At 56.9% G+C, this 257,855-nt stretch overlaps 16 protein-coding genes and 2 pseudogenes across 63 annotated transcripts; 8 read left to right on the top strand and 10 right to left on the bottom strand.

Annotated features, from left to right (window-relative positions):
* Window positions 1-4,437: 4,437 nt before the first annotated feature.
* TPD52L2 (TPD52 like 2) lies at window positions 4,438-22,805 on the bottom strand. Of its 10 annotated transcripts, none has more exons than XM_080682932.1 (9): window positions 22,632-22,789; window positions 19,296-19,441; window positions 16,680-16,828; window positions 15,706-15,765; window positions 11,768-11,869; window positions 8,359-8,385; window positions 6,895-6,936; window positions 5,688-5,736; window positions 4,438-5,169 (listed from the first exon to the last, which is right to left on the bottom strand). In XM_080682932.1, the coding sequence occupies exons 1-9, from the start codon at window positions 22,648-22,650 to the stop codon at window positions 5,074-5,076; spliced, it is 690 nt and encodes a 229-aa protein (XP_080539058.1). In that variant the 5' UTR covers window positions 22,651-22,789; the 3' UTR covers window positions 4,438-5,073. The 10 variants fall into 10 exon arrangements, with proteins under 10 accessions (XP_080539058.1, XP_080539065.1, XP_080539061.1 ...); XM_080682936.1 differs by having other exon boundaries at window positions 5,072-5,200; XM_080682939.1 differs by lacking the exon at window positions 15,706-15,765 and having other exon boundaries at window positions 4,438-5,200; window positions 22,632-22,805.
* A 2,024-nt stretch (window positions 22,806-24,829) lies between these two features.
* On the bottom strand, window positions 24,830-26,236 carry ABHD16B (abhydrolase domain containing 16B; the record flags this gene model as incomplete). The annotated part of the gene is made up of 1 exon (XM_080683542.1): window positions 24,830-26,236. The coding sequence occupies one exon, from the start codon at window positions 26,234-26,236 to the stop codon at window positions 24,830-24,832; it is 1,407 nt and encodes a 468-aa protein (XP_080539668.1).
* Window positions 26,237-34,717: 8,481 nt separating this feature from the next.
* LOC308256623 (DNA-directed RNA polymerase III subunit RPC7-like) lies at window positions 34,718-35,855 on the bottom strand (annotated as a pseudogene). The gene is made up of 2 exons: window positions 35,804-35,855; window positions 34,718-35,325 (listed from the first exon to the last, which is right to left on the bottom strand). The product of its transcript is annotated as a DNA-directed RNA polymerase III subunit RPC7-like (transcript).
* A 14,525-nt stretch (window positions 35,856-50,380) lies between these two features.
* ZBTB46 (zinc finger and BTB domain containing 46) lies at window positions 50,381-88,892 on the top strand (the record flags this gene model as incomplete). Of its 4 annotated transcripts, XM_080685370.1 has the most annotated exons (6): window positions 50,381-50,568; window positions 61,474-61,702; window positions 69,442-70,411; window positions 76,053-76,337; window positions 85,373-85,548; window positions 88,521-88,892. In XM_080685370.1, exons 3-6 carry the CDS (start codon window positions 69,475-69,477, stop codon window positions 88,890-88,892), a joined length of 1,770 nt encoding a protein of 589 aa, XP_080541496.1. In that variant the 5' UTR covers window positions 50,381-50,568; window positions 61,474-61,702; window positions 69,442-69,474. The 4 variants fall into 4 exon arrangements, with proteins under 4 accessions (XP_080541496.1, XP_080541495.1, XP_080541497.1 ...); XM_080685369.1 differs by lacking the exon at window positions 61,474-61,702; XM_080685371.1 differs by lacking the exons at window positions 50,381-50,568; window positions 61,474-61,702 and adding an exon at window positions 50,917-51,107.
* Window positions 88,893-92,449: 3,557 nt separating this feature from the next.
* SLC2A4RG (SLC2A4 regulator) lies at window positions 92,450-95,808 on the bottom strand (the record flags this gene model as incomplete). The annotated part of the gene is given in 9 exon segments (XM_080685373.1): window positions 92,450-92,561; window positions 92,637-92,728; window positions 92,818-93,082; window positions 93,183-93,283; window positions 93,362-93,543; window positions 93,960-94,069; window positions 95,374-95,449; window positions 95,452-95,614; window positions 95,616-95,808. Coding segments are annotated over 9 exon segments (1,119 nt in total). The 5' UTR covers window positions 95,634-95,808.
* Window positions 95,809-96,093: 285 nt separating this feature from the next.
* LIME1 (Lck interacting transmembrane adaptor 1) lies at window positions 96,094-99,056 on the bottom strand. Of its 3 annotated transcripts, XM_080686304.1 has the most exons (6): window positions 98,597-99,056; window positions 97,629-97,747; window positions 97,419-97,476; window positions 97,262-97,349; window positions 96,788-97,155; window positions 96,094-96,685 (listed from the first exon to the last, which is right to left on the bottom strand). In XM_080686304.1, the coding sequence occupies exons 2-6, from the start codon at window positions 97,724-97,726 to the stop codon at window positions 96,446-96,448; spliced, it is 852 nt and encodes a 283-aa protein (XP_080542430.1). In that variant the 5' UTR covers window positions 97,727-97,747; window positions 98,597-99,056; the 3' UTR covers window positions 96,094-96,445. The 3 variants fall into 3 exon arrangements, with proteins under 3 accessions (XP_080542430.1, XP_080542428.1, XP_080542429.1); XM_080686302.1 differs by having other exon boundaries at window positions 97,262-97,476; XM_080686303.1 differs by lacking the exon at window positions 98,597-99,056 and having other exon boundaries at window positions 97,262-97,476; window positions 97,629-98,099.
* Window positions 99,057-99,156: 100 nt separating this feature from the next.
* Window positions 99,157-120,385, bottom strand: ZGPAT (zinc finger CCCH-type and G-patch domain containing). 7 transcript variants are annotated; one of them, XM_080686294.1, is made up of 7 exons: window positions 119,977-120,385; window positions 116,110-116,770; window positions 101,437-101,570; window positions 101,055-101,210; window positions 100,309-100,428; window positions 99,798-100,206; window positions 99,157-99,563 (listed from the first exon to the last, which is right to left on the bottom strand). In XM_080686294.1, the coding sequence occupies exons 2-7, from the start codon at window positions 116,697-116,699 to the stop codon at window positions 99,425-99,427; spliced, it is 1,548 nt and encodes a 515-aa protein (XP_080542420.1). In that variant the 5' UTR covers window positions 116,700-116,770; window positions 119,977-120,385; the 3' UTR covers window positions 99,157-99,424. The 7 variants fall into 7 exon arrangements, with proteins under 7 accessions (XP_080542420.1, XP_080542424.1, XP_080542421.1 ...); XM_080686298.1 differs by lacking the exon at window positions 119,977-120,385 and adding an exon at window positions 117,525-117,678; XM_080686295.1 differs by lacking the exon at window positions 119,977-120,385 and adding an exon at window positions 117,218-117,447.
* On the top strand, window positions 117,658-123,691 carry ARFRP1 (ARF related protein 1). 2 transcript variants are annotated; one of them, XM_080686305.1, is made up of 7 exons: window positions 117,658-117,927; window positions 118,169-118,256; window positions 118,469-118,551; window positions 121,639-121,720; window positions 121,928-121,998; window positions 122,573-122,673; window positions 122,741-123,691. In XM_080686305.1, exons 1-7 carry the CDS (start codon window positions 117,835-117,837, stop codon window positions 122,826-122,828), a joined length of 606 nt encoding a protein of 201 aa, XP_080542431.1. In that variant the 5' UTR covers window positions 117,658-117,834; the 3' UTR covers window positions 122,829-123,691. The 2 variants fall into 2 exon arrangements, with proteins under 2 accessions (XP_080542431.1, XP_080542432.1); XM_080686306.1 differs by having other exon boundaries at window positions 117,793-117,927; window positions 118,169-118,247.
* A 799-nt stretch (window positions 123,692-124,490) lies between these two features.
* TNFRSF6B (TNF receptor superfamily member 6b) lies at window positions 124,491-126,337 on the bottom strand (the record flags this gene model as incomplete). Its single annotated transcript, XM_080686307.1, is given in 4 exon segments — window positions 124,491-124,816; window positions 125,257-125,284; window positions 125,286-125,455; window positions 125,551-126,337. Coding segments are annotated over 4 exon segments (1,311 nt in total).
* RTEL1 (regulator of telomere elongation helicase 1) lies at window positions 125,857-163,430 on the bottom strand. 19 transcript variants are annotated; one of them, XM_080686275.1, is made up of 36 exons: window positions 162,331-162,558; window positions 161,570-161,645; window positions 161,386-161,439; window positions 160,268-160,463; window positions 159,841-159,934; window positions 159,185-159,266; window positions 158,896-158,956; window positions 155,613-155,688; window positions 154,911-154,995; window positions 149,417-149,482; window positions 148,611-148,761; window positions 139,692-139,730; window positions 139,544-139,622; window positions 138,683-138,780; window positions 138,236-138,291; window positions 136,543-136,611; window positions 136,341-136,422; window positions 133,726-133,858; window positions 133,516-133,629; window positions 133,393-133,433; window positions 133,130-133,215; window positions 132,932-133,009; window positions 132,529-132,606; window positions 131,995-132,141; window positions 131,806-131,921; window positions 131,610-131,733; window positions 131,368-131,509; window positions 131,101-131,243; window positions 130,517-130,612; window positions 129,074-129,275; window positions 128,786-128,926; window positions 128,210-128,326; window positions 127,859-128,092; window positions 127,611-127,772; window positions 127,384-127,488; window positions 125,860-127,203 (listed from the first exon to the last, which is right to left on the bottom strand). In XM_080686275.1, exons 3-35 carry the CDS (start codon window positions 161,413-161,415, stop codon window positions 127,409-127,411), a joined length of 3,498 nt encoding a protein of 1,165 aa, XP_080542401.1. In that variant the 5' UTR covers window positions 161,416-161,439; window positions 161,570-161,645; window positions 162,331-162,558; the 3' UTR covers window positions 125,860-127,203; window positions 127,384-127,408. The 19 variants fall into 19 exon arrangements, 17 of the variants coding, with proteins under 17 accessions (XP_080542414.1, XP_080542415.1, XP_080542403.1 ...); XM_080686288.1 differs by having other exon boundaries at window positions 125,857-127,203; window positions 128,789-128,926; window positions 161,386-161,645; window positions 162,178-162,558; XM_080686289.1 differs by having other exon boundaries at window positions 125,857-127,203; window positions 128,822-128,926; window positions 161,386-161,645; window positions 162,178-162,558.
* Window positions 141,813-142,192, top strand: LOC308257191 (annotated as a pseudogene). Its single transcript has one exon. The product of its transcript is annotated as an uncharacterized misc_RNA (transcript).
* A 1,003-nt stretch (window positions 163,431-164,433) lies between the features above and the next one.
* Window positions 164,434-175,306, top strand: STMN3 (stathmin 3). The gene is made up of 5 exons (XM_080686272.1): window positions 164,434-164,922; window positions 171,298-171,393; window positions 171,619-171,794; window positions 173,013-173,204; window positions 173,613-175,306. The coding sequence occupies exons 1-5, from the start codon at window positions 164,904-164,906 to the stop codon at window positions 173,670-173,672; spliced, it is 543 nt and encodes a 180-aa protein (XP_080542398.1). The 5' UTR covers window positions 164,434-164,903; the 3' UTR covers window positions 173,673-175,306.
* A 3,048-nt stretch (window positions 175,307-178,354) lies between these two features.
* GMEB2 (glucocorticoid modulatory element binding protein 2) lies at window positions 178,355-199,022 on the top strand. Of its 3 annotated transcripts, none has more exons than XM_080683019.1 (10): window positions 178,355-178,495; window positions 183,242-183,429; window positions 188,514-188,611; window positions 189,181-189,308; window positions 191,684-191,787; window positions 193,627-193,784; window positions 195,128-195,199; window positions 195,454-195,591; window positions 195,853-195,975; window positions 196,475-199,022. In XM_080683019.1, exons 2-10 carry the CDS (start codon window positions 183,299-183,301, stop codon window positions 197,131-197,133), a joined length of 1,611 nt encoding a protein of 536 aa, XP_080539145.1. In that variant the 5' UTR covers window positions 178,355-178,495; window positions 183,242-183,298; the 3' UTR covers window positions 197,134-199,022. The 3 variants fall into 3 exon arrangements, with proteins under 3 accessions (XP_080539145.1, XP_080539146.1, XP_080539144.1); XM_080683020.1 differs by having other exon boundaries at window positions 178,375-178,495; window positions 189,186-189,308; XM_080683018.1 differs by having other exon boundaries at window positions 178,375-178,495; window positions 189,178-189,308.
* A 16,645-nt stretch (window positions 199,023-215,667) lies between these two features.
* Window positions 215,668-229,276, top strand: HELZ2 (helicase with zinc finger 2). Of its 5 annotated transcripts, XM_080685664.1 has the most exons (20): window positions 215,668-215,704; window positions 216,455-217,657; window positions 217,946-218,129; window positions 218,207-218,314; window positions 218,690-219,201; window positions 219,290-219,931; window positions 220,538-221,321; window positions 221,517-221,592; window positions 221,673-225,450; window positions 225,619-225,761; window positions 225,850-225,981; window positions 226,055-226,216; window positions 226,296-226,443; window positions 226,562-226,678; window positions 226,751-226,943; window positions 227,093-227,227; window positions 227,348-227,566; window positions 227,711-227,867; window positions 227,950-228,117; window positions 228,203-229,276. In XM_080685664.1, exons 2-20 carry the CDS (start codon window positions 216,642-216,644, stop codon window positions 228,325-228,327), a joined length of 8,799 nt encoding a protein of 2,932 aa, XP_080541790.1. In that variant the 5' UTR covers window positions 215,668-215,704; window positions 216,455-216,641; the 3' UTR covers window positions 228,328-229,276. The 5 variants fall into 5 exon arrangements, 2 of the variants coding, with proteins under 2 accessions (XP_080541790.1, XP_080541789.1); XR_013961491.1 differs by lacking the exon at window positions 227,711-227,867; XM_080685663.1 differs by having other exon boundaries at window positions 227,093-227,566.
* A 2,305-nt stretch (window positions 229,277-231,581) lies between these two features.
* FNDC11 (fibronectin type III domain containing 11) lies at window positions 231,582-232,562 on the bottom strand (the record flags this gene model as incomplete). Its single annotated transcript, XM_080683449.1, has 1 exon — window positions 231,582-232,562. The coding sequence occupies one exon, from the start codon at window positions 232,560-232,562 to the stop codon at window positions 231,582-231,584; it is 981 nt and encodes a 326-aa protein (XP_080539575.1).
* Window positions 232,563-238,104: 5,542 nt separating this feature from the next.
* On the top strand, window positions 238,105-244,614 carry SRMS (src-related kinase lacking C-terminal regulatory tyrosine and N-terminal myristylation sites; the record flags this gene model as incomplete). The annotated part of the gene is given in 10 exon segments (XM_080687016.1): window positions 238,105-238,466; window positions 241,562-241,683; window positions 242,229-242,395; window positions 242,989-243,130; window positions 243,221-243,379; window positions 243,841-244,022; window positions 244,121-244,243; window positions 244,247-244,273; window position 244,277; window positions 244,421-244,614. Coding segments are annotated over 10 exon segments (1,479 nt in total).
* Window positions 244,615-247,256: 2,642 nt separating this feature from the next.
* PTK6 (protein tyrosine kinase 6) lies at window positions 247,257-253,930 on the top strand (the record flags this gene model as incomplete). Its single annotated transcript, XM_080683727.1, has 8 exons — window positions 247,257-247,486; window positions 249,070-249,191; window positions 249,490-249,650; window positions 250,107-250,260; window positions 251,115-251,276; window positions 252,115-252,296; window positions 253,273-253,426; window positions 253,633-253,930. The coding sequence occupies 8 exons, from the start codon at window positions 247,257-247,259 to the stop codon at window positions 253,818-253,820; spliced, it is 1,353 nt and encodes a 450-aa protein (XP_080539853.1). The 3' UTR covers window positions 253,821-253,930.
* Window positions 253,931-255,218: 1,288 nt separating this feature from the next.
* On the bottom strand, window positions 255,219-256,829 carry PPDPF (pancreatic progenitor cell differentiation and proliferation factor). Its single transcript, XM_080683726.1, has 5 exons — window positions 256,678-256,829; window positions 256,123-256,203; window positions 255,910-255,987; window positions 255,712-255,808; window positions 255,219-255,634 (listed from the first exon to the last, which is right to left on the bottom strand). Exons 2-5 carry the CDS (start codon window positions 256,175-256,177, stop codon window positions 255,520-255,522), a joined length of 345 nt encoding a protein of 114 aa, XP_080539852.1. The 5' UTR covers window positions 256,178-256,203; window positions 256,678-256,829; the 3' UTR covers window positions 255,219-255,519.
* Between the last annotated feature and the right edge of the window lie 1,026 nt (window positions 256,830-257,855).

Genomic DNA, 257,855 nt, shown 5'->3' with positions numbered 1-257,855 from the left:
TTAGTCCCTCCCTGACCTAGCAGTTCTGATGTAGGGATACTCTTTCTAAGAAAACGTTCCCAAATACAGAAAAAGGTGTATGCATTGTGATGCTCTTGATGTTATTTAGAACAGTGAAAATGAAAACCTGCCTACAGATACACTGAAATGAAAAAAATGTAGTTATTAAAAATAGAAACAAAGGCTACATAACAAGAGACAATTCTTGTGATGCCTCCTGAAAGTAAAATCAGCAAGATGCATGATATATAAAAAGTACATTACAGCCCTAGCCAGTTTGGCTCAGTGGATAGAGCGTTGGCCTGAGGACTGAAGGGTCCCAGGTTCGATTCCGGTCAAGGGCATGTACCTTGGTTGTGGGCACATCCCCAGTAGGGGATGTGCAGGAGGCGGCTGATCAATGTTTCTCTCTCATCGATGTTTCTAGCTCTCTATCCCTCTCCCTTCCTCTCTGTAAAAAATCAATAAAAATATATTTTTTTAAAAAGTACATTACAAATATGTTTATAAACAAACTAGAGGCCCAATGCACAAAATTCATGCACGGGGCCGGGGGGGGGGGGTTGCCTCAGCCCAGTCTGCACCCTCTCCAATCCCGGACACCTCAGGGGATGTCCGACTGCCGGTTTAGGCCCAATCCTGGCAGTCGGATATCCCTCTCACAATCCTGGACCGCTGGCTCCTAATTACTCACCTGCCTGCCTGCCTGGTCGCCCCTAAATGCCCCTCCCTGCCTCTGCGTGCAGGCCTGATCACCTTTAGCTGCCCCCTCCCTGCTGGCCTGGCTGCTTCTAACTCCCCCCCCGCCCCGCCAGGCTGGTTGCCCCTTACTGCCCCCCCTGCCAGTCTGGTCGCCCCCAACTGCCCTCCCCTGCCAGCCTGATCACCCCTAGCTGCCGCCCCCTGCTGGCCAGGTCGCCCCCAACTGCCCCCTCCCTGCCAGCCTGGTTGCTCCTACCTCCCCCTCCCCACCAGCTTGGTTGCCCCTTACTTCCCCCCCCTGCCAGCCTGGTCGCCCCCAACTGCACTCCCCCCGCCGGCCTGGTTGTCCCTAACCGCCCCCCCCCGCCGGCCTGGTTGCCTCTTACTGCCTCCCCCACCAGCCTGGTTGCCCCCAACTGCCCCTCTCTGCTGGCCTGGTCACCCCAAACTGCCCCCCCCTGCCGGCCTGGTCACCCCATGCAGCCTGCCGTCCAGTCATTTGGTCGTCCCTCACTAACCCCTCTGCCAGCCTGGTTGTAGGCAGCCATCTTGTGAGGGCATGAGGGTTAATTTGCATATTAACCCTTTATTATATAGGACAAACCAACTCTGGCTGGGTAGCTTAGTTGGTTACAATGTTGTCCTGATATGCCAAGGTTGCGGGTTCAATCCCTGGTTGGGCATATATGGGAATCAACCAATTCATGCATGAGTAACTACAACAAAAATTCCATGTTTCTTTCTCTAAAATCAATTTTTAAAAATAAGTTTTTATTGATTTTTAGTAAGAGAGAAAGGGAAAAGGAGAAAAACATCAATGATGAGAGAGAATCATTGATTGGCTGCCTCCTGCATGCCCCACACTGGGGATCAAGCCCACATCGGGGGCATGTGCCCTGACCAGGAATTGAACTGTGACCTCCTGGATCATAGGTCGACACTCAACCACTGAGCCACGCCTGCCAGGTTCTAAAATCAATTAAAACTTTTTTTTAAAGCACTTTCTCTAAACAAAAAGTCAACCTGTTCAGGAAGGATACCTGTCAAATGTGGACAGCAGCTAGTCAGGCCCTGTGCTTCACATGCCCTTTAATTGGGTAAGTCTGACCCATTTTGTCTCACTCCAGGTTTTACTACCCTTTAGGCCAGCCCCAGTGGTGCCCTTGGCTCCACCCACCTCACCACTTCTGCCTCCAAACTCTCAAAGCTCATCACACACAAGTCAGTTATCTAGGGAAACGCCCTGTTTTCCCCAACAAATGGAAGTGCAGCTTTAGGACTGGGTCCATGTGAAATTCACCCTTGTACCCTACAAAAGCAGACTTTTAACGCCCAGGCCATTTTTTTCCCCGTTTTTTCTTTTGCTTATTTTTGTTAATCCTCACCCAAGGATATTTTTCCATTGATTTTGAAGTTGTTGGAAGGGAGGGAAACATTGATGTGAGACACATCGATTGGTTGCCTCCTGCACCACCCCAACCAGGGCGGGGATTGAGCCTGTGCCCTTGACTGGGAATTAAACCCGTGATCCTTGGGTGCACAGGCCAACACTCTAACCACTGAACCACACCAGCCAGGGCCCCAGGCCATTAAAATGCTTAACACACTATGTGAAACCCACTTCCAACATAAATGAGGGTGAATGCTGACTGCTGGCAGCCATGTGCTCTCTGCCCTCAGCACCAGCTGTTGTAATGGACTGTCATGCTGGGGATTATTAGATAATTGGAAGTCACCAACTTTTCCTGCTGTTTGTTACATCTGGGGCAAGCCTGGTTTTCTGACCCCAAAAGTCTAATGTTGCCGCAACCGGTTTGGCTCAGTGGATAGAGCGTCGGCCTGCGGACTGAAAGGTCCCGGGTTCGATTCCGGTCAAGGGCATGTACCTTGGTTGCAGGCACATCCCCAGTGGGGGGTGTGCAGGAGGCAGCTGATCGATGTTTCTCTCTCATCGATGTTTCTAGCTCTCTATCCCTCTCCCTTCCTCTCTGTGAAATATCAATAAAATATATTAAAAAAAATACTAAAAAAAAAAAAAAAGTCTAATGTTTCCAGTAAAGGAGTTTCCTACTGTGAACACCCAAGACATCAGGAATGGGCACATGCGAAGCAGCGGGCAGTAAGGAATGGAGGTTCTCACACAAGGGCCTTAGAGGTGGGTGCAGCTGGCACTCAGGGCATAGCAGTAAGGACACTGTGTGGCATCTTTGGATCAAGAAGGGGAAGGGAATGAGAATACATTGTTTTTACATGAAGAAACACTGGACATGGGACAAATAAGTAATAGTAGTCACAGAGGCTGGGTGGGGGATGGGCAAGAGAACAGGCAGGTTTCTAAGCATGCCTTGTCATCATTTCGAATCACTTGAATCCCCATTAGAGGCAGGTCTGCCTTGGCAGCTGTTTGCCAACCGGACATTGCTGTGCCCTCAGCTCCTCTTTGCTCCACTCCACTTCTTCTTTTTGGACTTTGTCATGTACCTGTCATTATCTTCATGTGGTTCCAGCTCTAGTGGGGTTGCGAGGATACGTCAACAGCTCATCCTTCCCTCAGTGAACCCCCTACACCTGCCCAAGAGATGTGTGTGGCTGCCTTGCTCAGCACCAGCTCTGATAACTACAGCTACACGCTTGGGGACTCCAAGCAGCACTCCTCCCAGGCCACCTCCTTCCATGGAGCGAATCCTGGCTGCTTGTTCAACTCCTGCAGCTCAGCCCTGACCCAATCTGTAACATGGCTAGTTCCCCGTCAGCCTCCACACCCCTTCCCCGAAGAACCCACAGGTTTATCATTTATGTTCTCAGCACCTACTTCCTCCCTGCCTCCCCAAGGGTGCAGGCCCATGACAACAGGAATGCCTGTTAGTTCCTGTGCCACTCTTTCATCACCTTTCTGTATGAAGTAAGACATATCACACAAGTTGAAGTTCATTTTCCCCCGAAGGAATGCTTTATTGGCAAATTACCCATTATTTACTTTATGGAAAAGACTAATCAGTTGTAGCCCTGCCTCCTGCCTCCTACCAGGAGTCTGAGATTCTGACTCTGAAAAAAGAACACTAGGTGGACCACAGTCCCCCAGGGTGTCTGAGGTGACCAGCAGACACTCAGGTCCCAGAGCACAGTCTACCAAAGTGGTCACTGAGCTGCTGGCTTCTCCCCAGGGGGTGCATCCATCACACGCAAGCAGGCCAGGCCTGGGCCCGCTAAGAACCAGGAAGGCACAAGCTGCCCCTCCAGACACACCCGACACCTGGAGCCCTGGGTGAGGCTGCTGGGGTGTGGCAGCTTCAAAATGGGAAAGAGAGCTTTGTAGCTCCTGAGAAAAGGCAACAGCAGAGGTCCAGCTGACCCCACACCTCGCCCTGCCCCGCCCTGCAGGGTCCATGCACTTCACGAGAGTCCTGGGCATGTGAACAGCAAACACAGCTGGAGCCACTGAGTGACGTGCCAGCTGTGCCTGGTCAGGCCTGGCCCACGAAGGCAGTGTGTCAGCACTGTAAGGCGCTGGCTTTTCTTTCTCCTATCCCCACTCCCCAAGGCCCAGGAGCCTACTAGCCAGGGATGTTAAGGAGAGAAGAGTGAGCTCCATACACTGGGAGTGCATTAGTGAAACGAAAAACACCACTGGCGCAGGCATGCGGCCCCTCGGGTAGATGCAGAATTCTGTGTAGTGTCAGAACCCACTAAAGAACTCTCACTCGTGTATATAAAAACATTATAAACAAATAAGCATAAGGTGATATAAGGCTTGTATTTTAGCTGGAGTCCAAACAAATAATCTTGTAATGATGAGGCTAAAGCTGTTTTGCTTAATTTTAAATTTTGAAAAACCCACTGCTTTTAAAAAATAATTTGCTTTTGCTAAAGCTAGATCATTAGTGTGAGAATGAGGCAGCCGATAGTTTCTTTTTGGAGGATCTCAGGAAATGGACAGTTTTCTTGATTAGCATTTTGAAATAAAAACTGTAGGTCAGATGGGGCTTCTGGAAGACGCTCCCTTCCGTAGCACAGGGAAGGAGTTTAGAAATACCACTCACTTTACACCTGTCTCTTCCCATTGTTTCAGCATTCTGATGAACAAGATTGCCAAAAGGAACGTGGCTCTGTCCCCCCCGCCCCGTCCACTTCCTGGCCCCGGGAAGGACGGCACAGTGATTGTAGCATCTACGACTTTAGTGTGAAGCATCTGTACACAAGACTGTTCTCTAAGTCATGCGCGTGCAGGGGCCACGTCCACATGTGACGGCATGACTGTCCTCAAAGCGCTCCATGTCCTCCTGCAGTTGCTGATGCTCCCTTGTGCAGTGGCTGTCGTGGCGATGAGGGCATGCCTGCACTTGCTCCGTGGCCGGCAAAGCTGCTTCAGGCTTAGAAGGGCGCGTGATCGGGCAGGGGCTTGTCACCACTCCCAGTCGGGGAGGGAAAGCTGTCACTGTCATTCTCTTTGCCACCCACCACCTTAGACTACAGACGGGAAAAAACCAGAAGGAAAAACCTGAGACAGAGCCCACAGTGCCAGGCAGCCCATGGAACTCATGGTGTTCAATTCTCTACACAAGTTCACAAACCATGAACACTGATTAGCACAAGAGAACACACCACTGACACGGCAATAGGCTGGATGCATCTCCAGGGAATGCTGCAGAGTGACAGGAACCCATCCCAAAAGCAGTGTACCGACGGCCCTACTTATGACTTTCTTGGATCACAAAGTGACAGAAACAGAGCAGAGATCAGTGGATGCGAGCAGGGCAGGTGGAGGGCAGGCACCGTGAAGGGCCTGTGGGAAGGGACTGCTCTTTGCCCTGATGGGCCCATGTCACATCCTGGCTGGGACATTGCAGTGTTAGTTCTGGGGAAAGTATGAAAGGAACAAGGCCTCAGTGTTAGCTCCCTTAACTGCCTGGGAGTCTGCAACGATTAAGTCAGTCTACCTGACAAGTCACACCCCATCAAGAGAAGCAAATGATCCAGGTAGTTACCTTTATGGTCCCAACTCGGTCTTCAAGTGACTTGAAGGTGGCAGAATTCCTTCAAAGAGAGAGGGAGCAGAGTCAGTGTGAGGAGCCCACAGCTGTGTTGCATCTTGAACTTGAAGGGCCTCAGGATTAGGGTTGTCCTCCAGAAAGACCCTTGAGTAGTACATCCTGAGGTTTCACTGCAAAGACATGACTTGACAGAAGGGGAGGGGCACCCCCTGCAGAGAACCCAGCCAAGGTCACTCCAGAGGCAGCACCAGGTCAGAACCAGGTCAGCCATGCTCACCAGCCACAGGGACAGAGACCTGAATGCCACCAGCTGGTGAGACCCAGACTTGACGTGCATAAGCTGCAGACCCCTAGGCAACGGGTGAACACGGGGCTCGTCTCTGCTCCACCCTACTGGTAAATGCACCTGTGCTGGGGTTAGGAAAAGCTGTGTGTGTTTCACACTCATCTCTCTTAGAACGAAGCCAGAAAAAAACCGAGGCATTCTGAGACAAGAGGGTGGTAAGGAGGCTGGAGGAGCAAGCTGGCCTAGTCCGACCCAGCTCCCCTCACTGCTCAGAGCCCTAGGCTCTGCAGACCACCCGCCCATCAAGGACTCCCAGCCAGCTCTGTGGTGTGGCAGCTGCTAGTCTTGTAACAAGGATGGGGCTCCGCTGTGAGCCACGGCTGCACTGCAGAGCGAGCAGGAGAAAACTGGCCACAAACAAGATAAAAAGTCTCCATAAAAGACTTGGGAGAGCCCTAGCTGGTGTGGCTCAGTGGATAGAGTGCTGGCCTGTGGACTGAAGGGTCCTTGGCTTGATTCCGGTCAAGGACACATGCCCAGGTTGCGGGCTTAACCTCCAGTAGGGAGTGTGCCAGGAGGCAGCTGATCCATGATTCTCTCTCATCATTTATGTTTCTATCTCTCTTTCTTCCTCTCTGGAAAGAAAAAAAAAAAAGAGGAAGACTTGGAGACACCTGCAGCCTCTTGGATGCCAGGTAGGTGTGGGAGCCTCTCTGGCCCTTCCCTAGCCCAACCCTGCAGGCAGTCCTGGAAAATTCCAAATGGAGCCCCGTTGGCACACCCCCACTAGTTCTTTGGCCTCGGAGGGGTCTTTCCAACCCTAATCCATTTAGAGGCATGGGAAGCTGCCTGCTCCCCCTCCCCCCGCCCCATCCCCACCCAACTCAGGGAGCTCCAGGCGTGAGCACACATTACCTCATGGCTGGCATACTTATTGAGTGGCGGATGGAGTAGCTGCTGCTTGGAAGCATGGCAAAAGCAGAGAAGGAAGTAAGAGTTAGGGTGAGGACAGATCAGCACTCACGGGTTCCTCAGCCCAGACCACGGAGAAACCCACCTTTGCAGCAGGGTGGCAGGACCCTCCCCAGCACAACTGGAACAAGCACAAAGCCTGGTAAGGCCCCTCACCAGGAGGAAAACTCAACCCACAGCTCCTCTCCCCGCTCCAAAGTCACCCCTGAGGGGCGACGCTGCTGATAGAGACCTCAGACTGGGGCATTAGACAAACTTTGGGACAAACGGGTGTCAGATGTCCTTACTTGACTTCACAGCAAGTTAAAAGACTTCAGAAAAAGAGAAACAACCAAGTCCAAGTGCTTCAAGTGAAAAGCACGTAAAGTCACAGAGAGTTCTGAAGAGTGTGACTTCCGAGTGCTGGAGGCACTGAGAGATGCCAACAACACGGATTGGGCTTCGTGCTGCGCTGGTGCAGAGAAAGCCCTCGAGTCATAAACAAGGGAAACTCGCCCAGACGGCGTGGCTCTGTGGTTGAGCATCCACCCATGAACCAAGAGGCCTGTGGTTCAATTCCCACCCAGTCAGGCAGGGCACAGGCCCAGGTTGCAAGCTCAATCCCCAGTAGGGGGCATGCAGGAGGAGCTGATGGATGGTTCTCTCTCATCATTGATGTTTCTCTCTCCCTTCCTCTCTCTGACATCAATAAAAACATATTGATAAATAAACACACAAGGGAAACAAGATGCAGAAAGCACGGCAGCCCAAGGTCAGTACGACCCTCCTACGTGAACATGGGTCTTTTGGGGACTAAACTGGGGGGAGGGGGACTGGGAGAGGGACAACGACGATGCACGAAGGACTTAGATGGACACACTCTGTGAGTTGGTTGGAGTAGGCCAGCAAGAGTGCTCCTCAGGTAGGAGCACATCTTTGTTGGGGAGGCATCCCTGCACCGACCATATGGCCAGTGATGACCCCTCAGGGACCACAGCTCGAAAAGCCATCGCGTGCTCCGAGGCAGTGCTGGCCTCACTGTGTTGGACAGGGGCCGCGCTGGGAGGTTCCCGGCCGCTCGCCACCTTTTCTTTTTTTTTCTTTTTTTTTTTTTTAAAAATATATTTTATTGATTTTTTACAGAGAGGAAGGGAGAGAGAGAGAGAGTTAGAAACATCGATGGGAGAGAAACATCGATCAGCTGCCTCCTGCACACCTCGCACTGGGGATGTGCCTGCAACCAAGGTACATGCCCTTGACCGGAATCGAACCTGGGACCCTTGAGTCCGCAGGCCGACGCTCTATCCACTGAGCCAAACCGGTCAGGGCATCGCCACCTTTGTCCAGCACAGCCTCCCACAGGCTGGCCGAGCCCACCTGCCCTGAAGCAGAGAAGCTGTGCACAGGTGTGTCCAGCGTCAGTCTTACCTAAAGGACTGTGAGAAAGGACGCACCCTGACAGATGGCAGCAGGAGAGAGAAGAAACGAATGTTAGGAAGGGAGGCCAATGCCCGCCCAGCCCCTGCACTCAGCTCTAGAGCCACTCTCTGGTCTGGACACCGCCTGGCAGGACAGCACATGCACCCTGCCTCCACCTGCAGTCTCCTGAGCCCCAACTCCAGGAGGCTGCTGCTCCCTCATGCACACAGCTGCAAACTGCCCAGCCCCTTGGCTCTTGCCTTCCTGGATACGATCCTGTACAAGGGACCCAAGTGCCTGTACCCATTTAGAGGCTGGAAGAAAAAAGCCCCAAAGAGTGGAGCAGTGCAAAGGTGTGAGATACGTCTGCTGGGTTCCACCACCTGGAGCGGAGCCAGCCATGCCCGGCTGACACACTGCACATGCACAAACCAGCACACACTGCAACAGGACTTAGGCACCCTCGGGCTGAGTCCTTTGCACTCTGGGTCCATCACCATGGATAACGGAAGCCATCCCAGAAATGAGCATGTGTCCACAGATGGGGCACAGGAAGGACATGGCCGCCTCCTCCACTCTGGAGGCGGCCCCAACATGGAAGTCATTTTGGAAGCAAGACATGTGGTCACAGGGCCTGATGTGTCCCTACCACTCGGTGGGCAGCAGGGCCTGCTCCTCTCTGTGGGTGGAGAGCTAGTGTCAGAGAAGGTGGAGACCCGATCCCTGACCTAAATGCAGTCCCCTTTCCCACCCCCACACCTCACACCCCAGGGCATGCAAAAGGCATCTCAGGCCCGGCCAGACCAGGGCTGCTCCTAGACAGGTGCACTGTGGACTCCAGCACAGGGCAGCTTCCTGAGGGACCTGGCCCCGAACACCTCAATGCAGTGGCCCATGAGGGATCACCTAGCCCTAAACTCATGGTGCAAACCTCTCTAAACCTTTCATTCAAGAAGTGGTGAATTTGCAACCTTAAACTCTAAGCTGGGGAAGTTAATGGGCCTCAGCCTCAACCACCTGAGACCACACAGCGAGACAACGGAGACACATCAAAAACCCTTAGGGGTCAGCGCTCACATCACCACTGGAATACGGAAGTCTCCAGGGTGAGACACACCAGCAAACAGGTCAATCCCTCTAGGCATCTTAAACTCAACCTGCTCTCCCCGCCACCGCCGCTGGCCCAGGCACACACAGCGCATGTTCAAACTGCACAGGTGGCAGGTACAGTGCGCTAAGCCATGTGCTGAGCCATCCCGGTGTCACTGTGACAAGAAGCCTGCTCCCTGCTGGCCATGCCTCAAGTTAGTGGCAAATCCCAGTTCTCAGAGCAGACAAAGGGACGTGCAGTCCTCACAGAGCAGCAGAGTGTGCACAACTGCCCATGGAAGCAGCCCTGCCCCTTGCACTGATGTCCCCCAGGACGCCCTGAACACACTCACGGGGGAGAGAAGAGGAGGAGCACAAGCCAGCAGAGGCGCATGCACGCAGCAGATGCCTACTGCTCCCTCAATCCTGCGACCACACCCGCTCTTGGGCAGCCCTGGTCCGCTGCTCATTCTAGGGCCCTGGGAGGGCCAGTCCCTTGGCAGGCCCTGGGGGTGTGGCCAAGCCACCAGGGGCATGAAAATTCCATCACCAGGCTTACCACAGCACAGCTCAGGTGGCCAAAGCAGGCATCCCAGAATGCAGCAGTGCCGGCGTCCCATCTAATTTCAAATGGGTTTCCTTACAGGAACATACTCAGTCAAGTACTAGCAGCTCAGTGTGAAGCCTGTGGGAGCAATCACCACAGACCCTCCTTGCTGACAACACAGAGCCGAAGCGGGGGGAGTCCTCCTGGGCCCAAATCACAGCCACGGTGGGCAAGGCGTGCATTATAGGGCATCCCACAGGGACCCCCACTACCTAGGAAGCAGCTAGAACCCCAGTGTGGGAAGGCGCAGTCCTCAGGCACAGGAGAAACACACCGACTGCCTACAGTTATTTAGCTTCTCCAGAAGTTGGAAATTTTTCAAAATAAAGTTGGGGAAGGAACATTATATCAAACAAACAGAAATAAAACGTGAGCGGGGCCCTGGCTGGTATGGCTCAGTGGATAGAATGTCAGCCCGATGCCCAAGGGTTGCGGGTTTGATTCCTGATCAAGGGCACATACATGGGTTGCAGGTTCAATCCCCGGCCCTGCAGTTGGGATGTGTGTGGGAGGCAACCAATCAATGTGTCTTTTTCACATCAACGTTTCTCTATCTCTCTCTCTCCCTCCCTTCCACTCTCTCTAAAAACCAATGAGGGGAAAAAATCCTCGGGTGAGGACTAACAAAAACAAACAAACAAATAAGTGAGCAGGGCTCTGGCATAAGCCGTCCTCTGCTGGGCTGGGGGGTCCCGGAGTTATTAGCATCTGTCTTCACCTCTTGCTAACTGGCAACTGCCAGGCCTGGGAGCCAGGGAAATGCCTAACCCAAGCAGGGTAGAGGTGAGGGGTCAGAGTGTGTTGGACCGCCAACGCCACACTCAATACACAGAACTCATGGACAACAACACCCAGTGATTCTCTCAGGATGGGATGGGGGCTACAGGGAGGCATTCCCTGAAATGAAGAAGTGAGGGGCCTGGTCCCAAGTGTGGGGTCAGACCAGAGCGCTGGCGATGACCTGCACTTCCCACCATTACTCAGTGATGCGTATCTTGTCCTAATAACTCCTAGAGAGAGGCCTTGCCAAGGGCATGGCAGGGCAGCTGAGCCAGAATTCACACCCTGGCCTTTGCTCCTCGGCCCAAAGGAGATCAGGTGGCAGAGGGCACAGCCAGCAGGCTGGGGGCAGATGCTGCCCAGCAGTCACCAAGTGCCTGAGCCACTTTGCACTCCCTCCCTGGCTCCCAGGTCCTATGCAAGAAGCACCTTTGGTGGCTATGAGGGTCTGGTCAGCCTCAAGAGAACATTCTGTTGGGGCTCTGCCTGTGGCCACACTGCCTGAGACCTGAGCACACACTCTGAGGAGACACCAAGCATGTCCTGGACATGTCCTGGAGGGCACCCACCCAGATGCTGACCTCTAGGCTGTAGTCATTCTCTCTCCACGGAACTTCAAAGAGAAGCACCAGCCTTCACCCGATCCCAAGCATCAGAAGTTAGCCAAAGGCACAGTGACCACACTCCCCTGAGCAATACAAAAAGGCAAAAAGGCAGCCAACGGGAGCAGACACACGCTGCAAATGAAGGCCATGAACCGAATGGTTGGGGGCTGGCGTGGCCACACCTGTGGTTGCTGAGGGGCTGCTGAGGTATGTACACCTGAGCCCTGGGGCTCAGCAGGCTCCCCACAGAACCTCTAAGAGATCTAAAATCCTGAAAACCTCAGCTGACTAGTCCAGGCCTCAGGATGGAGGGGTTGGAGGAGGGGAGGTCTCTTACCTCATGTCCCCGAGCTTCCTGCTGATGGCAGAGCCCATGGTGGACAGGGCAGCTGAAGTCTTCTGTCCCGCCTGAGAGAGAGTCTCCTGAGTCCTCTTGTAGCTGGAGGAAGAAGCACAGTTACCCAACCAAACACAAGGGGCAGCCACCACCCTCGAACCTGACAGCATCTTTGCCTGGAGCTGCCACCTATACCAAGACCTGCCTCAGCGTCCACCAAGACTGGCAACCAAGGTGAAGAAGCACTTATGGTAGGCGGGACAGCAACCCCCCACAGCACAGCCAGTGGAGGAATGGCTCGAGAGCTTCCTTGGGGCACAACTTGCAGTGCCTGCCTGAGCACCCCCAACCCAAGGCTCACCTAAGGAAGTGCTTTCATTTCAAAGGAGTTAATAGATTATCTGCAAGAAACAGACTTCTGCACCGGAACCACGGACACTCAGAAAACCCTAGGTGCAAGGGGACGAAGGACACACCACCTCTTTACAAATCCAGCAGACATCCTCAGCCCAGCCTTTTCCGAAACAGCGAGCGCAGAGGACAGTGTCAGCACCTGGGCTGTGCTGCAGCAAACAGTCTAAAGCAGAGGATTTAAAGAAGAGCCTGGCCTGGCTGGTGTGGCTCAATGGATAGAGCATTGGCCTGTGGACTGAAGGGTCCTGGGTTCAATTCCAGTCAAGGGCACAGGCCCAGGTTGCGGACTAGATCCCCAGTGTGGGGTGTGCAGGAGGCAGCCGATCAATGATTCTCTCTCATCACTGATGTTTCTATTTTTGTCATCCTCTCTGAAATCAATAAAAATATTTTTAAAAATCAGAAATTCTATATAATAAAAGCCTAATATGCAAATTGTCCCCTTGGGCAGTCATTTGACCACTTGCTATGACATGTGCTGACCACCAGGGGGCAGCACAGAACATGGTGGGCGTCAGCGACGTCTTGCTGGCAGCGGACAGCAGTGGAGGCGCTGCCAGCTCCGATGAGAGCAGCACCACAGTGGGATGGTGGAGCAGGTAAGGAGGTGGTGCCAGGCCAAGGCGGGGCTGCAGGGCTGAGGCTGGGGCCTGATTTCTGCAGCCACACCGAGGTACTCCACCCGTGCACAAATTCATGCACCGGGCCTCTAGTAAAAAATAAGAGAGCCTTACAGAACCTCTATCTGTGCTCATGAGGCCAAGCTAGGAAAAGTGAAACCCAAGAGAAAAGCATGGGCCTGCACCTCGAGTCTCTGGTGACGAGGGCATCCTGTGGGCGACTCCAAGGCACCACCCCATCAGAGACCAATGGGACAGGCCTAGGGGCAGAGCCAGAGTCTGCATCCAGGTAAGTCAGCCCCCACTATGCTTGCACGCTCGTCTATGCAGCCTGGCTAGCGCCACTTTGGGAATCACTTCTACCTTTTAGGAAAACATGGTGTAGAGTCCTGAAAAATACCAGCTTCCTCTGGGGCACCTTCCCTTGGAGGCTACCCCACCCCCAACAAGGATGGGCAGGTTGTTTAGGTGTGGCCAGCCAGAGACCCCTGCTCCTGGCCATAGCAAGAATCCATGAGACCCACAGTGGGCCACCTTGTTGTTGGGAGCCCCCTCACACGAAAAAGGAGGAGCTAAGAACAAAGCCACTGTGGGGAGAACAGAAGGTCCCCAGTGCTCCGTGGGAGCCCTGGCTGGTGGGCCTGGAACAGGGGCTTCTCGACAGGCAAGACCTCCCCACCCTTAGACTGACAGTCTTTAGCTGTGCTATCTGTCTGCAACCAGAAAACTCAATATAGTGACAATACTGAGTTAACTTGGGACTGTGGAATTCACATGGTGCCCTCTCAGTACGGCTTTAGTTAAGATCTACCTATAAAAGGAATCCAATGGCCCAGCCGGCTCGACTCAGGGGTTGGGAGTCGGCCTATGAACCAGGAGGTCACAGCTTGATTCCTGGTCAGGGAACATGGCCTGGGTTGCAGGCTCAATCCCCAGTGTGGGGCATGCAGAAGGCAGCCAATCAATGATTCTCTCATCAATGATGTTTCTCTCTCTCCCTCTCTTCCTCTCTGAAATCAATAAAAAAATATTTTTAAAGAAGGGCCTGGCAGGCATAGCTCAGTGGTTGAGTGTTGACCCATGAACCAGGAGGTCACGGTTCGATTCCCAGTCAGAGCACATGGGTGCAGGAGGCAGCCAATTAATCATTCTCTCTTATCACTGATGTTTCTATCTCTCCCTCTCCCTTCCTCTCTGAAATAAATAAAAATGTTTAAAAAGGGGGAAAAAATGGGGGGGCGGCGGGGAGTTAGCTGACAGATCAGTAACACCTAAACTGCTTCCTTCCAGCACGGTTCCATGAGCAGGGACTTGCAGACCCACAGTTGAGGAGACGGGCTCACCCCACTGCGTTTGCCCCTCGGACACTGGGCCAGCTATCTTGCAGTGACACCCTGGGGGCTCTGGCCAAGCACCCCAGGCCTATGGCCTTCCTCCTGGGCGGTCACTACAGAAGTTTTCACATAGCTAAAAACATAAAGTCTGTGGTGAATTGTTTAGAAATACCTTCAGCCTGGAAGCATCTGACATCTTTCCCACTAACAGAACTAGTGCGAAACTTCGGGGGAACGGCCACTGCCTGGTGAAATGCATGGAAAGGCCATGCTGTTGGCCACACATGTCCACACCCAGAGCCATGGGCTCCTCTCCCGGGAGTGAGAGTTGTAGCTATTGGAAACGGTGCATTGGCTGGTTTTACAGAGCAGCACCGAAGTCTCCAAAGGCTATTTCCTGATGAAGTCTGCACTGCAAGTGGTCTGGTGACAACCAATGAGTAGACCCATAAGTATCGCTGAGTACTGCCATGCTGCTACAACACCCACCCCCACAACCAGCTGTCTATCCAACTGCACAAACAGCAGAAAACAGGAACAGTCAGAGGCCCCTGGGCACACCAGGCTGCAGAGGCTCCATATGTAGCTAGCCATGGGGTCCCAGGCACCTCCAGAAGCTGGGTAGCAACTGTTTTCTTTCAGCCCAACACGGACGGGCTTTCTGCTGGCAACCATGATAGCACTTCCTTCTGAACAAGACAGAAAAATACCAGAAAGTGACCATTCTTAAACACTGACCCACAAGGTTTGAAGAGTTATGATCTGATGAAGTTCTCTCATCTCATTGAAGGATCTCAGATAGAACATCACTGTGATTCTCAACCAGAGCTCTACCCTGTATTCTGCACTGCTACTTCTATGTGGCTGACAGCTTGGTGCCTCTCAGACCAAGGGGACTCCTTCAGGAACCCACAGGCACGGCCTACACCAACCCTGACTTGAGGAACCCCTAAGTACTAGTGAAGCTCCACAGGCCCCGACAGCTGGAGCTAGGTCTGCAGGGGAAGGAAGCAGGACCAAAAAAAAAAAGCCACCATCTACATTGATGCAGATGCTACCCAGCCATGCACCCACTTTGAAAGCTGAGGAGTCTCTGAGGAAGAGAGGCTGCCGGCCAGCCCGAGGCTCTTTTTTTAATATATTTTTATTGATGTCCGAGAGGAAGAGGGAGAGAGGTAGAAACATCAATGATCAGAGAGAATAACTGATTAGCTGCCTCCTGCACGGCCCCCACTGGGGATCGAGCCCACAACCCGGGCATGTGCCCTTGACCGGAACCGAACCTAGGACCCTTCAGTCCGCAGGCCGACGCTCTATCCACTGAGCCAAACCAACTAGGGCCCGAGGCTCTTCTTTAATGGATGGTGCCAGGCAAAGAGGAGTGTTCTGTGTGGTCTGGTGGCCACGTGAGTGTGAAGGGTCATTTCATTTGTGTTTAAGAGGGAAAAAACGATATGAAAAAGAGCCAGGAAACTCAACTAGGTTTGTGCCCAGTGTACACAGTTTGCTTGCCCCTAAAAGGTGTGTTGGGAGGAGAGGGGAGGGAGGTGCTGATGGCAAAAGCACTCACAGGTCCGACTGGGTCATTCTCTCATTCCACTCTCCAAGTTTCTCAGAAGTTTTCACATAGCTAAAAACAGAAAGTCTGTGGTGAATTGTTTAGAAAAACTTTCAACTCTGGTTTCAAACTGCAAGTGAAATTCCAGGGCCAACGGAGGACTGACTGGCAGGAGCAGAGACAGCCCGCGACCAGAGGACAGGGCCGCGGCTTCTGCTTAGCACCTGCTATGCCGCCCCCGTGGGGCCAGGGGAGGCGACAGTAGAACAGACCAGTTCTTTCCCATCAGGCCGAGGGAGTGCCTGGGTCATTCAATGTAAGATGGCTCTTGGGGAACACTGCTGTGAGGGTAGGAAGGGCAGCATGTGGCCCCAAAACACTTGTGGCAGTCACCCTTTGAGGTTCAGAACCTATGATTTCCTAAGACAGAAATGGGTTTTTCCAGGTGAGATTTATGAAGAGTGACTCTGCCTCTCTGTGGGGACAGGCCTTTCAGACAGTGGGAGACACTCCTCACCCCACCTTGGAGGATGCACTTCAGAGGAGCCACATAGCTGCACTGCCCGAGGTCAGAGCTGAACCACATCTGTGCAGCGGCCTCGGGCTGTGATCACACTTGACTCGTGTCCATTAGAGCAGACACTCAGCTCTGGGGACCACAGCAAAGTCAGTCTCATCAAGGACCTCATTAGTGTTCTCTCAAATTTGGACGCGAAACATATTCTTGTCTATTTCCACTTGGACAACTAGCTGTGTGTCCATCCACCTTTTACAAAACATCTGACTGAGCTGAGTAAATGGGAGTACAGTTGCTAGGTCAAGGTAGCAAGGGCCCTGGCTGGCTGCTTCCAAACAGGCACATTTAGTCCCTGTTCCTGGGAGGCACCTGGTCCCCAAGAACTAACACCCCATCGATAGGACAGAGGCACCACGCTGTGCTTCGCTCTCCAACAACCAGGGCGCCCTGCCGCAGAGCAGGCACCTACGCGCTCGAGACCTGCACGTCGCGCCAGCTCCTGGACAGGCTCTGCCTCAGGCCCTCCGAAGCAGAGGGGCCCAGCTTCCTCCTCAGCTCTCCGCAGCGCCTCTCCTTGGCCACCAGGACCTGGCGCAGGGTGACAATTTCCTCTTCTACCTGCACAAGCACGAAGTTGACATGATTAGCTCCACTATCACAGGAAGTGATTGACATCCTTATACAATGCAATTCGAGGTTCCTCAGTTATCAAAGAACTGTCCACTTACAGAAACCTAGCACATCTCAGAAACAGCGTCGACAGCAGACATGTTTTTATCTGGTACCAATACAACTTCTTCTGCACAACTATCTCACCCCAAGCCAAGTGGCTCTGTTGGGGTTACTGATCACCATGCCGACCAGGGGGAGACTGAGCAAGGCCTTCCAGAGCTCTGCCCTGGGCTGGGCACAGGGTCAGAGGAGGGAGGCCCTCTTTCCTTTGGGCCTTGACTCTGGGCTTGGACAGCAGAAGCTGGAACATCTGGCAGCCAGCCCCATTTGCATGGGGGTGGGGGGGAGTTCCTTATGCAGCAGGAAGGAAGCAGAGCTGACAGATGGCCAGAAACCCAGGTGACATGAACCAGCCCCATCACAATATCTGTGCTCCTGAGGTCAGCTCCAGGCCTTGGCAAAAGCCAGTTCCACAAGCCAAAAGTAAATTTGCTTTTATGTTCAAGGTAATTTGAGTTGAGTAACAGAGAGAACCCTGAACCTCCTCAAGTCTTTAAAAAAGAAAGAAAAAAAAAAAGCCCTGGCCAGTGTGGCTCGATTGGGCGTCGTCCCATCCACTGAGAGGTTGCTGGTTCAATTCCCAGTCAGGGCACATGCCCAGATTGTGGGCTTAATCCCCAGTGGGAGTCGTGCAGGAGGCAGCCGATCAATGTTGTATTCTCACATTGTTTCTGTCTCTCCCTCTCCCTTCCTCTCTCTCTAAAAATTCAATGGAAGTATTTTCTAAAAAAGAAAGAAAAAGTGACACGAGAAGGAAACATCCATTAGAACCTTACTAGAGCTCTCAGCATTTCCAGCTCCTATGTGAACAGCCCCTTTCTTTAAAAAGTGCTTGTTTGTTTGCCCTGACCGGTTTGGCTCAGTGGATAGAGTGTCAGTCTGTGGACTCAAGGGTCCCAGGTTCACTTCCAGTCAAGGGCATGTACCTTGGTTGCGGGCACATCCATGGTAGGGGGTGTACAGGAGGCAGCTGATTGATGTTTCTCTCTCATCGATGTTTCTAACCCTCTATCCCTCTCCCTTCCTCTCTGTAAAAAATCAGTAAAATATATTTAAAAAAATAAAAATCAAAGTGTTTGTTTGGATTAAGGCACTAAAAACAGTGTAGAGCCCTGAATATCCCTATATTCTGCTTTAGAAAATAGTTGAAACAAGAAATAATTTAAAAACACAGTATCATCTAAGGCCAAACTATTACCAGTCACTCAATCAGTTACAACCAGTGACCACAAGATTCCACTCCTGGTGTAATGACTGACAGGGCTCTGGGGCACATGGTCACGTTGTCCTGGCAACATGCAAGCTGAAAGTTTTAAGTGACATAAGAGTGATTCCACTCTGCAATCCAACTCTGAAAAAGACTTGGTGGCTTTAGTCTCAATGCCAACATATTTGAAGTAAAATACAAAGCATACATGTCCTTGGACTTCTTACTGCTTCTCTCTTAATCGTCGTTCAATTCAGAAACAGCCACATGCTTTCCTGTGATCTGAAACCTGGTCCTGGGGCTGAGACTGATCTGCACAACTAGCTCTGTTCAGACCTAGGACTTGGCGGGGATGTATTAAGATGGGGCTTGTCTCTGGAGACATAGCAGAGGCCTGTGACAAATACAGTCAGATACTAACAAGACCATTTCCCCAGACTCTGGAATATCAACTGAGTCACTATCAGACTCTGCATCACACAGTGAAAAGAAACTCTTGTTAGTTGGTATGAATAAAAATTAAACTTAGAGGCTTTTGTTCTTAACTCCTATTTTCTCTTAAAGGACTCTCACTTTAAAAAGATCACATTAAGTATTTTTTAAAAAATGGTGTTTTTGAAAGAGAAATTAAGATCCAGGGGCAATAAGATTGTGGGGTCTTGAAAATATCAGGTGTTGCCGAAACCGGTTTGGCTCAGTGGATAGAGCGTCAGCCTTCGGACTGAAGGGTCCCGGGTTCGATTCCGGTCAAGGGCATGTGCCTTGGTTGCGGGCACATCCCCAGTGGGGGGTGTGCAGGAGGCAGCTGATCAATGTTTCTCTCTCATCGATGTTTCTAGCTCTCTATCCCTCTCCCTTCCTCTCTGTAAAATCTCAATAAAATATATTTAAAAAAAAAAAAAGAAGAAAGAAAATGTCAGGTGTTAACTCCAACAGAGAAGTTCCCAGTGGGTGGTGTGCTCACAGCAGCTGCCCACGTGCACCCACGAGGGGCTGGGTACATACACAGCCAGGGCTGCAAAGAGCAGTATCTGTGGGGCCTCAGGATGACCTCGTTTCTCCAGGGCACAGCCAGCACTCTGCCCTCATTAGCCTAAGAGAGCCTCGACTGATGGTACCCCAGGACAGCAAGTCAAGACACAGAACCTTCATGAGCTCGGCCCTCAACTCCTCCTCCTCAGCTTCCGTCAGACCCTCGACAGCAGAAGTCTGGGCAGCCACTGCCGTGTCAACAGGGACATCCGTCATGGAGTCGGACAACAGACCTTTGTTAGGAGAATTCAGGTTGATATCTGCCAGAGACAAAGCGAGACCAGAAAGTGCCAAGTAAGAAGTTATGGAAAAGTCCCTGGGATGGAGGAGAAAGAAAGGGTGAAAGGGCAGGCGGCAGGGGAGGGGTGGGTACTAACAATGCCTCTTCTCTGAAAGGCTGTGTGAACACAGTTTGGTCCATCTGACTGAGGGCAGCCACACCCCAGACCACCCAAGATGCTGCTTCAGGGCCTGGAAATGCTGGTGCAAGGCAGCCATACCTTTCCTCTGCTTCCCCTGCGAGAACACTATCTTCTAAGACAGGAACACTTTGCTACAAAGCAGCCCAATCTAACAGCTGTAATTTCTAGAGGAAAAGAACGTAATACGGCTGTAAACACAAGCACCACTTTCCAAGCACCTGGCCTGCTAGAGTCCATGCTACAATTACACACAAGGAGCACATGTCAGCTGTCTAGACCTGCAGGGAGTCGGCAGCACGGAAATGCCCTTCCATCCACGCTGGACCTCACCCCTCAGCAAGGACCCGTGCATGCCTCCACACTCCTCCCCTACACCCCGATCAGGTTCACATTTCTGCAGCCACTACTTTTTCTTACTAAGCGCATCTTCCTGTCTGCACTGAAAGTTTACAAGATCTCACACAAGGAAAATGAGGTCTACTTTAGTTCTTTCCTACTCTGACTACATGATTGTCATTTAGTACTTTTATACCATCAGCACTGAGAACATCTTCTCTTTGAAGAAACAGCCTTTGTCTGGTGTCTTACACCTTTAAAAGTAAACGAGCCCGACCAGCATGACTCAGTAGTTGAGCGTCAACCTATGAACTAGGAGGTCACCGTTCAATTCCAGGTCTGGGCACATGCCTGGGTTGCAGGCTTGATCCCATGTGGGGTGTGTAAGAGGCAGCTGATTGATGATTTTCTCTCATTATTGAGGTTTCTACCTGTCTCTCCCTTCCTCTCTGAAATCAATAAAAATATCTTAGCCCTAGCCAGTTTGGCTTAGTGCATAGAGTGTCGGCCTGAGAACTAAAGGTCCCGGGTTCAATTCCTGTCAAGAGCACATGCCCAGGTTGTAGGCTCCATCCCCAGTAAAGGGCGTGCAGGAGGCAGCCGATCAGTAATTTTCTCTCATCATTGATGTTTCTCTCTTTCTCTCCCTCTCCCTTCCTCTCTGAAATCAATAAAAAAATATTTTTAAAAAAATATTTTTTAAAAAACAAGAATAACAAAATAAAACTAAATGAAATTGCCTGGCTTGCGTGGCTCAGCAGCTGAGAGTCGACTTATGAACCAGAAGGTCACGGTTCAATTCCCGGTCAGGGCACATGCCTGGGTTGCAGGCTCCATCTCCAGTAGGGGGTGTGCAGGAGGCAGCTGATGGATGATGTTCCTCTTCCATTGATGTTTCTATCTCTATATCCTTTCCCTTCTCTCTAAAAATCAATAAAAGCATATATATATTTTTAAAAGCATTAAGTTTAGAGAGAAGTAAAAGTGTTTGTCTATTGTAGAAATGCCAGAGTCTGCTAAAATTAGATGGAAGGCACTTAAAATCAAAGATGCTCCACTTAGCCAGCTGTCCTGTTCCCTTCACATGCCCCACCCACACAGCTCCAGCTGGGCTCTTCCTTGGTACTCAACAGATATTTACAAAACAAAGCATATCCACTTTTAAATCAACAGATTCTGAATTTTAACTGGTATCAACCTACATAATTTTACTTCATCATTGTATCCACTATATTGAAGCTACTCAAATTCAGTAAATGCCTTAAAATCTCTAAAATGTTTCTCTTGGACAGTTTCTGGAAATACAGCTAAAATTTGATCCCATGGAAGTCAACCCCCCACCCCGAGGTAGAAACTGGGCACTCACGGAACATGCCAGCACAGAGAATAAGCTTGGGGCTGGAGCCACAGGGGGGTCCTTCACCCTAGGCGAACCCCAGCTCTCTAAGCCTGTAAAACCCTCTGCAGATGGGAGCAATACAAGCACCAATCTCAAAGGGTTACTCTGAAAATGGAAAAAGGTCATTTGAGAAGCAGGCTTATTATGGTGTTTGGCACATAGTAGGTGCTCAGTGAATGTCTGTCATTCTCATGATCAGAACCCAGTGCTTGTGATGCTTAACTTCTGACGCTCAACTATTTTATAAGTAGACGTCATAAATAGGAAAACCTACAGAATAGTATCAGAATCCAGAAATTATGTCTAATTAGTATGCTGATAAGGTCAACCAGTAGAAGAGCACCCTGCAATTACCTGGTGTAGTTATGTAAATAGAAATTTAGCGTCCCCTCGCTAGAGAATCGTTATGGGAGCCGAAACCGGTTTGGCTCAGTGGATAGAGCGTCAGCCTGCAGACTGAAGGGTCCCGGGTTCGATTCCGGTCAAGGGCATGTACCTTGGTTGCGGGCACATCCCCGGTGGGAGGTGTGCAGGAGGCAGCTGATCGATGTTTCTCTCTCATCGATGTTTCTAGCTCTCTATCCCTCTCCCTTCCTCTCTGTAAAATATCAATAAAATATATTTAAAAAAAAAAAAAAAAAAAAAAAAAAAAAAAGAGAATCGTTATGGGAGATAAACTAACTGGTTATCGCCTTCTCAAGATTTAATCTCCCGAGACCTCGCCACCTCCAGCGGCCATCTCAAACTGATCTGGGGTGTCTGTCTGGAAACAGGTCAGGTAAACTGGGTGTGCCCCTGACTCACTGCACCTCCCTCCCCCATACAACCTCTAGGTAGGTTGGGTTCCGAGAGCGTTGTCACCCAAGGGGCGCTGCGCCAAATGCGAGGACCGTTTCACCTCCCCTCCCCGGGAGCCGCGCACACCACCTCGGCTCAGGTCTAGGTGGAGTGGCTCCGAGGGCCCTGCTCAGGGACCACGGGCGGCCGCCCCGGCTAGCGTCGGGCGGGGTTATAATGAGAGCTGCCTGGAAGGAGGATACCCCAAACTCTGGGGATCAGGGGAAGGTGCCTGGGAACCCGTCCTCGCGGCGGTCCAAGCTGGGAGTGGAATACACACGCCACGACCATCGGGAGATCGGGAGAGCATCGCGGTCGGGCGCCCGGGAGCCGAGAGGGGCCGCGGGGAGGGCGGAGGATAAGGAGAGCACCGAGACTCCGAGACCCGACCCGGGGAGGGGCGGGGCGTGGGCCAGTCGAGTCCGTAAGCGGCGGAGGCGCCGGGCCCACAGCTACCTTGGCCAGCAGAGTCCATGATCAGACGGTGGCCCAGCTACAACTGGAGTCGCGGCGGGGGTCTAGGATGTAGGAGCCGAGCAGGCCGCACTGGGAGTCGCTCGCCGCGCGCACACCAGCCAGCGGAACCACTACAGCCGCCGTGGCATTACGTAATCAACGATGCGACGGCCCACTTCCGCTTTGACGCGTGCTTCGCTTTCGTCCCGCCCCCACGAGCGCTGTCCAATAAGGGCATTGTCTTGTCCTATTTCTGTTCATCTACTCCAACCTGATTGGCTAAGGCTGCGAGCGAAGCAGGAAGGGAGGCCGGGTCCTGAGGAAATCCCTCCCAGGCCGACTCCACCTGCGAGACTCCAGGTAGAACAGTCCGGAGAAGCCCGAGGAAGGTGGGAAGTGGGAAGACTGGCCTACATGGCGCCACGGAAACCCTTCTCACAGGCCCTTGGGAGGTCTCGAGGGTGCCTCCCGCTGCCTAAGAGCTCCAGAGCTTGACGAATCCGACTCAGACCGCTTGTGATCCCGAGGCCCGATCTCCTGACTTTGGGGTTAGCCTCGTTCCCGGTCTGCCATTTTTTCTTTTTTAGTGCGCACACTTACGGGGATGGGGGGGGGGGCGGTAATGGGAGCTGTGCATAAAAAGGGGTGACCGTGATATGTCCTCTTGCCCTGCAAACGCTGCGGCCTTCACCGGGCGTCGTGCACGCGCAGCTGACAGGGCTGGGCACGCCCTCCGCCGGCCCTGTGCACCCCTGTCGTTAGCTTGTCACATCCACACGGTGAACCAAGTGGAGCCCTCCCACTTTACAGATGAGTAAACTGAGATTGGAGTAACTTGCCAAGGTCGTTCAGTTAATTGAGGAGCTTCCAGCTGATTCTGGAACAAGAGCCTAACTTGCCTAACTTATCAAACGAGAGGTGTGCAACCGTTAGGCAACCAGTCCCCCAAAGACAAGTCCCACAACTTCCCTTCTTCCTTTCCTAATTGGCCCTGGAAGCAAAATCTTTAAATGGTATTCAAACCCTTTAGGATCTGACTCTTCAGGAACTGTATTCCCCAATTCCAGCCAGGCCACTCTGATCCCCAGGTATGGAAGCCACTTCCTTCACCTAACTCCTCTTCCTGACTCAGCTCAACACTCACCTCCCACAGGCATCTTCCTGGTACTTTAGGTCACCTTATGTACCCACCTCTGCTTGTACCTGCCAGGGTGCATCATGGCCGTGTCCTGCTCTGGTGCTGTCAACTATATGTTTGCCCCACTTGACTTTTTCAGTTTTTCCAGTTTCTTGCTCAACCCACCCTGACCAGCCTGTCTCCAGAGACTGGGAACAGCAAGTAGTCCCTGCTTCATACAGTTCAGGGCAGACAGTAAGGAAGTGACTGCATCACAGATAGTGGTGAGCAGAGGGCTTTTTTCTCATTATGTATTACATCCCTGAACTAGGAACAAGGCCCAGCCCAGGCCCGGCTCAGTAGATGCTCAGCAGTAAGTGTTTGGTGCAGGTGTGGTCGGTGCCCAGGAGGGGCCTCGGGGCTGGAGGAGGAGGAGAGCACCGAGAGACAGACCCGACCCCGGGAGGGGTGGAGCATGGGCCGGTGGGCCTGTAGGCAGCGGGCCCACAGCTACCTTGGCCAGCAGCTACATACCACATGGTGTGCACCTGTTACTTTGAGTCTGTGGTCCCATTGAACCCCTCTTGTAGAAGCCAGGAGTGGAGGTAGGGAGAGGACCCTATGGAGCAGCATCACAGTCCAGGAAAGGTCCAGCTGCTAAGACCTGCTTTTAGATGCCAATGCCCTTTCACAGCTAGGGGCAACTTGTACAGACCCTTCAACATCATCTTTCCCTGAGTCATCTGTAACCCAGGGTGGGTCAACAGCACCTCCGAAGGCCCCACAGCCCGTGTTCCCACCATCGTTTTGAGATGTTCAAGGCACCCATCACACAGCATTGCTATTAAGTGGGTCAGGTTAATCTTTGCATTCCCTTTAGGAACTGGGAGCAGACTGAGACATCCACAAGTGTTTGAGGGAGGAAGAGAAAGGGAGCGGGGAATGCCTTACCCTCTCCCAGAAACTAGGTTGGGGTCCCCAGGGCAGGCCAGTTTTACTGGTTGGGGTGTGGGGAATGGAATGGCTCTGAGGCCCTGAAGATGAGCAAAAGCACAAACGCTAGTTGCCTCGGGGGCTCAGGCTACAGCCTCCAGGGCAATTGGAAGTCCTCGGGTTCTAGCGGACTGCAATGAGTCGCTTCCACGTTCTTGAGGTGTTTGCGCGCCAGGAACAGCGCGAGTTGCCGGCGCCTACGCGAGCTCAGGCCCTGACCCACCAGCCATGGGAAGGCGAGCCCTTGCGGTCCCCAGACCTCCTCGTCCTCCTGCTTGTCCTCGCAGTGAGCGCGATAGGAACGTAGCAGTGCCAGGCACCAGTCGTCATCCACGTGGTAGCGCGCATAGAAAGCAGCTTCCTGTGCCAGGCTGCCCGCGCGCAGCCAGCGGGTCACGATGGCGTGTCCCTCACGCGCCATCACAGCCGGGTAGCGGTGCTGCAGCAGGCGAAGGAGCAGCTCGTTGCCGCGGTTGCCCTCCACGTCGCCAGACGGCAGGGGGCGCAGGTGGCCCGAGGTGCTGACCGCGTCGTCCAGAGTTCGCCGGAGCAGCAACACCGGCCCGGGGTAGCTGCACAGCTGCTCCGCGACATTGAGGTTGAAGTGTTCACGCACGGTACGCACCACCAGTCCCTTCCAGCTCTGGGGCATGACCTTCAGGGCCAGAGCCACGAGGTCGTCGAAGGTGGCATCAAGCACCAGTGCACCCAGCTCCGGGTAGGTCATGGTGGCCCAGGTGGCTGTAAAGCCGCCAATGGACCAGCCATAGATCACCACGTGCGCCGGCGGGAAGCACAGGCGGTGCAGTGCGTACTTGATCACTACGTCCATAGCGTTGGCATCGTGCTGAGGGAACGGCTCACCGGTGCTGCCCCCGAAGCCCGGGTGGTTCCAGCCCAGCACCGAGTAGCCAGCCTCCAGCGGTGCCGACAGGCAGCCCATCTCATAGAAGCCGGCGTTGCCTTCACAGCAGATGACCAGGCGCAGGCCACGGCCCTGGCTGCCCGGGTGTTGGCGGCGATCCATGAACATGGTGTCGATCTCATTGCCATCTCGGGCCACCAGCTTGGCACGCCGGCCCTGGTAGCGCCCCACCAGGCGTTCTTGGCCCTGCTGCAGCAGCGGCAGCAACGCTCGGGTCATCAGGAACATGGAGCCCGGGTACACGAGCCAGCGGCCCAGCGAGTGGGCCAGCGCGTAGCTGGCCAGCTGGCCGGGCAGCTCTCGGATCTGCTGCAGAAGGCATTGCAGCTGGCTGCGCGACCCGTGCAGCGGCCTCCCCGGCGCGTCCCCGCCCAGCGCGGCATCCTGGAGCAGCCACACGCCAGCCGCAGCTGCGGTGCACGTCAGCGCGCAGTGACTGCTGCCCCCGCGGGCGCCCACGTCGTCCCAGCGGAAGTCCACAGGCCAGCTGCGGAAGTTGTAGGTGTAGTTGGCAGTCAGGTAGATCTTGAACACGTGCACCAGCGCCTTCACGAAGCAGATGACACACATGGGCGTCGAGGCTGCTCCGTGGGAACCCTAATGCGCAGTTTCTGGGGCGGGGGTCGTGCTGAGAGACCCTGGCCCTGCCCAGTGGGCATTGCAGGGGCTAGCACCGCTCCGAGCTGTCCTGGGTGGTGCCTCCTCGCCTGTGGCATTTGCACCAGCCTGCTTTGTGAGTCATTGTTGCTGGGGGGAGGGGCTACACCCTGTGATGGGCTCACAAAGGGTTCCCAGGCCCTCAAGTGCCGCCCCACCCTTGGGACACAAACACCCTCCCTATCCCTTCCTTGACTGTATCTCCCTTGTCCCTGCTTCACCCACCTCCCACCACTTTGAGCAACATCCCCTCCCACCTTTAAACAGAGAGGCAGAAAATCCCCACACTGGAGGTAAAGGGAGCTGGGGTAGGCCGAGCAGCTCCATGGTCAGGCTGTCTGAGCATTTGCAAAGACAAAGTCTGGAGAAGTGGGGTGGGAGTGGGGGTGGAGAGGTGGGGAGGTGGAGGGAGTAAGGTGGGGGTGTCGAGGTTCCCTGCCCAGACCTGTGCTAGATGCCCCCAGCCCGCCCTGTGCACTGAACAGCCCAGGAAATCGGACATTGTGGCTGGTGGGCCCTGCTGGAGCAGGGAGGCAGCCTGTGCTCAGGGCTGTGGCCCCCACTCCTCCACACCTTATCTTCTCAGGAAAGGGGCGAATGCAGGTGGAAACCCCCACCTGTTCCGGATCCTCTTTCCAGTGGTGCCAGCACAGGCAGTGACCTTTTCCAGGTGGGCCCTTCCTGGCCAGTGTTCCTCATTTTCAGACCCTGGTCGAGCCCTCCTCCACCTAAAACCGCCCCCGCAAGATGTATCTTCCTCTTTTCTAGAAGGCTCCAGTGGGTTCCCCTTTTTCTCCACCAGAGTGGGCCAGTCCACCAGAGGGTAAAGGTGGCAGGGTAGAGGCCACAAGGGGAGCCAGGGAAGAGCCAGACAGGGGCCTCATTCAACAGTTGCCTGGACCTGAAACAGGAATTTGGCAAAGCCAGCCAGCCAGCCTCCTGCAGCCCAAGAGCCAGCCTCCTGCAGCCCAAGAGCCTGGCCTGCCTCAGAGCCCCGAGCCTTCTGGGGAGAGGGTTCCAGGACCAGTAGCCCTCTGTTTCCCTGTGTGCCTGGGTGGTAGGCACAGCAACCCAGTCAGCTCCCACCACGTTTGGGAAGCAGAGCTGAGGACATTGCTGCCCTTAGGGATTGGGGGGAAGAATGGGTCAATGGGCAAGGTGGCTGGGTTGGGAGGGTTGACTATCCCCTGGCAGTGGTCCGCAAACTGCGGCTCGCGAGCCACATGCGGCTCACAAGCCGCAGTTTGCCGCTCTGTTGACTAATGAGTTTGCCAACCACTGTCATATACTACCCTTTACCTCTTTGCACACAATATGCCACAATTGCCTAATCCTCACAGCTTCCAACTACACGGTAACATTTAGTTTAGTCCAGTGGTCGGCAAACTCATTAGTCAACAGAGCGGCAAACTGTGGCTCACGAGCCGCGGATTGCCGACCACTGCCCTAGGGTTTCCAGATAAAATACAGAATACCCAGTTAAATCTGAATTTCAGATGAAGAACAAATACTTTTTGAGTATAGGATGTCCTAAATATCGCATGGGACATACTGGATATCCTGTTTTTTGGTTGATTTTTGCTCAATCTGGCAACTTTGCCCCCTGCACCTGCCCCCAGCTGGCTGAGGCCCAGATTTCCCAGCTCTGCTTCCAGATTGGGCTGCTTTGCTATTTGGTCAGGGCTGAGGCCCCAGATAGTGTCTCAGGGCCCACGGGTGCACCTGGGCAAGGGCCCCTTCCTGTTCCTCTGCCCTGCAACCACCTTACCTCTTCACTGGGTCTTGAGGGGCAGTGGGGGGGACTGCCCCAAGAGGGAGCCCCCAGGGCACCACAACTGGGTCAAAGGATGGGTGGAGGTGCCGTGGTGATTGGTGGTCCTCCTTCCATTAAATACCCCCCTGCCCCTGTGGTTAGGGGGGAGATGTAATCCTTGGGAGAGGGCAAGGGCATTTACTCTCCCAGGAACCTCTTTCATAAACTCGGGTGCCAGGGGAGGCCCAGTGCCGACCCAGAGGCTCGTTTTGTGAGACCAGAGGAGTAACCCCAACAGAGCAGAGGGGCTCATTGCATCCTCAGTCCGACCCACCAGATGCGGGGGATCCTGGAGCATCGCCCACACAGTGTGTGGGATGTACCACATTTTGTTTTGATCCCCCAGAAGTCTTGTCCTCCTGGGGCGGTCTCCCTGCTGGCTTTCTTCAGCCAAGCCCATCTGCCCTTGGTTCCCCTGGAAGAGCAGGTGGGGGAGGTGGGGAGGTGGGGGAGGTGGGGAGGTGGGGGGTTGGATTCTGAGGGGCAGAAGTCAGCAGGCTGGAGCTGTTGGCCCCCTGGAACCCTTGCCCTGTGTCTGGCCTGACCCCTGACCGGCCCCCCCAGCCCCACCCCCAACCCATACCCATGGGAGCCTGAGTGCCCCAGAACCACCAGCTCTGTTGGACAGGAAGCATGTGATAGGAAGGGAGCCCTCCTCCCACTGTCCCCTCCAGAAGAGCCTCCAGACTGGACCAGCTGCAGTGACCTCTTGTGCCCCCATCTGCTCCGGGAAGGTGAGGCTATGTCCCCCATTGTCAGTTCTTAGGCAACCCTCCACCCTCCACCCCCAGTGTCTGCAGGCAGACACCTAAGTATGCACCCACCCCCACAGAGCCTGCTGGTCTCAATGACCTCTGGCCTTCTCCCCACCCTCCCTCCAGGCCAGCTTTGCTCAGTCTCTCTGGAGGCCCAGATTTATGCTGCTGGCTGCAAAGCTGACCTTGGAGAAGGAATGGAGAGAGAGAAAACCAGTCCTAGAGGCTGGCGGGGCTGGGGCAGGATCAGAGGGGGTCTGACCATAGCGGCCCAGGCTCCAGGAGCAGGGCCCAGAGCTTGGGACAGGAGCTGAGCCTGCACAAACGCCTCTACTCAGGAAATGGGGAGCTGGGAAGATGGGGGCTGGCTCAGAGCCTGAGGACAGGAGGGGACGCTTCCTGGCGGATGTGGGGTCAGAGAAGGGGCGGAAATGGCCACGACAGCTGCTGAACATCTGGAATCACAGAATTACCCAGCACCCTCAAGGATGTTGGGTTGGTGGGGGAATGGTATGTGCCCAGGCCCTCTTCTTCCTGCCTCTCTGCAGGCCGGGCTCAGTCTCTCCTCACACTGCATCCATCGTCAGGGTCAAGTTCGAATGGGGGTCAAGAGCCCTGCAGCTGGTCTGACGGGGGCTGAGTTCCCTGGGCTCGGTCCCCTGGGCGGTGCAGTCTGCACCGTTTTCATAGACTCCAGTGCCCCCTGGAGTTGTGCAGGCCATGGCCCGGCTCCTGGGATGGTCCCTAGAACTCCATGTATGAACTGGGAAGGGTCACTGCCACACCTGGCTGCCACACCTGGCTGGGCACCCTCACAGCCAAGCCTTCTCCCTTCTACCACTGTAACACCCAGCACAGGTTTGGTGGATGGTGAGTGCTTAATTCTTGTTTTGGTCTTCAACATGCAGTGAGACAGTATATATTAGCGGTCCTTTCTCGGGCCCTACCTGGTACCTAGAAATATCCTGGATGTGCCCTTTCACACCTTCCCTTTTTGCCTACAAACATGCACAACATACAGTTCTGACTAGGATGGTAATTTTATTATTTGCACCTCAGCTGCCATGAGCCCCCCCCCCCCCTTGGTGCCTGCCTGAATGGAAGGGGTATGTGTGCTTAAGGCCAGGAGATCTGGTGGGATTGCTTTTCCAAAAGCTCCTGCTGGCCTGAGTCCTGCGTGGGTGCTGGTCCAGTAGCAAAAGGATCAGCTGGTGCTTTTTGTACCTGTTGTCCATAGTTTAATGAATGTTGACTGATCCCGACCCGCTGACAAGACCGGCACCAGAAGCCCTTCCCACGGCAGGCGATCCGCCCCACTTTTTGCTCTCTGCCCCTTGAGACCCCCCTCACCTGTGCGACCGCGCCAGGCGCTGGGTGGTGGCCAGATAGAAACCACGGCCTGGATCTTAGACAGCAGCACTGGCTCTGGTGTGGACAAGGGTGAGAGGAAGCGATGGGCGCACGGAAAGGGTGGTCGCCCCTCCGCCAGAAAGTCCAGTCTCGGGATCCGCCGCGTTGCCTCGCCAGTGTGGGACTCCAAACACTCGCGCTGGGGAGGGAAAGGGACGCCGTCCAGGGAGGGAAAGAGGCTCCCGTAGGAGCCTCTCCTGGCAACCCTGACTCCACAGGGAGGGGGTGGGGGTGGGGTGGAGAGGGCAGGGGGCGCACCTTTCTTGGTTCCTCCAAGTTGTGGAACCATCCACATTTTTCAGAAGGTGGTGCGGCCGCATGCAAGGTGGAAGGTGTCGCCGAAAGGGCAGATCGCACAGCGGCCCTGGGGAGACGGGAGGGGGGGCCTGGAGCCCCAGCCCCGGGGACGGGGCGCATTTCTGCGTAGCCCCTCCCAGTACCTGGGTCGGCAGTCACCCCGAAAGGGGAAAGCGGTGGGTGGGGGTCTCGCAGGGCCTGTGTCGGGGGAGGGGGTGACCTCCATGCCTGCCTGCCCTGGGCGCGGTCTCACCTGCCGGACTGCGTGGGCTGAAAGCTGCCTTGCGCAGGGTTTTAGGCGCAGGAATGGGGCTCCTTCATGACCCTGAATCGGGGGAGCCCGGAGCCTTGCGGCCGCGCAGAATGGATGGGGGCGGGGCTGGAGCCTGGGGTGAGGGGAGAGCCGTCGTAGACGAGGAGGGATTCTGCAAGGCCACCGCGGACCTCGGATGGGGACAGGACTGAGGGCCAGGATCCCCTCTGCCCTGCGGGGATCACAGCTGGAGGGGCCACTGTCCTTGGACCCCACCGCCGGCACCTCCCGAACTTGCGCTGAGCGGATCTAGGTTACAGCCGTCGCGGCTCCTTCTAAGTCTCCTGCACAATTAAAAACGGCAACTGTCCCGGAGCCGACCCCAGGGGACCCTGAAAGCTTCCTCCCCCACCCCCCTGGCTCACAGGCACTCTCTGTTCTCAGCGTCGGCTGAACTCTGGGTGGCTGCTCTAAGCCCTGCGCTCCCACCACTCCCCCCGCCCCCCGCCCCGGTCCCTGGGGATCTGGCGGGAGGTCAAGCCCACCTCCGCGGTGGGTGGGAGCCGGGGTCACTCCAGGGCGGGCCCAGACAGGCAAGCCCCTCTTTCCTCTGTTCCCGCCCCTCCCGGCTGCCCCAGGTCTTCAGGCAAAAGGGGAGAGAAGGGAGGAGGTAAAGGGAAGAAAAGGAAGCCTCACCCCAGCCAGGGACCTGTGGGCCAGGAGGGGTGCTCCACCTTGGCTCCTGTGGTTTCTCTAATGGGGGTGCACTCCAGGGTGACCCCACGTGGACCCTACATCATGCAGGTGGGAAAACATCACCACCCCATAGGGCCCCTGCACCAGGACAGGCTCTGGGGACCAGGAAAAGTATCTGGGCTTTTGGCCTGAGCCCACCCAGGAAGTCCGTGAGTGGGGAGGAGGAAGCAAAGGAAAGAGCCCATTATTCCCCCGCCAGGCCTCCACCCTGCCCAAGACCCACGCTGACCGCAGGGCTGCCCACCCTGGCTGCTTTGAAGCTGCTGGAGCCGACTCAGCTGCCAGGGGCTCGGGCTCACCCCGCCCCTCTGCTGGCTGCGTGGGAGCTGAGGAGTGACCACAGGGCCGCCAGCGGTCTTTGAAGTGCAGGGGTGAGGCTGCAGGAAGTGTGCAGTAGCCCACCCAGGCCCTGGACACACCCCACAGGAGGCCTTGTGCTCACCACCTTGGCTGCCCAGGTGTGTAGGGGGTGGGGACTTGAGTGGGAGAAAGGAAGGAAGGGGCTGCCAGGTGACTGTCTCGGCAGCCTCTGGGGCCCAACCTCAGCCCCCCCTTTTGCCCAGGCTCCTGCGGGTGAGGCAGTGGGGCCAGGATTTGGTCCCTCTCCCTCAGCTAAAAATAGCAGGCCTGGGCTGTGTGGAAAGCCCCGGGGTCCGGTTTGGGGAGGAAGCAGCAGGGCCTCTGCCAGGAGTGGGGAGGAGGGAGGCCAGGCAGGAAATGCCCTTGCCCTGCCCACTCCCCCAGCAAAGTCTGGGGTCAGTGGACACAGTCCCCTGGAAAGTCCCAGGGGTGCCTTGGGACCTGCACAGGGCAGGAACCTCCTGATCCCTCAGGCTGGGCCTCCCCTGCCTAGCTGACCCCTGGGCCTGGACTGGTCTCCTGCCATGGACACAAGGAGGGCAGGATGAAGGTAGTCCTTTCTCCTTCAATCATTCTCTGCACAGATGACCTGAACTGTCTGACCCTCCACTCTCTCCCTTTGCCATCCCAACAAGAATCACTAAGCACAGTCACCGAAGCCTGCTATGCCGGTGGCCAGGACCAGGCTGAGCACCCAGTGTCTGTCCCTCCCCAGGGTGCTTGCTGAGCATAAGCAGGGCCTTACCCAAGGGAGGGCTTTTCAAGGAACAAACCCAGTACCCTCAACCTGGAGGCGGGAGCACAGGAGAGGGGCCAGTAGCTGAGAACAGAAAGATGGGTAGGAATTCGGCCTTAAATTAGATTGTGGAGGGGGCCCGGCCCTGGGGGAGGCCCTGGCGGTGAAGGGAAATAGGCATCTTGGAGGAATAAGAACCAGGCTGGTGTGGCTGGAACCTGAGGGCAGTAAGGGGGGTGGGCAGGAATGAAGCTGCAGATGGGGGCAGATCGGGTAAGGCTTTGTAGATGGGTGAGCAAGTTGAAAGAAAACCACTTCTCAGAAACCACTGAAAGACTTTTAGCAAGAAAGTTCCAGACTCACGTTTGCATTTCAGAGAAATCACTGCCTGTGGAGGAAGAGCTGGGTGGGGGAGTGTGTTAAGGCTGGAGGGAAGGTTCCAGAAGGCAGAAGAGCTGTGTTTCCAGGATGTGGAAGCAGGCACTGCAGAGTGGCCCCTGGAGGAACATGGGGGGACCTGGGGTGTCGAGGGTCCACTCCAGGTTAGGCTTTCTGGTGGCTCTAGTCTTCCTGGGGTGACTTTCCCAACAGTGAGCAGTGGCTTAGGTATTGGCAAGGAGAAAGTGGGTGGTTGGGGTTTCTCCAAGTGATGCCATGAGAGGGCAGAAATGCTCATACTTCCTGTATTTTTTGAAAGAAAAAAATGAAATCTAAACTGGGTAAGAAGGAAGCCAAAGAGAGGGGAAGGCTGCGTGTTTGGGAGAAAAAAGGGTTGTTCCTGGAGTCGAGGGTTTGGTGAGGTGCTGCAGCTCTGGGCAAGCTGAGGGCTGTGGCCACAGAGGAAGAAGGTGCAAATCATTTCCAAGTAGGTGTGGGTTTTCAGGACAGCTTGCTCGGAGATGTGACGGAGTGGGTGGCTGCATGTCTAAGGGGAGGAGGAGGAGACATTTGAAGAGGGGCCCATGTGATGTCTCCCAGTGAGTTTAGAATGTTGGTGAGGCAGGACAGTAAGCAGCTAGGAAAATTCCTGGGCAAGCGACTGGGGAAACTGAGGCAGGAAAATTAAACAAGGCTCCACAGTTTTGGGGAACTTGCAGCCAGCTTGTGAATCAAAAGACCTTCTCTTCCCCCACCAAGGGCACTTGAGAGCAAATGGTGTACCCTCCTGCCTAACCTGAGAATACATAGCTTAAGCCACCCAGGCCTGGGAAATAGAGAACAAAGACCCAATTAATGCCATTCTGCTAGCTAAACCCAAGGACAGGTGAAGTCTGGGGACAAACACTCCAAAAGCATTTGGATGGTATCACTTGAGGGGAGAATGTTAGGCAGGATGGACAGCTGCTAGGGCAGTAGGAGGGGAAGGGGAAAAAAAGGGGGAGTTTATCTCACCCACTGAACAAAGAAGTCAGCAGTCTTAGGACTTGCCACAGTAAAATCACCAGATGTTCTCATAAATTCTGGGGAAAGCTGCAACAATCTAAAAGGGGGACCTTGAAACCTATAGGGATCAGAAGTATATAACTCTTGAACCCCTACCAGTCAGGGCACTCAGACTAGCCGAGTTGCTGGCTTGTGCTTTATGCTGAGTGCATTTTTTTTTTGACAGATAAAAAAAATGTTCTTATTTAAAAATATAAAACTAGCCTTACACCTAACTGCTCCCACCCCCAATTATCTCCACAAAAAACTATAAAAAGTGGGAAGGGCATGTGTACAGCTGTCTCTGTCTAACAGTTCCAGTTCTTCTTTCGACCTCCTTTCTCCCTGTCATACAAGTAGACATCGGTCCTTTGCCCTTTTGCCAAGATCTCAGAAGTGATACAGGGTAGAGGGAGGGGAAGGGTAGAAAGAGCTGTCGCCATTCTCAATTTCCGTTTCCATAGCCCGAACAGGTTATCTGGACACTGAGCAAATGATTTGCTGTCCACAAAACCAAGTAATAGGAACAGCAACTCTCTGTATCCTGAATCAAAAAGATAGGAAGGTCCCAGGTGCTGTTTAGGGTCCCTATTCAGTGGATAGCCTCATCCCTATTGTCATCACTGTCAACCCCATGTCCTCTCCATTGTCAAAATATGACATGTCATCAGCTCCCTCTCAGTGTTCTTCATTGGACTCCTCATCCTCTTCCTTCTCTTTCTCCTCATCTTCCTCTGAAGTTATTTCTTCCTCCTCCTTCTCCAGGGTCTCTAGTTTCTGTATTGTTTCCTCTTTATCTTCTGTGGTCTTGGGGGTCTCCTTGGAAGTAGAATGGTGGTCCGCTCCTTCTGTAGCTTCCGCACTCAGATCCTTAGCTCCTGGGGTAGACATCGCCAATCAGGGTTCTAGTCGATGGCACTGTCAATTGGTCCTGACACCTCATATTTGTCTGAGTAACGCTCCACATTCTCTTGGGGACAGCTGGCCATATGAAGTACTTTGGCCCCTTGCAGCTCCTGCTTCAGCGCTAGGACATATTCCCCTTCTTCTCCCAAGGGCAGAGGCACTGGGCAGAACTCCAGGGGGGTGGGGAGAGGAGTGGAGAAAGCTGCAGTGTGGGTGGGGGCAGAGCATCCCCCTTCACAATGCCCACGGCCTCCATGTTGAAGGTCAACTGGCCACAACCCTGCCCCCGCTCTGCTGGCCAGGTGGAAGAGGCTTGGGTATTCAGAGATCCAATGAGAAACCTCTGCCGCCCCTCCCCGACGGGAAGCCGAGGCCTCAGCCAACCTGGAATCTACTGAGTGTATTCTTTTTTTTTTTTTTTTTTTTTTTTTTAAATATATTTTATTGATTTTTTTACAGAGAGGAAGGGAGAAACATTGATGAGAGAGAAACATCAATCAGCTGCCTCCTGCACACCCCCTACTGGGGATATGCCTGCAACCAAAGTATATGCCCTTGACCAGAATCGAACCTGGGACCCTTCAGTCCGCAGGCCAACACTCTACCCACTGAGCCAAACTGGTCATGGCGTGAGTGTATTCTTAATAAATTCGCTCGCTTTGCTTCAACACTGCTTTCTTTCAATCATCTGAATTCTTTCTCGTGGGTGTGACAAAAGCCAAGAAGAGGGGAGCCCTCTCTTACTCAGGCGGCTCTCTGGTAACGTTGGTACCTGAAATCTCCAAAAAGGGCACCTCCCAGCCTTCACCATTACAGATGCCCATGTCCATCACACAACACCTACCCAGCAGCTCCATTCTGCTCATCATCTCGCCACCTCCAGCTCCGTCATCACTTCCCCATCAGTATCACCCAAGTCCACCATCAGAGGCACCACCATCCTTCACTCATTCACCAGTGGACAGATATCTGTCAAGAATATATCTCCAAAAAATAAAGAAAAAAAGAAAGAATATATCTCCATGAGGAATCGTGTTTCGCTGTTGTCATAGCAACAAGCAACACAGGTGAGGACCCTACCCTTGGGGAACATACAGTCTGGTGGGGCAGACCGAAGACAAACATGTAAAAAGATTTAGAAAACAAGAAGCACAATGGATGACCCAGCAACCCCACTGCTAGGATTTACCCCAAAGAAGTGGACCACTCACACCCAGAGCTGCCCTTAATCCTGCCCCAGCGGCATGAGTCATGATGGCTCCAGGTGGGAAACACCCAAATGTGCGTCCCCTAGTGAATGGACCAGCAGATTGGGGGCCAGCTACACAACGAAAAGAAAAGGGGCAAACTACTCACAGAGAAAGAATTGCGAAAGCATTGGGGTGACCAGGTGCTGTGTGACTTCCTTTATGGAAGTCCCGGAAAACACACCCTGTGACAGCACATCTGGGATGTCAGGGCCCAGAGCATGAACGCCAAGGCTCCACAGCTTTTTGGGGTGATAGGAGTGTTCTGTGTCACAAGAGGGGTGATTACATAACTTATACATTTGTCAAAACTCATCAACTTGTATGTTGGAAATTGGTGAATTCATTGTATGTAAATTATACTTCAACAAAGCTTGATTTTTATTTTTATTTTTTTAAAATAAATCTTTATTCAGATTATTACAATTATTTCTCCTTTTTCCCCCCATAGCTCCCCTCCACCCATTTCCCACCCCACCTTCTGCCCTTACCTCCCCCCCACTGTCCTCATCCATAGGTGTATGATTTTTGTCCATTCTCTTCATGAACCCCCCATACCCCTTTCCCCCTGAGAATTATCAGTCCACTCCCTTTCTATGCCCCTGATTCTATTATATTCACCAGATTATTCTGTTCCTCAGGTTTTTAATTCACTTGATTTTTAGGTTCGCTTGTTGATAGATATGTATTTGTTGTTCATAATTTTTCTCTTTACTTTTTTCTTCTTCCTCTTCTTTAAGAATACCTTTCAGCATTTCATATAATACTGGTTTGGTGATGATGAACTCCTTTAGCTTTTTCTTATCTGTGAAGCTCTTTATCTGCCCTTCAATTCTGAATGATAGCTTTGCTGGGTAGAGTAATCTTGGTTGTAGGTTCTTGCTATTCATCACATTGAAAATTTCTTGCCACTCCCGTCTGGCCTGCATAGTTTCTTTTTTTTTTTTCTTTTTTTTTTTTTAAATATATTTCTTTATTGATTTCAGAGAGGAAGGGAGAGGGATAGAGAGATAGAAACATCAATGATGAGAGAGAATCATTGATCGGCTGCCTCCTGCACACCCCCTACTGGGGATTGAGCACACACCTGGGCATGTGCCCTTGGCTGGAATCGAACCTGGGACCCCTCAGTCCACAGGCCGACGCTCTATCCACTGAGCCAAACTGGCCAGGGCTGGCCTGCATAGTTTCTGTTGAGAAGTCAGCTGACAGTCGTATGGGTGCTCCCTTGTAGGTAATTAACTGTTTTTCTCTTGCTGCTTTTAATATTCTCTCTTTGTCTTTTGCTCTTGGCATTTTAATTATGATGTGTCTTGGTGTGGTCCTCTTTGGATTCCTTTTGTTTGGGGTTCTGTGGGCTTCCTGGACTTGTAAGTCTATTTCTTTCACCAGGTGGGGGAAGGTTTCGGTCATTATTTCTTCAAATAGGTTTTCAGTATCTTGCTCTCTCTCTTCTTCTGGCACCCCCATAATTCTGATGTTGATACGCTTGAAGTTGTCCCAGAGTCTTCTTACATTATCTTCAACTTTTTGGATTTATTTTTTTGCTTTTTGCTTTTTCGGTTGAGTGTTTTTTGCTTCTTTGTATTTCAATTCTTTGACTTGATTCTTGTGTTCCTCTATTCTGTTTCTGGGTCTCTGTATAATATTTTTTATTTCAGTCAGTGTATGTTTAATTTCTAGTTGGTCCTTTTTCATATCTTCGAGGGTCTCGTTATATTTATCGGCCTTTTCTAGGATATTCTTAAAAAGTCTTATAACCGTGGTTTTGAATTCTATATCCAGTCGTTTGTTTTCCTCCATTTCTTTCGTGATCTGATTCTTTGACCCCGCATTTTCACTGATTCCCTGAGTTGGTAAGGTAGATATTTGTGCTAGGTTTCCAATATGGCCCAGTGGGTCTGCTTCCCCAGTTAACCTGAGGTGGACACTCTTGGTGCACCCCTTTGTGGACTGTGTGTACAGCCTTGTTGTAATTAAGTCTTTATTGTTGTTGGTATCACTGGGAAGAATTGACCTCCGGGCCAGTTGGCTGTAAGGATCAGCTGTGTCTACGCTGGGAGAAGTTCGGTGTTGGAGACAGCCTTATAGGATTAGACTTGCCAAATTACACTAGCCTCTGTGCTCAGTTTGGATGGGGTGGAGTCTCAGGGTGGAGCAGACAGTCTTGGCTTCCAGTCAGCCTTGCCCTTGCGCACGTGCGCGCCTGCAGACCTCTGCCTTCCCGGCTCCCGAGTCTCTGCCCGAGAGTCCAGATTCCCCCCCCGTAAGAGCGCGGGTCCCCAGGGGCTCGCCTGGAACTGGGGTTCAGTGCAGTCAGAATTGGGGTTCAGTGCAGTCAGGAGCTTCGGACTCCCTTCTGCTAGGGAAAGCCTGTGGCAACCTCCGCAGCCTTTGTGCACACTGGTGCGGGCGCCTCCAGAACCCTGTCTGCCGGGGCTCCCCCGGGTCTCCCTCGGGTCTCCGAGTCTCCGGGTGCCTTTCTCTCTACCTGACAGTCCAGACTCCCCCTGTATGAGCCTGGGTCCACGGGGTTTCGCCCGGGACTGGGGTTCAGTGCAGTCAGAACTGGGGTTCAGTGCGGTCGGGGGCTTCCTTCCCCCTTCCGCCAGAGAAAGTCAGTCAGGCTCTCAGCCACCCTTCCTCTCTGTGCACACAAAGACCCTTTGCCGTACCTCCAATTCTCTGTGAGCTTTTCTCTTTCCTTCTAGTTGTAGAATTTTCACTCAGCCAGCTTTCCTGTGGTTCTGGATGGTGTCCGTTCTGTCTTTTAGTTGTAGTTTTGAAATTGTTGTGCGAGGCAGCAGTTTAGGTGCTTACCTATGCTGCCATCTTGGTTTCTCTCTGAGGTAGCTCATTTTTATAGGCTGCTTTTAGGTGAGACAGCGCTTCCTGCGCAGGTCACGAGAAGAGGTCAGCAGAAGCTTCAGCAAAGGACCAGTGGGCACTTGTGTTGGCCATGAGACTGGTGTGGGAGGAGGGAGGGGCTCTGCAGTCTCCCTGAGCACGCGGGGTGCTCTCTGGTCTGGAGCTAGCAGTCACCAGCCGAGGGCCTGGCTGACTTCAGGAAGTGGTCACCACAGGAAGTCCTCTGACTGCAGCCTTCAAGCACCTCCTGGACCCTTGCTCCCAGACCAGTGAGCACATGGTAAGCTAGTCTCAGCCAGTGGTGCCAGGCCTGGAAAGGCCAGGCTCTGTGGCTCTCCGCAGGAGAGGTGCAGGAGCAAGGGGTCCCCGTGGCCTTTACCCCTGCTAGACTGTCCCTGGGTTCCTGTTCTGGGCAAGGAGGGCCAAGGCCAGGCTTAGGCCTATCCTCTAGAGCAGGGAGCCCAGGATTCCCTGAGGAGCGGGCTCCCAAGTGGGAGATAAAGGCAAACCTATGGGGTGGAGGTTCCCCACATGGTGTGACCATGTCTCTCCCATGCTCTCCAAGGATGTCCGGGGGCTGGTGCCACCAGCATGAGTGTGTGGGTGCTCCACACCCTGTCTGGCCAAAGAGGGGCCTCGGGGGGTCAGGGTATCTCATTAGTACTGGCTTTGCTGTCCTCCAAGTCACTGCTCAGAGTCACTTGGACTGGCTTGGGGGCTGGTCCATCTTGGAAGTGGCAAGCCCCAGGCCCCATTGACCTTTTCCCCCTGTGGCCTTGACTGGGGCTGGAACCTCCGGCCTGGCGTCCTGTGTCCTGCCAAGAGGATGTCCTGTCCTCCAGGCTGGCTCCCCACCCTCCTCCATCCCTGGGGCCTCCAGGGTGGACGTGCGGGTGTGGGTGTGGGTATGGAGGGGAGTTGGACGTCAGCCGGCCGCCCTCACCACTGGGTCCTGAGCCCTCCCTCTCCCCCCGACCCCCCAGCTCTCTCCACCCCCTGGGCCCAGATGCAGGGGACAGAGGCCCCAGCCCAGCACCTGGGGTTTTTCCAGGGCAGTGGGGTGGGGGCTAGCTGCTCCACCAAACAAAGGCTAGGGGAGGAGAGGGGAAGTGGGGCACAGGGAAAGGAAGGGCTGAGCATGCCTGGAGGCACCTCTCCACAAACTGCCTCCCCATCTCTCCCTGGGTTTCCAGTCCTGAGCCTGTGGGTGAGCATGTGAGGAAGGGGGGTGGGATTCAGTTCAGCTCTAGCCCTGCCCCTCATCATGGGGGTCTTAGGTGGGAAGGGAGCTGAGGGACCTCCACATGGGCTTCAGGGAAATTGCACTGGTTCTTGGGGAGCAGGACAGAGGGGGCTGAGTACCTCCACCTGTGGGCCCTTCCCCACATCAATCTATGAATGTGACCTGAGGGTCCTCCATACCACCCCAGCTGGTGGTCTTTGGCATCTGTGGGTGTGTGTCTGCCCGTGTGTTGTGTGTCTCCAGGGTTAGGTGTCGGGAGGGCTGAATGCATGTCTGCTGAGTCTGTGTGTCTGGCATGTTGGTGAGCACTGGTGCTCGTGCCTGCCAACGAGTGTGTTAGAATCTGTACCAGGCATGTGTCTGAGCCCTAGAGATCTGTGTGGCTTCTGTGTATGTCTCTACATGTGGGATGAAGTGCTGTTTCCCCTCTAGTGTCAAGAATGACCAGTCCCCCCAGAAAGCCTGGACCCCAGGAGGGGGGGACAGGAAGGCAGCTATTGGCCCCCCTTTGTCCACCTTCTGCACAGGCAGCTCAGCTGAGTTAAAAATAACCCCAGGGCCCCTGGAAGAGGAATGGGTAGAGGAAGGGGTAGAGGCCGGAGGGAGGGGGCGGGAGGCCCTCCTGGCCCAGTGGGTGGTGGGCAGTCATGTCTGCTGGCTCCAAGGCCAGCAGGCCAGGCTCCAGCAGGGTGAGTGCATTGCATCCGCCTGGCCTCATCTGCTTGGCTGCGGATCCCCCAGTGGGCTCCTCTGGGCCTGCTTTAGAGAGAGGCTGAGACAGCCTCCAGCCTCAGTCCCCACAGGTAGGAAGGGCCCCAGAGCCTCACCAGGGGCTGCTGTTTGCTGCCCTCCCTGCTCCAGCTGACCCCATCAGCCTGCTCCCTGCACGAGGGTCGTCCTGGAGATGCTAGAGGGAAGCAGAGGACCCCAGGACACTCGCCTCCCTCCGGGAGGGGTCAGTGGAGGGTTTTGTGTAACTGGATTGAAGTACCACGTGCATATGGAAGAGTGCACGCCCATTAGGAATGTGCTTAGTGAGCACCCTAAACTGAACTCGTCTGTCACCAGCACCCAGATAAGAAACCAGGAATATTGCCAGCCCAGAGGCCATCCCTGTTTGATCCTATTAGCTCCTCTGGGCTTGTCTGTCTTGGAAGCAACTCTGTCCCCGCCCCCCCACCCCCCCTCCCCCTGCCCCTGGGACACACTGTGGTATCTGCATGGCACCGGGAGTCCATGTGTCTCATAGCAGCGGCTGTGACATTCCACGGGTGGCAGGCCACACTTCATTTGCACGCACTATGGTGATGGGCATGTGGGCTCTTCCGGTTGGGGTTATTACAAACGGGGAGGCTTTGGACACTGGCGCATGTGGTTTCAGGTGAAACTAAGTGCGATGCCAGTGGGCACCCTGGGGTGAACCTGTGGTTTTTGCTGGCCATCAGTCCCCTGAGGCTCTGATGGCACCATGGACTCTCCCAGAAATGCTGGAATTTGCCCATGATTTCATGGAGTGTTCCCCCCCCCCCCCCCCCCCGCCCAAGGGATTCCTGGCATTTGAATTCCTGCCTACCAGGTCTCTCCAGCTTTTGAGGTCTGTTTGTCCTTGGTGGGGCTAGGTCTTGGACTGGGGTCCCCTAGGGAGGGATGGACAGCGTGTGCGCCCTCCACCAGGCCAGGCACGCCCAGAGCAGGCACTCCAACTCATAGGCCCACACCCCCCTTCCTTCCTCAGGAAAACCTGTGATCTGATAAGACTCCAGTCTCTGGTTTTCAGAACCACCCAGGCACCAGGACCCTCAGGGGAGGAGGGACTAGAGCCCCACACAGCCGCCTGTAGCAACTATAGCTGGCGAACCTGGTTCTTGGGACTCCCTGCCATCCTGACGGCACAGCCCTGACGTGACCCAGGGCAGGGGCTTAGAGCAGCCCTGGAACATGGCAGGGTCGGTGACGTGAGGCGAGGTGGTCACACCAGGTGGGAAGGTTCCTCTTTCCAGCTCCTTCCACCACCGACCCCCTGGGCAGGACGTCCCCTTCTCCCAAGGCCTTGGCCAAGGTCCCGGGCCTCTCTAGCTCCTCACCCTGGACTCGCCCTCCAGCCCTACCTGAGCCTATGGCGACGGTCAATCACTGCCCTACACCCCAGAACCTGGGAAGATGCCTGCCCCCAGCGCCAGTATAACCTCTCCTCTAGCTGACCTCTCCCAGGGGTCTGTCAGCTCTGGGGCTCCAATGGCCTCCGGGACAGCTCCAGCCCACACCCCAGCAGAAAATGCAGCAGAAAGCCAGAGCCCCTCTCGGTCCCGCCAGCCCTGCACCCTTCACCAGCTGCCTCTCTGCCTCTCTGGTGTTGGCTACTCTCCTACCCTCCTTAGGACAATAATACTGACAAAGGGAGCGCCTTGGGCTGCTTCTGTGTTGTGCCACCTGCTCAGCCTGCTGAGCTCTATCCCTAGGTTCTTTAGGTGCAAACTGACACTCAGAGGAGTGAGTGACCCCAATCACACAGCTGGTGAGGCTCTCAGGCTGGCCCTGGAGCCTGCAGAACCAGGACGCCAAGGGGGACAGACATGGAGGAGAGGGAAGGGGTAAGGACAAACAGCGCAGAGGTGCGGCCAGCAGCAGGGCTCTAAGTGGGTCCTCTCCCGGGGGACCAGGGCTGGGAGTGAGGGCTGAGGGACAGACAGAGAGAGTCACTGGGTGAGGGCGTGGGGAGCGTGTTCCGGGTGTCAGATACAGCAGGTGCAGAGGCCTTGGGGTGGGCAAGGGTCTCTGTACTTGAGCGCTGGCCTGCTGGGCACACAAAGCTGGTGGTGAGCAGAGGCTGAGGTGTGGGCGCCAGCTCAGCGGGTGCTCTCTCATCCCAGCAGGGTGCACAGGCTTGGAATTTGGGGGTCATGAGGTCAGCTCAGGAGAAGCTGGGAGGATGGGTGGGGAGGGATGGAGCAGGCTGGTAGGCAGGGGTGAGGGATGCCCAATATCCATGATGAGGGGAGGAAGCCGTTTTCTATTTCATTTCAGATGTTTCCTCCTCCCTCTGGCTGTGCTGACCTGGAGGGGACCCTGAGGCAGAGCTGTGCTGGCTTCCTTGGGAGGGAGCGCCCCAGTTAGGGGCGAGGGCTGACTTCATCCTGGAGCAGTAGGGGGAAGGGAGTGTCCATTGAGGGCTGGCCCCACCGGGGAAGAACTAGAGGTCACCTTGCCCCATCTTTTTGTTGTTGTTGTTAATGTTCACCCAAAGATGTTGTTTCCATTGGTTTTTAGAGAGAGTGGAAGGGTGGGAGGGAGAGACAGAGAGACAGAGACAGAGAAACAGAGACAGAGAAACCTCCATTGGTTGCCTCCTGCAGGAGCCCCTACCAGGTAGGAGATCAAACCTGCAACCCAGACATGTGCCCTTGACCGGGAATCGAACCCAAAACCCTTTGGTGCACAGGCCAATGCTCTTACCACTTGGCACACCAACCAGGGCCACCTCATCCCATCTTAATGTGGACCACAAGGTCCAGAGAACAGACCCTGGTACCCACCTTCAGCCGACCAGGGGAGAGAATCCTGTGAGGGCTCTTGGGGTCAGAGGGTAGGGATCGTTGCGAAGGGTGGCTGGGCCAGCTGGGATCTGGGCCAGGAATCTGAGATTGCATTTCCTCCAGGCCTAGCTGTGGGAGCTGCCTGGGCCCAGGGGTCCCGAGCAGGCTCTGCCCTGGCCCCTGCCCAAGTGACCGTCTGAAAGCCCCAGTGAGAAGGAGGGAGGAGTGCCTGGAGGTCACCCCACTGTCAATGACCTCTCTCCACCTCAACCACCACGTGTCCCAGTGATTGCAGGGAAGGGATTTCCCCTTTGTCACAGGGACCCAGGCCAGCTCCACGCCTTTCCAGGCCTCCCCCCTCACTCTGAACCTAAAGCCCTGGCCTCCCTCCGCACCTGGGCTAGTGGCACCTGGTGGCCCCTTGCACAGCCCTCTGGCTCCCTGTCCTGAGGACAGCCAGCCATTTCGCTGCTGCTGTGGAGAGGCCAACACTCGCTGGGCTTCCCCTCACCTCCTGCGTTTGCTCCTTGCAGGGCACCTCAGAAGCCATTATTGGGCTGTCTGTCTCCAGTTTCGAAGTTTTTGGTGGCCCTGCAGAGTCTTCCTCTGCCAGTGGAAAACCCAGAGGCCCCAGCCTGGCAGCAGTGCAGGCCTGCTCGCCCCATGTGGCTCGGCCTGGGGCCTTGGATGGTCCTCAGGATCTCAGTCCCCCCACCTCCACAGCCATGGCCTGCACCGTCTGTCCAGAAGCTCTTGTTCTCGTTCCTGAGACCTGGGCACGGCCAGCTCCTGCCCAGAATCCAGAGCTGGCCTGGCTCAGAGGCATGGGCAAGAGCATGCGGGATGCAGAGCGGACACTCCTGCACAAAGCACGTTTTGCGAGAGGCTGATTGACACCCCGACACTGGGGCCTGAGGAGGAGGCTTGAGGTCTTGGTTGATGATTGGTTGGGTTTTGAAGGTTTTGCTTTTGAAAAAGAAACCTTTTCTTTGGGGAGAGTTTTAGATCTGCAGCTGGAGCATTGCCAAGCACAGAGTTCCATGGGCCTCTTCCCGGTGTCAGTCTCCTCACATTGTCGTCTCCCACATTGTCTGTCAACACTAAGACCCCCGCCCGACCCCCCCTCTGTTTTCCTTAGACCAGATGGGATGGTACCGATTTCCCCATCACTGTCCTTCTGCTCCGAGATGCCACATGGCGCTCACCAGCTTCCTGAGGTCCTCTGGGCACGTGACCAGAACGCTGGTAAGGAGGGCCTGTCAGGTAGCTCCCCAGCAAATGTGCCCTGTCTCCCTCCTCTTCCCAGGATCACACCTGTCTGGCTCTGCGGATATGACCCCCACCCCATGTCCAGGCCAGCAGCTCTCAGACACTGGGGAGCGCGGTGTCCCTTTCACCTGCGAGGCTATCAGCGCCATCAGCAGCTTCTGCAATGTGAGCCCCACCTGGGGAGCAGCTGTGGCCTCCAGCAGGGACTGAGCCCTGGTCCCCTTACCTTGCTCCAGGCGGTCCCCTGCCGCCTCTCAGTTTCCAGAACCTGCCTGAGATGGAATTACAGGCCCAGGCCCAGACCTGCCACAGGTGGCAGTGTCTCCCAGCTCTGCCTGGTTAGGACCAGCTTGGGTAGGGTGCCTGCTCAGCGCCCAGCAGAAGCAGGTGGAGGCCCACGTGGGGAAGGGCAGGGATCAGGGAGGCCGCACAGGGCCCAGGGGTGGCAGCAAGGCCAAGACTAGGGCTCTAGAGGTAGCCAGGGGTCAGGGAGAAAGGGACCAAGTCCACACAGGGTGCCAGGGTGGTCTCGGGAGGCCCAGCAGGAGGGCAGGGCCCGCTGGCAGAAGATGGCTGAGACCTCAGGAGTTGGGGCCACCTGGGGCTGTCGAAGGCTGATGGCCTGGAGAGAGGCCTGGCTGGAGAGACGAGTGCCCTCCTGAGCATTGCCAGGCCAAGGCTGCTGGTCAGGCTGAGCTGCTCACAGACTCTCAGAGGACAGGCCCCAGCACCACTTGTAGCCCCCAGGCCAGCCCAGTCTAGGCGCTGACTGTCCTGCACCCTGCTGTGGTCCTCCCTGCAGCTGGCACTGCCCTCAGCCTCCTCCATGTGGCCCTGCCCTCTCCCCCGCGCCTCTGTTGGTGGCCCTCAGCTCCCAGCGCCTTCTCCTGCGTTCTGTCCTTATCCTCTAACGCTAACCCTCCTGGGCACACGGTGGGTGACGCCCAGCATGTCCTGGAGGGAAGGTCTGGAATGCAGAGCCCTCGTGCCAGGGCCTGGGGGGTGGAGGGAGCCAGGCTCAGGAAGGAAGGGGCTGGCAGTTGGAGTGGCCTGTTGGAAGGACGGTTGGGGGTGAGACTTGGAATGGAGACGGGGTGACAGTTGGCGGTGGCAGCTGGAGTGGCAGTTGGGGCTTGGCAGGGGCGCAGGCCAGGAGAACAGTGGGGTGGGGCCACTGTGGGTTGGCAGGTAGCCCCTGGCCCAGAGCAGCTCTGAAGGGTGGTCTCCGGGAGGCCCAGCAGGAGGGCAGGGCCAGCTGGCAGCAGACAGGCTCTGCCTCAGGGTGGGGCTCTGCTGGCTTGGCTGCTCCTGTCCTGCCAAGGACCCAGGAGGATGTGCAGAGAGGGTTCCTACCGGCAGCCCCAGGCCCACAGGCCTGCTGTCTCCTCTCTGCCAGCCCTCAGCCTTGCGCCTTCCCCAGAGGCTTCCAGTAGGGGCTTGGAGAGGGCAGGCACAGGTTCTGGGCAGTTCCTGGGGAGGGGCAGGACTCCCAGGGCTGTTGCCATGGGTACGGCTGGAGATGAAACTGGCAGATTCTATGGCCAGTGACGGTAGTTTTAGAAAACCCAGCCGATCTGTGATTCTCTCTCATCATTGATGTTTCTATCTCTATCTCTCTCCCTCACCCTTCCTCACTGAAATCAGTAAAAATATATTTTAAAAAACAACAACCCAGTGGGAGTGATGGGGAAGCTGTGCCCTGGGGGAAGGTGGGGCATGTGGCATTGGCCCTGGTGGGGTTCACCAGGGGACCCTGGGAAGGAACATTTGGAGGAATATTTGCTGTCCCTCTCATCATCTTTCCCAAAGCTCCTCCCAGGCTCTGCTTCCCAGGTGGGACATGGGAGGCGGGTCCTTGCTCTCTCTGTGGCATCAGAACACCCACATGGGGCATGGGGCTGGGTTCCCTCCCAGTTCCTCTGCCCCTGAAGCCATATGGGGTTGGAGGGCAGGCAGGGGGCTGGCCCAGCACATGGTACACGGGGCTGTGAGCACAGGGCGGGGGGCTGTGCCAGGACCCTCTGGGAGGCCTGCTGGCCATGTGGCTCACCCACCGAGCCTGTCCTTACGCGGCCTGGGGTGTGTAGGAGGTGGTAACATGCTCTGGGACTGCCATTAGCAAGTGCTCCTGTGAACCCAAAGGGCTTCTGTGCCTTGGTCCTTGAGCCTAGCCCTGGCCTGCTGATGCTCATTGTCTCCAGGACCCAGACCCCCAGGCCTCAAGGTGTCCCTTGGGCAGGCTCCAGACACACTCACTCCCGTGGCTGGGGGTGAGTTTCCAGAAGGACCACCACGCAGCCTTCAGCAGCACAGAGCCCGGTCGTCCATCAGTCTTGTCCACAAGCTGAGCCAGAGTTCATCGTGGCAGGTACCTTATCCCTTGGACCCTCCCAGACACCCTTGCGCTGGCACTGTTGGCCCTGGATCCTGGGTGCCCTGGCCAAAGAGCATCACTGAGGCCAACCCCACATTCTTGGTCCTCATCTGTTGCAAGAGCTGCTTCCGCCTTCACCGGGGCTCCCATCCATGGACAGTGAGGGCTGGTTGCTGTCAGGCAGCAGATCCCTTCTGGGTGTGGGCCAGGCCGACGGGCCGAGGGGCAGTGCATGTCGCCTTCAGCAGGGTTCAGGGGACCCCAGCAAGAGAGGAGGCTTTGCAATCTAGCCTGGCACTGTATAAACTTAGCCAGTGCTGGGCACTAACGAGTGGGATCCCTGGGGCAGGGCTGTGGCACTTCCCCATCAGACTAGAGGCACTGAGCTGGCTCCAGGTGCCCAGATGCTGCTATCACTTCTTTTAGTAGATTTTATATTGGTTTTAGAGAGAAGAAGGGAGGGAGGGAGAGAAACATCAATGAGAGAAAAACATTGATGGGCTGCTTCCTGCACGCCCCCTACTGGGGATCGAGCCTGAAACCCAGACATGTGCCCTTGACCAGGAATCCAACTGTGATCTCCTGGTTCATGGGTGGACGCTCAACCACTAACCACACCAGCTGGGTGGCTCTTCTTTTTTTAATGGTAAAGGGTGTTATTAACTCACAGAACAACAAACGTCTAGAGATAGGGTGGACTTTAGGCATGGCTTTATCAGGGCTCTCTGGGACTGTTCTTGGTCCTGCCTTTTTGGTGTATCAGCTTCATCTTCAGGCTACTTGCCCTTCTGTTGGTTCTTGGAGCAGAAAAGATGGGAGTCTCAGTCCCCAATCATTGGCAAGGCTGCTGCGGGGAGGGAGGAACCTTGATTCATCATCATGCAGGATAAGGGAGTGAGGAGAGGGGCTCAGGGCCCTGGGGACTCACTCCAGAACTCAGCAAGGACCATAAGCCCCAGCTTGCAGGTGGGATGGGCCTGGAGAGACAAGGCTTGGTTCTCATGGGTAGGCCTCCTGAGCAACGCCTGAACCACTGGGTGCTCCAACCAAGGCAGCGGGACGTGGACGTGCACGCCAGCAAGGCTGTTCTTGGAGTGTCCAGTGTGTGTGTGTGTGTGTGTGTGTGTGTGTGTAGCTCTCCTAGGAGAAACTCTCTGCCAGAGGCAGGGAGACATCAGTGGTTAGGCTTTCCTAGGTTTAGGGTTCCCCAAGCTGCCCCAGGCTCCCTGGCCACCTACCCTCTGAGGCCACACTTGTGCCAGGTAGGCAGGTGGGGGACACTTGCAGAAAGACCTCTGTCCCTTCAAAGGGAGGAAGCAGGTGACCCTCCTGGAGGCCTAGAGGCAGCACTGGCCAGGGCAGTTGAGCCCAGGCCCCCTCCCAAGGCCCAGCATTCTGGGACCTGTTCTTCCAGACCAGGAGGATGTGGCTGAGCGGGTCCTCCAGAGAAAGGCGTGGGAGGGGGCTCCCGAGCGAGCAGTTGTCTGCACAGCCACTCACAGGCACCTACAGGAAGCGGGAGGGAGTGTCCCAGCCTTCCATCGCTGGCTGCCAGACCCACGTTCCCGCTTGTTCACTCCAGGAGAATTCCACCCCACCCCCACCTACCCTGACCTGCCCTCCCACTGCAGCCCAGTGAATGCCTCCTTCACATCCTGAGAAAGCATCCATAATGGCCCGCCACCTCCCACCTCCCGAGGAATTCCGCGGCGCAGGGCCCGCAGGGAGGCAGGGCGCCTCCCCATTGGATAGCTGGTCTTGCTGGACTCCCCTGCGCGGCTGGCCAGCCACAGGCTCACCTCCCTTCCCAGTGCCGCGCCCTGGAGAGGAAGCGAAGTGGCCTTTGGCCCCGCACAGGCCAGCCAGGAATGCGTGGCCACGATTCCCATGGCGCCTGCTCCAGGGCTCGAGGACAGCGTGGGGGAGAAGGGACGCGCAGGCCCCTCCGGGAAGCGGCGCTCTTGATCGCATGCGAGGGGTGCGGGCCCCTCACCCCACCAGACAAACGAAGTGGCGGGAAGGGCCACTGCGTGTGGCCGCCGGTGCTCCTAAGTTGGTCAAACCCAAGCCCCAGCGACGTGCACAGTGACGTGGCCCGCTCCCTGAGGCGCGTCTCTCCCGGGGCTCGCTCAGGTCCCCCGATGGTGCGGACGTGCGGTGCCCAGGCCCCCCGATTGCTCAAGGGCACGGGCCGTGGGAGCACATTCGTTGCGCAGAGCGGGGCCCGCAGAGCCGCCGGGGCGCGGGGTAAGTCGCGAAGTTTGCGAGACGCGCGCCGCGCAGCGCGTGGATGAGCGGGGACAGCCTGTGGCCCGGAGACCGGCGCGCCTCTGAGTCACTGACCCGCGGGCAACGCCGGTGCGCTCATCGGACAGGAGCTGGGTGTCCTCGCCCGACCCGAGTCTCCCAGCCAAGGGTCTCGGCTGTGCAGCTCTGCTGGAAGAGGCGCGGGTGCCTGGAGACCCCCGCCGCGCTACCCCCACCCCCGCCCCCGCCCCCGCCCCCACCCCGCCTGCCCAGGGGAGGGGGCTACCCACAATGCCCAGCGAGCCCCTGCCCGCACTTCCGCTGTCCGGCCGCCCTGAGCGGGGACGTAGGAGGACCGACCCCCGCTGCGCCCCCTCCCGCTCCGCCGCGCTGAGCAGGGGGTCGAGAGAGCAGCCAGGCGCGCGGCCGGGCTGGCGGAGGCGGGGCCCGGGGCGGTGGCCGAGGCCGGGGCGCGGCGCGGGCCAATCAGCAGCGGCGGGCGCGCGCCGGGGGCGGGGTCGGGGGCCGCAGGCGGGGCGCGCGCGCGGGCGGCGGGGGCCGCCGGGTTGGAGCGGGCGCGGGGGCGCGCGCTGGCCTGACGGACGGACTGACGGACAAACGAACGGAGCAGCAGAGGCGAGCGCGCATCTCAGACCCGCCCGGACGCAGCGCTCGCCCGGTGGCGGCGGCGGCGATCACCGGCTCCGGTCCGGCGGCCGCAGCGCCTGCCCTCGCCCGCGCCCCATGGGGTCACAGGTAAGCGGCGCTGGCTCATTGTCCGCGCGGCCGGCCGGCGTGTCGCGGTTGGGCCGGGCGGGGGCCGGACCGGGGCCGCTCGGAGCCGGGGCCGCTCGGAGCCGAGGCGCGTCACCGCCACTGGCCGCCCAGCGCCCGCCGCGCCCCACCCGGCGGGGGCGCCCTCCCGGCGGCGATCAGCGCGCTCTGGCTTTGGCTCCGGCGGCTCTGGTAGCGACCCCGGCCCGGTCCCCGAGCTCAGGTGGCGTGGGGCGGGGCGGGCGGGGGCGGGGCGGGGTCCCCGCGGGGCTGCCCGCCGAGGCGTTGGCAGTGGCGGGACTGCCCCATGCCCCTCGCCCTGGGCACCTCCCGCCGCCGCCGCCGCCGCGGTCCCTCCCCCGTCACCTCCAAAAGGGGAATTTTCCAGCTGGTAATTTCTGCTGCGTCAACGCCCGGCCTCAGGAGACGTCCCGGGGGCATCCTGGCGCCCCTCGCCCGCGCCCCCGAGCCGCACCCGGACCCGCCCGCGCCGAGTTTGCCAAGAGTCGGAACTGCGGGAGGTGGGTGCGGTAGGGTCCCCGCGTCCTGCCCGGCCTTGGGGGTCATTGTCTCCCCCTGAAGCCGGCCACCGGCCTCTTCTCCATTTTAATTACCGGCTGAATCTGGGCTCAGGGGTCTGGGGGCCGGGTGGCTAGAGGAGCTGGAGGGGATGAGGCGCGCAGAGTGGCGAGGGGTGCGCGGAGCCGACGGGGCGAGCCGAGGGATCGGGGTCCGCAGCGAGCAGTGTCTTTGTTTCTTTGTAAATAGACATGTCAGTTTCACAGGGTAGCAGGAGTCAGTATCTGACAACTCAATCCCAACGTCAAATGGGGGCTTTTCGACGCCAGGCAGAGGGCTCTGGCTAGTTGGGGTGCCCTCAGCCCCGCTAGCAAATTCATTATGTGTAGGTTTAAAGGACCTCGCACAATACGGCTTGACCAAAGCTAGAACCCTGGGTAGAAACCAAATGGGGCAAAGAACAGGTATTTTCTGAGACTGAGGAAATATAAACAAAAGAAAGTTTGAGATTGTCAGCGAATTTCCTCAGCTTTCCCTGCTGCAATCGCAACGATGCAGATCGCAGCAGCAAGATTGTCACCAGCATTGTTTAAAGAAATGTTAATTAGCACCCGGCTGGGCGCAGACACCTGTGCACCAAGTACTTAGGCGCACTTACATTGTATTAGTTGTAGAATCTTTCATATTGGATTTATTATCAAAGGTAACTTCCCGTTTGGATAACAGACTTGTGGGTTCTCTGTTGCTGGCCCGCCTGCTGCCTGCGAGAGGCAATGTTTCCACTCTTTGAGAATGGAAAATAGTTTTTTCATCAGAAGGAAATGTATGGAAGTTTCCTCTTTACGTGAATAATGAAGTAAACAATAGTACTTGACCAAAGTGGAAGCCTTCCATTGGGCATATTTTCTGATAGCTTCAGATATTTTCACCTGACATTTTGGGATGCCGTTATTCCAGAAAGGTTTAGCAAATGACAGGTATATTTAAGCAGAAGTTACTGCAGATTGAAGTTACTGCAGATTGAAGTTACTGAAGATTGAAGGAGGAACTTAAACACTGTGTCCCCTTAAAAGCCAGTAGTCATTTCCATATCCTTTACTGAAGAGAAGAAAGGGAGGGGTCACTGTGAGAGTTCTTTGGGGAGTGGTGGAATGTACTTATGCTAGGCTGGTCACAAACCCCAGACCCAGCCTTCCTCACGCCAGGACAGCCTTCCTGGGGCCTCGCGTGGACATGGCGCAGTCAGCCTTGTGCCGTGGTTGGATGAGATGAGTTGTGTCCAGGTTTGGCAGTTTTGTATTTGCTGTGCGCAGACCGGTTACAGCCCCTTCTCGGTGTTCGGGACTGGCTGGCTGTGGCCAGCAGAGGCATCAGGGTGCCCCTGGCCCCTTACCCCCCAGCTCCTCGGTCACACATGAGCACGGAAAGGTGGAGGCAGAAGAGGCCCTGGAGGAGGTGACAGGCTTTATCACTGGATGATGTATTGTTTACAAACATGTTAAGTTGAATTAAATTTTAACAGGGTGAGCTTCCCAACATTGTCCTTTTGTGGAGTTTTTCAAATTAAGGGAAATTGGGCCACTCTGTCCCTGCGGTCTGTGTTTCTGGGACAGCTGTAGGCTCTCAAGCTTTGTTCTCCACCAGAGGTCTGAGACCAGCCGCCAAGAGCTGAGCAGACCCACTTAGTGCGTGGGGTTCAGGAAGTTCCTGGAGCCTGGAGCTGGTGCTCGTGCCTCCCTCTGCAGGGAGCTTTGTGTGCAGGTGCCCTCTTGGCTGCTGTCAAGGTGCCAGGAGAGTTCTAGAAACCACTGTCCTCTTGTCCCCACACTCTGTCTGGGGCTTATGTTCCTGCCCAACTCATGTGTTCAGAAAAAACGCAGGCTTTTTCTTCTCTCTGACTTAACGAATTTTCCCCTGAAGTCGGCTGAGTGATGGGAGATGACCAAGACTTCCCCTGTGAACAGGGGAGCTTCTTGTTGTGGCTACACGTTCGCTTCGGTGGCCTGTCTGCCAAGAAGCTCATGAAGACAATCTCTGCTGAGGCCACGGCTCCTTTAAGTCTCTGAAACATGGCTGTCCGTTCTCATCCTGATCCTTATGTCCTCGGCTCTCGCTGTGGCTTTGCTGTGGTCGGTGTGGTTAGGGTCTGGGGCCGTGACATCAGTGACAGTTCCCCCCTTTCCTGCGATTCTAGCTTCAATACTCTGTGTCTTGCATACCCATGTGCGTGCTGCCTGTGTTCGCTCGTTATGGTGACAGTACAGGCCTGTGCTGGTGTTTATTCCACAGAAGAATAAAAAGGCTGACGCTCAAACTTGACCCCAGCATATGATTTATGTAACCGTTTCTGTTCAGTGTCTGTCAGTCCTGCTATTTGGCTCTCATATAGGTTTAAACATTACTAAGTGTGTGCTTTTAAATCCCCACCCGAGGGTATTTTTTATTGATTTTTTTTTTTTTTTTTTTTGTGAGAGAGGAAGGGGGGAGAGAGAGAAACATAGATGTGAGAGAAAACATCAGTGGGTTGCCTCCTGTACGCACCCTGACCAGGGATTGAACCCACACCTAGGTATGTACCCTGACCAGAAATTGAACTCAAAACCTTTCAGTGTACAGGACCACACTCCAACCAACTGAGTCACCCAGCCAGGGCACTAAATATTTCTAAACATCACTTTTGGGATTTAAAAAATTACTAACCTAGATATTTTAGAGCAGAAAGTTGAGAGACAATGTTGGTGTATTTTTCAACAGCATTTACAGAGGTTTTGCATTTTGACAGATGTACTTTTTGAATCAGATCAGACACATTCCCAGGATTTCTTATTCATGACAGTCCTTTGGCCTTACACAGGACCTGCAGTGGCTCAGCCTCAGACCAGGGCGGGGTAGCGTTCCTGCAGGGGCTGGGGCTGCCAGACAGGGCACAAGACCCACTGCTGTGACCAGGTGCGCATGAGAAAGGGCCCAAGCGTTCACCGGGCAGACAAGGGGTTGTCTGAGTCTCTAAGGGCCGCCCCACCCCGCCCAGCGCCAGCCCCACATCCAGCCTTGGAGCAGCTGGGCTTATGCTGCCGAGAGCAGGGCTGTGGGAAAGCAGGACCAGGCCAGGCAGCTTTCCGGGCTGCCTGGCCGTGGGGTCAGTGGCCTTCCAAAGCTGTCAGTGCGTACAGACCACACCTGGTCCTCGGAGGAGCAGCCTTTCTTGGTTCAGGGGCGCCCGCCCGTCTACTCCCTCAGCGTCTACTCCCTCAGCGGGACCTGCTGTGCCGGCCCCTCTCCCGCTTGCTTTCCCTTTCAGCAGGTGGCGTCTCTGTAGTCTCCAATTACCCACAGAGCTGAAGGGACCCACATATGTGTGGGAATGATTGCTTTTTAAAATGTCCTTATTTAGGTAAAGTTTGAGAAAGGGCCCAAGAGTGAGCATGGCCACTCGCCTGGGACACAGGTGTTTGTAAGACACTTTGGTTTCCCTCTTTGCTTCATCTCTCCTTCCATGATTGCACCTACTACTTGGAAGATGGGGCCTGCAGGCGAGCAGAAGGCCTGCCTCACCTAGTGGTGCGCCAGGCCTGCACGCCCGTCTTCCTGGAGCAGAAGGAAGGCACCTGCGCCTTGGGCTGCACCGGAGGGTGTAAGGGTCTCAGTGCAAAGAGCTGCCTCCGTGAGGAGTGGACGAGGGGCAGTCACCGGGTCAGGTCCACAGTGAGTGCTCAATTGTAGGGACATGCCTGGGGCATGGAAGGTGAGCCATGGCTCCTCACTGGGCAGAAGAACAAGTCTGCCAATGCACACCCCCTGAGGGCGCCGCTGCCCTCCAGCCGGCTTCCCTGAGACACCCCCTCCCCCGCAAGGGACGAGGCTCAGGGGCTATGCTGGGTTATACAGAAATGTCAGGGCTGGCCCTGGATTTCTGGAGTGGGGGGCAGATGCAGAGATAGGCTTTCTAGAAATGCACATGCAATCTTCTGGTTGCCCGCGTGGCGGGAGCAGCGTGTGAGGTGAGCAACACCTGCCTAACACCCGGGTAGTTTTGCAGAGAGGGGACCTGCCCATGGGCACTGGGGTGACGGGCAGAGCTGATCATGAGAAGCGTGGGCCAGGCCAATTGGAAACAGCATCATGGGGGGGTGGGGAGCAGGACCGGAAGGGGACCCTGCAGCCAGAAGACGTTGGCTGGGGGGCTGGGGGCGGGGGGCAGGGGGAGGGGTGGTGAGATGGTCAGATGTTCGTCTTATCCTTAGAGGAGCTCTGGGGCTTAGACTCTCACTCGATCTGGCCGCTGCCTGTCCAGGGGAACCGGGCACTTAGCTGGGGACCACCCCAGGCCTCTGGCCTCTAATGCATCCTCGTGGCACCTGAACCCTCCCATCTGCACTGAAAGCCCCGAGTTCCTGCCAGCCCGGTGGCGGGCAGCCTCGAGCCAAGCACTCCGCAGCCACACGTGTCCACGTCCCCAGAGGAGCAAGGCCACCACAGGAGTTGGGACAGGGAGGAGGATACAGCCATGAAACACTCGACTGTCTGGGGAGCGGCGGCTGCAGCAGGGCAGAAGCTCCGTGTCCTGGTCCCAGCTCTGGCCACACCCCCTCTGACTGCATGGACTGGGCAGCGTGCTCGATGCCACCTCGGAATCCTCCCAGCAGCAGTTGACGTTGGGAGTGTCTCTAGGTTAAGGGCATGTGGCCTGGAGTCTCAGGCGCGGCCTGTCGCACGCAGGGCGGCCTGGCAGGGCTTCAGGTTGATCAGGGACAGGTGCTGCCCTCCGTGCGCCCTGCCTGGCGCAGGCATCTCGCGGTTCCTCTCCATCAGCACTCTCATCACTTCTCTAAGATGTTAGGAGTGAGAATTCACTGCTGAGTAACAGGTAAAGGTGGTGGTTTTCCTGTACAAACCTTCTGAGATCAGAGAAAGTTACAGACATAAGTTCTTGCCAGGCCCTGAGCGAGAGACGGTGCCCCGGGGTGAGCACTGGGGCGCCCAGGAGGTTCCCGGGCTGGACATCTGGGCAGCATCCTGCAGGCGCCCTCCCCGACCTGGAGCAGCTGTTGCTGGTGTGTGTGTGTGTGTGTGTGTGTGTGTGTGTAGCATTTGATTTCCGAAGGGCAGCTCAGGGAGTCAGAACCCTTGTCAGACCGGAGCCGAGGCTCTTGTCCGAGCGAAGCTCCTTGGAGAGACCCCTCCAGTCACAGCGTGAGTGGCACCTGCTGGTGACTTTGGTCACTTTTGCTTTCGTTTCTGGTTGTGCTCGGGCAATTCCAGAAACAGCAGTGCGCGTGTGTTCTCTGTGAGGGCGTGGCTGTGCCCCTTGTCTGTGCTAGTGTAGGAGCGTGCCCTGTGTGAAGACTTTTCTTCTCTTCAGCCTCAGAGTGTGTGGAGAACTTTCCAGAAATCATCAGCAGACATGCTGTCCACTGTGCATCTGTGACAGCCCTACAGGCCGCTGGGCGGGGCACGTGTGATATCGGGGCGTTTTGACGGTTTCCTTGTGTCACTGGCAGCAGAATGAGCTAGAGTAGGAGTGAGCTGCGAGGCTCTCTGCACGCCCCTTGTCATTCAAATTGGGTTGACAGTCGCTCCCTGAATTTGGTTGGACACTGGAGTCAACATTTCAGGGGCTGAGAGGCGGGTTTTAATCTTTTTTTAATCCTCACCCCAGGATATTTTTTCTGTTAATCTTTAGAGAGAAAGTGGAAGGGAGGGGCAGAGACAGAGAGAGAAACGTTGATGTGAAAGAGACACATCGACTGGCTGCCTCTCACACATCCCAACCAGGGGCTGGGGATGGAACCTGCAACCGAGGTACATGCCCCTGACCCACGGGCCAATGTTCTAACCACTGAGCAACCAGCCAGGGCTGAGAGGCGGGTTTTAAATGTTTTTGTCTTCTGGTCTGGCCCCTGGTCCTGGATATTTTCGTCTTTTTCTGCGTGGTGGGAACTCCAGGTGCCAGAGACCCCGGGGCAAAGGGAGGCGGAGTGCCAGGCCTGAGGCTCAGTGTGGCAGAGGCCCGTGCTTCTTAGCGATGAGCAGAGCTCTCCGGATGGAGTGGAGCCGAGAATATTCCCGAGGTGTGCCTGTGTGCAGCCAGGGCGTCGGGAGGGTCAGGCCCCCTCCGGGTCCTGCATCGCTCCACCGGAGGGCCGGTGGTCAGTTCTCCTTTACCTTCGAGATCAGTGCCTGTGTGTCCCTTGGAGGTAGCACAGCAGGCGCAGCATCACCTTTCAGCTCACCTATCCGTCACCTGTATTTGCTTAATATTGCTCGCAAAAATCTCATTTTTTAAAAAAATATGTGTTTTTTAAAAAAAATTTAGATAAGAAGAGAGAGGGAGAGAGAGAAACATCAATGATGAGAGAGAATCATAGATTGGCTGCCTCCTGCACGCCCCATACTGGTTGAGCCCACAACCTGGGCATGTCCTCTGGCCAGGAATTGAATCAATGACCTGGTTCCTGGGCTGACGCTCAACCACTGAGCCATGCTGGCCAGGCCAATCTCACTTTGTACTTAAACTTATTTGTGCCTTGTCTTAAGGATCAAGAATATTCATGCAATCATGAGTTTTATGTTTTGTTTTTATTTTCCTTGACACACACTGACATGAGCATGTGACTTAGGTAAGCTTTGTCTGTGAAGTGGCCAGAAGCCGCTCTCGGTGCAGCTGTGCTGTGTGGACTGCCCCTGGGGCCTAGCATACAGTGGGTCCCCCCTCCCTGTCAAGCTGCACCTGGAGGGCCGGAGCCCACACTTGTCTCCTGCTCACGCCTTTCCCTCCACAGCTGCTGGCGCTGGCCAGGGCGTGAGTAGCTTTGCCTCGTGGCTTTCTGGGAGTGAAGGGGTGGGCTGTCTCAGTAGTTCTCCGCTTGACCCCGCCACAAGCTACTGGATGGGGCAGGCCCTACTGGCAGGACTGTCGGGGTCTCAGTCCATGTCTTGGAGCCTTTCCTGTTGTCTTGGTTGGGAGAAGTAGGTGAGACAAGTTGCTGTGTTATGAGTTTCCAAGGCCCTTGTGACAAATACCACAAACCTGGTACCTTTAAATGGTAGAGATTTGCCCTAGCCAGTTTGGCTCAGTAGATAGAGCATCAGCCTGTGGACCAGAGGATCCTGGGTTCGATTCCAGTCAAGGGCACGTACCTTGGTTGCAGGCTCCTCCCCTGCCCGGGCCCTAGTTTCTCTCACATCGATGTTTCTCTGTCTTTCCCTCTCTCTTCCACTCTCCCTAAAAATCAATGGGAAAATATCCTCGGGTGAGGATTAAATAAATAAGTAAATAAATGGTAGAGATGTATCCTGTCACATCCAGGAGGCCAGCAGTCAGAAATGCAGGCATGGGCAGGGCCTGCCGTCTCCACAGGCTCCAGGGCAGGGGCCTCCCTGCCTCTCCCAGCGTCTGCAGCCGCCGGGTGCTGGGGGTCTTGGCCGGCTCCTGAGGATCCAGATTTCCCTTTGTTGGTTTTTGTTAATCTTCAGCAGAGGATATTTTTTTCCCATTGATTTTTAGAATGGGGGGGAGGAAGGAGAGGAGGAGAAAGAGACACATTGATTGGTTGCCTCCACACGCTCTACGGCTGGTCCTGGGATCAAACCTGCAAACCAGGAATTAGACCTGCGGCCCTTTGGTGTGCAGGCCGACGCTCCGGCCCCTGAGAGCACCAGCAGACTCCCCTGTTCTTTTAAGGACACCAGTTAGACTGAATTAGGGTCACTGTAATGACCTCATCTTGCTTTTTTTTTTTTAAATATATTTTTATTGATTTCAGAGAGGAAGGGAAGGGAATGTTAGAAACATCAATGATGAGAGAGAATCATTGATCGGCTGCCACCTGCACGCTCCCCACTGGGGACCGAGCCCACAACCCGGGCATGTGCCTTTGGCTGGAATGGAACCCAGGACCCTTCAGCCCCAGGCCAATGCTCTATCCACTGAGCCAAACCAGCCAGGGCACCTCATCTTGCTTTTATCTGGAAAGACCCCATTTCCAAATGAGTGAGCATCCCAGAACATACCTGCATGGGACACAATCTGACAGCAGCACCATTAGCGCTTCCCTTTGCCCGACTTGCTTCCGCACAGTCCTTCACCATCCCTGCCTCTGTCTAAGCTGCTCTACCACGGCCAGCTGTCGCCTGTCACAGCGGCTGTCCCCTCAACAGACGGCCCGCCCAGCAGACCACGCGTTAGCAACTGCGCCCGGCACACCAGCACGCAGCCTGCACCTGCAGAGGGCACAGCGCAGGTCCTTGCTCCCCTGCACCGTGTGTCCCGCAGGGAAGTGACAAAGCAGAGACTAATGGTGACACTGCTGTGGAGAGGGTTGCGCGGTCCTTGTAACAGAGGACCACCAGGGAGGGCGTGAGGGGACCAGGCACTTCGGTGGGGTGAGTGGAGGGGAGGCCCAGGGTACCTACCCACAGGGGAAGTGGAGGGCCACACCAGGCCCTTTTCTGCCCCCCAGGCAGCTGGTGAGACCTGGCGCCTTTCCCAGCAGTGCTTTTGACGCTTCACCTAAGGGTCCCAGGAAGTGAAGGGTCACAGCTATTGAAATACCGTCTTCAAAGCTTGAGAAGACTTCCTTGTGTGCTCTAGTAACGTGGCATTTGACGCAGCAAATAGTGTGGCCAGCAGGTCTGAGACTCAGTCTGAAGCAGCGCTGAGTGGGGGCGTCCCCCCGGTCGCTGCAGTGGCCATGGGTGTGTGGCCTCTGCTGGGAGCTCCTGGGGGGCACTTTCAGGGCGGCCGATGCCCCAAAGAGTTTCTCTTTGGTCTTCAGCAGTCGGTCTGGGGCCCGAGCTTTGGCAGCTGTTCTGCCCAGCGCGGGCAGGAGGAGCAGTCTGTGCTCCCTGGGGGCCCCAGCAGCCCTGGGGCTCCCCCTCCTGCAGGGCCAGGGCCCAGGAGGCGGCCACATGTGCTGTGCTGTCAGGAAGTTCATGAGTCAAGCACACAGTGTCCCTTGGTGCCTCCCCCGCCCCCCTGTTGGCGCTCCCACTGGGAGCAAGGAAGGCGCTCGCGTTTCTCGCGTTTATGTTGGCCTCCCCTCCTGGATGATTCCTCTTGGTGCCGTCCTGCCCAGGCGAGTGTTGGGAGGCCACAGGGTTCGCGGTGGAGCGTTATGACTAGGAACTTGCTTTGGAGGGAAAGGGGATGTGAGCACAGATCCTGGGGACCACAGATCCTGGGGACCACAGATCCTGGGGACCCATAGTCTCTGCTCCGATTCCCGCCCGTATTTTCCTTATAGACTCAGCGTCGACGTAAGTGGCATGTTCCTGCTCCACGTTGGGCGCTGTTTGCTTTAACATGTCACAGTCTTCTCGGCCGTTTTCTCCTTGTTGGGCCCTTGGGTGCTGCTTATTTTCCCATCATGAGCAGCAGCGCTGGGAACACCTGTGAACAAAGCAGCATTTTTGGTTGTTTCCTTGGTGGAGTCTGTGACCCATGTGACCCCTGCCAGGCGCGCCTGAGGTCCCCTGGTCGCGCGTCACCACCACCTTAGGGTTTTTAGGGCTTCACAATTCAGGTTTTCCTTTGGACTCTTTTCAGATCTAGTACATTTCACTGGGTTTCTTTTAGACCCAGACACCTTTAACACTTTAACATTAAGTCATAGGATTCACTTTGATTTTAAAAGCAGAAGAGACGGGACGAGGGATTCGCCCAGCACCCAGCCAAGACCTTCCCTGTGTCAGCAGCTCAGGGCTGCTTCCTGCCAGGGCCTGGGGAGGGCGGTGCAGGCTCTGGCACAACCTGGGCTGCCCAACAAGCATTGACTGGACCCCACAACCCCGTATGGGCAGCTCCTGCACAGCAGGGCCCTGAGGACGGTGACACCCCCAGGAGGGACCTGGGTCTGGTGGGGGCCCTGGGGCAGGTGGGGCTTCCCCCCTGCCTGGCTGAGCAGCCAGCACCGTCCATGCCGTTTCCTTCCGCGTGCTGTGCCCCTTGTGGGAGGGCAGATGTGGAGAGCTGTGTGTGCCCGAGGCCCCGGAGCCCGGCGGCCCTCTCTGGTGCATCCCTGCGCCAGGCCTTGGTGGGTCCACTTCTTCCCTCGTGAATCATGGCGTTTCATTTCTTAAAGCTCCTTGGAGCACGCCCCTGCTCGGAGGGCCTTTCCCAGGGAGCAGTTCTGTCTCTCTCACACGACAGGGCACGGGGTGACCTGGACCTCCTGGCCCTCCCCAGGTCACAGCTGTGACCCCATGCCTGGACCTGGCCAGGGAGGAAGACCTGCCCCTTCCCCAGGGCCCTCTGACTGCTGTTGGGCTGAATGCTTGTGGGTCCAGGGGACGCCCCATGCTGGGGCCCACTTCTGGCCTGGTCTGTCCCACCTTGGCTCCTGTGTCCTTCACATGTTCCTGCCTTAGGCTCCTGCGGCCTGGCCTGTGCCCCGAGCTGGTGCTGCTCAGCCCCCCGGTCAGAGGTTCCATCGGCTGCCGTGGGGGTGCCAGGGGCCGTGTGACCTGTTTACTGCTGAGGTCCAGTCAGTTGTGGACCTGGCTGTATTGGCGATGTCGACGTGGACAGGAGTCCGGGCGGTGGAGACAGGGCGGTGCTGCTCCCCCACCCGCCTCACCCTCCTTCATTCAGCTTCTGGTGAGTGTTGACCTCTCAAAGGCCTTTGCTCTTTTTTTTGTTTTATTTATTTATTTACTTTAAACTATATTTTTATTGATTTCAGAGAGGAAGGGAGAGGGAGAAAGATAGAAACATCAATGATGAGAGAGAATCATTGATTGGCTGCCTCCTGCACGCCCCCCACTGGGGATCAAACCCACAACCCAGGCATGTGCCCTTGACCAGAATCGAACCCAGAACCCTTCAGTCCACAGGCCGAAGCTCTTATCCACTGAGCCAAAGCAGCTAGGGCTTGATAACTAATTTCTTTAAAAAGAAAAGAAAAGAAAAGAAAAATATCTTATTGATTTCAGAGAGAGGAAGGGGGAGGAGGGGAGAGAGAGAGAGAGAGAGAGAGAGAGAAGAGAGAGAAACATCAATGATGAGGGAGAATCATTGGTCGGCTACCTCCTGCATGCCCCTACTGGGGATCGAGCCCGCAACATGGGCAAGTGCTCTGACTGGAAATCGAACAGTGACCTCCTGGTTCATAGGTCGACCCTCAAAAAGGCCTTTGCTCTTGCAGAAATGATGTCAGCTTGGTCAGTTCGAACTCTGGTGAACACCAGAATGGATGTGTGACTCAGTTTGAACCAGTATCTGTGCTCCCTCGGCGTGCAGGCCCAGGGCAGCCAGGCCCTGGCCGCTGCGCACCCAACTCCTCTCCTAAATTGTGACTTCTCTTGTTTTCAAGGGACACAACTTTTTGTTTTGTTAATCTTCACCTGAGAATACATTTTCCATTGCTTTTTTTTAAGATTGGAGAGACGGAGGAAGGGAGGGGAGAAAGAGAGAGAGACATCAATATGAGAGAGACACATTGATCAGCTTCCTCCTGCACACCCGCTAGTGGGGATGTGCCCGCAACCAAGGTACATGCCCTTGACCAGAATCGAACCTGGGACCCTTGAGTCCGCAGGCCGAGGCTCTTTCCACTGAGCTAAACTGGTCAGGGCGTCGACAGTGTTGCTTTTGTTTCCTACTTAGATTCTTTTCTTGCTGGCACGGAGCACAAGGCACAGGGTGTCTCAGATTTAAATTCACAGAAGTGGTTTTTCTGCCTTGTTAAACCTATTCTCTTTCTAATAAAATTTTAAAATTTTTCTCAAGTTGATGTGACTTTTCCTAGAGCTTTTGTAACAAAGGACCACCATGAAAATGTATCTTGTCACCATTCTTGAAGCCAGAAGTCGAAACCAAGGTGGACAGGCCGGTCCCCCAGGAGGGTCCTTCCTGCCCCTTCAGCTGTCCCCGTGTCCTTAGCTCCTGGCGCGTCACAGGCCGCGTCCCTCCCGCTTGCCCCCGTCTGCACGTGGCTTCCTTCTGTGCGTGCCTGCACCTACATGTCCTTCACAGGGACACTAGTCCTATTGGGTTATGACCCTTTTTCCAAATAAGGTCACATTCACAGGTACTGGGGTTGGACTTCAACGGGTCTTTTTTGGGAACACGATTCAGCCCATGGAGGTGCATGACTGTACTGCTGCCCTGACTGCTGTGACCTGTGGTAACCAGAACATCAGACCCACGTGTGGGGTCGAGTGCTGAGCTGTCACCTCCGCTGGTGGCTCGAAGCCTGGACACCACCGGTGAGTGGCCATGGGCACACAGCCTCACCGCCCACATTCCCTGTCCTGGGGCCAGGGACTGTCTGTCTCTTCCCACTTCTACCAGCATGTAGACATTTTAAAAGTATTTCTTGAGTTGATCATGTAGGGTTTCAATCTCGCAGGTTTAATACAAAAAAAAAAAAAAGTCCTATAGTTTTGTTGGCTCTAACAGCACTGAGCCGGTTCAGCCTTGAGCTGTGTGCCTGCCTCAGGGGAGGAGGAGGCCTCACAGGCCCTCCCACCTGCATCCAACTGGCCCCGCCCGCCTACATTCACATGGATGTGCCCAAGATCTGCCTGTTGGAGGAACACAGCTCCTCTGACGAAGCCTTGTGTCCTCTGGATGAGCTGACAGGAGTGTCGCTGCCTGATAAGATCAGCATGGTCTGCTTTGGCTGTTTTGGGGCAGTGGTTAGAGGGTCCCAGGTTCCATTCCCGGTCAAGGGCTTGTAACTCAGTTGCAAGTCCCCACCCCCATCAGGGCACATTCGGGAGGCAACCAATCGACGTGTCTCTCTCACATCATGTGGATGTTTCTTTCCCTCCCCCTCCTCTTTCCCTTCCACTCTCTCTAAAAAACAATGGAAAAATATCCTTGGGTGAGGACTTAAAAGAGCAAGCATGGTTTAAAGACAAAAGGTCCAGACCTGACCCAGTGTGGCAGGAGGTGCCCGGGTGCACGCATTGAGGTGACGTCTTCCCCTTTCTCTCTTCCAACCCAGACCAACTTCCCCCCAGTGGAAGCAGAGAAACAGGAAGGTCCCAGAGCTGTCTTGGGACTCTGCCCTCAGGTGAATGCTCAGGGGCCTCCCGGCCCAGGCCACTCTCCAGGTGCCAGAACCTGAGTTAGGACGCCTGGGACCCTGTGGTGGCTGTTCTCGAGGTTTTTCTCTCTCCCCTCAAAGCACTGGCCTCTGGGTTCTCCGTCTTGGTGCCTGGTGCCCCAACCACCCTGAGGTCTGGCAGAATTCTCAACCAGCAGGCCCTGAGCTGGATGCAAGGATCTCTTGTTGGCCCTGCCCCATCTCATGGTCACTTGTCCATCCTGAGACACAGGCTCATTGTCTCAAGGTTCTGTGGCTGACTGGCCTCAACCGGGTGGTTCTTCTGCCCAAGTGATGTTGTGCGGGGCCACAGTCTTGGAGCTGGGCTGGAACAGCCAGGGCAGGTGGCTCAGCGGTCTGGCATCTCATGGTTGGGGTGGGGTTGCAGGAGAGAGGAAGTAACATGTTGGGTCTTGGCCTGGTTGCTGGGGTGGCTGCACCTTCCTCTCCACGTGGGCTCAGGTCTTTGCCCCTGCAGCTGTGTAGCTGGACACAGACCCATAAAAGTGCAACGTGGATACTGCTCCTTAAGGCTTTGGCCAGGACTGGCTCTGAACCTCAGAGTGATGGCCCATCCTCTGAATGCTTCCTTGTGGGTACCTCCCTCAAGGAAGCTGCCCCCAGCCCAGCCCCTCTACAATGGCCCCCACAGCACTTTGTACTGACCAGGAATCACCCTACTCTGGCCTAGCCGTTGGGGTGCCTTGGGGCCACCTGTCTGGGCAGGTGGGTGGTGTCCTCACAGTTGACCCAGGCTACTGTGCACATCCGGGCTGGCATGTAAAGGGGTTGGGCTAATGTGTGATGTGAATACAGTTACCATTTGGCTCTGTCAAAGGCGTACAGCCATGTGACGTGAGCTGGGCAGGGAGGGGACACCCCATGGTGTTTGGAGGAGGGTTGGCCCTGTGTGGTTGGGGTGGGGTTGCAGGAGAGAGGAAGTAACATGTGAGCAGGTGGGGAAGGTGCTCCGGGCTGATGGAAGTCAAGGAACCGAAAGAGGCCAGAGCAGCAGGGAGGGAGGAGCGGAGGCCGAGGACGGGGCTGGGCCTGCAGAGTCCCTGACCAAAGGGCCGGCAGTGGGCAGGTGGCAGTCACAGGTGTGCGTTTTCAGAAGGTCACCCTGGCTACGGCTGGGAGATGTCACATTCAGCAACCAACAGTGTCAATTTGTTCTCACAGAGAAAATTCAGGTGACTGGCCTCTAGAGATGACTTCTGCTAACATTTTTGGAGTGTTTCTTTCCAGTGAGGAGCTCATTTAAAAAAATTATTTTTTAAAATGTTTTTATTGATTTTTAGAGAGAGAGGAAAGGAGAGGGAGAGAGATATAAACATCGTTGAGAGAGAAACATTCATCAGCTGCCTCCTGCATGCCCCCTAGTGGGGATCAAACCTGGGTGTGTGCTCTGACTGGGAATGGAACCCGGGACCTCCTGGTGCATGGGGTGACACTCAACCAACTGAGCCACACTGTCCAGGCTCAATTATAAATTTTAAAATGTAACCGTGAATAATAATACTGTGTCTATAAGTTTGATTTATAAAGTGGGTTTTTCAACACATAGTGAACCATCTGAACACATCAGCGAGGGAACTGTGTCGCACGATGAGGAGGGAGCCAGGGGTCAGGGCTGCCTGGTTCTGCGGGACATGCGGACGCCCAGGGTCTATTTCTCCCTGCACAGCGGCACCCTGTTGGCCTCCTGGTGCTCCTCTAGAGGGGAGGTGGTGTGAGTGTCCTGGGTTTTCCTAACAAAGGACCACACAGTGTGTCCTACGCAATAGGGCCCTCTGGGGAGGAGGCTGAGCAGGACCCTTCCCGGATTCTGCAGCTTCTGGGGGTTCCTTGCCTTGGAGAAGCATCTCTGTGCTCACAGGTACTCTCTATGTATCTGAGTCCAAACTCCCTTGTTATAAGGACATGGGCCACATGGGGTTAGGGGCCCCTCAGGGGCCTCATCTTAACCAATTACATCTGCAATGACCCTCTTTCCAGATAAGGTCACCTTCTGAGCTCTTGGGGGTTAGGACTTCAAAAAATGAATTTTGGGGGGACAACATCCACCCACAACAAATGTCAATAAATATAAGTATAGGTTTGTAGTTGAGCAAGAATAGTGTCACAAAAATAGATTTCTGGTTAACTTTATTAAGGAGTAATTTACATACAAATACTGCTGTCACTTAGTGTGAGCGAAGCGTTTGCACACACCTGTGAAAGGCCCAGAGCCCTCGGGAACTCACTGCTCTGCCTGGCCCAGCCCAGCGCTGGCCCCACTGACTCCTGGCTCCTTCCCGGTAGATTAGGCTGTGTTTTCTAGAGTTTCGTAGAAATGGGCTCATACCCTGTCCCTTCTGTCTGGCTTCTTTTCTGCAGCGTAATTATTTTGAGATTCGTCCAGGTGTGTGGAGAGATGTTCAGACAAGCTCGGGAGTGGGGAGGTGGGCAAGGTGCCTGGCCAGAGGCGCGTCGCCTCCCCCTGCCGCGGGCCTGCTGGGGGATGCACCCGTTTGTTCACCTGTTGGTGCGCATTTGGGTGGATTCTGGATTTGAATGTTATGAATAAAGCTGCTGTGCACATTTTTGTGTAAGTCCTCACGTGGGTCTGTGTTCCCACGTCCCTTGGGTAGGTTCCTGGTGTTGGAGTTGTCGGGTCCTAGGGTATTTGCTCAACTTTGAAGACACTGTCAAGCTGTCTTCCAAAATGGCTGCCCATCTTACGTTCCCAGCAGCAGGGTGCAGGTCCCAGTGCTCCCCGTTCTCGCAGACGTTGGCGTGGTCCCACTTCCACATCATGGCTGGAGTGCAGGGGCCTCTGCGTTCCCCGGAAGGCTGGCGAGGCTGAGCATCTCCCCCGCTTGGCCAGCCGCATGTCTTCTCTGTGACCTGTCTGTTCAAAACGTGTCCCATTTAAAACGTGTCCTGCGGCCAGGTGTGTGTCCTGCGGCCAATATAATCGCAAAGACCCGTTTAGTGAAATTGGGCTCAGACGTCCCTCCTCCTCAGGAGGCTGTGGGAGCTGTCTGGCCTCTGGCGACCAGGACCACACAGTTTGGTTCTAGCGCTACAGTTATCTTGTTCCCACTTTAAACAACAGTTGTCTGTCAGATCACATTTCAAGGAAAATGTTATGTAAGTTTAAGTTAAGCCTCACTGAAAAGCAGAGGTGAAAAGTCAGAGGTGAGAGGTGAGAGGAAGTGTGGTGATGTTTTAGAGGGACGTTCACGGCTTATAAGCTGTTCCAAATTCTCGAGTGTGACCCCTTCCCGGGAGCAGGGCGCCAGAGGGGTCCCGGGCCCTGCATAGACCGGTGCTCTCGTCCGGGTGGAACAGGGACAAGATGGCTAAATTGCATCCACTGTTTCACATTTTTATTACAACAAGTTGCCTTCCTGGCAGAGCTCCTTGGGGACGAAAGGAAAAATTACCCTGCCCTGCTCCCAGAGTTAAGACTTTGAACACACAGTGCAGCTGGCGAACCCATTCAGGCAGTCTTCACGCCCCACGGCCCCTGTGCATTCTGCAAGAGGGCGACTTCTTGGCCTTTATCCAGGAAGCACTCGTCCTTGGAAATGGCACCGAAAGCATCAGGCACATTGCCTGCCCAGACAGGACGGCCCGCTGGAGCCCCTTTATTACCCACAGCCCGTTGGGTCATGTGCGTCATCACCATGTCCCTGGCTGTCCATGGCAGGGTCACTCATGAGCCCCCAGCCCCATTCTGGCCAACTCGACTTTGGGGGTTTGGTCTGGAACATGGATTCAAGTTTATTTGGTACCAAAGTGGTTGTTTCAAGGGGTGCCACACGTGCCCCTTGGATGCATGATAAATGCCCTCTGCTCCAGGCAGCAGCACAGGTGATCAGGTTATCTGTCCATAGGTGTGAGCCCACAGGTTGTTTCCATGAGCTGATGTGTGTCCTGTGAACAGATGTGTGTTCCCTGGACAGGTGTGTGTCCTGCAGCCAAGTGTGTGTTCCATGGCCAGCTGTGTGTTCCATGGCCAGGTGTGTGTTCCATGGCCAGGTGTGTGTCCGTGGCCAGGTGTGTGTCCTGCGGCCAGGTGTGTGTTCCATGGCCAGGGATGTGTTCCATGGCTACGTGAGTATTTCATGGCCAGGTGTGTGTCCCATGGCCAGGTGTGTGTTCCATGGCCAGGTGTGTGTCCCATGTGTGTCCTGCGGCCAGGTGTGTATTCCATGGCCACGTGTGTATTTCATGGCCAGGTGTGTGTTCCATGGCCAGGTGTGTATTCCATGGCCAGGTGTGTGTTCCATGGCCAGGTGTGTGTCCCATGGCCAGGTGTGTGTTCCGTGGTCAGGTGTATGTTCTGTGGCCAGGTGTGTGTTCCGTGGCCAGGTGTGTGTTTCGTGGCCAGGTGTGTGTCCTGTAGCCAGGTGTGTGTTCCATGGCCAGGTGTGTGTCCTGCGGCCGGTGTGTGTTCCATGACCAGGTGCCATGGGAAGGCAGAGGCAGGTGGGGATGGTTCACAAGCCAATGTGGCCAAAGGGTCAGCCACTGGCAGGTGCGCCGAACCTCAGCCTTCAGTGGGAGGGACCTTGCTGACACCTCTGTCTGGGATTCGGGCCTCCAGATGCTGCTAGAACAGAATTCTGTTGTTTAAGCTGCCTGGTCTGTGGCACCTTGTCCCAGAGAAACCAAGGTAGGCAGCGAAGAGAGAGGACAAGGCACACAGGTTGGGAGACACAGACGGAACGCACGGGGGAGGGGCATCGCATGGAGACGGACAAGGTACTGCAGCTGCCTAAGGCCCCCCCAGGGTGCTGCCCTCTGCCCGGGGTCCTTGAGGGTCCAGAGCTGGTCCAGGGCCTCCTACCGGGAACTAATGGCAGGGGAGGGGGGCGGGAGGCAGCCCTCTGGAAATTTTAGGGTGAAGGCTGTGACGGCTCAAGGGCTTTCTGTAGGAAGTCTTCCCCTTTTGTGTTTTGTTTTTAGGATGTTCCTTCAAAGGCGAGGGATGAGGACACAGGTGACTTAACCTAGATTTTCCGTTTGGGTAAGAGCTCCGCTTCACTACTGATGGACATTGTCCTTGTTTGTGGAACATTTGCTTTGTGTTCTGAGAGTTTGCTGTATGTGTAGGATTCTGTCCAAAAATCGTGTCCATGCTGAGGGCCTTGAACCAGAACTGCCCTGCCCCATCCTCGGCCGGGCCCTCTGGGTCTGTGCTTGGGGCCGCAGGCTCGCCGCCTTCCTCCCACCTTCCTCCCGCACGCACCCGGCCACCGGAGTGGGTAACTGCCCCTTCTTGTCCCCACAGAGTCTGTAGGAGAGGTGACACCGAGGCTTCCCAATGAACAACCGGAAGGAAGATATGGAAATCACGTCCCACTACCGGCACCTGCTGCGGGAGCTGGACGAGCAGAGGCAGCACGGCGTCCTGTGCGACGTGTGTGTCGTGGTCGAGGGCAAGGTGTTCAAGGCCCACAAGAACGTGCTGCTCGGCAGCAGCCGCTACTTCAAGACGCTGTACTGCCAGGTGCAGAAGGCTTCCGAGCCGGCCACGGTCACGCACCTGGACATCGTCACAGCCCAGGGCTTCCAGGCCATCATCGACTTCATGTACTCTGCTCACCTGGCCCTCACCAGCCGGAACGTCATCGAGGTGATGTCTGCGGCCAGCTTCCTGCAGATGACAGACATTGTGCAGGCGTGCCACGACTTCATCAAGGCCGCGCTGGATATCAGCATCAAGCCGGACACCTCGGACGAGCTCTCAGAGTTCGAGATGGCTGCCCCGCCTGGCAGCAGCACCGATGCGCTCCTCTCCGCCGTGATGGCCGGAAGGAGCATCTCCCCGTGGCTGGCTCGGCGCCCCAGTCCCACCAATTCTTCTGGAGACTCAGCCATCGCCAGCTGCCACGAGGGAGGAAGCAGCTACGGCAAAGAGGACCAGGAGTCCAAGGCCAACGGCGCTGACGACCTGTCTTCGCAGGCGCTGTGGCCCGGCGATGCGGGCTGTGGGCCTCTGCGCATCAAGGAGGAGCAGAGCTCACCCTCTCACTGTGGAGGGAGTGAGCCGCCTGCGGCCAGGGATGGCGTGACACAGAACTCTTTCTCTGAGCAGGCCGGAGGGGATGGCTGGCAGCCCACGGGCCGAAGGAAGAATCGGAAAAACAAAGAGACCGTCCGGCACATCACGCAGCAGGTGGAGGACGAGAGCCAGGCCGGGTCCCCGGTGCCAGCCTTCTTGCAGACGACCGGGCGGCCATTCAGCGGCCGTGATTCAAGTAAGCCTTTCCTTTGTTCCCGGGGGGCTCAGACACTGTGTGGGGGCCGTGGCTGCTAGCTTCGTAGACAAAGGGACACATTCTCAGACTCACATGGGTGGCTATCCTTGGTGTTTTTCTCGCAGCCACTGGGATCACCAACTCGCTGTGCTTAGCCAGTCTTCATGCTGGACGATGCTTTCTATCTGTTTCCCAGATGAGTGAATAGCAATTAAATTTCCTGAATGTCAGGTGCTCTTCCTGATGGTAATTCTGGTCATGCCGCCTTCTCAGTGGCACCTGGAGGAATGAGCACCCTGGGGACTCGAGGGCAAGAGGTTAGAAATCAACCGAGTGAGTGGACAGAAATGGGCAGAAGGCAGCAAACTGTGGGGTGATAAGTCCTGGAAAATGTCACAAATGCCGTGTGCTGGTGGGGGCACCCCTGCCCCTGCCCGAAGGCTTCGGGGACCCTGGGGAGTCCTGTTTCTGCTCTCCTCAGTGGGAAGACTGCCCTCTGGCCTCAGGCACTGTAACTCGCATAGCTGTCGTAAAAATACTCGAACCACGAACGACACCCTTGTAACCACTTTAAGTGTAAGGTTCACTGGCATTAAATACAGCCACATTGTTGTGCAGCTGTCACTATCTGTTTCCCAAACTTTCTCTTTATCCCCAAATTGCAACTCTGTATTCATTAAACAGTGGTGTCCAGCATACACTATAGCCTGACATATTCCTTCTCAGCCTCATGGCCACTGTGTCTGCTGGTTGCTGGGTTGACCAGGGTCTGGGCCTGGCTGGGTGACTCCACGTGGGGTGTCCTGGGACGTCAGCCGGTAGCAACCTGCCCCTAGTTGTGACAATCAAAAAGTATCCAGACACTGCAAAGTCCCTGATAGGCAGCCCTAGGCCTGCTGGAGCTGAGCCAAACTCAGTGAGAAGGAGGTGGTGTCTAAGCCGATAGAAATGCCACCTGTCCCCCTGCTAGCGGTCGGTGAGGAGAGGGACAGCAGTGTCCGGTCTGCTCTTAACTCCGTGTCGCTGTCCACCAGCTCTGATAGGGCCTGATGAGCAGCAGCCCGAGGTGAGTGGCCAGGACAGATGCTTTGCCCCAAACCTGCTGAGGGTCCCTGCCAAGGGACTGCCTGCGCTGAGCTACTGGAGGCCTTGGGCAGGAGAGCCATCTATGCTAAGAGACAGCAGCCTGCTGAGCTGTGAGCTTGAGGTTTTAAATGCAGTTATCAAGCAGAAGGTGTTTTTAGAATCCAACAAGTGATTTCAACTGTGTACTCTTGTTAATGTCTTCAAACCCTTGGGTTACCAAGGCAACCATGAGCTGCTCCTACTGGATTGTACCGAGTTGCTAAGACAGGACGGAGGTTGTGGGCTGGCATGGGGCTGTCTGCCTGGCTCACGTTGTCTGCTCACCCCGCCTGGCCTGGGCGGAGCTGGGAAGTGTGTGCTCCTCAATGAGGACCCTTTGTTTTCATGAAAGATTTACTGAAGCTTAGAGAATAGTATTTTTCATTCCTGGCCTGCTCATGGGGAGAAAAGGCCCTTCCCCAGAGGAACACATCATGTGGTTACCACCTAGTGTTTGGGGCGCTGGCATGGACGCTCAGGTGTTCAGTCCAGCGGCGGCAGCCCACCCTGACCCCTCTGTGCCCCCTCAGCCATGCTGACTCTTGGGCCTATTACTGTTCAGAGTGATTTTTTTCTGAGCTAAAGGCCACATGCATTCTAGCCTGGTGGCTTCCAGGGAAACATCCGGAGTCACGTGTGATGTGTGTGTAGGTCGTGGGAAGTAGCATTGACATGTGTAGACACGTGTGCAGACAGTGATGTTCTGGGTCCAGAGGGACCTTATGCCAGACCTGTTGTCCCTTGTCTCCCTGCGTCCCAGCCTCATCCTGCCTGGACCCCGAGGAGGCAGGGTTTATACCTCTGGGCCAGGAAGAGCCCAGTGCCTTGCCCCAGGCATCCCCAGAGGCCCTGTGAGCACGGTGCTGGGCAGCTGGTGAGCCTGTGGGTTTAGTGAAGTAAATGTTCGCACCTGAGCTGAGACCAGGACATCCTGGGTGCGTGGGGCTGCAGACCAGCTTCTGTTGGGTGCCGGCGGCCTCGGGCGGCTTCTCGCTGGCCACGCCCACCCGCAGCCTCTCTCCTGGGCTGAGTCCGATGCTCCCAGCCCCTCCGGGTTGGTCGCTGGGGCTGAGGCGGGAGCTGGTCCGGTCTGAGACTGTGGCCTCTCCTCTTGTCCCCTCCTGGAAGGTGGCGGGGAGGGCCGTCCCCCGCTGGCATGCCTGGCCACAGCGCCGTCCTGAACCGCACAGGCCAGAGGGCTCCTTTGGAGAAGCTGGCACCGCCCATGTTTGTTAACTGACAGATCAGTTCCCACGGCCACACCTGGGCCAGTGCTCGGGCACCACCAGCCGATTTGGTGATCTCTGTTGTAGAGAACCAGCTTGCTTAGGATTGTATTTGGGGGAAGAGCATCTGAATGAAAAGTAACCCACATGCTTCCACCAGCCCATCGGGGTGGGGCTGGCCCTGCCTTGGTGGCCGCGAGCCTGGGCGCTTTGCCTACTCTTCTATGCAGCCCTCCCTTCAGGAGTCAGAGCGGCTGTGCCCCGTGTTCCCTTCCGGTCTGAGCGGACGACGCAGGCTCGGTGCTGTTGACAACGGTGCTCCCACACAGACAGCAGCTGCCCTGTGGGATGGGCGGGATGGCGCTCGGCGAGGGCACAGGGCGGGGCAGGCTGGCGCCAACCTCAGCTGAGGAGAGCGCGTGTCCGGCGGGGCTGGGGTCCTGCCCTGCGCCCTGGGCCCTCCTGCGTTTGCGCTTCTGCGGCTTGTCCACGGGCCATACTTTGGAATCATCGTCTATACTCACCCTGGGCTTTGCTGAGTGGCCAATGTAGTTGCTTTTCCTGCTCAGGGGGCCCCCACTCAGAGCTGGGGTGTCCCTGTCACGCTCCAACCAGAGGGTGCTCCGAGGAAGAGCTCGAGTGTGTTCTGGGCAGACGAGGGACAAGGCCGTGGGCAGCCACGCCTGGCGGCTGGACCCGGCTCGGGGTGGGGGTGCTCCAGGCAGGTATCACCGCCAGCACGGCTTCTTCTGCACGCCACGCGTGTGTGTCGTTGGCGTCCACGCCGTGCTGGGTGCTGAGGCGTCTTCTGTTTTCTGAAACCACCAACGCCCGTGACCGGCCTCTGGCCATGGACAGGCCGCTGCCCGCTGTAGGATGAGCTTCTGGGCGCTCGGCACCAGTCTGTCTTGTGCTTTCATTTCTCTTGTGTAAAGACCTCGGCATGAAGTGGCTGAAGGGCAGCTTCAGGGTTATAAGGAACGGTCAGCTTTTTCTCTTAAATATGTTTTTATTGGTGTCAGAGAGGAAGGGGGAGAGAGAGAGAGATGGAAACATCAGTGATGAGAGAGAATCATCGATCAGCTGCCTCCTGCCCGGCCCCCACTGGGGGTTGAGCCTGCAACCCAGGCATGTGCCCTGACTAGGAATCGAACCTGGACCTCCTGGCTCTGCCCGCTGAGCCACGCCGGCTGGGCAGACTTTTTCTTTTCCTTTTCTTTTTTTTAAATATATTTTATTGATTTTTTTACAGAGAGGAAAGGGAGAGGATAGATAGTTAGAAACATTGATGAGAGAGAAACATCGATCAGCTGCCTCCTGCAGACCTCCCACTGGGGATGTGCCTGCAACCCAGGTACATGCCCTTGACCGGAATCGAACCCGGGACCCTTCAGTCCGCAGGCCGATGCTCTATCCAGTGAGCCAAACCGGTCAGGGCTGGGCAGACTTTTTCTAAGTGGTTGCACCATCTCCTCTCCCAAGAATGCGAGTGGGGTTTGGGTGGCCCCACATCCTCTGTAGCTCGGCCCGTTGTCTGTCTTTTTAATTTTTATTTTATTTTTAATCTTCACCCCAGGATGTTTTCATTGATTTTCAGAGAGAGAGGAAGGGAGAAAGAGAAACATCAATGTGAGAGAAAAACATCCATGGGTTGCCTTCCATACGCACCCCAACTAGGATCAACCCACAACCTAGATATGTGCCCTGACTGGGAATTGAACCCTCAACCTTCCAGTGTATGGAACGATGCTCCAGCCACCTGAGCCACCCAGCCAGGGCTGTCTTTTTGTTGTTAATCCTCACTGAGGATATTTTTTCATTGATTTTTAGAGAGAGTGGAAGGCAGCGGGAGAGACAGAGAGAAAGAAACATTGACTGGTTGTCTCCCACAGGGGAACTTGCAACTGAGGTACATGCCCTTGACCGGAATTAAACCCGTGACCCTTCTGTCCACGGGCCGACACTCTAAACACTGCGCCAAACTGGCCAGGGCTCTTTTCTTTTCTTTTCTCTTCTTTTCTTTTCTTTCTTTTCTTTTCTTTTCTTTTCCCCTCCCTCCCTCCCTCCCTCCCTCCCTCCCTCCCTCCCTCCCTCCCTCCCTCCCTCTCTCCCTCCCTTCCACTGTCTTCTTAATTTTAACCACTCTAGTGAGTGAGTTTGATGAGTTTTGACAGATGTTACACCTCTGTTGTTAGGAGAGAGACCATTTCCACCACCAAGAATGCTCCCTCCTGCCCTTTCAGCCAGCCCTCCCCCACTACCTGTGTCCTCCCAGCCGCCCCTCCAGACGCCTCACAGAGCGGCCAGCTTAGAACATCATTTTGAGACAATTGTAGATTAACGATCAATTGTAAGAAGTAATAGGAGACAGCCTGTGTTCCTTCATGTGGTTCCCCCAGGACATCACCGTGCAAATTACAGTCAGAATCACAGCCAGGACGTTGAGGCTGCTTCAGCCTAGGACCCGAGCCCATGGCCGCAGCCACCCCTCTGTCCACGCCTGTGACTCTCAGCATGCTTTGAGTCCCCTTCCCGTGGCCGTGGCGTTGATGAGTCATTCCTGTGCTGCCGAGTGCCCTTCTGCCCTGGCTGTGTCAGCTGACCCCTTCGTTCAGCTGTGGATCGTGTGGTTATTTTGGAGATTTTGGCCGTGACACCCAAAGCCGCTGTGAGCGCCTGAGCCAGGCTGTGGCTGCTCGCCTTCTTTGGTGTCCGCTCTGGCAGCAGTGGGTCGGCTCAGGAGGTCACTGCCGGGTGCGTGTGGCATGTTTGTGGGCGGTGGCTGTGTGACAAGTGTCCTCTCTTGTGCTGGCTGGCCGCCAGCACCTCCTGTGGGGACCTTGTCTGCTTGTCACTGCTGAGTTGACAGTTCTTTGTGCATTTTCTCCCAGTCTTTGGCTCATTTTTTATTTAACACTGTCTTTTGAGGAGCATACATTTAAAATTTTGACAAAGTCCAATTTGTGAACTTTTTTAAATTATGGTTCATGCTTTTTGGGTCTCCTAGCTAAGAAGTCTTTGCCTAAGATCACAAAGATGCCTTCCATGAATTTTTCCTGGAAGTTTATAGATTTAGGGGAAACAGGTAGGCCTGTGAGCGAGGTGCAGTCTGAGCCTGTGGGGCCCGGGGCGCAGCCAGGAGTGGCGGAGGCCCACCAGTGCCTTCGCTGCGCCGGGCGTGTCCTAGACCGCGGGCGGCGGATGGGGCGGGCCTGACAGGAAGCACGTGGCCCTAGCTGCTTCCCACCTGGAGAGGCTTGAAGTGACCTGCACGTTCTGTTTCCTCCCAGATTCAGACTTGACCATCACTGAGGCCAGCAGCTCCGACAGCCGAGGGGACAGGGTGGACCTCTGTGCCCACATGGATGAGGGCTTCCTGGGGGCAGAAGCCAGCTACCTGGGCCGGCCCCTCACCCCCGAGAAGGATGAGGCGCTGCAGCAGGCCACCGCGGTGGCCAACCTGCGGGCGGCGCTCATGAGTAAGAACAGCCTGCTGTCCCTCAAGGCCGATGTGCTCGGGGACGACAGCGCCCTCCTGCTGGAGTACCTGCCCAAAGGCACCCACTCTCTGTCTCGTAAGTGCAGGCCCCGCGGCCACTTCTGTGTGATTCTGAGTGTTGAGAGGAGCAGAGGGCGTCAGGCCCATGGGTGGCAGGTGTGGTCGTCGTGCGTGCGGCTGGCGACCAGCCCTGGGTTCAGGTGCCCTCAGAGCCCCCCTCCTGAGGTTGTCAGGAGGTCACACATGTGGGGTTGTCAGGGCAATAGGGAGGGGCAGTGCATGCTTGTTCAGACATTTCCTACTTGAAATCGAGGATCTAAACCTAAAACCTGCTCGAGCTCAGAAGTACATAGGAGCGGTGAGCAGGCTGGGGGCACAGCCCTGTGCGGTCAGGAGGGAGCAAGGACAGCCTCTGGCCTCCCGCCCGCTTGTTCCCCCGGGAGATGCGAGGAGGGAGGCCAGGGTGGGCTCCTGGCTGTGTTTGCACGAGGTGACGCTGGTCATACAGGGTTGTTAAAAAGGACTTGGGTGCTGTGTTAAGTGCCCCCTGAATTCCAGTTGCTCAGAGAAAATGGCTCTGAGATGTCCTCCGGCAGCATTGGGCGCTGGCTTGTGCACCCCACCTGCCCTCGTGCCCACTGCGTGCCAGCCGAGAGCAAGCCCTCACCCACATCACGGGTGTTCTGGGACACTGGTGGCCGCTCCCATGTGCAGGCTCTGAGCGTGCCACCAGGGAGAAACCCCATGTCTGGCTACTCTCCCTGGGGTAAGGGACCCCCAAACAGGAGCTGCTGAGTGTGGAAGAGATGAGGTGCCTCACGCTGGGTGGGTGCTTAGCACCGTGGGGGAAGGACGGCCTGCCAGCGCTGGGCTGGGCCTTGGGACATGTATCTTCTGTTTTCAAAAACAATATTTTATAACTTTGTTTTCATGAGCACTAAAATATTCAAGTTTTTGTGTTAGAATGATAAAAACTGCTTATGGCTAATAAAGACTAACACTGGAAAATAATGTTTTACGTTCCCTTTATTTCCGTGGCTGAAGTAAGAGCTGCTGCCAGGCTGGAGCGTGGTCTGTGGATCGGACTTGGTTGTGACTCAGACCTGGGGCTAACTGGCATTGGGCATACTTTTAAAAACACGTCAGGCCTTGTTTTCTGCATCTGAAATTGGGGATAGTGTCTCCGACACAGCTGTCTGAACTTAAAGCAGCGTTTGCCCTGGCTGTGTGCTCCGTGGGTAGGGTGTCAGCTCAAGGACCCATGGATGGTGGGGTCAATTCCCAGTGTCGGCATGCAGGAGGCAGCCAGTCAATGATTCTCTCTCATCACTGATGTTTCTATTCCTTTCCCTCTCCCTTCCTCTCTGAAATCAATAAAAACATATTTCAAAAAACAAACAGCCAGCCCTGGCCGGTTTGGCTCAGTGGATAGAGCGTCGGTCTGCATACTGAAGGGTACCAGGTTTGATTCTGATCAAGGGCATGTACCTCAGTTGTGGGCTCGATCCCTGGCCCTGGTCGGGGCGCATGCGGGAGGCAACAGATCAATGTGTCTCTCTCACATTGATGTTTCTCTCTCTATCTCTCCCCCTCCCTTACTCTCTCTCTAAAAAAATTAATGGAAAAATATCCTCAAGTGAAGATTAACCGAAAACAACAACAATAACAAAACAAAAAAAACAACCAAAAAAATAATAAAATAAAAGCTGCTTGCTTTTGGCCTGCGTAAATGTTGGTTTCCCCGAATACTCGGTGCAGAGCCCCAGGCCTGTCTTCTCTGCCGCGTTGTCCCTGGGCCACATGGCGGCGGCTCCATTGAAGGGACGCCCCGCAACTCGGGCGTCGGGGCTGAGACGCGTGTTGTGCAGGGCTTCTCCCAGGGACCCTCACCCATGGCCTGCAGACCTCGACCCTGGGGAGCCCAGGATGGTGCAGGCTTGGAAGGGACCCGAGAACACGTTTGCAGAAAGAAAAACAGCCTTACACTGGGCTCCACAGCAGAGGCCTTGCCCTGCTCTTGGCTGCCCGAGGACAGTGTTGCCCAGCAGGCCCTGTGTGGGCCGGGCCTGTCTCCAACCTTCCCGGCCCTGGAGAGGACATCGTGGTGCCTGGATGTGGTCTGATCAGGGCAGTTTTGCAAAAAAAAAAAAAAAGGGGGGGGGGGACAGTTATTGCAGAGGTTTGAGGGAACCATTAGCTCTGCAGCTGGAGCCCAGGTCCTTCCTGGCTGGTTCTGGAACCTTCCACAAAGTGCCCTTGTTTTCAGAGGCCTAAGTTCCACATGTGGTCTCCTCACCAGACCGTCCCGCTTTAACCGATTTCTCCCTGAGAAGACTCTTCAGTTCTCATTCTGACTCCGGTGAACTTGCCTCTCACATTTATGCCATCTCAGCAGCAGCTCAAGTCCTGCCTGTTAGTCGTTATTGTTCACTGAATGGAAACCATGAAAGGCATTGTTCGTGGCTCAAAACACATCCCTGTTTGGGGAGTGGTGTTCAGGGTGCAGGAACCTTTACCTGTGTGTTGCTTTCTTGGGCCCTTAAAAGTGCCGTTCGCACCGGGGTCCCTGGCCAATTTCCTGGGAACACCCTGCAGACAAGCCAGGTGGGGCAGGTGGGGCAGGGTCCTGGTGTGGGATCCCATGTTGTCCCCACTACTGAATGCCTCCCATGGGGAGGGGGACTTGCCGAGCCTGGGTTGGGGGCGAGCGCTGGGCCTGCGCGGGGCAGCTCTGCAGTGGCCCTGGAGGGAGGGGAGGTGGAGCACTGCGGCCGCTCTGGTTCAGGTTGCCGTTTGAGGCTCGTTTCCTGTGTTTAAAGGGCTGGGGCTTCACCAGGTTCTGACAGACCCGGAATTTTAAAGTTTCTTGTTGGTTGTGAGCCCACTTTGAGAAAAAGAGCCAGCTCGACCCCGTGACGCTCGCTCTCTCAGGCCATTTCTCAAGGCCATAGGCTCACTCCGTGTCCTCGGGCAAATAAGTCAGGTGTAGAGCCCCCTGGCACCCCCTGGTGCCGGAGGGAAGCTGAGAAAAGCACCCAAATGCCCACCCACTCCGGCAAGCCCCAGGCTGCAGCATGCCTGGTGGCGCTCACCATGGGAAGGTCCAGGATGCGCCTCCGGAACTCGCTCAGCCCCACCAGCGCCTCAGCCCCACCAGCGCCGCTCCTCTCGCTCCCAGGGCTGAGCCTGGCTTCCTGTTCCCAGGACCTGACACCAGCCCAAGTCCCCTGGGGGACTAGTGACAGAGCAGCCCCTCACCCTCTGCTCAGCCTGGACACCGAGGCCAGTATAGCCAACCCCAGCCCAGAGGAGACGGCCTCTGCTGGTGACCTGCTGCGCGCCCCACCACCCCACCGGCGCCCTGCCTGTGCTTGCGGCGGGTGTGGGTCACTGCGCTCCGCTCTGCCGGCCGGGGGACAGTGAGGCCCGGCTCATGTCAACTAGGTTAGTGGCCTCTGCAGCAGCAATTGTTTCACACTCCTGGCTCCGTGCTGGACGAGTCAGTGGTTTTTATACTTCAGTGAGGATGTCCCCTCAGGAGCTCCCCCAATGGAAAGCCACCCACAGGAAGCAGCAGGGTCAGGGCCCCAGGGAGCAGTTGGGAGCTGGGTCCACGCTGGCCCGAGGCTCGGGGCCTCAGACAGGTTTTCCTGTTTCTTATGTAAAGGAAGGTTTGCTGCCCTGGTAGTGGCTCATTGGTTGGGTGTCGACTCAGGAACCAAGAAGTCCAAGGTTCGATACCTAGTCAGGGAACATGCCCTGTGGGGGGCATGCAGGAGGCAGCCAACCAATGATTCTCATCATTGATGTTTCTATCTCTCTCATCCTCTTTCTCTCTCAAAACCAATAAAAACATTTTTTTTAAAAAGGTCTGTTCGGTTCCTTTGTCTCTGTGAGGAAAAGTAAGTCTTGAAGGGGAGCTGAACCACATATTTTTGATTTTGGAATTAATGTTATTCCTCTGCAGTCCTTTCCAACCGATGGTTGGGTGGACGTGTTGGTGTTCTGTTGCCATGGAGTTTTCTTCTGAGTGCCCTTTGCTGAGAATTAATTGTAGCCTCAGATGAGTGACAGGCCCTCTGGTGGTGACGGGATGGGGTGGTGAGTAAGGGTGACAGAGGCACGTGCTCCAACAGGCTCCTCGATGTCCTTGAATCCTCACAACTGGGACCGGGTCCGTCTCTCGTGGGCCCACGCCTCTTGAGACCTGGAGCCTGGCTGAGCTTGAGCATCCTCTGGGCCTGGCTGGGTTCCCAGGCCACCTCCTGTGCAGGATGCAGGTCCTTCCTGCAGGCTGGCGGACATGCGGCTCCCATAAGCCTGGCCGGAGTCAGCCCAGGACCCGTGAGGAAACACCCAGGAAACTGGGTGCCTGCCTCCCTGCGGAGCAGATGCCGCCGTGCTCTGCTGCGCCAGGCTTGGGCAGGTATCTGGGGGTGCTGCCGGGACCTGGGACTCGCTGCCTGTGCCTGCAAAGCTTGCTCCTCAAATCCCTGCAGGCGGCGGGGGAGGCCTCCCACACCCATCTGCTGGGCAGGGGCAGCGGGCCACCAGCCTCCAGGCGACAGGATCCCGGGGATGTATGCAGGGAAACGCGCCACTCTCCACAGGGAGAGGAGCCCAATAGCTCTGACTCTGGTACTTTCTAGAAAGATCTGAGGACAAAGCCCAGTGCCCTGCCCTCGATGCGTGCCCCATGGCATTGCTCTCCAGGTGTGAAGTACATACCATGGGAGGAGAATCACCCAACAGCTTTCTAGACAGAGCGCCCTGGGTTTGCCCTTGTCCCCTTCTTTGGACGTTGGTTCTCACGTCTGCTTCCTGCGCAGGGCAGTGGCTGCGGCGTGGTGGGCTCCAGGTCCCAGGATGGAGAGAGAAGCAAGTGGCCCCGCGCCAGGTTCTAGAGCACGTTCCAGCTGCAGAGGGCGGGCTTCCAGTGAGAAGTGTGACCCCATCCGTCTGAGAGGCCGTCTTCCCCCTCCCCCCAACCCTGCTTGGGCGTGGCCCATCTGCAGGCCTCTGCCTGCCCCAGATGCTGCATCTTTACCTTCATCAGAGTCCTGACGACGACGGAGAGGCTGGCTTTTCAGAGAGGCTTACTATGTTGTTGCTAAGGCAACTGACTCGAGCGGTGTCTCCAGTAGCTAAACGATGGGTCAGTCAGTCCTTGCACCTCTGAAAAGCCTGGCTTCTCTGTAAGTGCTCCTCTGCCTTGGAATGCCACTTCTCGAGACATCCTTTTCTTGCTTGTCATGATGAGTCTCCAGCCATTTGTCCCTGTGGCAGGAGGAGCCTATGGGATGCCGGCTCTGGGCCACCCCATTATCACTCTGTTGACTGCATGGCGTGGACCTGTGGCTGCTTTTACCTGCTCACTTGGGAAACTTTTTCCTGGTCAGATGGCGTGTGGATGGGGCCGTGAGGAGACCTGAATTGTGGAGGGTCTGTCTGTGCTATTGGGCTAAAGGGCTTTGGTTCAATTTTTAAAACAGTTAAAAAATGTCAAGAGAGGTTTTATTGTACCTAGAAGAAATAGGTCTGTGCTGGATGGCAAAATAGCGAGGGGTGTAAGATACATTTTTAGTATCAGTAGCTGTTTGATTTCATTTTAATATGTAACTTTATTTTCCTTAAAACTGTACAGTCATCCAACATGTGGATTTTTCAGTGGGTTCATTTAGGTACTTCATCTGTTATTGAATTTCTCATTGAAATACTGATACTCGACTTGATTTCAAGAGGTTTTTATTTTTTAATCACCTACGGATATTTTTCCATTGATTTTTAGAAGGGAGGGAGGGGGAGAGAGAGGGAGAGAAACAATGATGTGAGAGAGAGCCATTAGTTGGTTGCCTCCTGCGTGCACCCCGACGGGGCTGGGTTAGAACCTGCACCCCTCGGTGCACAGGCTGGGGCTCTGACCACTGGGAACACCAGCCAGGGCAAGAGTGGTTTTCTTAAGTTATCAAAATGTAACACTGCTCTTTATTAGAGAATTTCAATAATGAAGAGTTAATCCTTTATTTAGGCCAACTCACTGCCACAGAGACTTGCTTCATGTGTACATTCATTTGGGGCTCCTCAGCATATTTTTCTTTGCCACAAAATGTGGATGGGTGGCCTCGCCCACATCGTGTGTGTGTTGGGGGGGGGGGAGGAATGAAGACTCCTCCACACGCTTGGGTATGTTAACTTACTAATTTCAACTGCATTTAAAATAAATAATTCAGTTTTGATCACTGTCAGTTTGGCAGCTTCATAAACTAAGGTGCCAAAGAAAACACATTAATTTATTTTAAAGAAAACTATTTCAGCTTCCAGCTTCAACTGTGACCAGCTTCCACTGGGCTTGCCCTCCCCATGCACACTTGGGGAGCCACCAGCACAGGTGGGACTTGAGGGGGTGGCTGTGAGGGACAAGCTCCTAGTAACTCACTGCAGAGTTTTCTCAAGCCTATTCTCAAATGTTGAAGCAGGAAACAGGGTGAGCCGAGAGGAGCAGTGTTTTGCACAAGAAAATGGTAATGTACACTAAGTCACAGAACCATGTGACTAACCCCACCAGGAAAAGCAGACACTGCGTTATCAGACAGGGCCTGGAAGCTACCCTTACCCACACACTCAAGGAAATGGTGAAAAACAGATGAAAAGATGGAGGACTTCAAGAGGATTGGGATCTATACAAAAGAAGGAAGTGAACATCCTGAAACTGAAAATACAATACCTGACATTGAGGATTCTTCAGATCGTTCAGTAGCAGTCTGGAGACAACACCAGATAGGGTTAGTGAGCTGGAAGACAGAGCAGTGGGAAATATCCATACCCAAAGTCAGGAGAAGAGAAAAGAATGAGAAAAACGCAAAGAGAAGCATAAGCACAGCGAGAAATTTTAATATCTGTGTGATTGGAGTTCCAGAGAAAACATGGAGCCGAAGCAGAATCAGTAGCTGAGACAGTAGCTGAGAATTTTCCAAAACTGATAAAAGACATCAATACACAGTTTTAAGAAGCATTGTATAATGAAGACCAAATAAAATAATAGCAACAGAAAAACAATATCTGGGCACATTATAGTCAAACTATTGAAAACCAAAGACAAAAAGAAAAATTGTAAAAGCAGTCAGAGAATAAAGACGTTTCTTTTCAAGGGAACAGACTGATGGCCCACTTTTTAATAGAAACTACAGAAGCTCGAGACAATGAGTAGCATCATTAAAGGGCTACAAAAAAGTTGCCAAGTTAGAATTCTATACTCAGCAAAAATGTCCTTCAGAAATCAAGGCTGAAGACATTATGGTACAAACAAACAAAAGTGAGAGAATACTTGGCCAGCTGACAAGAAGCACCAACAGCCTGTGGCCAAAGGAATGTGCCCTGGACAGAAGCACAGACTGAAGGGAGCAGTGGGACCCCAGGAGTGGCCTTGTGACCAATAGGAATGGTCCTGATGTTTAGAGCAATGTTTAGTTTCCTGTGGGGCTTTTAACCCAAGTAGGCATGTCATGCCTGACAGTCATAGCTCGAAGGTGAGGCAGGATGTGGCTACCTGACCAGGCAGGGCCCTGCTGTCCTAGGAGGCGTGTCCCTGGTACGCACTGACTGTCGTGGGTGCGGGAGACCCCAGAGCAGAGAGCTCCTGGATGGGTACGTGGTCGGGGCCCCTGGCAGACAGTCTCACTGTCTCGTCCCGGAAAACGGAGAGATCTGGTTGCTGGGTTATTTAGACACCCTTTGAGAGCTCCTGGGAGAAAATAAATGCTTCTTTAAGAAACAAATGAGAACGCTGCACTCGGGTTTCCCCCCCGGTTTACGCAGACACATTTCAGAAATGGGTTGCCAAGCAAGGACCACTGTGCACCGGGTCCCTGCTCTGCACCATCCAGCTGGCACCCTGTCCACAGCAGCCTGCCATGACCAGGGCCTAAGCAGCTGGAAGGAGCTGGGAGCCGTGGGCGCACTTCCCGGAGGTGGTGGTGCGGGGTCCCTGCCTCTGGGATGTGGTGGGTGGCTCAGGGGTGGGGGTGTGGGCTCATGGAAGCCGCCTGGTCAGTTTTCCAGCCTGCTGGCTGGCTTCCCCTCTCGGGAAGGCCCAGGGCTGTGGGTCACCTCAGCTCCCGCCCTTCCTTGCTCTCCTGGGCTGTGACTCTGTGGTATTTGTCCTCATGTCTGCCTCCCTCTCAGTGCCTCCAGGGGCAGTTGTGACCGCGGCCAGGGCCTGCCACACATGGACGTTTGCAAGGGGTCTGAAGGTGCAGCAGGAGGCCACCTTGCCCTGACTGGCTGGCCCCGTCCTCGGTGGGCTCCCGGCAGCCCCTCTGGCTACACCCAGTGCTCTTGACCCTTGATCTGTCCTCTGGGTACGGATGCCGGCTAAGGGCCTGGGAAGCCGCTCCAGACGCTAGGGATATGTGTCCACCACCGGCTCCTTGCTCAGGAGAAGAGGCAGCTGCAGGACTTGGGCTGCTGGGGGTCATCCCAGAGGAACCCAGGAGGCCTTTGGGTTTCTGGGGTACTGGGAGGACTCCCTGTGGGCTCAAAAGGGGGTTACTGTAGTGTCTGGGCTGCCCCAGCGCCCAGGGGGGCCAAGAGACCCCAGGAATGTGGGATGAGATGCATGAGGGCAGGACTGCGTCCTGGTGTGCAGCTGACCCCGGGTGGCCTGGGGGCCGCGGCATGGCTTGGTGAAGTGGGGGGTTAGCGCGGGACAAGCCTCCTCCGAGGCAGAGGCCACTCACTTCCTGCTGCGTGTGGGGCACTCGGCCTCGCGCTCGCTGTGTCCACTGGACGCCTCACAGCTGTCAACAGGCAGCACCGCCCTGGGTTGCCCGCAGGGTGGAGCGGGGGCTGGGCCCCAGGGGCCTGGCCGTGGCAATGCTGGGCCCCAGGCTGTGCTCGGGCTCCTGTGTGGATGCTGCTTCTGCTGGGGCTACGCGTGTGCCCAGCAGTGTGTTTAGACACTGACATGTCTGAGAGTGGACATGGCTGCCTTTGGCCTTCTGCTCAGCTGTCAGGCACTTGGGACACCTGTGCCTGGTGGGGGCGGGGCCTCGGGGGAGTCTGTGCAGGGCAGGCTCCAGGGCCGCTGGTGATGCCCTCTGTGCTGTCTTCCAGTCAATGAGTTCACGGTCATCAGGAAGAAGTTCAAGTGCCCGTACTGCAGCTTCTCGGCCATGCACCAGTGCATCCTCAAGCGCCACATGCGCTCCCACACAGGCGAGCGGCCCTACCCCTGCGAGATCTGTGGGAAGAAGTTCACCCGGCGCGAGCACATGAAGCGGCACACGCTGGTGAGTGGGGTTGGGGGTGGCCAGGGTCGGGTCAGGGGTCACCTTGGGATCTGCCTGGTTGGCAGGGTCGGTGGGGGGGGATGGTTTGGATCACCACAGGAAGCCCTGAAGTGGGGTCCACTCAACCCCCCATTCCCCCCACCTGGCTCTCCCCTCTGGGCCTGGGTGTAGAGGCAGGGCCACATCACACCCTCAGTTTCCTCTCCGCTTCTGGGACCCCTGCCCTTGGCCTCTGGGTCCCACTTCACTGCCCCGCGTTGTGTGCGAGCCCAGCCTTCTTTTGCCCTGTGCTGGGCCATCCCCTGTCTCTGTGCGAGCCGGCTCCCGGGTGTCAGGCGTCAGGTGTTGGTGGGTTTGCATGGCCGGACATGAAAAGGTCCTTGAAATGGAGGCAGATCCCCAGAAAGGCAGGGGCCTTTGGATGGTGAGATAAACTAGGAAGGCTGTGTGGGTCAGGCTGAGGAGCTGGACAACAAGGTGCATGCAGCATCCGAGCCCCCCTGGGATGTGCACTGCAGGGGGCACAGGGCTGCAGGGGGGATTGGCTGGGCTGCAGAGGGGCGCAGGGCTGCAGGGGGGAGCAGGGCTGCAGGGGGGATTGGCTGGGCTGCAGAGGGGCCCAGGGTTGCAGGGGGCACAGGGCTGCAGGGGGCGCAGGGCTGCAGGGGGCGCAGGGCTGCAGGGGGCACAGGGCTGCAGGGGGGATTGGCTGGGCTGCAGAGGGGTGCAGGGCTACAGGGGGCGCAGGGCTGCAGAGGGGCGCAGGGCTGCAGGGGGCACAGGGCTGCAGGGGAGATTGGCTGGGCTGCAGAGGGGCGCAGGGCTGCAGGGGGGAGCAGGGCTGCAGGGGAGACCCGGGCTGCAGGGGGGCACAGGGCTGCAGGGGCGCAGGGCTGCAGGGGGGAGCAGGGCTGCAGGGGGCACAGGGCTGCAGGGGGCACAGGGCTGCAGGGGGGATTGGCTGGGCTGCAGAGGGGCGCAGGGCTGCAGGGGGGCACAGGGCTGCAGGGGCGCAGGGCTGCAGGGGGGAGCAGGGCTGCAGGGGGGATTGGCTGGGCTGCAGAGGGGCGCAGGGCTGCAGGGTGGATTGGTTGGGCTTGGACCTGTTTGACAGGAAGTAGTGGGGGCAGCCCTGGGCTCCAGTGGAGGTGGGAAGAGGGCATTGGGGTGATGTCACAAGTTTGGGAATCTCGGGTGTGTCTAGAGTCATCTGTGGGGTACACAGGCTGGCTGACCTTCTGAGCATCAGGAGCAGAGCCACCAGGAGGTGTGGCGGGAAAAGCCATCCAGGCCAGCCTGGGGGCCATATCAAATTGTTGAGGGTGGCCCAGGTGTAACCTGACACAGGGTGGCAGTCTGGGGGGTGAGGCAGGACCCTCAGGCCTGGCTCCTGACAGAGGGACCACTGAAGTGAGCAGAGCCCACCACCTGGGCCTGCAGCTGGACTACAGGGGCTCTGGCTGACTGATACATGCCCGTGTCCCCCAGCTGGACCCACAAGCCCCAGCCAGAGAGGGTCCCAGAGTGCACGCGCCCTGGGTGGGCCCAGTCTTCCTGCTCCCCAGGTGGGTTCCAGCCTGCACCTGGAGAGGCAAGTTGGCAGCCCAGGAGCACGAGGCCCACTCAGTTCCCTGACTTTAGACCCTCCCCCACAGCATGTCTGCTTCTGCCCAGTCCAGAGGGACCCACGAGGCTCCTTTCAGACACTGCTTTCCAGAGAGAGAGCATCTCCTGTCCAAAAAGAAGCGTATCTTGTTGTTTGTTACACTAACAAGTGCTGGAAAGCTGTAACATGGGTTGCTATATATTTTTTTCAGTCATCCACTAAATTAATTTCTAAATAATCCACTGGAAGTGCAGTTGTGGGCTGCATTGCAATGACACAGGTTATAACATAGGAATTTCTTCATAGTTATATAAGAAGCTGGAAAAATCATTTACAACGAAACCCTGGATGTGCGGAAATCAAATTTAATTATCTTAATTGAATGAAAGCTCATATAATTTGGTGGAAAAGGTTAGAAGGAGCCAGTGACCTGAGAACATACATCATATTGATCCAAGGAAACTAATGCGTACCACCTGCAGGAGCTGTTGGGGCGGAGCCCCAGGAGGAGCTGCTGAGGGAGCCGCGTGTCTGACCTGGGAGGCCGTGATGAGAGGCGTGGTTGAGCCATTGCTGGGGTTTCACTGGGCACACGCGGGGAGCTTCACATTCTGTTTCCAGTTACAGCTGCATTCCATATCATTTTGTTAGTTTCAGGTGTATAGCACAGTGGGTAGTCCAGCTTACACTTTACAGGGGGGTGCAGTACCCACCTGGTACCTTAATAGTTGGGGCAGCTACGTCTTTTCTTTAGCAAAACCACATTCGCGGTTCGGTAACCATCCATCCCACTGGAGGGTCAGGACCCACATTGCCCGCTCCCCTTGGCATTTCATCAGGTTTGTGGCTGGGCTTCAGGGAGGGTCAAAAATCCCTGAAAAGGTCCTTTAAATTCGAGGGCTGTCTTCCTCTGAGGAGGGACCCGCATCTTCCCCTTTAATTTCTCCAGGTTTTGTTCTTTTGTTGGGGGAGGGTTGAGGAAGCCCTGGATTTAAAGTGTGTCAAACAAACAAAAAGACCCAGGAGGGTCCTGGAGAGCCCCTTGCTAGGGCAGGAGCTGTGGGGGCAGCACCTGGCTCCAGGGCCTGACTGGCTTCCCCGAGGGTGGCCCCCAGCCCCGATCCCAACCTCATGCTGCTCAAGTGTGAGCAGCACACGTTAACGTGGCAGAACTCAGGGTTTGGGGTTTGTGGATGGGCGTGGCAGGACAGCGGGGCCACTGGGGAGGGCAGCCGAGGAGCACCCAGGACAGTGGCCATCCCGTGTGGTGCTGGCGAGTAGAGAGGAAGGACATAGCCCTGCTAACCCTTTGCCAACAGGACACCATTGGCTCCGACCGCCACTCACTGACCGCCTGTCCCCACAGGTGCACAGCAAGGACAAGAAGTACGTGTGCAAGCTGTGCAGCCGGGTGTTTATGTCGGCCGCCAGTGTGGGCATCAAGCACGGCTCGCGGCGCCACGGCGTGTGTGCCGACTGTGCGGGCCGCGGCGCGGCCGGGCCGCTGGATGGTGTTGGGGCCGCAGGCTCCCCTGAGCTATTCTCCAGTGACGGACCCTACCTGGAGGACCCCGACGACCCTCGCGGGGATGGTGAGGAGGAGCTGGGTGAGGACGAGGACGATGGCCTGGTCCACGAGGATGCACTGCTGGGGGAGGACAAAGAAGACGAGGACTCGCCTCGGGGGCCTCGCAGCCCCTTGGGGTCGGCTGGCAAGGACTTTGCCTGGATCTCCTAGGCCCTGGGCCGGGCACCAGGGTGGTGGCTGTGCCACCCCTCCACCTGTGTGTGCATGCTTAGGGGTCTCCCTCGCCGGGGAGGGCCATCTGAGCCCCGCAGCCCCTCCTCCCGGCCCCTTGGTTCTGCTCCTGCCCCTAGACATACCCGAGGGCCAGCCCTGTGGTCTCAGGAGCAGGTGTGGCCTCCGCCACAGGGGCTCTGGGATCAAACACGAAGTTGGTGGGGTACAGGGAGGTTTCCCACCCGTCATCTTTGGGGTCAGAGAGTCCCCACAGGTGCGTGTGGGAGACGCGTCAAGGGGCCTGGCCTTGGGCACATGATGGCATAGTGGCCAGGTCAGGTCAGCACTGCTTGGGTGTTGGTGTGGCCCCGAGGTCACAGATCCGAGAGATGAGGAGCTCTGCACCCACCCCACGGTCCCCAGCACTGCAGCCCTCCTCTCCTCCGCAGCCCCGCAGCCCGCTCGCTGCCTGCAGCCCTTGCTCTGGAGGCTCCGTTGCCCGGATGCCTGCAGAGCCAGGCCATGTGCAGAAGCCCCGGCCCTGGCCTCTGGGCTTTGGTGCTCAACACAAAGCAGCTGCAGCAGCCCCGCTGGACTGAGGGCTCCCAGGTGCTAACTGCTGGTGGGCGGGTGGCTGGGCCCATGGGGTCCCACTCTGTTCCATGTGCACTTCTTTGGGGAGCCCGCGCGGCCTTGTCCCCTGGCTCTCTCCATGCCTGCTGCCCCACCGGGGAACTAGCCTTTGCTGCTGCTAACACTGGAGGCGGCGTCCTGCCTGCCACGCACTGTCATGCCCCCGAATGGCTAACCAAGCTGAGATGGGCACATGCAGCGGCTGTTTGGCTTTATCCCTTGCACCTGGCTGAGCAGCTGTCTCTCCTTTAGCGTGTGGCCAGGCCCTCGTGCTGCCTTTCGGCGCTCACAGCCTGCTCTCCTCTTTGTTCCGAGCAAAAAGCAAAGCTCCACCTCGCGCACAGCCTGTTGGCCAGGACCCTGCCTGGCTGAGGGCAGACCCTCCTCTTCCTCGTCAAGGCTGTTCTGGCACCTGTTACTCAGACCTCCCGCCTCTCACCGCCTCGCTCAGGCACAGCATGCGCCCCTGCAAGGGCTCAAGGGTGCCATAGAGAGCCGTGGTTTTTCCTCTGCCCACAGACTCTGAGCCCAATGGCTTTTACCAAGTTTCTTAATTGCGTCACATCTATTCTTCCCGGTGGAAACCGCCACACGTCCTCACGTAGGTTCCAGTGGCCCCAGAGGTTTCCCTGCTGGGGTTGGGGGACCCGCCCTGGCCCAAGTGGGTGTGTGGGACATGGTGCTGTCCTTGAAGTCCTGCCCCACGGGAGAAGTCGTGCTTTTGCTTTTACTTATTTATTTTTTTAAATGAAATCAGCCGCCATTCCATCCATTAGCAGAGGACGCTCTGGAAGGGGCTGCTGCCCAGCTGCCTGCACCCACTTCCCTCAGCTGCAGACCCTGTGAGCCCCTGACACTGTGTCCTTAAGAGAAAGGGCCAAGGTTGTCCCAAACAGGCAAGCCCTCCCCGTTGCCCACTCTTCCTGCGGAGGGTGGGCCAGGTCGTGCGGGGGCTTCTGGGCATGCTCCCTGCCTGTCACCAGTGAGGCCCAGCCGAGCCCCCACTGGGCTCTCAGAACTTGTACTTCCCCCCACTTTCTAGCCCTTTTTCTAAACAGACCTACTTTCTTATAAAACACGTTTTGAAACCAGACCTTTGCAGCCGACAGGTGTCTCTGGGTTCTGTACTGGTCCCACCTCTCAGGCCACCCTGCCCATGTCCTGGCCGCCTCCACACTCAGGACACCTTGCTCTTTCTGACCTGCTCACTGCCCCTGCTGACCTTTTGGGGGTTCATTGTCCGTGCCACAGGGGTATTTTCTTCCTTAACACCCACACTGTACTGGAAAACCGAGGGCCACGCATCCTGCCCCCAGGCCCCAGGCCCGCTGTGCAGGCTTAGCAGCAACAGGATGGAGACAGGCATACCACCTCTCAGGAGGGAAAGTGTGTGTCATGAAGGGTTATTTTATGTGACTGATCTTTTTTTTTTTTTAAATCAATGTTTAAGCTAATAAATATTTTTTTTTATGAAGAGGAAAAACTGTGTAGATTACATTTCACATTTTGTACTTTTTCATTTGTGTATTTTGGTGTTGGTAACACCGAAGTGGAAAACACAGCCCACTGGGTGGTCTGTTGGGGTGACGGGGAACCCACCGACTTTTGTATTAAGCTCTGGATCCTGACCAGGGTGTTCCTTTGGACTCTGGGTTTTGGGAAACAGTCACAACACTGCCAGGACTCAATAGGGACCTCGACTCAAAAGACACAGCTCCTGCTTCCAACTTTGCACATCTCTTTTTATAAAAAAAAAAAAAATGCAAAAACTGGAACTTTTTGCAATGTGATGAAAGATAATCTTACTTTCCCTCATTTTGTGACACGTGCAACTCTAAAGCCATATTTAATGGTGGTTGTTTATTTTTTAGAACCTGCGTTGTTTTGTACACAGCCCTTTTAGAGCTCCTTGTAGGGAGGGTGCCGTGTGTGTGCTTTTCTTAAATATTTATTTTTTCAACATGCTTTCAACCTGTCAACAAAAACAAAACAGACAAAAAAAGGGGGCCGTGTTTGAAGACTGTTGATTTTTTCTGGGGATAATCTATATTATACTGACTTTATATTATTATAAACCTGTGTTGGCATTGGAGATGGTGAGCATTTGGGGGAGGTTTTGTAATCGGTTGGGGGAATCCAGAGCTGCTGTCCGCTTCTCTGTCGCCTTGGACAGGCAGACAGGCCCTCTCCAGCGGGTTTGCGAGTTCTTGTCTGCCTGGGCTCTGGCTGCCTGAGGGTTCCTTTCTGTGATGGGATTAGCTTGGACAGTCTTACAAAGCGATCACTCAATAAACTGGGAAATTGCTGCTCAAGCAGATGCCTTGTGTGTGTTTCAGACTGGTCCCCTCCCACAGCCTTGCACTGAGTGGAGGTGGCCAGCTGCCCACTCACCAACCATGCCTGTGGCAGGGTCCCAGACCCATGTCGCTCCCCTCTCCCAGGAGGCAGGCACGGCTTCTGGAAAAACCACCAAATCTTTAATTTTTCTCCTCGCCTGGCACTGCCCAGGCACAAGACACCTGAGCTTCAAAAACATGGTATAAATGTCAGCCCCTGGGCCCTTGAACCATCAGGATAAGTGCGACGGGGGAGACCCCCCACAAAGTACATCCAGGTCTGGCTCCCACGTGGCCTCAAACCTGGGCCTATGAGCACCCTTGACAAGTTCATGGACAGACAGGGAGGATGGCCACCCCAGGGACCTGTGTGGCTTTAGTATAAAAGGCTGGCTCCTTCAGAGGCACTTTGAGTGGTGGGACCTCCCCCACCTCTGGGGGTCCAGGGTCACTGACCTTGTGGTTAGGAGAGGCCCTGGGTAGGGGTGGGGTGCAGCGTGTTTTCTCCTGTAAGAACCCTGGTGGGCGGGCGCAGGGCTCAGCTGTGCCCCAGTCCCGGGGGCTGCGACCTAGTGGCTGAGCCCCTCAGTCCAGGAAGCGCTGGCAGGCCTTCTTCCAGCGGCAGGCAGTGCACCACAGGTGCCGGTGCTCCGTGCCGTACACCTTCCGGCACTTCTTGGCATCACCTCGGGTCTTCCTAGGGGAACACACAGGGAGCATGGAGTGCCATTGGGCCGGGACCCTCCCCACCTGCCCCTCAACCCACACGCACCTCAGATTGGCACTAAGCTTAGAGGGCAGGGCTGGCATGCAGGCCCTGACTGTGCTGGGCTGTGGCTGCAGCTGGCGGGGTGCCAGGCAGCCCTACAAGGAGACAGAGCTGTGGTCTTGCTCCCGTCAAGCGCACCCCTGGGACCCAACCCCAGCTGATGCCTGTGAGTGACCTCACCCACCTGGTAGGAGTGGTCACTGTGGCACACCTGGGGAGGTGCCGCAGGACTCAGCACCTGGGGTAGGGGCAAGGCCAATGGGTGCAGCAGGCTGGGCAAGGCTGGGGGCTCCGGCAGCTCTAGGTGAGGTAAGGTGGGCAGCAGGGAGGCTGTGGGGGACATTGGGGTCAGGGTGGACAGCCCATCGGTCAGCACCTCCAGACCAATGTCCAGCTCCGTATAGTAAAAGTCCTCCTCACCATCACTCTGCTCTGGCTCTGCCTGCCGCCTGCTGGGGACATAGCAGGTGGGAGCTGAAGCACTGGCCCACTTGGCCTGGCCCACCCCCAACCTGCCTGGCCCACCCCAACCTGCCTGCCCCACCGCACCCCAGGTGCGCCAGGCGGATGTGTCTCTGCATCCCGGAGGCTGTGCTCAGCACCTTCCCACAGCACTTCCACAGGCATTGGAACAGGACCTGCCCCGAGCTCTGGGCGACAAGGGCTGGTGGTCAGGCTCGCCATCCATGTGTCCATCCCACCCTGAGCAGATTCCCCCACCCCCTTACCTTCCTCTTCCGAGGGACAGGCTCCCCAAACAGGAAAGCTGCCTCTGGGGGCAGTGAGGGTGATGGGGAGGATGGAGAGGACTGCTGGCTGGCTGGGTCCCAGCCCCAGTCCCCCCTGCTGCTGCTGCTGTAACTGCCTGGTGGCTGCCCCAGGGTCTGGGGCCAGGGCTCCAAGCAGGCGTCTGCAGGGACACGCCAGGCCAGTGTCAGGACTTGAGCGTGTTCATGCCGCTCTGCAGACTGCTGCTGTGAGTCCCTTAACTCTGAGTGTTGCCTAGTCACCTATTCACAGGGAAGTTAGGTGGGCACGCAGCCTCTTGGAGGAGGCAGTGGCCAGGAGGAACTGGCCACAGCAGCCTGGGGACTAATCTCCCTGGAACAGGAAAGGATCAATGAAAAGATGCATGGCCAGTGAGTAGAGATGCCTGCAGACCTGGGGTACTGGGGCTTAGACCTCAGTGAGGGCACTGGGGGTCCTGACGTCCATGTGTTTAGAAGGCAGTATTGCAACCGAGGGGGCTCTGCTTGCCCCCTCGTCCTGGAGGAACAGTGGCCTGGGCCCTGCCCCCATTCCATGCTATGCAGGCCTCTGTCTCACCTGTGCTTAAGGCTGCAGCAGGGGGCCTCAGCAGGAGGGGGCTGGTGGACAGGCTTGTGAGGGCTGCGGCAGTCATGACCTCATCCAGCCGGACCTTTCCTTGGGGGGCTCTGGAGGAGAATGGAGTGGGGGGCTGGTGGGGCCCAGAAGTACTCCAGACCCCTCTGTGGGCCAGGCACCATGTGCAGGCCTGGCATGTGTGTGTGCACACCAGGCCCCTTCGCTTCAGGCTCCCCAGGTGCTGGCTGGGCGGCAGGCCCAGCTCCACCCTCAGGTCGGGTTGCAGAGCCCAGATCTCCAGGAACCACCAGGAACAAACAGGGCCTGGACTGGGGTCTCCCTGAAGCCTGAGTCACTCACACCTGGGCTATGTTCCACAGTGTCTCCTTCACTGGTGCTGGACAGGGGTCTGAGGCCACACCAGGGCACAAGAGGCCCAGTCCTCCCCCAATCACACATTAACCAGGGTTGTGCAACAGGAACAGTGGGCCAGGAGCCAGGCCTGGGGGCAGGGTGGGGGTTGTGTGGAGTAGCCAGCAGTCAACAACAACCAGGGGAAATGTTCCAAGCACAAGCGAATCCCCAAGCCCCAGCAGGGCTGGGCCAGAGCCCGCCCAGGGCTGCACAGCCAGCCCAGGTGTCCAGTACCCAAGAGGGTTTCACGGCAGCGCTGGGGAGATGGCGGCCAGAGACCCTGATCCCTGGGCGGTCAGCCTCGCGGCCCGTAGCCTCTACTGCAGAGACTGACAGCGGCCCTCCCGGCTGAGCTAAGGCCCTAGAGTGTGCGGGGGGGGGGGGGGGGGGGGGAGGGGGGGGGGCGGACAAGGGACACTAACACACCAACCATTTCTGCTCCTCTACCAGGGCTGGAGAGCTGGGGAGTAGTGAGGGACCCTGACCTGCTCGCCACCTAGGACCCCGTGTGGATGTCGGGGAAGGCACATGCCCACGCCCCACCCACCACCCTGCACACCAGCGCGCACGTGTGCGCACGCCCACTTCGGCGTGGCGCGCGTCTCACCTGAGCGCTGGCACCAGGATGTGTGCCGAAGGCGTCGGGGATCCCGCTGCCGCCCACGTCCCGGGAGCCCGCGGCTCTGGCTCCTGCGGAGGCGCGAACTCGAAGCCCGCCAAGCCGCCGCCCACGGCAGGGCCCTGCGGACCAGGAGTGTTCAGCAGAGGCAGCGGGCCCGGGGACCCCAGCCCCCACCCGGATCCGCCCGTTACCCCCAAACCGGCTGCGGCCGGCGAGCCCCGCCCCCGGCCCGGCGGGAAGTGGGCCCGGCGGCCCGGCCCCGCGAACCCACGAACACACACAGGCCGCCGCCCCGCCTCCGGGGGCCCGAAGTTTATGCAACCCCGACGCCATCTTTGCGCCGAGCGCACTCTGGCGCCGGTCCCCGGCGCCCGGTACCTGCGGCGGCGCGGGCACAGACACGGGCGCGGCCGCGGGTTCCGAACCGGCGGTGCGGGGAGGAGGGTGCCCGCAGCCCGGGCCGGCCGGCCGGGCGCCGAGGCTGCAGCGGCGAGGGTGGACGCTCGGGACGCGGCCCCGGGCCGGGCCGGGCACCGGGCCGCCGTCCCCCACCCCGGATCGGCAGCCGCCCGCGTCGCTCGGCCCCCAAGCGGCGGCAGGCCCCGCCCCCTCGCATCCCGGCCCCGGCGCGCGCTCATTGGGCCGCGCTCAGTATCAACATTCCGAGGGGGACAGTGCTCTGGGCCGACCGCGATCCCATTGGCCTGCGCTCTGAAACCACGCTCCCTCAGGGCCCCGCGGCGGGCCCGCAGCTCCCGCGCTGGCCAGGAGAGGGGGCCCACCCGTCCGCTCTTTGGCCTCGGTGGAGCCGCGGAGGGCCGGCTTCCTTGTGGGGTGCCCGAGCGCAGAGCTGCCAGATCCGGAAAGGGGCCACGTCTCTTTGGCTGGGTTCCCTAGAACCGGTTACTCTAACGCACGACTGCCCACCTCTCCCACCCCTATGTAGTAACCCCTGGGCTGGGTGACCCTAGCCCTCCCTCAGTGTCCAAGTCCGACCTTGGGGCAGCCACTCTGCCGGCCGGCTACACCCCTCTCTAGAACCAACCTGGCCTGGGGACATCACCCCTAATCTGATCTCTCTCCCCACAGTTTTGCGGGCCAGGATGACTGGGCCCAGGCACCCCAGGAGGGAGGGAGCCTGTCCCTGAGGTAAGGGGATGCTTTTTACTCCTTCCAAACAATCCTCCCGGGCCTTGAAGAAGAGCAGGCTGTGAGACTTCTGGCGTTCATCCTCCCTGCGCTGGGCATTTATTAAGACTCTGGCAGGAGAGGCCAGGGCAGCCAGGACCCCAGACACTCAGGCTGCCCTCTGTGGGGGACTGTAAGGGAAGAGGGATGCTGGATGAAGGAACATCTGTCCTTGGATGCTAGGGCAGGGAGGGGTTGGAGACCCCTGCGTAGCTGAGCCCCACAGGCTGAGGCAGGCTGAGGCGGGAGAAGCAAGAGGCCTTCATGTCTGATCTGTTAGGTAGAGCTGGGGGCTGCCGGCTCGAGCCCCCATCTCCTGGATGCTCTCATACACGTTTTCTAGGTCGCTGTGGGTACTCAGGCGCCTGAGTGGGAGGGCCTCGTAATCCAGGTTCCTCCCCAGAGTCAGAATTGCTGCCCTGCCTTTGGGGTCCGGCTGGTCTAGGGCAGATCGCGGGTCCCTCCTTTTAGGTTTGCTGACCCTGGAGTATAGGGTATCCACCTGGAGGGAGGGAGCCCACGCAGGGACGGGTTAGCATCATCGACGCTGGCAAGGATCTGCCCAGCCCACCCACTGCACCCCACCCGACCACCTCCACTTTACCTGAGTGGCTGGGGTCCCCTGGGCCTTCCTCTGGTCCAGGCCTTGGGGACCCCGACCTGTTCCCTTGAGCTTGTGGATACAAGCATACTCAGCCACCACCGGTCTGGCCTCAGGCCCATCTCTGGCACAGCTGCTGGTCAGCCCTGCTCCTGCCCACACCACAGGGCTGGCTGCCAGGCTGGCCCTGGGGATAGCTGCCAGCCCCACATTGGAATAGGTGGCCTCAGGGCCCGTGGAGGGCTGGGCAGCAGCAGTAGGTGAGGTCTGGGGCAGTTCCTGGTGTGAGAAGGCGGCTGGGGGCCTGGTGGTGTCTCTGGACACCTCCAGACATTGTGGGTGCAGGAGATCCATGCTGGCAGGCCGAGGGGCTGGGAGTGGGGTCAGGGCAGAGGTCAGTTGGGGTAGAGAGGTAGGGTCTAATCCCAGCAGGTTAGAGGGTGTGGTACAGCAAGCCCCACCCTCCCTTGGGCTCACCTGTGCGGTGGAGCGGCCCCTGGTGCAGCTCATGCAGTCTGGTGTCTGACTTGCTGAGGATGCAGAGGGGGGGCCGTCTCAGCAGTGACTGGGGGCAAGGAAGGCAGGTCAGTCCCCGCTGGCCCCGACCTGGCCCCAGGGACAGCCTGGCACTCACCATTTCCACTGGCATCATGGTACCCTGCAGCCCAGCTGGCTGCCTCTGAGCCTGCTTCCTGGGGGCAAGAGGATCATCAGGCCAGGGAAACACAGATGAGGGGCAGGGGCATCAGCCTCTGGTGAAGGGGGACCTGCCTGGAGCCCCGCCCCCTCTGGCCACAGTGCTGAAACAGGCTCCACATGGAACCCAGGAAAGGGAGGGACATACCTGTGGCAGGCTGTGCACAGCACCCACAGCCAGAGGAGCAGGGTGAGGCACCCTAGGACCCAAAGGGCAGGAGGGGCTGAGGGCACCAGTGGCCCCATCTTATGTAGCCCTGGACTGACCTGAGGGCAGAAGACAGGGGTCCTGGGAGCTGGCCGAAGGACTGGGCACCCACCTGCCACCCCGCCTCGCCTCACAGTGCTGGCGGTCTCCCACCCTGGGAGCTCTGACTCAGCACACAGGAAACCCAAGGCTCAGCAGCCCCTCCCTCCTATAGAGGCCGAGAGGATGCAGCCTCAGCGCCCACCTTCCTTTCCCGCCTCTGGTTGCGGGCTCCTGGCCAGTGTGAGAATGTGTGCTCTTTCTGGCCCTCATGTGTGCCCAAGCCAGCGAAGATAACCCACATGACCACAGACCATGGCCAGAGAGGACCTGGCCAAGGCCCCACCGTGGTCACTACAGCCCAAACCTGAGACCTGGGGACGCCATTGAGGTCACACGCATGAGCCTTCAAGCCACAGGCCACACTCACCTGCAGCCCTGCCCTGCCCAGGTAAGGCCCTGTCTGAGGTGATGCCTTAGTCATTCACCTCAGCTTGGCCCCCTGAGGGGCTGGAAAGGTGGGGGTCAGCTGACAGAAAGGGGCTGCTTTGGGCACTGGGTACCCTCCCCCCACCTCTCCCTGGCTCTCCACCCCACCTCCTCCATTCCTGCTGTTGGACCTGTCTCCTTCCTTGGGCTTTAGCAGGGCTGCAGGGGATGGGGTTCACTCTACAATTAGCAAAGCCTAGCACAGATATAGGGGTTGGGGCTGAGTCTGCCCAGACCCAGGGAGTGGGCTTCCCACGCAGGAGGTCCCAGTGCCGTGACCTGGTAGAGCCTAGTCCTCCCAGACCCCAAGTGCTCCCAGGAGGGCACGCAGCAACAGGCCTGGAGAGTTGGCCAGGCTGGAGTTCAGAAGAAGCACTTACCAGGGCCACGGGTGCAGGGCCCTCCTCAGCCGTCTAGGCAGGCCAGCGGCTCCCAGGAGCAGTGGTGCCTGTGTGCAGCTCCCCCACTTCCTGCCTCTGTGTCTGATTTCGTCTCAACCCCCTACAGCAGCAGCCGCCACCACCGCAGCCTCACCCAACTGCTGCGCCCCGGCTAGGGTCTAGATGACATTCAGTGGGTGTGTGCTTCGAGCTGCCATGGTTTGAGCCTACCTCTCTGTCTCTACCCACGAAGAGGTGGGCACACACTGGGAGGAGACAGGCCACCAAGCACCGGGGGTAAATCCAGGCTCTCAAACCCACCCACCAGGCCCTCCTGCCCCATTAGCAGTATTCCTGAGGGCCTGAGGTGGACAGCCCCTCCCACCACGTTCCACTGTTTGTGTGTTGGGTAACATGGGGACCCCCCCTGGGAGACCAGGGAAGATGACAGTCCCCCTGGGCCCTCTGCCTCAGGGCTCACTGGGGACTTCTCCAGCCCAGCCCCACTGCCCTACGCACAGACACCTCTCCCCACACACCACAGCCAGCCGTGCCACCACTAAAAGACAGCGACAAAGTCACTTTAATGTCCTTGATAAGCAGACACTGGCAGGGGGGCTCTGTGGGCACGTGAGCACCAAGATGTGACCCCTGTACCCCATCTCCACTCAGCAATGTCCACACGCCCCAGCCTGGCAATAAGGCTGACCGTGGGGTCTGGTCTGGGGTTGGCCCCTCTTCTGTCGGCATCCAGTTATTGGACGACAGCAGGTCTTCCAGAGGCAGTGGGAGCTGGAGCTGAGCCCTGTCCCTGGCACATGCTGGGCTCTAAAACTCCGTCATCTTCTTGTGAGTGTCCGCCTTCCTCTGCTCCCGCTGCAGGCCCACTTCCTGGGCCCGGAGCTGCCCCAGCTGCCGCTGGGCTCCTGCCAGCTTCTCCTGCAGCTGGGCCACCGTCACGTTGTGCCTAGAGAGAGGCTGCCACTCAGCATGGGCTCCCAGGCCACTGCTACAAAGACCCCAGGATGCTGTGGCCACTGCCGGGCATCCTCCCACCATGCAGACCCTTCTCAGACCAAGCTCACCACCTTCAGGTCAGGATGAAATCCTGCACATGAACTAGGCTGGGTGCCCAGAGCAGGACTGGAGGCATGGCCACCCTGGGGCCCGTCCTCTGCCCCAAGTTCAGCCCCACACATACCGGCCAGTATTGCGGGCGAGGGCCTCCTGGATGCCCCGGATGTCTCGTTGGGCCTGCTCAATCTTCTCCTCGGTCTGGAAGAGCCGCAGGCTCAGGGCCCGCTTGGTGCCCTTGCTGGCATGGTACAGCTCCTTGCCACTTCTCCTCCCAGGGGTGGCAGCCCCTGCCTCCAGGGCCCCAGGAGCCTGGCCCTGCAGCTTCTCATTCAAAAAGTCAAACACGCTCCGAGGGGGCGGGCGGCCCCCAGGCCTGCCTCCTCTGGCCCGGCATTTTGGGGCCCTATGAGCGCCAGACTTGCTGCCCTTGGTCCTCTTCTGTAGGATCTCTGCACAATGGTCCAGCGACTTCCCTCGAGGCAGCACCACAGCGTGGATGGGCTCCACCCGGCCATCCGAGTGTCGGCCCAGACCTGGGGGCATAGGGACTGACACTGCTGCTGGACCCACCCCCGCCCCCTGCACTGTGCAGCGGCAACCCAGCCCCTTCCCCAGCACAGCGCCCACTCACTCACCCTTGCCAAACTCATAGCCCATCTTGGCGAGCAGCCTGGAGCCGATGCCCCGCGTGTGCACCTCCCAGCCCGCAAAGGCAGAGCTGCAGGCCCCATGGTCGGTGGCGCTGGGTTCCACCACTGCAGGAAACAGGGCAGGGACTTGGCCCAGCTGAACAGGGAACACCTGGGCTCTGGCCAGCGTTAGCCCAAGAGCTCAGTCCTCTCTCCATCCCAAGGACACGGGGTTTTAGAAACCACCAACACATGGGACAGCCCCACAGGGATGCCTCCCGTCTTCTTCCTCACTGACCCCTCGGGGGCTGGACACTGAAGCTCCTGAAGCTCCCCAGCCCGTGGCTATCTGCATACCCCCCCATCCACCTACCAGACCCCAGGCCCCGAGCAGAAGCCCCAGAAGGAGCTGCTGCTCCCTGCTCTGTCCCGCTGGGCCTCCCCAGCAGTGGCCCGCCCTCAGGTTGCACCATGGGGGACACGTTTGCACACGCACTCCTTGATGACAAGGGACGGGTCTTTGCGTCTGCAGGTTTGCGGACCTGCCCAGACCCCTCACACATGCTCTCATTCCCCCACCTCCTGTGAGGCCCTCCATGCCTCTCCAGGCCCAACTAGTGCCCCCTGCTGTGCGTCATCCATTAGGCAGAGCCCACCTCACCCGCTGTCACACTCTCTTTCTGCTTAGATGGTCCACACCAGCCAGGAACCTCTCAGGGAGACCACTGCCCAAGGTGCCCCTTGCCCTGTACCTCTGGCATAGCTGGACTCGTCTGGGTCACCACTGTCTGAGTCAGAGGACACTGTAGGCTCTGGGCGCAGTGGGGGAAGGATGCTGTCCCCCTCCAAAACGGCCTCCTTCAACAGCAGCGAGTCAAACTTGACTGTGTAGTAGCCACTGTCCATATCTGGAAGCAAGGTCAAAGACAACCAGGTCAGCAGCTTCACAGGTGGTTGGAGACTCACTGAAGCTGGGAGCAAGATTGGCCAAGGCCAGGGGTGATCTCGCTCCTCTTGGGCACAGAGCGGGGACCTGACACCAACCAAAGGAGTGGTCATAGGGGACTAACATGGATGAGGAACGGAGGGGCCTTCCAGAAGGGCCTGAGGGGGGCCCACCATGGGCAGCCTCACCAGTGATCCGTGCTGGGTGCCAGAGACCATCTGGCTGCTTGGCCAGACATGCAGAACCAGCCTGCAGGGAGCTCAGGTCCGGGTCCTGGAAGGGGCGCAGCTCATTCACAGAGACCACCTGCCCATGGGAGAACCTGCAGAGAGGGCCGCAGGGGCCGGGGCTCAGACACAGCCCACAGGGGGCATGTGAACCCCAGAGAACCAAGTCTAACTATCTGGGCGTAGCCCTCAAGGGAGGCAGAAACGAGGAAACAAAACACACACAAACACTTGTCCACATATACATACATACATACCATTTGTACACATCCATACACACACGTGCACACACTTGTGCTGCCTCACTCTAGCTCTCGGGATGGACATGGCCCCTCCGAGGATGAGAATGCTCTCAGCTTTCTGGGCCAGGGTGACAGTGTGGCTGGCATAGTGCCCCATCGCCTCCACCAGACACAAAGCCCCAGACGGCAATCGATAATCAGGGCAGGTGTTTGTGTGCTCATGTAGCTAAGTCCTCCCCAAAACAACTAGCACAACCCACTTATAACAGTGGTGCCTTGACTTTCAGAGATCAGTGCACCAGTGAAATTAAAACTAAAACCAAGAGAGAGAGAGAGAGAGAGAGAGAGAGAGAGAGAGAGAGAGAGAGAAGGAAATGTGAGGATTGCAACCTTTACTTTGCCAAATAAAGACAAGAGAAAACCAACCACATATCTACCCCATGTGCCATCAGTTCCAGAGGAACTGCTTTAACCCCACACGAGCAGCCAGGACTGGCATCTGCCCATGACACGGAGCTCATGCTGGGCATGGCTGTCTCTTGAGGCAGGAATTGGTGGTGACAAAGAGGGAGAGGGAACCGAAGGCAGAAGGTGTTTGTCTGGTGGATACAGATGGCCTCAGGGCAGCTCCTTTTCACACCTGGCTGTCCTCAGGCACCCAGGGAGCTGCCAATGGCCGAATGGCACCAGCAGCTGCAAGTCTGGGCCCCAAATGGACAGCAGTAGAGTCTGTGGTTAAAAAGCCTTGATCGCCCTAACCGGTTTGGCTCAGTGGATAGAGCATTGGCCTGCGGACTGAAGGGTCTCAGGTTCGATTCCGGTCAAGGGCATGTACCTTGGTTGCGGGCACATCCCCAGTAGGGGGTGTGCAGGAGGCAGCTGATTGATGTTTCTAACTCTCCCTCTCCCTTCCTCTCTGTAAAAAAACCAATAAAATATATTTAAAAATAAATAAATAAAAAAAATAAAAAGACTTGATCAACTGAGAAGCAAAACCGCTTGTTCAAAAGGGGGGACTAAACCCGGGTGAATGCAACCAAATACTGCCTTCGAGACACACACACACACTGGCTCACACACTTAAGACTTTCATACTCATTCACGCACACAGATATAGGCATACATCTACAGACACCACTAGTTAAACCTTTTTATAGGACTCTTCAGCAATATTAGAAACCTTAAAATATGGTATATTCCTTAAACCTAGCAAGCACTTCATAAAATTTTTATAAAAAAATAATGCGATTATACAAAGATTAAGCTATAGGGATGTTAACCAAATACTAAAGACTTAGAAATAGCCTAAATTTCCAACCATGGGAAGTAGTTAATGGCAAATCCATAAAATGGATTGAAGCCTAAGAGAATGGGTGAATCGACAGATGGAATGGAAAGAGCTCCACGGAGCCCCACGCATACAGAAAGCTTCACATGTAACAGGAAGTGTTAGAAACGAGACAGGAAAAGAGGGACTGTGCATTTCATAAGGAAACAACTTAAAATTGTTTTTTCATATTAAAAGAAAAACGTGCCCAGCCAGTGTGGCTCAATGGTTGAGCATGGACCTATGAACCAGGAGGTCACGGTTTGATTCCGTCAGGGCCCATGCCCAGGTTGCGGGCTCGATTCCCAGTGTGGGGCGTGCAGGAGGCCGCTGATCAATGATTCTCTCTCATCATTGATGTTTCTATCTCTCTCTCCCTCTCCCTTCCTCTCTGAAATCAATTACAAAATATATAAAAACACCTCCAAAATATATTTAAAAATTTAAAAAACCAACTCAATCACCCACCTCACAATATTCACAAAAACACATGCCAGAGTCTCAAACACGTGAACCCGAGAACAAGCTCTTGGGACTACATTCCCCGAGTTCAGCTGTGGCCAAGTACAGAGGTGACTGAATCTTTGCCACAGGAGAACAAGACTAAAACTGGGCAAAACTGTCCAAACGCACAGCTTCAGAGCTCTGGAAGTTGACAGCAGCAGTGATGCCTAGGTAGGGGCGTCTGCAGCATCCCCTGCAAAGCAGCAGACGCAGAGGGTGGAAGTGGGGAAGATGGTAAAAACGAGGGCCTTATGGCTAAAAGTGGTGAAACCAATCAAAACTACCAGAGAACAGACAGGTCTGAAAGGGCCGCAGAGGGCTCCACTCTGTGCACATCCTCTCTATGGAACAATGCGCAGGAATCAAGAGCTCCAAGACATGCCAGGACATGGACAGCAGGGAGAGATTGGGGCGGGGGGTGGGGGAGGCAGCTGGGAATGACACTCCCCAGCTCACATAGATGGACTGGGAAGGAAGTGTTTGAGCACAGCTTCCGACTAAGTTCTGATGGACCACTCAGCTGCAGAGTGCTGCTGCCTAGGAAGCCAGATTGAAAAGTAAATTTAAAATCTGAGCAGAGCCATCAGAGGCTGCACACTATGGCAGGTGGGCAGACTGTAATTCAGGTCCAGAAAATGAACTAAAATAAAACATCAGGAAAAACAATTCAGAAGCCAGAGTTGCTAAAATATATCTGAAATGTCCAGTTTTCAATAAAAACTTATGAGACATGCAAACCAACAGAAAAGTGTGACCCATATTAAGGAAAAAAAGCAGTTGATGGGGTCTGATTGAGTGGGCCAAGATGGTGAATCTAACAAAAGACTTCAAAGTAGACAGTATAAGTATGGTATAAGTATGTTAAAGGAATTAAATGACAGCATAATGATGATGATTCAATAAATAGGGAATCTTAAAAGAGAAGAGTAAATTATATAAGGTATCAAATAGAAATTCCAGGGCTGAAAAGTCAATGCTGAAATGAGAACTCACTCAATGGGACACTCTGGTCACCAGTCTAGCATATAGGAAGTGAGGATCCCTCTGTCCTAACAAAAAGTGCAATGAATCTGGCCAGCGTGGCTCAGTGGTTAAGCGTCAACCTATGAAGCAGGTCAACAGAGGCCTGGGTTTACGAGAAGATAGAATTAATCATAGGCATTAGAAAGCTTCCCTTCATTACTCATAACCACATCACTAATGGCCTGTTTATAACAGTTCTTTTTAGCCAGTACTTTGTGTCTGGCTATCAAGAAAATAATTACAAAGCACACTAAAATACACCGTATACCAAAATATGGATAATAGAATCCCAAAAAAAGAGGGAGAGAAAGGGACAGAAAAAATGTTTGCAAAACTGAATAATAATGGCTGAAAGCTTCCCAACTTTGATGAGAGACATGAATCTATGCATCCAAGCAGTATAAAGTCAAAGAGACCCACACCAAGACACATTGTGGTCAAACTGCTAAGACCCAAAGACAAAGACAGCATCTGACGGTAGCAAGAGAAGTGGCTCTTCATGGATGAGGATCCCTAACAGCCGATTTTTCATCAGAAACTATGGAAGCCACAGGCAGTGGGATGACATATTTAAAGTCTTGAAGGAAAAATGCTGTCAGACAAGAATCATATTTCTGGCAAAACTATCCTTCAGAAATGAAGGAGAAATGAAGACATTCCCATGTAAACAAGAGCTGAGGGAGTTTGTCACTGGTAGACTTGCCTACAAGAAACGCTAGTTTGGCTGGCGTGGCTCAGTGATTGAATGTCGACCTATGAACCAGGAGTTCATGGTTCAATTCCCGGTCAGGGCACATGCCCAGGCTGTGGGCTCGATCCCCAAGTAGGGGGCCTGCAGGAGGCAGCTGATCAATGATACACTCTCATCATTGATTCTAACTTTCTCTCCCTATCCCTTCCTCTCTGAAATCAATTAAAAAAAGAAATGCTAAAGGGCATCCATCAGACTGGAATGAAAGGGCAGATAATGGTCAGTAACTCAGGTCATATGAGCACTGGGAGAGGTAATCAGAGGCAAACAGAAGCGAGTAGTATTAAAATTTTTTGTTTGTAATTATTTTTCCATTATGATTTCAAAGAGAAATGTATTAAGCAGTAATCACAAATCTACATTTCTGGACACACAATGTATAAAGGGTATAAAGGTGTAATTTGTAACAGTAACAATATAAGGGGGACAGCAACAACAAAAAGACACAGTGGAAAAAACAAACACTAAAGAAGACTGTAATGGAGGAATTGAGAAACAAAAAGATATGAGACACGTAGGAAAAAACTCACAGAGGCAAGCCCTTGCTTATCATAATTATTTATTTTGCATACTCTCTTTTTTAATTAAATTTTTTATTGATTTTAGAGCAAGGAAAGAAGAGGGATAGAGAGAAACACTGATGAGAGAGTAATATCAATAAGCTGCCTCCTGCATGCCCCCTACTGGGGATTGAGCCCACAACCTGGGCATGTGCCCTGATTGGGAATCGAACCAGTGACTTCTTGGTGCATGGGACGATGCTGAACCACGGAGCCACACCAGATGGGCTACTTTATTTTTTATTTTAAAAAAATATTTTTTATGTTTTACTGGTTTCAGAGAGAGGGAAGGAGAGGAAGAGAGAGACAGAAACAACAATGATGAGCAAGAGGGATGGAGCCCGCAACTCGGGCATGTGCCTTGACTGGGAATCGAACCATAACCTCCTGGTTCATTGGTCAATGCTGAACCACTGAGCCACTCCCACTGGGCTTTATTCTTATTTTTAACGTAAAAAAAAATTCTCACCTAAGGATATGTTTTGTTTGTTTTGTTTTTAATAACTCTTTATTGTTGAAAGTATTACATATGTCCCCCTTTTCCCCTCAAGGGATATGTGTGTGTTTTAATTTATTTTAGAGAGCAGGAGAGAGACAGAGAGAGAGAGAAACACATATGTGAGAGAGACATTGATCAGTTGCCTCCCATATGCGCCCAACTGGGGATCGAACCTGCAACCTTTTGGTGATGGGAGGATGCTCCAACCAACTGAGCCACCGGGCCTGGGCTTGGCAACTACTTTAAATGTCAATGGATTAAACTCTAAATAAAATAAATGAGAAGGATGGCCCTAGCTGGTTTGACTCAGTGGACAGAGCATCAGCCTGCGGACTGAAGGGTCCCAGGTTTGATTCCGGTCAAGGGCTCATGCCTGGGTTGTGGGCTCAATGCCCAGTGGGGTGCGAGCAGGAGGCAGCCAGTCAATGACCCTCTCTCATCATTGATGTTTCTATCTCTCTTTCCCTCTCCCTTTCTCTCTGAAATCAATAAAAATATATTTTAAAAAAAGGATGGATTAAAAGATTATTCAATTCTTTGCCTCTATAAGAGTCATTTTGTGTCAATATAGTAGGTTGAGAGTTAAAGGAAAGATAATTCACACAAATCTATAATAATAAAATCGTAATATGCTAATTAGACCGGAAGCCCTTCTATCCTTCCAGACGAAGCCGGTGCTGCGAGGGAAGCCTGGGTCCTGGGTGCCAGAGGGAAGCTGGTGCTGGCAGCCGGGGGAAGGAAGGCCTACTCTTGCATGAATTTCGTGCATTGGGCCTCTAGTAGTACCATAAGCTGGGATGGCTACACTGGTATCAGACATAATAGTCTCCAGTCAAGATCGAAAAGAGCAATGCTGTACACCTGAAACTAATGCAACGTAATAGTGAATGTCAACTGTAACTGAAAAAAAAAAAAAGGACATCAGTGAAAAAAAGATAAAGAAAAATACAATGATAAAAGCATCAACAGATGAGGAAGATGATATAGTAATTATAAACTTTTACACACCTAACAACAGAGTCCCAAAAATACATGAAATAAAAATTGACAGAATTAAAGGATGAAATATATAAAGCTGAGACACCAACACCCCACTTTCAACTGTGCAGAGAAACCAGACAAAAGACTGTGAGGGGAGAGAGCACTTGAGCGTGTAAACAGCATGAACCAGCCAGCCCTCCAGCTGCCCACAGAACAGGCCGCCCAGCCACAGAGCACACAGCCTTCCCATGGACCAGATTATTCTGCAGGACAGGACATATGTGGGGCCTCGACCCGGGTCTCAATAAATTTTAAAACACTGAAATCACAAAAAGTACCTCCACCAACCATGGGGAATGAGATTACAAATCAACAACGTAAGGAAATCTGGAAAATTCAAAAACATGTGGAGATTAAGCAGTACAGTTTTGACCAAGGGCCGATGGGGGGGTCAAGGGTCAGGCAATACTCAGATGAATGACCATGGAAACAACACACTGAAGCTGTGGGCTTGCTGGGAAAGCAGCTGCAAATGCCTACAGTAGGGAAGAGGGAAACCTCAAATTCTTAAGCTCTCTGTACACTGTGAAGAATCAGAAAAAGAGCAAACTAAACCCAAAGCAGCACAGGAAGAAATAATAAAGGTATGAGTGGAAATAAATAGAAAAAAAAGGAAAAACAATATAGAATCAACAACCAAAAAATAAAATAAAACTGACAAAGCTTGAGCTAGACTGACCAAGAAGTAAGAGTGCACTCAAGTGACTGAACCAGGAAAGAGTGGGGACCTACTTCCCACCTTACAGGAACACACAGGACCGCCAGGGACTGCTAGGAGCTACTCTATGCCAACAAACTGGATAACTCAGATGAAAAGGGAAAATAATAAAATCACACAAATGACCAAAGTTGACTCAAGGAGAAACAGAAAATCTGAATACACCTACAGCAAATAAATAGAGTCATTCATCATAGAACTTCCAACAATGAGAAGTACATGCCCAGAAGGCTTCACTGATAAATCCTATCAAATGTTTAAAGAAGAATCAACACCAGTCCTTCTCAAACTCTTCCCAAAAATTAGAGAACACCTCCTAACTCCTGAGACCAAATTACCCTGACACCCAAGCTAGACAAAAACATCACAAGGAAAGGAAACAGACCAATAGTCTTTATTGGGAACAGAGAGATGGAGATATCCTCCACAAAAAAAACTAGCAAACCAAATCCAGCAGCATTTTACAGGAATTCAAGGGTGGTTCCACATACGAAAATCACTCAGTGGAATATGGCACATTCACAGAACGAAGGGAGAATACACATGATCAGGTCAACTGATGTAGAACAGGTACTTGCAAAAACCCAATGCTCTTCATGATAAAAACATTCAACAAATTCGGAACAGGAGGGAAATTCCTCAGCCCGACAAGGGCAAGAATGGAAGCCCAGAGCTGGCCTCACATACACTCACTGGTGAGAGCCTGGAGCCCCCCTCCCCAAGGGCAAGAGCAGGACTGGGGTTTCTGCTCTCACCACTTGTTTCCACACGGCACTGCAGATTCTAGCCAGGGAACCCAGGCAAGAAAAAGAGATAGAAGCCATCCAATTTCAAAAGGAAGAAGTAAAATGATCTCTATTTGTCAACTAGTGGCCCGGTGCACGAAATTCGTGCACATTAAAAGGGGATTAGTTAGAGGAAATAATTTAATATTGCTATTTGCCCTTTCTCTATAATAGAAGTGTCAGAGATGAAAGAAAATTAGTAAAATGTATATGAAAACCTTCCTCCTGCCAAAACCGGTTTGGCTCAGTGGATAGAGCGTCAGCCTGCGGACTGAAAGGTCCCAGGTTCGATTCCGGTCAAGGGCATGTAACTTGGTTGCGGGCACATCCCCAGTAGGAGGTGTGCAGGAGGCAGCTGATCGATGTTTCTCTCTCATCGATGTTTCTGACTATCTATCCCTCTTCCTTCCTCTCTGTAAAAAATCAATAAAAAAATATATATATATAAAAAAAAAGAAAACCTTCCTCCTGTCAGAGTCTGGGGCACACCATGGGACCCAGAGTCAAGTCCCTGCCCACCCACATGTGCCTCAAAATTGCGTGAGACCCAGACCTGGCAGGCCCCCACCCCTCATTGGGATAGATCCAGACCTGGCTAGTCCCACCCTTGTCAAGCCCCACTGGGCAGGAAACGTAGTCTCAGGTCCCCTGACCCGGTGCTAGGACGGGGAGCATGGCCTGAGGTCCCCCAGGCCAGACCGGGGTGGGGGGGCATGCCTTGAGGTCCCCCGTCAAGCCCCGCCAGGTATGGGAGATGTCCTGAGATCCCCTGTCAAGCCCCACTGGGTGGGGGGCATGGCCTGAGGTCCCCCATCAAGTCCTGCCAGGCAGGGGTGGGGGGGGGGGGCGCGCGCAGCCTCAAGTCCACTGGGAGGGGGGAACAGCCTCAGGTCCCCTGTCAAGCCCCTTAGGCAGGGGGGTGCAGCCTGAGTTCCCCCGACCCAGCACTGGGGGTGCACCTTGAGGTCCCCTGTCAAGCCCCGCCAGGCAGGGGGTGCAGCCTCAGGTCCCCTGGCTCGGTGCCGGGGTGGGGGGCACGGCCTGAAGTCCCCTGTCAAGCCCCACCTGGTGGGAGGCGTGGTCTGAGGTCCCCCTGCCTGGCACTGGGGCCAGGGGAACAGCCTGAGGTCCCCTAGCCCAGCACCAGGACAGGAAGGGTACCTTGAGGTCCCCTGTCAAGCCCCACAGGGCGAGGGAGGGTGACCTCAGGTCCCTGCTGATTGCTTGTTAAGGCTTGTTATGGGAACTTGGCCTCAGCTGTGGGTGCAGCCATCTTTGTGACCGAGTGATGGTTAATTAGCATATTCCCTTTTTATTAGATAGGATGACATGATTGCATATGTAGAAAATCCTAAATAATGCACAAAAAAATCCTAGTAGGGCCCCCTTTGTGGGCCATCTCCCATTGTGAACACCCAGGACTTCTAGGAGGTATGGCCAATTCTAGGCTGGGCAGGAAAAGGATGGATGAGGGATGGTGTCATCTCCCCAACAACTACTGGGGCCAGGGGGCCAGAGGGCCAGAGGCGGCAACTGGAAGAGGCTCCCACTTGCCAAAGGTGGACAATCTGCCCAGCAGGTATGGCTCAGCGGTTGAGTGTTGACCTATGAGCCGGGAGGTCATGGTTCGATTCCTGGTTGTGGGCTCTATCCCCAGTGTGGGTGTGCGGGAGGCGGCTGATTGGTGATTCTCTCCCATCATTGATGTTTCTATCTCTCCCCTCCTCTCCCCTCCCTTCCTCTTAGAAATCAATAAAAATATATTTAAAATTTTTAAAAAGTTGGCACAATCTGAGCCTCATTAAGGATCAGAATCACAATAGCCTGAAATTCACCAAATATATTTAAATCCATGGGTCCTCATCTTTTCAGGATGAAAGAGAACCAACTCATTGGTTCTCTTGTTAAGTAAACAAAACAGAAAACCCCAGCATTTCCCCACCTTCCCTGTGTGACTGAGCCACTGAGCAGCAAACCATAGACGAGGGAGGGCACCTCCGTGTAACAATCCAGCTAATAAGTGAAATGAACCAACAGAAAGAGGCGATCCCTATACCGCAATCCCAGCTGAGCCCACGGACACGCACTGAGCACCACTAGCTGTTAACGTGACAAAGGAAAGCCAGTCACCGGGGCCTCCTGATGCAAGAACAGCATCGAGAGTCTTTGCCACGAATGTGGTCAGGTCCCTAGACCCGACTGCCGGCCTGCTGGCAACAGAGGGGTGTGCTGGACTGTACCAGGGGCTTCAATGCTGGCTCAAAGGGTCCGGTCTTATGCTTGCTTCGGCAGCACATATACTAAAATTGGAAAGATACAAAGAAGATTAGCATGGCCCCTGCGCAAGGATGACACACAAATTCAGTGGTTCCATATTTAAAATAAAATAAAATAAATAAAGGGGTCCAGTCCTTTGACAGGGGAACTGTGAAGCCAGGAAGGGCAGGGAGAAAGGATGCACAGCCACTCAGACACAGCAGGCCTGGCAGTGAGTGGAAAAACCAGTCTGCACACCAGTTTGTCTTGTACAGAGAGATACACACCAAAGTGCTAAAGACAGCCTCCCGGGAGCGGGAGGCATGGGACAGAGTGGGGGTCAAAGTATGCTCCCATGTTATCTATTTTATTGTTTGTAAAGACCCAAAGCAAATATAAGAAAACTCAGTCCTGGGTGGAAGAAGGTAGGTGTGTGTAGGGAGTCAGCTGGGCCTAAAGCCGTGCTGGAAAGCAGAGTAGCTCTGGGCAGCCTCAGTGGTCGCAGGGCCCACCTCCCGGGAATGCTGCACAGGTGAGTTAACACATGTGAAAGAGACCTGGGAACATGCCCGGCGCAGAGGAAGCAGCTTAGAGGTGCAACCTCTGTCTAATCCTTGCATGGGGCATCATGCAGCGAAGTACAGAGACTCAGGGCACAAAGGCCGAAAGGCTTAGTCCTCTGCTCCTTCATCTGTGCTGGCGACATGATGTGTCCACTCTGGAAACTCATGACATAATCTGATCTACCCACTTTTCTGCACATACACTACACTTTCACACAATGGACAGAGAAGGAAGGAAGGAAGGAAGGAAGGAAGGAAGGAAGGAAGGAAGGAAGGAAGGAAGGAAGGAAGGAAGGAAGTCTGTCGTGAGGGAGGAGATATTTGCCAAATAAGACTTAAAACCTAGCAAAAGCCTATTAAGAAATAGGAAGGCCCTGGCCGGTTTTGCTCAGTGGATAGTGTCGGCCTGCGGACTGAAGGGTACCGGGTTTGATTCCGATCAAGGCAAATGCCCAGGTTTTGGGCTCGATCCCCAGTAGGGGGTGTGCAGGAGGCAGCCAACCAATGATTTTCATCATTGATGTTTCTATCTCTCTCCCTCTCCCTTCCTCCTTGAAATAAATAAAAATATATATTAAAAAAGAAAAAAAGAAATAGGAAGATCACCCTAGCCAGTTTGGCTCAGTGGCTAGAGCGTCGGCCTGTGGACTGGAGGGTCCCGGGTTTGATCCTGGTCAAGGGCACTTACCTAGGTAGCAGGCTCAAACCCTGGTCCTGGTCGGGGCATGGGTGGGAGGTAACCAATCAATGTGTCTCTCTCACATCAATGTTTCTGTCTGTCTCTCCTCCCTTCCACTCTCTCTAAAAATCAATGGAAAATATTCTCAGGTGAGGATTAACAACAACAAAAAAGAAATAGAAAGACCACCCTGGCCATCGTTGCTCAATGGTTAGAGGGTTGGCCTGCACACAGAAGGGTCTCCGGTTCAATTCTCGGTAAAGGATGGGTTGCAGGTTTCATCTCAGACCCTGACTGGGACGCCTGCAGGAGGCAACCAATAGTTGTGTTTCTCTCACATTGATATTTCTCTCCCTGCTTTACCCACGCCCCTGCCACTTTCTCTGGAAATTAAATATCCTCAGGTGAAGATTAACAACAAAACGAAAGAAAGAAAAAGAAATAGAAAAACCAAAGAACTAGAGACAGTTACTCTGGACTGTTGGCTAAAAATGTAAATTATCTACTAGGGATTTCAATAAATAATCTTTTCAGAGATGAAGTAAAAGGAGCAAAATTGAAGTTATGCCTTAAGACAGTGGTCGGCAAACTGCGGCTCACGAGCTGCAGTGTGCCGCTCTGTTGACTAATGAGTTTGCCGACCACTGCCCTAAGAGAAAGACAAAACAACTGTGGACACTTGAACATAGATGAGGTACTATGGTTAAATCTGTCAGGTCTGGAGAGAAACCAAGATGGCAGCATAGGTAAGCACCTAAACTGCTGCCACGCACAACAATTTCAAAACTACAACTAAAAGACAGAATGGACACCATCCAGAACCACAGGAAAGCTGGCTGAGTGAAAATTCTACAACTAGAAGGAAAGAGAAAAGCTCACAGAGGTACGGCAAAGGGTCTTTGTGCGTGCAGAGGTAAGGGCGGCTGAGAGCCTGGCTGACTTTCTCTGGCGGAAAGGGGGAAGGAAGCCCCCGACCGCACTGAACCCCAGTTCTGACGGCACTGAACCCCAGTCCTGGGCGAAACCCCGTGGACCCAGGCTCATACAGGGGGAGTCTGGACTGTCAGGTAGAGAGAAAGGCACCCGGAGACTCGGAGACCCGGGGAATACCTGGGGGAGCCCCGGCAGGCAGGCAGGGTTCCGGAGGCGCGGGCCAGTGTGCACAAAGGCTGCGGAGGTTGCCACAGGCTTTCCCTAGCAGAAGGGAGTCCGAAGCTCCTGACTGCACTGAACCCCAATTCTGACTGCACTGGACCCCAGTTCCAGGCAAGCCCCTCGGGACCCGCGCTCTTATGGGGGGAATCTGGACTCTCGGGCGGAGACTCGGGAGCCGGGGAAGGCAAAGGTCTGCAGGCGCGCATGCGGGCAAGGGCAAGGCTGACTGGAAGCCAAGACTGTCTGCTCCGCCCTGAGACTCCACCCCATCCAAGCTGAGCACAGAGGCTAGTGCAATTTGGCAAGTCTAATCCTATAAGGCTGTCTCCAACACCGAACTTCTCCCAGCGTAGACACAGCTGATCCTTACAGCCAACTAGCCTGGAGGTCAATTCCTCCCAGTGATACCAACAACAATCAAGACTTAACTACAGCCGAAACCGGTTTGGCTCAGTGGATAGAGCGTCGGCCTGCGGACTGAAGGGTCCCGGGTTCGATTCCAGTCAAGGGCATGTACCTTGGTTGTGGGCACATCCCCAGTGGGAGGTGTGCAGGAGGCAGCTGATTGATGTTTCTCTCTCATCGATGTTTCTAGCTCTCTATCCCTCTCCCTTCCTCTCTGTAAAATATCAATAAAATATATTAAAAAAAAAAAAAAGACTTAACTACAACAAGGCTGTACACACAGTCCACAAAGGGGTGCACCAAGAGTGTCCACCTCAGGTTAACTGGGGAGGCCGACCCACTGGGCCATATAGGAAACCTAGCACACAAAGCTACCCTATCAACTCAGGGAAGCAGTGAAAAATGGGGAGACGAAGAAACAGATCACAAACGAAAGAAATGGAGGAAAGCAAACGACTGGATATAGAATTCAAAACCACGGTTATAAGACTTTTCAAGAATATCCTAGAAAAGGCCAATAAATATAACGAGACCCTCGAAGATATGAAAAAGGACCAACTAGAAATTAAACATACACTGACTGAAATAAAAAATATTATACAGAGACCCAACAACAGACTAGAGGAACACAAGAATCAAGTCAAAGAATTGAAATACAAAGAAGCAAAAAACACTCAACCGAAAAAGCAAAAAGAAAAAAAAATCCAAAAAGTTGAAGATAGTGTAAGAAGACTCTGGGACAACTTCAAGCATACCAACATCAGAATTATGGGGGTGCCAGAAGAAGAGAGAGAGCAAGATACTGAAAACCTATTTGAAGAAATAATGACCGAAAACTTCCCCCACCTGGTGAAAAAAATAGACTTACAAGTCCAGGAAGCGCACAGAACCCCAAACAAAAGGAATCCAAAGAGGACCACACCAAGACACATCATAATTAAAATGCCAAGAGCAAAAGACAAAGAGAGAATATTAAAAGCAGCAAGAGAAAAACAGTTAATTACCTACAAGGGAGCACCCATAAGATTGTCAGCTGATTTCTCAACAGAAACTATGCAGGCCAGACGGGAGTGGCAAGAAATATTCAAAGTGATGAATAGCAAGAACCTACAACCAAGATTACTCTACCCAGCAAAGCTATCATTCAGAATTGAAGGGCAGATAAAGAGCTTCACAGATAAGAAAAAGCTGAAGGAGTTCATCACCACCAAACCAGTATTATATGAAATGCTGAAAGGTATTCTTAAAGAAGAGGAAGAAGAAAAAAGTAAAGATAAAAATTATGAACAACAAATACTTATCTATCAACAAGTGAACCTAAAAATCAAGTGAATTAAAAACCTAGGAACAGAATAATCTGGTGAATATAATAGAATCAGGGGCATAGAAAGGGAGTGGACTGATAATTCTCAAGGGGAAAGGGGTATGGGGGAGTTCAGGAAGAGACTGGACAAAAATCATAAACCCATGGATGAGGACAGTGGAGGGGAGGTAAGGGCAGAAGGTGGGGTGGGAACCGGGTGGAGGGGAGCTATGGGGGGGAAAAGGAGAAACAATTGTAATAATCTGAATAAAGATTTATTTAAAAAAAAAATCTGTCAGGTCTGATGATGAACTAGAGACACTTTTTATAACATCCTTAACAGTCAGGTGAAGGGTGCATCCTGAAGTATTTATAGGTAAAACACCCAGTAACCCCTGCAATTTTCTTTAAAGTGGTCAAGGGGGAGAGAAGCAGGGCAGGGAGAGTAGATGAAACAAAACTGGCAGAAGGATGACAAATGATGAAGTAAGATGACAACCTGGGAGGTCACCATACCACCCTCTCTAATTTTGTGCACGGTGGCAAGTGTCCATAATAAGCATAAATTTTAGAAGTTTAACTCTAAAGAATAAAACTGGTGATGGGGGAGGTCCCTTCTTTTCAACATAAGCCTCTTCTACTCTTGATTTACCAGAGAAAATCCAAGAAAACACCTAAACAAGGACAATGGCTCGAATGCACCAGTGGCGAGCTCCCTCCTGCCGGCACTCTGCTGGACACACAGGGGCAAGACGCCAACACAGAGGGAAGCCACGACCCTGGCCCTGCCTCCAGCCCCGAGGGCCCAGGAGCAGAGCTTTACCTGCAGTTGTCCAGGAAGCGGCACTTGCCCTCCAGGAAGAAGGGACAGGGCTTCAGAGACTTGTGGGTGGGGTAGAGGTAGAGCACCCGCACACCTGCGGAGCCATCATCTGCCTCTTCCGTGCCCACAATCATGGCGTTGTGATACTCCAGGGTGCCCCAGGAACTGTAGTAGGGGGCGTTCACCTTCGTCCCACTCAACTCTCCCTCATCCTCCAAGTCCTCCCCTTCATCCTCCTCCAGTCCAGCCTTGCTGGGTGCTGGCCCAGCCTTTCTTTCAGGAACAGGGTCCAGTTCTAGGCTGGGGGCTACTGGCGCCTCCACTGCTTCAGCAACAGCCTTCTGGAAAGCCAAGTACTCGGCGGCGTCCTGCTCTGGGCGCTCTCCGTCCAGGGTGGCCAGCAGCTTGCTCTTCCGGACAGACACCAGGCTGGCCTCGGTGAGCTGGATCAGCTCCTTCAGGTCTCCCTGGAGCTGGCGCAGGTCGGCCAGCTCGGCGGGATCCAGGCCAGCACCCAGGGCCAGCTCCACCTGCTGCAGCTGTGCGCCGTAGGTCCGGAGCGCGCTCTGTAGGTTCTCCTCGTCCATCATGCGGGAAAAAGCCTGGCTTCCCGGGTCGGCAGGGCGGGTCCTGGATCCTTACGGTGGTGGTGGGAGCAGAGCTGCAAGGAAGGGAAGCCAGGTGAGCCCGGGATCTGCCGCCTGAACTGCCAAGCCGCCGCCCTGAGGCTGACACCAAGCCCGGGGCCGACGGCTGCACTCGGGACTTCACCGATCTCTCAAGACGGCCCGCGGAACCGTGTGCGTTTCTCCTCCGTTTGAAGGACGAGAAACAGGCTCAAAGAGATTATCCTCTCCGAGTGGCCTCGGCTCCCTTCCCGGCCTCCTGGTACTACCGCGAGGCTTCTCGGCCTCTCGGCCCCACGTCCCCCGCCTCCTAACTCCCGAGTCCGCTCAGGATGCTGCCCCTAGCCCCAGCCTCCCGGCCCACCGGCCTCCGCCAGACTTGCCACCGGTGACGGGCTGCCCAGACCGCGCCCCTCGCCCCGGGCGGGGAGCTTCCACCTCGCAGTCACCCGGCCGCGCCATAGAAAGGCGGCCAACCTCACCGGCTAGAGCGGCACGGCACGCGGCTTCCGGCTTCCGGCTTCCGGCACCGCAGCCGGCCAGCACTTCCTCCCGAGCGCCGCCGCAGCCGGAAGTGCCTATCACAGGGGCCGCCGGGACAGCTCATACCCTCCCCGGGCGGCCGGCCGCTTCCCAGCGGGCACCGGGCTTCGGCGTGGGGTCAACGGGTCAGGCGCGCGGCGGTTCCGGCCCAGGCGGGCGCAGGTAGGCCGGGGCTGGGCGCCGGGGCTGGGCGCCGGACCTGACGCCGGCGTTGGGGGCGGGGTTCCGGGGCCTCCCGCTGCCTACCGGCCACTGCACCACACCACGTATGTCTCCTGCAGGGGTCCTGCGGTGAGCCCTGCGCCGCCTGATGGGCGGGACCGAGTTGAGCGAAGGCGTGGTGACCCTCGTCTGGCTGGGGAAGCGAGTCCCTGGCGGCGCCAAGCGGGAGTGAAGCAGTGGGGGCGCCCTGCGCTCCGCAGGGAGCTGTAGGCGGTGTTGGAGGCATTGCGGGGCGGGGCCCCAAGACGGTGGGCCGGGTCAGGTCGCCTGGCGCGGGGGTGGGGAGGCTGGGGGATCCCCGGGTCCTGGACTCAGCTCCTGGCACCCTGGCAAGATGTACACGCTGCTGTCGGGGCTGTACAAGTACGTGTTCCAGAAGGACGAGTACTGCATCCTGATCCTGGGCCTGGACAATGCGGGGAAGACGGTATGCTTCCCCTGTCCTAGCCCCGCTGGCCTGGCCCTTTCACTGCCTGCTCCGAATCCAATCCCTACCCAAGGCCTTGGGACACCCAAGTTCATTCCCCACCCAAGGCCATGGGACAGTCACCACCAGCTGCTCTAACAGCAAAACGTCTATTTTCGGAATAAGCCGGAAGAGGGACATAAGGAGAACAGCCTTGAAAACGACTCTAGTGCCTCGGTGCCTGTCTCTTTCTCTCCCTCAGACCTTCCTGGAGCAATCAAAAACCCGGTTTAGCAAGAACTACAAGGGGATGAGTCTCTCCAAAATCACCACCACCGTGGGTCTGAACAGTAAGGGGGTCGCTGAGGGCTGTGGGTGTGGGACCTAGCCCAGAGGATGCTGTGACATCCATGGCGCCAGAGCCCTGTGTGTGAGGCTGCCAGCTCCTGGAGGGCCCATCTCAGGATCACGGGAGCAGGGTGCTATTCCCAGGGGAGCGGTGAGACTATGTGTCATGGAATGGACCGGGGCCACAGCCTCAGCGGGATTCTTCTCTCCTCAGTCGGCACTGTGGACGTGGGGAAGGCTCGACTCATGTTCTGGGACTTAGGGGGGCAGGAGGAGCTGCAGTCTCTGTGGGACAAGGTGAGACGGATGCACAGGCCACCTGCCTCACGCCATTTCCCTCCAGGTGGCACCCTCATCCAGTCCCCGCTTTTCACAGAGGGCCTCAGACTCACCTTCTTTACTTCCTGTCAGCAGCTCTGACACCCTCTTTGTTCCTGACCCCCCCCCCCCATTCTACCCTGGTTCCTGAAAGAGTCCCCTAAGGGTGAGGATCCACTTGCTTCCTTTTGGCGTAGAAATGTTGCTAGTGAACACAGGGCGAGACAAGGTGGCCCAGAGCCAGATGCGGCGAAGGCACAGTGCCGGCATGCTCATCAGCATCAGGCCTGGCCTCCCCACTTGGCCCTTCTCTGTTCTGGCTTAGGACTGTCCTTCAGAGTGCCCCTTCCCAATCAGGCAAAGGTGTCCTCAAAGGCCCACAACCGATGCTTTCTCTTTTGATACAGGATTTGGGCATTTTTGAGATAGTGGTGCCCTTCCCCACACCCCAAGCTAGAGTCAGCACCAGGCACTGGGTGTAGCCATGAGGAGGACAGACCCACCTCCTTCCCTTAGGCAGCTCCTTCAATGAACTGGTGATGGGTGTGCTAGTCTAATGTTGGGGGCACAGGCATGTCTTCCCGACACCTACTGGTGGCCCATGTGTTTAGAACTGAATGGCAAGGTCCTGATTTCTGGTTTGATCCCAGCAACAGGTACCCAGTCACCCTTTCCTGTCTCCTCCCCACCCCCCAGTACCACCCAGGTGTTTCCTCCCGCCTTGACTTCCAGCCAAGAGGGCAGCTTCTGTCTTGTGGCCAGAAGGCTTGGCCATTTAAACTATCCTGAGGCAGAGCCAAGCTCGAGCCTACATGTCTGAGTCCCAGACCATGTGGGGAGTGATTACAGATCCTGACCTTCTGTTGTAGGCCAGGGTCTCCGGAGCTAATACTGAGGCAGAGGTTGGGGTGCAGGGTGGGTGTTGGGGGTTAGCACCTGGGAAGGGAGTGGGAAGGTGCAGGACTGGACAGGGTGAGGTCATCTTGGGTGGGGGCCAGTGGGGAAGCATTGGAGGGAAGTTGTTCCTCATGCTGCCCAGGCGGGCCAAGCTAGCCAGAACTCCCTATCACCTGGTGGGCCACATGATAATGTGGGTCCTGCCCACCACTGGGCAGCAAGGCCTCAGTGGGTGACCGTTCCTGTGGAGGCCTCCTGTGCCACTTGAATTCACGCCTCTGCTTGAATTGGGGACTGGCTCCTCCAAGTCCCAGGGCCTCTGCTAAGGGGAATCTGGAAGAGGGACAGGAAAGGGGGGACTATAGGTTGGCTTTGCAGTTGGTGTGGTCCCCCTTAGCTACCACTTGTGTGTTGGTGTGGCCTCCTCATGAGGGTTTGAGCCCTCTTTCGGTGGACCCCATGGGTTCCTCAGGTGCTTCCTAGCCCCACTGTGCAGTGGCACCCCACCTCTTGTGGTAAGGTCAGTTACGTCCACCAGGATGGGCTCTCTGCCAAGGTGCCCAACAGCAAGCCAAGAAAGGCCTCCGAGGGTTTGTGGCCCAGAGGGTCTCCTGCTGTGACTGTGGTGAGTGGGCGCTGCAGTGACCAACTCTGCCGAGCCCAGCGCCATGGGGTTGGGGGCAGAGCCCAGCAGGCAATGGAAGTGATGAGCAGGGCCCATGCCCCTCACCAATGCCTAGATAGGCCATGTCTTCCCACACAGGGAGACCACCTGGCGCTCAGCCACAGGAGGACTTCTGGCCTCTGTCCCTCTAGGTTCCACTCGAGGGACTGCTGTTTGTCCACCCACAAGCCACGCTTGAGCTCTTCCCTGGTCCCGTGGTTTTGTAGGTTCCCCCCACATGGTCATGGGTGACACAGCCATCGGGTCTGGGGGGTGGTGGGGCAGTCTGCTCACACTCCATCCCAGATGTGTGCTCTCATCACTGAGCCGTCACCCTACCAGGGCCCAGACACGCTGGAAGTGCAGTCTTCTGCCACCCGCATGGCTGGGTGCGATTCTCTCACCGGGCTGCCAGCCCCAGAGTGAGAGAGGCCTCCTTTCTGCACAGAGACCTCTACTGTGGGCCCAGCAGCTCTGTCAGCAACAAGGCCAGTGTACCCGGAGCAGCTGTAGCCTCATGTCTCGGCATGAAGGCTGGTGTGCAGGGCACACAGCCTGTAAAACCCAGGGCCGCCTCTAGCAAGTACAAAGTACTGGGGAAGAGCAAAGAGCCCTTGATATCTTGTCTTAGATGGGATGGGCGTCACCCTCAGGAATGTTCCAGAGCATCCTTCGGCTTGCTGACCACTGGGTTGTCCTGCCTAGTCCACAGCACAGCCTGGCTGTGCCAGATGACAGGCAGGAGGGTGGGGTCCAGTGGCAAGATTCTGTTGTCTGCTCCACAGTGTGGACATTGCCAGGGCTCTTTTCCGGTTGGTGCAGAATGTGGACTCACCAGGTCTGTGGCTGTGTCCCTGCTGCCCCAGGCCCAGGGAGTCTGTCTCTCAGAACGCCCTGCTTTTGTGCATATGTTCCACTCACCCCCACAGCCCCGGGTTCTGGCAGTTAAGGGTTGGCAGGGGGCTCCCCGTGACCCTTGCTGTCAGCAAGCTCACGGCTGACCACCCTCTGGCATCATCCAGAACACATAGCTCCAAGCTCAGCTGGCTTGGTCCTTGGCCTGCCATCCGGCACAGGGCACAGAGCTGCTTCACAGGTGGCACCGGCCTAGCCCTCGGAGGCCTTTCTTGGCTTGCTGTTGGTGCCAGCACGAGGCCCCACTGGTGTGCTCCACCTCCGGGTCTGCTTGGGGACCGGTTTGGTCTGGGCTCCTCCAGCCTCCAAGCCCCATTTCTCCCTTCAGGCCACCATCAGGCCCATGGTCGTGGGTGGTTTGCAGGAGCCGGCCCTGAAGTAGGATATGGGATATAGTCCTTAGGAAGTGGTCAGTGGAGGTGGCTACCCCTGTCCAAGGTCAGCAAGTCCTTCCTTTGAGGGGCCTGGGTGGGTGCACCTCCACTTGGCCCTACCTCCCCACCCACAGAAAGCACCCCATGTAAGTGTCTTGCAGTTGGGGGTTGGCTGAATGCTCATGGCTCACCCTCTGCCCCTTTGCCCTTCCCCAGTATTATGCTGAGTGCCACGGTGTCATCTATGTCATCGATTCCACAGACGAGGAGAGACTGTCGGAGTCCAAGCAAGCTTTTGGTAGGTACAGCCCAACCAGGGCTGGGGGGCTGTTCATGTCCAGTCCGCACATCCTGTGTGTCTGTAGCTGGGCCATGTCAGGTCAGAGAGTCCTTGCCATGAGGGAGTGTCCCCGCCTATGGAGAGGTTGGTAGCAATGTATGGACTCCTTGGTGTCGCTGGGTGGTCAGGGGGACAAATGCTAATGCTCCCTCTTGCCCATTCCAGAGAAGATGGTCACGAGCGAGGCTCTGGACGGTGTCCCCATCCTGGTGCTGGCCAACAAGCAGGATGTTGAGGTGAGCCTGCCCCCACCTTCCTTGGACACCCTGCACGGTGTCTGCCCCAGGTGCACAGAGCTCTCCTGAGGCCTCTCCTGGCTGTGCAGGGCACTTTCTCCATGGGAGGAGGGGAGAAGGGGCGGCTGCACCCTGTCTTGTCCCTCTGTGGCCCTGGGAGACCCATGTGATCCACAGAAAGCTCTGGAGAGGAGACAGAGGTGGTGTCTTTTCAGGGTGGTGTCAGAGCTGACGCCAACCTGTCTGCTGCTCTTGGAGTTGGCAGCAGTGCTAGCCCTACCCCTAAAACCAGGGGCTGTCTGGGGAGGGACACAGACCGTTCTGGGGACCACCAGTCAGCCAAACCCCCAGGGAAGGGCTGTGTGCAGGGTGGGGTTTGCAGGACCCTACTGGGCAGAGAAGCCCTGAAGGGTCCCCCCACCCCATCCTCAGCCCCCATCTTTGAGCTCATGCCCCTTTGACCTCTGGCAGCTCTAGGGACTGCCCTGGGGGCCAGACAATTTCTCTGATGCCAGGAAATGGCTTTAGGAGGGACGGTCTGTGCCTTACAGCCTGCCCCCCTCCCTCTTCCCAGGCTTGCCTCTCCATTCCGGATATCAAGACTGCATTCAGTGACTGCACCTCCAAGATCGGCCGGCGGGACTGCCTGACGCAGGCCTGCTCAGCCCTCACGGGGTGAGTGGGGCCCTCACCCTGCCCCAGGGTCCCTGGTGGCCCCACCTCATACCTACTGTCTCCACAGCAAAGGGGTGCGCGAGGGCATCGAGTGGATGGTGAAGTGCGTCGTGCGGAATGTGCACCGGCCGCCTCGGCAGAGGGACATCACATAGGTGCAGCCAGTACCTGGGGCGCGTACAGCTGGTGCCTGAGCCAGAGGAGCACACCTGCCAGCTGGAGCCACCGGTCCTCGGGCTGGGGCTGGCTTTGCTTTGGATTTTTTCATTTGCTTTGTTTTTTCTCTAAGACAGACTTTTGTGTCCTGAAAAGTATAGGCGCCTGGAGGCTTCTGCCAGGGGAGTGGGGGCAGCAGGGCCCACTCGAGGCCTGGTTTTCGGCCCTGTGGGTGCCCTTTGGAGCTGTTTGCCCCAGCCTGGCCTGGGCGGGGCTTCAGGAAGCCCGGGCAGAGGTGGGGTTTTCCAACCACAGCATGCCCATGAAGGAGGCTGGTGGGGCCCTGCTGGCCTCAGCCTCTGCCTCCTCCAATCATGGAGGTGGGCTGGGAGCTGGTGTCACCTTGAAGGAGGTCTAACTCACATCCCGAAGGCCAGCAGGTCCTGGGCTCTGATGCAGCCTCAGGACTGGGCTAGGTGTGATCTGACTAGCCATTGTGGACCCTGCCACCACCACCACCACTGGCCCAACGTCAGGGAGTGGGAGGCCCCTAGCACACCTGCCACCACCTGGGACAGCCACGGTTGCCAGCTCGGATGCGTCAGGGGGACTGGGTGACCTGGACGTTGGGGTGTTGGGTGTTGGACTGGGTCCCTGTGTTGCCCGATTGGTGGTGTGCTGGGACTGTGCTCCCAGCTGAGCATGAGGGGTGTATCCCCTTCCAGGCCTGTGCCCAGCAGCACAGGCCCTCCAGACAAGGCTGGTCCTGGGGCCACTCTTCACATGGCCCCTGTGGGAGCTGGTGACCAGCAGCCTGGCCAGGGGCCTGTGCAGAAAATAAAGACAGTCTGTGGCTCCTATGCACCCTTACTCTGAGCCTGTGTAGTGGCCACAGCCCAAGGGCATCCAGGCCCCATTTCCTGCTGTCATGGGAATGGCTGGGCCACAGCCAGTGACCTGCTGGCTTCATGTTCCAGGGAGGTCCCACCAGCCTCCCCTCCCTCCTTCCCTCCCTCCCAGTGGGGGCCTGAGAGGAGCTGCTGGGAAAGGGATGAGTCAGGGGTGGGGCTGGGGACCCAGTGGCAGGGGAAGTGACTCATGGGAAATCCTGGGCCTTTTGGGAAGTGGGGGTAGCTAGGGCTGGGAGTCCCATCCCCCACTCTGGAGCCAACTAGTCCCTTGTTCCCTGGGTTCCCTCATGTCGAGGGTGTGAGCTTGCCCCGCAAGGGAAAAGCCATTTCCCAGAAAGCCAGTGGGACACTGGTCCCTCCTGGGAAGTCCCCTGCTGGTAGGGAGTGGGTAGAACTCAAAAGGGGGCGTGGGGCGCAGCAGTCTGCTGAGTCCTCTTTCACAGCAGAGCTCCTGGACTTGGTGACCCTCCTGGGCACTGCCACTCCTGGACTGGCGCTGACCTACCTTCCACACTCCCAACTACCCAGAGCTCAGCTTGGGGCCAGGCCTTGGAGTGAGCCTCAGCTCCCCTGTGCCCCACAGTGGGAAGGCTACACCTGCCACCCACTGGCCACTTCCCATGATCCTCCTGCCATCAAGGTCTGTCTCAGTCCACCACTGTCACACAGCACTGTTCTACACAATCAGTTTTACAAAAGGGTTTTATAAAAACTAAACTTGGTGCCTGGTCAGTAGAATAAATAAGGGGGTCAACTGGCCAGGGAGAAGCGCTTTCGGATAGTACGCTCCACCCCCGGTAGCCTAGCTGTGTGCAGGGCCTGCAGCAGCCCTGCCACCAACGCCCCTGGCCGGGCCTCGCAGAGCTTCATGAGCTGCCTCCGCAGCGTCTGCTGCAAGGACATGCGGTCCTCCCAGGGCCGGCGCGGAGTCCATGCCCCCGGACCCGACAGGGCCTGCTGCAGCTGCAAGAGCCTCCTGAAGGAGACGTTCTGGAAAGCCACGAAGTCCACGAGGGCATGCTCACACTCCTCGGTCCCTGTGGGAGGGTTGGGCCAGGTCCTGGGGTGAGGGCTCCCTGCAGACAGAGCCCTCCCCATGCCCCTGCGTTAACACCTGAGAGCAACCTGCTGGGATCCCGAGCCAGGAGGGTGGGTGGGAGAGGTGGCCCCAGGATGTGGGCCTGGGGTGAGGGGACGCCACTGCTGACTTGAGCACCCAGTGATGGGGGTGGGGAACAGCATTGCTTGCCAACGCTAAAGCCATCAGCACAGTGCACTCAATGGTGCCACTGCCACTACCCAGGGCTCCTAGGTGGGTCTTGGGGACCCTTGACCCCTTGAGGCTGGAGGCACTTCCCAGATGCCCACTAAATGCCTCATGGCTCCCGGACTGGACTGGCCAAGAGTTGGGGCAGGGCACAGGCTGAGCTTGCCACCCCCTGGCCAACCTCCCCTCATCTGTGCCCCCGCCCCCCCCCCCCCCCCGGCTCACCTGTCCCCGTCCAGTCATCTGTACTCCCTGGCTCTGGAGTGCTGAGTGGGGGGGCCTGTGCAGCTGGTGCACATGGCATCATGGAAGGGGGTGCCCAGCACGTTGAGGACCAGGCCTACGGGTGTGCAGTTGCGGTGGGGCTGGCACTGCTCTGAGCTGGAGCTGTTAGCCGAGAAGGTGCCTGGGGGACATGGTTGGCACTGTGTGTCCTGGGTGGGGGTGCCTGGGGATGAGATGGGAGGACAGGGTCAGGGTGACCCGGAGCATCCTCATGGAAGGAGTCCTGGCCCAGCGCCACCCACAGTGCCCAGCACCCACCAAGGGCAACCACTCCATAGCCAGGCAGGCAGGGCGTGTGCTCCAGGCAGAAGCCTGCAAACTCGAAGAAGCCTGGGCGGCAGTGGCAGGCACGGTTGTGGATGACAGAGCAAGGCCGTGCCTCCTCATGCTCTCCACAGACCACGTTGCAGTACCGGCAGTGCTCCAGGTAGTTCCAGAACTGCGTGTAGTGGTGTGGTGGGCACCGGCGGCATGTCGTGGGGTGGTCCCGGCTGCATGGCCGGTGCACAAAGGTGCCTGGGGGGCACTGGCCACACGTCAGCCACTCCCGCGTGTCCATGTCCCACCACGGGTAGGTGGGCACGTCTTCCGCCGCCCCGAGCATGGCCAGCATCAGCAGGAGGAATGATAGTGCCCTCGGCAGGGTCAGGGGCAGCCTTGCTGGTGCTTTCATGATCCTCCCTGGAGCAGGACTCAGCGGGGACACCAGTCTGCCACAGCCACATTCCCACTTGTCCCAGCGGAAGCAGGCCCCGCCCACCCTACCTGCAGCCAACCAGAGAACTCCAGCTCTGGCCCAGCGCCTCCTATAAGGGCTGGCCTCGCCACACGCCGGGGAGGGGCTGGTGACCTCCAGCAGGCCATGTTCTGACCCAGTTAATTTTGTTTGTTTTTTAAATATATTTTTATTGATTTCAGGGAGAAAGGGAGAGGGTGAGATAGAAACATCAATGATGAGTATCATTGGTCGGCTGTCTCCTGCACGCCCCCCGCTAGGGATCAAGCCTGTGACCTGGCATGTGCCCTTAACTGGAATTGAACCCATAACCCTTCAGTTTGCAGGCCAGCATTCTATCCACTGAGCCAAACCAGCTAGGGCATGTTCTGACCCAGTTTTGGGCACAGTTGCAGCACCCTCACCTGGCCTGGCCCAGTCCCGCCCCCCCCAGCTCTTTCCCCCCCCCCCCCCCCCGCACCACTGCAGGAGGCAGTCCCGTGAGGGTCCTCCTATCACCAGGCACAGCCTGTGATCCAGTGACAAAGCCTGTCAGGGGTAAGGGTGGGTGGGACAGGCAGGTTCCTCTCCCCTCTGGTGTCAGTGTCTTCCTGTCTAGCTGCAAGGATGGATGCTGAGCCAAGTTTAAGCACCCTCTCGTGGGACAGGGTGGGCGGGGGAACCCAGGCAGACGCCCCCCTCCTTTCTCTCTGGCATCTCAAACCCCATCACCAAGCCCAGCAATGTGAAGAGCATCCCCACGTGCCAGCAGCTTTATTCGGCCCACCTCCAGGCACAGTCGCAGCATGGCCCAGGGTGCACCCCCTCCAGGTGAGGCCCAGCTGTGGACCCGAGGCCCCTCCACAAGCCTGCAGCCAGGGACAGTTCTGGGGAACCTCGCCCGCGCACCCTCCGGTGGCTGCAGGGCTTCTCCCAGGAAGCCTGGGCCCTGGTTGCTGTCTCAGGGCTGTCCCTTGCGCAGACCGGCCTCTCTGACTGGTAGGCTCTGGGCCAAGGGGTTGCTGGTGCTGGGCCTGGCCCACCTGAGCCAGCAGACAGGTGTCCACGCTGCACCAGGGAGGGTGGCCTCAGCCTTGGAGGCCTGGCCGTGCCCAGGCATCTCCAGAAGAGGGGCCTGTGGTTCTGCTTCCTGGCGGGGGCGCCCCAGGTCCAGTACACCATGTCCTCCTGGGGGTCTGGGAAGACACGGAGAACGCTGGCCACACCTGCCAGGTACCACGCCCTCCCTCCCCCACAAGGGTGGTGCCCGGCAGCTGTTCCTGAGGGCTGGTTAAGACCTGGATGCTACTGTCAGTAGGCGGGACACGGGGAAGGGATGGCTTCCTCTGCTGGCAGCCAGCACCCACGAGACCTACCCACTTAGACTGTCTGTCCGTGGGGTCACTGGGGGTCCAGCCGTGGCTGGAGGAAGGAGGAGATCTTGCTCTGGGTCCTCCCTCGTCTCTCTGGTTCGGAGGGGCCTGGACACAGAGGAGTGAGTCCAAGGGGCAGCTGGTGTGCCTCTGCTGCCCATGCCTCCCGAGGCTGCACAGGACTCTGGGGTGACGGGAGGGGTGGCAAGAGCACCAGCAGGTCACCCTACCTGGCCAGAGAGCCCTGGGGGTGAGGATGGGAAACACCTCGGAGTTCCCTTCCTGGAGTCCCGGGGGCACAGTGCCTGTGTCTGGGGTAGGCCGGCCAGTCAGGTCTGCATACATCTGCCAGAAGCGCAGCTTGTGGTGTGGGCGCACAAACATGCTGAATCCTGCGGGGAGGGGCGCTCAGGACCTGCCCCCGTCCCCTGAATCCCCTCCCCCAGAGCCCCTCCAAGGCCCCTCCTCAGAAACTTGCTCTGCAGCAGGGGCAAGTCCTCAGGCCTCGAGGTGGTCAGCGCTGCCACCACAGCCACCACCTTCTCGAAGTCATCATCCCGTTTGTAGGTGGTCAGTGCTGCCAGGAGCTGACTGCAGCCTGCAGCCCCCAGGGCCCTGCGGGCATCCGCCAGGTAGGTGCTCACAACAGGCGGGCTCGGCTTCTCTGCTTGCGGAGCGCCACACCCCTCTTGTGGACAGAGGCCAGTGTCTCCTGAGAGGGAGGGAATACAGACTGCATTGGGGCCCAGAACCCCCAGGAGGCTCCTCCCCTCCAGGGTCTTCAGCTCTGCTCCTGGCTCTGGTCAGAGCCTCTTCAGGGACCATGTACCTTCAGGTGGTGGCTGGGAGGCCAGGTGAGGCTGGCCCCGGTTCAGGTGCCCTCCAGTGTCCAGCTGCCTGGCCGCACTCTGGGACAGGGTCATCTTGGGGACAGGCTCCCTCCTTCCTGAGGCACATGGAGACGGGAGTCACCCAGCTGGTCTGGAAGGGGGCAGGTCTGCCTAAGGGGAGACGGCTCACACCCTCCTCGGGCCTGACCTGCACAGCCCCGTGGAGCTGGATGCTCGGAGGGACACCCTGTGGCACCAAAACCAGGAGGGAGTGACTCTGGGGCTGGAAAGTCCCCTCCCCAGGGCGGTGTCCCTGAGGAAGTCCCACCCAGGGCAGGCTGCTCATGGACAGGGACTGGCTCCCTCGCTCCAGAGGTGCAGGGCCCCCTCTGGGGGTAGGGACAAGGGGCTCCAGGACCCCGCTGTGAGTAAGATGACAGCTGTACATACTCTGGGGGTCGACGTGGTGCCACCCTGCAGTGACCCATTGGCCCCTGTAGAGACAGGGAGGTTGGACCATGCTAGGACCCCAGGTGACAACCCCTTCACAGTCTACTGGGGAAAGCCCCGTTTACCACCGGGGCCCAGGGCTGGCTGTGTCCACTGCCCACGTGGAAGGCTGTGCTCTGGTAGGTGGCTGCAGCCTCTGCCCGTCACCTGGAGGCAGAGCTCCTCAAATTGCTGCTTGTGGTGTGGCCGCACAAACTGGTAGAAGCCTGTTGGAGGGGGTGTCTGGGTACACGGGTACCACATGCTGCAGCCACCACCCGGACCTTTGCTAGGGAGCAGAGACAACCCTGCACCTGGGTAGCCCACTGGTGTCCTCTGGCCCCACCCCATGGCTGCGGCACCCCCCAAGGCACCTTGGAGCAGGCTGTGCTTCTTGGGGTCTTGGGCAAAGAGGGGGCTGAGGTGGTCCACCAAAGCCTGGAAGTCGTCCGAGCCCTTATACTCCTGCAGGGCCCGCGTGAAGGCAGCAAAGCTTGCCCGGCTCAGTGCCTGCTTCACAGCCACCATGAAGAGCTTGGCTTTGTCCGCCTGTGCACCTGCTGCCAGCCCCTCCTGCTGGACACAGCCAGGAACTCATCAGACACGCTGAACCCTTCAGACCCTTCACTGTCCCAGGGTGTGGCTGGCAGGTGGCAGGGGTCCCACTGAAGGCAGCCAGGAGGGGCTGCAGGGAGGCCATGCCTCTCAGGACTAGCACAGGTGGATTTGAGGCCCTGGGCTGCCCTCCGGCCCCGCCTCCTGCCCCCACCGGGCTCCAGGATGGGTCATCCAGGGCCGGTGCAGCTGCAGCAGCACTCAGCTCAGAGATGGGCAGCTCACAGCAAGGGACACTTCTCAAACCCTGGGGCTGGCGGTGTCCGGCTCCATTCCCGCTGCGCCCTAGGCCCTGACATGGGCCTAGACGGGAAGCGTGGAAGCCAGGCTTTCTGGTCTGCCCAGCTCAGCCCTCAGCACAGGCAGGCCCCTGGCACCCAGCCCACTTCCTGACATCCCCCACCTGGTTTTTCCCAGAGGCAAGGGAGATGGACAAAGGCAGTGCACAGGGCTTCCCGAGGCTTCTTGACCCATACTGTCTACTCAAGTTGCTCTCAACTGCTTTCATCTGAGGATGGGGACACAGACCCTCCTCATGTGTTGGCATATGGCCTCCACCTCATGCCAGGGCCCAGCACTGCCCTGGGGGGCCAGCCTGGCTGCAGGCCCACCCCAGTGCAGCCTCCAGGGCCGGGGCCTGACTCTCGCCTGCTGGGGGCAGGGCCTTCTGTGGAAGGAGCACAAGTGTCTGAAAGGCCCAACCTGACCACAAGTGTGTAGGACTCCGCGTGGGTCCCAGGGCAGGAGCCCTTGGCCGGCACCAGGCCATGCTGTTCTCGCACACTTTGTGGGAGTCTCGTGCTCCTGCCGTGAAAGGCTGAATGAGGAGAGGGGACCTGGGCAGGCCCGGACCCGCACCAACAAGCAACTGGGCCACAGGAGCCTGGGCGGGGAGGCCAGTCAGCACTGTCAGGACCAAGACGCAAATCTGCACCTCACTGTAAACGTCCCAGCAAAACGAAGGCGGGGGCCAGGCAGGCATCACAGCCACACTGCACCCTCAGCTCCTGCACCCCGACGCCACTGCCCAGCCGAGCCTCCCACCCCTAAGGGACAGTGGAGTTAGAATGGTGCAGGCTTGGCCAGCTCACACCTCACACTTGGCTGGGTCAGGGCCACCGGCCGTGGACAAGAGCACCAAGAGCCGCACCAGCCTGTGGCTCCCACCACATCCCCAGGTGGGTCTGGGGTGGCTCACCAACCTGGCAGCTGACCAGCCTGATCTTCTTCCTGCCCCCTCTCTGCTCCGCCACAGACCTCTTCTCACCGGGGAGGGATGGGCTGGAGTGGCACTGTGCCTGGTGGGGGTCACACAGTTGTTGTCCCAACCCAGGCCCTCGGGCCTCAAAGCCCTGGGTGACACTGTGTGGGACCACAGTGAGGTCAGCTGGGGCAAGAGCCCGAGAGCAGGCATGGCACGTGGTCTTGTAGTAACTGACGGGGCTGATGGGAAGGGAGCAGGGGATGCCACCCAGCAGGACACAGGGACCTCCAGGTCAAACAAAGCTGCGACTTCTGGGCAAAAGCCACTGGGCAGGAGCTGGCCACCGTCCGGCTCCCAAAGGCGCAGCAGGACGGGCCTGAGAGGACCATGTCAAAGCCCACAGAAGGCAGTGGAGCCCCAGCGAGAGGGGTGCTGGGGAGCCCCAGCCAGGGGCTTAGGCATGTGCTGAAACCCCAACCACCTGCCCAACAAGGGGACTTATGGGATGAGTGTGGAGGTGCCCAAGAACAGACAAGCAGTGCCTGGGGTCTGTGTCCCTCTCTGGAGCCCCTGCACCCATACCTCCTGCTCCCTGGGCCTTCGGGCCAGCTGCTCGCTGTGCTCCAGGGCAGCCAGCAGCCCCACAGGCCTTCGCTGGGTGTGAACCGACTCCTGCTTGTACTCCACACATAGGCTGCCCTCGGTGTCCCCGCCGGCTGGCAGTCCTGGGGGAGGGCAGGGGTGAGCAGGTCCCTGTAGCAGTCAGACCCACACGCTCTGGTCTTCAGGCCCTGCCTGCAGTCAGCCTTGTGGGAGCAGCCCCCAGCCACATCACCTGGCCACACACACCTGGAGGCGTCTGCCTCAGGCTGGGGACGTGCAGGTCCAGACTCTTGGCTTTCTTGGTGGAGAGGGCCCCGAGCGACACAGCCACTGGGACGGTGCCTTCTCCCCGACCCGGGCTCGGGGTGGCAGCCAGAGGCGCCGGCATCTGGACAGTCACAGGTGGGTGGGTTGGGAGTCCCATCCAACTCCTCCCCTGGGGAGGTGGAGGGCGTGGGGGCACAGCCAGCTGGGCACTCGGGACTCACTGCTTTTTGAGCCACCCGGAAGAACTGGGCCACATCTCGAATGACGTGGCCGAAGTGGTCGTACACTTGGACGTGGGGGCGCACCCAGGATGGCAGCTGGGCTCTGGCATCGGCACTGGTAAACCTGGGGGGAGGGGCCATCAGCCCGAGTCCCGCCCCCCCCACAAGCAGGGACCCTGCGGTGAAAGGGCCACACCTGTGGTCACAGAGGAAGATGGCCCCATAGTCGTGGCGATGCCGGATGACCCTCCCGATGGCCTGGTTCACAGCCCTAGACGCCTGCTGCCGGTACCAGTCTTGCCCAGAAAGGAACTGGGGGAGGGGGAGGTGCTGGTCACAAGGTCTCCAGGGCCACCAGGTCCCCGCCCACCACGTGGCACCTCACCTGGCCCGAGGCCCCACTCCGACCCTTCATCTCATCTAGAAACTGCATCTTGAGGATGACGCGGGGGTCCTTGCGTGGGGGATACGGGAGACCCGTGACAATCACCCCTCGGCCATTTACATCTGCGAAGTCCAGCCCCTCGCTGGCCTGGGGATAGCACAGTCTTCACCCACAAGCCCCGGGAGCCTGCGGACCTTCCCCAGGGTCTGCCCAGATCCTCACAGGCCACAAACTCCCAGGTGTGGACAGTCAGGGACAGACCTCCAACCCTGGGCCAGGCCCTGGCTGGGGTCCACACTCCCAGAACCCCACAACCACTTGTCACGTTCTTGGAACCTCCTCCTCCATCCCACCCGTGCCCACCCCGCCGGCCCCAGCCAGGGTCAGGGGGCTGCCCTCCAAACTCGTGTTTGCTGGAAGTGGGGCCCAAGGGAAGGGACCGGCCCGTTCCACCCACAGCGCAGTCCCCCAGGCCGCAGTCATGAGCTCCCATAGGGGAGGAAAGACAGGCAGTGCATGTGGGACCCGACTCACCTTCCCCCGGCACACAGCCAGGAAGGTGGCCCCTCGGGACCCTGGGGAGACGACGCTCGCGTAGTAAGCACCCATCACCTGGAAGGAGAGATGGGTCACCCGGAGCAGGGCCCTGGCCCCTCCACCTCCACAGTGAGGCCCCTGCACCCTCCTCTGGAAGCTGCTTCATGGCTGGGTTCCCAGGCTGACCTGCACCCAGCACCCAGGGCTGCTCAGTTTCCCAGAAAACACAGGGCCGGGCTGGGAGCCTTTCCTCCCAGGCACCTGCTGCCACCATCCCTGCGCCCAAGCTTTCCAAGAGGCAGCAGGCCCAGGCTGCAGGACCGCAGCCACGCACCACCGGGGAGGCACCGTAGCCAGCCCAGGGCACCCGTGGGGCAATGGGGCCCCAGCGAACTCGGACCTCTGAGAAGCTGTGCTTGCTCCTCGGCTCCACAAACAAAGGCTTCAGGGCCTCGAGCTTCCTGGCACAGTCCTGGGCCTGTGGAGGAGGTGAAGGGGACAGTCAGGCTCATGAGACCCAGCAGCCACAGGCCTCACCACAGGCACGCTGGCCATTGGGGCTCCCCTCCCAACCCAGGACAAATGGAAGGGAACACACCCGCCAGAACTCCAGGCTTTTCTCCAGGACGGGGTAGGAGGGGAAGAAGACCAGGAGCCCGTGGGGGATCACGCGGGTGATGTTGACTGGAAGTGAGCAGCCATGGTCAGCGGGAAGGGCGTCCAGAGGCCCTGCCGGCTGCCCCAGGACGAGAAAGCAGGGAAGGGTACAGGGCTGGGCAGGGGCGAGGCGGGCTCCCCAGACACCATGGATGGGTTGGGTCCAGGATGAAACAGCCAGGCCAGGGCTTCCCGGGAACTCACCTAACGCCTTCCCCAGCGAGGACAAGCACTCGTCAGAGAACCTGCATGAAGCCAGGAGGCTGCTGCCACGCGGGTCCCAGCACTAGGCCCACCCACTCACCTCCCTAGGCCAGGTCCCCCTACCGTTTGTCAAAGGCAGAGCTCAGCTGGGCTCCATCAGGGCCTTTGGGGACAATCCCCACCCAGATCTGGTGCTTGTCAATGACGTGTGGGTTCTCCAAGGAGACTGGAAAGGGGCTGGAGGCAGCGGTGGAAGGCAGGGATGTCCCCCATGAAGTTCTAAACCCCCAACACCCAGGCAATCACCCCCGGCCCGGGCAGGGGCAGCCTTACATCTGCATCTCCAGGGCGAAGGATGCCACTGGGGCCAGCGTGCCGCTGGTGAGGAGGAGCGTGCGCACGCCCTGGCGGACCAGCTCACGCATGCTGCAGCCAGGGCTGAAGCACCAGTAACTGAGCACCTTCCCTGCCAGACGAGCATGAGGCTGGGACTTAGTCACCCACAGGGAGGCCATGACCGCCACCCACAAGTCTTCCATAAGCAGCCGCTGGGCGCGTCCAAGTGTGACTGAGGGGCCTGCCTGAGCTGAAGGTGAGAGAAAGCCCTGCCGGGGGTACCTAGGGAACAGGAAGTTGACCCAGAGAAGCTGGGAACAGACACTGGGTCACCTCCAGAGAGGCCAGCCAACCCCAACCCCAGACATGGAGATACAGAGGCCATAGGCACCCCAGGAAGGAAGCAGAGTCCCGCCTCCAACACCCGGGCCTCCAGGGACGCGATGCTGGTGCTGCAGGGAAGAGGCAGCTCAGGCCTGGGAGGCAGGAGCAGCAGGGGTGCCACCAGCTCACAGGGAGTGGCAGTCCCTCGTCCTGGCCTGCTGGGAAGGAGACCAGGCGCCCCCCCTTTCACCCGGGCAGACACGCCTGCCTCCCACTCGCTGCTCCCCATGCTCAGGAAATGACTTCAAACAGGGCTCTAACGTCAAGACTAGGTCACAGGTCAGCAGGGACATTTCCAGAAAAGAATGAGCCACTTTCTGGGGTAGGGTCAGAGAACCTTTTTTTACTTTCGGGATGGGATCTTCCCTGCGACGTGGATGGAGGAGGGGGCGGCGGGAGCAGCTGGCATTACCCAGGGCCAGCCGAAAGTAACCACCAGGACGGTTTGAACATACAGATTCCAGACTAACAGCGGGTCCCTCCTAGACTGCAGCTTCCTTGACAAAGGCCAGTCTTCCCCTAACTGAGCCTGGTTTTGTCTTTTTGCATCTACAAGCAACCTTTGGAATGGCAGTCATCTCCCTTCCAGACCCCTCAGAGCACAGTCTCCCACCAGAGTCCACAGGACTCCTCCTTGTCACCATGTCCCCCCTTTACCATCTCTATGTGCAGTAAATTTTAACGATCCTGTACCCACCAATGTAAAACTATGTGTATTATTTTTTATCCCATCCCAGAAGCATCCCCACTTTGCTTTCTCCCACCTTCCTAATCTACCACCAATGGATTTCATGTATAAAATAAGCTGTAAAACCACCATTCTCCGGAGCATTTTCTCAATCCCTTCAGATTTTGCTTCCTAGCAATTGTCAGTTTCACTCAAATAAACTTATAAAAATCCTCTACAGGTTTGGATGTTTCTTACATCGCCATCTGCCACAGCAGAGACAGGTGACCTGGAGGAGCATGGGGACCCTGGGACAGGGCCTCAGCCTGCACTCCTCTGTGCCAGGGCCAGGCCCCCCCCCCCCCGCCCCCGCCCCAGCTTTCAGGCAGGCCGGAAATTATCCAATTTCCTATAAACACCCCACCCAGGGTGTGGCTACTTCTGAGAATCCACACACTCTCAGAGGTATAGGAACACAGGTTACTGTGCCCCACTCACCCTCCGCACCTGCCAGGGCTAAGGCCCAGCTGGCCTCCGAGATCATGGTGCTGTGTGAGGGGCGAACTGATCCTGGCACAACCGCCCCACACTCCTAACCCTCTGTCCCTGTTCAGCTCCATGGGGGTAGCAGGCAGCAGCCCGAGGAGAATGGAGGGGTCCGGCAGTGCCGAGAGCTGACCCGGAGCAGGTGGCACTGGTGGGCCACCAGCGGCACTGGGGATTGGCCAGGATGGGGGTGGCCTTGACCACAGCACCATCACATTACCCTGGACCTGTTGGGCTATGAACCCCACCCAAAAGCTAAGTCCCCAGGGGCGGTGGCCAGGTTTGGGCACCTCAGGAGTCTGTGCCTGGGCCAGCACAGGCCACCCCACACCAGGAGCCACGGTGTGCCTGCACAGACTCCGCCCCAAGTGTCCCCAGCACTGAGGACCCGGGCAGCAGAAGAAGCTGGTATGGAGAGGGAAGGACTCAGGACAGCCTGAGCGCACAGTGGGTGTCAGGGAGACAATCCACCCAGGACCTGAATGGTATCAGCCAGCAGACCTCTGATGCGGCCCTGAGGCCTGTGGAGTGGCCTCAGCCTGAACCTGCCCCACATCTGTCGCCTGGTGGGATAGTGGGACAGCCCGGTGCCCGGTCAGGGGCTGGTGACAACCCTTCTCAAAACGTCCCGGGTGGACCAAGCCAGTTTGGTTCAGTGGATAGTCGGCCTGTGGACTGAAGGGTCCTGGGTTCGATTCTGGTCAGGGCACATGCTCAGGTTGCAGGCTCGATCCCCAGTAGGGGGTGTGCAAGAGGCAGTCTATCCATGATTTGCTCTCATCATTGATGTTTCCATCTCTCCCTCCCTCTTCCTTCCTCTCTGAAATCAATAAAATATATTTAAAAAAGAAAAGAAAGAAAACATCCTGGCTGATGTGGGAGGCCTGGCGCCACCCAGCCTCCTTGCAGGCCTCTCTAGCTCTGACAGCTAAGGAACTGGACTCAAAGGCCTGCTTGGGTGTGCCCCTCCCTGGGGTCGGGCAGGGGAGCGTGTCCGGCCCCCCAGGCGCCATACCTCGCCTTCTGGACGCCGTGGAGCTCCAAGCATCTGACCGATGAGCTGTCCCCCGGTGGCTGGTGTCGGGGTGGATGTGTACCTGGAGGGAAGAATGGACAGGTGTCCTGAGCCCCCCACCTGTAGCCCCCCTCCTGGAGGTGGTCCCCATCTCATAGGACAGAGACCCCTGCCCATAGCCCCTCCTGGAGGCAGCCCCCACCTTGTAGGACTGAGAGGCCCCGGGCCCCACTGGGGAGCTGCCCTCGGCAGGGTCTCCACTGAACACCATCTGAAAGGAGATGAGGGCAAGGTCAGCAGGACACACCACACAGGACAGACAGACACTGAGGGTGTCGTCATCACCTGCCCCTGTCTTTCAGCCAATAGCACCCCTGCCTATCCCCTCCCCTCCCCTCAGGGCCCCCAGCTGGGAGACGCAAAGGAGTTGCAGTCACACCAGCTTGAGTCCCCCGTGACCTTCCCATGGTGCCTGCCATGCTGTCTCCCCCTCTTCTCCACTCCCCACCCTCCCATGACCCCTTCCACCCAAGAACAACATCGAGTGGGTGTGCACGCAGCACTGTCCAGTGGCTGGGCCTGTCCTGTCTGATGCCCAGTGGGCACGTGCATAGTGGCATCTGTGCCTGGCAGCACCAGAATCCTGTCGACTGGTCCCACACGTGAGCAGGTCGCACACCATCTCGGAGCCCCACATCCCTGCCTGCTCTGTCCCTTTGAAACTGGCCTCGTTCAGTCTCCTGCCTGCACTAGCTTTAGACCCTCTACCCTGCACAAACCATGAGCTCCCGTGTTTCCCACAGGCTGTCCATCTGACCAGCCTACTGCCCCACGGCGGGCACCCCACCGCGGGCACCCCACTGCCCTGCTGCGGCGCCCCACCATGGAACAGAGAGCACCCAGGGCTCCAGGGCCAGGCTAGCAGCACACCGGGACCCTATCCACACCCACCCAGCACAGCCCTGTTTGGGGGCCTATGCCCCCGAATGTGATGAGCTGCTGCCAGTCACATTCTCTCCTACTGGAGGGGACAGGCCAGCACACACACCAGGCAGGCAGGGGACCCCACATCACCCACCAGGGGTCACTCAGAGCAGCTGCCGCAGGAAATTCCAAATTGGCCTAGCAGTTTGGGTTCCAGAGAGTCTGGAGGGCAGAAACCTGCTCCGCCAACAGGCACTGAGGAGGGAGAGCTCCCACATGCCACTGGCCCAGAGGGTCCTTCAGAGAGGCCTCTAGCAGCGGCCTGACAATGCCCAGCTGGCCCCAGCCACCAGCAACTGAGGGAGAGCGGCGGGCTCCTCAGCTGGATGGAGGACAGTGTGCTGAAGTTGGGGGGCAGGAAGTGGCTGTGTCCAGTGGCCTGAGGTATGACATCCCCACTAGGTCTGCAGAGGAGGGGCTCACCGACCCCTGGTGGCTGCCCCACCCCAAAGCAGCTTCCAGGGCCCAGGGTAAGGCCGGCCTGGCTGGGAGGTGGGGACCACGCCCGCTGACTCTGAGTTCAGCAGCCGCAGGCCCCACCTGGGCTCACGGACATTGCCTGAACACACTCGCCACGTATCTGAACGCCTCTCAGGGGGTGGCGGGCTCTGAGGCCAGACGTGGGGCTGGGAGGAGAGCCTTCACCCCCATTCTGTGATGGGCTTATGCTCAGATTTTCCTCTGAAAAGCTGTTTCAGGAAAACCTTGAGAAGGCTTTTGCCCGTTGCCCCCGGTGCAGTGCGGCCCAAGGCAGGCAGTGTGCTCTGGTGGACGGCAGCCTGAGGGCTGAGGCTCTGAGGCAGGGAGCACGCAGGCCTTGCTCGAGTCTAGGCTGAGTGACAAGTGCAGGAAAAGGAAGCACCCTACTTCCATGGGGAAAGGAGCCGCCTGCATGGCACCCCTGGTCCTACCTGGATGATGTCCGCGAGCTTCTGCAGTCCCGCCGTGTTGGTGAACAGCCCTGCGCCTGTGGGAGCAGCGGGCACTGACCACCAGGCCGTGGCTCAGGAGCCAGGAGCCTCCTGAACATGTGCTAAGCTCCGCCTCACCCCAAATCCACATGGGGCCACCCAGGGAAGGGGCTTCCCTGCTCTTCCCTGTGTGTCCCCAGAGCATCAGTGAGGGGAACCAAATAAGGTTGAGGCTGCCCAGTCACCCCCACCCCCACCCCCTGCCCAAGACGGAACAGAGGCCAGCGGGGCCCACAGCTCCATGACCCTGGAAAGCTGACTGGGAACAGCTGGCTGGTGCAAAGCTGGACCAATCACCACGTGGCATGGCACTGTGCCCGCATGTCCCATGTCCGGAGCACTCCCCTCGGCACAGGCAGCAGGAGGCGCAGGGCGTGTGGGACTCACGTCCTGCCAGGTGCTGGATGATCTGGTCCAGGGACTCCAAGATGCAGTCCTTGGTCTGAAGTGTGATCTGGGCCTCGGCAAACAGCTCAAAGATGTAGCTGCCGGGGAGAGAGGTGAGTGAGCTGGGCTCTGGGAACCTAATGGCCAACGGCTTTTCAGAAATGAGCCCTGAGCCCTCCAGAAGGCCACCTGGAGGGGACAGCCTCTGCGCCAGGAGCGCCCAGGCCTGGGCTCCAAATGGAGGTCGTCAGGGCCCCCTGAGGCCATGGCTCTGGCCAGGCCCCCAAAGAGCAGCTTTGGGGAGAGATGGGAGGGCGGCACCAGACCTGGGCGCCGTGGTGTGGGGCAGGGCAGGCAGGGAGCTTACTTCATCTGGGAGGCAACTGGGTGTCTGTGAGCGTCTGAGCACAGTAGAGCAGACAGGCGGCCTGTGCTCTGTAATATTCCTGACCAATCCAACCCTCGACAACCTGGCCTGGGTCCCAGCATAGCCGTCAGCTGTGGACCAAGGAGGCTACCACCAGCCTCAGCCAGGATCTGGCATCCGCCTGCAGGAACGGACTCCACTGCCCAGCCTCAGAGGCCTAGACGTCTGGGGCTGTTCAGAATAGTCGGCCCTCTGAGGCCTAACAAAGTGGCTGGTGTGACTGCACTTTCCATCTTAACAGAAGGTGTGCTTGGGCCGGTGTCTGAGCACCAGAGGGGACACAGCAGAGACCAGTGCACATCTGGGTGAGTCGGCAGCCTCCTGGGCCTCCAGACCTGGGAGGGACCCCACTGGGCAGCCAGGAGAGCCCCACACACATCCGGCTCCAGCTCCAGGCGGGGCCTGGGGTCAAGGGCCAGCTCCCAGTCCCTCACCTCCCCGGCTTGGTGACACCTCCATCACCTCCAGGCAGCTCCACAGCATCGATGGCCCCCTCCAGGCGAAGCAGGATCACTGCGGGGCACGGGGTGGTCAGGGCAACACCAGCCACAGTAGGGGGCAGGGGTGAGAACCACCACTTACTCTTCAGCTTCGCAATGTCCCCCAGCTCCATGTTCAGCCCTGGGAGAGAAAGTGGCAAACCCACACGTGTGCGTCATCCCACTGCAGGTCATGTGGAGGAAGCCCCGCAGGGGAAGAACTCTGCCCTCATCGGGAGCCAGAGCTGGAGCAGTAAGCTCCGGGTGCCTTGCCTGGGGCAGTGACCGAGGTTCTGTGCACCGTCTCCCACTGAGAGCAGCCAGGGCTCCTGGGAAGCGTGGCTGAGGCTGGGCAGGAAAAGATGGGGGGGGGGTAACCCCCTCCACACTACGAGGGCCCAAGGGACAGAGGTGCCCGTGTGACAGCACAGATGGGACACCTGAGTTCAATAATGAAACTGTTGCCTGTGGTTCCACACACGTGCCTACAGGGCAGTGACAGCTCTTCCCCTCCTGCTGACAAGGGCCAACAATAAGGTGGGAACAGATACAAACTCCCAATTTGAAAATGGGAAGGGAAGGGGAAACCCAAGCATTTGCTCCGCCTTTCCCCTAAGAACAGCATCACCACCGAGCAAGTGAGGGACGAGCGCCCTGATGCACTTATTCCTGCTAATACATCCCACAGCCCAGTGGGCGCATCCGCCCTGCATGCGGGGAAGGGGTGGATCTGGCCGAGTGAGGCCAACACCATGCGCCTCCGGTCTTCCCTCAAGCCCTGCAACAGGGGCAGCAGGGCCCGAGGGACCACCAGAAGCCAGAGCCAGAGCCAGAGAGCCTGTTGGCACCCGGAGCTCAGAGCTCGGCCTCCAGATGTAGTCCAGCGGCCACACCATTTCATGTCTCCACCAGGACGGAGGACACGTCCAACCGTCCCACCTGTTCGCAGCAGTCACTGTCCACCGTTCTGACAACAGCCACCCACCTTGCTGATGGAGAGTGATGTGTCTTCTTTTTTTTTTTAATCAGAAGAGAAAGTTTATTTAGAAAGTTACAGAAATGGAAGTGAGCCACTGGGCTGCACAGGCTCAGGAAACAAGTTACAGAAACAAAAGAAGGGCCCTGGGGTGACAGAAAGGCAAAGGCAGGGGCCTGGGGTGAGGGGCGGGAGGGAGGCTCCTGAGGGAGAGCCCGCTGGGGTCGCGTCCGACTTGGGTACTGGACAGCACTCTTGCCGGGGAGCCAGATGTGCCTCTGCCCTTCGTCAGCGGGCTGTCTCAGAGCTTCAGAGTCTGGCGCATTTTAGCTGCAGACCCCTTGTCAGCTACAGTGTGCAAGTTTCTCCCACTCTGTGGGCTGTCTCTGCTTCCTGGATCGTGTGCTCCGAAGCAGTTTTTAATTTTGACCAAGGGCTATTTATCTATCTTTTGGTGACTGTGCTGCTGGTGTCATTTCTAGGAATCCATGCCTCAGGCAAGGTCATGGAGACGGCCCCCCGGCGAGGGGCGAGGAGCCCACGCTCCCCCAGAGCTGGGGCCACAAAGAAGGGAAAAGGAGTACCTCGTGGTGAGCTGAGAGAGACCACCTCGGCAGGCAGGCAGGTTGGAGCCCTGTGTGTGCGGCAGAAGCCGAGAGTGTGGAATGGACAGGACATGACAAAGGGCGCCTCGCATCTGTGCTCTTGCTCCCAACCCCATAGGCCAGGGACTGTGAGAAAACACCGACAATCCCAACTCAGGGACACGCTACCTGACCACCCTGCTCAGGCCTCGAGGTCATCAAGAACAGGGAAGCCTGAGACCCGTCCCGAAGCGAGCAGCTCAGGAAGGCAAGGCGTGTTGCACACACAGGGCAGGGACACGAGGGCGAACCACGGCCATCACGCACTCACACCTCGTAGGATGCTGTTGCCAAAGAAATGAAGGCCATCAAACAACTGACAAGATGCTCAATCTCACTCCTCAGAGAAAAGCAGATCAGAACTGCAGAGACCCATCCCCATCCATCACTGTGGCCCGACCTCAAAGGCCTGCCACCCACAGTGCCACCAGGGGACGGGCGGACACCCGTGCCCGATGCTGCTCTATCCATAGCACACACCACCCACCAGCCCGCCGCCCACTTCTGGGAATTCACCTGAAGAAATACCGCAAACAAGAGGAAAGTGCGTACACACTAGGTTACTCATTACGGCACAGTTTGTAATTGCAAAACACGGGGGACAGCCTCAGCCCGAGGACGGCTACACAGATGCAGAGTCCACGGGAGGGAGATGGCGGCAGCGGAGCGAGAGCATGACGCCTGCACGGTGAGATGCTCACCGCACACGAGGGCGTCGAGGGCGTCGACAGGGCACAGTGCCAACAAGCTCGACACAGGACACAGAGCAGGGAAGGGCAGAGTGGAGGCTCGCGGCCGCCCCAGGCAGGTCAGACTCCTCTCCTCGGCACCTGCGCGGCTTCCTCTGTAGCCATGCCTGACAAGCCTGATGGCTGAGGTTGAGAAATACGACAAGTCGCAATTGAAGAAGACAGAAACGCAAGAGAAAACCCACTGCCTTCAAAAGAAAGCACTGAGCAGGAGAAACAAGCAGGCGAATCGTAATGAGGCACACACCGCCACTGTGAGCTACACATTCCCCGAGCAAGCGTTGCCTTCTTATCTTACTTCTCCCAGCTGTTTAACGTTGTAAGATGCAAAGAGGTTGGACCAGTTTAAATGACTGTGCTGCCCCCTCACAACTACTGACAACGAAGCTGCCCTGCCCCCTCGCCGGCCGGCTGGTGGTGGCGGGGGGAGAATTTGCACGCTGCTGAAGTCAGGAGCTGGGTCGGATGACGGTGAATCTAAAGTAAACCCAGCTGGTCCAAGGTGCCCTGCAGGCTGTAAAATGCAGTGTTATCAGAGTGCCATTTTTTTTTTTGTTAAAATGATTTTAATTATTGGCATGCACAATATTTTAAATAGGCAAATAAAAAGTTTTAAAACCTGAAAAAAAAGAGCAGAGTGCAAAAAGGAGTGAGAACAAGTAAAATGTACCCATAAAGGCAAAGGAAGAATAAACCAGAAACAAGACACTGCTCTTGAGTATACTATTACTTTGATATCTGGAACCATGTGAATGTTTCAAATACTATAAAAAAAGCTGGTGTGGCTCAGTGGTTGACCATAAACCTATGGTTCGATTCCCAATCAGGGCACATGCCTGGGATGCAGGCTCGATCCCCAGTAGGGGTCATGCAGGAGGCAGCCTATCCATGATTTGCTCTCATCATTGATGTTTCTCTCCCTCTCCCTTCCTCTTTGAAATCAATAAAAATACATTAAAAAATAAAAATAAAATAAAAATCAATGGAAAAATGTCCTCACAAAAGGACTAACAAAAAAGAAATACACACTGAAACCAATTATGTAAATTGAATACTATGACCCAGTGAGGGAGGGGAGGGAGTGGCCTGAGGGGCCCCTGAAGGCTGCACGCCCCACACACTCCAGCTTCGCTCTGGGAAGCACAGCCAACACGCAGCCCGGGAGTGGGTGTGTGTTTCTCTCAGGTGGCATAGTGATTCTGAAACAACCGACTGGGTATTCAAGGCTCAAACAAGTGAGTAAAATGTTGAGGAACATGGAAGCAGGTTTTCTCACTCAACACGGGAGGGGCGCCCAGGGGAAGTGCAGTCCCCAGGACAGAGGAGGGAGCCCCACACACAGAGCACGCAGGCAGGAGCGCACAGCGAGCACCTGGCCTGTGGTGACATCAATAAGCAGAAGGTTTGCGTGCTGCGTTTCCAGCCAGGAAATGGGAGGCATGCGGTTGTGCAGGTGTCAACACTGCAGGATCATTCATTCAGGGAGAACCGTCAATGGAGGCCACAAATCGCTTAAGAATTAGAAACAGAAAAACAGTAACTTCACAGGAGAAAGCCTGGCTGTCACCACTTAACCCAGTGAAAAGTCAGTGTCACCAATGAGACAGACAGATGTTGGGTGTGTGACCTGGTGGGCTGACCCCTGCCCAAAATTCACAACTGGGAGTTGTGAGGAACAGCACACAAACCCAGATGCAAGGCATGCAACATTGTAAACTGACTTTCTCTTCACAAACATGCAACATGAAAACTTTCTCTTCACAAACTCCAGGCCTAGCAGGACCACAGGGAAATGCTGTCCAGCTTACAGCCAGAGCCACAGATGCCGCAGGGGCCCAGCTTCCACACAGGCCAGCTCGCCCGGTTGTGCTTCAGGCTACAATGACAGCCGAAAAATTCTCCTTCGGTCTGTCTATTAGACAAGACTACAGCATCTGCACTGGTTTCCTGAGCAGGTCACCGCACTGCAGCCACAGGACAGCATCCTGGCCTCAGGAGGCACCCTGAGGTACCTGCACCTGCACTGCCCACATGAAGGGGAGGCTCGTCAAATGGGGCAAACCTTAGCAAGGGGGAGTCTAGGTGATGGGCGAGAGGTTCTTTACCAGCAAATTATCTGTAAATTTGACATGATTTCAAAATAAAAGTTAGATGAAACAAAAAGTGAACACATCAGAACAAGACATAAGACATGAAACAACATAACTCAGGTTTAAAAACTCAGAAATGAAGTGAGACTCACATGGAATGAGAAAGAAAGGAAAGAATTATTTGGAAACTAGTGACCCGGTGCACAAAATTCGTGCACATTAAAAGGAGATTAATTAGAGGAAATAATTTAATATTGCTATTTGCCCTTTCTCTATAATAGAAGTGTCAGAGATGAAAGAAAATTAGTAAAATGTATATGAAAACCTTCCTCCTGTCAGAGTCTGGGGCTCACCACAGGACCCAGAGTCAAGTCCCCGCCCACCCACATGCACCTCAAAATCGTGAGACCCAGACCCAGCCTGCCCTCCCCAATTGGGCTAGATCCAGACCCGGCCAGTCCCACCCTTGTCAAGCCCTGCCAGGCAGGGGGCGTGGCCTCAGGTCCCCTGGCGGCCTGAGATCTCTGTCAAGCCCCGCTGGGTGGGGGGCATGGCCTGAGGCCCCGTCAATCCCCACCCAGCGCGGGGGGCACAGCCTCAGGTCCCCTCGCCCGGCACCAGGAGGAGGGCACAGCCTCAGGTCCCCCGTCAAGCCCTGCTGGGCGGGGGGCGCAGCCTCAGGTACCCTGGCCCGGTGCTGGGGTGGGGGAGGGTGGCCTGAGGCCCCCTAGCCCAGCACCAGGACGGGAAGCACACCTTGAGGTCCCCCATCAAGCCCCGCCAGGTGGGGGGCATGACCTGAGGTCCCCTAGCCTGGTGCCAAGGTGGGAGGTGTGGCCTGAGGTCCCCTGTCAAGCCCTGCCAGGTTGGGGGGTGCGGTCTAAGTTCCCTCGGCCTGGCGCTGGGGCGGGGGGAGCAGCCTGAGGTCCCCTATCCCAGCACCAGGACGGGAAGTGCACCTTGAGGTCCCCTGTCAAGCCCTGCCAGGTAGGTGGCATGGCCTGAAGTCCCCCGTCAAGCCCCATGGGGCGGGGGAGGGCATAGCCTCAGGTCCCTGCTGATTGCTCATTAAGGCTCCTTATGGGAACTTGGCCTCAGCTGTGGGTGCAGCCATCTTTGTGACCGAGTGATGGTTAATTAGCATATTCCCTCTTTATTAGATAGGATGAGGATTAAATGAGAAGGAACACAGGAGCAGAAACAGGCCACACACAGGGCCTTAGAAACTGCAGGCAGAATAAGGAACTCATACAACTTCACAGAAGGAAGACAAACATCCAATTAAAAATGGGCAAAGCACCTAAAGAGACACTTCTCCAAAGAGGACATAGGATGGCCAAGAGACATATGAATGAATGCTCAAGGTCACTGATCATCAGAGAGGTGCAAATTAAAATGACAATGAGGTACCATCTCACACCTGTCAGAATGGCTACCATGAACAAATCAACAAATGGCAAGTGCTGGCGAGGATGCGGAGAAAAGGGAACCCTCTTGCACTGCTGGTGGGAATGCAGACTGGTGCAGCCACTGTGGAGAACAGTATGGAGTTTCCTAAAAAAATTAAACATGGAGCTCCCATTTGACTCAGATCCCACTTCTAGGAATATATCCTAAGAAACCCGAAGCACCAATCAGAAAGAATATATGCACCCCTATGCTCATAGCAGCACAATTTACCCAATAGCTAACATCTGGAAACAGCCCAAGTGCCCATCAGTAGATGAGTGGATAAAAAAGCTGTGGTACATTTATAGCATGGAATACTATGCAGCAGTAAAAAAGAAAAATATCTTACCCTTGGTGACAGCATGGAGGGACCTGGAGAGTATCATGCTAAGTGAAATAAGTCAGTCAGAGAAAGACAAGTGTCACATGATCTCCCTCATATGTGGAATCTAAGTAACAAAATAAACTGATGAACGAAGTGGATCCAAAACCACAGAAGCATGGAACAGAGTGCAGAATCTGGGAGGGAAGGCGGGGAGGGAGGATGGGTTGGAGGCAATCAACCAAGGATCTTGTGTGCAAATATGCATAAGCCATGGGCACGGACAATTAGGTGGTGAAAGCCTGGGGTGGTGAAGGGGGTCAATGGGGGGAAAGGGGACATATTTAATACTTTCAACAATAAAGATTTAAAAAAAGAAACTGCAGGTGGAGACAAACAATGTATCGCCCTGTTGTACACCTGGAACTCAATTAAAGAAAAAGAAGTCAAAGAAGCCCGAGGCAGGAGGACTGGAGAGGGGAGCTCTGACTCAGGTGGAGGGACAGCACGTCTGGAAGCAGCAGCCCGAAGCGCAGATGCAGGAAAACATCCCAAACACACACCTTTGGGACATGCTGAGAAAGCATATCACATATGGGACAACACTGATCAGAAAAATCCTCATGGAGACAACAGAATCACTGGGCTTTAAAGATAAAATCCTAAAAGGACCCATGGCTTCTGAAATAAACTGCATTTTAAAATTAACCAGGTTGAAGTCAGCCTAGGTAGCCTGCTTCTGGACAAGTGCCTGGGAGCCCGCACATTCCTCAGACATGGGTCTGGGTGCTGCCTGAGGCTGACTTAGGAACCCGTACTACAGGGAAGCAGGAAGGGCGGGTCACGAGGCATGGCTGGGCAGGCCTGAGCTCTGCTCAGGACACTGCAAGGTCAAAGCTCTTTTCCTGATGTCATGCTAGTAAATGACAGCCACACTGTCCTACTTGCCTTTTACCTCTTGTTATTTCATAGATACACACACAGTGCCATTTCCAGAGGCTGCATGTGGGAGGCGGAGAACGACCCCCAAGACGTCCAGACCTGATCCTCGGAACGTGTGAGCATGTCACCTTCCATGCCAAAAGGGCTTTACAGGTGGAAGGATGTTAAAGGACCTGAGATGGGAGACCATGCTGGGTCCTTCAGGCAGGAGGGAGGCAGAGGGTCAGAGGAGAGGGGACAATGGAGCAGAGGTCGGAGGGATGGCCCTGCCAACCTGTTTTGGACTTCTGAGAACCGTAGGAGAATCAGGCTGTGTTGTTTTAAGCCACTGAGTCTGTAGTGACTGTCAGCAGCAGCCGCGACCAGGACCCGGCTCGATGGGGCTGCCACAGCAAATCCAAAGCACCATGTGAGATTCACCTTTCTCCCATCATGCCAGACATTAACGAGATTTGCCAAACTGTAACACACTGTCACTCTTCTAATTTTTAAAAATTATTTCTTATCCAGCCGGTGTGGCTCAGTGGTTGAGAGTCAACTTATGAACCAGGAGGCCGTGGTTCAATTCAGGTTGTGGGCTCCATCCCCAGTGTGGGGTGTGCAAGAGGCGGATAATCAATGATTCTCTCTCATCACTGATGTTTCTAGATCTCTCTCTCCCTCTCTCTTCCTCTCCAGAAAAAAAAAAAAAAAGAACATGTCTGAACCTCAGGCCTCAGTCTGAATCTCTTACCAAGACTTAAAAATTAAATAAAAATAATTAAAAAAAAGTTTCCATTTTCATTGCTCACACAGTATCCAGAGACGTAACTCACATAAACCACCTTTAGCCAGATTTAACCTAAAGGGTCCTGAAGCCACCAAGATTGAGAACTCCAGCACTAAACAAACAAATGCCACTCACAAACTCTCCATCTCCCAAGGCAGGTGTGTGTGTGGGTCGGGAGGCCAGGGACGCACCAGGACGGAAGTCAGCGTGGGTGAGAGGAGAGGGGGCCGCCTGGCCTGCTCCCTGCACAGCCCGTCCACGTTTGTGACCACAGAGGGATGAGGACACGGAGGCTGTCCACACCACCTGTGCCCCACGCCCATGTGAGGACACAGAACATCTGATCATGTTCAGACATGAAGCATGAATGCTAAAAAGCCTGCGGCAGCTGCTGGAAACACCACCACAAAGCAGGCTGGCCTAACAAACCTGGAGTCCTCGTTAGCCACTAGCAAAGGCCACAGTGAACTTGTGGATACACTACCACATCCATCAAAGGTTTCTCCATCAACCAAGCTTACTGTTGCCCTGGGGAAACACTGGGAACAAACCTAGGAGTAGGTGATGCATGGACCATGCTCGCAGGTCATTAAAAACATCTCCATGGCCCTAGCTGATTTGGTTCAGTGGATAGAGCGTCGGCCTGTAGACCTAAGATCCCGGGTTCGTACCTTGGTTGCAGGCCCAATCCCCAGCCCTGGTTGGGGCACGTGCAGGAGGCAACCAATCCATGTGTCTCTCTCAGATCGATGTTTCTCTCACTCCCTCTCCCCTTCCCTTCTACTCTCTCTAAAAATCAACAGGAAAATATCCTTGCGTGAGGATTAACAAAAAAAACCCACAACATCTCACGGTTAATACATTTGTTTTCACCTTTATACAGCAGAGGGAAAGCACACAGGCTGGGGAAGGATGAAAAGGTCTGTAGAAAATGCCAGAAGGGTTGGGTGGAAGACCCCCCGCTTGTGAGGCCCTGGGAAGTCTCTGGAAGTGTCCCCAGATGCCGACGTGCAAGGGGCCCTCATCAGATGGCCTCTGGGAGCAGACCTCGCCCGTCCTCATGTCCTGCCCACAGGCTTACCTGAGTTGGCGTCTGTGCTGAACTCCAGGCGGAGCTCCCCTTGCTGCGCTGCCCGGCTCTGCTCCTCCAGAATCTGGTCGATGACGTCCAATCCAGAGGCCACATCGTGGGGCGTCAGATCAAAGGACGCCGACTCCTCGCACATCTTCTCCTGAGAGGCCAAGCATGCAGTGTGACAGTGAGCAGGCGCTGGGCCTGGAGAGCTCCAGGAGGCAGGGCCTGGGGGTGCAGAGCTAAGGAGAGTGGGGAGCCCAGCCCTACCCACAGACTCTGAAGCCAGGCCACAAACATCCCACGATAGCAGCTTAGCCCAGCCAGCAGCCCACACAGCAGCCCAGCCCACACAGCAGCCTAACACAGCCCAGTGTTTGAAACCACTTTACTTGAGCAGCCAACACTTCATAAATGGGAAATTTCCCATTAAAATCTACATTTCTGGCTGGTCTCAAAGTGAGATCTGGTCCATGGGCAGCAAGTGCCTGGAGCTGAGGGCCGCCACACACAATGGACACCAAGCTGTCGTGGAGCCGCCCCGCTCCAGAGCACGAACACGGCTGCCTGGCGCCTCCCTGCAGGGCCTGGTCAAGGCCACTACTCCTGGGAACACAGGCTCTGGCAGAGGCCACATGACTGACTGGGGCACAGGTGATAGGTCTGCTTGGTCCTGACATTCAGGACCGCAGGGCTGGGACACAAAGGTCTGCACTGCTCTCTGCTGGGAAAGGCGGGAGGGAGGGAGGGAGGGAGCGAGGGAGGAAGGGAGGAAGGGAGGGAGGGAGAGAGTGGGGAAGGCCACCAGCACTCACCACGTTGTGAGCTTCATCAAAGATCACCACCGTCCCCTTCAGGTCGATGCCATGTGCCCGGCGACTCTACAGGCGGGGGAGAGGATGCAGGGCTGCAGCTGAGTGGGGCAGCCGCTGGCCCTCAGGGCCCCTGGAGGCCAGGAGGGGAGGCTCAGGGAGCACAGCCCTGGTGAGCCCGAGTCCCATACCACCTAGGACACTGGGCAGGCCCTGATACCTGCTGCTGGGTGGCGGCTAGTTATAGGGGCCGGGCACTGCCCACCACCACTGGGCTGGATATCAGGTGTGTGTCATAGTGACACGAAGCACAAGGGAGCAGGCCATGACCCCTTGCCACAGCACACTCAGCAGCCACAGGATGGAGAAGACCACCCAGCACCTGCCACCCCAGCATGGGAGGGAAGTCACCTGCAGAGGGGTCTGGCATTCATACTTTTCACTTAATCTTAATTCTCATAAAATAAAGTGCCCATTTTAAGTGTGCCATCAAGAGGTGACATCTCCGCCATACAAGCCCCTCTTCCTATGAGCAGGGACCAGGACTGTGAGGCCAGGCAGGAGGCTCCTGTGTGGGCGTGCTCTCCCGAGCCCATGCTTGTGGCTGCGTGGAGAGCAGGTCATCCCTTCTGATTGCTCACAGCTGTTCTTGGGACACCAGCTGTTTAAGAACAGGGCTGTCTCTGGCTTTGGTGAATGTTAAACTTGCTGACACCAATTTTAGGTCTTTTGAATTTCAGCCATTTTGGTGGGAATGTGGGGCCACCTGCCTAAGGTCTTCGTGTGCAACTCCTGAACATTTTTTTTTAAAAAATAATTCTTTATTGTTGACTGTCTCCAGCCCACCCCAGCCCCTGGCCTTCACCACCCTATTGTCTGTGCCCATGGGCCATGCATATTTGCACACAAGGTCTTTGATTGATTGCCTCCCACCCACCCACCCACCCTCCCCACCTTCCCTCTGGATTCTGCACTCTGTTCCCTGCTTCCATGTCTCTGGGTCCATTCCGTTCATCAGTTTATTTTGTTACTTAGATTCCACATATGAGGGAGATCATGTGACACTTGTCTTTCTCTGACTGACTTATTTCACTTAGCATGATACTCTCCAGGTCCCTCCATGTTGTTTCAAAGGGTAAGAGATCCTTCTTTTTTACTTATGCATAGTATTCCATGCTATAAATGTACCACAGCTTTTTTATCCACTCATCTACTGATGGGCACTTGGGCTGTTTCCAGATGTTAGCTATTGGGTAAATTGTGCTGCTATGAGCATAGGGGTGCATATATTCTTTCTGATTGGTGCTTCGGGTTTCTTAGGATATATTCCTAGAAGTGGGATCACTGAGTCAAATGGGAGCTCCATATTTAATTTTTTTAGGAAACTCCATACTGTTCTCCACAATGGCTGCACCAGTCTGCATTCCCACCAGCAGTGCACGAGTGTTCCCTTTTCTCCACATCTTCCCCAGCACTTGTCATTTGTTGGTGGTAGCCATTCTGACAGGTGTGAGATGGTACCTCACTGTCGTTTTAATTTGTATCTCTCTGATGATCAGTGACTGAGCATTTTTTCACATGTCTCTTGGCCATCTGTATGTCCACTTTGGAGAAGTGTCTATTTAGGTCCCTTGCCCATTTTTTAATTGGGTTGTCTTCATTTTGTTAAATTGTATGAGTTCCTTATATATTTTTTATATTAGCCCTTTATCAGATGTACTAGTGGCCGGGTGCATGAAATTGTGCACAGGGCGGGGGGGGGGGGGGCGTCCCTCAGCATGGCCTGCACCCTCTCTAATCTGGGACATCCCTCTCACAATCCAGGACCACTGGCTCCTAACCACTCACCTGCCTGCCTGCCTGCCTGCCTGCCTGTAACCACTCTGCCTGCCAGCCTGATCACCCCCAACTGCCCCCCTTCTGGACTGATCACCCCCAATTGCCCCCCACTGCTGGCCTGCTCACCCCCAACTGCCCACGGGTACCCTCGCAGGTAGCAGGTGCTGATTAGGGGAGGAGGGCATGATTGTTTCCTGGGACTGTAGGTATCGAGCTTTGCAGAGGGTTCGGCAGGCCTCGGAGGGGTGGGCTCTGGCCAGCAGCCCTGTAGCGGTGGTCATTCCTGGAGGCGCTGGCAGGGGGGGGCGGGAGGGGGGGTGGTGAGGCCCAAGGGGGAGTAACAGTCAAATCTCCCCGCTTGGTGCCATTCTTTAAATGTTGCCATTTCACAGCTGTAAGTGCTCAGGGTGGGCTCCAATCTCCTGAAGTGGGGTGGGGGCCAGGCAGGCTAGGTCGGGTTTAGCCGCAGCCCACAGCGAGGTTCAGTGTGACATGCTGTGGGGCGAAGGGGTGGGGGCTGACCCTGGGGGGCCGCTCGGGCCTGCCTCCACCAGGTCAGGAGTTGTAGGGAGGAGGCGTGCCTGGCCCCAGCAGAGGGGCCCAGGCACCATGGGGCAGTGGGAGGTTAGCTCTGGGGGTGGAAGTCCCCACCTCCGTCCCCACTCAGCAGCTCCTATCTGTTGACCGGTCACTGGTCATCACTGGGACAGCGTTAGGACCAATTAGCATAGTCCCTCTTTATTATATAGATTATTGTCAAATATGTTCTCCCATACAATGTGCTCCCTTTTTGTTTTGTTGCTGGTTTCTTTTGCTGTGCAGAAGCTTTTTATTTTGATGTGGTCCCATTTTTTTTTTAAATATATGTTTTATTGATTTTTTACAGAGAGGAAGGGAGAGGGATAGAGAGTTAGAAACATCGATGAGAGAGAAACATCGATCAGCTGCCTCCTGCACACTCCCTACTGGGTATGTGCCCACAACCAAGGTACATGCCCTTGACCAGAATCGAACCAGGGACCCTTGAGTCTGCAGACTGACGCTCTAGCCACTGAACCAAACCGGTTAGGGCTTGATGTGGTCCCATTTGTTTATGTTCTCCTTAGTTTCCTTTGCCCTCGGAGATGTTGGTAAAGATATTGCTACGACATATGTCTGCTATTTTGCTGCCTATGGAGTCTTGTAGGATTTTTATGGTTTCCTGTCTTATATTTAAGTCCATTTTGAGTTTGTTTTTGTGTATAGTGTAAGTTGGTGATCTAGTTTCATTTTTTTGCATGTATCTGACCAATTTTCCCAACACCATTTATTGAAGAGACTGTCTTGACTCCCCTGTATGCTCTTGCCTCCTTTGTCAAATATTAATTGAGCATAATGGCTTGGGTCGATTTCTGGGTTCTCTGTTCTGTTCCATTGGTCTATATGTCTGTTCTTGTGCCAGTACCAGGCAGTTTTGAGAACAGTAACTTTGTAATATAGCTTGATATCTGGTATTGTGATCTACCTAGATCTTTTGATTGGAGCATTTAATCCATTTACATTAGAGGTGATTATGGATAGGTACTTATTTATTGCCATTTAAATTCTGTATGGCTAGGTTTCTCTATTTCTTCTTCTCATTACAGCAGTCCCTTTAGCATTTCTTGTAATGATGGCTTGGTGGTGATGAACTCCTTTAGTCTTCTTTTTTGGTCTTGGAAGCTCTTTATTTGACCGTCTATTTTGAATGATAGCCTTGCTGGATATAGTAATCTTGGTCTCAGATCCTTGCTGCCCATTACCTTGAGTACTTCATGCCATTCCCTTCTGGCCTGTAGAGTTTCTGATGAGAAATCAGGTATCAGCCTTGTGGGAACTCCTTTGTAGGTAACAGTTTGCTTTTCTCTTGCCGTCTTTAAGATTCTCTCTGTCTTTAATTTTTGGCATTTTACTTATGATGTGTCTGGGCGTGGGCTTCTTTGGATTCTTCTTGCTTGGGGTTGTCTGTGCCTCCTGAACTTGTGTGACTTTTTCCTTTACCAGGTTAGGGAAGTTTTCTGCCATTATTTCTTCAAACACATTCTCTACCCTTTTCTACCTTTCTGGCTCTTCTGGCACACCTGCTATTCTAATATTGTTACGTTTCATATTGCCCCACAGCTCCCTTAAGCTGTCCTCATGTTTTTTGTTTTTTCTTTTTGGTTCTCTGACTGAGTGATTTTTTTCAACTTTGTCTTCTAATTCACTGATTCGATCCTCAGCTTCCCCTAATCTGCTGTGTATTCCTTCCAATGTGTTCTTTATTTGTGTTATGTCATTCTTTATCTCAGACTGTTCTTTTTTCAGTTACTATATTTTATTCATGCTGTTGAGCATCTTTACCATCACTGCTCTGAACTGTTTCAGATAAATTTCTCATCTCTGCTTCATTTACCTCTTCTTCTGGTGACAAGGGCTGCACATATTTTGGGCACCGCCCTTTGAAAGACAAATGTACCATGAGTACCTTCTCCCTTTCTGTGACTTGCCTTTGAACTTCCTTAATTTTCCTAACTCTTTCAAAAACTCAAGGCTTTAAATTGTGGTGAAGTCCCATTTATCAGTATTTTCCTTCATGGGTGCTGCCCTGGTAGTCTGAGTGGAGAAAGCTCTCGACCAATGCTGTGACCCCAGGTCCTCCAAGGAGGCTCAGCTTCATGCGACGGGAAGTAGTGAAGTCCGGTGGAAGACCCACTCTTTTCCAAACAGACATCCAGCTACTCCAGTACCATTTGGGGGAGAAACAAACAAACCCTTCCCTTTCCTTTCCCACGGAGATACCTTGGCCAGTCTCTGTGGGTCTGTCCTGGACTTGATGTGCACGTGTCTGCAGTGAGTCCAGGAATCAGGAGTGGGAGTTCCACCTGCTCTGAGATCAGTACGTTTCCAGGAGGTCAGCTGAGATATCATTGCCTTTGGGTGCCCAGGCCCAGTCTCCAGGTTAAAAGCAAGAGTTGGGAGAATCACATACAACCCTCAGCAAACCACTGCTCTCTGTGCCAGAGTCTGACCTCCTTGGGCTCCTGCTCCTCCTCCTCCACCCTCTCCAGCCATCCGCTCCAGCAGTGGTTCAGGGGCTACTGTTCCTGAGGCCATGCCCCCAGGCTCACCCCATGGCCCTTGGGCACTACCAACTCCTGTGCAGACTCTGCTGGAAGTCAGAGCCCACATGCTGGCTTTCCTGTTGACTGCCTCTCAGCATCGAGACCTGTGCCTGGCACAGGGCCTGGTCAGCATGGTCCCTGGGACCCAGTCGATGCCAAAGCACAGGGCACATACATGGGGTGCTTCCATGACATGGAGCATGAGCTGCTGGACGTGATGCCCCTGCATTAAAACAGGAGGGCATAGCACTCCAAAGGCCAAACACCGCCGACACTCCAGTCCGGGACTAAAGCTGACTGCCAGATGAGGGCAGGGACTGTCCAGCTGCAGCCCTGCGGTCTCCTTGCTACCCAGCCAGCTGCTCGGAGCTGGTCACAGTGAACCCTGACCAGTGAGGGATACCGGGTCCTCCCACACATCTGCTGGTCTGAGTGAGTCTCTAATCCCAGAAGCCAAACCAGCAGAGGCTAGATGGCCCCTCACAAGCCCAGAGACACCCGGGGTCAGGAATCGTTCTACATGGCTGAGGCCTTACCTTGGCATCCAGCAAGTAGTTGTAGGGCATGAAGATGATGTCAGCCTGCTGCTTCAGGTTCCGGGACAGGTAGTACGGGCACAGCCTGGGGCACAGGGGAAGGACGTGAGCCTCACAGGGCTGGGGATTCAGGACATGCATCAGCCACCATGGGCTGCAGGCTGAGGCTGGGCTGGATGCACATCCTCTGATGAGCACAGGGGTGGGGGGAAGCGGAACATATGTTCAACTCTGGGAGTGGATCACCTATTTAAAGACTTAGAAAAACAAGAAAACCTCAACCCTGTTCTGGGTAGATTGGTGAGGGAAGCAAAAACAAACTATCCTGTTTCATCACAGCGTGGAGACCTGATGCTCCGAAGTTCCAGCAACCATCAGAGAGGTGGCGGGTAAGGGTCCAGTGGAGGGCTGAGCCCAAGGCAGGAGGGTCAGCACCATGCCCGCTGGTCCCCGAAAACCAGACCACAGGAGCACAGTGGGCGGGTCTACTCCCCAGGAGTCACTAGTGAGCAGGCTGAGTGCAGGGAAGGAGGGCAGTTCCATTTATCTCTCTATTGCTCAGAATCGTTCATGTTTTTTATACTGAACAACTGTTAGTTCCATGATTAAAAGATGAAAAGGAAAGAAATGTGTGTGTCCGCACATGGCAGGAGGTCCCAGCCTGGAAGGCTATGCAAATGCGACCTCAAGGGAGGGACTTACTTGTGCCTGTTCCCATTCTTGACCAAGTCCTCGATGTCCAGGATGGGTGTGGCCAGGTCCTGCTCCAGGCTCTTCTCTGGGGACACAGACAGGAATAAGCACACACCCTTTTGTCCTCTAAGTCCCAGACCCCAGGAGACACTCAGGATGGAACAGCTCCTACGAAGCGGGCAGAAGGTGTGGCCACCCTGAGACCCTCCCACAGGGCAGGACTGGGGTGCCCAGCCACCTGGAGTCTCACTGGAGAGAATCCTTGACCGACGGGCCTCAGGGCTCCCAGGGAAGGTTCTGAACCGAAAGTGATCCCGAGGGAGCCCTGCTCTGCACCCCAGAAAGCGGCTATCAGCCGAGGCTAAGCACCAATAGGAGGGAGCACGGGCAGGGTGTGGAGCGCCTCAGCCGGTCATTGCCACCCAGAGGCTCTGAGGACAGAAGTATCTCCGATGAGCCCTGCAGGTGTCTGACCTGGAATTAGGCTGCGGTCTGGCAGCAAGTCCTTTCCCCTCCACTAGTGAGAAGAGGCCCAGTATCCCCCAGAGGAAAGCCGGCCGCAGCCGGGAGCAGAGCGCTGGGGTCACTGCCTGCCAGGTACAGTGCAGGGAGCATGCGTCTGAGGCAGAGCCCACCTAAGGCCCAACAGATCCAGGGCCCCTTCCTCTGGTGACAACCATGTTGGGCACCACTCGCTGCTGACTGCATGGTCCCGGGTGGAAAGGGCTTCAAGAAGGGGCACAGGAATCTGCTGGGAGCTGCTCTAACCCAGGGAGGCCAGGACCTTGGCTGGCAGGACCAGTGGTCTCTGACTGACACTCCGAGCCTTGGGACAGCCGTATGTGGAAACCAACCCCTGGCTCCCGGCCCTACAGTGGCAGGTACCAGACTAGCCCTAAAGTGCAGAGGCCAGAACACACTGGGCCTTCATCGGTGACACAACCCCAAAGTGCCTCCAGGAATAGCAGGCGAAGGGGAGGAGGAAGAGCCATCCACGCCACAGCAACTGACCAGCAATCCACAGTGCTGTGTGGCAGGCCAGCCATCAGCTCAGCGACCTGATGAGGGGGAAGCAAGGAGGGCACCCCAGGCTGACTGGTGAGGAGACGCTACATGTGCCCCTCACCCCAACGCAGGCTGGGCAGGTTCCAGCTCTGCATCTCTCCTTCCTCCCATACAAGCTTCCCCTCCTCTCAGGCCCCCCTGGCCTCTCCCCACTTCTCTCTCTCTTCCAAGGGCTGGGCAGCTGCTGGAGACACCCTCACATCCCATGGGCAGGGGCAGGAGAGGCTGAGCCACAGCAAGGATGCTCACGTTTATGGTGAGTAGACCCAACAGCACAGGCAGCAAGAGCCAGGCAGAGCAGATGGGCTGGGGACCAGGGAGGAGACATGAAGCCCAGAGCCAGCAGGCCAGCGGGGGCAGCTCCCTTGCTGGCCATGCAGGACCTGGGGCAGTGGGATGGGGCCGCAGCCCATGGGCCAGCACACACCAGCTCCAGCACTACCTTTGCCGTGGGCAGAAAGCTCCCCTCAGCTGCCACCCCTCCTGACCTCCTCCCCTCCCTGCTCAGGGACCCTCCAAGAAGATGAGGGGCAGTGCTGGTGAGGGACCCAGCAGGTGAAGGCGAGGCCAGCAGAGAGGGTGAGCTGACCCACAGCAGCCGGGAATGGTGGCTAGAGTGGTCCCCACCCAGTGCTGCTCCAGGCTCTGGCACATGGCACCTGCACCCACCTCCTCTGATGATGTGGACAGGGAGGCAGCCATGGGGGGCAACTCCATCGACCCTCATGGGTACAATGCCAGGGTCCACGCAAGGCTGGACTGGGGTGGGAGGGCTGCGAGCAGAAGATGCACAAAGCAAAAGGGAAAGAATGCCTCCCACGCAACAATATCCACAGGCCCGAGCAGACACAGGCAGCAGGGCAGGCCGTGCTCCGGCTGGGCCACACCCCTTCACTGCTGTCCCAAGTGTCCTCAGTGCCACCAGACCCAAAACCAGCAAACAAAATCGGGTGAGTGAGTTCGAGGAGCTTGGGTCCACGTTTCAAGCCAAGCTCTGCAGGAGACGCCCGAGGAGGGCCTGAGCCATGCCCACATCGGGCACACACTCTACCCATCTCTCCAAGAAGCAGGGCACAGGGACACCTCCTGGGGGAGTGGGGGCCCTTGGCGCAGGCCTCTGTGAGCAATGCTGTCCTGACCCTCTTCCAGCAAGGCCCACACACTGGGCGCTCCAAACCCAGACAGACGGCGGCCCACTAATGCCTAGAGAGTGCTCTGAGCCCATGTCACCTCTGGGTCAGGGTCTGAGTTGCAACCCTGAGGCAGGAAACAGAGGGAACCTCAACTTCCCTCCCTTCTCCACCTCTCCCCCCCCACCCCCTCGCCCACCACAGACAGGAAACTGGAGGCTACTCTGGAGGCCGTCCTGCCACCGCCTCTGGAAGCCCCTGACAGGCAGGAGGGGCAGCCTCAGTGGAGAAACAGAGAAATTGGAGGTGAGAGTACTAGCGCCAACCCCTGCACTGTGGCCCAGCAAAGTCAGCCACAGGAGACGGGCCTTCCCAGGGCCGGGGCACCTGCAGTCACACACATCAAGCCGCACCAAGGCAGGCTGCTGCCACCAGCCCTAGGCTCATTGCTGTCACTCATCTCTGCATGAAGCTATTCACCTCGCAGCACACGGGCTGGAGGAGTTGCTGGGACTCAGAGAGCGCCACGCACACGCCGTGACGCGTCACAGGGAAAGGACACACTGCAAAATCCCCAAAGGGAGAAGTGCGTGGAGGAGTCCGGGAGACTAGGCACATGTTTCCAGAACCCTCCCCGCCAACTCCCCCAGAACAAGCTGTCACAGACTGTGGAATGCTGCACTCGGGAAAACCACCAGACATCCAGTGCCTAGGCTTTCTCCTGGGGTCACCCAGCTCCAGACTCCCAGAGGGAAGTGGGTGCTCAGCAAAACCCACATTGTTTGCCAACAATTTACACTCAGGGAGCCCCTCCTAAAGGGGTGGTGGGGACATGGGGTACCAGCCTCGCCAGCATGCCTTTCTGAGATGGCAGCCTCAGGCCCACATGTGGTACATCTGCATGCAATCCAACAGAAGTCCCCAGTTAGGAGAAAATGCTGGGCACCTGCCTCACCAAGCTGAGTCCCAAGGGGCAAGAGCCATCAGGCTTGTGAGGCCCCAAGCCCAGCCCCAAGGCCGCACGTGCTCTCTTCCCAGCTGCTGTGTGCTGACACTCAGCAGGAGCAGCCCCCGGCCCCTTACCTGGACCCTCTTACCTTCTATGTTGTTGTAGAAATGACAGGAGCGACTCGCCACCTTCTTGCGGCACAGGTGGATCTGGGAGGGAAAGGACGTGTGGTCCCAGCTTGCGTGATGGCCAAAAAAGGGCAGAGCACTGGGCTGGCCAATGAGTCCACTGCTGATGGTGGGAGCCCTGTTCCAGCCAGCTCCACCCAGCCAGCTCTTCACCCTCTATCCCCCACCCTGAGGCACAGCGGGGGTCTGAGAGCCAGGAGCACCACCTAGCACAACCACAGAGGACAAGCAGGCGGCCCAGGAGCCCACCTGCATGTGGTTACTCTCCTGCTTCTTCACCTCGGGGTGGATGCACAGCTGCTCCCGGGAGCCCAGCACACACACCCTGGGCCTGGGAAGAGAGAGTCGTGGGGCCCAAGAACGAGAGGGCAGTAGCCCACAGTGCCGTCCAACAGCCTGAGCTGTGTGGGCACACACGGGGAGCACCAGGAAACTTGGCTCACATAGGCAGCCAGAGGGAGTGGCCATGGCCAGAATATCCCAGGCTTGGGAGGGGCTTCCTCCAAGGGCCCGGAGTGAGCAAGAAGCCAGAAGTCCAGGCTGGGATTGCAGAGGGGAGGAGACTCGACAGCACCCACGTGCTCGCTCACAGGGAGGCAAGTGGGGCAACAGGACTCCTGCAGCTCTGCCGCTGGACCTGGGCAGAGCCTCCCCCATCACAGGTGCAGCAGCGATGACCACACCACAGCTAACACTGCAGCGCCTGCAAGGAGCTCAGGGTGCGGACCAAGGTCATCACACAGTCGAAACTGCTTTCTCACAGGCAGTGGGCATCGGCGACTGCCCAAGCATGCATGGAGCACAGCATGCCCTAGGCTCGGGTGGGGGCACAACACTGTCGACCACCGCGTGGAGGCCATTCCCCCCCCCCAATTCTGAGGCAGGGTGAACGCTGCCTGACCCACCGGTAGGACGTGTTCCGAAGCTCGCCGATGACCTGTGTGAGCTGAGAGTGGGTCCTGGAGGCATAGATGATCTTTGGGATGTCCGCGTAGCAAGCTGCCCAGGCACAAGGAAGCAGAACAGGGCATGGCTCCATGAGACAGTGTTCTCATGTGCTGTCAACCCAGGAGCACTCAGCCAGCTCAGCACTTCGGACAGCTAAACGTCGGATACCGGTATCATGCCAGGAATGGGTTAGGTGGGCATCTGCAATGTCCTCATACAGCTGTAAGGCTCTGAGCCTAGGTTTGCAGCCAGGATGGGGAGAAGTGACGTGGCAGCTACAACACTGCCTGCTCACTGCACTCGAGGGCCTCACCTGCCCACTCCAACCCTTCCCCCCTTCCTTTTGTCCCTGCATTCCTGCGGGAGGCCAGGCCAGGGGCTGACCTGTGGCGTCTCCCTCTGAAGCAGCATTCCCCCAGGAAGACAAGGGGCGACCGAGGAAGAGATCCCCTTGGGTCCTCTCAGCAATCTTGCAGGCAGAGATGGCGTCGCGGAGGTGCTCCCTCCAGGCCAGTGTGCTGCAGAGCAGGCACAGGGTCTTCCCTGTGCCCGTGGGGCTCTCCAGCACGCCGTTCACTTTCTGAATGGGAAAGCGGGGTGAGGGAGGCAGGCCACACTCCCCATCTGAGACAGACCTGCAGCTCTGCTCAGGCAGAGCCCACCCACCAGGTAGCAAAGGTCCTGAGGGACATGGGACTGTGGATAATCCCATAGGACTACTTCCACTCTCAGACCAACGCTGGTTCAAGCCGGCCCTGGTTAGCAAACAATACGCAGAGCGTTTTCCAGCCTCATATAAATAGCAAGGTGACTAATTATGTGCCACGTCTCAAAATAGGAGCTTGTTCTGCGATTCTGGGTCCAGGCTTTCACATTGGATGGAACCTGGTGGCCTAAATAGCTCTCAGACGGGAGCTTGAGCGGGAAACCTGGGAGACAGAAAGGCAAAGCTGTGCCAGGTTCCTCGCCACAAGAGTCTGTGCTCAAGAGCAGCCTGGAGCCCAGGTCAGGCAGCCCTCGGGGGCTGGGGCTCAAGCAGGGAAGAGGAAACCCATCAGAATGCCACCTACATCCTCCCCCCTTTTGCACCCCCCCCCCCCCCCCCCCCCCCGCTGGCCGAGGTTTAAAGACCTTCCACAATGAGGACTGGGCACCGGCTGTCTCTCTATCCCTCTATGTGGGAACAGGCCCTCTGGATCCTCAAATGGCTGGCTGTTCACTTGGCCTCAGCTCAAACATCATCTCCTCAGGACACTTCCTCAGAAGCCTATTACCTTTTGTCTTTCCTTCACAGCACTCATCACGGTCTAGAATGACCTTTTCTTGTTCATTGTTTATCGTCTCTTATCCCACCTAGACCATTGGCCCTACTTATTGAATCCCATGTCCAGAAGAGTGCCTTTCACCCAGTAAGACTGGGCCACAGTGAATAGGACGTGGAGTATGTCGGTTCTTTGCTGAAGTTCTGCCCACACTGACCCATCCCCAGGTACAAGCTTTACCTTCTGCAGACACTCCAGAACTTTGGTCATGTACTCCTCCTGGCATTTGTATGGCTGGAAAGGGAAATCCACGGTCACCCCACTCAGGATTATCTTGGGCATAGTGGTCTCTTCTCAGGAGGGCTCTGAGGTTGGCTGACATGCAGGCTGTGTGGGTCTGTGAGAAAAAACCCGCTCTGAACACCTCAGGGTCTCAGGCACTCCAGGTAAGGGATGCCAGCCCGTGGCACTGGGACATGACGCAGTTTTCCAGGGAATTCCTATGGCACAGAGATGGGGACAAGACTGTTGGTAGGCAGCTTTTCTGGAGGCCAGGCCACTTCAGTCATCTCAGGCAGCCCCTCCCAGGGACAAGGCACTAAGGCGCGCCTGTGACATCCTATCACAAGGAGCTGGAAGGTGAAGAACCTAGCATCAGCCCTGCCTTGTCCTTCTGCCTCACACAACTCCATCCCGCTCTGAAAGGCGACCAGGCTCACAGACTAAAGGAGCAGAAGTAGGGCACGGTTCCACACGCTCCACCTGCGATAATTCACTTCCTTCCACCAGAGTTTGAGAGGCCAGATTCTAGCAACGTCCCATTCCAGCCTGGGCCGGTCGGAAGCTCCTGGCCCTGTGTCTCCCAACCCTCTGCTCCCCTGGCCCGGAGCTACGCCCCATCTCTCTGGTGGGCAACTACGTGTAACGAAAGTGCATGTGTGCCGGCTCTAATCTGGGAGGCGAATCCGTGTGGTCCCCAGCAAGTCACTCAACTTCTCTAGGCCTCAGTTTCGCCTGGATGCCCGCATTCACCTAAACAATGAATGCCCGCCCTTGCTGCAGGGCCCGGCCAAAAGTGAACCACAGCCAAGGGACCGGTTCCGCCAAGAGCGGCGCCCAAAGCCCAAGAGCGCAGGAAAACTACCAATCCCAGAATGCAGCGCGGCCAAATAGGTTAGCGTGGACCTGAGGGCAGCGCGGGGCCTGCCGGGAGCTGTAGTCTCGGAAGCCGCCACCCGGCTTAAAGTACCAGTTCCAGGGTCTCCGCGACTCTTGGCCCACTAGTCTCTGCGGAAGCCTTCCACGACCAAGGGTCCCAAGAATTCACCACAGTCCGTCCGGGGCACCACCAGCGCGTGCTCCGCAGTCTGCCAGTTCGGACTCCGCGCGCTGAGTTGCGTAGTGGTCACTTAACGTCACTTCTGCTCCCACTTCCGGTCCGTTGCGTTGCGCTCCCAGCGGAAACCGTTCTCCAACTGAAGGTTCCGCGCTGCCTGTGCGCTTGGTTTCAGGCCCCACCTGACTTTCTTTGACCCTGAGCTCAGGAATGGGCACTCCATCTCCCGCGGGAAGAAACCTGGGGTCCCGCCCGTGCCCTCCCTCGATGTCATCTCCTCCATAGCCTCCATTCCACTATCCTTCCCTGGGCCAAGCTACCTTGGTTGCCTGGAAACCAGAACTCTTTAAGACTGGAGTCTAACCAATCACTCTCCTTAAGTCTGCAAATGGTTGCCCCTTGCCGTGACCTGGCTCCTGGGAGCCTCACCAGCTCCTCCTTTACTGTCCCCTGGGTTTAGCCACTTTTCCGGTCAGTGTCCCTCACTGGTTAGGGTGGGGTCCCTCTGAATCCCCAGCATCTAGCACCAGCTGGCAGTCAACAAGGGGTCCCAGGGGTCAGCACAGCTCTGTGGGGTCAGAAATGCTGGTCTAGGCAACCCCAGCATGTTCCAAAGACATCAGGAAGAAATCGACGCTGCAGTGATGGCCCACGGGCCACTGACAATACTGACTTCAGAGCTCCTCATGGGCTCATTAATGTCCAGATGTTATCCACCAATGGCACATTTATGTCACATGTGTGTCCATGCTGATGTGTGAGATCATGCTTGGGAAGTGTGGGACACATGCTGTCATCCACCCCCACCACCTGTTCTGGTGAGGGAACTGTAGAGTGTCTACCTTGGTCTCTGAGCAGAGAGCTTGGAGAAGATGAGGAGCTCTGGCCACACACTTGCTTAATACTTACCAGCCACAGGCTTCAGAACTATCCATTCAGGCATTGGTATGTTTGTGCTAATGACCTCTAAGATAAGTTCTTCTGCTGTGCACACTTCACAGGTGAGGGAAGAAAGCACAAGTGGTTAGTAGATTGCCTGAAGCCAGCAGCTAGAAAGTCTCAGAGAGGAAAGGGAAAGAGGCTGACCAGAGCAAGCCCTACTCAGAGGCACAGGGATCTTGATCAGCCAATAAACTTGAATTGATTGTCTGCTTTGGCAAGCTTTGTGAGACTCCCACAGTGGACCAAATGCCATGTGGACCACAGGACAGATGTTAACCAGTCATACATTTGCTCCTTGCTCTGTGTGCATATCAAGGTGTGTTTGTATACACACCTTTTGGGCCTCCTCCTGGCTGACTCTGATCCTTAGGTTTATCCCTGACTTTCACCTTTCTGAGCCTACCTCATCTCTCTGCAGGTTCCCGGAGTTTCCCAGAGTTTTATTCCTGGCCCTGGGACTTAATTGCTTGTGGAGTAAGCACTGCTCTCAGCCTCGGTGACTCTGTCCCTGAAATGGGAATAACAGTTCATCTGTCTGACTTTCTAGTCCCAAAGTGAGGCGAGGTGGTCACTGCAGAAAAGGGCCTACCATCTCTGCAAGGATCTCCCTTTGTGGGAATCAACCAGAGCCCTGAGCCCGGGGCGGGGGGGAGGGGGCAGAACACCCATCCACTCACCAAATGTGCACATTTGTCCTCTACCACCTGGGAACTGGAGTCATTGCCTCATCTTACCCCTGAGAAATCTTACCCAGAGGGTTCAGAAACTCACTCAGCCACACAGCAGTGGCTGTTAGCCCTGCTTGGAAACCACCTATATCTTGCTTCGAAGCCCTTGTCCCAGGCCCTTGGTCACCGCCCCCACTTACCCTCTTCTCTGCCTCAGAATTTGCCCGTCCTCTGGGATGCCTCTCTCAGCCTCCACATCAGCCCCCACCCACGTCCATGACATGCTTTCCCCTCAGCACAAGCTGGGCACACAAAAGGTGCCAGCAGCCTCCATGAAGAGCTCTCTGACGCCACCCTCACATAGAGCGGTCCCCTCCTGTTGGGCTCACCATGAGGAATGGGGGCTGTCTGCACCATCCCTCCAAGCCTGCACAAAGCCAAGCTGGGACCAGTGTGTCCCTGCAGTGAGCGGTGGAGGATGGGCATCTGTTTGCAGCACTCTGCCCCGCATCTCCGACTGGGCTCCTCCCTCCCTCCATCGCTCCTTCCTTCCTTCATTCACCCCTTTTTCTCCTACGCCTGCAGCCCCTGCCACAGCCAGGCTCCAGTTCTCTCTCTCTCTCTCTCTCTCTCTCTCTCTCTCTCTCTCTCTCTCTCTCTCTCTCTCTCTTTTCTCCTCCCCCTCCCTCTCTCCCCCCGCGACGCGCCGCCTCTCTCTCTCCTCCCTCCTCTACCGGCTCTGCAGCATTCGCCCGCTGCAGCTCCAGCCGCGCCCGCGCCTCCCGGTCTCCGCAGCACCCGCCGCCAGCACCATGGCCAGCACCATGTCCGGTAGGCGGCTTGCCCGGGGGCTTCCAGGGACCGCAGCGGGTCTCAGCAGAGGCCATTGTCTCGCTTCGCCTGATGCTGGGGCCAGTTGTGGACTCTGTTTTCTCATCTTGGACCCACGCACCACAAGAACGCAGGGCGCGGCCGGGCCGAATCCGCAGAAACCGGGATTCAGAGGTCCCGGGTTGGGGCGACCCCGTGCCCCAAGGGATTGCGACGCGGGTCTGGCGGGTGTGGCCTGGAGGAACGTCCTGGGCGAGGGCGTCGGGGTACCAGGCCTGGCGCGACTGCGGCGGGTGGCTCCCAGGAGGTGGGCGCGAGTCCGTGCCCCTAGTAGGCGCGCTTGCGGGTGCGGACAAGGTTCCCTGAGGTACCCGGCGATCCAGACCCTGGTGAACTGCGCAAAAGGCGGGGTGGGAAGGGGGAACCTTTGTGGGAGGCCGGGTCCAGGACTGGCGGGGCCCAGCCCTTCCGGCGCCAACGGAGAGCTCCGAAAGGGGGTGGGAGGGCTGAGAGAGGGCTGGAGGGGACCCGCTGGAACTCAGAGGGGCGGCACTCGGACCTCGCATCGCTTCCCCTCCCCTCGCCGCTGCCTACTCGGGGACCACCCTCTGCGACATGTGCCACCGCGGGGGTAGGGGGAGCCACCGCCCTTTGCGCAGCGGGTTTGGAGGGGGAGGGGCTGCCGCCGTTCCGAGCCTTCCCAGGATGGGGCTCGGGCCCCCCTCTCCCACCTTCCTGCGCGGAGCTCCGGCGGAGGGGCGGGCACCGGGCGGGGTGGGGGTAGCCGCTGGGCACTTGCCAGACGGGGGTAGCTGCCAGGGGCCCCCAGGAGTGAGGAGGCGGGGCTCGCTCTCCCCAGAGCGGTCTGCTCCGACCAGTTGCCCCAGGACCAGCTTCCTCTTTGCACTCTGCGACGGGCGGCCCCACTTCCGCCCTGTTTCCCACTCCGACCAGGACCCGCACTCCCGCTACCCTTTCCCTCCACCCTGGGGGCTAACGGAGTCCCCGCTCCGCTCCCTGGACCCAGTTCTCTCCAGAGCTCCGCCCACCGGTGTGGGCCCGGCTCGACCCCGCCCCTCGGGCCCGCGACTCCAGGCCCCAGGTGACCCGTGGGAGGAGTGTGTGTCCCTGAGCACACTCCTCCCACGTCGTCTGGGGGTCGGGTCCCTCTAGGCTTCCTCCACACCTGCCTCTCGCTGACTTTCATAGAGATGGGGGACCAGCAGAAAGAATCCCTCCTCCAGTGTGCTGCCCTGAGGGCCGTGGTCCTTGTTCCTCCCTGAGCCTGCGCGGTGGGACAATGGGCAGCCTCTTGTGGGGAGCACATCTCAGCGTTTTCTCGTTCACCCTCCTTAGTGGTGAACACCCTGCTCAATAGGCCTCCCGGCCCCATCCATCCGACAGGTAAGCAGACTGAAAAATCACCTTCCATGGCTGTCAGAGCTGTGCAGACACCCTCTGACCCCAGAGCCCCCTGACCCCAGCCCTTTCTCTTTGCCAGATGTTGGGGCACCGCTGACCCTTACTTGATCCCACAATTTTTCTGGCCCCTGGCTGAGGCCCCAGGCCTGGGCTTTCCTGCTCTCCATCAGCGCCACCCTTGATAGAGTGTGGCTACATGTGCGCAAAGCTGTGCTCATCACCAGTGCCTCCAGCCTTCAGCACTGGAGAGCATGGCAGCCTGTCCCAGAGGGGGCTGCCGAGGCCGCCAGTAAATGTGGCCAAAATCGGGTTAAGTGAACTCCAGCTGTGGCTTCTCTGTGAAAGACATCGCTGACCCACTGGTGGCTCTGTCTGGTCTTCGTGACCAGGGTGAAGAGTTGTCATCTGCAGTGGCCTCCTAGCTGCCACAGGTTGATCGTAGGTTGGGGGGACGCGAGCTCTCTCTTGCTCTCACTTGGGAAGACATGGCTTCCTCTCCTTGCCAGGGTCCATCTCAGGCACACGGTTCTCACAGGCTTTCGCAGACTCCTGCTCACTCTGTGCCTGATACAATTCCATCAGGCGTGAGGCCTCCCGCCTGCTACTGAGCTCTCTGGGCCTCCATTTCCCATCTAGTGGGGGTGATAATGACAGCACCTCCACTGGGCTTGTTCTGAGGGTAGAATGAGAAATTTCAGGACAGGTGCTTGGCCTGCTGCCTGGCAAGAGGAGAATGCCCCTCCATGTCAAGTAGTGTGACTGTTGTGGCCACATTTCCCAGTTTCCTGCCCAGAGAAAGGTGATTGCACCAACAAGTTTCCCCATATTGGGCTCCTGACACTGTTGGAGGCAACTCTGATGGTTAGAGAGGGGCAGCTTGGTGGCAACAAGTGCTACCTGTTGGAGAGCAGTTAGCAGCATCCCCCAGGGCCCTTCTAGGGGTGAGTGGGCATCTGTGGGCCACCAGGCCTCCCAGTTCTCCCCATGAAGCTCCCAACAGGAAAGTGCCATCAGAGGCCTGGGCTTGTGACCAGGCTCTGATCCTGGCATGCGGTGTGACTTTGGGTGGGCCACTTGCCCTCTCTGAGCCTCCTTTTTCCTCTGTATGAATGAGGCTGACAAAGGTGTCTGCCTGGCTGGCTGATCTTGAGGGTCAGTTGGGAGAAATGGGTGGGATTTGCTCCCTCCATAGGCACTGGTATTGTTGTTACCATGTGGCTATATGCTGATCTGGTGCCTTCTAACTCTTGCTCATCTGGGATCTAGCCATCAAAGCCCAATATACATTTTTGTATATTTAACATTTGATATGAAGAGGAAGGGGGAGATGAAATCAATCAGGTCATGGCAGAGATTTGTTTGTATGACTTCCTGAAGCCAGGGATGTGGAGGGAAGAGAAGGGTGCTGTGAAGGGGAGACAAGGCCCGGTGCCTCGTGACCTCAAGGGGCTTCTGAGCTTGAGTATGTCTGTGAAGGGGTGGCCTGGATGGGTCTGGGTCTCTATCTCTTCCCTCTGCAATGAGACATAACCTTTAAGCCCCTCCAGCTCTGAAAATACAGGTGTAACCTCCTGTCTTGCATGAGGCTGAACTGGCTTCATTCTCCAATTCCCCACCTGCTATCATGCAGCCAGACCACAGAGCAGGGCTCACTCTCAAGTCCCTTCCCATTTGGCTTCATGAGGATAAGTCTTCTGGGAAGGACTGGGATAAACCAACCTGGGGAATCTCCATGACCATCAGACACTGAGCTGTGTTCCTGTTTGAAGCTGTAGGACACAGTCCCTCACTTCCCAGGTGGACACTTACCCCTGGGCTCGGCTGTGACCTATGAGAGCTCTGACCTGTCTCCAGTCCCCTGTCCCTCTCCTCTCTCTCTTGACAACACAGTGCTCATACCTGCCCATGCTCCCCATCCTGCTCCCTGAATTGCTGCTAGCCTTCACCCATGCTGAGGTGACAGTGACCTGGAAGGAAGCACCCCCTGGCATTTGTCCATAAACTTGTTCCTCCTCTTTAATGGCTCTGCAGCTCCTTTTCCTGGAAAAATTTCAGGCTCAAGGCAGAGAGGAGCCAGAGCAGCTGTGACGCCCCAGGTTCCTGGCTTGTAACGTAAACCCACTCACAGGTTCTGAAAGGTCACGATGGGAGACTGCATCTGTTGCCCGGTGGCAGGTGCTGGCAGGGTTAGACAGAGTCCACTCCTTCCTGTTCTCTCCCAGAACCCAGGGGTGTCTCCTGATCCAGACCCCTCCGGACACCCTCCCCATCTTCCCTTCTGAGCACGGGGCTGGCTACTCCCCAGCCTCTCCTGGACTGCTGCTCCTGGTGAGCCAGCTCTGCCTGGTCACAGGCACTGTGATGTACCCCTCTGCCTCCTCTTCGAAATGAACTTTTAACAACACCAGTAATATATGAATAGAAAGTAGGACCAAAGTCCCCTGTGAGCCCCCACCGCCCTCCCGGAACCAATGAGTAAGGTGTGTTTTTGCCCCAACCCTCCAGGCCCCCAAGGCTTTCTATGCTGAGGTCCAAGAGTTCTTTGTGTTCCCTTCACAGCCTCTGGGGCTCTCTCCAGAAGAGTCTAGGCCAGGGGTGGGCAAACTTTTTGGAAAATTCAAAGTAAACATCATTACATAAAAGGGTACGGTCTTTTTTTTTATTTCAATAGTTTTATTCATTTCAAACATTTTAACAAGAAGAATGTAAACACTAATTATTATAATTTGAAACTTCAAAAAATGGAGGAATCATAGCACAATAACATACCTTATATTGAAGATGGCAAAGGCAAAATAAAATTGCCTAACAAAGGAAAGGTACAAAAGCCTTTCAAATTAAACTTAAATATAATAAAATAATTTAAAACTAAAACAAATAGGAAAGAACAAAATGTGTAAACAGTAAATTAAACATTTTCTTTAGTGCAACTTCCAAATTATGCCCGGGACGTAGATGTAGATGGCAATGTAGACTGGGTTGAAAGGCTTTTGGTCTTTAAAACATCAACTTCAGTGGGAACAGTGTTGTTGGTCTCCTTTTTAGCTAATGCTCTGATACTGTGCTCTCCAGGGGCGTGTCTCCCTCCATCACCACGATAACGTGTCTACGCATTCCCAGGGTGATGTTGGGGGACGCGTCCTCGGGCATTACAAGGAGCCTCTGGAAGATTGAGAGGTTGTTCCTTCTACTGAATGGGCAGATATAAATCCGCCCACTCAGAAGAAGGAGCTGCAGCCGTGTTTCCCGTGTTTCCCGACGTTGCCATGTTAACACTGTGCTGGTGAAGGAGCGGAGGGGAGAGCAAGAGAACCCTCTGCTCTCTCCGGCTCCGTGGGCCGGATAGAACAGCCGAACAGGCCGGGTCCGGCCCGCGGGCCGTAGTTTGCCCATGGCTGGTCTAGGCCTTCAGGGTATTTTGATCAAATAACCTCATTCCCTGTGCTGGCTGTGGGAGGACCTGCTCCCGGGAGCTATTCCCTCAGACCAGGGCCTGATTGTTTCTGTCCTGTGCCCTGTTTCTACGCCAACACTCTCCTCACTTTCCTGTTAACTCAGTTTCAAAACATCTTGTGTGAAATTTTAAAAAAATATTTTAATTGATTTCAGAGAGAAGGGAGAGGGAGAGAGAGATAGAAACATCAATGATGAGAGAGAACTCTTGATCAGCTGCCTCCTGCACATCCCACACTGGGGATCAAGCCTGCATGTGCCCTGACCAGGAATTGAACCGTGACCTCTTGGTTCATAGGTCGACGCTCAACCACTGAGCCACGCAGGCCAGGCGTCTTGTGAAATTTGATCAGAAAGTTTCTTGTCCATCTAAACCCTTGTCCAAATTTTTGTGTGCCCCTTGGAAGAGTGCTTAGGGGACTGTGCATCCTTTTTCCTTCATGGAAGCCAGACTCCCTCTCCCTGGAGTATGTCTCTGGTGTCACATGGGTCTCTGAGCCTCCTAGACTTCAGGACCTGCTGGAGTGGTGAGAAAAACACAGACCACCTGGAATTGTGCGTGAGGAGGTTTGGGAAAGTCACTGGAGTCACCTGGGCCCAGCATCATCTTGGTTGAGTGGGGTGACAGTATTGGGCTTGCAAGATTGACTAATGTGTCTACTTTGAGGCCTGGTTTGCCATGAATACACCACAAATAGCTCAGTTATTTCCATTCCAAGAGTGGGCATTTCCCCTTTCCCAACAGGGCTCAGGTTCAACTCTTTTTCTGTCTGGGAGGTGATAACTCTTGCTTGTGGGCACTGGCTCTGCAAAGCAAAAGGGTGGGCTGTGGTGCTGAACGGACAGCTCCCTTCCGTTTGGCCCTAGATGGGCAACCAGTGCATCTGGTGAGGCCTGGGTTTAATGTAGTGACCGCAATACTGTCAGGGTAAGTGGAGGGGGCAGAGATAAGGGAGTCTGTGGGCTTCACCCAAGTGTACAAGCTCCACTCAGTGCCAGCCCAGTCCTGAGTGGTTAATGTTGTCTACCCCGGGGGGCAAGTTCTGAGAGGGGGAAGTGGTATGGGGGGTGGGTAGAGGGAGTGAGAGTTGGGAAAATACAAGTGACAAAGAAACAGAGATACAGAAATATAAGGAGATAGTGACAGATAGAGAGCCAGAAAGACAGAGGGATGAACAGAGACATAGACAGTGAGGGAGTAATCCAAAGAAAGAACAAAAGACAGACACAGCAGTGCAGAGAGGGAGGCTGACAGACCAGGGCTGAGAGACAGGATCAGAGAGAACAATGCAGGTGACCCACAGGGAGGCATGTCCAAGGAAAGACTGCAGGTGGGGAGGGAGAGAAGAGATGTAGAGAGTCAGAGATGTGGGAACAGAAAGAGCCAGATGACAGGCTCCCAGAGAGATGCACCAGAGGGAGGAGCTGTGTGTGTGTGTGTGGGCGGGGGGAGATGGGGCAGGTGAGGGTGGGGCTGCTCACCTGGCCTCCCACCCACAGCCTACAAGGAGAAGATGAAGGAGCTGTCCGTGCTGTCACTCATCTGCTCCTGCTTCTACTCACAGCCACACCCCAACACCATCTACCAGTATGGGGGTGAGTGTGCCCACTCCCCATCCTGTGGCCTTTTGACCTCTGGCTTGGCTGGCTTCTGGAGAGGGGCTTTTGGGGAGAGTGGCTGGTTAGGGACTCAGGCCTGTAGGCCCTCCATGAGCAGCCACACTCTCTGGCTCAGGCCTCGAATTGGATGTGTGCTGGGAACCAACCCCTCCACCCACCTCCACTTGGCTGACCTTCCTGAAGTCTGATCTTGCCCTGCAGACATGGAGGTGAAGCAGCTGGACAAGAGGGCCTCTGGCCAGAGCTTTGAGGTCATCCTCAAGTCCCCTTCTGACTTGTCACCGGAGAGCCCTGTGCTCTCCTCCCCCCCCAAGAGGAAGGACACCTCCCTGGAGGAGCTGCAGAAGCGGCTGGAGGCAGCTGAGGAGCGGAGGAAGGTAAGGATCCCACATCTGGTCTGATGAAGGTAGCCAGGAGGTCTTGTTGGCCAGGGACATGGTCCCCAAGGTGCAGGGTGCTCCAAACCACTGCTTGGTGGTTGGCCTGTGGTGGAGAGTCCCATGGTTTCCTGCACCTCCTCCTGAGAGGTCAGAATGGGATGGGGGAGGAAGGATTCCCAATGGCAGTCAGCTGGAGGGAGACAGTAACCAGACACTGTTGGGGGGCCTTGGCCATGGCCAGGAGGGTCTGGTGGTGGCCCTGGAACATGAGGCTGGACTGGCATCCTTCTCCTGGACAAGGGAATGAATGAGAAGGAAGGGCCTCCATGTGCTGGGGACTGCACAACTAGACCTGTTGGGGGTTCAAGGGCCCACGCCCCTCCCTGCCCCTTCACCTCACACCAGCCTCTCTGAGGCTGAAACACACAGAAGAGGAATTGCTCTCAGGAGTGTGTCCTGGTACCCAAGCTCACAGGACAGGGGCAGCAGCCCCACCTTCTTCACGGCTTCCCAAAGATAATCCAGAGCGACTGGCCTTCTGCGGAGGCTGAGGGCTCTAATTACCCCTGGGAGCCTCAGGCTCTCCTTGGGGGCCACCAGGCAGCCCCTCCCCCAGCAGGGCCCAACACTGTGTCACCAGCAGCCCCAGGCTCCTCTCTCCAACTTAGCCTCTCCCCAGCACCCCTGGGGAGCCGGCCACCACTCCTAGCACCTTAGGAAGCTCAGCACCTGGCATGTACCAAACCGCTACTTTGCGCTCAGCGGGCAGAGGTTTGAAGAAGAGACGGGAAGGTTCAGTGATGGCCCACAAGTTTAGATTCTCTTTGCTCCTCAACGTTCTCCCAGCGCACCGCGGGGCTTGGAGCGCCGAGAGGAAAGGAGGCTGCCTTGCCTAGGGCGCCCTAGGCATAGCAGGGAAGGGGCAGCTCTGCAGCCAGGGAGGGGCCAGGGGCGGAGCGACGAGGTGTCTTCGGGCCTCGGAGCTTTCGGCGCTCAGGTCCTCGGAAGGCAGGCAAACCAGGAAGGAGGTCCTCCTTCGACTCAGGACAGTGTAGGCGTGAGCTCCGCGAAGACTTGTGTCTTGGGGGCAGCAGGGCAGGGTGACGGGCCCTGGGCGGGTCAGATGGCAGCGTGGGGGACCAGGATAGGGGCGCGGGGGTCTGGGCTGGGGGCGGAGCGCGGGCTGCGCTCCACGCCCTCCAACGCGCCGCACAGACGCAGGAGGCGCAGGTGCTGAAGCAGCTGGCGGAGCGGCGCGAGCACGAGCGGGAGGTGCTGCACAAGGCGCTGGAGGAGAACAACAACTTCAGCCGCCTGGCGGAGGAGAAGCTCAACTACAAGATGGAGCTCAGCAAGGAGATCCGCGAGGCGCATCTGGCGGCGCTGCGCGAGCGGCTGCGCGAGAAGGTGTGCGCTGGACGGGGCGGGGCGGGACCCCAGGCAGAGCGCGGAGGCCGCGGGATGGGCTCACCCGGCATTTTTGGGGGACCTCCAGCAGTGGACAAATGAAGAGCCATAATCTGGTCCTGCTGGGACACAGTCGATAACGCAGTAATAAACGGACAGGCGTCACTTTTGAAGCGCTCAGAAGCAGTGCATCCGGATGTGAGCTAGGAGACGGGAGGAGCTGCTTTGGGTTGGGGAGCCAGGGAAGTCCCCATCCTTTGGCGGTGCCTGCCCAATGCACCCCCAGGGGCCCCATCGCCGGGTCCGTGCTTGGGGCCAGCCCAGGATGAGGCGAGGCCCTGCCGCTGCGGAGGGTGGGGTGAGATGGGGGAGCAGGACCCCAGCCCACCCCCGCCTCGTCCCCCGCAGGAGCTGCATGCCGCCGAGGTGCGCAGGAACAAGGAGCAGCGAGAGGAGATGTCCGGCTAAGGGGCTTTGGACACCACAGCACCTGGATCCTGAGCCGAGACAAGAACACATTCGGGTTTTGTTTTTGTTTTGTTCAACTCTGTCTAGATGCTACACTTTGTTCCCGCTCCTCCCGCACTCCCAGCTTCCTGCTTCTCTTTCCGCACTCTGAGCTGTCCAGTCCCGTGGCAGCCGCTGGCCACAGGCTCTCCCTGGAGGAGTCACAGGCGGGGTGGGGGTGGGGCACAAGGTCCCTCAGTTCAGGCACCAGACCGGGTGGTGGCTGGATCCCCTCTTGGCAGTCCTCTTAGTGGACGTGATGGTGACCAGCAGTGGTGGCAGGAACATGTAGTCTTTATGCTGGGTTGTCCTGTGAGCAACTTGTCACTTAGGGCACCCCAAGCAAAGGCACCACCACGTAAGGTCCTGGGTGGAGGAGGAGGAAGGCGTGGACTGAGAGGAACCTGTGGGCAGTGTAGGTCAGCCTTGGGGATGTGCACAGTGGAGCTTTGCGAACTGGTGGGTGGAGGGTGCAGCGCCTGTTAGTGTGGCTGTACAGGGGTCCTCCGAGACCAGCTGGCCTGGGAGCCTGTAGTCATTGCGTGTGGCTGGAGAGGGGGCGTGTGGGATGTGGCCTGGCCTGAGTCTTCAGGGAGTGGGCATTCTCTACCTAGGACCCAAGAGCAGGCTGGGTGGTGTACAGGGTTGTGGGCAGCATGACACCCCTGCTGGCCCCTCCTCCCAGAAGTGCCCTCCTTCCAGAGCCCCCAGTCAAGGCCCTGTGGGAAAAGCCCGTTTCTGCTCTTCCTCCCCTCCTCCGGAGACCTGTCCTCAGAGCCTTTCGCAGTCCTGGCGCCTTCCTGTGCCTGCCCACGATGCTCCTGCACTCGCGCTTTCAGGCTTGCCTCCAGCCAGTGTAGCCACGTATGAGTGGCAGCCACAGGTGCTTCTCGGGAACCCCTAGCAGGGGGCAGGGGGCAGGGGCCAGGGTTCCCAAGCCACTGCGCCACCTGGTCCATCCTTGGCACTCCTGGCTGTTGGCCCCTCTGGCCAGCCTGCAGGCTGGAGTCCTGGCTCTAGTACTTTCCTGCAAAGACTCTCCTGGACTGGGTTCTCCCCCGCCCTCAGCCCGGCCTTTGAGGACTGCCACCTGCCTGGACATGGGGTTGTCTGATTTTTGACCCCTTGCAGCACTCTCCCCTTCTCCAGGGAAGTCCCACCCTCCGCAGGCACTGGTGGCAGGGTCCCTGCTGACCATTCTCTTGGTGGAGAGAGGAGGGGACGGACTACAAGTCCTTGCAGGACCCAGAGCCCAGCTTCCTTCCTGCAGAAATGAACGGGGGCCCAGTCAGGGATCAGGGTGGCAGCTGATCCCCGGGGCTTAGGGGAGATGGGGACACATGCCTCCTCCTCGTCTCCATTGAGAGAGCCTCCAGAAGGGATAAGCTAGGAATGGGCCCAGCAATGCCACCTGCAGCTTTGGTGGGACTCAGAGGGATGTGGAAAGGGAGCGGAGGGCTGAGTTTCTTTTAGCTGTGGCAGCTCTCAGCGCGGAAGCCTAGTGTAAATGCACCCATTTCATCCTGTAGTGAAAATGAACTTAAAAACGAAATCAAATGAACAATTAAAGAAAAAACAAACGTGTGTTTAAGAAACGGTTGCACTGTCCCAATGTCCTGGGTCTGTGGGGTGGGGAATGGGCTTCGAGCTACCGCCTGTGCATGAAGGAGCTGCAACTCCCTGTTATCAAGCTTGTTTTACCACCACAATTAGGAGTAGTTCTAGTGACAATGGCAATTTTAAGAAATGAGTGTGTAAATGACACACAGCCCATTTCCCCTTCAGAGCCCGGAGCAAGGGGGTGGGGGCCCAGGTGGCTGCTGGCCATGTGGGCACTCTGCCTGCATCTCCATAAGTGTCACCTCAGTGGCTGCACAATCACCTATGTTATGGATGTACCAGGACTTTTGAGAAAACTTCTCCAACTTTTAGGTTTCAGGGACCCTTTACAATCTTAAAAATTTAGGGAGAACCTCTAAAGAGCTTTGTTTATGTGGGGTATGTGAGTCAACAGTTGTCACATTAGGAATTAGAACTCAGAAATTAAAAAAATATTAACTCATTTAAAAATTATTTACCCAGGGACTCTTCCCCTCCCCACATGGCAGTCTGTGCTATGAGATTCTTTCCCCTCCCCACATGGGAGTCGGTACTTGTTCTTCAATAAATTTCCACCTTTGCTGTACCAAAAAAAAAAAAAAAAAAAAGATATACCCATTACTTGTAGCATAACACTTTAAAATTAAAAACAATGGGAAAAAAACTGGAATGGTTGAAGTATATGAAAAAAGACTGGCTTCATGGAGATCAATGGCTGTTGGAAAAGGAATGTGTATTTTAATAGCTCATTCCTTAATACCAAACGGAAGCTGGAGGAGGGGTAGTTTCTTAAAAGTTGGCTGCAATGTGAATCCAAAACCAACTTGAACTTTCCTTGCTCTTGCATCAGCCGTCTAGTCTGTCACGTCCTTGACTCAATCTTTACCCATGGGTGGGGACTCTGGGGCCAGAGCGGAGCTCAGGGCCTGTATAGCTGCAGAGGGAGGGGACAGGATTGGGTGAGCTGGGCCTGCCTTGTACTGCTTCCTGTCTGGTCTGGAGCCCGAGAAAAACAATGAGAGGCCTGGTGATGACCTCCTAGTCTGCCTCTCCAGGGTCCAGGTGTTCTCAGGAGAGGGTCTAAAGTTGGTGACCTGCACGACACTGAGTTTTCCTCTCCCCTGCAAAAAACCCAGAGTGAAAGCTCCCTCCCCGTGGGACCCAGGATGGGCATCTCCCATGAGTGTGCCTGGGGAGAAATCAACACCCCCATAGCCCAGTATGAACTAATCCATCCTGCCAGCCAAGCAGAGCCCAGTGCTGTAGTCTAGCTCTTTTGGAGACAGAAGAGGTGAGGTCAGGTTCAGATGTTAGGCTGGAGGTCATGCTGCAGTGGAAACATGGAGCCCGGTAGTCCAAGTGCTCAGACTCCGGCAGCCGACCATAGCTCACCCTGACTGGAGAGCAGTAGGCGCCTGGTGCAAGCATGATGCCACTGGCAGCTCTCTCCTGGTGCCACACTCGCCTGATCCCTGATACCAGTGCCCTTCTGGGCCTTCTTTGCTGATTTTATTGGCATTTGTGTCCAGAATGTGAAGAGGGGAACTCAGATAAATAATGGACCTAGACTGTGCACATCTGCTCAGATAATAGGCTCAACAGTCTAATCTTTAAAAAGACTTTTTCCATCATTGGCTTGAGTACACTCTACATTATTGAAAACATGAAAGTGCAACTCTCCTAATATAACCTCACTGAAATGAAGTTTGCTTGAAAACCTCCCATTCTGGGAAATGGCCTTCAGTTGTCTTCCTGCTGAAGAATGAACATGGTTTACAACTTGGTCCTAAACAAGACATCAGTTTCCTGCCCGTTTCCAGAGGCAATTTTTTAGAAACAAGCACGAAAAGCAATGATACTGAACAGCTCAGGGGTGCCTGCCCTGTTCTGAGAGCAGCCAGCCTTGGCCACCCTCTGGGCGCTAGCTATCCTGACAGCTGGAGCCAGGGACACTAAGGAATGTGTAGGACACCGGAAGTCCTCAGACCAAGGGCAGGTAGCTTCATAATTGCCTGGGCTCTGGGGAGGGCAGGGGAATCCCACTAGTCACCACCCTGAGCCCCCCACTGCACGCACCTTTCACACAGCATGGCCAATTGCACCTGCTCACAAGTCAAAGGAACACCACAAAATCCCGGTGATGCCTATCTCCTTACCTTCCGGACCCTGAGAGGATGAATGAAATTCTCAAAGTGTCCCTAACCCTACATCTGTGTGTCTTTTATAGCTCAGCTATAACTGAGGAACTGCATTGTAATTATTTATTTTAAAAATGTTATTAAACTTTAAACAAAAAAAAAAATAAAAATGCCATTAATTTTAGAGAAAGGGCGAGGGAGAGATAGAAACATCGATGGGAGAAAAATTGATCGGCTGCCTTTTGCACGCCTTCCACTGGGAATGGAGCCTGCAACCCGGGTCTGTGCCTTGACTAGAAATTGAACCGAGACCTACTGGTGCGTGGGACAACGCTCTGAGTCACAGCGGCCAGGCTGAATTTTAATTAAATATAAATGAGCTCTTGTTGCCAGGGGTCAACACTCACAAGAACACTGTATGGCACCGTCATAACGCTGTAAAGGCACTTTTTACGGCTTACTTAAGCATGACAATGGCAGGGTTCGCATTAGACCAGCGGAAGGGCGAAGAGACAGGCTAATGTTTCCGAGCAGGCCGTCCCAGCGACGCTGGGTCGGCACCTTTCACTCGCTTGAGATGACAGTGTACCCGCATCTGGTTTTTGTGGCTTACTGTTCACGCACGCATCCCTCTGTCCTTAAACCAGACTCCCTACGAATTCTTTCTCGGCTTGTACCCACGGAGGTGGTTTGTCGGAGCCGGGCAGGTGTGTGGGCGCCCAGTAGGTGTGCGGGCGGGCGGGGGCGGGGCCACGGGACAAGCCGTCCAGCAAAGTGCCACCGCGCACGCGCGTCGGGCCCCACCGGGCCTTATTTCTGGGCCTCGCCCGTCTCCCCGCCGAACGCCAAATAAATCTCCCGGCCCGCCCTAGTCCGTACGTGCGCGGCCCCGCCGCCTGCGTCACTAGAAAGCGCGCTCCCGGGCTGCCGCCGCCGCCGCCGAATCCCCAACAAGGAGCGGAGCCTGCGGCCTCCCCCACTGCCCCCGCCGCCGTCACCGCTGTCCGCCCGCCCGGCGGTGCCCACAGAGGCCCGGCCGCGGCCCAGGTAAGCGCCCCCCGCCCCCCGCGGCGAGGCCTCTCGCTCTGCCGCGCGCCGCCGTCCAGTCAGGGGTCCCTGCGGAGCGTCAGGACGTTACGGCGGGGGGAGGGGAGCGGGGGAGGGGCGGTGGCGCGCGGCGGGCGTCACGGGCGTCACGGGCCCGCGTCAGGCGGCGTCGGCGGCGGCGTCGACCTCCATCTTGCGGGAAGGCGGCCCGGGCGGCCGGGCGGCCGGGCGGCCGGGCGGCCGGGCGGCCGGGCGGCCGGGCGGCCGGGCGGCCGGGCGGCCGGGCGGCCGGGCGGCCGGGCGGCCCGGACCCGGACCCGGGTGCTAGCCATGTCCACGCGGGACCCTTCCCCCGGGTGGCAGACGCGTCCACGCGGCCCCCTCGGTAGGAACCGTGTCTCCATGCGGGCCTGGTGGGAGCAAAATCCACACGTTCCCCCCTTGGGAACCTTGCCTATGCGGCCCAGGGTGGGAGCTGAATCCACATGGGCCCATTCCTGGTAATGACCTGCCGGTACTTGGTTAACTTTTAGTTGATGTTTTCCCTTGAACCAGTTCTGTTTCTTTGCTAAAACTTCAAATACAAGTTTAAATTCCATCAGTCTTTTTCTCTTTTTTTTTGACATATAAAAAGCTGTACATAATTGTTGTATACAACTTGCATTTGAAGATAAGTATGCACCTGGAAACCAATCGTGTCCATCACCTCCAAAAGTTTCCTCTCACCCTCTTATTATTAATTTGTGATAAAAACACTTGACATAAGTTCTACCCTCTTAGCAAGCTTTCAAGTATGTGATGCAGTGTTGATAAGCATAGGCCATGCTACACTGTAGGTCTCTACAATTTACTCATACAACTGAAACTGTAGACTGATATCACATCCTCATCAGCATTCCACTCTGCTGCTGTGATTTAGACTGTTTTAGATCCTCATGTGAGTAGAGTCATGTATTTGTCCTTCTGTGTCTGGCTTACTTCACTTAGCATAATGTCCCCAGGTCATCCATGCTGTCACAGATGGCCGCATTTCCTTTTTTTTTTTTTTTTTTAAATATATTTTATTGATTTTTTACAGAGAGGAAGGAAGAGTGATAGATAGTCAGAAACATCGATGAGAGAGAAACATCGACCAGCTGCCTCCTGCACACCTCCCACTGGGGATGTGCCCGCAACCAAGTTACATGCCCTTGACCGGAATCGAACCTGGGACCTTTCAGTCCGCAGGCTAACGCTCTATCCACTGAGCCAAACCGGTTTTGGCAGCATTTCCTTTTTTAAGGCTAACATATTTCATTTATGGCTGGACCACATTTTTATCCACTCACCACTGAATGTCATTTCGGTTGCTTCCATACTTTGGCTACTATGAATAAATCTGCAGTGAATGTGGGTGTAGGTATCAGTGATGCAGTATCTTGGAGGTCTGATTTCATTTCCTTCAGAAGAATATTGAGAAGTGGGATGGCTGGATCATGTGGTTGTACCAGATTACATTCCCATCAACACTGCACAAGACGATGTCAATCTTATTAAGGGTAAATTCAAATAATTAAATAAACCCCAAATACAACAGATTAAGCGGACTGTCCAGAAATTATTTCTTCATGGGAAGTGTCTTAAAATTTGTAAGGAGACACACTGGGCGGGGGAGGAATTTGCATATCTATGTACAAACATGCAATGGTTTCTGTGAATTTAGAATACTTATAAAACTACTAGAGGCCCAGTGCACGAATTTGTGCACAAGTGGGGTCTGGCCGGCCTGGCCCCAATGGGGTGGATGGGGTTGGGCCGCCTGGGGGGAGGGGCTGCAGGCAATTGGCTGGCGGCCCCGCCCCTGATTGGGCTTGTGGGCAATTGGGGGCAGGGCCAGCGATGGGGAGGGGCTGTGGGCGGTGGGCCAGCCAGCCCCGCCCCTGAATGGGGTGGGGGGTTCTGATGAGGGGGGCAGCAGCCTGGGGGAGGGGCCATGGGTGGTTGGCTGGCTGGCCCTGCCCCTGATCAGGGTGGGGCAGCTGATCTGGGGTGGGACCTGGCGGGAGGGAGGGGCTGTGGGAGGTTTGCTGGCTGGCCCCGCCCCCTATTGGGGTGAGGGGTGCGATCAGGGGTGGGGGGAAAGGGTGTTTGGACAGCTGGCCCCTCCCTTGATCTGGGTGTGAGAGTCCGATTAGGGGCAGGCTGGCCAGGGGGAGGGGCTGAGGGAGGTTGGCTCGCTGGCCACAGTGGGTGTCATAGCCACCGTTGTTTTGGCGTTATGGTCGCTGGCTTTTTATATGTATAGTTATTCAAACTTAGGCCTTAAAATAATAAGCCATTTCATGTCTGAACTGGGAAGGGTGGCTCTCAAATGTTTTTTCAGAGCCACAAACAAATTCTTATGAATTGGGGGCTGCACATGTAGGTGCATAGCTCAGCTTGGCTGGGTGGGATCCTGGCTGGGTGTGGCGAGAGTGTGGTTGAGACCAGAGCTGGTTCACCTGTGCCCACCCTGACTGGACTAGAAGCCCAGATTCTCTGGGAAAGGCAGAACTAGAGGGACCCTCCAGGGACTCCAACATTTTCCAAGAGAAGCTGGAAATTAAATTTTTAAAATGTGAACTTTGTAAACTTTGAAAAAGTTGGCAACTAATTAAAAATTTGGAACACCGAAAGAATCAAAGAAACCATGCTGTTCCTGGTGTGTGACCTCTGCCGTATCTCTAGTGGTGTTTTTATAAAAGTGTCTATGTAAGAACTGCCAGACCTGCAGAGGATTTTTATAATAATTTGTCAGAATCAAATAGAGGAAATGCCTGGAAGCAAGATCTCGACAGACAGAAAAATGCTTCTCAGAACTACAGTCTGCAGCTTCTTTTATGCATTTGGAATTGAGGGAATGGAAGGAAGGGAGAAAGCCAGGCCTGGATTGGATTACAGGAGAGTCAAGATTATGTGTTCAAGCTTTAAAGGGAGGGGTCTGCAAGGGGGCAGTTCAAAGGTGTGAGAACCTAGATGCACAGAAACAATGGACAGGGCTGGCTCAAGGCAAAGACATTTTACTAAAGGAGTCATAGGCCTGGGGCATGACCAGTTAGGGGTTTGAGGTGAGATCACCCTGTGAGATTACTTCCTGTAGACCCCCTTTCTCAAATGTTTATAATTTTGTAGAAGACATGGAAAGCCAGATCTTAATCTCAGGAACTAACATTTTTGTCTTATTTTATACTAGAGGCCCCGTGCACAGATTGATGCACTGCTGGGGTCCCTCAGCCTGGCCTGTGCTCTCTGGCAATCTGGGACCCCTCAGGAGATGTAGTAGTGTGCCAAGTGACAGGCAGCCTGGGAGGAGCCCGAGCCCAGGCCAGGTGCCGCACCACTCCTGCTCATCCCAGCTCTGCTGCGCCTGCCACCTCTGCCGCTGCTGTCGCCCCAGTAGCGCCAGAGGCGGGAGAGGCTTGCGCCGCAGCAGCTGCGCTTGCTAGCTGTGAGCCTGGCATCTGGTGCCTGTTGGTCAGCTGAGTGTGCTCCCACTGTGGGAGTGCACTGACCACCAGGAGGCAGCTCCTGCATTGAGCGTCTGCCCCCTGGTTGTCAGTGCACATCATAGCGACCTGTCAACCAGTTGTTTGGTCGGTCGCTTAGGCTTTTATATATATACTAGAGGCCCAGTGCACGAAATTTGTGCACAGGTAGGGTCCCTAGGCCTGACCTGCAATCAGGGCTGATTGGGGCTTTCTGGCTGCTGGTCGGGGCCTTCTTTCGTTCCGTGCCGCCCCCTGGTAGTCAGCACACGTCATAGCGAGCAATCAAACTCCCTATCTCCCAGTCGAACTCCCGAGAAGACCCTTGTCATATTAGCCTTTTATATATATATAGATTTATGCCCAAGAATGCTATTTCAAAAATACTTTTTCATATCTTACTTACCTCTTAATTAGTTGGTGCTCAGTTTTCACTAGTAAGGAACCCAAGCTTGGTGCCAAGAACTGGGCATGGGCTTTGGCTCCTCCAGGGGCTGGGAAGATGAAGATGGTATCTAAACTCCAGCAGTTCTCTGTGAAGTAACTTTTGTTGCCATTGGAGTCAGGGATTTAGTTTTGTGTGTTCACGTCACTTATTGCTCTGTTTTTGAAATTTGGGTGAGGACAGCTGTTGATGGGCGTGTAGGCTGGTCCCCTCCCTGTGTCTGTTGTGAGTCCTGTTGTCATAAGCTGGGTGTGTGGATATGTGTTAGTCCCACCTCACAGTTATTTTGGCCGTTGTGTCTGGAGGTGGGGTTGCTGGTCTTGTGGGAGGAGGAGCACACCTATTTTATAGGAAACTTCCAGGCTCTTTTGCAGGTAGTTGTGTGGGTTTCCCTCCATTTCCCCAGCCTAGGACCTGTTTGCAACTGCTGTCTAGGCAGAGCTCTGGGATGTGGCCGGGATATGGTGGCAGGATAGGTAACAACCAAAGACTCACCTGTTGGGAATCTGCTGGGATCCTGGCCTCCTCTCCCACACCTACTGTGACTGCGTCATGAGGCCCAGGTGCCTGCCTGTTCAATCGCTCTGCTCAGGGACCTCAGCTCTCACAGCGGCCAGGACAGGCAGTTGTGCCAGTCCATCCTCACCAGATAGCAGCCCAGGACAGCCCTTTTCCTGTTGTCATTTGTGTCAGAAAGTGTGTGCTGGGACTGAGAGTGACTCGTCAGCAACAGTGAGCTGTATTGTGCAAACATGTGGACCTTCTGTGACCCTGTGCCCTGCCTGTTGTTTCCTCTAGGACTTGGGGTCCTGGCAGAGTGACGTCTTAGTCCTGGGTGTCCTCTTCAGCAGAGCCATGGCGACCCCGGATGTCAGTGTGCACATGGAGGAGGTGGTGGTGGTGACGACACCCGACACCGCGGTGGATGGCAGTGGCATGGAGGAGGTCAAGACAGTGCTGGTGACAACCAACCTGGCTGCCCACGGGTAAGGACAGGCCTATGCCCTGGGGGGCGGTGGGATGGCGGCATCTGGCACAGTGTGAGGCCTTTGGAGTTTCCCTTTGTCATAGTCATTCTGATCCAGACTTGAGTCCATGTCAGTGCAGAGTGTGCAGGACAAATGGGGACATCACATTAGCCCGGACAGTGATAATGCTTCATCCTTGCTCTGGACTCCTGCATCACCACGGTCATATGGCTCATTTCTGAAAACACCTGGAGTTTCTCTTGATAAGATAGACAATTGGGAACTGTTGTTTCAAAATGAAGCTCCAGTAGTTTCCTGATATTCCTCAGGGTAACAGCGTTTTTTCCCCCATCTCTTACAATAGACGTCCACATAGAATACTAGTTGGCAAAGAAGCTGGCGTGTGAGCTGACTGCTGGTTTCCTTTCGCCGAGCCCCACCTGCCGCCTTCGAGGGGCTGGAGTAGGTCGGCTCCCTGTGGGTCATCTTTGCTGTGTCCTGAGTGTGTCCCGTTCAAACTGACCTCAGCATGTCACTGACCACAAGGGCAAGCTTTGGCCTTTCCTCTAAGAGGGTGTTTGGAGGAAGGTTCTAGACCAGGGTCCAGCCCAGGCGCAGTGCCTGTAGTGCACACAGGACACTGGGTTGTCGCCGCTTTGCAGTCTGTGTGCAGCTGCTGCGCGGGGTGCTGGCCTCCCTCGCCCTCGCGCCTGCCGCACGCTCCTCTCAGGGCTGGACTCATTCTCCATCCCTGCGCACACAGTGAGGCAGCCAACTCTTTGCTGGGTTCTAGCTGCACTGATGGTGCGTGTGACTGAGTCTGTGGGTTTTCCCACCTGAATCTCTGGTAGCTTGTTGGTGCGCCGCTATGGGCGGGCTTCCCTGGTGTCTCCGCACACTTGCTCTGCAGCGACCTGCCATGCCCTGCTCAGAGGTGGCACCCAAGCCCCTTCCCGTGGATTGGAGATGGCTCTTGATGAACTCAGTGGGCAGAAGTGACTTTTGGTGGGAAAGACCACGCTGCATCCTCCTGGTGTGCTGGGTGCTGGGAGGAGCCCTTACCATAGGCACCTCATGGGATGCTTTGGTCTGACTGAGCCCAGTCTTTGCACCACCCCACCCAGGCACGTGGCCTGATGGGGAATGTCCAGCCCCACACTGGCAACTTCCCAGCTGTGCCCCAGCATGTGGGGTGACTCACTGAGCCCTCTCATCAGCATTGCCAGAGTGCCCAGAAGACATGTGTCCTAATCAGCTTGACTGCTGTAACAAAATACTGTGGATTGGGTGGCTCACCCTGGGAAAACGTCATTTCTCAGTGTCCCGGGGGCCAGAAATCCAGGATCAAGGTCTGCAGGGTCGGTGTCTGGGGAGGACTTTCCCTGGCTCGTGTGGCCTCACCTGGTAGAGATAGTCTCTTCCTCTGGTTTGAGCACTACAGTCCTCTCAGATTGAGGCCTGTCCTTCTGACCTCATTTGACTTTAATTTCCTGCTGAAGACCAAATCTGCAGATATAGTCCCGCTGGGATTAGGCTTCGACATGTGAATTGGGACACAGTTCAGTCCACAACAGCATGCCCCCTCCCTGTCCCAGAGGCAGACACCTGCTATCTGGGAGCGGGGCTGGGAGCGGGGCTGGGACAGGAGGGTCTCCTTGTCCAGGTTGCCTGGGTTCCCTCAGTTCCTGTCCCAGCTGGGCCTGAGTCTTACAGGCACACAGATGAGATCCATTCACTGTGCTGCGCTTTTCTGGTTTGGTTTTGTGCTGGTTTAGGATCTGCATCTTGGCTCCAGGGGTGTTTGAGGCCGCCCCCCCTGCTTGGAAACCATGCCCTGGGGACTCATAGGAGTCCTTTGTCTGGCCAGGCCTGGCCTGAACACCTGAGGATTGTCCAGCCACATCCTAATTTGATCTTTATCCTGAGGCCATTTCTTACTTTGAAAATCTTTTGCCAGGTGGGAAGTGGGAGACAAAACCATGTGACCATGTGTTCCCTGTCATCTCTGCATCCACAGGGTGGGCAGCTCCCTCTTGCATCAGCACTTGCACATTTCCAGAGCTGTGTGCACCTTCCTTCTCCACCACAAGTCCTTTTGTGAGTTTCACTGTTTTCAGGGACTGTGGCTACATTGTTGCCAGTGGTTCCTCCACTGCCTGGCACAGCCGTGTGTAGCCTGCTGCTCCTGCTCTGGCTGCCCCATTGCTCTGTCTTCCCCAGAATGTGGTGGCAGCACCACTTCTGGATAGTTTCTGTGTCACTGACACTGCTGCATAACCACCACAGAACTCAGTGCATTGAAACTTGTATTTGCCACTTGCTAGGGGGGTGGGCTGGCCAGGCAGGCACTCTGGCTGGAGCCTGTGCACCTGGTCCTGCTGGGTGGTCTGGTATGCACTCCCTTCAGTGTCTGGGGCACTGGCGAAGGATGCTCTCATCCTCAGGGACACTTGCCTGGTGTCCTCATGGAAAAAGGTTCCAGCAGCGGGTGAGGAGCTGCAGAACCTCGCGGGGTCTGGCTGTATACCCCCGAGTCATAGGGCCCGGAGGGCACTGAGGTAGGATGCAGCCAAGGGCCCTGGAGATGTTTCTTCTCTTTTTCTGAAATGTTTTATGTTGTACGAGTGGGAAGTTGAGATTTACTTTTGCCCCACGTTTAAGAAGTTGGGGAGTGGAAGCGAGCTAATGACTTTGTGGGCACAGATTCCTTTCCTGGCTGGATATTTGGGGAGAACTTGGGAGTATTCCTTACCTGTGACAACCAACCCAGGCTGCCTCCACCCACTGCTTTGCCATGGTGACATGAAGGAAGTAGTGTTGTTGTTTTTTTAAAAAATATTTTTATTGATTTCACAGAGGAAGGGAGAGGGATAGAAACATCATTGATGAGTGAGAATCATCCATCGACTGCCCCCTGCACACCCCACACTGGGGATCGAACCTGCAACCTGGGCATGTGCCCTGATGGGAATCAAACCATGACCCCCTGGTTCATAGGTTGATGCTCAACTACTGAGTCACACCTGCTGGGCTGAAAGGAGCGTTTGTAGTCTGACAGCAGCTCTGATTTACATTTGCTTTAGTAAAGTGGCTGTTTAGTGCCGTGGGGGGTTCGTCCCCAAGTTGTGTGGGAGGCCGAGGGCAGAGGTGTCGTGGGCAGGAGACCTCTGCTCCTGTGTCTGCCTCCCGGATACCCTTTAGTCTTGGTGTTTCCCTGTAGGTGGCCTGTGACAGGGACCTGGCTCTGCTCCTTAAATGCTGGGCCCTCTTGCAATGCTGCTTCCTGTCCCACTCTTGACTCACTTCCTCCCTGGGACCGCCCTGGTTCTCCTGTGTGGAAGGAGCCTATTTTCCTGTTCTGCCCACATCCCTGCCTTCCAGAGTTCTGGCCTGAAAGGACAGCTGCCCCTCTGAGTCCATGACCCACGTCAGGTGTGGCCCTCACCCAGTGTTCTTCCTTATGTAGGAGGCACTTCCAATAGGTACCAAAGACCAGATTCCAAGTGTGCACCTCTGGTCAGCTCATTTCTGACCTGGGTGGAAGTAAGGTAAAGCTTTGGGCAAATGGAGAGGGGCACATGGCAGGGCAGCATCCCCGGCCCTTCTGGGCCTCCCCAGCCCCCACTCTCAGGGCAGCTCTGAAGTCAGTCAGTGTGGGCCTGGGGGAGGGAGCAGGTGGGATCCCATGTCAGGAGGATAAAGGCAGGGCACAGGCCATGGTGCAAGTTTGACCCTGGGGGTGTGTGGTGAGGGGTGGGACGGGCAGGTGGGTAGAACCTCAGTGCCAGTGAACCCAGAAATCCGGGGCAGGGGTGGTTGGGCCTTGTAGGGATTCCCTGAGCACTGCCCATGGTCCCCACAGCCTGCTGTTCTCCCTCCCTCCCTTCCTGACCCCCTACCTGGCCCCCCCACAACCTGCCCTCCGAGAGCCTTTGCATCTGCTGCCCCTCTTCCTGCACCCCCAGTGGTGCTGCCCTGACTGCCCTCAGGACTGCCCCAGGGCCGGCGGCATATCCCCAGGTCCCTTAGCCAGTGCGCTCAGCACCCGTTTCCTGGGCGGCCTCCCTCCTGGGGCCTGGCTTTTTTTTTTTTTTTTAAATTAATTAATTAATTAATTTTTAATTGTTTGAAGTATTACAAATAGTAGTACATATGTCTCCTTTTTCTTTTTTCCCCATTGACCTCCCCCCGGCCTCCCCTTCCCCCCAGTACATGCCTTTACCCGCCCCCCCAGTGTCTTTTATCCACTGGTTATGCTTATATGCAGGCGTACAAGTCCTTCGGTTGATCTCTTACAGCCCCCCCACCCTGCAACCTCCTCTGCCTTCCCGCTGGGCCTGGCTTTCTCTGCCGCTGCTTTGATGCTGGTCCTCTTGTTGCTCACAACACTCTCACCTTCCTAGGATCCTTGTGCACCCCAGGTACCACCATGACCCAGGTGCAGGCCTGGGATAAACACCTGCTCGGTGGTGCACAGTGATGGAGTCTCTGCTGATCTGACCTTTCTTTCTAAAATTTTATATTTTTGGATAGTTTCTATACCCATGTGAAATCATAATAGGAATACAATTTTTATTTTTTAAATATATTTTATTGTTTGTTTTTTTTTTTACAGAGAGGCAGGGAGAGGGATAGAGAGTTAGAAACATCGATGAGAGAGAAACATCAATCAGTTGCCTCCTGCACACTCCCTACTGGGGATGTGCCTGCAACCAAGGTACATGCCCTTGACCAGAATCAAACCTGGGACCCTTTAGTCCGCAGGCCGACGCTCTATCTACTGAGACAAACCGGTTAGGGCAGGAATAAAAATTTTTTTAAAGATATGGGGGTATAGAATTCCTGCCAAAGTGCTGGTGGTCTCCACAAATTCGTTTCATGTGCCACGAGCATTTCGGGTACCTGAGACACAGCTGTGAGCAAAACAGCCCACTCGGAGGAACACCTGCTGGGGGGGCTGTAGTTTGGTGACCATCAGTGAAGGTCCTCTGACCTGCATGGCCACTGGACTTCTGGACTAAACTAGGAAGTGCCACGGAGCAGCAGCAGAGACGCATACTGTCATTGGGGCTTGCTGATGTCTCCCCTTCTTCCTCCTCCAGAGGCGACCTGAGTGAGGACAACATGGAGACTGAGAATGCGGCTGCGGCCGCTGCAGCTGCCTTCACAGCGTCCTCACAGCTCAAGGAAGCCGTGTTAGGTAGGTGCCTGCCAGCGGCTGGTGGGACAGTTTTTCCCAAGAGGACAGGCTTCCAGGCCAGAGCCGAGCCTGGGCCCCAGTGGAAGCCAGGCCGCAGGGCCTTCTGGGGGTGGCCTGGCTGTGTCTGCACCTGCGGCTGTGGGGGAAGCTCTGCTTAGAATTATCTTAGAACATTCTTTATAACATGTAACGTTAAGGGCCTTAGAACTCAGAACATGATGAATATATTTCTCTGGAATTATCCCAAGTAGAGTTTGATTTTATATCTTCAAGTGGTTCTTCAATTGAACATAGTTTAATGCACTTATGCTAGTGTTACTGTAGTTAACTGTCATTTAATGTAGTTAACTGTTGCTTAATGTTATTGAATTGATTGTGTGAGTTAACTTGAAACTGTAACTTGGGACTGAGAAGGTGCCTCTGCTCACCCTGCCCTGTCCCTGGCCCCTCCTGGATCTGATTTCTGGTTTCTGGGCTAGTAGTTATGTGTTTTGGCAGGAAGTGCATTGGGAGAGGTTGTGACTGACTTTCTGTCTTACCCTTTCCCTGTCCTCACACCTCATGAGAAGTGAAGATGACTGAAGAGGGGGAGAACCTGGAGGCTGAGATTGTGTACCCCATCACCTGTGGGGACAGCAGAGCCAACCTGATCTGGAGGAAGTTCGTGTGCCCCGGCATCAATGTGAAGTGTGTGCAGGTGAGGATTCTGGGTGCCAGCTGCAAGGGCGGGGTCCTCCCTTGCAGCTGGCACCCAGAGGCCAGGAGTGTGAGTGTGAGCACCCTGCTCCAAGGCCGTGAGCTTGTGGAGGTAGTTCAAGAGGGAGCAGTCCGTGTGTGAGGGTAGCAGAGGAGGAATGGCTCTCAAGGACAGCAGGACTCGCTGAGGGAACAGGAAAGAGCATAGGGAGAGCCACTTGCCATGGGAGGGCAGTGGCAACACAGGCATCTGGAAAGCAAGCCGCAGGAGAGGGGAAGGGGACCAGGGGCCTCGAAGGTGGCTCTGAGCACTGTACAGAGAGCACAGCGGGTCTGAGCATGTCCAGGATGGAGGGAGGGTGTCCTAGTCCAGGAGGCTTGGGTCCCAGCCTGTGTGAATAAAGCTCTGGGTGTCAGCTCAGGGATTGCCCACTGCTCCGTGGGACAAGCGAATGGCAGGATGATTTGTGACAGTCTGGATTGTAACTCCAATAAAATAGAACCTGTGAGCCATGTGGTTGCCGAGTATTTCATGTCATTTATATCAAATAGATAGTGAGCAGGAAACCTCTTTTATTAGAAAACCAACAACATTAGGGGTGATGGAGCCGTGAGTGGTTGGTGACAGCTTTGTGTCAGATACCACCGTCGATGAGGCAGTGATCGCAGAGGGACAGCAGCACCCGCACAGGGAGCTGGCGGCGGGGCGGGCAGGACTGAGGGACAAGGCTACAACACAATAACCTACACGCTGCAAAGATGGTGAGGATGGGATGCCAGGTGCTGCTCCAGTTCAAGGGGATGAGACTGACAGTCAGGCACAGCACAGTCTGGGCCGGGGCCTGCATCGCAGAGGAAGTGGCTCTAGCGGCCGTCACTGGGACACTTGGTGAAGGCTGCTTGTTGCCTTGGATGAGGTCACACATGCGTGGCAATTTCCTGAGCTTGGTGCGTGGTTCTGTGGAGAACCTTGTTGTCAGGAAGCAGATGTGAAGAGAGTCCTCACTGGGAAGCTGACCTCAAGCAGAAAGTGGAAGGAAACTGGCTTCTCTGGGCTCTGTGATATAAGCGAGAGTGAAGCTCCTGCGGATACTTCTGGTCAGAAACATACCACCCAGCTTCCAATACTGAACACTGAAACAAATGTGAGCTCTGCATCCACTTAAGAAAGATGAATAAACACAAGTAAGATTATTATTTCCCAGTCTGCTGATTCCAGCGCAGCGTCGAGGGGCCAAGCGATTCAGGCAGATGATCAGACAGGAGCTTTAGGCGAAGGAAGGCGTGGAGAGTAAAGGAGCAGAAATTGTGGTAAATCGCAGGGTGACAGATGCTGCAACATCGATAACATGTCTTAGGAAGGTTCTGACAGGATCAAACGCATGGCCGGCTGGCAGGGGCTTGAGTAGGACCACATAGCTCTGGACTCTGCCTACATGGGCTGTGTCTGTGTCCCCGACCAGGTGAGTGTGGGTCGACTCTCCCTGGACTCATTGAGAGAAAGGGGACCTGCTTAGGAATGTGGGAAAATCACCTCCATTGGCAGGAGTCCCCAGGGTGGCATAATTTGCCATGACCGACCTACGTCTGATGGAGACAGAGGAGGCGGCTGGGTAACCTGAGCTTGAACTAATGCCGATAGCAGGGAGCTCCCAGTGAAGGGGAGGCCCTGGCCTGGGTCCAGTGGGGTGTCCAGACCACGGTTGGAACTTTTCTGCCTCTGCCGAGACCCGCTGACCCACCCATTCCCAGCCTGCTTGTTTTCTAAGTACTAGTAAATGAAGTTTTATTTTGATTCGTTGGTTCCCATGATTGCTCGTTTAACAAGACTAAATAGGATATTTTATGTTCTTGGGCCATCTGAATTCCAGCCATGGTGGGACTACCAGGCCCAGAGCCTGTGCACAGGGAGGACACACCCTGGCTTTAACATGGACGGGTGTGTGTCACTGAGGGACGGTATTAGAGGTGGGATGGGGCGGCCACAGGGGATGTTCACAGCTCCCCTACACATTGTATCCTGTGTTATTTTGACATAATAGAGGTACAAGTTAATTATGGAATAATTTATGTATGAGATGTACTGGGTCCTGTTTAGAGTGAGAGAGTGCCACTCACTTCCTGGGCAGACAGCAGGAAGCCAGGCCTATGCAGGAAGGAGGGCCACACCTTGTTTCACCTGAGTTGTTCTTTCTCCAAGCCAGGGTTGCTACTGAGTCCTGTGTCTGATTGAGTGGGCCTGTGGCTCCTCTGTGCCAGTGCCCTGCCTCCATCCTGCATCCCTTCCCTAGGCCATGCTGTGCTCCAGAAAGGTCAGGCGGGAGTGCGGGTGGTGTGAGGTGCCATCCTGACGGCTCTGCTGTGTTCCCTCTACAGTATGATGAGCATGTCATCAGCCCTAAGGAGTTTGTGCACCTAGCCGGCAAGTCCACCCTGAAGGACTGGAAGAGGGCCATCCGGATGAATGGCATCATGCTCAGGTGGGCCTCCTGTGGTCTTGTCGTCTCGTTCGGAACTCCGCCAGTTCTTACCTAGAGGCCCTGTGGGTGTGACAGTGTCTGCACATCTGATCGGTGCTGGCTCATCTCTTAGCCAGCTTTCCCGCTGCGCATGCAGAGCACCCAGGTCACGGATGGGTGGCGTCCTCAGACCTGGGAGTGCATATCAAGAGCCCCATCTTTAACCTGTGGTGCGTGTTCCCCTGGCCAGTCGTCTAGACCAGTGGTCGGCAAACTGCGGCTCACGAGCCACATGTGGCTCTTTGGCCCCTTGAGTGTGGCTCTTCCACAAAATACCACGTGTGGGCGCGCACGTACAGTGCGATTGAAACTTCGTGGCCCATGCGCAGAAGTCGGTTTTCGGCTCTCAAAAGAAATTTCAATTGTTGTACTGTTGATATTTGGCTGTTGACTAATGAGTTTGCTGACCACTGGTGTAGACACTGTCCTCTGGCTCTGGGTCTGCCTGTCCAGACTGTGTCTGTGTTTGGCGGCTGCGGGTCAGTCTACTTGGCCCTTGGTGCCTGCAAGTTTGCAGAGGGTCTTGGTCTGGACCGTGGCCACCTTGTGATGAGGAGCAGGTATGCTGGGCTGCGCCTGCCCTTGGTAAGGAGTGTCCTCTGTCCTCAGAGACGCCCTTCCCTCGGGCACTAATTCGGAGTGTGAGCCCCTGGCAGCTCCTGGCTCTCCACACTGGCGGCCAATCTGAAACCCTGGGGCCATGGCAGCCTGGCACAGGCTCTCTCTTCTGCATGGGGTTCTCGCCCGTGTCTGCTCCATGGGTGCCCCGGGGTGGGGCCTGTGGCAGATGGCCTTCTGACCCCTTCTGACTCGAGCCTTTGCATTCACAGCCTCAGGAATATTGCCCCCTGGTTCTCACGCATCAATAGTTCCTGTTTTGGTGTCACAACTTGTCCCTGGTTGGGAGGAGCACCCCTGCTCGTCTGTCCCTGCCCTCTGCCCCACACGCCCCACGGCCCCAGCAGCATGTCTGTCCAGAGACGAGTCTCACCATGTCTGGCGTAACTAGATTGGGTTACTTTGCTGCTGACGGGGCTTCTATCCTTCATACCTGTTCCCCAGAGGATGGTTCTTGCTGTCCTTGGCCACACACGGTGCTGCAGGAGTGCCTGTGGCCCTCACGTGGAGCCCTGACCATGGCCCTGGTCACTCCTTGTGAACTGCAGTCTGGCCTTAGAGAGGCAGATATTCAAGGCCAGGGACCCAGCGGCTGTCATGTCTCCTGCCCTCGAGCAGGCAGGCCCATGGTGCTCACGGTTCTCCCTAAGCTCATCCAGGTGTCCCTGGTTTTCTATAGTGTCTGGGTGTCAGAGCTGTGGGAAGGCGATGGCCCATTTCACTGAAAGAAGGTTGGTGCAAACACGGTGCCCACAGAAAGTGAGGCAGGAGGCCCTGTGGAGCATCTGACACTCAGCTCGACTTTGCAGCAGGAACTCAGAGGCGTGAGGCTCCTCCTGGCAGGTTCTTACTCGTCTACCTGCCAGCCTGTGCCACCGAAAGCACCTTTGTGCACCGTGGGTCTGCTCTCCTGCGGCCTCACTGTTCCCCCAGGGCACCAGCACTGGTCAGGGCCACATGCCTGGCTGCAGTGAATCCACTCATGGACCCAGAGCTTTGTGCTAGGCTATTGGACAGGCCTATCAGGGAGCCTCCTTTGGCCTCCCGATGTGGCCTGGGTTACCCCTCCTGGGACCTGAGGTCGCCCTAGTGGAGGGTTGAGCGATATGTTTGGGTCCAGTCATTTGCGCAGATGGCCTGGCCATGGCACGGGCACACATGGGGAGCTTGTCTCCTGCACAGGAAGATCATGGACTCTGGGGAGCTGGACTTCTACCAGCACGACAAGGTCTGCTCCAACACCTGCCGCAGCACCAAGATCGACCTCTCGGGAGCCCGCGTGTCCTTGAGTAGCCCCACATCGGCCGAGTACCTCCCGCTCACACCTGCCACGGCTGATGGTATGTGCCATGCCTGCTTGGTGTCACCCAGCCTGCACTCCTGCAGCACTTGGCGCACGGCTGTGTGTGCCTTCTTGCCCCTGGGCTCTGGCGCCTTTGTGACGCACTCATGTTGATGTCTGTGGCGCTCACGCGTAGGAGTACAAAATACCCCTGAATTCATTCCAACTTTGTGATTATAGATTTTTTGAAATCTAAGAGTGGAACCAGGTCCTGAGCTCCCCCTTCGGATTGCCTGGTGATAATTTTGTGGGTGTTTCCAGTGATGTCACTTGCATTGTCTCTACACTAGCACTGCACGGGGTCAGTCTGGGCACTGCATGTGGCCAGGGACTGTCCTTTTTGCTGACCAGATGGTGGATATTTGAGGGAGCGTGGCCTGTACTGGAGGGAGGAGAGGGGGCTGGGCCACCACAGAGATCTCCTCCACCCTCCCCAGGGGACACATCCAAACACACGTCCCACTCCTGTTGGGCCCATAGCTTTTGTGACAGTAGGGTGACCTGGGGTCAGCATGGGGTGACTGATCTCTGAGGAAGGACCAGTCTCCAAGTGTGCCAGTTAGTGCCCACCGTGTTGGCACAGGTGCATCGGGTCAGAATTTAGCTCTTTGAACTCTCGTCCCTTCATGGTCTAGATGGGGCTGTCTTTTGCTTTACTTAAACTTAACCCATGCAGTGGCTCCCTCAGCCTGAGTCTCCTGTGCAGCTAGGGGACCTGTCAGCCTGACCGAGGAACAGGTTTGCTCCAAACATGTGGCATTCCCAGCACCATGTCTTTGTTGCGCGTGGACGTGGCAGGTTGAAAAGCTAGTGTGAACATGAGCCAGCCGCCAGCTTGTTTTTAAGCCAGGTCTCTGTGAAGCCAGGTCTTTATCAAAAGCAGCCACAAATGGCCAGATGCCCCTTTTTTCATGATCGTGTGCAGCAGGCCCTAGAGGCCAACTGGCAGCTCGTGTCTCCCAGAGCTTCACCTCTTTTGACTGGAAACTGCATATGGAGAGAGACTGAGATATGTGTTGGGGTCAGTGAAGCAGACGGAAGGGGAGGAATCAGGGCACTGACGCAGCCAAGTGAGTGGCAGGACCCCGCTGTGCAGCCCAGGTTCGCTGACCCTTGGAGCCATTGAGGGATTGAACTGGGTTGTGGGCTTACGAGGTCCTGTCAGTTCTTTCTGCTCTGTATGTGTCTGAGGTGCCTGCGATTAGACAGTGAAAAGTACAATTCAAGTGCGAGGCAGTGGGGCCTCTGCACCAGGGCATGTGTTTGTCAGCTTTGTGAGTTGGCATGAAGGCTGCTTCGCAGCGAGGCAGGTGGGTTCATCTGCTTCCATCCTGGTTGCAGTGAACGGGTCTCCTGCTACCATCACCATAGAGACCTGCGAGGACTCCGGTGACTGGACCACGACCATCGGAGGTACAGGGTCCTTCCTGTAGGCTTCTGGGTGGGGCCTGGGGCGGGGCCCCATGGAGGACGGGACAGAACAGAGAGCTGTGCCTGTGGACGGCATGCATGTTTGGAAACTGTGTCCCCTGCTGGGCTGGCCCACTGGCCTGACAGCTCTGAGCTGTTGCCCACCTCGGAAGGGCAACACCGCTGACCCCAGAACTGTGTCCTCCCATGGGCTGGGTCAGGACTTCCTGCTGTTTGAGCCTCTCCTTCCCTCACAGATGACACATTTGCCTTCTGGCGAGGGCTCAAGGATGCAGGCCTGCTGGAGGAGGTCATACAGGAGTTCCACCAGGAGATGGTGGAGACCATGAAAGGCCTGCAGCAACGGGTGCAGGACCCCCCTCTGCAGCTCCAAGGTGAGGGTGCTGCCCGCGGGGCCCTTTCCTGCAGAGCAGGGCTGGTGGTTGGCTGGCTTAGGCTGCAGTGGGTGTAGCCTGCTCCTAACAGCTCTGAGCTGAGCCCAGAAGCTTCTGCAAGGGGTGGGCAGCTAGTCCTGCTCCTTTAGGCCCCTCCTTGACTCAGGATTGTGCCTGCTGAGGCCCAGCTTCTGGTGGTGGAAGAGGCCTCCACTGTATCCTGTTGGCTGGCTGTCCTCACTGCGCCCGTCTCACCCTCAGACGCCGTGCTGCTCAACAACATTGTGCAGAACTTCGGCATGCTGGACCTGGTGAAGAAGGTGCTGGCCAGCCACAAGTGCCAGATGGACCGCTCGCGGGAGCAGTATGCCCGCGACCTGGCCGGTGCGTGGGTGCCTACATCCCTGGTTTGGGGCCCAAAGTCCGCAAGGACAAGAGGGCACTTGGCATTGTCAGCAGGGGCATTGAGGCTCAAACCATGGAGCTTGTGACTCACTGCATGGCTGTTCACAAGAGGAGACGGCAGAGATGTGAAAAGACAGACGGTGACCCTGAGCCCAGTTTGTGCAAGCCGTGCCCGTCTTTCCCAGCACCCCTCGGTGTCTGGACGTGTGGGGTGTGCATGTGTGTGCGTGTGCGCATGCGTGTGAATGGATGCATGTGTGGGTGTACAGATGTGTACGTTGAGCTGGCTGGCTACATGTGCTGCTTTGACCTAGTTTATACCTCCTAATATCACGAGAGCAGCTCTCCATACACGATGTAGGTGGACTGGAATGTGTGGCAGCTTGGAGAGGCAGGCTGTGTGTGGTCTGACACTCCCTGTCCCCGACGGTGGTGCCGGTCCCCGTCCCCGCAGTGATGCTCTGTCCTGTCCCTGCAGCCCTGGAGCAGCAGTGTGACGAGCACCGCCGACGGGCCAAGGAACTGAAGCACAAGTCCCAGCACCTCAGCAACGTGCTCATGACGTTAACGCCCGTGTCCCTGCCACCCCCCATAAAGCGGCCCCGTCTCGCGAGGGCCACATCCGGGCCTGCTGCCATCGCCTCGCAAGTACTCACCCAGTCAGCCCAGATTGCCCTCAGCCCCGGCGTGCCCGTCTCCCAGCTGACTACCGTGCCAATCGGCAAAGTGATGTCTACCCTACCTTCTCCTGTGCTGGGCAAGGGCTGCCCCCAGGCGGCTCCCACCAGCTCTCCTGCCTCGCCGCTGCTTGGGGGCTACACAGTGCTGGCCTCGTCAGGCACCTCCTTCCCTGGCACGGTGGAGATCCACCCGGACGCATCCAGCCTCACGGTCCTGAGTACGGCCGCCATGCAGGACGGCAGCACTGTGGTCAAGGTGGTCAGCCCCCTGCAGCTGCTCACCCTGCCGGGCCTGGGCCCTGCCCTGCAGAACGTGGCCCAGGTGTCGCCCGGGGGCAGCACCATTGTGACAGTGCCCACAGGGGCCGTGGAGAGCACCATGGCTGCCCCGGGGTCCGAGGAGCACACAGCCACCATTGAGGTGGCCGCCATGGCTGAGGGCCACGAGCACAAGTAGTCACTGGTAGAGGGTGAGGCCTCTGGTGGGCACGGGACTGGCCCCTCTCCTCAGGCCACAGTGTGTCACATGGGGCTGCTGAACCAAAGAGAGGAAACATCAAAATGGATCGAGAGGAGAAAGGGGCAGAAGGTGACAACAACCTGTGATATCCACTGGGCTTTGAGTTCTGCACTTCCCCATTTTCTTGGGAAATATATTTTTCCATCTTTTGCTTATTAATACTGTTTACACGTTGGGCCCAACCAGGAGCCAGACGAGGACGTGCAGGCCTCGCTGCAGCTGGAACAGCAGGCAGCACTGAGGGTGGACCTGCTGTGCTTCATGGCTGGGTAAACCACTAGCACAGGCCTTGGGGACCGTCCCCAAGGGTGGAAAGCCATGGATCCTATGGATTTGATATCTTCCCACAGTTTTCTGTAGGTTTAGTGCGTTGGGCACTCTGCTCTCCCGTCTCCGGAACAGGTGTGGGCGGTGTGTCAGGTCGACACAGGGCTCAGGTCTGGGGGCTCCGGCTCCTGGGGTCTAGGGTGCAGACTTGGGGGCAACTGCATGAGCAGAGGGGCTCAGGGGCCCAGCAGCATGAGCTTCCCTGCCCCTGCCCGCCTGCCTGCAGATACTTGGCGCTCAGGGCTGCCCCACACACACCCTGCGTGTTCCTGTGAACTGTTTAGTGGGCTTCTAGGAAGAGTCTGATTTATAGCTTTTTCAACCCAAACCATGCCGAGTGCCTAGGCTTCAGAATCTGCTCTGGATTCCAGAGTGTGTACAGATGGCTGTAGGGACTGCCTGCGTGAAGGTGACCGAGGGCTGGAGGTCCTGCCACTTGGGTCCTAGGGGTGAAGGCATAAACAGAGCAACACAGGAGGGTGGGGTGCACCTTCCAGTTGCCTTGTGTTCAACATGCTGATGGGGCCACCATGACCTCAGCCCCGGGACCCCCACCTGGAGGTGCTGTGCCTGTTGCTCTAGGGCGTGTGGGGAAACCGCCATTGGGCACAGCCAGCGCCAGCGCAGGTTCAAGGTGGACGCCCAGATGCTCACTGGAGGGCTGTCCGTGGCCCGCACAGGTCTGACTTTGGAGTCATCAGGTAGACTGGCAGGGCCGTGCGCAGGTCCTTAAGGATGGCCTGAGCCCCTCGAGCATCAGGGACTTGCTGAGGATGCTTTTCTGGGGTCCCATCATGGAGAGGCCCCCCTCATACTTTGAAGGGAACTGGGCTCTGTCTGTCCATCCATCCATCCATCCATCCAGTACCCCAGACCCTACCTCAGTGGCCTCGCCCACATGGAGCTCCTGAGGCTGTCTTTGTTTTCTCTGTTTTGTTTGCTCTTTTCAAGGGTGTGCTGATTTCCTCATGTTTACTTTCTTGTTTGTGTCTGCAGTTTTTCTTAAGTGCATCTTGATTGAGTCATGAGTCCTGTTAGGTGGGCAGTGTGGGCAGGCCCAGCGTCCCTGTCTGCATCAGCTCCCTTTACTAATAAAGCCTCATCTGGCCCGTGGAGCCTTTGTCAAAGTCACACACATCCCTTCCCCCCTTCCAGCTCCTTCGCTGGTCTCAGACCAGGCCGGGGAGAGTTCACTTCAGAGCCATACACACAAAGTGGCAGCTCAGGTTAATGCCCAGCCGCAAGGGTGCTGGGAGGGATCCACCATCCTCCAGGGGCCCTAGCTGCTGGGGAGGGGTCACCACACCCACCACCCCACCCCTGCCTGGTGGGGCATGCTGCCCTGTGCTCTGGTTGGGGAAAGCGATCGGTAGGCTTGGTTTTCTCACTGGTGCTCAGGGGCAGCTTGGGGGACAAGCATCTGAGTCCTACTTTGTATGTTATTTTGCAAGGATCTGCTCGGTACTTTGATCTAAAATAAAAACATGTTTCGTACTTTGTGTCTGTCTGACAAAGGTGCCATGCATGCCCTCCCTCTGACTTGCTCTGGAGGCAGGGGCCCTCCTCCTGGGGCGGTGGCCACGCTGTGAAGTGTGCGCTGTGCACTCAAGTCTAAGTGTGGTCACAAGTGACCTGTAACGTGGCCATGATGAGAGCCCCTGCCAAAGCCTCCAGGTCCTGAGTGTGAGGGCAGACACTGGCTGTAGGCGCGGGGCAGAGGGCGGTCCCCAGGCTCGCGGAGGGAGCGTCCAGATGGGTCTGCCTTTCTGGTTGGTGCTGAGAACATGGAGGCCAGACCACGGGATGCTGCTGTCGGTGACGGGGTCTTGACCGTTTGGCAAATGGCTGCAGAAGCTGTGGGTCCATCTGAGTCTGTCTGTTCTCTTGCCCTCCACATTGCCGTACCCCTTGCTAAAGATGCTTCAGAGGGTCCCCACTGCTCAGGAGGGAAACCCCACACACTAGGCTTCTCTTCCAGAGCCTGTGGACCGCCCAACAAGAAGTGTGGGGAGTGGGGGTGTCATGGGGCAGGAGGGTGGGAGTGAGCCCGAAGGTGCTGGAGGGGAATGGTCACAGAGTTGGGTCTCAGGAGGCTGGCCAGAGCAGCTGGGTGCATGGTGGCAGCCCAGAGTTGTGAGGGGTGGGTACAGTTAGCTCCTTATTTGCTGTGTTGTAGATGAGCTCAGAGAAGCTCTGCTTGCTCAGAGGGCGGGTGCCCAGTGGGGACTCACTGCACCCAGCACCTGGGCCGAGGGAATGAGGACCTGACTCCGAGGACGTTTTCTCCTTCCAAGGCCCAGCGCCGGGGTGTGGCCCCAGGTATGCGCTGGGTCCCTGCAGCCTTGGCTGGACAGTAATGAAGAGAAGTATCCAGATGAGCCCTGGGGAGGGAGGACGAGGGCAGAGGGTGGGAGCTTGAAGGCCAGGAGTCCAGGCTGCCAGCGGTGGGGAAGGCAGCCCCCCACAACTTGACTCCTACCCTCCAATGGTTTGCAGAACATCCTCAAACTCCAGCTCACTGAACTCTGGAGGCGTATTGAAGAGGGTGGAGGGCGCAGGTGCAGCCTTGGCTTAGCCACGGGGACAGACCGGCCTCTCCTCCGGCTGTTGCAGGCCTATCAGCAGGCTCATCCCCAGGGACGTCAGAGCTTTGGATGCAGTCGGTGTTCACCAATGAGTGCCCAGGTGCCAGGGCTCCTTGAGAGGGAGCAGGGGCGCTGGGCCTGGCCTCCCCTCCATGTCTCCAGCCTCTGCCTCTTGGTTCCCGGCTCTCGAATGTCCCTCAGCCCCTCCAGCCCTGTGGCCATGCCTGCCTCCCTGTTTTCCTGTCTCAGGAGGAGTGACATCTCCTAGCCAGGTGCCAGGCTGGAAAAGACTGGGTTCTCCACACCCAGCCCTCGCCTGAAGAGCTCTTCCACCTGCACCCTCGTCTGAAGCTCCCCGCCAGCAGGGGGCAGTCATTGGGCTCAGTCGGCCGCCTTCTAACTGGTTCCCAGCTTCCACACCCTCAGCCACATCAGCTGTCAGACTAAAGGGCAGGGCCCCCTGAGCCCTGCCCTGGGCTCCCAGGAGCCACACAGCTCCTGTAAACTCCTGTGCGCTCCCTCCTGGCTGAGTGTGTGTCTATGTTTATCTGTTGGATCAAGTTTATTAACTGTGTTTCTATGTTTATTTGGTCAGCTTGACCTGGGGTTTCTCAAAAAGGTGAACTACAATCTCCCTTTATTTAGAGTGGTTTTAGGTTCACAGCAAAATTAAGAAGAAAGTACAGAGAGTTCCCTGTAGCTCCTCCTCCTACTCACAGCCCACCCGGCGGGGTGTTTGTAACAGTCATTGCCCCTGCATTGACATCACCCAGAGCCCACGGTGTGCACTGGGGTCACCCTCGGAGTTGTACGTTCTGTGGGGCTGGACAATGTGTAATGACATGTACCTACCATCATAGTACCACACAGAGTAATTTCACGGCCCTAAAATCCTCTGTGCCCCTCTCTCCGCCCTCCCCCCAGCCCCTGGCCACCATGGTCTTTACTGTCTCCACAGCGCTGCCTTTTCCAGGTGTTGCACAGCTGGAGTCACTGTCTGTAGCCTTTTCAGTTGGTTTCTGTCACTTAGTCATGCATTTCAGGTTCTTCTGTGTCTTTCCATGGCTTGCCACTAATTTCTTTTCCGTGCTGAATAATATCCCCCTGGCTGGCTGGACCACGGTGATTCATCCACCCACCTGCGGAAGGACATCTGGGCTGCTTCCCGTTCTGTCAGTTATGAATAAAACTACTATAAACATCTGTGTGCAGGTTTGTTTTAATAACTTTAAAAAATATATGGTTTTATTGATTTCAGAGAGAGGAAGGAAGAAGGAGAGATAGAAAAATCAATGATGGGAGAAAATTATTGATTGGCTGATTTCTGTGGATCAAGCCTGAAACCGCGGCATGTGCCCTGACTGGGAATCAAACCATGACCTCCCAGTTCATGGGTCGATGCTCAACCACTTAGCCACACCAGCCGGGCTAAAATAATTTTTATAAGAGTTTATTTAAGCCAAACTGATGACGGATGCTGGAAAGCAAGGTCTCAAATGTTCCCAGGTTTTGTGTGGACACCAGCTTTCAACTCCTTTGGGTAAACACCAGGGAGCGTGACTGCTGGGTCCCACGCGTCTGTTCAGTTTGTAAGAGACACCAAGCTGCCTTCCAAAGTGGCTGCACCAGCTGCGTTCCCACCAGCAGTGCAGGAGAGTTCCCGCTGCTCCACATCCTCGCCAGCACTTGGTGTTGTCAGTGCTCTGGATTTTGGCCGTTCTGATAGGTGTGCAGTGGAATCTCATTGTTTAATTTCCATTTCCTTGATGACTTGGACGCGGAGCATCTTTTAATTTGCTTACCTGTCATCTGTGTATCTATTTGGTGAGGGATCTGGGAAGGTCTTGGCCCATTTTTAACTGGGTTGTTTGTTTTCTTTCTGGGTTTAGAATTCTTTGTATCTTTTGGAAAACAGTCCTGTATCAGATGTGTCTTTTGCAAATATCTCTCCTCTCCGTGGCTTGTCTTCTCATTCTCTCGGTATTGTTTTTGTAGAGCAGAAGTGTTTAGTTTTAATTAAGTTCAGCTCATCACTTTTCTCCTTCATGGGTCGTGCCTTTGTCGTAAAAAGTCACCTCCAAATCCAAGGTCCTCGAGGTGTTCTCCTGTGTTGCCTTCTAGGAGTGTTACACTTTTGCGTGTTACGTTTAGGTCTGTGCTCCATTTTGGGTTAATGCTGCGTGCAGATTCATTGTTTTGCATGTGGATGCCTGGCGGTTCCAACACCATTTATTGAGGAGACTGTCTTTTCTCCCTTGAGCTGCCTTTGCTCCTTTGTCGAGATCAGTTGACCCTATCTATAGGGGTCTATTTCTGGGCTCTCTGTCCTGCTCTGTTGGTCTATGTGTCTGTTCTTTCACCAGTAACCACGCTGTCTTGGTCGCTGTAGCTTTACAGTCAGTCTTGAAGTCGTGGCATCAGTCCTCCAACTCTGTTCTTCACCTTCATTGTTTCTTTTTTATTATTTTATTTTTTTGTTAATCCTCACCCGAGGATATTTTCCCATTGATTTTTAGAGAGAGTGGAAAGGAGGGGGAGAAACAGAGAAACATCAATGTGAGAGAGACACACTGATGGGCTACCTCCCACATGTGCCCTGACCAGGGCTGGGGATCAAGCCGCAACTGGTACGTGCCCTTGACTTGAAATTGGAACCCTTCAGTCCGCAGGCTGACACTCTATCCACTGAGCCAAACCAGCTAGGGCTTCTTCATTGTTTCTTTGGCTGCTCTGGGTCTTTCGCCTCTATATAAACTTTAGAATCAGTTGGTCCATATCCACAAATAGCAGGCTGGGTTCTGAGGGGGATTGCGTTGACTCTACAGATCAAGTTGGGTGTTGTGTGTACTTAAGGTTAGGTATTAGGCACATACACCATAACAGTTGACAAAGCTTCCTGGTTAGTGCTTTTCAAACAGGATGTAATGCATCTCAGGGAGTTGTTTCCTTAGCTCGAGAAACAGGTGTGCCTCAAGGAGGGCAGGGCATGCTTTGGGAAACGTCACTTGAAGATCCTGGTCAAAAAGTTTGAAAGGCACCATGTGCTTCCCTGGGTTGGGTCTGCCTCTGCTCCTGCTGCGTGGGTGGCTCTCTGTGCCTCTGTGTGTGGCTTTAACCTGGCCGCACACTCATTCTCCTCCCACAAAACCTGAAGTTCGATTTCCTTTCCCTTGATGTGGGCTGGCCCTCGTGGCTCATGCTGATGACAAGGACATGGCAGATGTCCCGCTGCATGACTTCTCAGGCTGGATGAGGAAAAGTGAGAGTGTCCATGCTGCTCTCATCCTTCAGTCTCTCTCTGTCTCTGCCTCTCTCTCTGCCTCTGTCTCTGCCTCTGTCTCTCTGCCTCTGCCTCTGTCTCTGCCTCTGTCTCTCTGCCTCTGTCTCTGCCTCTGTCTCTGTCTCTCTGTCTCTGTCTCTGCCTCTGCCTCTGTCTCTGCCTCTGTCTCTCTGCCTCTGCCTCTGCCTCTGTCTCTGCCTCTGTCTCTCTGCCTCTGCCTCTGCCTCTGTCTCTGCCTCTGTCTCTCTGCCTCTGTCTCTGCCTCTGCCTCTGTCTCTGCCTCTGCCTCTGCCTCTGTCTCTGCCTCTGTCTCTGTCTCTCTGTCTCTGTCTCTGCCTCTGCCTCTGCCTCTGCCTCTGCCTCTGTCTCTCTGCCTCTGTCTCTGTCTCTGCCTCTGTCTCTGCCTCTGTCTCTCTGTCTCTGTCTCTGTCTCTGCCTCTGTCTCTGTCTCTGCCTCTGTCTCTGCCTCTGTCTCTCTGTCTCTGTCTCTGTCTCTGCCTCTGTCTCTGCCTCTGCCTCTGTCTCTGCCTCTGTCTCTGTCTCTCTGTCTCTGTCTCTGCCTCTGCCTCTGTCTCTGCCTCTGTCTCTCTGCCTCTGCCTCTGTCTCTGCCTCTGTCTCTCTGCCTCTGTCTCTGCCTCTGCCTCTGTCTCTGCCTCTGCCTCTGTCTCTGCCTCTGTCTCTGTCTCTCTGTCTCTGTCTCTGCCTCTGCCTCTGCCTCTGTCTCTCTGCCTCTGTCTCTGTCTCTGCCTCTGCCTCTGCCTCTGTCTCTGCCTCTGTCTCTCTGTCTCTGCCTCTATCTCTCTGTCTCTGCCTCTGTCTCTCTGTCTCTGTCTCTCTGTCTCTGTCTCTCTCTGCCTCTGTCACTGTCACCGTCTCTGTCTTTCTGTCTCTGTCAACACCCCCATTCTGGAGCCGGAGCTGCCACCGTGGAGAGACCACCTAGAGATGGAGACACATGCTCAGCAGCTCCCTCCACCCCACGCCCAGCCCAGGGACAGCCATGCATAAGGCACCTCAGGGGATTCAGCCACAGGACCACGTCTCTGCACACAGAGCAGAGACCTGCTTCCTTGCCGGTCCCATAGAACTCGTGAGCATATTACATGCTTGTTTCATGCCGCTGAGTTTTGGGGTCATTTGTTACACAGCCTTTCTGTACAGTCATTTGAATGGGTTCCCAGGGGCATTGCCCTGCTGACCTGCTATGTGGGCCCTGTTTCACTAGTAATGTGCTTACAGCCATTTGTGTATTTTCCTACATGAAGCATCTGTTCAACTATTTTGCTCATTTTAAGAAAACTGGCTTTGAAATAGCTAGTGTGGCTTAGTGGATAGAGCGTCGGCCTGCAGACTGAAGGGTCCCAGGTTTGATTCCGGTCAAGGGCACATGCCCTAGTTGTGGGCTCAATCCCCAGTAGGGTGCTTGCAGGAGGCAGCTGATCAATGATTCTCTCTCATCATGGATGTTTCTATATCTCTTTCCTTCTCTCTCCCTCTCTGAAATCAATAAATATATATTTAATTAAAAAAACCCCAGAGCTTTTAAAAAGTTGAGTTTTAAGGTTCAAAGTGCTCTGTGTCAGTTCTCATCAGACCCACCTTCCGAGCACCTCTTGGCCCTGGCTCTGTTCCTCTTCTCACTGCGGCGTCTGCACAGCGGAAACTGTGGGTGGTTATGAAACCCTGTTTATCTGCCTTTGCTTTTATTGTGTGTCCCTTTAAAGAAGCACTTGCCCCCCAGGGCTGAAGCTTTGCGGCTGGCAGTGCAGTGCAGTGACCCGCCTTGAGCAACACGTTGTGTCGTGAGGCAGGTCCCATCCTTCATTCTCCCTCGCTCACTCGGAGTCCAGCACCATCTGCTGGGGGCAGTCCTTCCCCTGCTTCAGTGCCTTTTTTTTTTTTTCAGTGCTTTTTAAGAAGCCCACTGGCTGCAGATTGGGCCTGTTGGACTGTCTCCTGCCCTTCCCCCCACCTGCTGAGTTTCAGAAGAGGAGTCCCCAGTCCCCAGTCTGTCCAGCACCTGTGTGCAGTAACTGTCCCCCATCAGTGACCAATCCCCTGGGTGGGCAGGTCCTGCAGGCACCGGGCTCTGAGTGGCCTGGCTGGGAGGTAATGGGGTGAGGCCCAGAGGCCAGGAGGGTGGACTTGAACCTCTGGCGTCAGAGGCCTGCCACATCCCACCCCTGTTCCAGGGAGGAGAGTAGGTTCTGGCACAGAGGCCCAGCCTTGCATCCTGCTGGGCAGGGTGGGGGGTGGGAGAGGGCAGCGTGCCAGAGTGGGCAGAGGTCAAGGCCGAATCTGCAGGGCTGAGTGCACACAGGTCAGGTGCTGGGTGGAGGGCGGGGCTGAGCCGGGTCTGCTGTTTCTCCAGACCTATCTCCAAGCAGGAGGTGTGTGATTGCACCCTCTACACGTGGGAATGAGACGGTTAGTAAGCTGGATAAGTGGAATAGGGAACTGGGACAGAGAGTTTGTTGTGTGTGTGTTTTAATCCTCACCTGAGGATATTTTTTCCATTGATTTCCAGAGAGAGTGAAAGGGAGGGAGAAGGAGGGGGGGTGGTGGAGAGAAACATTGATGTGAGAAAGAAACATCGACTGGTTGACTCCTGTCCACACCCCTACTGGGGGCTGAGAGCAAGCCTGCAACCGAGGTAGGTGCCCGTGACCAGATGGAACCCGAGATCCTTCGGTCTGCAGGCTGATGCTCTAACCACTGGGTAAACCTGCCAAGGATCACACAAATAGTTTAAATGGCCAAGTGATTTACAGCCATCCAGTAAACTGCAAATCCCATCTTTCCTAACCAAGGCCACTAAGAGTAAATGTTTTATACTTCTCATGCCAGAAATCCAAGTAGTGCCATTTTGCCCGCCACACCAAGGAAGGATGAGGTTGGGGGAGTGCCTCTCACTTTAAATCAGCATAAAGCTGATGGATATTCTGTGAGGCCCGCCCCTAGGCCCTCCCCTAAAATCCTCGCCTTTAGAAAGCAGATTAGAGCCCTTGAGACAAGACCCAGCGCAGGAGCTCCTCTCCTCCCTCTCGGTGCATCTTCACTTTTCTCCCCCAAACTCTAACTGGCCCCACTAGACTTGCCACCAGGGCAGCAGTGGGCAGTGGCAGCTGGTCCCAGGCTCACCCTCTGAACATGTCTCTAAGGCCCCCTTTTCTCTGACTTCCCAGTGAGCTCACTTCCTTCTCTGTGACCTTCACTCCCAGGGAGTCCACGCAGCCCTCAGGGCCCACGGCTTTCCCACCCGTTTCTAGGGGTCAAAGCTGCCCAGCTGAGGCCCTCCTGTTGCTCTTTCTACCCTAAGCCCTTCCTGGTTCCCCTGTCCCCAGCTTTAATAAATGTATTCTCAAAATCACCTGGCCTCTTTTGTTTTTTAAAACATATGTCTTTTTTTATTTCAGAGAGGAAGGGAGAGGGAGATAGAAACATCAATGATGCGAGAGAATCATTGATCGGCTGCCTCCTGTACGCTCCTGACTGGGGATTGAGCTTGCAACCTGGGCATGTGCCCTTGACCAGAATCGAACCCAGGACCCTTCAGTCCGCAGGCCAACGCTCTATCTATTGAGCCAAACTGGCCAATGCCGTCTGGACTCGTCTTGTTAAATCTTTCCTGCTCAAGGTCAGGAACTCACACACTGCCAGCAGCCCAAGGCAGACCTGAGGCAGCTGTCTGGCCCACTCCCTGTCTAGTAACAGGAAGGCCACACCCCCTTCCTCCATCCTGAGTGTGGCCTCCCAGGAGTCAATCTGGAGAGGTGCCCTTGGCCATGAGAGGTCCTTCGAGGAGCTTCCAGACTCAGAAAGAGCCCTGGATGCGATGAGGGTGGGGGCTCCTCCCCCAGCGGTTTGGGGACCATCCCAAATCTTCACCTTGCTCACCTCAGCTCCAGGTGGGGTCAGAGTGTGGGGTGGCACGCACAGGTGCAGAGACACTGTGGGATCAAGACAGGGAGCCAGCAGCTGGCAGCACCCCTGGTGTGGAACTCCTTGCATCGAGACCTTGAGATCAGATGCCCCTTCCTGGCCCCCATGACCTTCTCCTCATGGCCCCACAAAAAAGGATGATTTTTAAGAGGCCCTCATGGCTGCACCCTTCCCCCCAGGCTAAGCTGCGGTGCTCCCACCCACAGACTCAGTCAACTCCTTGCTCCTGGCCAGGGTGTGACCTTATGGCTGGGTGGGCAGGCCCATGAGTGGGCCCCTGTTAGGGTCCTTGGGGGCCAGAGCCTGGTATTAAAGTTCTCTTTAGCCCTGGCCGGTTTAGCTCAGTGTCAGCCTTCGGACTGAAGGGTCCCAGGTTTGATTCTGGTCAAGGGCACATGCGTGGGTTGCGGGCTAGATCCCCAGTGGGAGGCGTACACGAGGCAGCCAATCAATGATTCTCTCTCATCATTGATGTTTCTATCTCCCTCCCTCTCTGAAATCAATAAAAAATACATTAAAAAATAAGAAAATAAAGTTCAGTTTAGGTGGGTGGTCACCGGAGGCTGCTAGGGCCAGCTGGCAGGACCTGGCCCACGTCACAGGTAAACTGGGCCTGGCCCCCAGACTCGAGACCTTCCTACTTTTCCAGCTGTTCTGGGTGATGGTGGAGGGCCACACAGAGGCCACATGGCCAAGCTCCATCCACGGGGACATGTGCTGGGTGAGGAAGGCCTGGTTTTGGGGGCGTGACGGCTGGATGCTTTATTTACTTTTTAATTTGATATAATTTCAAACAACACACAAAAGTTGCAAAAATAGCCCTAGCTGGTTTGACTCAGTGGATAGAGCATTCGCCTGCGGACTGAAAGGTCCCAGGTTCGATTCTGGTCAAGGGCACATGCCTAGGTTGTAGGCTGGATCCCCAGTAGGGGGCGTGCAGGAGGCAACTGATCAATGAGTCTCCCTCATCATTGATGTTTCTATCTCTCCCTCTCCCTTCCACTCTGAAATCAATAAAAATATTTAAAAAAATAAAAATGATTTTTTAAAAAGTTGCAAAAATAGTGCAAAGACTTCTGTAGGTATTTTCTTAAAATATATATATATATATATTTTTAAAATATATTTTATTGATTTTTTACAGAGAGGAAGGGAGAGGGAGAGAGAGTTAGAAACATCGATGAGAGAGAAACATCGATCAGCTGCTTCTTGCACACCCCCTACTGGGGATGTGCCCGCAACCAAGGTACATGCCCTTGGCCGGAATCGAACCCGGGACCCTTCAGTCCGCAGGCCGATGCTCTATCCACTGAGCCAAACCGGTTAGGGCCTTAAAATATATTTATTGACTCTAGAGAGGAAGGGAGAGGGAGAGAGAGATAGAAACATCAATGATGAGAGAAAACCATGGATCGGCTGCCTCCTGCACGTCCCACACTGGGGTTCGAGCCCGCAACCGTGGCATGTGCCTGACAGAATCAAACTGTGACTTCCCGGTGCACAGGTGGGCGCTCAGCCTCTGCGCCTCAGCTGGGCCCCCCTGTATCTTGACTCCTGACCTCATTTGGCCCCAGCGGGGTTATCAAATATGTGACTCTGGGACCAGCTGAGAGTCAGATCCCTTTACCCGACACCCAGGTGACAGCAACGTGTCTAAGAGCAGGGACGTGGTTGTTACTGCAGCAGGAAGTGCAGCACTAACCAGTAATGTCACTGAGCCCACAGCTGGTTGGCACTGTGGCTAATCTCCTATGTATTTTATCTGTTTTTTGGTAACTGTAGTGCAGCGGAGGCCCCTGTCTTCTCCAGCCTGGGGACTCCTCACGCTGGGACATTCTGAGGGCAGGCTGGCCGCAGTGGACGCCTGGAGATTGGGTGGAGGCTCTGCATTTGGGGCTGGCACCACAGGAGGTGGCTGTGCCCTCCGTGCACACGGGCTCAGCCTGTCTGCTGCCCTGGCTCCGGGGCCCTGGAGCCCTGACGCTTGGCTCGGGAGAGCCTGGTGGTTTCTCCGCTGCAAAGCTAGTCTGCCTTTCCTTATAACTAGTAGGCGTCCTGGAGAGATGCTTTGAGACTATGGGGCTATTCTGTTTCAATATGACCGTGGTGGCCAACATGATGCCTCTGCATTAACTCATATTGCTGAGCCATTTGGAAAGGACCCTGGTGCCCCAGGGGCGTGGACACAGGCCCCAGGGGAGGCCGCTGCAGGGGTCTAGGCCTTGCCGGGCACGGGAACCTGGATTCTGCAGCGGCTGGGATTTCCAGCTGACAGCATTTGCAGATGTTGGCTGTACGGTGTGCGAGGAGGGGCCTAGGGAGGATGGGGTGTCATTTAATGGAAACAGGAGGCTGTCGGAAGAGAGGGTTTGAACCCGCAGTGTGAGATGCCTGGCTGGCGTCCAGGAAGCTGAGAAGACTGTGTGTGTCTGAATTTTGGGGGCAGACCCTGCTGGTGGTGATGAAATTGGTGCATCAGCATCTGCATGATCTTTGGGGCCAGAGGTGAAGGGATGATCCCTCCAACATGAGTGACCAGAGGGGCCTGAGCATGGGCTACTGTGCAAATCTCCACAGTCTGTACTTGACATGGTACCTTCTACACCTTTCCTGTCGGTTTGAATAAGGGATACAGGTGGCACAAAATCAGACATACAAGCCCTGGCCAGTGTGCTCAGTGGGTAGAGCATTGGCCCAGCATCAAAGAGTTGAGGGTGTGATTCCTGGTCAAGGGCACGTACCTGGATTCGGGATAGATCCACACCCTGGTTAGGGCGTGTGTAGGAGGCAACCAGTCCATGTGTCTCACTCCTTGATGTCTCCCTTCTCTTTCTCCCTCCCACCTTCCATTCTCTCTACAAAAACCAATGGAGAAAATGTTTTGCAGGTGAGGTTAGCAAACAAACAAACCTCAGATGTGCAGACAGAGCGGGAATTGTTTCCATCCATCCCAGCCTCAGTTTCCCTCTGGTTCTGTATCTGAGTTTTGTAAATTATATATTTTTAAATTCTGTCTTTTTTATTTTTTAACTCAAGGGGCATCATTGTGCACCTAGATTTCCTTCTTTAACAAGTGATCTTGGAAAACACTTCATTGAGGGACATCAGAGATGCTTCCCCCTTCCTGGCCCGGGTGCCAGTGAAGCCAGGGTGGCAGGCACCAGCCTGGGTGCCAGCCTGCTGTTCAGCCAGGCCCTGCACTGCTGGTGCTCCACCCGCAGCCACAGGGTTGGCACCCGGGCCAGGGCCCCACCCTCCTGCCCCCTGCCCCCACGCCACAATATCTGACTCCGGCCTATGGTCAGGGGGTGAAAAACACCCTGTGGTTCTGCCTGGCATTTCCCTGAGAGCCAGTCTCAGTCTTTTCGAGCCTTGCACTGTGATGGGGAGTACAGTGTGTGTGTGTGTGTCTGGCTGCTGACCCTATTGTTTTCCCTCCGCACATAATTGCTTCATTTGTGCCTCTGGTGCTGGCGGGTGCTCATCCATGTGCTCTCTGAAGAGGAAGCGCAGCCAGGCACAGCGCTGGTCCTTCCTGTGGTGTCACCATTTCCATCGTGACAGATTTCAAACTCCAGACCTGAAGCCTGGCCCAAGCAGGGGATGAGCGAGGAGCCCCCAGGAGGAGGGCGGGCCACTTAGCAAGGCCTTCCGGCCGAGACACCATCAACCACACACAGGCGGGTGTCCAGCATCTCTGTGGCTGGTTTTGTTTCTGTTTGAATCTTTGATCTGCCTGCTGTTCCACAGGGTGTCAAGTGTTGGGTGGATAGTCCTCTGCCCCCTTTTTGGTTCAAGATGCTAACCAGTTGTAAGAGAATCGTTAGAATGAAGCAGTTTAATGTGGAATAACCATCTTTCCCAGTGACCTGAGTGTCATCGGTCACCATGTGTGAAACTGCTGTGTGCATTCCAGCCTGTTTGTGGTCTCTCTTTGCTGCCACCTTGTCCTGCTCTAGAACCACACTCTTTCAGTCCCTTTACAATGTGTTTTCACAGTTGGTAAGACTAGTATCCTGTTACTCTTTTAAAAAAATATATTCTTATTGGTTTCAGAGAGGAAGGGAGAGGGAGAGAGAGATATAAACATCAATGATGAGAGAAAATCATTTATCAGCTGCCTCCTGCACGCCCCCCATTGGGGATTGAGCCCACAACCCAGGCATGTGCCCTTGACCGGAATTGAACCATGACCTCCTGGTTCATAGGTTGACGCTCAACCACTGAGCCATGCCAGCTGGGCTCTTTTTTAATTTACTGAATGAGATGTGACTGACATGTAATATTGGCTCAATGGTTAGAGTGTTGGCCCTCCCACCAAAGGGTCGTGGGATCAATTCCCAGCCAAGGGCACATCCCTGGGTTATAGGTTCTATCCCTACCCCCATTTGGTGTGTGGGGGAGGCAACCAATCAATGTGCCTCTCTCACATCAATGTTTCTCTCTCTCCCTCCCTCCCTTCCACTCTCTCAGAAAATCAATGGAAAAAATATCCTCGAGTGAGGATCAACAACAACAAAAAACCCACAAAAAATACAAACCAAACATCTGAAGCACTGATATTGCAGTAGGGTTGGCTAACACTCTGTCACTCACAAGGTGAACAATTGTTTTTGTGCTGGGACAACCAGGATAGTCTCTTAGCAAGTGTGAGTTATAACACAGGACTGTGGACTGCAGTCACTATGCTGGGCATTAGGCAGTGTTTCAAGTTTATACCCTCAAATAACACCCCAATTCCCCCAACCCCTGCATACATTTACTCTCTGTATTTAACAGTTTGGCTTTTTTTTAGATTCCACATGTAAGCAATATCATGCAGCATTTGTTTTTTTCTGTCCAATTTATCTCACTTAGCATATCAAGGTCCACTTATGTTGTTGCAAATGGCAGGATTTCCTGCTTTCTCATGGTTGAGTAATAGTCCAGTGTGTGTGTGTGTGTGTGTGTGTGTGTGTGTGTGTGTAACATCTTTTTTTGTTAATCCTCACCTGAGAATATATATTTTTTTCCATTGATTTTTATTTTTTAAATATATTTTTATTGATTTCAGAGAGAAAGGGAGAGGGAGAGAGAAACATCACTGATGAGAGAGAATCATTGATCGGCTGCCTCCTGCACACCCGCTATTTTGGGATTGATCCTTCAACCGGGGCAGGTGCCCTGACCAAGGACCAAATCGTGACCACCTGTTTCATAGGTTGACGCGCATCCACTGAGCCACACGGCAGGGCCCCATTGATTTTTAGAGAGAGGGGAAGGAAGGGAGAGAAAGAGAGAAACATCAATGTGAAAGAGGTACATCCATTGGTTGCCTCCCACACCTGCCCTGACCACGGCTGGGGATCGAACATGCAGCCCAGGTATGTGCCCTTGACTAGGAATTGAACCCGAGACCCTTCGGTCAACAAGCCAACATTCTAACCACTTAGCAACACTGGCCAGGGCATTAGCGTCTTTTTATTCATTCAGCTATTGACACTGGCTGCTTCCATATGTTGGCTACTATGAATAATGCTGCAGTGAATGTGGAGGTGCAGTATCTCAGAGATCCTGGTTTAATTTCATTCAGATAAATACTCAGAAGTGGGATTGCTGGGTCCTAAGGTAGTTTTATTTTTAATTTTTTTTAGGAACCTCCCTACAGCTTCCTACAGTGTCTGTCTGATCTGCATGCCCATCAACAGTGCACGAGGGTGCCCTTTTCTCCACATCCTCACCAGCACTTGTTATTTTTGTCCTTTCATTTTAAGAGTTTTTTAAACATTGATTTTAGAGAGAAGAAGGAAGAGAGAGAAACAATAGGTTGCCTCCTGCTCACACCCTGACTGGGAATCAAACCCATAACCTGGGTATGTGTCCTGGCCGGGAACTGAAGTGCGGGATGATGCTCCAATCAGTGGAGCCACAATGGCCAGGGCTGGTCTTTTGGATGACAGCCCTCAGGCAGGGGTGAGGGGGTCTCTCACTGTGGCTTTGATTTGCTTTTCTTCTGATGATTAGTGACGTTGAGCATATGTTCATGCACCTGCTGGCCATCTGCATGTCCTCTTTGGAAAAATGTCTTCAGATTTTTGCCAATTGAAATTGGATTATTTGTTTTTACTATTGAGTGGTGCGAATTCTTTACACAGTTTGGACGTTAACTGCTTATTGGATACATGGTGTGTGGGTTTTCACTTTGTATGTGCCCTTTCAGTTTATTGACGGCTCCTTTCTGTGCAGAAGCTCTTTGGTCTGATGTGGTCTCACTGTTTCTTTTTGTTTTCACTGCCTGGGCTTTGGTGTCATATCCAAGGACTCATGGCCAAGATCACATGGAGGACCTTTCGCCCTGCTTTCTCCGAGGAGTCTTCCGGTTTTGGGTCTTACAGCCAGTCTTTGATCCATTTTGAGTAGGTTTTTGTGAGTGGTGTGTCAGACAGCAGTCCCATTTCAAGTCTTTCGCTTGTGGATATCCAGTTTCCCCCCTCCCCGCCCCACACACAGAGTTTATTGAAGACACTGTCCTTTCCCATCGTGTGTTCTCGGCACCCTTGTCAAAACTTAGTTGACAAGCCCTGGCCAGTGTTGCTCACTGGTTGCACCAAAAGGTCTCAGGTTCGATTCCAGACCAAGGGCACATATCTGGGTTGCAGATTCGATCCCTGGCCCTGGGTGTGGGGGAGGCAACCAATTGATGTATCTCTCTCACATTGATGTATCTCACTCTCTCTCTCTCCTTCTCTCCCTTCCACTCTCTCTAAATATCAATGGAAAAAATATCCTTGGGTGAGGATTAACAATAACAACAAAAATTAGTTGACCATATATGTATGAGTTCATTTCTGGGCTCTCGTGCCTGTCCCACTGACCCATGTGCCTGTTTCGATGCCAGTGTAGTTTGATTACTATAACTTAGTATTATAGCTTGAAATTGGGCAGTGTGGTGCCTCCAGCTTTGTTCTTTCTCATGATTGCTTTGGCTATCTGGGGTCTTCTGTGGTTCAAAATAACTTTAGGATCTTTGTTTCTATTTCTCTCTAGGAATAATCGCCATCCTTGTGTAATGTTAGGTCTCCTTGTCCAAGAACTAGCCTTTCACTCCATTCTCCCCAGGGATCATTGTGCCTCTCGGGAACATTTCTGGTTTTTGCGTATTTCTTGTTCAGCTTATTCCTGTTTTTTTTTTTGTTGTTGTTGTTGCTGCTAGTATTTACAAAGTGGTTTCCTCTATTTTGTTCTAAAACTATGTGTATAGAGGCCACTGGCATGATTGCGAATCGCGTGCCCAGCCCAGTTTCTGACTTTACTGGAAGCTTCCATTTTGTCCTTCCCAATAGGATGCTGACCTTGGGTCAGCACAGAGGCATTTTATCGTTGGAGGGACAGTCTTATTGTTTCAATGACCTATTGCAGTGTGAGAGATCTCCTCAGAACTGGGTGCTTAAAACAATAATAAACATTTATCATCTCACAGTGGGAGCAGCTTGGCTGGTGCCTCAGGCTTGGGGTCTCTCATGAGGTTGCAGTCAAGCGGGGCTGGGGTGGAGTTGTCTGAAGGAGGGCCGCTTGCACAGCACTCGCACCGCGGGAAGGCTCCTCATGGTGCTGCTGGAGTGTCGTCCTCACACGTGGTGGCTGGCTCCCACAGTGCCAACCGAGAGCCAAGAGGCAGCGCGGCCTGCCTCTCCGACACCTCGGCTTCCGCAGGCCGCCAGGTGGCCTTCCCAGTGTTCAGGGCACTGTGCAAGGATGTGACTCTCAGAAGGGGCTCGCTTCTCGGTGAAGGTGGGGGACATCGAGCTGCCAAGTCTTTTTCGTTTTCTCAAGTGGGGTGAGGGTGGGCCCTGCACAGAAAGTTGTGGGGAGTCAAATGCAATTAAGCTCCACTTCCTGCTGTGTAGATTGGGGTGCTCTCTATTTCCAGGCCCTGCCTCCGTCCAAACATCCTTTGGTGCATTTTAAGGGCTTGTATGCATCGGAGCCTCCCCAGGTAAGAAGAGCCTCCCCACGTAGGACCCTCCCCAGGTAGGAGGGAAGATCTCCCTTGACCCAGACTGACTGGTGATTTTTAAAGAGGTGGGGCCGTGGGTGGGGGCCGCACCCCAGCCCCGATCGTGCCCCTCCCGCGGGGATCCCCGACCAGCCCAGACGGCCCGCTGGGCGCCCCTCCCGCCTGGCGCTGGACTCGGGGCGGGGCGCTGCAGCCTTCGGACCAGGGTTCGAATCCTGAGCGCTGGCGCGTGGGCGGGGCGCCACGGTTCGGGGCGGCGCCGCGAGGGGGGCGGGGCGGGGGCAGTGAGGTAATTTCCGCGCTCAGGCGTCAGAGGTTTGAGTCACCCTGGGGGCAGAATCGAAAGTGATCCCGAGGCGGGCGCGGCCGAATGGGTGGTAAGTGCGGGGATGCGAGGTCTGCGCTGTGGGGGCAGCTCCCTGCGCGCGGGTGGGGGCTCCTGGGATGGGGGCTCCTGGGATGGGGGGAGGCGGTGCTGTTGGGAGGGGGGGGGTCGGTGCCCCGGGACCCCAAGGCAGCCATGGAGATGGGGACTCTGCCGAGACCCCTGCCCCCCAGCAGCGCAGCCTGATCGCCCTGCGTGGGGGGGGGGAGGGGAATCTCTGGACCCCGAGTTCCCAACCCTTTGGTCTTGTCCTTACCCGCTCCCGCTGCCCCTGCTTCTGAACATCCATCCCGTTTGGGGGTCTCCACCAACCCCTTCTGCGGGGACCTTGGAGTCAGGCAGGCTCTGACCCCGGCTGCCCCGCCACTTCCTCCTAGAGACCACCTTTCCTCACCCCGAGCTTCCCTGGGAAGTGCTCTCCAGGGGAAGCAGCAGTATTTGCAGAAGCCGGTTCCCCTTTCTGATTGAGCGTCCCTAGGGAACCCCAGGGAACCCCCATCCTTCTGGCACTGATGCGGACTGTGCTGCCTGGGCAGCCCCTTGCCCCGCCCCACAGGCTCTGCCCCAAGGGAAGGAAGCCAGTCCCCCTCCAGACACATGTGGGGGGCACATCCCCAGACTCAGCCAGTTGGCTCCTGAGCAGGGCCGAGAGACCCTTCAGAGAGGGTGGGTCGGGGCTGGGTCAAGGTCAGTGGGCTCAGCTTCCTTGGGCCTAACCACCCTCTCCTCCTGTCCTGCCCAGAACTCCCTGGCTCCGCCTCCTCCGGCACCTTGCTGAGGGGAGGGGGTGTGTCCGAGCCCTGACCTCAGCCTGACCTGGCTCTTTGCTCCTCCTGTCCCACACTTCTCCTCAAGAGTGAGTAGCCCCAGAGGACCAGCGGAGCCCTGAGCCTCGAACGCCACCCCGCAGGGCCAGGCCAGCCTTAGCGATGGTGTCCCCGGGGTCTGGCCCATTGCCCACCAGCCCCATGGCCACCAAGGAGCCTTCTCTAGCCAGGCTGTGCGCCCAGGTGGACCTGTGTCTGGGCTGCTCCCGCTGCACTCAGCGCCTCAATGAGAGCACCTACCTCCTGCGCCGGGTGGAGCACTGCTGCCCCTGTGAGATCCTGCTTGCCCGCTCCAAGCGAGCTGCCAAGAGCAGGGTCTGGCGCAAGGTGGACCGCCGGCCCAACTTCCCGCGGCCTGCACGATACGAGGTCTGCCGCTACTACAGCCCTGGGCTGGGCTGCCAGCGGCACCGAAACCAGTGCACCTTTGCCCGAAGCCCCGAGGAGGCGCTGGTCTGGACCTTCGAGCGCGAGCACAGTGTCCATCGTCTATGGTTGAAGGCAGCGGTGAAGGGTGGCGGGGCCCAGGGTGAGGTGCGCAGCCCCGCTGACACCATCCGAGAGGAGTTTGGCGGCCACTTCCAGCTGCTCTGCTGCCACTGCTTCCGGCACTGCCCACCACACCTCAGCCCGGTGGACGCCCAGGGGCGCTGCCCCAGGCATGGAACCTGCCCCTCGCTCCTGACCCACGTGAGCTCTGAGGGCCGCAAGCAGCAGGTGGTGGAAGTGCGGCCACAGCCCCAGTACCGCCAGCCGCTGGCCTATTGCATGTTTGTGGGGCGTGGACGGCCGTGCCGGCATGGGGCATCCCGCTGCCAGTACGCCCACAGTGCTGTGGAGATGGCCGTGTGGGAGGCTGAGCAGCTGGGTGGGCTCCAGAGGATGGACCTGCTCACACTCCCTGCCCCCAGGGGCGACGGGCACACAGCCCCCCCCCACCAGCCTCCTGCACTCCAGCTGTACTGCCACGCCTGCCTGGTCACCTGCCGCTCTCAGGAGGCCTTCGAGAACCACTGCTCATCCCAGGAGCATGCGCAGATGGTGGCCCAGGGTCAAGCCGTGGCCTGGGAGTATCGGAGCCCGCCCACCGGGCTCTCCACCTTTGAGCTCTGCCCCAGGTAGGGCCTGTGGGCGGGGCTTGGGGAGGGGGATGACCCACCTTCAGCCAGAACCAGGAGCTCCTTGTGCCCTCGGTGTGACTGGCTGGCACTTCGTCCACCTCAGGTGGGCAAGGAGGTCCATGGAGGTGGCTTCTGCTGGCCTTGTCCTGCGAGCACAGTAGTGGACAGGTTGGAGGAGGTCCCTGCCCCCACCCTGCCCCAGCCTGGAATCCACTCCTGCTCCGCAATACAGGCCTCTTTTAGGTTGAGGGGTCTCACCCTGGCGGCCTGCTGACCCTCCCCCAGGCCCAGCCTCTGTGAGTATGGGGACATCTGCACCAAGGCACATTCAGAGCAGGAGCTGCAGGAGTGGACGCGGCGGGTGTGGACCGCGGAGCTGCGGGAGCGGGCGGCCTGGCAGGAGGGGCTGGTGTCCTACCGAGAGCGGCTGCTGGCCGAGTACCAGAGCAGCAGCAGGGAGGTCCTGGTGGTGAGTGGGGCCTCGTGAGTGGGCCAGGGTGGGCAGGGGCCAGGCCACCCTGCTGATGGCCTGGCTTCCCTGTGCAGTTGGCTGAGACTGTCGATGGTGTGTCCATCACCTGCCACCAGCCCCTGGTGCATCAGGCCCAGGAGAAGAAAATTCAGCACAGCTGGACGTTTGTTGTCCACTCTGAGGTGAGGATCTGCATGGCCCTGAGTCGGCCGAGGTCTCGAGCCACTGCCCTGCACCATGTCCCCTATGTGTGTATGAGGGGTCTCTGTGCCCGGGGTCGTGGGGTTATTTTGTGGAGTGTCTGGCAGAGAGCAAGGGGCTGGGCCGGTTACCACCGTAACTGCGCATCCCATGCTGCCTTCCCTCGCTCAGCATGCACGGGCTCTCCTGGGCAGGTTCTGTGACCCACCATGCGGGGGACACTGCAGTTTGGGGAGGCTAAGCACCTGCTGGGATCACAGCAGGAAGCGCAGCGGTGGGAGTGGGGTCTGTGTCAGCCTGGACCTTGGCGGGTGGGAGGGCCTCTCAGGCCACCTCACCGTCCAGTTTCTCCCCAGGATCCGTTGCAACACGTGGCCCTGCTCAAGCAGGAGCCGGGAGCAGACTTCTCGCTGTTGGCCCCCTGCCTCCCGCTGGGCCGGGTGTACGCACAGGGGGAGCGCTTCCGGGTGCCTGACTGCCCAACTGAATACCGGGTGGCCGTGTGTGTGCAGAGCACCTCCTTTGGCACCTTCGAGCAGTGGGTGGTCTTCGACTTTGGCCGCAGGCCAGCCCTGCTGCAGAGGCTGGAGTTGCAGCTGGGCCAGGAGCACCACCCAGGGGGGACACTAGCACCCGGCCACCATGAGGAGCTGGAGCGCTGGCACACTGGCAACCGCCACGTGGTTCCTGGTGTGGAGCGCACAGCGGAGCAGGCAGCCTTGATGGCGAAGTACAAGGTGCCAGCGCTGGCCCTAGAGTTCCGCCGCAGCGGCCCGGCCCCGGGCCCCCTGTCCTGTGCCAACTACCGGCAGAGGATGCACCAGTTCCTCTATGAGGAGGAGGCTACGCAGCAGCAGCTGGTGGCCAAGTACGTGGGGCAGCGTGTGTGGGCGGGTGCTGGGATGCCGGCTGCAAAGAGGTGGCCTTGGTCAGCTGACCTACATCCTCCCCACTAGGCTGAACCTCCAGGGCCCTGTGTCCCTGAAAACCTCATTGCAGACGCCAGCCCTGGGCATGCTCTTCCCGCCACCGGGAGCCCTCTACGCCGAGGTCCCCATCCCCGCCTCCCTGACACCAGACACAGACCAGGGCTTTCTGCTGGGCCGGGCGGTCAGCACAGCGCTCGTGGCCCCTGTGCCCTCACCTGGCAACACGGTGTTCGAGGTGCGGCTGGAGACCCGGGCCAGCTTGGAACAGGCGCGGTGGCTGCTGCTCCCCGCCCACTGCTGTGCGGCCCTGGGCTTGCAGCCTGATGCCAGCCCTCTGCTGGAGGTGCAGTTCCAGGTTGACCTGATGACCTTCCGCCTCTGGCACGAGGCAGTGGATGCCCTGCCTGAGGAGCGTCTGGTGGTACCCGACCTGCCGGCCTGCGCCCTGCCCCGCCTGCGTCCCAGCCCGCCTGCATTGCACGGCAACCACAAACAGAAGCTGGCGGTGGAGTTCATTGCAAGCAGCAGCCCTGAGGGCACGCGGCCTGTGGCCCCGCTGCTTATCTATGGCCCTTTTGGCACAGGCAAGACCTACACACTGGCCATGGCCTCCCTGGAGGTCATCCGACAGCCCCACACCAAGGTGCTCATCTGCACACACACCAACAGGTGAGCCCAGAGCTGCTGTCCGCCCCCTGCTGCCTGGGCCTGGTGAGTGCTGCTGAGGTGGTGTGACTCCAAGAGAAAAAGGGGGACCCCAGGCCTAGGGCTCTGGCTGGTTCCCAGGTTCATTGGAAGCCTGAGAGGCTAGAACGGATGTGTCCGGGCAGTCTGGCCATTGGCGGAGTGGAGCCTGGGCTGGGCTGCCCAGTGCACCCATGGGGTGAGTCCCAATCGCTTCGATCTTTGGGATTCTCCCTGATAGATGGCCAGTCCTGGGCTGAAAGAGGCAGGGGACGTCTGTGCTTCAGGCACAGTTCCGGTGCCCTGGGGATTGGGTCTGCTGTCTGGGTGTGGGGCTGTGGGTGCCCCTGCAGAGGCTCTGGATGCGGGGGCGGGGGGTGTGGGTAGGACAAGGTAGGGCCCACCAGCACTTTCTGGGGCAGGTTCCACTGTCGCTTTTAAGTGAAATGCAGATGTAAGCTCCGTCAGGGCAGGCCACAGGTCACAGGTCAGTCTGCTTCACGTGAAGCCCTGGCATCCAGGCAGGGCCAGGTGCACAGTAGGCACTTTAGCAAACAGCTGTTGAGGCCCCTTGTGTGCTTCCCCCCTCAGCGCGGCCGACATCTACATCCAGGAGCATTTCCATAGCTATGTGAGCAGCGGCCACCCCGAGGCCACACCACTGCGGGTGATGTACACGGACCGCCCACCGAGTCAGACAGATGCAGCCACGTTGCAGTACTGCTGCCTGACAGAGGACCGCCGGGCCTTCCGCCCACCCACATGCGCCGAGCTGGAGCAGCACCGCATCGTGGTGGCCACCACCTCGCAGGCCCGCGAGCTCAGGGTGCCTGCTGGCTTTTTCTCACACATCCTCATCGATGAGGCCGCCCAGATGCTGGAGTGCGAGGCGCTCACCCCACTGCGCTATGCCCTGCCAGGCACCCGCGTGGTGCTGGCCGGGGACCACATGCAGGTCACACCCCGACTCTTCAGTGTGGCCAGGGCACAGGCGGCCGGCCACACGTTGCTGTACCGTCTATTTCAGCTCTACCAGCAGCAGGCACACGAGGTTGCCCAGCGCAGTCGCATAATCTTCCACGAGAACTACCGTTCCACGGAGGCCATCATCACCTTCGTCTCGCGTCACTTCTACATGGCCAAGGGCACGCCCATCCACGCCCGCGGCAAGGTCCCGCGCCACCCCCGGCACTACCCGCTCATGTTCTGCCACGTGGCGGGCAACCCCGAGCGTGACCTGTCCCTGACATCCTGGCTCAACACCGCTGAGGTCCTCCAGGTCGCTGAGCAGGTGCAGGAGTTCTACAGCGCCTGGCCCCACTGCTGGGGCAGCCGTGAGCAGAGGCACATCTGTGTTGTGTCCCACGGTGCCCAGGTAAGCCCAATCATGGGGCAGCTCTGCCCACTGCCCACAGGACGTGGTCTCCCCTTGTGGTCTTCACAGCCTCAGTATCCCCTTCTGTAGAGGGCTGAGGAATCATCTCTCCGTGCATGGCACCAGGTGCTGGGTATGGTCTTTGGGGGCCCTCCTTGAGCTCCTCTGGGCCTGCTGATGTGGTTGTGTCTCCAGGTGAGTGTGCTGAGGCAGGAGCTAAGGCGGAGGGACCTGGGCCAGGTGTCTGTGGGCAGCTTTGAGATCCTGCCAGGTGGGTGGTCAGGGATAAGGGTGAGGCGGGCTGAGGCGGGGCTGCTCCCCCAGCCCGGCCTGACCGTGCCCCTCCCACAGGCCGGGAGTTCCGGGTGGTGGTGCTGAGCACGGTCCACAACCACCAGAGCCTGCAGAGCCCGGGCGCGCCTGCCCTGGAGTTCTTCACGGACGCCCGCGTGCTCAACACCATCATGACCCGCGCCCAGTCCCAGGTGGTGGCGGTGGGGGACGCCGTGGCCCTCTGCTCCTTCGGGGCCTGCAGCAAGCTCTGGAAGAGCTTTATCCGCCAGTGTGTGGCACATCGCAGCATCTACCCCGAGGGCTTGTCGCTGGAGCACATCGAGCAGGCCGTGGTCCAGAGGCAGCGCTGGGCCCGTTGCCAGCGGCCCGCAGCCCCGCCGGCAGAGGGGTCTGTGGCAGCGGTGGCTGGGGACACGGTCTTAGTGGAGAGGGCAACAGGAGCCCCAGCCACAGAGCATGCAGCCTTGGCCGAGGCCGAGGAGGGTGGATCCCCAGCCAGCACCTCAGTGGTTGGGGACATGGCCACAAAGAACGCAGAGGCTGGGGACACAGCTTCAGGGTCTGTGTCCAGGGGGTGCCCAGCAAGTGGGGATAGAGTGCCACCAGGGAACCCGGCCGATGTGGTGGCAGGGCCGGCAGCCACAGAGAGCGAGGACCCCGAGGACCCCGAGTCTGACTTTTGGCCCTCCGACGGGGAGCTTGGCGCCGATGACTCCATCCTGCAGGAGCTGCTGGACGAGAGCCGGAATGTGACGGTGACTGTGCGGGAGGACGGGCTGCTGGACACCATGGCCAGGCCTGCGTCCCCACAGCAGGCCCGGCAGTATGTGAACCTGCCGCCGGATGCACTGCGGAAGCTGCTGCGCTCAGAGCCCCAGCTACACCACAGATGTGCCTTCGTGCAGGAGACCTTCGAGCGGGCGACGGCCATGCCACTGGATGACACGGCGCCTGGCTCCATTCAGCTCAGGGGCCGCTTGCACTGCGGGATGGCCTTCAGCGGGGACGAGGTGCTGGTCAGGGTCCTCGGCGGCGAAAGGGGCCTGTCGGGGCGGCTGCAGGGCCGCGTGCTGGGCGTGCTGAAGAGGCGGCGCAGTGATCTGGTGTTTGTGTGCCGCATGGATGAGTGGGACCCGCGCATCATGACCCCCATCGATGGCTCTGTGACCAAGATCTTTGTGGCCGACCTGAAGGACCCACTGCAGGTGCCCGTCCACCGCTTCCTGCAGGGCCGCGTGCAGAGGGTGGGGTACGAGCAGCTCACGGCCCAGGCCAGGCGCCACCGGCTCTTCTGGGTGCGCATTGTGGTCTGGCGGGAGCGCTTCTACTACCCGCTGGGCATAGTGCTGGAGGTGCTACCTGAGGCCACCACCTGGGAGCAGGGCCTCCGAATTCTGGACCTGGAGTACGGCCTCAGGGAACCCTCGTTAGACCCAGCTGTGGTCTCCAAGGCGCTGCAGAAATATTGCGCAGAGCTCGGCCGGGCGCCAGGTTACCGGGACGACTGCCGCAGCTTCCTGACCTTCACCGTGGACCCCCAGGGTGCCCGCAACCTGGACGACGCCCTCAGTGTGCGGGACTTGGGCCCCAGGTATGAAGTGGCTGTGCACATCGCCGACGTGGCCAGCTTCATGCCCAGGGACGGTGCACTGGACGTGGAGGCCCGAAGACGGGGCACCACATTCTATGCCCCCAACCGGGAGCCGACGCCCATGCTGCCTGCTGGCCTCTGTCAGGACGTGCTCAGCCTCCTCCCAGGCAAGGACCGCTTTACCATCTCTCTCTTCCTCACCTTCGAGAAGGGCAGCGACCAGCTCAAGAGCCTGCGCTTTGCGCCCTCTGTGATCTGCTCCGACCGCCAGCTATCCTACGAGGAAGCTGAGCAGGTGATCAGGGGGCAGCTGGGGGCCACCCTGGAGCTGCCCGCCTGCCTGGACTCCGTGGATGCCTGCATCCTGGCTGCATGCCACTTTGCCAGGGTGCTGCGCCGACGCCGTTTGCAAGCGGCCTGGCATTATGAGCAGCCTGACGAGGACAGCGCGTTGGGCTTCCGTGCGGCCCATGCCATGGTCAAAGAGTACATGATCCAGTTCAACAGCCTGGTGGCCGAGTTCCTGGTGGGCAGTGAGCGCACCCGGACGGCCACACCGCTACGGTGGCAGCCCACGCCCAGCGGCCACCAGCTTGAAGCCGTGAGCGAGAAGCATGGAGAGCTGGTGCCTTTATCGCTTCACCTGAGACACCACCTGCAGGGGCGCGGCACCCCCCTTAAGCAGCTCCACCTGCTGGCTTCCCTCTGGAGGCACATCCAGCTTGCTGCCCACGCGCAGGACTTCGGCCTGCTGGCCGACCTCATCACCACGGACGACATGCACCCCTCGCTGGCTGCTGCGGGCCTGGACTTCCGCAAGGCCCTGGGCCGCTCTGTCTTCAGCCGCTCCAGCCAGGGTGAGCGGCAACTGGCCAGTCACTACTCGCTGCAGGTGGACTGGTACACCTGGGCCACCTCGCCCATCCGCAGGTACCTGGATGTGGTGCTGCAGCGGCAGATTCTGCTGGCACTGGGCCACGGGAGCTCCACCTACTCTGCCAGAGACATCAACGGGCTCTGCCAAGACTTCAGCCGCCAGCACGCACGTGCCCAGAGCTACCAGCGCCGGGCCTATAGCCTGCACCTGGCCACGCAGCTCAAGGCCCAGCCGCGCCAGAAGCTGGGCTTCGTGGTGGATGTGGAATTGGGTGCCCGCTGCTTCAAGCTGCTCTTCCCGGTCAACCGGGAGACCCTGCCTGACCCCTGCCCTATTTACTACCGCTCCCTGCAGCTGGCTGAGCACCCGTACCACCTGGCAAGCCGGCTGGGCCTGCGGCTTGAGTGGCGACGCCGTGTCTACTCGGTGCTGGAAAATGGGCCATGTCCCACACTGCCAGGCGCCCTGCTGGACCTGCACACCTGGCCCGTGGACACCGCCCTATGGCAGCAGCTGCTGGAGCTGGTGGAGGAGCAGCGTTGGCCGGAGGTGGCTGCCCGTGTGCGGGAGCAGGGCAGTGCCAAGCCGCCGCAGCGGAAGCTGGGGCAGGTGTCACGCAGCCGCTGTGGCCACTTTGTGGAGGTGGCCCGGGAGCTGGGCAGTGGGGACACGCTGAAGGTGCAGCTCAGTGCCACGCTGCATCGGGGGATTTTGGCGCCAGCCCTGCAGCTGTGGCTCGTGGCCCCAGGCTTCAGCCTGTGCCTGGAGCACGTGGAGAGAGCAGGTGACTGCTTCTCGGGCCGTGTGCCACAGGCCGGGCGGGACCGCTGCCGCAGCGTAGAGGACTACTGCCTCATGTGGGAGCCGTTTTGCTCCCTGGAGTCGGCCACTAGCGCTGTGGCCGAGAGCGACGCCATCACACTGCAGCACGTGTGCATCACCTGGGACACGGAGCGGACGGAGCAGGGGCAGCTCCAGGGCAGCTTCTGCCTGGAGGCCGCCTTCCTCCGGGAACACAGCATCGACATCAGTTTTGGGCACTGCTACCTCTGCATCCGGCTTGAGGGGCTTCAGGCTGTGCCCGACGCCGGGGTGCCAGACCCCGAAGCCAACCCTGGCCAGCCCCTCCCTGGGCCCAGCAGCCGGGGCCCCACCCTGAGCATCGACCCGGACACCTACACCTGGGTGGCCCATGGGCTGACAGAGGACTGGGACACAAATCCAGAGGGCCGGGCCGACCGGCAAGAGGCTGACAAGCAGGTGCACTTCTTCATCCACCACATGGCCATGGAGAAGATTCCAGAAGAGGTGCTGCGGCCTGGCGCCCCATTCACCATTGAGGTGCTACCAAAGCAGCTGCCTGACCTGTGAGTGGCTTCCCCAGGGCTAGAGGCCAGGGAGAGGCCGGTGGGCCAGAGGGGTGAAACCTCCTTGGACTCCCTCTTCTGGGAGGGGGTGGCCTGTGGGGCCGAGGTCCCTCCCTGGGAGAGGCCAGTTGAAGTTCCAGTGTCCGTCTCCGCCCCCACATGCCCCAGCCGCAAGGAAGAAGCCGTGCGTGGGCTGAAGGACGCGTCCCAGCTGGTCATCAACATCGCCCTGGGCCACCCCATCCCCCTGCCCCGCCACCCGCCCCACCACTCTCCCCGACACCTTCCTGGCCAGCAGCCCCTCCGCAGAGGTAGGTGGGGGCCCCCAGCTTTCCTGCCCCTTCTTCCTGCCCCAGCCCGCCTTGCACCAGAGCTCAGGGAGCCTGGCTCCTTCCTCAGGAATCCCCAACAGGTTTCTGGAGCGACAGGCTTTTGACATCCCCGGAGGCCGCCACAAGCTGAACCCCAGCCAGAACGGGGCTGTCAGAGAGGCCCTGAAGAAGCAATTCACCGTCATTCAGGGCCCACCAGGTGGGACCCGCACTGGGGCTGAGGTGCCTGGGCAGGCCGGTGGCGGCTCGGCTCACCTGCTCTCTGCCCACAGGCACCGGGAAGACAGTGGTGGGCTTCCACATCGTGTTCTGGTTTTACAAGTTAAATGAGGAGCTGGTGCCGGCCTGGGGCACTCCCTGCCACGGGAAGCAGCGGGGGGGGGCCTGCATCTTGTACTGTGGCCCCTCCAACAAGTCGGTGGACGTCGTGGCAGGTGCACTGGGTCAGCCATGGGGGCTGTGCTGGGAATGGTGGGCCCAAGGGACAGTCGCTCACGCCCGGACTGCCCCCAGGAATGCTCCTGAGCAGAAGGGCCGAGCTGAAGCCCCTCCGTGTGTACAGCGAGCAGGCGGAGGCCACCGAGTTCCCAGTGCCGGGCGTGAGCAGCAGGGGCCCACCCAGGAAGACCCCTCGGGAGGGGAGGCCCAACCAGAGCCTCAGGTGCCGCCTCTCAGTGTCTGTCTGTCTGTCTCTGGGTGGAGGGGAGAGGCCTGAACTGTCTGATGGTCCTGCCTTGGGCCGTGGGCAACTTGGGGCATCACGGGGGTTCTCCCACCAGGACCATCACGCTGCACCACCGGATCCGGCAGTCCTCCAATCCCTATGCGCCCTCCATCAAGGCTTTTGACACCCGGCTGCAGAGAGGGGAGGTATTTCCCGAGGAGGACCTCGCCAGGTAAGCAGCGGAATGGTGGAGTGGTCTTCTGGCGTGGGGGTCCCTGGGTGACCCGACAGCGTCCCTGCGCAGGTATAAGAAGATCTTGGGGAGGGCAAGGAAGTTCGAACTGGACCGCCACCGTGTCATCCTCTGCACGTGCTCGTGTGCGGCCTCGGCCAGCCTCAAGAACCTGGATGTCCGGCAGATCTTGGTCGACGAGGCAGGCATGGCCACGGAGCCCGAGACCCTCATCCCCCTGGTAAACTTCTCCCACACCGAGAAGGTGAGGCAGGTGGTGATGCCAGACAGGCATCGCTGGGGGCCTTCACACCTGGGATGCAGGGAGCACATGGAGGGCAGGTTGAGGTGGGGTAGCATCAGATGAGCTGGGTGCCTCTGGGTCTGGGGGTCAGAGCCACACCTGTCCTCCAGGTGGTTCTTCTTGGGGACCACAAGCAGTTGCGGCCTGTGGTCAAGAATGAGCAGCTGCAAAGCCTAGGGCTGGACCGGTCTCTCTTCGAGAGGTACCACAGGGACGCCTACATGCTGGACACGCAGTACCGCATGGTGAGCCGGCCCCGCGTCTGTGCCTCCGACCACTCCCACCTCCTGCATCCACCCTGGCCTTCTCCTGAGACCCAGGGAGGGCGGATGGCAGCCTGTCCCTGGCTCATGTTCTTCCCACAGCATGAGGGCATCTGCAGCTTCCCTTCCATGGAGTTCTACCAGAAGAAGCTGAAGACCTGGCCAGGCCTGCGGCGGCCGCCCAGCGTCCTGGGCCATGCCGACAAGGAGAGCTGCCCTGTCATCTTTGGCCATGTGCAGGGTCATGAGCAGAGCCTGTTGGTGTCCACAGATGAAGGGAACGAGAACTCCAAGGCCAACCTGGAGGAGGTGGCAGAGGTGGTGAGTGTCAGGTGGTGCCCCTTGGTCAGGAGGGCTTCCTGGAGGAGGAGGCAGAGGAGCTGAGGAAACAGGGGAGGCCCAGGTGCCAGGGGGCAGCGGGGAGGCACCAGGGCCTGCTCCACTAGCACCCCCTCGGTCCTTCAGGTTCGCATCGCCAAACAGCTGACCCTGGACAGGACAGTGAACCCCAAGGACATTGCCATCCTCACTCCCTACAATGCACAGGCTGCCGAGATCAGCAAGGGTCTCGTGCGTCAGGGTGTCACCGGAGTGGCAGTGTGCTCCATCACCAAGAGCCAGGGTGAGGCTGGAGGCCGGCCCTGGGCAGGGCTCCTGGGCCTTCGGGGCAGGAAGGTGGGCCTCACTGTGCCCCTGGTCCCCAGGGAGTGAGTGGCGCTATGTGCTGGTGAGCACCGTCCGTTCCTGCCCAGAGAGCGACTTGGACCAGCGGCCAACTAAGAGCTGGCTGAAGAGGTTCCTGGGTTTCGTTGTGGACCCCAACCAAGTGAATGTGGCCATTACCCGGGCCCAGGAGGGGCTCTGCCTCGTTGGTGAGAGCTGCTGGGGCGGGGCTGGGTGTGGCTGGGCATGGCTGCTGCCGGGGGTGGGGCCAGCGCTGACTCCTCCCTCTTCCAGGAGACCACCTCCTGCTTCGATGCTGCCCTCTGTGGCGCAGACTCTTGGACTTCTGTGAGGCCCAGCGGAGCCTGGTTCCCGCTGGCCAGGTGCAGGTCCGGAGGAGGCCAGCCGTGCTTGTCTGAAGGGCCCACCTCAGCCGTCCACTGCCCTCAAGCTGGCAGGACAGCCAGGAAAAGGCCAAGCCCTCCCCTGCCGGCTGCCTTGGCTCTGCTCCGTGGAATCCCATGTGCCTTCTTCAGGAGTCATTGCCGGCTTGGCCTGGCCCCCCACGTCCCCTGACTGAGCGAGGTTGCAGAGGCCCACATGCGGTGCACATAAGCCACCTTCTGGAGTCTTGCCTTGCCCCCGGGGGGAGCACGGACTTGAGAGGAAAGAGGTCGGTGCCCATCCACCCGGTTGACCTGTGTCTGCTGCCGCTGTGCTGCCAGGGGTGGGGCCCCTGGGAAGGTCTGGGGTCCAGAAGGAAATCCCAGCTCTTTGGTCTGTGGATGCCATCCCAGCCACACGGTATGGCCATGGAGCTCAGCTTTATTTTCTATTTTTAAATAAATCCAAACTCAGGGCAGAGAGGCTTCCCTGGAAGCCAGGGCCGTTTCTCTGCACCCACAGCCCTCCCTGAGGCCACCTCCCCTTGACCTCCCCTCCCACAGCAGTGCTCCCAAGGGCTGTGGGCAGGGCTGCCATTGTGGCTCCCCTGGATGCTACCACCCTCCACTCCACCCTCACTCCGTGGGTGGCCAGGTTAGGACAGCCTGCCTGCCCAGTGTGTCAGGAGGCCTTTGTGTCCTGCCTTCTCTGGAAGCCTCTGGCCCCCCACCGAGCCCATCCTGAGGCGGCTCCCAACCTGGGGCTCAGTGCAATGGTCCCCACTCCCCATGGGCTGGGTTTGCAAAGCACTGTGTGCCCGAGGAGGGCAGCCCCCATGGCCTTGCTGCAGGGCCCACAGGGATGGGTCTGTGTCTGTCCTGAAGTTTTCTACAAATCAAATCTCTACATTCCAATTTTGTATCTTTTTTTGGACTATTATATGATTGAACATTAATTTTGTTATAAAGGCCACTCTGCTTTCTCACCTCTGGGTGTTTTGAGGCTGTCTGGAGGCACAGAGGGCAGCCCTTCCTCTTACTTAGGTGGCAAAGGGGCTGTGAGGCTGTCAAGCATTGTGGCAGGTACTGGGTGGGGAGGATGGGGAGGATGTGGGAGAAGCCTGGCTGAGGGTCCTCTGCCAGGACCAAGGAAGCTGGAAGGCCGGCTAGGACGAGGCCACGGCCCGTGAGCTGTGTTCAGGTGTTGCAGGTGTGCCCAGCCCTCTGAACTCTGATCTTAGGCCCCACAGTCTAAGTCCAAAGTCCCCAAAGCCTCCAGTGGTGCTGTGCCATCCAGGACCTTGGGCAGTGCATGGCCCCTGGGGACTGACTTGGGCTACTCATTCCCCTGTGTGTGGCTGAGCCCCCAGTGCCTCCCACCCCCACCCCGTAGAGCAGCTGCAGGAAGAGGAAGGTGTGGCCAGGCCCTGACCTCTTGAGTCTTGGCAGGGGTAGTGGATAGGTCAGGAGGTCACAGAGAGACTGAAACATAGCAGGCCTTTGTGTACCATGTGTTCACTGTGAGGCCCAAAGGGAATCAATGGGCCCTACCTGGAAGAGGCCTACTCTATGGCAGCCACAAGCATTGAGAAACTTGGCAGTATCTTGTGAAAAGTGCTTAAGGAGAGATGAACAGGTGTATGAGGCAGGGAGTTAAGACCTCACCAACCTGGAGTCAGGGAGGGCTTCCCAGAAGAAGAGGCATTGAAACCTCAAGTGTGCTGCACTAATCAGGGGGTTGGGGGGTGGCGGAGGCAACTACGGGGCAGAGGTGGGGCTGGAGGCCGGTCGGGCACAGACCAGCATCCTGGCCTCAAGGGCTGTACTTAGCAGGTGCAGCAGAGCTGCTTACAGAGCGGGACCTGTGGCCTCTGGGCAGCTGCCTTTCTGGGTGAGGGCACCAGCCAGGCCTCCAGCAGGAGACACAGAATGAGCCGGCGTGCCCCTATGCACCTCCCTTGGTGAACCCCACTCCAGCTGGGCCCTCTGTCAGACTGGTATGACTCAGCACAAACCCCAATCCCTGGTCCCTGGCCTGCTTTTACCCCTGTTCCCTCCATTTCTGAGGAGCTTGAGGCTTGGGCCCTTGGACCCCGGCAGGACATGCAGGAGAGCACGTCCCATAGCACACGAGGCCAGAGCGCGGGGCACACAGTGGGACAGGCCTGGGAGAGGAGCCCCCCAGGCTGAATCCCCACCTGCCTAAGAGCACCCTGTCCACGCTGGGGAGCAGTGCTGGGGCTTTTCCGGCAGAGTTGGGGACCCCCTTCACCACTTCTCGGTCAGTGGGAGAGGGGCTGTTTCTGATCATCCCTGATCACACGATTCTCTAATGACCACATGGTTACCTGTGCTGACCATCCTCCTCAGCCACTACCAGGGGACATAAGGCTGTCCCTCCTGGAGCTGGTGTCCAAGCCGCAGGAGCAGGTGGGCACTGACGTCACATTACCTTTGTCAGAGTGAGCGTGTGGGGAGGGTCACTGCTGGGTGCCCGGGGTCACAGGACCACACTGCAGGGCAAGGGCAGACTATCAAGGCAACATCAAGGGGGTGGTCACCCACAGGGGGCTGAACAGCAGGAGCTGGTGGGAGGGGCAGTGGGCTGGAGGAAGGACCACCTCCCAAGAGTAGCTTATGCTGGCCTGTGTGTTGGGGATGCCCCCTGCCAGGTGCCCTTTCCTGGGACCCTCACCCACCTCAGGATGGGGTGCTGATGAACTTCAGCTTCATTTGGGGGAAAGATAAGACTTTTATTGTCATTTTAAAAATAAATGTCCTTTTGGCCTCTGGGCAAGGCACTCTGATCCTGATAAAGCCAGGGTGAGAGTGATGGGCCATGACTGCCCCTGTGGAGTCTGGGCAGGACCTGGGGGATTGTCCCCCTGGGGAACCGGGCCTAAGAGGGAGGAAAGGTGGCAGAGCCTGTGCTGAGGTCACATGGCTGGTTATTGTGACGGGGAGGGGCTGGGGCTGGCGTGGCCGAGCTCCTGGGGCAGCTGTCATGCTGGAGGTGGCATCCTGGTGCCAGGGCTGACGCTTCTTGCTCTGGAACCAGCTGTCCTGGAAGGTCCAGCCTGAGTCCCTCCCCCCCCCCCGCCCCCGAAAATGGAGCAGGAGCTGCGGGGCCTGGGGCTCGTGGGAGTGCTGGGCCAAGTCAGGAAAAATACTCATGTGGCTGCCGCTGCCCGCAGGACGTAAGTACGTTTGCTTCTTTAATTGTGTGTGTGCGTTTATACTCCTCTTTATTAGTGGATAAATATTAGAAAACCATCTCTCGGAAGCTGCGGTCAGGGGCAGCCCGGCTTGCCCAGCCGACGGGGGGGGGGCCTTTCGGGGGGCCCCGGCCTGGTCTGCAGTGTGAGGCTGTCCCGCCAGGGCTCGTAGACCAGCGTGTAGCTCTCCGCTCTCTTGACGGTGAACTTGTAGACACGGTTGGGCAGCAGGTTGTGGACGTCGAAGGTGCAGGCAGCCACGGGGATGATGCCACGCTGCAGGTACTCCTGCTGCGTCCGTGGGTCCAGCAGCTTGAAGCGCAGTTCGAACTGTTCCGGCACCGCTGGCTGGATGGTGACAAACCAGCGCAGGGCGACCCAGTCCTGGTGGGCCACCGATTCCTTGCGGTCGAACATGACAGGCATCTTGGTGCTGAGCATGAGCCGGATATGCGGGATCTTGGTGGCGCCAACATCAGACACCAGGCGGTGCTTGATGTGCAGACGCCCTGGCACCATCATGGCCAGGAAGTTGTCCATGACGGACGACAGGTCTGCCAGCCGCTGTTCCACAACTGCCCAACCCGCCAGGAAGGGCCGAGGGTCAGGCGACTCGAGCAGGGCATCCAGCTGGGCACGGCCGTGGTCCAGCTGCTCCAGCAGGTCTCCGAGCAGCAGGAGCTGGATCTTGGTCTGCGCGGTGCCCACCTTCTTCATGCGCTGGAACTTCCAGGGGTCGATGAGCTGGAACATGGTGCTGGGCAGCACCAGTGGGTTCTGGTCGCCGAGGGCCAGGTGCTTGGGGAGGATCTCGATGTGGTAGGAGCACTTCCTCAGCAGCTCCATGCGAGCGTGATGGCGCTTTAGCAGGTGGGGGCTCAGGTCGCAGGTCAGGAACTCCCGCAGTGCATTGCGGCGTGCTGTGTAGGTCCTCCAAGCCTCCGGCTCCAGCAGCTGCCGGTCCTCAGCCTCCTCCACCTCCTCCTGGTCCAGGAAGGACTGGGGACTGTCCAGCTTCATCTTGTCCAGGCCGAGGCCTGTCACCTGGAAGCTCATTGTCTGGAGGAAGGGGTGCAGGGTGAGGTGTGAGTGGGAATGTCAGGCAGGCCTCTGTGCCCATCTGGGGGTCACTTGGGGCTGTGTGTGTGTGTGTGTGTGTGTGTGTGTGTGTGTGTGAGATTTCAGGCCCATTTACCCCCACACGGGGCCTTCTATCCTTCCTGGGGGGAGGACCTTGTGGGGAGCACCTTTCTCTAGAAGAGAGAAAGGTGCCTGGAGGGCCAGGTGGGCAGGCTGCAGGCATTTAGAGCCTTAGCTGGTTTGGCTCAGTGGATAGAGCGTCAGCCTGAAGACTGAAGGTCCAGTCAAGGGCACATGGCTGGGTTGCGGACTCGATCCCCAGTAAGGGGGTGCAGGAGGCAGCCAATCAATGATTCTCTCTCATCATTGATGGTTCTATCTCTCTTCCTCTTTGAAATCAATAAAAAAAATATTTTTTAAAAAGTAGGTATTTAGGAGCAAACACTACTGATGATTGGTTGTGAGGACACAGGGCTGGGCTAAGACCAGGGCTGGGCTCTGGGGCCAGAATGACTTGAGCAGAAACCTCAGCCACTGACCAGCTGTGCGGCCTGGCAAAGGTTTCGGGCCCTCCTTTAAAAGGGGTTACAGTGCTCCTTGGGGCCACGGAAACTCAGTGTGGTCCTGTCTGAGCAGCACTGGACTCCCCTTGGGACACCACTGCCCTGAAGACCCTACACACCTCACCGCTGGTGCACAGCAGAGGGCCAGGCTCACCCCAGGACAGTCCAGTTGGGGACCAGTGCCAGCTGGGAGGCAGGGAGGCCTCAGGCCCCATCCCTGAGGAATAACCCTGCTAGCTCCCAGCTCCCGAGCCCTTGGGTGTCCTGGGGCCACCAGGGCCTTAAAGAGCCACTGACTCCCTAGGAAAGGCCCAGAGGCTGAGGTCCTGTCACTCCCTCTTACAGGTGGGCGCCAAGGCTAAATGCTTTGCAACTGGCTCTCACTCCAGGTGCAAGGCCAGCCATGGACCCCACAGTCTGAAGCTCCTTTGGGGCCACGACTCCCCCAGGTTTCCAGCTCTGGGTGTCAGTGCGCCCCACACCTGGTTGCAGCCACAGTGAGGAGACCACCCCCTGGAAGCTGGGGCTCCTTGGAGAAGGAGCCAGCATCCCTGGCTGCTGTCCCGGGTCCCAGCCACCACCAGGGTCCCGGCCTGCCCCTGGAAAAGCTCTGGTTGTTCCAGCAACCCAAGGGCCGGGTCAGTTACAGGGAGGCTCAATAGATACAGTGACTTGCCCAAGAAACCACCAAGTGGCAGGGTAAGGCTGGGCAGGCTGCCTCCTCCCCAAAGGCCCTTGCCCTTCCTGGGGCAGAGGAGCCAGATGAGGCCTGGACACCACAGAGGGGCTCTGGGGCTGAGGTGCCAGCTGAGCCCAAGATCCCAGGACTTAGGCCTAAGTCCTGCTCTGGCCTCTGGAGGGAACTCTTACCCCTGGATCTGGCTATGGGTCAGGGATGTTCCCAATCGCCAACAGTCTCTCAGGTGGAAAACCAAGATGGGTTGGTGTAAACTCCCAGGAGGGGTCACCTGGAGTCCTGGCCAGCCTCCTCGACCCCTACTCCACCCATTTCCCCCGCTCCCCAAAACCACGCCCCCCCGCCCACCTCCCTGAGACCTACGTCCACCTCCACGCCGCCCCATGTCCCCTGCGCCCCCCCCTCGACCCCATCCCTCCTCCAGCCCTGTGTGCCCACTTGCCCTGCCTCCCGGAGCTCCGTGCGGCTGACTGTGCGCAGAGCGGGGGCGTCCAGTTTCGCACCCGTGGCAACCAGCGGTTGCCATGGGGATCGTGGGTCTTTGTGACGCCCGATCTGTGGGGGCGGGTGGGCGGAACCCAGGGCTTAGAGAGAAGACCCGCTCCCTCGGTTCCGAGACTTGTCTGCTGCGGGCAGACCGCGCGGGGGCGCTCTGGGGTCCCAGGACCGCCGACGAAAGGAGCCGCTGGCCTCTCCCCGGGCTCCGCCCCGCCCGGCCGGCTCGGAGGAACTGTTCGTGGCTTTGCTCTCTCCTCTGGGCCTGACCTGGGAGCCGCCGCGGGGTGTGGGAGCCAGGTCCGCAGTGGGTCCCTTCAGAGGAGAGGCTGAGGCTGGCCGGCCCTCGCTCAGGCGGTCCCTGAGTGGCCCGCCAGGCACAGGGCTCCCTAGGCGGGGCTTCTGGGTGGGGTCTGCAGCCTGTGGGTGATTTCGAGGGGGGCTCCTGCTGCATCCCTGGCTGAGCGCAGCTCAGGGAACCCCTCATTGGAGCTGCCCAAAGGCAGGGCCATGGGCACTGGCAGGTGGGCAGTGCTGGTCACCCTGGTGAAGGTGCTGCCAGCTTCCTCTCCCACGCTGGGGCCCCATCCAGGTCTGGACAAATGGGGTCTCCACAGCTCCCGGCACCCCTCAGAGGTATTCTCAGCCTCTGGAGCCCTATCTCTGGGGCCAGTTGGGCTCAAGGCTTCTGGGACCCCTCAGCCAGCCTGGGTGTCCCACCCGGAGTGGTAGGTCTGACTCCCCAAGATACCCCTTGCCCACCTTGGGGAGGCTGAAGAGGCAGGGACACCCCAAGCCATGCTTGTCTGCTCCTCCTGGGAGGTCAGTGGTGGGGCACCTTCCAGAATAGAATGTCTGCCTGAGTCCCTTCCCAGTCTGTTCTGTGCCAGAGCCCACCCACTGCACCCTCCCCGCTGGAGGAGTCTCCCCTGGGTAGCTGCCATCAGCCATTCTCAGGTCCAGGCCTGGGGGGGGTTGGGGCGCCAGAGGTGGAGTCCAAGGAGGGTGTGTTGAGGCCTGGTCTGCCCTCCTTGTCCACCCTGGGCTCTAACTCAGCAATGGGAGCTGCCGTTATTCAGGGATCAGAGGGGCAAGGGCTGAATGGTTTGGAAAGGGGGGTGCTGTCTGAAGATTGAGGGGAGAAAGACCCCCAGCCCTGCAGCCCACCCACAGAGAGGGTGGGGCACACAGCAGCCCCACCCCTGGACCTCTGCCACCTCTTTGGCTCCACCCCTTTTTTTCTGTTTCTTGTTCCTAAGCTAATTTTTTATCATTAAACTTTTAATTTGAGATCATTGTAAATCACACCCAGTTGTAACATATAACAGAGACACCATGAACCCGCTGCCCATTTCCTGCAGAAGCTGTGTAAGATCACAGCAGGGTGGTCCCACAGGGACCCATTCCATGCCCCTCAGCCCTGGCAGCCCCTGGTCTGGGTTGAGACCCCTGTAAGTGGAGCCCTGCAGTGGCAGCCTTGGGGAACCGCGTCCTGAGCCCAGCTCCCGCCTGTAGGTGGTGTGCAGCCCTACCTGGTCCTTCCTCTTTGAGTGATGCTCCAAGGCATGGTCCCCATCTGTTTTCTCTCTCGCCCAACTCTGCAGCCACCAGGCTGTGTTGCCCTTGGCAGAGTGACCCTGGACCCTGAGGATGGTGAGCCTGGGGGTCTCAAGGTCACAGCCTTGGCGAGGGGAGTGCACCTGAGCACGGACACCCCCGTCATGTGTCCTCCACATACATGAACCCATAGGGTGGTGACTTCTCAGCCTGCATGCCAGGAGGCCCCTGCTCACTACATCACTGTGAGCTCAGTGTTCTTACAGATGGGGAAATCAAGGCACGGAGAGGTCAGCACCTTGCCCGTGGCTAGTGAGTCTGAGAGCAGGATTTGAACCCCATCATCTGACCACATCCAGAGTTGTGGAGGCCTCCGCTCTCTCACTCCCACCACGCCACCCCACCCCACCCAGCACTGCCCGCTCCTTAGGGCGATGGTGGAGCCAGAGGGCCTGCCTGGTGGAAGGCCCGTGGTGGGCTGCGGGGCCAGCGGTACTCCCTGCAGAGCCCTGGGCCAAGGAGGAGGAGCCTTTTGTCCTGGTCACTGGGAGAGACTGAGAAGGGCCAGCGTTCTTTTGAGCTGGGAGAGGTTGTCCACTTCCCAGCACAGGTTCCTGCTAGAAAAATGTCTCTGCTCTGACCTTGAGGAGGATGGATAGGATCTGTTTTCCTTGCCTGTAGGAGGAAGACCTCAGCCCACCATGGGGGTCTCTGTCTGGGCTTTTTGGGGGGCTAACAGGAGGCCTGGGGCCAGGCGTGGGAGCTAGCCCAGACGACCAAGGAGGGCCCCCCTGCCTGCCCTGGCGCCCGAAGGAATGTGCTGAGTCCCAGAGGCCCTGCAGCTCTGGGGAGCAGCAAGTTTTCAGGAGAATGTATCCGGGATCTGAGTGCTTGACCCTGAGCATGGTCAGCACGAGTGGGGCCCTGGCCTGAGGAGGCCCTGTGGCTGCAGGTCAGAGACCTGGCTTCCGAGGAGGGGGAGCCATGTATCTGGACTGAGGGAAACACACCCACAAATCCCAGACTTACACTCGGGGGAGCAGGTGGTGGCAGGGCTGCAGGCTCTTCCAGCACCCCCCCTCTAAGTGTGTGTGTAAGTATCCTCTTCTCACACCCCCAGCAGGATGAGTCTCAGGTGCCCGGAGCTGCCCCTGGGCCCTTGCCCCTTCAGTTCACTGTATGGCTGCCACACCACAGTTTGTAAACTGTATAAGCTGCTCCCCAGGTGTGTGGCGGGAGCCTCCAGGTGCAATGCAGAGAATAGGGTTGGCTGCCTCTCTGGGGCCGGTTGGACAATCGTCACACCTGTTTACTGGACCATTCACCACAGAAAACAAACTTTTGGCCAGTTTTGCTCAGTGGGAAGAACGTCAGCCTGCGGACTGAAGGGTCCCAGGTTCGATTACGGTCAAGGACACATGCCTGGGTTGCGGGCTCACTCCCCAGTGTGGGGGCATTGCAGGAGGCAGCCCATCAATGATTCTCATCATTGATGTTTCTATCTCTCCTTCTCCCTTCCTCTCTGAAATCAATAAAAATATATTTAAAAAAAGAGAGAGCAAACTTTTGGGTGTACAAGGAGAGGAAGGAGAGTTTGCAGCCATCAGAAGAGGGATATGGCCTCCATAATGACCCTGTGGGGAGGGAGACGCACATGGGGAGAGAGCAGGCTACCTGGCTGGGATCCCACCCACCACAGACCCTGCCCCAAGGTCCCATCTCAGAGCCTGCTGGCTGGGGCTTGCTTTCCCCACCCAACCCAGAAGCACAGGCCAAGTTTGCTTCATCGTGCAGGGGGGTCTGGCTGTGTACCAAACTCACCCCTTCTGTGCCACTGGGTTCATATCCTTGGCAGAGCAGCATCGCTCCATCCTGCCTGGGCCTGGGGGTAGGACAGAAGGGAGGAGCAGAGGGGCTGCCCCACCCAAGGCCACGCCAAGGACCTTACCTGGCCCCGCCCCCCAGGCTGGTCTGAACACCAGCCTGGAGGCAGGCAGGGAGCTGTGCAAGCCTGCTCCTGCTTGTGGGGTGTGGAGTGTGAGGGCCCTCTGCAGTGACCTGCTACACCACACCGTGCACCAGCCAGGACCAACGCAGCAAGGCTCCAAGGGTCCAGGCTCTGACACTCACCTTCCCACCAGTTTCTCCTTTTTCGGAAGTCCCCTTCCCTGCAGGGCCTGGGCTGCGTGGGGACCAGGTTCAGAACATGGAGCCCTTCCTCAGGAAGCGGCTGGCCTTCCTATCCTCCTTCTGGAACAAGATCTGGCCAGCAGGTGCCCAGGACCACGGCATCCCCTGCTTCCCTGACCCTGGCGCCAACACTGAGCTGGAACCACCCGCTGCTGCACTCTGCAGCCCCCCAGCGCCTGGGCAGCTCTTCAGGGCGCTGTGCGACTTCACAGCGTGGTATGCGGATGAGCTGAGTGTCAGCCACGGGGACAGGCTCTATGCCCTCAAGGAGGAGGGCGACTACATCTTTGCCCGTCGGCTCTCTGGCCAGTCCAGTGTGGGGCTTGTGCCCCTTGCCTACGTAGCCAAGGCCACCCCTGAGATGCTCGCAGACCAACCGTGAGTACTGCCTGCTCTGGGGGTCAGGGATAAGTGGGTGAGGCTGGGGTGGCCATCTGGGAGTCAGGGGTCATCCATGAACTCAGCAGCGGGTTCAGGCCCTGTGGTAAGGTGGTGAGGGTGGGCATCCCCCTACCCCTCACTCCTGCACATTCCCCAGCCCCCTCCACCTGCACTGCACCAGGTATGGGGCAGACATGACCCTAGCCTTTGGTATTGCTCCAAAAAAGGCCTGTTTGGGCAGTGGACCCAGGTTGGGGGGCCCAACCATTCCCCCCAGAGCCTGAGCCCCGAGGCAGGGCAGTCCACGGGCAGGAATGTCTGCTTGTTGGCATGGCAGCCTGTCACCATGGAAGGAAGGAGTGGGGGGGCTTTCCAGGCAAACTCCTCGGGGAGGTCACTTCTCAGCTCAAGCTCCAGGTCCAAGGACAGGTGGTCTCCTGGGGCAGCTGTGTGCCAGCTCTGAGCAGGGCCTTGACATCTGGCAGTGGGCACGGTCCATAGGCCTCAAGCATTTCATCCAAACCTGGGATGTGACCCTGACCCATCTTTCCCCTGAGTGCAGTGGGTCAGCTGGCAGTGGTGGCCATTGCAATATCTGGTGTCTGGATGGACACTCGGGGCAGAGTCTCCTCCTCTCAGCCCCAGCATGCATGGAGGTGGCGTGCTGGGTGAGAACAGGCTGCCTGCTTTGCTGAGCAGACCTCACCTTGATGTGGGTCCTGCACCCAGCTGGGCCAGGCCTGAGCCCTGGACATGTCCTTGCCAACCAGCCTAGGGCAGTGGTCGGCAAACTCATTAGTCAACAGAGCCAAATATCAACAGTACAACGATTGAAATTTCTTTTGAGAGCCAAATTTTTTAAACTTAAACTTCTTCTAATGGCACTTCTTCAAAATAGACTCACCCAGGCCGTGGTATTTTGTGGAAGAGCCACACTCAAGGGGCCAAAGAGCCTCATGTGGCTTGCCAGCCGCAGTTTGCCAACCACGGGCCTAGGGTCTCAGCCTCAGTCAGGCCACTGCCAGCCTCCTGGGAGAAGCCTGAGTCACAGGAAGGTGCCTCCTGGCCCCCACCCCACGCCTGGGACCAAGCAGTCACTCCGATGGGGAGGTTCCCACAGTCACTCCAGGCATGGAGGACAAAGCCAGAGCCGCTCCTGGAAAAGGCTGTCAGGGCTGTGGGGAGGGGAGGGGTTGCTAAGAGGAAGAGCTAATGACTATTTGCCTGGGCTGGAGATGAAAGGGCTGACCAACTCCCAGGGTCATTAACCCCAGACACCTGTCCCTGGGTCAGACTGGCTGGGTGGGCTGGGCCCCTCAACCCCCACAGTGAGGCCTCATTGCTTCCAAGTTGCTGAGGACTCCCCTACAATTTTATTTTGCCCACGGCCCACACCCCAGGTAGGGACCCTGAGAACATCCCTGAAGCCCAGGGGTGCCCAGGGTCTCAGCTCCCAACCCCAGGCCCTGGGGCTGCAGGGAGGCCGGGCTGGGAATCCTCTGGTTCTCCTTGTCCCCCACAGCCCTGCTGTCCTGGGAAGGCTGCTGAGCACCTTCACACCTGAGATGTTCTCCCACCAGCAGGCCCAGAAGGCAGGGCCTGTGTGGACGGAGCCTGGCCGCCTCAGAGCTCCCCAGTCAATGTGTCCCTGAGCTCGCTGCCCCACCAGGTATTGTCTCTGGGTACCCATGTAAGGTCTATGGTCCTCCACCCTTCCCCACCTGCCCTGTCTGCTGATTCCATCTCCCAGTGTTTCCCAGACCTCTGCCTCTCCACCCACTCGCACCCACTTCTTCTGTCTCCAATTTTCCCTCCAGCCCAGGCCAGCCCCACAGCTCTGGCCACATTGGTTCCCAGACTCTCTTTATAGCTCCCCAGGTGGGTGCACGTTTGTCTCTGCACCCTCCTGCCAGGCCCTGCCCTTGCCCCTGGCTCCAGCAGCACCCACCTGCACAGCTATGTCCACCGGGTCCCCTCTCTGGGGGGCACCCCCACCTTGTGCTGACTCGCTCTGAGTCATACTTTGGGTCCCCAGATAATCTGAGAGCCAGTACCTCTGCTGTCCCTCAGGGTGGATGAGGGGCTGTCTCTGAACATTAGTGGTCCCCTTGGGGTCAGGCTTCCTGCCACTGGGTCCCCAGGGACCCTAGGTATGGGGAGGCTCCTGGAAGGGAAGCTAACTCAGGTGTGAGGTTCCCCAACCTGGGCCTTGGGGAATAAACATAAGTGATGGGATGGGGCCAGTAGCCTCACCTGGCCCGATTCTTGGTAGGGTGCTGGCCCAGATGGAGAGTCAGAGGGGAAGCCCCAGGAAGGCCCTGCCCCACCCCACATTCAGGTGTGGGGGTTTCTGGTGTCTGGGAATACTATACAGATTGTGGAGTGGTTGCCTGGGACTCCAGCCACCTGGCTTTTGGGGTGGCCTCCGCACAAGCAGCTCTGTATGAGCAGAGGGCCAGGGGCTCGAGCTGGTTTGTGCTGGGCAGGGCTCCTCAGAGGTGGATGCTCAATGCTTTGAGCCTCCCAGGTCTCCCAGCCTCCCCTGACCACCTGCCCAGCCAGGCTCAGGCCACCTCCTTGAGGGCCTTCCCAGCTGCTCCAGCACTGAGGCTGCTTCTCCCACCCACCTATGACCTCCTGAGGCATTTGGGCCATGCCCAGCCAGGTAGCACGCATGGTTCTCCAGGCCACACCTGCAGCCCAGCCCACACACCTGAGCTTCATCAGGGTGCCCTGGTTCCCAGGGGACCCCTTCCCTCGCAAGGGCTCAGTTGTCTTGAGTTTGACAAGTTTGGTCTATGGCCAGGCTGTTAGCCCGTGGCCAGGGCTGTGATCACTTTATGAGCAGGACTAATGGAGACCCTGTGGTTGAGGTGAGTGGACAGTCTCACATGGCATGGGTCACTGCTGGTGGCTGTCAGCTCCATGTCAGCCCAAGTGGTTCTCCTGTCCAGTCCCTGATGACTTGGGAGGCTGAGCACTGGGGGCCGGGGCTGGGGGCACAGAGTGGGCACATGGGGCCTCTGATCAATGTGGGGCAGGGGTACCTGGGGCTGGGCCTGCCTAGTGACCGTTGCGCCCGCCCTTTGCAGCTGGTACTTCAGTGGCATCAGCCGCACCCAGGCCCAGCAGCTGCTCCTGTCCCCAGCCAACGTTCCAGGCGCCTTCCTCATCTGGCCCAGTGAGAGCAGCCAGGGTGACTACTCGCTGTCAGGTACAAAGGCCCCTCATGCCTCTGACCCCCTGAGGCACTCTGGGCAGCCATGCCAAGGTAGAACACTATTTTTTTTATTGTTTAAAGTATTACATATGTCTCCTTTTTCTGCGATTGACCTCCCCCCGCCACTCCTGCCCACCAGGACAAGCCCCCACCGCCCCAGTGTCCGTGTCCATTGGTTATGCTCATATGCATGCACACAAGTCCTTTGGTCGATCTCTTATGAGAACACTCTTGACCTCAGAGTCCTTACCGGTGCCCAGCACCACCTAGGGCCTGACAGCGCCCACTGCTGGTCACTTCTTGTTTGTCTACTCCCTCCTCAGGAGCTCAGGAGCTCACCCCACCCCTCCTTCATTCCCCTTGCAGACTCTCACTCACCAGCACCGCTCTGCACCCTGTCTGCTCCTCTGCCTGTAGCTACCCACACACCCTCCTCTCCACGAGGCTCCAGCCATCCTGGCTCCTCAGAGGGTGGTGGCAGTCTCCTGGTTGTGGTGGTGGAGGGTCTGGACACAGCCTCCATCTCTGCACCTTCCCAGTCTGGGCCCAGGCCAAAGTCCGCCACTATTGCATCTCCACAGCGGCTGACGGCAGCTTCTACCTGCAGAAGGGCCGTCTCTTCCCCAGCCTGGGGGAGCTGCTCACCTATTACAAAGCCAACTGGAAGCTGATCCAGAACCCGCTACTGCAGCCCTACGTGTTCCAGGTGGGCCTGACCCCTGCCCTGCTCCTGCCTGGCTTTGCTGGGTCTCACATATTGGCAGAGGGGATCTGATAAGGCCCAGGAGCCCACACTTGGTGAACCCTCCACACTCTGGTTGGGGCCCTGCTTCTCCTCAGAGAGTTCTGGGCCGGGAGTATGCCAGGCTCTGCAGGCAGCAGTGAGGAGGGAAGGGGGGAGTTTGGGGCGCATGGGGGAAGGCTCCTGCAGCAGCTCCAGGCCCAGGGCAGAAGCTGAGGGAGGACATGCTGATCCTGAGGACCCACCCCGGGAGCCACCCCTGCGCTGGAGCTGCAGCTCTCCACCATGTCCCAGCGTGGCCATTTGCCGACAGGCCAGGGCAGCGACCTGGTTCCTCTGGTCCCTGAATGATAGCCTGACAGGGCAGTGATGAGTGTCTGTGGACAGAGGTCCTTCTTTAGCAAATGGGCCCAGCCCCAGGGAGGTCAGCACCTGGCATCCCTTGCTCTAGCCTGAGCCAGCATTGAGCACGTGCTGGGGTGGAGGCCTGGTCCCTGGAGAAGCTGCCACTCTGACAGGGGCACACACAGAGGCACTGAGTGCCCCCACCCCCACAGAAGCCCCTGGAGCAGGATGAGTGGGAGAGGCCGCACTCCGAGTTCACCCTTCGGAGGAAGCTGGGCAAAGGCTACTTCGGGGAGGTGTGGGAAGGCCTGTGGCTCAGCTCTGTGCCTGTGGCCATCAAAGTCATCAAATCAGGTGGGTGAGGCCCTGCCACCCCTGACCCTTGGAGCCCCGGGCAGCCACGGGTGATGTGGGTTGGTCCTGGAGTTGCACCCTCTCCAGCAGCCGACATGAAACTCGCTGACCTCGCCAAGGAGATCCAGGTGCTTAAAAGCCTGCGGCACGAGCCGCTCATCCAGCTGCACGCCGTGTGCTCCACTGGCGAGCCCGTGTATATCATCACTGAGCTCATGCGCAAGGGCAATCTGCAGGCCTTCTTGGGCAGTGAGTGTGCCCCTACTGGCCGCCTGTCTGTGGGCAGCATGACCTTCGGGCTGGGACGACCCCTGCTGCCTTCTGGCACGGGCCTTGGACAGCCTCCAGGCCTTGTTGGCGGCTGGATTTTCTGAGGCCCAGAGGGCTGTGGGGCTGAGGCCACCAGTAGGTTCAGGGCCCCTGGTCTGAGCCAGGCCTGGGCCTTGTGGAGAGAAAGTCAGGGCACTGGGTTCCAGGCTGGGCAGAGTGCAGGTGGGGGTGGTCCATCTGTGTCACCAACCCCTGAACAAGGTCAGGATGGACCCAGTCCAGCGCCCCCTCCCCACTTTGGTCCTTCTCTGTGGACCCAGGCTGGTTGCCAAGAAACCACTTGCCCCGCATGGTCACTGCAGCCTCACAGGGCCCACCCCTCTCAGATGAGGAAACTGAGGCACAGAGGGCAGTGGCCTGACTGTTGGCTGCCCCTGCAGGCCCCGAAGGCCGTGCCCGGAACCCTCCAGTCCTGCTGGGCTTTGCCTGCCAGGTGGCTGAGGGCATGCACTACCTGGAGGAGCGGCGCATCGTGCATCAAGACCTGGCCGCCAGGAATGTGCTCGTGGACGACAACTTGGCTTGCAAAGTGGCCGACTTTGGCCTGGCCCGGCTGCTCAAGGTCAGTGCGGGCTGGGGCTGCTGGCCCCACAGGCAGTGGAGCCAGTGGGAGCGGAGGGTGCCACCTCACCCACCTCACCACGGGAGTCCCCTCACCAGGATGACATCTACTCCCCGAGCAGCGGCTCCAAGATCCCCGTCAAGTGGACAGCACCCGAGGCCACCCACTACCATGTGTACTCCCAGAAGTCGGACATCTGGTCCTTCGGAGTGCTGCTCTATTAGGTGTTCTCTTACGGCCAGTGTCCCTACTAAGGTGGGCCTCCAGGCAGCCCAAGGGAGGCGCACCCTGCCCTGTGGGTTGCTCACCTCAAAATGGGCACCAGGCCTCGAGGCTGCCCGTGTGACAGGGTCTGGTGAAGGCTGGGGGAGGGATCCATGGTGACTCCTCCTCCCCAGGAATGAGCAACCACGAGACGCAGCAGCAGATAGAGAGAGGGTACCGGCTTCCACGCCCGGCCGCCTGCCCCGCCGTGGCCTACACGCTCATGCTGGCGTGCTGGAAAGGCAGCCCGGAGGAGCGGCCGGCCTTCGCCGTGCTACAGGCGACGCTGGGCACCATCCACAGGCGCCTCCACCCCACCCTCACGTGATGCGGGTGCCGCCAGGGCTGGGCTGCTCCCTCAGCCTCCCTCAGGACAATGTTTGCCTCCACTCATCCAGGGTGCCGGGCGCACAGCCTCAGAGGCCCTGGTTGTGGGCCTCACGTGCTGACACACACAGGTGTGCACACACAGGCCAACATACGAAGACATGCACTCAGAGTAGAGGGGCTGGCGTCCTCTGCCTGGCGTGGCCGAGTCCCTGGCATGGGCAGGACCCTGGAGAGAAGGCCCGCTGAGCTGGGTTTACCCCCTCAGGGTGACTGGGGGAGAAGCTCTGAGCTGGCTGAGGGCCCTCCCACCTGGGACACCCTCCTGGGGTCAGGAGCAGCAGGTGTGGCTTCCCAATCTTTCCCAGAATCCCGCCAGGGCCTTGTTGAAGGGGCTGGTGCGGGGCTCCCAGGCTGGCCCCAGGCTCTGGGCACGCGGGGTGCAGCAGCCTGCACATGCATGCCGCTGCCTGTGGACAGCCTCTGTGTGTGCAGGGAGGCAGCCCTCAATAAACATGCGTGCACTAAGTCAGCTGCACAGACGTGTGTCACCACAGGCCTCAGCCCCAGCCAGAGCAGGGTTGGTTTGTCATGATGGAGGGAGAGCTGGCCCCTGTGTCCCAGCCCACACCCCGGGCAGCCAGAGGCAGACGACCCGCTGCAGGAGCTGCGAGAACAGCCCTTTCCATCTCCCTGGGCTGGGATTGAGGGGCGGCTGGGGCTGGTCCTACATGGGAAGGTCAGGCAGATGGCTGGGTGGCCGTCTTGGGGGCGGGTGACTTGTCTGCCTCTGTGGTGCAGGGTCCGGGCGCTGCCTGGTTGTGCAGTCAGGCCATAGGGAGGCGGCTGTGGGAGGTAGGCAGCTGTGGACAGTTCTTGGGGAAGGGGAGCAGCATCTCCAGAGCAAGGCAGCTCCCAGCACTGATTTAAGCCACCAGTTGACATCGCCGAGTGAGGAGGTGCCTCACCTGCCCAGCTCTGGAGCAAACAGATGAACAAACGGAGGAGCAGGAGGAGTGGGTGGCTGGGGTCTGCCTTCAGAGTCCCCAACCCCCACCATTCTGGGAGCCCCACACTGGTAGCTGTACCCCCGAGGCTTGTGGGACAGAAGGGACAGAGGCATGTACAAGCCCCTTGAGCGCAGATAAGCGACCCCCCAGGGCTGCTCAGAGAGCAGAGGCTACTGGGGCTGGGTTGGGTGAGGGGCTCCATGGTGGGGGGCGAGCGGCGGGCGCAGCACAGGGATGAGGTAGTAACCAGCCACATCAGGCCCAGGTGCATCTGGCTTTGGATCAGGGTTGAGTGGGAAGGCAGGAGTCCCCAGAGCCTCAGACCCCAGGCTGGGCCGCCCCAGCCCTGGTAGGTATGGGGGCAGGAGGGTTTGGGCAGCAGTTGCTGACCCTCCATCCTGTGCTGGGCAGAGGGGCTGGGCCCCAGAAGGTGAGGGTTGGAGCTGAGCTCCTCGGGTTTGGGGGATCAAGGGACTCCTCTGGGCAGGGGCTCTGGCTACCAGGAGGGGCTCACCCTCTTTGCTTGGCGCTGCGGTGTGTGTGGGCAGCTGGGCAGGCAGCCTCAGAGGAAAGGAATGTACAAGGTGTGGTGACAGGCCAGAGAGGCAGGTGTGCGTGGGGGTCACCTTGGGTGTCTCACCAGCCACGTGCTGGACAGCTTTGTGCTAGGAGCCTCTGGGCGGGGCCAGGACACAGTCTGGAAACTGGAGCTTCCTGGTGTGACTCAGGCAGAGCCCCAGGCTCTTCCGCACCAGGGACTTGAGGCCCCTTGGACTAGAGTGGATTGGTGAGCAGTTGAGGGGGGCTTGGAACCCCCTGGGCCCAACAGGCACTAAGCAGCCCACCACCCTGTGGTCCCGCGCCCTCTAAGCCCTGCTCCCTCCAGGGTGCCTGCGGCCACGTTCCCACGCAGCTTGGTCAGCGCTGAGTGGGCTGCCCAGCACAGCACGTATATGACCTTGTTAAACAGCACGCCTCCTGTTCTTACCTCGAGATGGGTGAGCAGGGCCCTTACTCTCTTCTCGATGAAGGGCGAGTTTCAACAAGCAGGACTCCTGCTCCTTTGTCCTCACAGCCTCCTGCTGTAGCAGCAATTCCTGGCACCTCCTCAGACAGGAAGCCACTCAGGCCCCAGGCCAGTAGGCTGACCCGGAATCCACGGTCACCCTGGACTGCCTGCTGCAGCCACACCAGCCGCCCTGCCCCCCCCCACCCCCCGCCGTGGAGTGCTTTGTCCATGGTCTCTATCCCTGACCCCAGCTCCAAAACTCTCTCCCCATGGTCCAGGTTCCACTAAGGCGAACCCAGGGGGCCCTCACTGGTCACTCTACCCTCCCTCTCTTGGGGCTCAGGCCCAGCCACGTGGTTACTTGGTGGGCACATTTCCCACAGAGGGTGGGCACGAACAGTGCCCAGACTGACCTGGCCCCAGGAGGTAGAACAGGTAGGGCTGCCAGGCCCTCAAGGTGGAGCCCAGGTGCTTAGGGAAGTGTGCAGCTCATTGGCTGTGTGGGTGGGGGGTGGCCTGTCAGAATTGGCCCTGCCCATTCACACCTCCCAGCCACGGTGTTCAAAGCAGCCTAGTGACAGGCAGGGAGAGGCCAGGTGGCTAGGTCCTGCCGCTTTAGACACCATGGTGTCCCGGGGCCAGGCTCACCTGGGCCCCAAGTATGTGGGCCTCTGGGACTTTAAGGCCCGGACAGACGAGGAGCTAAGCTTTCAGGCAGGAAATCTCTTCCACGTGGCCAGGAAGGAAGAGGAGTGGTGGTGGGCCACACTGCTGGACGGGGAGGGCGGGGCCCTGGCTGAAGGCTATGTGCCTCACAACTACCTGGCCGAGAGGGAGACTGTGGAGTCTGAGCCGTGAGTGCCCCTGTGGTCCTTGCGGGCCACCAAGCTGCCCCCCTCCCTACCCCCCGTCCATGGGCCCTGCAGTCCATCTAGAGCTCTGAGAAGGGCAGGGCCTCTGGGGAACAGAGTTCTGCACCCTGTGGCTGGGCTTGGGGAGGGACAGGGGTGCAGGGCTGGCCATGGAGGGTGAGGACTTGTGGCTTCGTCTCCTTGGGACCCCAAATCAGGGCCAGACCCCACCATCCATGGCTGTACACCATTGCCGACTGGCATCTCGGGGGGAGCCGAGGCCTGTGGCCCCTCCCCTGGGCTCCCACATAGTCACTTTGTGGTGCCAGGACCCAGAGAGGACAGAAGAGGCTGCAGGGGCCCCCCGGGCGGCTGGCCCGCAGTGAATCCAAGGCAGGGCTGGACCTTTTGGGGAGCCAAGTTCTGCTCACCTTCCAACCAACTGAAACCAGATGTGCGACCTAGTTAGGGAGGGAGGAAGGTCATTGCGACATGCCCTGCTCGGGTGTGGGCTGTGGGCGCCTGCTCCTTGCACCCTCATGGCTGCCTCGTCATGGCAAGGTGGCTCCGGGAGCGGGTAGCTGCCCTGAGAGGCTGCCCAGGATGCTTGAACCAGGGGCAGGCTTCGATGGTCGTATCCACGAGACCTGAGCTGTTTCCCTGGAGCTCTGGGAGGGGGTGTCCAGCAGGAGAGACCAGTAGCCTGCCTGTGCACCCACCTTGTTTGAGCTCGCGCTGTTTGGGCAGCACAGTGAACACGTGTAGGGATGACCACCTACCGAGGGGAGACTGGGAATGAGCAAGTTCAGCAGGAAGCAGGTCGGCTTCAGAGGCAGGGTCTCTCAGGGCGGGGACGAGGGGGTGATGCAGGGTAGGACCAGCTGGAGGAGGGCTTGGCGGCCCTGAGAACAGCTGGTTGGAGAAGCAGGAGGAGGCAGCGTGGTGGAGGGTGAGCAGGGAGTCCTCTGAGGTGCGCAGGCTGGGGCTGTGCTGGGCAGCGGGCTTCTGTGCAGGGCCCGAGTTCCAATGGTGCTGAGGGAGTTGGGGTGCCAAAGGCAGAGCAGCTGGCAGCAGAGGTCACCGGGAGATGGCAGGCCCCACCCTGCAGCCCAGAGTCCAGGGCTTGCAGGGCCCTGGTGCTGGCTGCTGGCTGCTGGCATGTTGGCATGGGGCGAGTGTGTGGGTGAGTGTGCAAATGCGGGTGTGTGACCAGTCAGGTGTGCGTGGCTGGCTGCTCAGGTTCCCTGGTGCTGGAGCACAGCCTGTCTGTGGCCCGGGTCGCTGAAGGTGTTCACAGAATCACAGAACCATGCGGTCCTGTGGGATGGATGGCACATCCCTGGGACAGGGTGGCTCTGACCACACACAGGGGACAGCCCAGGCCAGAGTGGTGGCAGATGCCTGCTCTAACAGCCTCCGGATCACTTGGGACATTTGGGGTCTGTGATGGGCAAAGAAGGAGCCTCAGGTCGGAGACAGTATCAGCTAGCAGCTGGGGGTCCAGGTGACAGGGCTGGGACTCAGGTGGGAGGGCAGGGATCAGCATGGAGTCAGTGTGGGCTCTGGGCCTCCTGCCCCCTCTGCAGGTGGTTCTTCGGCTGCATCTCCCGCTCAGAAGCCTTGCACCAACTGCAGGCAGACGGCACCAAGCCAGGGGCCTTCCTGATCAGGGTCAGCGAGAAGCCGGGCGCCGACTATGTCCTCTCAGGTGCAGCAGCCCTCTCCCGGGTCTGCCAGGGCGCCGGGCTTGGTGCCTCCTTGTCCCTAAACCATTTCTCCCTCCTTCTGGCTGTGACATCCAGGACATCGAGGCCTGTTCCCGGGGACCTCTGGCCCTGCGGGGGTGAATGTCCTGTGGTCCCAGCCTGGGTTTTCTCCTTTCACTGTTGAAAGGACACAGGGCAGGAGGCTGGGCATGGTGACCCTCCTGGCCTGCACTCCTCTTTGAGACGGGGGTGCTCACGCCAGCTCATGCACCCTCCTTTGCCCATGCCCCTGCGCTCTAGTGCGGGACAGGCCGGCCGTGCGGCACTACAGGATCTGGAGGTGTGCTGGCCGGCTGCACCTCAGCAAAGTCGTGTCCTTCTCCAGCCTGGCCCAACTCGTGAGCCACCACCGGGCACACAGCCTGTCCAAAGGCCTGCGGCTGACCGTGCCCTGTCGGAAGGTAGGGCCGCCCCCCCGCCCGCCCCCCCCAGACTCTGCCCACTGCAGCCCTTTCTCCTCAATGACACGGGTCCTCAGGGTCAGGCATAGGGCTTCAGGGGACTCTGGCTGAGGTCCTACAGAGCCGGAGCTGCAGGTGGGGCAGAGGATGGTCCCCTCTTGCTGGTCACTCTCACCTTTGGGCCATGAGAGGTCAGGTGCCCCTGCTGTGTCCTTTGTCTCTGAGACAAGGCCATGTGTCCAGCTAGCAGCTGGGCAAGCGTTTTGTCTGAGTGGCAAGTGGGCCACTATCACAGGCCCAGGGCAGGCAGTGAGGGTGGGGTGTTTACAGGACACAGGAAGGGGCAGCACGCCCTGGACACTGGGACCCTTGACCAGGGCTCCTGCTGCTGGGGTTGGAGGGACCTCCAGAGGGGCTGGGAGATGGGATGGCACCCCCTGTCCTGTGTCCCTGCAGCACAAGTGGGAGCCCCTGCCTCTCTGTGCCGACTGGGAGCGGCCCCGGGAGGAGTTCACGCTCTGCAGGAAGCTGGGGGCCGGCTACTTCGGGGAGGTCTTCGAGGGGCTGTGGAAAGGCCAGGTCCGCGTGGCCATTAAGGTGATTGCCCGAGGTGAGTGGCCCCAGGCCAGGGGACTCTGCCTGACCACCCACCCCTCCAGTCCCACCAACAGGGACTTCCGGCCTCACTCACTGGGTGTGGGGGCTGAGGCAAGCCCGGGCCTGACATCCTGTGAGCCATGCACTGCCCTGCCTGTGCCACTTGTGGCACCTACAGCCGCATGGAGGTGACATTTTCTCTCTGTTGCAAAGGTTCTTACCTAAATGCATTTATTGTAAGGACCATGTTAAATTTTTTTATATTCCATTTTAATTACATTGTTATTTCTTTTCTAAAAAAGATTTTAATTGATTTTTAGAGAGAGAGGGGAAGGGAGAGGGAGAGAGAAACATTGATTGCCTGCCTCCTGCACGTCCCCTACCAGGAATGGAGCCCACAACAGGGCATGTGCCCTGACCGGGAATTGAACCACCAACCTTTCTGTGCACGGAAGGATTACCAACCACTGAGCATACTGGCCAGGGTGGCTGTTAAATTCTTATCGTTAATGGAAAGTGACTAAACCACGGTTGCTAGTAACCTGACAGGTCCATCTGCAATCTCCTTGGTAGGCACCAGGGGCAAGAACCAGCGGCCCAGGGCCCACGGAAATGCATGGGCATGTTTAAGCTCCCCATGTGGCTGGGGCAGGTGTGGGCCAAAGTGGTATGAGGGTGCCTGGGTGTGGTCAGAGCGGAGAGTGGGCGTAGCGGACCCTCATGGAGATCCCTATGGGGTGCGGGGCTGCTGTGGGACCAGTGCGTCTGCCCCGTACTCTGGCCTTGGGAGCTGGTCGCCTGGGAGAGCACCCACAGTTACTGAGGGTGGGTGTTGGGGCTGTACCCACCCATCTGCCCATCTTGCAGATGACCTCCTGCACCAGCACATGTTCCAGTCAGAGATCCAGGCCATGAAGAAGCTTCGGCACAAGCACATCCTGGCGCTGTACGCTGTGGCATCCGTGGGGGACCCCGTGTACATCATCACAGAGCTCATGGCAAAGGGCAGCCTGCTGGAGCTCCTGCGGGGTGAGTGGCAGTGGTGGCCTGGAGGCTGCTTTCAGGGACCAAAGTGACACATGCTCATTGAGGGAGGGGATCAGGAAGGACGCTGAAGAAAGAAAACCCTGACGGCGCACACCATGCACAGGATGCCAGGGGTCTCCTGATGTGTTGCCGGGCCTTTCCTGTGTAAGGAATGTGTACAATATCTGTGATAAATGTGCCATCTGTTCATTGTGAAGTTTGAGGAAATACAGAGAAGGACAAATACAAGGAAAGCCCCCCTCACTCCTGTGGCCATGGCCACCTGAGCGTCTTATCCTCTGACAAGCCCCAGGGTTTCATGTAACACCCAGCCGGACGGTGGCTGCCGCTGAGCTGAGGGCCACAGGGGGCAGGTGTGGCCGTGTCAGAGATGTTGAAATGGGAAGGAATATAGGATGAGGCCCGGTATGTGATGTGTGCACCTGAGATCCAGTCTTCCTGACAAAGTCTGACCTTAGAGCTGCTCACAGAAGCAGTGCATTGCAGGCAGTCCCATGTCACTGACTGTTCTTCAGAAAGGACATTGTTGACGGTTGACAGGTGTGTTGCCTCCACTTGGCCAGTGGCCTGTGGAATCTTTCTAGGTTTTCCATCTGATGGGTGTCTGTGTACTTACACCCCGGAGTTCCCATCACCCTGCTTCAGATTCCCAGAAGCGAAGTACAAAGGTGTATGAACCTCTTTTGGGCCGACACAGAACGCCTTCTGGAAGGGCTGCGTGGGGGCCGCTGTCCCAGCTTTGTTAGGCCCCCGCCCTCCGCCAGCTCCTCCACTGAGCCAGAGAGGACACCCCACTGACCCGGCCCCTTTGCCTCTGCAGAGTCTGATGAGAAAGCCCTGCCTGTCTTGGAGCTGGTGGACATTGCCTCCCAGGTGGCTGAGGGCATGTGCTACCTGGAGTCTCAGAATTACATCCACCGGGACCTGGCTGCCAGGAACATCCTCGTGGGGGAGAACAACATTTGCAAAGTGGGGGATTTTGGGCTGGCCAGGCTCATCAAGGTGGGGCCCCGGAGGGCCTGGGGCATAGCGGGGCATCCTCTGTGCTCAGAGCTGGGGATGCCCGTGGGACCCCTGAGGGGACAGGAGCTGAGGGCTGCGGCTCTGGGAGGTGGGACACAGGAAGCTGCTCACAGGGCCTTTCAGAGCTGGAGTGGGGGAGGGGGCGGCCGAGGCACTTGGCCAGTCCAGGAACCACAGGAGCCAAAGTCTCTGCTGAGTGGGAGAGCAGGGACCCAGCCTTCACTTGCTCATTCCTTCATCCATGTTGCTGCCCAAGCTTCTGCGGTTCAGGTAGCAGAAGATGTGTGTGGTGCATGAGCTCAGGGTAAACACCTCCCAACGCTCACCCCCCAGACAAAGTTATTGTGAGACTGTGGAGGACACATGGGTCAGAACCATGCGTGGGCCTCATGGTCCCTCGGCCGACAGCCACCCTGTTCCCTGCACGTGCTGGGGGTGCATTCCGTTGCTCCTTGCGCGGGCCACTCGAGGAGCTGCTGCTTCTGTGTCCTTTCCTCATTAAGACGTTTCCCTCCTCACTTGGTGGCCAGCACAGGACAGGTCACTTGAGAAGGCAGCTGACTGTGACTGCCAGCCTTTTCGAGTTTGTCCAGTGGTGGCCAGTCAGCCTTTCTTGGCACCTCTTAACTGGTGAACTTGAACCCATCTGCAGGCTTCGCTGCAGTGGCCACTGTGCTGCTGGGTCATGCTGCCCCATGTCTGGGCTCTGCTTTCCTGACCCTGACTTCCCAGCTCCGCCACCTGTCTGTCTGCTCTGCCCACAAGCCCTGGGTCAGCCTGTCTCCAAGGTGGGCGGCATCCCCCTCTAGTGGTGGCTGTGATGGCCTGTGTCCTAACTGCTCACACTCCAGGCAGGCAGCCACAACCCTGCTCACCATGCACGGGCTCCCCATGTCTGTCCGTGCTCTGGAGGTGCAGGCAGCCCCTGCCTCCCCCAGCGTGTCTGTCATTGTAGGAGGACATCTACCTTTCCCACGACCGCAACATCCCCTACAAGTGGACGGCCCCAGAGGCGCTCTCCCGAGGGCACTACTCCATCAAATCTGACGTCTGGTCCTTCGGGGTTCTCCTCCATGAGATTTTCAGCAGGGGTCAGATGCCCTATCCAGGTACTGGGCCCAGGCAGTGTGGGAAGGAGCCGTCACCTTGGACCTGTAACCTGGACATCATTCTGAGCACCTGGGTGCTGTCCAAAGTGAGGGCCTAAGAAATGGGTGTGGGAGGTGCAGAGGGTGAGAGTGTGGCCAAGGCGTCCTAGGAGGCACAGTAGCCGGTGGGCACTGGTCTCCCAGCCGCCCTGTCCCCCTCTCCACAGGCATGTCCAACCACGAGGCCTTCACGAGGGTGGACTCTGGCTACCGCATGCCCTGCCCCTCTGAGTGCCCGCCCAGTGCCCACAGGCTGATGCTCGTGTGCTGGCACCAGGACCCTGAGCAGAGGCCCTGCTTCCAAGCCCTGCGGAAGAAGCTCTGCAGCTTCACCAGCTACGAGAACCCAATCTGAGTGCTGAGTGCGGGCCTCCCCACCGCCTAGAGGTGGCAAAGGGCACAACAGCGCCCAGATCCAGACTGTACACTCAGGGTAGGAAGCTGCGCCAGCCACCAGGGGGCCCTGCTCTGGCCAGAGATGTTCTCTGCGGCCTGGGGCTGAGACTGCCTCTTCTGAGCACCAGCATCATGCGAGGCCCTCCCACCTGCCTTGATGTGGAACCATGCAGGAGTGGCGAGTGGAGCTGTCCCTGGCACTGACCCACAGCCCACCAGCTATCAGGACCAGTGCTTGGCCCTCCAGGGCAGTACATGGTGGGAACCTGGGTCTTGGCTGTGCCCTCCCTTTGCCACCTGGCTCCTGCCTGCCCCGACTTAGGGCTGGGAAGACTCCCCAGAACACTCAAACAGGGTCTGCTGGTGGTTGGGCACTGCCACCTGCCATCCCAGGACCAGGTGGCTGTCCCCATCTTCCTGCCACTGCTATCAGGAGCTGCCTCCGAAGGCTCTGGGGGCCTGGTCTGGGCACTATGGCCAGAAAGACGGGGTTGGGCACTTGCCCATCCAGCCCTGGGACCACAGGAGAGCCTGGGTAAGCCCCCACCCTACCTGGACACACTGAGGACAGGCAGGACAGAGAGCAGGGCCCCAAGCCCCCCAGTTGCTTTGGAATAGACTCATGCAGCTATCCCTAGCACAGGGAGGTAGAGAAGGGGGCACGAGAGGGCTCCTTCAGGGGCCAGCTGAGTCCCACCTCACACCATGCCCCAATCCACTATGCTTCCCTCTCCTAGCCAACAGATCTGGGTCATTCTGTTGGCCACTGGAGACCTGTGGACACCAGGCAGGCAACTAGATTGCACAACCATCCTGCCCAGCTCCCTGAGCTGGACTTTGCCCAAAGCTGGGCTGCCTGTGGTGAGAACACCCCTTCAGGAGCACCCCTATCCTCTACCCTCAGCTTTAAGTCCCTGGGGCCATGGCCCGACCCCTCCTGGGTTGGGAGGGCCCTGCTCAGTGTCCTACAAGGGGCTAGAGGTGGCACACTTATGGGAAGTCACTTGGGAGACAGTGTGGCTCAGTGCTTGTCCCACACCACTATGGAGGGGCCTCATCAAGGTCCTTCAAGGGCACCAGGTCCCTCTAGCTGACAGCTCCCACACCCACAGCCTCCCAGAGGCCGGGCAGGGCTGGGTTGCCTGGTGGGCGACCTTGGTGGCTTCCACAGATCACGGACCACCTGCTCTCCCGGGCGCCCACCTCTTCTTAGGCACAAGGCTCCACACTCAGAGCAGCTCACTGGGAGGAATCGGCCAGGCCTCAGAGGAGCCCCCAGCAAGGAGCCCCAGGGGGCAGGGCCAGCTCCCCACCTCCACCAGGAAGTGAGGAGGTTGAGCAACGTCTCCCACAGCCTGGGATACACAGCTCAGGAACACCATCAGGGATGCTGGCTGCTTCTCATTTATTTTCCACTTGGTGCAAGGCACATGGTTATGGGGTGTTAGGCAGGCTTGCGTGTGGCTTGGGTAGTAAAGAGTGGGGCTCTCTCAACTTCCTTTTTGGTGTTTTGCTGTTTTTCTATAAAAGAACCCAACTGCGTATGCTTGTTGCAGCCGGCCTAGTCTACAAGAGGTGGGGTGAGGAGAGGGAAGAGGATGGGGGGGCAGGGAGGGGCTCAAAGAGCCTAGCGCCTCTGGAAGTCTGGTGGCGGCCACTCAGGATGGGGGCCCAGCATTGGCTTTGCCAGGCTGGCCACCAGGCTGCTTCCTTGTGGCTTCCCGAGCCAGGTCACAGGTGATCACACTGCTGGCGGTCTGGGGAGATTCCGAGCTGGGGGACAGAGTGTGGTCAGAGGGTGCTCCCAGCTGCCACACCTCCCACGCAGGCCCCCAAGAAGGTGCACTCACTGCTCTGGGGACTCCAACACTGTGGCCATGAATGGGAGAGTGGACTTCCCAAAAAAGAAGCTTGCCCACCAGTGACCTGGGTCGGCTTTGGGGAGACCTGAGAGAAATACAGTGGGGTCACAGTGCTGCAGCCCACTCCTGGGGACCCCTCCAGATGGTTCCCACACCACATAAAGGAAGTGGACCTGCTACACTCACCCGGGTGGTGGGGGATGGCTTCCCCAGGGTACTCAGCACTTCCACAGGAGCTGTTACTGGAAGTGGAACCCAGGCGGCCTGGAGAGGAGAGGAGGTCAGCTTCAGCCTGCAGCCCACTCCCTAGGCAGCCTGGGCTTCTCCAAGGACTAGAGCTGGGGTGGTGCGGGGAGCCCCAGGCAGACCTGTGGGGCAGTGGGCAAGGGGCTTGCTTACGCCGGTAGTAGTCGTGGGTGGCCACGAGTGAGCCGCTGGAGGGGATGGCTGCCATGCTCTTGCTTGTGGACTGGTGGAAACCTGCGTACATGGGGGTTCGGGAGCCCCTTTGGTAACCAAATGATCCTCGGGAAGGGTGCTTCCCACCCGGGCTCCCGGGAGGGACGACGGCGCCGGTTTATCAAGACGGGATGTGGCTCCTAAACTCCCGGATCGAGGACCGCCTTCTCCACGCCGGGCGCCAGCAGCTCTAACCAGCCCGAACCGGCCGCGCGCGCGGAACAAAGGCTCTTTGTGCGTGGGGCCACCACCTGCGCCTCAGGGAACCGGCCTGGCTGCCCTCGGGGACACCGAACCCCCCCCCCCCCCCCCCGCTTCCCGGCCCAGGGGCCTGTCTCCCGCCCTACGGGAGCCCTCGGCCCCGCCCTTTGCGCTTCCAGCGCCGCGTCCCCCAGCCCCGCGCCTCCCGCTCCGCCCCGCTCCCCGTTTGTCCTCGCATCCTTCTGTCCGCCGGTGGATCCGTCTGGCCAGCGTCGCGCACGGGGCCGTCCTCACCTCGGCGGCGACCCCTCGCGGACCTCGGCGCGCGATCACGGTGGCGGGAACGGGGGCGCTAGGCCAGGGAGCCCATTTGCAGAGAAGACGACGGGAGGACACACCACCACCGAGATGCGCACGCTAATACTGCGGCTGCGCGCTTGCGTCACGGGGCGGGGCGCCCAGACCACACTCTTCGATCTGTTCTCCAGGCTTGGCCCTGGCGGAAGTCCAGGCCCCCAGGGTTCATCAGACCTCGGGTGGCCTGGGAAGCGTGGTTAACTGACCCTCCTCCCTGTCCTAGAGCAGGGCCTGTCCCCTCTTCCGGGCCCTGGCCATTCTCTCGGACCCCTGCCGGTCCAGCCTGTCTCGCCCAGTCCGCCCCGTGGAGGCGGTGGGGGCAATGGGAGATCGTTTCTGTTGCGGTGCACAGCCCTGGACCGAGCCCCGCAGGCCCAGCCGCCGCAGTGTCCCTGTCCTCCGTCTTCTCCACTCAGGACTCTCTCACCCAGCACAGAAGTGGGCCCAGCGGCATCTCCTGCCCCCAGCTGCGGGAGCTGGGTGGTACCCAGGGGATGCTGTGCGCCCTGAGCCCTACAGACATGGCTCTTCAAAGCTTCACGGCTGGTGAAACCCTCCTATATCCCCTTCGCAGCTCTGGTGGCTCTGTGAACCCTCATCCCAGTTCCCCAGCTCCAGCCCGCCTCCAGGCTGCTTGTGAGGCCCAGGTGGGCATCGAGGGCAGGGCACCAGCAGCAAGGGGGTTTATTTGAGTGGCTGTGGTGAAGACCTGTTTGGGGATTTCTCCAGCAGATGGAGGCAGTGGTCCCCTGTTTTGAGCGACCCCAGAATATTTTCCCAAGATGCCTGGGGCTTGTAAATCAGAAGGACTTCCTTTCTGATGTGGAAGCCAGCCCTCGACCTCCTCACACAGACCCATGCCCCAACCTTCCTCTGCAGGGAGGGGCAGTCAGCAGCTCTGGAAGTATGGCTCTTTGTATGCTGGGCCCTGGCTGGCTGCACAGTTTTCTTCCCCAGAGGTTGGGAGGCTCTCAGGTGGTCTGTGGGGGCTTCAGGAGGGTGCTGCTGGGAAGACGCCACACCCCCTCTGCCAGGCTCTCCACATCTGCAACACCCTCAGGACCCCCTCCAGCATTTCAACTTCCTGTGCAGCAGGAAACCAGAACCCTGAGAGG

The sequence above is a fragment of the Plecotus auritus genome (genome assembly GCF_963455305.1).
Source record: "Plecotus auritus genome assembly, chromosome: 8".
NCBI lineage: Eukaryota > Metazoa > Chordata > Mammalia > Chiroptera > Vespertilionidae > Plecotus > Plecotus auritus.
This window is presented reverse-complemented; position numbering and strand designations above follow the sequence as displayed.

Coding starts and splice junctions, on each gene's coding strand:
- LIME1 (XM_080686302.1), bottom strand. CDS start 97,726: ATGGGGCCACTGGTGCCCTCAGCCCCTCCTGCCCTTTGGGTCCTAGGG. Junction 97,477..97,628: donor CTGTGCACAGCCTGCCACAG/GTATGTCCCTCC, acceptor TCTTGCCCCCAG/GAAGCAGGCTCAGAGGCAGC. Junction 96,686..96,787: donor AGGGGACCCCAGCCACTCAG/GTAAAGTGGAGG, acceptor CCCTCCCTCCAG/GTGGATACCCTATACTCCAG.
- ARFRP1 (XM_080686305.1), top strand. CDS start 117,835: ATGTACACGCTGCTGTCGGGGCTGTACAAGTACGTGTTCCAGAAGGAC. Junction 118,552..121,638: donor TGCAGTCTCTGTGGGACAAG/GTGAGACGGATG, acceptor GCCCTTCCCCAG/TATTATGCTGAGTGCCACGG. Junction 122,674..122,740: donor GCCTGCTCAGCCCTCACGGG/GTGAGTGGGGCC, acceptor CTGTCTCCACAG/CAAAGGGGTGCGCGAGGGCA.
- HELZ2 (XM_080685663.1), top strand. CDS start 216,642: ATGGTGTCCCCGGGGTCTGGCCCATTGCCCACCAGCCCCATGGCCACC. Junction 219,202..219,289: donor CAGCAGCAGCTGGTGGCCAA/GTACGTGGGGCA, acceptor CCTCCCCACTAG/GCTGAACCTCCAGGGCCCTG. Junction 225,451..225,618: donor CCAAAGCAGCTGCCTGACCT/GTGAGTGGCTTC, acceptor CACATGCCCCAG/CCGCAAGGAAGAAGCCGTGC.
- PPDPF (XM_080683726.1), bottom strand. CDS start 256,177: ATGGCAGCCATCCCCTCCAGCGGCTCACTCGTGGCCACCCACGACTAC. Junction 255,988..256,122: donor CACCCACGACTACTACCGGC/GTAAGCAAGCCC, acceptor TCTCCTCTCCAG/GCCGCCTGGGTTCCACTTCC. Junction 255,809..255,909: donor AGCCATCCCCCACCACCCGG/GTGAGTGTAGCA, acceptor TATTTCTCTCAG/GTCTCCCCAAAGCCGACCCA.
- GMEB2 (XM_080683018.1), top strand. CDS start 183,299: ATGGCGACCCCGGATGTCAGTGTGCACATGGAGGAGGTGGTGGTGGTG. Junction 188,612..189,177: donor GCTCAAGGAAGCCGTGTTAG/GTAGGTGCCTGC, acceptor ACACCTCATGAG/AAGTGAAGATGACTGAAGAG. Junction 195,976..196,474: donor GTATGCCCGCGACCTGGCCG/GTGCGTGGGTGC, acceptor CTGTCCCTGCAG/CCCTGGAGCAGCAGTGTGAC.
- RTEL1 (XM_080686281.1), bottom strand. CDS start 161,487: ATGCCCAAGATAATCCTGAGTGGGGTGACCGTGGATTTCCCTTTCCAG. Junction 136,612..138,235: donor AGCTCGCGGACATCATCCAG/GTAGGACCAGGG, acceptor ATCTCCTTTCAG/ATGGTGTTCAGTGGAGACCC. Junction 130,613..131,100: donor GAAGGCCCAGGGAGCAGGAG/GTATGGGTGCAG, acceptor GACCCCCACCAG/GCACAGTGCCACTCCAGCCC.
- ZGPAT (XM_080686294.1), bottom strand. CDS start 116,699: ATGATGGACGAGGAGAACCTACAGAGCGCGCTCCGGACCTACGGCGCA. Junction 100,207..100,308: donor GGGCTATGAGTTTGGCAAGG/GTGAGTGAGTGG, acceptor CTATGCCCCCAG/GTCTGGGCCGACACTCGGAT. Junction 99,564..99,797: donor CTCGCCCGCAATACTGGCCG/GTATGTGTGGGG, acceptor GCCTCTCTCTAG/GCACAACGTGACGGTGGCCC.
- STMN3 (XM_080686272.1), top strand. Junction 171,795..173,012: donor CAGCTGAGGAGCGGAGGAAG/GTAAGGATCCCA, acceptor CGCGCCGCACAG/ACGCAGGAGGCGCAGGTGCT. Junction 173,205..173,612: donor GCGAGCGGCTGCGCGAGAAG/GTGTGCGCTGGA, acceptor CGTCCCCCGCAG/GAGCTGCATGCCGCCGAGGT.
- TPD52L2 (XM_080682932.1), bottom strand. Junction 11,870..15,705: donor AGAATGACCCAGTCGGACCT/GTGAGTGCTTTT, acceptor TTCTTCCTCCAG/CTACAAGAGGACTCAGGAGA. Junction 5,737..6,894: donor ATAAGTATGCCAGCCATGAG/GTAATGTGTGCT, acceptor CTCTCTTTGAAG/GAATTCTGCCACCTTCAAGT.